Genomic DNA, 284,388 nt, shown 5'->3' with positions numbered 1-284,388 from the left:
GAAGTGAGCAAGAATAAAGATTGACCATATCAGCTCTTCTTAAGACTGCTTTGCTGGAACCTTGTAAGCAAGGTACCGGGTCAGTTTTCCCGAGTTGTTCCTGGAAGCTGTCTGGTCACACTGAGTCTGTGCCCATCTCTCTCAAATACGGCATTTCAGTCAAAGCCTGGGTAATATAGGCAGTTCCTGTTACAAGGAGAAGAGATTCTTATGGAGCTTATAAAGTAAACATATTGTCCTGGAAATAAGAACACTCACTGAGGCCTTTCGGAATTCTGGAGGATCAGGCAGGGAGAAAAGCAAATGTTTCCTCTTTGTTCACAAAAGAATACTGTACCAAATTGCTGTAAGTCTTAGCTTAAGAGAAAAGGTCTCCTTAAATCTGGAAAAACAAAACATTAGATTAGGGCATCCTCCTCAGGTCCAGTAGCCGCATGTAATTAATCCTTGTTCTGCTTGAATCTGGGTTTTCCATTAGCTCTCCCAACCCTGCCTGATGGTCGACAGAGTTGGGGACAATGATAATTCCAAGACGTTTGCAAGGTTTTCATTAAGGCTCGTGTGATCGGCCCACTGAAGTGAGTGCCTGGATCACCAGACATTGTGGAAACGTATTTTCTAACAGTTTCTTTGCCTCTGAGAGGGTATCGGTCTTGTGGCGGGAGAAGGCGTCAACCCATCCGGAAACTATCTGCACAATAACAAGAACTCATTGATAACGAAGTCTAGTCGCAGGTGTTCAGAGGGTCCAGAGGGAGGGCTGAGGCCTCTGGGGACAAAAATGGTTTTTCTTAAACGCACTATGCTGGGTGAAGGGATGCAAACACTGAAAAATGGGGTTTGCCAGGGAGCTGGGAAGAACCGCGCGGTCGTCTTGGGTTTCCCGTAGCTCCAACTGCTTGTTTAATCTACAGCCATTGTTTACCCATCTCAACTTCTCTAATTCAGGAGCAAACTTGTCATGTTACAAGGACATCAGGATGGCAAAAGTCGGGCAATAAGGGGTCATTTCTTGCAGCAGCAGAATGGACTTCTTCCACATGAGCCACAATCTTTGTAGATCCTGTTGCGGCTGCCTTTGCATGAAAGTCAGCTACGGAAATTTTTTGGCAAAATACAGAATCTTTGTTTCCTAGGCAGATTACATCTTTTCCTAACCAAAGAAAGCAAAACAAACAAACAAAAAACCCCAGACACATTCTACTTTCCTTGCATACAGAGTTGTTTCCCTTATTCTTTTTAGTAGCTTCAATATATATATTAGAATTTTTAACCTTTAAAAAATCTTGATTCTAGTGAAAAGTAAAGAAGTAAACAATTATCAGCTGTCTTTTATATTAGCATTCTATGGCTTGGCAAGTTTATAAGTACTTTTTATAATTTTTAGAAACATGCTTTCAGCATGGCATAAAGCATGTTTACTAACAGATGCAAAATCTTTAATTTCTCTGTACAAGGAAGCATAAAGTGGATAAACCAAAGTTTCGTAATTAAGGTTTCAGTATTTTATCCTGTTTGGAAATGCACTAGACGCTCAATGAATTTCCCATCATTTAATTTAACTTAGCAAAATTCTAAGGTTTCAGGTTACCAAAACGATTTGGGGAAACCATTTTTAAGTACACAGACCATAAAGTGTAATTGTTGCTAAAAAGTTTATCTATAAATTTATCCCACTTACATCTATCCATCTAAACCCATTTCTCCCAACAATTATGTTTAGATTACCCATGAAAACTTTAGAGGCATTAGACAAAAGCAGCCTTCGTTCAAAGCAATTTTTTCTGCTGACAAATTTTGTGACAGGGATAACTAAACTTATTTGACTTTTAGTAAACCTGGGTAGAATAAAAGCTGTATGTTTGCATTATATTCAGTGTTGATAACTTTAAAGACATGTCTGTTTTAATTAAATCCACACACTAAAACTAACTTTAATTTACTAAAGATTGATTCTAGAGCACGTGAACTTGAAAAACGTTTGGATTAGTTATCTTATTTCTGAGAGTTTAAGCACTTAATTTTCTTTAAGCCAATTAGACAGAGTTCTTTAACAAATTAATTTTGGCAATACCATCCGGGGGTCAGGAAACGTCACACATCTACAGTCATGTGTCGCTTAACGAGGGGGATACGCTCTGAGAAATGCATTGTTGAGCGATTTCGTCGCTGTGTGGACATCATCAAGTGCTCTTTCACAAACCTGGAGTGCGTAGCCTACTGCACCCGGGCTCCCTGGAATAGCCTATTGCTCCCAGGCTACAAACGCATGCGGTATGTTATTGTACTGAATACTGTAGGCAATTATAACACAGGTTTTTGTGCTTCTAAACATAGCTAAACATAGAAAACCTACAGTAAAAATATGGTATAACAGATAAAAAATGGCGCATCTGTCTGGGGCACTCACTGTGAACAGAGGCTGCGGGACTGGATGCTGCTCTGGGTGAGTCAGTGAGTGAGTAGTGAGTGACGTGGAGGCCCAGGGCATCACTGTGCACTGCTGCAGACTTTATCAACATGGTATATATCGGGTAAACTAAATTTATAAAAAATTATTTTTCTTTTTCAATAATAAATTAACCTTAGCTTACTGCAACATGGCACTTTATAAACTTTTTAATTTTTTTAACTTTTCGGCTCTTTTCTAACGACACTTGAAACACAAACACATTGTACAGCTGTACAAAAGTATTTTCCTTCTTTATATTCTTATTCAATAACCTTTCTTCTATTTTTAAAATTTTGGGTTCTTTTCACTTTTTAAGCTGTTTTGTTCAAAACTTAGACACAAACACACACATTAACCTAGGCCTACACAGGGTCAGGGTCATCAATATCATCGTCTTCCACCTCCACATCTTGTCCCACTGGAAGGCCTTCATGGGCAATTGCACGCATGGAGCCGTCATCTCCTATGATAACATGGCCTTCTTCTGGAACACCTCCTGAAGGACCTGCCTGGGCTCTTGAGGAGGTGTCACTCTTTTCAGAAATACGTCCATGGTGGTTTGCTTGGTTTGTTTCCTTTTTTTTTTTTTTTTTAATCATAGCTTTGCTTGTAAGCAGATAATGCACCATGAACATTCCTCTCTATTAGGGAAAACCTTTCAGCGTGGGATCTGTGTTTTCAAATGTCTTAAGAAGCTTGTGGAGGTCTGCAGAAGCTTCTGCTAAACCCTCCACTGTGAGTTTTCTTGGGGGTTCTTCTTCTTTTTCTTTTCCTGCAGTTTCCTTTTCTCTTGCCTCTTCTTCAGTGCTGTGTTCCTGTTTGAGTTCCATCAACTCCTCATTAGTCAATTCCTCAGGAACCACCTCTAGGAGCTCCTCAATGTCATCCTCGCCCACACCCAGGTTCAAGTTGTTTGCTGTCTCCACTGCAGGCTCATTGGTTTTCGCAACCTGCTCACCCTTGGCAAATCCTCTGAAGTCGTGGATGAACCTTGTGAGCGTCTTCTTCCAGATCCCATTCATGCATTTCTTGGTGACATCACCCTAAGACCAAGCAGGGTTCTTGATGCAGTCAGAGATGTTGTAATCCCTCCAGAATTGCATCAGTGTCTTCTTAGTATCTTCCTCAGTTGCAGCAATAGCCTGGGTAAAGGTCCTCTTCAGGTCGCAGGCCTTAAAAGCTGCTATAACTCCCTGATCCATTGGTTGGATCAAAGAGGTGGAGTTTGGAGGAAGAAACACTGCAGTGATATTGGGATGAAGATCACCAATAAAAGGAGGATGTCTGGGAGCATTAAGAACAATAAGCAAAATCTTGAAAGATGTGTTTATCTCCAAACAGTGCTTCTCCGTTTCGCTGGCACAGCAATTCAGGAGGGCATCTTGGAAGAGGAGCTGGGTCACACATGACTTCTTACTGTTCCTGTGTTACACCGTCAGTGTGTGCTGACTGACATGCTGGAAGGCCCTGGGCTTCTCACTGAGCAGGATCAAAAGGTTTCAGTTTGTCGCCTGCAACATGCCCACCAGAAAGACTGTTACCTTGTCCTCAAAAGCCTTGAAACCTGGCATTGACTTGGGCTCCGTACGGATGAAAGCCCTTTCAGGCATCCATCTCCAGAATAGGGAGGTTTCATCCATATTGAATATTTGCTCTGACAAGTCATTTCCCTCCACAGTCAGCTTATCTAGAGTTTCCAAAAATTCTCCAGCTGCCCTCACATCTGCACTCGCAGACTCACCACTCACTTTCACATGACGCAATGAATAACAATTCTTGAGTCCTTTAAACCACCCAGAGCTAGAAATAAATTCAATAGTGTAGTCAGGTCCAGCCTTTTTTTTTCAACATCGCACACAAATTTTTTCCTTTGGGTGTGATCGTCACCATGCTGAGAGGGATACACCTCTGTGTCTGGTCTTCAATTGAGGTCGTTGGAGGTTTCTTCACGTCTGGTGTAGACCCTTCTTGAATTTTTGTTAATCTCTTCACCTTCAATGAAGCAGATTCTTTAACAGCTTCCATCAGTTTGTTTTTGTTCTTCAAGATTGTAGCTATGGGGGCTGGCCCAGGGCCGAGTGGTTAAGTTCCCATGCTCCGCTTGGGCGGCCCAGGGCTTCACCGGTTGGAATCCTGGGCGTGGACATGGCACCACTCATCAGGCCACGCTGGGGCGGCGTCCCACATAGCAGAGCCAGAAGGACCCACAACTAGAATATACAACTATGTACTGGGGGCGCTTTGGGGAGAAGAAGGAGAAGAGAAAGAAAGAAGATTGGCGACAGATGTAAGCTCAGGTGCCAATCTTTGGAAAAAAATAAAAAGATTGTAGTTATGGTGGAATGGGACATGGCTGACTGGCGAGCAATAACAATCACTGACTTTCTACCTTCATGGTCCTTATTCAGTTAATCCAGGTCGCTCACTCAATGTGGCCTTTTACTGTCAATATTGACAGTGGATTTTGGATGCTTAGGGGCCATGATGAACAAAACAACACAGAGATTAAAACAAACACAAGAGAAATGGTGCAATCAAGAGCCCTGATAAACACGAGGTGTATGAGGCTGCTGGCGTAACAAGGCACACTGTTTTACAGAAAGCTTTTTTTATAAACAGAAAGAGTAGACTCTAAAATAAGAATAGAAAGTATAAAATAGTAAATACATAAACCAACATAGCTGTTCATTATCACTATCAAGTATTATGTACTGTACATAATTGACATGCTCTACTTTTGTACGACTAGCAGAATAGATTTGTTTACACCAGTATCACCACAATCAGTGAGTTATGTGTTGTGCTATGATGTTATGATGGCTGTGACGTCATTAGGTGATAAGAATTTTTCAGCTTCGTTATAATCTATGGGACCAAGGTCATATATTTGGTCCATCATTGCCTGAAATGTCATTATGCAGCACGTGACTGTACGAAATACATAGATAGACACACAACGTAGAGACAGATGCAAATGGACACCTGTTAGCCATGAGACAGATATGATGGTGCCAAACTCACTAATGTATAAAAGGAACATGCAAATCGTGTATAAAGCAAACACTTGGAATAAATTAAGATTACCTAGTTAATTTATCAGGTAAATTAGATGGCTAAAGCTTTTTACTAATATTTGTGGAGAAGACACTTGAAAGATTTTTTTCAAACAACCTCTTGGAAGTTTGCATTTCAAAGAATGGCTCTTCGATCCTAGAGAAGATGGGAGTAGACAATTTACATCACAAAGGCACAGAGAAAAGTATTCAAGTTTTCTCCAAGATGGAGTTTTTGGGACATATTTGCCTATTATCAGAGATCTAGAGTAATTTAAATTTTTATGTGCAGGACAAATTCTGTTTCTAATATCTAATCTTTTACAATGTCTACAAGCATTTTGAGATGAATAGAGGAGGTTTTGGGATTGCAAAAAGATCAGGTGAACTTTGAATCACTCTCTAGAACCAGACTTTTGGCCCTGCAGAGATTCGCAAGACAAAGACAGTTTCCAGTTCCCCAAAGAGCCAGATTGCAGTCTGAATAATAAAGACTCTGACTCACCTTTCAGTCATATTTTCTCCAATTTGCTTCTTTTTCTCTGGGTACATAGTTTAGGGGAGAAAGTCTAAGAAAAAAAAATTCCTATCAGGCTCTGAATATCAGCTTCCAATTTGGCCAAATTTCTGATCATAAAGTTATTAAATCCTCTCCAATATCTTGTCAGCTTCCAACAGGACCAATGGTAAATATTTCTGACAGTATCGGATGACCCCATTAATTTTAACTTTAGTTTTCCCTTGGCTGCTTAAAGGAATAACATAGCAGTTTAATTTTTCGTTGGCCTTTTGTGATGAATCTTTCAATGAGGCTGCTTTGGGCTCCTGAAAGCTTTTGGAAGCTCCTGCCCACCATTGAGAACAGGTGTCTCATTCTCTTTGCTTGAGCTGGATCCCTGGCTCTCACTGAGCCGTCTGCACTGGTTGGAACATTGCCCACGAGTGCCACTGTAATTCTAGATTGTCTTCAGTGAGATTTTGCCGTCTTTGTAGGTATCTGCAGCTTCTGGGACCACAGTTCATAGACACAAAATAAGCAGGTACGCCAGAAGGTGGTGTACTCAACTCTCTTGATATAAAGGATCCCATTTGTTCGAGCCAGGCCTTTGGGTTTCTTGAGACCAAACTAACACCTAAGAGGAAAGTGCCATGGGGTTGGAAATCGTGGGGTGTTTTACAGTGTACCTCACTGCACGGAAACTATCTTGAGGTTGGTGGGTGACCTAGTGTCAGTCTAACTCATTCCGTGACCAACCTATCCTAACACGGGACTCTTCAGGTTAAGCGGCAAGTGCTGTAAAAGCTTTTAAATGCTGGATCCTTGCCCACCAATTTTGCAGCTCTTTTGGCTCCTGAGATTCCCATTAGCAATGCCCTTCACCTCACGTGCACTTCAACACACCAGCAGTAAGCCATGAACCAGAAACTGGGGGAAGCACGGAACCCACAGGCCCCACAGAGTGAGGACCGGGGACTGATCCCAAGCAAATGGAGAACTGCAGTTGCCACCAGCACTTCCAACGTGGAATCAGGGGACAGAAGCAAGGGACTGGGGTTCTCCACTCAAAACAGGGAAGTGTGGAAAGCCAATTACATCCGGAGCTCAACGCAAGAGGGAGCGGAGCTCAGACCAAGAGGAGCTCAGCAACGGCCCTTGGAAATGGCGGCAAAGACAGCAGACTCAAAAGGGACTCATGGGTGCCAGTCCTGTGTTTCTCCTTGTCTCTGAAAACTGCTACAAGTTTTATTTGGATCTCAATGCTACCACCGAATCTATTAAAAAACGAAATTCAACTGAGTCAATTTGAAGATCAAATTGGCTTTATTACACAATCCATGGGTTGGGCAGCATCTCATCTGGCAAGCAGAGACATCCTCTGAGGAGTTCCAGAAAATGGAAGGTTTCTCTAGGAAGGAGGGTGGGGCAAAGAAGTCATTAGCAAAAGGAAAGAAAGGAGTATTTTGGATCCGGATGTCACCTCCTCGGGAGGAAGGGAGGCAAGGGTTTATCATGCAGGTCGCGTCTTCCTTCTCTGGAGTGGAGAGGGCCCGTAGAACAGATTACCTCACTGGTGCTGGCCAGGAAACTCCAGACTGGTTAATTAAGGCTACACTTCTGGGCAAAGACAAAACCACACTTGGGTTTGGTGTTGAATCTAGGTTTGGCGTCACGGGCTTTAGCAGAAGCGGTGGCATTTTGGGCCTGTGTCTTATTCTCTTTAACACGTTTCATGAGAAGTGATGGTTGCTTGTTGAGGAAACACCTTGATGAGATGACATGAAAGAGACAAAGTCACTGAGCACAGCCTGGGTGTCAGGGAGGAGCTGAAGGAAGCACCAATTGCTTTGCCTGATCCAGTGGGAGAAATCTGGGTTTTCTAAGGTGGCCCCAGGAAGAGAGAGAAGAACAGGGAGGGCTCGTGAATGCCCGCTGGATTTTTTTCCTTGTCTTGTTCTCTGCTTGAAGCGTCCCTGGCACGTAGGAGATGCTCAATGAAATGTTTGTTGACTCGGTGCAGAGAAGGGGATATGAGGAAGCATTGGGGAGCATTCTGACTGATTTCTCACAGTTTAGGGTCTGGGAGCTCGAGCCACTTAACTTGAATATCAGAGGAGTGAGGGACCCAGAAAGATTGGAAATGGAAATCTTTGGCTCACACCCGCGTTACAGACATGAAAGCTGAGCTCGGAGAAGTCAAACGACGTGCCTCAAGGTCTTAAGAAATTTAAGTGGGAGCATTAGGGCTGGACCCGAATCGTCGCGCTCTGAATTTTGTCCTGCTTGCTTGTCACACAGGTGGTTACCTTTTGTCTCTTCCTTCCTAGGCTCTGACCGCTTCTTTTCGGGCCATGGACTCACTTTACTGATGTGTAGAGGGAAATGGAATGACGCGGTGGGTTTCCAGGCGACTATTACTGAGCGATTGTGAAGACCCTTGTTCTCCAACGAAGAGCTCGAGCTTCTCATGGAAACGTGGAGTCTTGGGGGAAAAAGCCCTGGATTGGGAAGCAGGAACCCAAGTTCTTGCCTGAGCTCTTCCCATCCCACTGTTTGACATGGGCGCGTCACTTCCCTCTGTGGATTCTTGATGTTGTGATATATGATAAGAAATACATAGTTGGTCTTTCGTGGTGTCCTTGTCAGGTTTTGGTATCAGCGTGATGTTGGCCTCATAGAATGTGTTAGGAAGTGTTCCATCTTCCCTAATTTTTTGGAATAGCTTGAAAAGGATAGGTATTAAATCCTCTCTGAAAGTTTGGTAGAATTCCCCAGGAAAGCCATCTGGTCCTGGGGTTTTATTCTTTGGGATGTTTTTGATTGCTGTTTCAATCTCTTTCCTTGCGATTGGTCTGTTCAAATTGTCTGCCTCTTCTTGAGCGAGCTTTGGGAGATTGTAGGAGTCCAAGAATTTATCCATTTCCTCTAGGTTATCCATTCTATTGGCATATAGTTTTTTGTAGTATTCTCTTATAATCTGTTGTATTTCTGCAGAGTCTGTTGTTATTTCTCCTCGCTCATTTCTGATTTTGTTTATTTGAGCTTTCTCCCTTTTTTTCTTTGTAAGTCTGGCTAGTGGTTTGTCAATTTTATTTATCTTCTCAAAAAACCAGCTCTTTGTCTCATTGATCCTTTCTACTGCCTTTTTCGTTTCAATAGTATTTATTTCTGTTCTGATTTTTATTATTTCTCTCCTTCTGCTGACTTTGGGCTTCATTTGTTCTTGTTTCTCTAGTTCAGTTAGGTGTGCTTTAAGGTTGCTTATTTGGGATTTTTCTTGTTTGTTAAGATGTGCCTTTATTGCGATGAATTTTCCTCTTAATACAGCTTTTGCTGTATCCCATATGAGTTGGAATGGCATGCTATCATTTTCATCTGTTTCCAGGTATTTTTTTATTTCTTCTTTAATTTCTTCAATGATCCATTGCTTGTTCAGTAGTGTGTTGTTTAGTCTCCACATCTTTGTGCCTTTCTCAGCTTTTTTCTTGTAATTAATTTCTAGCCTTATAGCACTGTGATCTGAGAAGATGCTTGTTATTATTTCAATTTTTTTAAATTTGTAGAGGCTTGCCTTGTTTCCCAACATATGGTCTATCCTAGAGAATGTTCCATGTGCACTTGAGAAGAATGTGTATTCAGCTCTTTCAGGGTGGAGTGATCTATATATGTCTATTAAGTCCAATTGTTTTAGTTTTTCATTCAGCTCCACTATTTCCTTGTTGATTTTCTGTCTGGATGATCTGTCCATTGATGTGAGTGGGGTGTTGAGGTCCTCTACTATTATTGTGTTGTTTTTAACATCTTCCTTTAGGTCTGTTAATAGTTGCTTTATGAATCTTGGTGCTCCTGTGTTGGGTGCATAGATATTTATAAGCGTTATTTCTTCTTGATGAAGTGTCCCTTTGATCATTATATATTGTCCCTCTGTGTCTCTCTTTACCTGTCTTATTTTGAAATCCACTTGGTCTGATATGAGAATTGCAACACCTGCCTTTTTTTCCTTGCTATTAGCTTGAAGTATTGTCCTCCACCCCTTCACCCTGAGTCTGTGTTTGTCCTTGGGGCTGAGGTGTGTTTCCTGGAGGCAACAAATTGTTGGATCTTGTTCTTTAATCCATTTTGCCACTCTGTGTCTTTTTATTGGAGAGTTCAATCCGTTCACATTGAGAGTGATTATTGATGCATGTGCACTTAATGCTGTCAATCTGTCACTCATTATCTTGTTTTCCTGTGTTTCTTTTCCTGTGTGCTTTAGACTACCCATTTAATACTGCAATTTCTTATGCTGGGTTTCTTAGATTTTTCCTTATCTATGATTTGTGACTCTGTTCTGTACTTTATTTTAGTGTCTACCTTGAAGTTTGTATTTAGAATCTCGTGTATAATATAGTCTATTCTCTGGTGGTCTCTTACCTACTTGACCAATACTGATTTAGACCCTTTGCTCTTCCCCTCCTAAATAATTATTTTCATTTTTTATTCCAACTCGTCTTATTAATTTGTAGTTAGAGTGCTAAGATCATCCTTGTTTTGGTAGTTTCCTTACTTTTACCCTAATGCTATAGTTGAATATTTGCTATCCTGTTCTGGTTCTATCCATCGGTCTCCCTAGCCTGTGGATTGTGTCCCCTTTCTCCCTTTTTTCTTTTTTCAAGTATGAGAGATGATGGCATATTTTTGAGTGTCTTTTTTTTGCTGAGGAAGATTGTCCCTGAGTTAACATCTGTGCCAATCTTTCTCTACTTTATATGTGGGATGCCGGTACAACGTGGCTGATGGGTGGTGTTGTGGTGTGGCCCACAATATGCTTGAATCACTTGTCATCAGTTCCAGGGAATGGGGTGGGAGCTGAGTCTGCATCTTCACACTCTCCATTCCCCATTGGGGTGAGCACTGTAAAGTGTCTTTACTGAGATAGGAGATATATGAATTGTTTGTCGTTTTCATACGACGGCAAACCCTTTGCCGGCTGCCTGCTGCTTATCGCCGGGAGAGCTCAGTGGTGTTGGAAAGACTTCCTTCTCCCTGTGAGTTTGCTCAGTCTCCATTGGCCGTGTCACCATGTTTTGGTTCAATGCCCTTAGTTATAAGCCCTCCAGAATGGGGTGTGGGATCCTGCTACACCTACAGGAGTGGTGGTAATGAGGGAGGGGAAAATCTTTCTACCCACCAAAGACGAAAACCAGTTCAGGATCCCCCGCATATCACGACCGTGGTGGGATGTCCACTTCTCCCTCACGAGAAGCTCCGTCAAGCGAGGGGGATTGGAGCAGATGGGGAAGGCACATGATGCATACTCCTTTTGATGAGTTTTTGCTGTTTTAATTGCTTTGGCGTGCATGTATGACTTCTCTGATTCAAATGATTGACATAAATAAAATGAAGCAAACAGGTTTCTACATCATCATTCAGAACACTGAATATGTTAGGAGGGAGTAAGGCGTCAATGAAGTCAACTGGCCATGGGTTGGCCAATGATCTATTTCAGGAGAGACTGCTGGCATGAAAAACGGAACCACACCAGCCCCTGCTTATGCTTCATTTGTCTCCCTAACAGTCTGTGGTTCTCAGCGACTGTTAGTGAATAATTGGTGTTATTTTGATCCCTGGTGAGTGATTCAACCAGATCTTAGGGACATGTCCTACCAGGAGAGGGGGACCAGCAGGTCCCTCAAAAAGTACATTCACTGGGGCAGAAAATAAGAAATGAAAGGGGAGACAGCGGTGTGGGTTTCGCCTGAGAGAAAAGAGTGAGGGAAGGGAAGGGGTTGAGGAGGGGGAGATTCTGAAGGGTGGGCACTGGAGAAGAGAGGCTCTGCTTTGAGGTGGAGGGGGTGCTGGCACAGATGGAGAGGAATCTGGAATGGAGGGGAGCTCACGGCAGGTGGCTGCAATTTCCTGCCAATGGAAGGGTATGGAGGGCCAGCCTGAGGATGGGAAACAAGGTTGGAGTGGCCGCCAGATGGAACCCTGTGGGGAGCATACTCAGAAGAAAGCACCGTGGGAGCACTAGCTAGGCACTGACCAGTGTTGAGATCTGCAGGGCATCTAGCCATCGCCGTGGGTCCCTCCGCAGGAAGTTTTTTTTTTGAGGAAGATCAGCCCTGAGCTAACATCTGCCGCCAATCCTCCTCTTTTTTGCTGAGGAAGACTGGCCCTGAGCTAACATCTGTGCCCATCTTCCTCTACTTTATACGTGGGATGCCTACCACAGCATGGCTTTGCCAAGCGGTGCCATGTCCATACCCGGGATCGGAACCGGCGAACCCCAGGCTGCCAAGAAGTGGAACGTGTGCGCTTAACCGCTGAGCCATGGGCTGGCCCCTGCAGGAAGCTTTTTATCTGTGATGCAGCCAAGCCAACAGGTGGGGCCTTTCTTCCACCCACCACCATTTCAGGCCTTTCTCTAGGGACTAACGTTTGTGTCGACAGAGATGAGTGTGGAGGGGCCTCCGGACACTCTTAAGGTCAAGTGTTCAAGGAACAGAAATGGGCAAGCTGGGCGTTTCTTGTTCTCCAGCCCTTTTGGCCAGTAGTCAAACTGTCATGGATAAAAATATCATGGACTCCATGTGGTTCCTTCGAACAGATTTTTTAGGAGTCAGGCAGATGCTCCACCAGCAGGAAAGAACCCTTGTGGTCGTTCGCAAGTGGAAAGAGATTTTGATTTGGGCACTTAAAGGACAGCGATCACGGAAACATTCACACAATGCATACGTGGCTCAGAAGCCTTTCTGATGCTGACGTGGAGTCTGAGAAGGGTTTTCTGTGTCGTCAGGATTCCCAGGGGTCCTCTGAATGTCCCCAAGCCCTTCAGCTTTGCGGGTTACTGTCATGGAATAGCTGTCTTAGTTTTGGTTCCACCAGAAGTCGACCCTGAGACAAGGATTTTGAATCAGATATTTTATTTGGGAGGTGAAGAGAGGGGTGTGAGGAACTGAGACGGTGAAGAGAAGGCAGCCCATTAAGGGTGCCTCTCAAGGCAGCTGTCATTGAGAGTGACAGAGCTGAATCCAGCAGGGGACTCTGCGGGAGCCAACGTAGAAACACGGCTCAGAGTTACCCCCTCCACTAGGGGCCGGGAAGCTGTGGTATTTATACGCTGTGTCTTCGGTCATTGGCTGAGGGTTGCTCCGAGGCACAGAAGGAGGGTAGGTGTTAATTCCTTTGTTCTTCCATCCCGCTGCAATGGTGGTCAGGAGGGCTGCAGAGACCGGAGGAAGCTTCCAGGCAAAGAACGCAGGGCTGGCGTCGGAAGTCAGCAGGTGTCGCTCACTGAAGTGGTGAGGGCGGAGGACCGCCGACCTCTGCTAGGTCAGCCGCAGAAAACAGCCAGAGGCCTCCGACCCCTCAGCCTGTGGGGAGTCCAGCAGCCCCTGGGAGTCTCGGAGGATCGCGGTGGGTGAGGGGGAGAGGATTCCCTCCATGACTTCTCGCTCTGAGTTCCTGCTCCCGACGCCTTCTCTTCACTCCCTTGGCCAGTTCTCCTGCAACGGGGGTTGTAACTGCTGTTGTCTTTGATTTGCTGCATCAAAAGGGGGGTACAGCTCCTTCCTTCCTCTGCCTTCCTCAAAGCACTGGCCACACCTGTGTGTACGAGACAAAGATTCGGGGATAATAAATGAGGATTAGAGGTCAGCTCAGAAGGAGCAATAAGTGCCCTGTGCCCACCGCCCCGCCCCCAGACCTCGTCACGACCATTGTGTCTTCTGGAGTCTGCATTGCTACCTCATGGCTGGACCCATCCTCTGTGGGAGACACTTCTCCGTCTTTCCTCTTCTCCAGGGCTGGGGGGAGCCTGTAGACTCTTGCTCTTACTTGTGAGGGAACAATTACAAATTCCTGTTGGTACGTTACGCCGTTCATTTTCTAGCTAGGCTCGCTCTTCACAGCTGAGGAAGACCATCAACGTGTTTTCATAAACAGGAAAGGAATCATCTTCTCCTTAAAAAACAAAGAAAGAAAAATGGCCCAAGGGGCAGCCAGTGTTTAAGTCAAATTTTTTCTTCCCTGCTACAAGTGGTGTGTTGGTGGGTCCGTCTTATCGGTGACACTCTGGCTGCGCCAGGTCAACCACACCGTGAGGGACCCCGTGCTTCACTTGCTGTTATCTTCTATTTCCCTCTTTTTTTTAACTTTGAAAGTTACGTGGGGCTCATCAATGAGTCTTAAGGGAGACACTTAAGAGAATCCTGATGCACAGTGCAAGCTTCTATACTCATTCATTCAACATTGTCCGAGCTTCTCCTCAGTGCCAGGGACGTTGACAGGTGTCGAGGACACACATGTGGAAAGACGTCCTGACCATTCTTCAGGGCCTGCAGCATGGAAAAGGAGAGAGGCACACAATGCAGGAATGATCATAATAAGGGAGGTTTGCTCAAAATTCATTTGGAGCCAGAAGACCCCATTTTGACCTAGGCCTGCTTCTTGCTAATCTAGAAATCCTGGAGAAGTCATCATCTTCTTTGAGACTGCGGAAGGTGTGGCCCCGAGAGGTGAACGTTCACACTTGACAGCCGACAGGGTAGGACCTGGAACCAGCTGTACCACTGACCGGTTCTGTCCCCTTCATTGGACCGTGTGGCCTCCCATGGGTTAGGAGGATAAGAGAATTCCAAAAGCAGAAGAAAACCACTGCAAATCTGAACCTCCCTTTTCGCAGGGAAGGCTTTATATAATAAAAGTTAAAAGCGCTCATTCTCTTAAGCATTATTTTTCATGACTATCACTCTGATTGATAAACCAGAGATTCGGCGAGAAACGCTTTTCCACTCACTGGGGAATCCATTAGACCGAGGGGAATGGTGGCAGCTTCGTGCCAGCACATTTGTAGGACGTGGAAGGGAACAGAGAAGCCCATGTGAAGGATGATTCTTGTCCCACAGCAGATTTCCTAATCTATTTTCCTCATTCTTCAAGCTTCTGAATAATTTGTTGAACAGTCTGAACTTGAGACAATTTTTTTTTTAACCTCTGCTGTTTGTCCTCAACTCTTCTTTGATGAGTCTCCCATTTTTTCCCCCTTCGTGGCGTCTCAGGTAGATGGAAAGCCTCAGTTTAGGACTTCCTGATCCCATTGGATTTCCTCCTTGCCCAGCCTGGCTTCTGCCTGAGGGGCCTGGAGTGGACGGGACTGGCTTCTCTGTTGTGGCCCTCCTCTCCCTCCTTGGGGGTCCCTCTCTCCTCCGGCATGTTGGGAATGACGCTGCTGTGGTCCTCTGTCTGTCCCTGGTCGCTGCTTCTCCATCACGGCTGTCTGGGTAGCAGGCACTCAGATGGTGGCTCCTCTGTGGGGCCAACGTGTGAGTCCTGTGGACGGCCCTTTTGGAAGAGACCTCTGACCTGCTCACATCCCTGCTGTGGGACATCCATTCTGGCCTGGCTGACCTCTCACTCCCATAAGCTCCTGCCTCGATGGTCTATTTCAGAGTTTCCCACTGATGAGGTTTCCTCACCCGCTGGCCATCCCTTTTGAGGGGCATACCAGCAAGAAGGCTCAGTTCCGGCCACCTTTCTGTTTCGACCACTCCATGGAAAATCAACATATCCTTAACCCTCCAAAGTGTGGGAATTCAAACTGCCACCTGCCACCTGGCTCTCCACCTGCCATTCTCTCCAGTTCTCTTTCCCTCCTGCTCTGTCAGGCACGGCAGCATGTGGCCACTGACTCTGCGTGAACAAGCATGCAGCTGGGAGCTGATGTTCATTCTCCTTCTCTCCAGCGCCGCGTCCCTCTGAGCGGTTCTCCTGGACGACCCATCAGAACTTCCCACACAGTTTGCTGACTGCTGATTGCAATGACTCTCCCAGTTCCCTCCTCATCCCAGTGGTTGTCTGCTTAATAGATAGACTGGCGGTGGGGTGGGCTGATGGTTGGCGCTCAACGTCCTCTTAATCACCCTGGCTGGGGGCATGATGATTACTTGGAATACAAAATATGGTTTTCCTCAGCATAATTTCTTAGTTGTAATTAAAAAAGTTCCCACACAACACCCTACTACAATTAAGGCAATTAAAAATTCTCACCTTATCAAACCAATGTGTGAATTAATTCAGTGACGCACAGATGAAGCGAATGAAGCCTCAGCCTCAGAAGTTCTGCCTCACGTGGTCCCTTCCCCAGGCCCTGGGAGGGGCTGTAAAAACATGTTCACACCGTCATATACGTTTTTATACGATTTGAACCAGTAACATATTTTTAAACCACGTTCAGCTAAGACTACTGTCTCTTTGAAGTCTGACTTCCCCTCTGTCCATTTGTGCTTGTGTCATTCGGCACTGGAGTGGCCTCAGGTGTGTCTGGGGTGTGGAACTGACTCAGAGATGCACACAGCTTGGGTTTGGTGGGATACGTTCCTGTGACTCACAGTTGCTTCCGTGCAGAATTTAATTGCTGCTCCCCATCCCCGGAAAGAAATGGCTTTTAGGAACACTCATCGTCTGACTTGTCGGTACCCTGTTGTCACCAAGCGCAGACCCCCGGGGTTGCACCCCAAATGAACGTGTCCTACAGCGGCCAGACTGGAAGCACGCGGGTTTTGGCAGATAAACAAAGTTTGAAATATACGCAAACTCAGCTTAGATTGTTTTCTACATGCAGCTGTAACATAAAAAGTCAATTCCAAGGGGTCTACCCAAATTAGGAAAACAGATTCTGGTTTAGATTTATGATAAAAGCAGCATCGGCTTACAAAGGAATTGCTCTCATAAACAAAAGAAACTTGACCAAGGAGTTTTCCCCAATTTTGCAATTCTAAAATGTTATGTGATATTATTAACGATGAGTTAGAAAGCTGAAGAAACTTTCATAACATAAACAATTTTGGTCAGCCACGCCAGAGGAAAGGCTGAATGAGTGTTCTATTCTTGAAACAGAAAATGATACTGGAAATCGTCATCATATAAAGAGGATCTCAAAGAGTAGGAAGATGTGGGGAAAAAAGTATTACAGGAGGCTGGCAGGCAGTTAATTAGTGAAAATGTTACTTTTTTCAATTTTGCATGTTTGTTGCATTTATGCTTTTTGAACATTTGTGACCTGTTTTGATTTTTTTCCCTTCATGTGAAAAAGTCACTTTGATACCCTAATTTTGTTTTGGTGATTTCACATTCTTTCTCTGAAAGAGGGCTTCTTAATTTGCTTAAGCCTCAGGCGTCACGGCCTCCATCAGCCTCACTCATCTGCAATGTGTTTGGTGTCGCAAGACCTCGCTGGAGGTGCCTGACTTTGTCCTCGAACATAAGGGTTTTTCATCTTGTTAAAATAGTGGTTTTCCATCTCTGAAGAGTGTTCTGGTGACTCGGACACCCCTCCTCGCTGGAGGTGGGAGTGTCATTGGCTGGAACTCTTTCGAGTTTGACTTTATTGACAATATGGATCCAGAGCCCAAACACTACGGAATCTTTGACCTTCACTCCTGGCGATTTCTCCTAAGCACATAATTCACAAGCAGAAAAAGCTCCACCTTCACCACAGCTTTACTTTGTGAAATCTGGGAGGCAGCTGAAATATGCAGCCCTGAGGGGATCATTCAGAAAACGATGGCACCTCAGTCTTCAGTCAGTCTATCAACCTGGAAAAAATGCTCATCATACCACGATGAGTAAACACAGATTACAAGGTGATATGCACACGGCGACAGCAACATGCAGAAACGTCTGCGTTTGGACAATGCCTGGAAGGCAACAAGGTAGTCGTTGTTTCATCAAAGCGATAGGACGGAGGCAATTTCGTTTTCTCTTTGCTTTTGCTTCAATGCTGCCATGCTGTTTTTACATGTGTTTCCAACGGGAAAAGAACCCCGATGCCTTGGGTGTCTGCTGTTTGCTGGGCTCTCCCCACTTGACAGTTTTCTTTCCTTGGCACATTCTCATCTCCCCACCCCATGCACATCAGAGCACCTGCGCTCACACACACACACACACACACTTTCATACACATACAGGCGTGCACACACAGTTGCTCACACGTTCAAACACACGCTCAAATGCACTCTCTAGCAACTTTATTCCCCCTAGCCACTGACACCTGCAGTGTTTGCTCCAGAAACAAGAAGTCTGAACAGCCCTAACCCCTCAGACCCACCCTCCAACCCTGCAAGGGCTGTGTCTTCTGGCCTGAGCTGAGCGGTGTCGTCTTGGGCAGTCCCAGGTCTTCCTAGAATGATGAGGATGCAGGCTGCCCTTGCCAGGAGTTCCACCTACATCCTTCATTGCTCTTCCAGAAAGTTCTGCCTTACGTTGCCTCATTTCCCTCCAGCACCTGTATACACTAGAGATGCTTTCTTGTGTCTAAGTGTCCAGAAAACTCCATTCATTTCTTCAGGGTAACTGGAAAGGTCTGGTGTCATCACAGTATACTACTTATAACGATGGCTTCATAGCTGGGACCCGCTGCAGCGCTGTGCTGTGTGATGGCCGATGCCGAGGGGCGAGGGTTTCAGACGCTGTCCGGGGAGCAGTTTGGGGCAGGATGGGGCAGTGTGCACTCCTGCTTCACTAAGAGCAGGGCTCCAGGTCAGCCGTTTCCTGTATAAGGGGTAGTTGTTCATTTTGGCCTTTGAGTGCAGAGCAAACCCATGCGGCTAGAGTTCTGGTCGTGGATGAAAATCACGTGCTTAACGGAACAACTCAGGGCCTGGGCGATGAGGGCCGTACTTCAGGATGGAGGCAGCGACGGCGAGACGAGAGGAAGGCGGGGGCTCTGTGAAGCTCTCGCTGGATGAGATGGCGTGTTCTGCTGGTGGGGCTGTGCTTCTAGAAAACAAAATGAACATGGAAGACTTTCTTTATGGAAGGGACTAGGCCTTTATTTTGTGGAGGGAGGGTCCAATGAGCTGGGGGCCCAAAGTAAGCCTCTAACAGACCAAAAGGAGAGGTGGTAGAGATGCAGGGAGAACACAGCGGCCAGTACCGGGAAGGTGGCACCCAGAGGAGACGAGACGGTTGAGGGCGAGTCTGGAACAGCCAACAGTTAGATGACATTGTCCCCTCTGGTTCTCCATCCGTCACCCTGGGACCGAGATATTTAAGGTGCGGGCAGGTCTTGGTTATGGGTTGTCAGAGGATCTGTCCTGGCTCAGGAGCAGGAAGGGAGGACCCTGGTTTATGGGAAGGGAGGCAATGTACTGGGGGAGCCAATCTCTCCTTCTTTGCCAGACCAGGTCAAACTGGTTTACTGATTAATTTATTTAGTAATCTTTATTGAGCCAGGCCTTACGCTGAATGCTGGTGATAGAGAAATGAAGGGTCCTTCAAGAAGCTCTTAAGCACTTCTGTGAGGGTTCTGTGAGATCCTAGCATGAGAGACTTGCAAGAAAGGTAAGGCAAGCTTCGTTGTCCCTTAGAGGAGAGACAGCACAGGTGGGCCCAGGGGAGAGATGCCCCAAGGAGGCACTGCTTGCTGGTGCACACGTTTCCACGGGGGACGACTGAGGTGCCCAGACACACAACAACAAGACTCAAGAGCAGAATCAGTCAGTGGTGGAGCCAAAATTCAAACCCAAGTTAGTATGCAGCAGTCATGACGTACGCCTGTTCCATGCTAAATTTTTCAGAAAGGAAAGAGAAAATCCCTTTCAGCAAGAACACAACATGAAACTTAAGGAGCTTTCTCACTGAGTTACTGTGCTATTGACTGACTGTTCAACAGCTTCACTAGGAAGAAAACGAAGAAAATGAAGAAATGGGCTTGGCTTCTAGCAAGAAAAGTATGCAGGTTAATTGTATGAGGAAGTCATTATTACTTAACTGGAAGGTTTGCAGACTTTGTTGCAGGAGATCTGGGAGGATGAAATGAAGAGCTCTCCGGGGTGCAGGCCTCGCTAGTGGCAGGAGACTACACTGCATGACTGGTAACTTGACAATATGGCGGGGATCACTGTGGCCCTGATTGACTCCTTTTCCACATCCTGGGCTCAGGGGATGGTGACTCAGCTCTGAGGGTCTTTTCTATTCAGCCCTGAAGGAAGGGGCTTGGACCAGAGAAATGAGCTGGAACCGTCTAGGCGAGGGCCTGTAAGAAGCCAATGGTCAGGACCCTATCAATCTCCCAGACACCATGATTCCATCTATTGGAAGTTAAGAACCAGCTAACTCATCTACAATGATGGAAATCAGAACTGCCTATGGCGTGGATGGGGTTGGGGGGGGGGGCGTGCCACGGGGTGTGGATTGGAAGGGAGGCGTGATGGAATTTTCTGGGGGTGGTGGAAGTGTTTTTTATCTTGGTGGGCGTATACTTTTTCCAAACTTCGTCAAATTATACACATAAGATATGTGCATTTCCCTCTAGGGAAATATCACCTCATTTAAAAACAATACCTAATTTGTAGGGTAAATTACTTAGAAATATTCCTGGATGGCCCATGTTTCAAAAGGGAAGGAGTACATCTTCAGGGTACAACCTTAACTTTGAGAGGGCGATGTGACAGGTAACACACAGGACCAGAGGCCAGAGGACTCGGACGTGAGACCTGTCACTGCTGGCCATTCTTACGCACCATTGTGTTTCCCTCGCTTGACCTCTGCCCACGACGTCTACAAACACAGGGAGTTTTGCAAGGAGACGGCTAAGCTTGGGGCGTCCAAGGCCCTGAGACGCAGCCCAGCTGGACGATCCACGGGCGTGACCTGACTTGGTGCTTCCTGTGACCTGAATCTCTTCCACATGTCTGCTGTCAGCCCAGCGCGGGGCGGGAGAGCGCGGGGAACCCGACACCTCCAGGAAGTCCAGAGCTCCCTCGTTGCTAAAATTAGAGCCGGGCTGCAGCTCGGATCAAGGCCGTCCCCCTCCCAGCCCCTCAGTGAGCTCGCTCTTCTGCCTCCACTCTGCTCGCGTGCTCATAATGACAGCACCATCACGTGAGTGCCAGACGACCCTGAGCCGGTGAGGGAAAGCCGAAACGGAGTTCCACTCTCCCAGAGACCCTGACTCTATTAGACAAGGAGGCGAGGAGGAGGCAGAAGGAGAAAAAACGAAACAAAAGAGGGAAAAGAAGAAGGAAAGAAGATGGAAACAAATGCGGAGAAATAATTCACTTCTCAGCCTGGAAGGGACCTTGAGCGGAAGCCCTATGCAGTCTATATGTTTTCCCTTAGCTGCTGTGCTGTGCAGACGCAATGGCTTCCCCAGAGAGCAGTCCATCCTTTGTTAGAAAAAACTCCACAAAATAAAACTATGATCTTTCCCGATCACATATTTCAGTAGCTTGCTCACATCTGTGTGCCAGCCCGGAGCCGGCGCTGGGCTAGGCATGAATCCCAGCTTTGCTAGAGATTAACCAGGGCCTTGAGCAGTTTACTAGTCTTTGTACTTCATTTTCTTTATCAGCAAAACAGAGAGGTCAGCCTGGAAGGGTATTGGGAGGATGAAGTGAGGTGGAGTGAGTGAGAGCACCTTGAGGTACCCAGGCAGGCTGGCCGAGCCTGGTCTCGTTGGAAGCATTTCCAGATGATTCTCTGTTCTGGCTGGTCTTCAATTTGGCCTCGGGGGTCTTTCTTACTCCGTTACGATTTCTCTATCCCATCTTTTCCCAGTCATCCTGCAGGTTTGCATGCAGAGAGGGGCATCTGGCTTCGGGTTGACCATGAGATGATGTCTAGACGGGCTGCTTAAGAGCCGCCTTACCTTGGACCTGCGGTCCCCAAGCCCTGGGTGCCATTTCTTCTGCTACGACAGGGGACGGGTCTGCCCCTGTTGTGGAGATGAAACGCAATATGGAATGTAAAGTGCCTACTGTGGTGGTGGGCACATAGTGGGTGCTAAAGATGATTGCTGTTGAACAGGATGAGTTACTAAGAAATTTAAAAAAATAATTTCATTAATCAATTAATTAATCTGACGCTCTGGACTTTTCAGCTGAATGAAAACGTGTCTAATTTCTTTTGGGAAAACACGTGGAAATTTTCTACTTAGCCGTTCATGCCCATAATACTGCTCTCCTCACCGTTGCTGTCAGAAGCAGTGCTCAGGCTGGTCATGATGAGAACGAGGGCTGGAGGTCTGCCCCAGGCTCTGCTGTCACTTCCTGTGGGGCAGGACAGAGTTCACACCTTCCCTGTGTCACCTGCTTTGACCTCACCCAGACAGCAGTTCTGATGCCTTCCCCTCGGGCTCTGCTCGCAGCACGTCTTCAGTCTTATCAACGGGATGCCGTCGAACAAACTTCAGCAAAAGTGCTTCACAGCATCACCCCGGCCTGGCTGCAAAACGTCCACACTGGGGCTACCAGAATAAAGCTGCAGAACAGGAGCGGGAAAGGGAACGAGAATGACTTTTTCTCCTGGACGTCCCAGCTGTCCCCTCCTCGGACCTTTCGGTGCCCTCTCTCTGACCTCTCCTTTCTCGTGGCGCCTGCTAAAAAGGACAGCAAGAAGTCTACCTTTGTCGACCTCGTTGTGTCTGTGGTGACCGGGGGCTCGTGATTCTCAGGTCTCCCTGGAGTCCCACAGACTGAAAGCCCAGCCCTTCTTAATGAGAAACACCTTCAGAGAGGAGGGGCCAGGCTTCCAGAGTCCTGGGAGAGAGGGGAACTGAGCCGGCACTTCAGGAAGTGCGCTCATGGCAGTAGACACAAGAAGGAAAGAGAAAAAAAGAGTGAGATGGTTCCTTCTAGACGGACACATCTTAAACTGAAAACCCTGGAGACATCTCGGCAGTCGACTCATGGTGAGGAGTGTCCAGGAGGCCCCAGAAGGCAAGTGCTCCCCATTTTGTGGAGACAGAGCAGCTAACCTAGAACGGAAGATTGCAAGAATGTGACCTGTGGTAGCCACAGGTGTGAGCACCTGGCTTAGTTTCTTTCTTGGGGCCTCCATTCCTCCATCATAAAGTAAGGAGGTCAGTTGAGATGGCCAGCTGCCGCCTTTCTTTCTTTCCTGCGTGAAACTCACAGATGGACACGCAAGGCTCCCACGTTCTGGCTCATCGCCCACCGAGGCAGGAACTAGGCGTCCTCAGCCGCCATCGTAATAGCCTTAGTGTTCAGTCATTCCCTCAGAACTGGTGTCACCGTCATGAGCTGTCTCTTTCTCCCCAAGTCTCTTTCATTGCCTGTGAGGGCATCTGTGAGCATCTCAGATCCTCCTGAGTCCTTCGAGGTGAACGAGGCCTGGGTATGCCCTCCTGATGAACAGCGGTCCCTTAACATCATCCAGGGCAGGCCTCCAGGGACCTCAAGACCCTGGCTGTCCTTGAACACAGAGCCTTGTCCACCTCGGCGAATACCAGCACCCCCGGAGTCTGCCCCTTGAGGTGGTGATCCTTGTCCTAGCTCCAGGCTGGCTCCCTGCCTCTGCCTGCCTTGAGCTGCCGCAAGCTGGGCACCAAGCTGTAGACATGGTCTTTGAGATCTGATATGAAACAGATTCGCCAACTTCTCTTTCTTCTGGGTTCTGAAGACTTTTGAAAATTTAGAGAGAGCCCTGGATGTGGGCCTTGTTGCCTCATTTCCTTGCAGAAATCCTTTCTCTGTTGAACTGCAGTCAAATGTAAGAACGACCCCTCGGAAGACATTTGTGTTCCTTTGCAAAATGCTGGTTGGAGATGCTGCTGGTCGTGTTACCTCATGCCTGTTATATAAGGACTCAGTTGATAAATTTCTCCTTGAACACAGTGCCAGGAAAAATTTCTCTTTCCAATCTGATTCCAAAGTTATTGTACAATGAAAAGTGTATGAGCCAGCGCAGTTCCCTCTCATCCAGGAAATTCAGAGATAAATCCAGCGTTCAGCTGCAGTAAACAACCCACCCCAGGTGTCTGAAACATATTGTTCTCTTTTCTTCTGACTTGTTCTTCTTTGACTTGTCTTCAGTTTCTAAAGTTTCCTTAGACTCTTTTGGGAAATAGGAAAGTGTAAATTTTCCCCAAATGAACACATGCATGTAAACACGTGTACATGACAGAGATGCCCCCATCCCTTTCTTAGCATCACCACCGCCATGTTCCTGGTCCGGGCCAAACACCAGGCATGGGGAGTGCAGGGACAAAATCGCTCTGCCTGGGAATGGCTCGCAGTTGATCTGTGGGAAGATAAGCAGATGCACAAAGAATTCGAATTGAATGTGAGGCAGAATAGGGTCAGTACTGAAATCCGGGGACCAAGAAAAGGCCAGGGGCTTTCAGAAGAAGAGAGAGTGACTCTGGAAAAAGACGTCAGCAAAGGAACGGTTCTTGGGAGGAAGAAGATTTCAACGGGACTGAGAAGGATGGAAAGGATTTCGAAGGCAGAGACAGAGGAGGAGGGACACTTCAGACTGAGGGAACAGTCTGGACAAAGACTTGTTTGGGAAAAGCTAAACTGCCCTCCACATTTGGCAAAAACGTTAGGAATCTCGTTCAGTGGGCAGGTGGGGTACATGGAGGCCGTGGGGGCTAAGGCTCGTACTCTTTCACAGTGATGTGCACTTCGCAATTTAGAAACGGAATTTGGGTTCAACATATCCTTTTGTTCGGCAACTCTGTGAAGCAGGCAGAGGAAAGGTGATGATTCCCTTTTACGGATGGGGTCCTTGTTAAGTAATTCATTCGAAGGGACACAGCCTGGAAGTGAGAAAACCTGTTCCCCAGACCCAAATCTAGCACTTATTTTACTACCTTGAGTTTCACCTCTGGAAATAGAGGAGGGGGGAGTTCCCAGGGCCAGGCCAGGGGAGGTTACCTTGGAAATAAGAATCAAGTCTTGTTTTTTTTCCTCACGGGGTGGGCCGGGTGTTGGTGAGGAGGAAAAGGAGGGGCCCTGTGCATAATTGAAAGCAACGTTCCCTTAACAACGGGCAGATGGATGGGTTTCTGCGCAGCCTGGTTCTCCGTTCCTTTTCTGTTGCTGAAGAGGAACAATGAGGGAGTGAGGGATAAGCGGTGATGTTTATCTTTCCAGCTCTGAACTTTCAAATGCTGGAATCCCCCTGGGTTGGGAAGAGTGGGTGTGGTCACTTCCCACCATTGCTGAAGGCGGGGAGACTCAGCCGCTCCGCTGGGGAAGAGGGGGTGTCATTTCCTCCCACATAGGAAATTTATCTCCCGAAAGGGAGGCTGCACAGAGTCATCAAGGACTTATCTCCAGAAGCAGATGACCAGAGAGGGGCCCGGCCCAGCCCTTTGCCCCGAAGGGAATGAGTTAGCAAGAGGAGGACAGTGCGGGTCACCAGATGAGGACCAGTGACAAGGAGAGCACGACCATCGTGCGTTAATGAAGGTTTCCTCCTGCCAGACCCTCCTAATGCTGACCCAGGACCCTCAGCAGGGTCCTAGCAGCACCCCCAGGACGCTGAAGACTGGAGGAGCACAGGAAACTTCTGCAACTCAGAGCAAAGGGGAATTCTGGTCCTTTCTTCCAACCAAGTCCAGAGTTCTGGATGAACAACATCTCGGCTCTTAGGAGTCACGCTCTGGAGCGTCCGGGAGCGCCACAAATAGCCATGACCTGCAGAGCCGTTGGTCAGAATGACGCATCCTCTTACCACACTCAGAACATTACAACGGGAAGGAAGACCCACCCCCTTTCTACAGACCAGAGAGGCTAAATATATTTTAAGTCAAGTTTACTGATGATACCACACTTCATTTTTTCTAAATCCTTACTCTAAAAATCTATTTTATTAGACTTCCCTTTCCTGCTGTCTTCTTCTTCATGCCCGTCATATTTCTAAAGGTTTTCTCCTTTTATTTATACAAGTAATCAACCTCTCTACATCTGTTTTGTCGTCTGTGAAATGGGGGTAATCTTTACCTCATAGATGTGTGAGATTTAAGTCAATAAGACCATACCTGCACAGCATTTAAAACAGTTTGCAAACATTCAATGAAAGTTATCGTAAGGGGAGAACATTTCCATTTTTAATTTCTTCCGCCTTTTTCTGCCTCCCTGTTTTTTTTGGTTTAGTCTGATATTTTTTACAAAGTTTGATCTCATTATTAAGTGTTTTTTCTTTCGAGAATTATTTAACGGTGTGCGATTTTTGTTACTATATTCACAATAATTATTTCATCTTAGTTCCATGTTCAAATTATGGCAATGCTTTTATATTATGTATATTTTCAGTGTTTCTATAATAAGTCCTTTTGTAATACAACCTCCCTAATATTGAGTTCTTTAACTTGATTTATAGCCCAATCACATAATATTTTTAAGGAAAGGTGTATGAAAGGCATATTCTGAGCTGGTAGACGCCTTAGAATGTCTTTCTGTCGTTTTAAATTACAAGCAACAACTTGCTGGGTTTTGAAATCTTGCTTTGCAGACTTCTCCTCTGCTGAGTTTTATTGATCCATTAGATGAGGAGTGGGGAGGCCAGCTCCGTTTTCCTTCCTGTGCTTACGATGTTCTATATGCCTGGATGATTACAGGCATCTTCTTTTATCTTTGAAATTAAAAAAAAAGTCTCCACTTTTTATTTCTTTGGAATTCTCATTCCTAACACACAGAGGTTTGCCTTTTCCTCCCCAAGTATGCACTTGCGATCTCCTTGGGTCCCCGCCCGACTCGTCCCCTGAAGGCAGGCAGCACCTTCATCGCTTCCCCCGTGGTGAGGGGCTGGCTGATCGAGTCTGTGTCACTTCTTCAGAAATGTGGCCACCACCTTGGTGGGCTCCAGGAAAACCCTCGAGTTTAGGAAAGCCTTGTATCTGTTTTGTTTTTCACGATGCTGCTTTACCGGGGCGAACTTTCCGCACCAAGTTTCTGATCAATTCAACCTTCCTTTTGTGAAGGGGTCCAGCCAGGGGTGACCGCCAAAATATTTAACAACCTGCCCTGACCGGTGAGAAAGGAGCAGCAGTGGTGGCAGGGGCAGAGGTCTACGGGCCCCTTGTGTGCCAAATATTTATTCTTAATTGTTGAATAGCGGTGTGTGTGGGGGGAGTCTGGGGGACCGAGAGGGTGGGCTAGGGAAGCCGTTATGGCAGAGGGACACTGGGTCAGTTTGGGGCAACAGCTCTTTGCCAGCTGGTATGAAAGTGTCTCAAAACGTTAAAACCGGGATGGCCGTGCCACTGTGCGTCCAGCCTCTGGGGCCAGGGGCGATGCCTCTGGCCTGCTCCCCCAGGTTCCCCACTGGGGCATCTCCTTGCTCAGGGTCCTTCGGGTAGCAATGCTCTGCAAAGCCACTTGAATTCCAGCAGCATTCTCCAAAGCTGAGAGGAAGGGCAGACCAGGACTGGACGCTCTCCAGGAACCTGAGTGTGTGCTGGGCCGACCGGCCTTACCACACTGCCGTGCACGGTACCCCTACTGCCGTCCACAGTGGAAGGTGTGGCTCTGAGGGCAATTTTGGGTGTGGCAAGTGCCATCTGGAAATTGAACTGAGTCTGGTATTTAATTGTTGCCGAAACTCATCATGCCCTAGAATTGAGCCAAAGAATGTGTCCATCACCTGGCAGCCAAACTGTGAGGAGAACGGTGCCAAGCAGTACGGGTTTATTTGGCATAAACAGTAACGGTGCTCAGAATATTCTCACACAAGGGAGAGGATCAGGAAAACAGTGGCCGCGATCTTGGCACCTGAGCTGTGGGGTGAGGGCTGGGTGTGAGAAGGTGCCGGCACTGGGCCCACGGCCCAGTTTGCCAGGCCGTTTCCTGCACAGACCTCTGACAGGAAACGTGCGAGGAGACAGTCTACGCAGCGCGTTATATAAGCCCGATATAGAATTGGCTTACGGAAGTTTTGTAGGCATTTGCATTGCTCCTGGAGAGGCAGGCAAACCCACAGGGACCCTGGCTCAGACTGTAGGTACCTCAAGACCCCGGGCTGAGGGGCTAAGATGGGCGATGGGGCCAGAGACACAGCTGGTGTTGTATCCTTACCATGGGGATTAAGTTAGAAGGGAAGAATTTAATCTATGGGGTGATCTCCAGTGAAGAAATGCTGTAGGCCTGGAACATTCTGAGAGCTGAGAATAGAGGAGGGTTATTGAGGGTTTGCCAGACGGGACCTTAGGGAGGTGCTTGGGTTCAAAGTCTGAACAGCTCAGTCTCCTGCAGGACCGGTGGCTGGAGGAGGGGAGGACAGAGGAAGCACGGCTTGACGATGGTGGTGACAATGATGGTTGTGATGGGCACCATTTACCAAGGACTTAGTGTGAGCCTGGCACTATTCAAATCCATTAACTCATTTAGCGGCTGCAATAAGGGAACCAAGTAGTTAGTATTTACTATTATAGACAAGAAAACAGAGGCAGAGACAGGAGCAGAAACCTGCTCAAAGTCACGCAGCTAGTAAGTCTTGGAGTCGGTCATCAAGTTCTTTTCCACTGGTAAAGAATGGGCAGACTCCTAATTAAGTAATAAAGATCAGGATTTTTCCGCAAAGCAGAGAACATAGTGGTGGAATTCAGCAAGAAAAAGGGGATTGGCTCAACTGAATGCTGTCGGGAGAGATCCACAGACAGGAGCTTTTAGCCACTTCCTCCCCCAATTCTTCATCCTCCCTCTGATGCGGTGAAGCTGAGTGGGAGCCGGAGAGCTGGGGCCGTGGGTACCGGGCAGTGGAGCCTGCTTGCTAGACCCTGATCAAGTCCTGCTGGCTCATGTGGAGGCAACTGAGCAGAGGCAGCTGCTTCCAAGACGAGGGGGGGATTCAGAACCTCAGTGGACGAGGTAGGATTGAGATGAAGTTCAAGATCACCCCACAGTGACGTGGACCGTATTTTGTTGCCAGCCTGGGAGCGATAGACATGTGATGGCAAACAGAAGCTGCTCAGAGAATCCCCTCTCAGTGTAGACGTGTTGTGTCTTCTAGAAAAGAGTTTCCGATCATGGGCTCTGGGTGGCCGGAGTCGTGTCCCACTGGTCCAGCCCTGCCCAGCTGCTCCAGATCCCTTCCACGGAACAGCTGCCCTGAAGACCTCAGCCTGTCCTACTGGGGCTGGCAAAGACTTGAGACAGAAGAGATGGGGATATTGGACAGGCAGAGCTGGACGGCAGGTCATTTCCACCTCATTCTGGGAGAGGTAATTGGTCTGTGTTGCCTGATGAGAACTTGAAGGGGAGGTGCGTGTTGGTGAACCTGGAATTCCTGGACAAACTGGGTTGGGTTCCACCCTGCTCCCAACTCATGCTTCCTGTGCCAGCTAGTGCACGAGGTCAGACAGGAGCTGAGGACAGTGGGAGCCAGCTCCCTCTCTCCCCCTGGGGGTGGGGTGAGGAAATGGGGCTAGATGGCTCCAACCTGAACAGTGGAAAGTCTGAAGACGTGGAAGGAGACGACCCAAAGGGAAGGTATGAGCTACGAGGCTGCTGTTCTCGCCCACGAGCGGGCCTGAGGCTGTGCCAAAGGGAAGCAGCACCCAGGAGTTACAAGGCACCCTTCTGACCTGCCATGGAACGTTCTAGCACAATTCCCTTTGGAGAGGACACGCTGAGGAACCCGATAAAAGAATTCTTTCCAAATGTCTCATATCTAAGTCTTATACTTTTCCCACCTGGAAGTTTGGAAAAGGTGAGACACACTGAGAGGAATCAGTTCCCCATACCCCCCAAATCAATAGCTGGTAAGGAGTCGGTGGACTTTAGTGTCAGGTTTAAGGGCAGGGTGTCATGAGCTGTTGAGTCCCCAGGTGGCTTGAGCGTGTAGACTGGCCGGGGAGCTGCTCACCACGCATGGAGCGACGGGATCAGAGCTTTCCACCAGCCACGTGCGGAATTTGCGGTTGTGATCTGACCCTTGTAGGAACTAGAAATAAAGGATATATCTTTGAGCATTCCTTTACTGAACATTTATTAGGTGCCAGTAACTATGGCAAACTCTCCCGTGTACACCTTCTTTGACTGCTGCAACATCCTCAGGATGGATGTTTATCTCTTAATTTTGCAGACGAGGCTCCTGGGGCCTGGAGAGCTAAGTGACTCGCAAACCTCGATGAGCTCAGATTTGGGCTCAGCTTCCCCCTCAGTGCAGAAGCCCCAGTTCTCAGCCAAACGAAATGCTGCTGTGTCTTCTCTGAAGCACAATGGCTTTCCTAGACAGTTGACTGTTTGAGGAATACTGATAGAATAAGCGACAGAACTTCCTTCCTGCATCTGAGAATAACCAGATCATCTTTATGCCCCTCTGCCATCCACTGGACATACAAGTTGTCATGGCTGGATGTTTGTGCTGCATGGAGATCCACATGCCCTAACCCCACTGTGATGGCGTTTGGAGGCACTGAGGCATTTTGTTACGGCAGTGAGGTCTTGAGGATGGAGGCCCATGGTGGGATTAGCGTCCTCATAAGAAGAAGAACAGAGACCAGAGCTTCCTCTCTCTGCCTTGTGGGGACACAGCGAGGAGACGGAAGCCAGGAAGGGGGTCGGCACAGGAACCAAACCTGCCGGCACCTTGCTCTCTGACCTCCCAGGCCCCGGAACTGTGAGAAATAAATTTCTACGGTTCAGACCACTCAGTCTTCAGTATTCTGTGACGGCACCCTGAGCAGACTAACCCATAAGTTTAGTCATTTATTCATCTTATGAAAACAGCTTTATTGTGTCTGAGAAAAAAAACTGTTGTAAAAAATTTCAAGCAGCATGAAGAAAATACAGTAAGAAGTAATCAGTTCAAATTCCACTATTTAGAGATTATCGCCAAAATCGACCTGCCAAACACTCTTCCGAGCAGCCCTCGAGACTTCTGTACACAGGCATCAGTTCCCATAAAATTTTACACAAATAGCATCAGCTGTGTATGATATTATCTGGTTTGCTATTTACAAGGTGTATCAATTTCCTAGGATCTCTATGAAAAATTGCCACAAACTAGGTGGCTATGACAGAAGCTTATTCTTCTGGAAGCAGGAAGTCTGAGATCAGGTGATGGAGGCTGGTTCCTTCTGGAGATAATGAGACAATCTGTTCAATGTCTTTTTTCTAACTCATGGTTCCTGACATCCTTGGTGTCCCCTGGCTTGTAGATGCGTCACTCCAGTCTCTGTCTCCATCTTCATGTGGTGTTTTCCCTGTGCATCTATATCCAAGTTTGGTGGGTGTTTGGGGTGTAGCGGGGTATTTTCAGTGAATAACATTTATGACTATAATGGTGGGCTAAGAGTGCTTGTATGGGACGGCACTAAACATGGTCCCGAGAGAGCCGGAAAGCAGGAATATGAACCGTTCACTGACGCAACATGCACTTTTGAAGACCCGCTGCGTGCCAGGCACTGAGCTGAGTGCGGAGGACACATCAGTGGAACCAAGACCCCTGGGTCGTGGAGCTTATACTCCTCCACATTGCTCATTGCCAGGAAAAATTGCTCATAATAGCGATTTGCAGAGAAAACACAAGATGCCGTGAGAGCCGGGGCAGGGACACCTCGCTTAATCCAGTCGGGGGATGATGTTGGAGAAGTGGGTTTTGGGACAGTGTTGGTGCATGAGTAGAAATTACATGGAGAAGAAGTGTCTCGAGTGAGAACATTCAAGGAGAGGAAACAACAGGGGAAATAAAAGCGTCGTGTTGGGAAACCTCAAGTGTTTTGATACCCTAAGAACACAGTGTAAAACAGTACTATTTACGGGGAGGAAGATGAGGCTGTGACAAGCAGACAACGATTTAATAGGTGTTGACATTTGGCTCTTAATCTCAATGTTTATTACTTCGAGAGACGATGCACCGTAAATTCTAGCAGCCCAGCTTAACAGTTCTCTTTGGGGATGAGACCCACTTCTAGACGGGGGTCTCCTGTGCCCAGCCCATAGACCATCCTGTCATCGAATCGTTTTCCTCATTACAGACAAAAGGCTGCACCCAGGACGTGCCACACGAGGGCGCGATCACCCAAGCGTGGAATCAGACCCGCTCCCAAAGCAGGTCAGAAGCAACCTTGTCCTCAGAAGTTTCTTCAGGACGACAGATTACCCACGAGCTTGAGAAACGGTCCAACGTGCTTACGTTAAAGCTGCAAGCAGGTTCGGGGCGAGGGGCCTGGAGCAGTCTGAGCCGCTGACTGGCTCTCATTCTTGGTCCCAACGTCTCCAGCTGCCGACACATTTTATCTGCTATTTCTGCTGCTGTGACACAGATCGGAGCCTTGGTTCAGGGATGCGATGCCATGGGGCCAGAATGTTCTCAGAATATTTTATTGTTTTGATTACAAAAAAATTGCACGCTGATTACAGAAAAAAATCTCATGCTTCTGCAGAAAACCTGATGCCCCTTGCTCATAAAGTACATATATATGAATTAGATATAAGTATAAATTATACAGATTACGTACATTATACACGTCTGTGATTATATACACTGTATATTGTATTACCTATAGCACATATGCATCGGATATATAGAAATTCACATATATATCATCACATATGCTTATAAACTATATTATTCTTTCCTATGAATATGCATTTTTAATTGTACATTTTCAAATAGACATTTTAAATGTAAAATGGACATCTTACATTATAAAATCTTTTGCAGTCTCATTTGCATGTAATATATGGAGCACGTTTCCTAAATCATTAAATAATGCTCTTACATCATGATTTCTAATAGCTGCACAGCCATCCAAAACATGAATGCTCTGTCCTTTACTGAAATAACCCATTATTATTGGATATTTGCATTGCAGGTTCTTTGCAAATTTTTCCCGTTACAGTAAACATCATGGTCTAATATCCTTGGGGTGGAATTCAGAGGCTATGACAACGTAACGCAAAACTGCCCTCCAGAATCGTTGCTGCTGTTTCCTGTCTCAGTGGTGGGAGATGAGGGGGCTTCCCGGATATTCTCAGAGTGGTTATCAGATTTTGATAAACACAGCATCCCCGCCCTAGTTAGGCCCAGGTTAGTGGGGCTCACAGAAGTCCCTGGAAGGACACGTGAAGGAGGAAATCAGTAACTCGAGGATTGTCGTGCGTGTCATTGTCCTCCCCACTTCGCAGAGAGAGCAATAGTTGCACAAGACAGGGAGCACTGGGCCGGGAGTCAGAGTGTCCAGGGCTCCAGCCGGACCATAAATCGACACCAGCTTTATCTTTTGGGGCAGCTCAGGTCACCCCTAGACCACAGGTGTCACCCCAAGAGAGAGGAGAATGACACCTCCATAGATAATTAACCGTCCACGTGGAATTTTTCTTTGCACCACATACAGCCCTAGGACTAAGGGCAGCATCGCCATCCTCTATTTGCAAATCACGTGCTGAAGACACGCTTCATCTTCCAGCTTCTTACTGGAACCTTAGAGTCCAACATGAGAAATCAGGAGTCCTGGGTTTTGCCTCCGGCTCTGACAGCACGCATCCTCTGACCTTAGGCGCTTCTGTTCCCTGGCTGGGTCTTTGCTCTCCCATTTGTGAAATGAAATATCCCTTGAACTTTAGACTTGTGAGTTTCACAAACAGAAAACAACTTGGGTAAGCCACTCTTGATGTCAGTCTTTCCGAAACAATAAGCAGCCAACTCTACAGGGTTCTCACTGCATCCTAGGCGCTGTGCCAGCCTTACCCACATCACAATAACCACATGAGGTGTTATTATTATTTCCTCATTTTACAGACGAGGAAGCCGAGCCACAGAGAGGTCATGACTTTGCCCGAGGGTCAAACAGCCTGCGAGTGGTTAGTTCTGAGTTTTCGCCTGGGAATGTCAGACTCCAGAGCTTGTGTTTGAAATCACAGAGCTGCCCATCGCCCCTAGAATTATTTTCCAACCTCTTGTAAGGGTGACACGTGGATGAAATGGCGTGTATAGACCTGGTGTGAGACCTGTGAATGCTGTGAAAATGTGAAGCCCTGTTCTTCTATGTTTTCCCCTCTTTCTCCCTCCTCTCTTCCCTGCGTTCTCAGAGTGGGTTTTAGTCCTGGCTCTCATGCTGACTTGGGTATTTCCCATAATCTCTCTGTGCTTCTGCTTCCTCATCTGTGACGAAGGGACACCCCATCCTTTCCCATCCGATTAAAGGAACTGGAAGAACTGAGGTTTGGGGAAGTGGGTCTTCGCACTGACACCTTTCTGTGCACGCTCGCCCAGCGTCTGAGAATTTCCTGGAACTGGTCTATTTCTCAGCTCTGTCCTGCGGTTCTGTAAGTGTTGGAAGGATCGCACTGCTTTCACAACACTTTTATAATTACTGGTTTTCTTACTGCAACAGGACAGGAGAAACGGACCCGAACGGATTTGTCCCTGTTGCGTTCTGAATCTCGCCCTCATGGGGTGAAATGCTTCTACTTATATTTTTCTGAACCATAAAGGCCAGATCTTTCTTTTGACCAGGAAGACAAGATTAATGGGTCAGTGTTAAACAGATGAGCGGTCGCAGGCGGGGACCAGTGACCGGGGGGAAGTGGAAAAAGCCCTGGACCGAGAGGCGAGTGACACCGATTCCAGCTTCTGCTCCTCCTCCTGGGGAGCTCGTGACACCGTGGAGTTGAGTGCCCCTCTGTGAGCCTGTCTCCTCGCCTGTATAATTAGCTGTGGGACGAGCTGGGTCAGCGTCTTCCAGTGGGGCAACGTGGATATTTTGGGGCTGACCATTTGAGTCCACCACGAGACCACCCCTTTTGATCTGTTGGTTTTATGTCAGTGAGTTCTGTCTTGCTTTTGTGGGTAAAGGGGGCTCCCCTACTTAAAGAAGGAAAAAAAGGTTTGAAATAAATTGCCGGAGATTTTAAAAGAGAGTGACACTCCTATAACCTAGAGCCCAGTTACAGGCCCTTCCTGCTCTTTGAGAGCTGGAAGAGATGCTGCTGGTGGGGAAGCCCGAAGTCCTCCCCGGAAAGTTCCAATCTCCCAGCCGCACCTCTGAGAGCCCACCCCCCTCCCTCCCATGGGAAACTCGCCTTCTCCTCGCTCTTGGGCAGCCCCGTGCGGCTCTTTCGAGCTCCTGCTGCCAGCCCTGCCCTGGGTCCACCCCAGCATTTCCAAACTCACCAGGGAGATGAGTAGGACAAAGGGGCTTCCTCTTAATAGGGTCCACCCTCCTTCCAAGTCAGCGGGGACTGTGCATAGAAGGACATTTCCTCTGCTCTCGGGGCTCAGGGTACATGCCAGGGCATCACCCGCCAGGTCAGCTTTGATGACAACCGATTGCAAGATGGCCGAGGGCAATAAAGAGGGACTGAGGGAACCTAGCCCCACGAGCCTGTCCCTGGGGTGAATGCTGGACTCCGGTAGTCCTGTCTGGCCGGGAAAATTAGAAGTGTCGTGTTGGGAGTCTCTTCCCAGGGGTCTGGAGCAACCAGAGGGAAAACAGATGGGGACAAAAAAGCCCAGGAGACCCTTTCCCAGTCAGACACCACCCTGGGGTCTCGGGAGGGGACAGGACGAGACAAGGTGCTGACCACGTGGCTGTGTAGGACTTCCATTCCTGCCTCCTTTATCAAAGGACTGTCATCCAGCAGGAAAGCACTTGCCGACATCCTTGGGGGAAGTCCTCCCTGGCCCCATGCCTCCTGTGTGTACCCACTGTTTGGGGCGGTCGCCTCCTTGTGACTCTGGGCAAAGGCAGGCCCCCGACGCTCTCCTTGTCCTCACCTCCCCGATGCTGAGCACAGTGCTTGCTGCACAGTGAACCTCAGCTGAAGGAACAATAGGAAGGATGCTCCCACTGTATCGTCGTTTTCCAGGAGTGAACGTTACCGATTCGGTTCTCTTTCATCCGTTCTCACCTCTCTGTTCCCACGCCCAGCACCCTCCCCAGGCCGGCTCTTAGCTGGGCTCCCTGCTCCCACCCCAGCCTGTCAGCCTGAAAGCCAGGCAACAGCCTGCAGCCCCAGCAAACTTCCGAAAGCTCTGCTCTGCCCCTTGTGGAGGTTCAGGAACCCTCCTGGCTCCCCACCACGCACAGATAAAGCCTCAGCTCTCGCCTCGGGGCTGCGGGCCCTCCCCTGTCTTCTCCCCTCTCTCCCTGCCCCGTGTCTCTCTGGCCCTCTAGGAAGCCCTCGCTTCTCTGCTTCCGTACCCCGGCTCACCCTGCTTCCTCTGGAAAGTGCTCACCCGGTTCTTTTATCTTCATGTCCACATCCTACCCCTTTTTCATACTATTATTTCCTTTGAGCCTCACAAGGTCTCTGAGTCAGTGTTCCTTACACGCTGCTCTTGCAGGCCAGTTCTCCAAAAAGAGGATTGCACGACGAACTTCACGGGGCAACGCTGTTTGCATTGTCTTCCTTTTGTAGGTTTATGGTGCACACCGTTACATTCAAGGCTCTGCAATAAAGAAGCCTGGACAACCCAGCATTTCTCAGATTTATTGACAACAGAACTCTTTCTCCCTCCGTATCTATTAACATATCACAGAGCATTTTAGAAATGCTCTCAAAGAGAGTTAGCAATAAAGTTATCCTTCACTCATTTTTATTGATGGAGATATTGAGGCTCAGAGAGAAAAATGCTTTTATAAGCTTAATGAAAGGAGCTTCAGTCCCTTTTTTCTTTACTGCACTATGATGACTAATATTTGTCATCCAATGAGGACTTTAAGACTTATTTTCAGCCCTGAAAGTTACTTGCTTCTAAGATTATAACTCTCATTTCTCTTTCCCAATATCTGAACTTTGTCCTACTTCTCTTTTTAAAAATGATGATGTCCAAGTATTTCTTTAGCTTTTCTTTTCCTGCCAGATGTTTCACAAGTAAGTAACAAAAGGCTGTAATTGAATTTTTCCAAGAGCCTTATCAGATCATGAAAAAAATAGCAAGTAAGTTTTCCAGTAAATACCCAGTTTATGTTAAAATCATAATAACTATAAATGGAAGGGAACAGTGGCCTGATTTCAAGGGGATATTTATTGCTAATTAAGGCCTGCGTGAATTACAGTGACCAGCAATGTATGAGTGTATTGAGTGTATTTCTGATTTAATCTTAGCTTTGAGAGCTTTTGAGGAACGTAAATTTAAAATTTTATATAATTATGTGTAAAATAAACATTTTATAACTTTTCAAAAATAAAAGTAAAAATTAGTAAAAAAATGTTTTAGAAAACTTCTTGTGTGTATGTTTACAGTTTTATTATTACCAGCTGGCTTTTAAATCGCCCTGCGCCATAAGTTGTGAGACACTTCTCTGTGTTACTTTTTTTAGCATAATAAGATTCGTTTAGGGTTCGGGGACCCCGTGCCTGCTCAGGCTGCACCCCAAAGAGATACATCAGAAGGCTGCACTATTCATGGGGAAAGAGACTTCACTGAGCCAGCCCAGCCAAGGTCACTAAACAGCCACACGAGCAGACAAGCCAACAACAACAGGCACCGAGGGCGGGGAATCAGTATACAGAGTTGCTATAATATGTTATTCAAAACATCCAGTTTTAAATAAAAAATTATGAGACCTGCAAAGGAACAGGAAAATGTGACCCATACCCAGGGGAAAAAACCAGCTATGAGAGAGCCCAAATGTTGGACTTAGCAAAGACTTCAAAGCAACTATGGTAAATATATTCAAAGAACTAAGAAAAACCATTATTAAAAAACTTAACGGAAAGATGATGACAATGTCTCATCAAAAATGCAATATTAATACAGAAATGTTAAAAAAGAACCAAGTGGAAATTGTGGAATTGAAAATTACCATCACCAAAATGAAAAACTCACTAGACAGAAGGAGTAGTAGATTTGAGCTGACAGAAGAAGAAATGAGCAAACTTGAAGATGGATCAGCAGAAATTATGCAATCTGGGGAACAGAGAGAGAAAAGAAGGAAGGAAAATGAATACTGCCTTAGAGAAACGAGGACGTTACTAAGAGCAGCAACATACACGTAATAGGAGTCCCAGAGGAAGAGGAGAGAGAGAAAGAAGCAGAAAAATTTTCAAAGAAATAATGGCAAATCCCAAATTTGATGAAAAGACGTTAATCTACACATCCAAGAAGTTCAACATGTTCCAAGTAGGATAAATGCGAAGAGGTTATAGTCACAGTGACAAAAGTCAAAGAGAACATCCCGACAGCAGGAAGGTCCCATACAGACACTCCGCCCACATACGAGGCAGCCCTAATAAGATCCATGTTGACCTCTTGTCAGAAACAAAGAGGCCAGAAGGCAGGAGAATGGCATATTTAACACGATGAAAGAAAAAATTGAAAATGAGTCTTACGTCCAGTGAACTATTTTACAAAAATGAAGGTGGAAGGAGCAGGTAAGTAAAAACTGAGAGGATGTGTTGCCGGCGGACCTGCTTTACAAGAAATACCGAAGGAGGTTCTTCGGGCTGGAAGCAAGTAATTCCAGGCTGTGATCTGCATCCACAGGAAGAAACCGAGAGTACCAGTAAGACGGTTACGAATGTAATTATACAGGATGATTCAAAAAGCAACTATATCAAACAATATGCACACACAGTTATTGTATTGCTGGGCCTAGAAGATACAGGAATGTAACATCCTTGACAGGAACATCTCAGAGGAAGCAGGTGAGAGCAGAGCTGTACTGGGTTAAGGACTTACCAACAGCTGAGTCGTTAGAACTTTATTAAATTACGCGGAGAGCAAAGTCGCCTTGTCATAGTCCTGATATTACAGGGAACATGGAAACACTCAAAGAGAAAGAACATGGGCTTTGGAGTCAGAAAATCTGGGTTGCATCCTCGCTTTGAGCAACGTTAGCAGCTTGAACTCGGATGAACCACGAGCATCTTTGCGTCTCAGTTTCTTGATTTAGCAAACGCAGTGAGCGGTCTAATGTCTGACCTACCTGTTTTGTCCCATTTACCCTTTTGGCGTGTCCTGGGACGCGGTGCTGCGTTCACAGACGGGTCCACATGCACGTGAGACGTTCCTACACGTGTCCCGTGCTGCCGTCCGCCAGCTCAGATCCTTCCAGGTTCAGCCCGAGTCCGCCTGCCTCAGTCACCACCCACAGATTGCCTGGTTCTCACTCTCATTGTCCCCCAAAGGGGAAATGGCTCTTTCTTTAAATGCCTACGGCCCTTCATCGGCACGTCTTTAACTGCACTTATCCCATTCTTCCTGAACTATTTTGTTTTCAGGAACGATCTTCTCTTTTGGATGGTGTTGCTGAGGGGAGAAAATGTTCCCGTCTCTTTCATTTCTGTCCTATCTTCGTACACACTAAATAAAGGTGAATTACTGACCGCATTCAATCAGCATCGAGCTCTGGCTGCCCTACAGTGACTGTTTATCCCTCCTACTCATAAAAGGACATTTTGTTTAAGAAATGTTGGCTTCAACATATTCTGGTTTTATCAAGAGTTCTTGCAAATCAGAGGCTTGTCCTCGTAGTTGAGACGGGCCAGGGGAGGAGGGTGGCTAAGTCCATAGAGGGATGGACCACCTCAGAAACGTGTAAACAGAAATATGCCAGCATGACATGCTTCTTACTTTTGAGGCGGTGAAATTTTGAGGAATTCTCCCTCCTCTCTTCCTTCTATTTTATTTTGGTTCCAAATTTCTGCCTGGAGCATCTATCGTTTTATGATCAGGGTGAAACTGCTGCTGGATCAAAACAGTCTGTCGCTTCCGTTGAAAGGCTCCTCTTTGCTGCCTTAACAAGTGGGGGGGGGGGGGAGGGCTTCATTTTACAGCAATTTTCCTTTAGATCCTAAAGGAAAAAAAAAGTTTTAAAATTTTCTCTAGGGAGCTTTTAGGACCATGACGTCAGTAGGCTCGAGTTTCTCCTCTCAACCCTTTGCAATTAAACTCCAGAAAACCTGAGCGACGGAAGCGGGCGGGGTGACAGCCCGAGGGGGCCGCGCGGGCCCAGCTCTCCCGCTGTCGCCAACTGGCCAGCAGGGTCCCTGGCGGCGGCCAATCGCGCGGGGCCTGGTCGCCATGGCGACGAGCGCGCAACACAGCGGCGTCCCCGGAGTCCCGGCGGCCGGAGCGCCGGGGACGATGGCTCGGAACCTGTACGGCCCCCGAGTCCGGATGGGCAACTGGAACGAGGACGTCTACCTGGAGGAGGTGCGGGAGGCGCGGCGGCGCGGCCGGGGGGCGGGCCCTCCTCTGAGCATCCCGCACCTCCATTCTCTCCCAGCGCACGCGGGACGCCCTGGAATCTCACCCGCTGTCCCGGGTCTCGGCCTTTCTCCTCTTCCCCTGGGTCCCTCAGCCTCCCCACGTTGGGTGCCTTGGCTCTCTCAAGCCCCCCATCTGAGCCTCCCCCTTAGTCTCCAGCCCCACGAAGTTCCCTCGGGCCGTTAAGAGTCTGAGGGTCGCCGAGGCTGCGGTCCGGGGAAGGAGGGAGGCTCGGAGTAGAAACACCGCCCCCCCTCACCCGCCCATGGCATATACCCTCCTGAGGGTCCCTGTAGCATGGCCTTTACAGACCTTATACTCACGGCCTTGCATGCTCCTGTGCTTGTCCCCACAAGGCACTGGGCCACCGCTATGGAACTAGTTGTGGGCGGTGGGCGGACTCACAGTGTCCATCATCATCCAAGCTGGGGATGACGTCCCCTCACCAGACGACACACGGCCTCCAAATGTTGCTCACGATGGTCTCTGCCTGGAATAATTATGAGCGATGTCTCTTTTGTGCCTTTCTCATTTTTCCCAAACATTCTACAATGAAATAAAAATATTAAAATAATGCTCAAAAAAATTTCCCCCGTTCCTATTATACTCACGTTTCTTTTTCTGTTCTCAAACTTGGCCTTTTCAACTTGATGTGCTTCTGACCTGAAAGCTACCAGTATCTGTGTTATCAGGACTATTGTGGACCCTTTGAGTTTTACTCATTTTCTGTTGAAGCAGGAGCTCATGAAAGATTTCTTAGAGAAGAGAGACAAGGGCCAACTTCTCATACAGAGAAGCAGAAGGCTAAAGGAGAATCTCCTGAGACAGGTAATTTTAAATTCAAACATTGTTTTCAAAATCCTATCAAATTAAGTGTGAGTATATGTTAAGCAAGCAAAAATTCCAAAAGTGAGTTATCCTTTGGAAAATGCCAGTTTTTCTCTTGAGGTCTGAAAACCACAGTGTTTAAAATTCCCTGAGATACAGAACATAAGAGAAGTCTGCTATTAATTGTATTTACCTGCATTTTCCAAATTAGGAACTGAATAGATTAACACAGGCGTAAGTCACGCCCCTCGGTTGGCGCTCAAGAAATTTTCAGTGGATGTTGAATAAATTAATAACAGAGTCGACGCACGTGATTTTTCACCAGCCTTGTTTTACTTCGTTTGGGATTATTGCGGGCTTTGCTTTGGCAAAGCGAGAGGGGATTGGTGGCAGGAAAAGGAAGAAAATTAAGGATCTGAGGGCATCCAAGTGAATCCCTGATTGAAATGAATCCTGGTCTTCTCGGGAAGGAAGGTGCAGCAGAAGTGGCTGCAGGGCTGCTTGCTGGATCTGAAGAATTGCTATTTCAATCGCAGATGCAGCTTTCCATATCCCAGGACGGATACGTTCACTACGGCGACAAAGTGATGCTGGTGAATCCCGACCACCCGGAGACAGAAGCGGATCTGTTTCTGGGCGGGAACCTGAGCCTGTGTGTGACTCCAGACGAGGTGAAAGCCCATCTGAGCGACGAGCTGGAGGTGCCGTGTGGCCTGAGCCTGGCTCAGGTCACGGTCCCCATCGGCAGAAACACTTTCATCGTTTTGAGGTAAGGTTTCTTTAACTTTCCGCTTATGTGCGTCACGAATATCTGTTTTTGCGGACTGGAGCAGTGCCGACTGGAGGCCAAGGTTATCGGAACGTCCTGTGTGACGCTCCTCTTGTTTTCTTATCTTGAGGATTATTGTCAAGGGGCCTTTACAGTCCCTTTATCTTAAACGTCAGGATAATTGCTAATTTGTGCCAATTCAAAATACTTAATTCAAAGATATGGGGATCCAGGGAATTAAGTTCACATCCCATCTAGAAGTAAAGTGGGTTTTCCTAATAACATCTCAGAATGCTTGGAGCTCATCTGAGTGCTTTTATTGCTTTTAATGTTGCCATGTTACTTTTACATCAGAAATACGTAGTTTAATGCAAGGTGGCATTACAAGGGCATTTGTTATCTTAAAATTAATTGTCCACTAAAAACGTACTTGAGGAGATTGTGGAAAATGAGCATTTAGATCCTTAGAGAGCAGAGACATAATTACAATGAAAAATATTGCTTTCACTTTGTCTCTAAATTATGACAGCAGTGTTTGTATCACGGGAATGTAGCCCATCCTTCAGATCTTGAATTTAGATTTCCTTTGAATACAGATAATTTATGTTAAGACAACTAAAAATTGATCACAACTTCAGTTTCCCAGAGAATTAAGAAGGAAGATTGTATTAAATGTCTACAAATGGGTTTCCTTGGTTCTCTCTAAAGATGTCAGGGTGCTTGACGCAGTTCCTTAGCGCAGGATGGCGTCTGTGCTCAGCTCGCTCCAGGCTCACCAAGTGGGGATGCTCTGTCTTCTGGCCATGTTGGAAGACAGGGAATAGGGTGCTGGCTGGATCTGAAGGCCAAAAGAAAAGACCTTTTGTTTAGTGACTTAATTCAGTTATGGTACATGAATATGCACTATCAAGAAAATTATAAATGAAACTGCATATACAAAGAATAGAGCTGTAGACTGATTCGAATACGGCGCATTTACCCTATACTTTCACTCCACTGACAGCCCAGACAGAGAGGCCGCCGGTCAAGTTCTTAGATACGGGCAGAACTTTTGCCTCGGGATAACAGGAGGATTTGAAGACAAAATGGTGAGTCATCCCGTTGGGGATCTGCTTGGGACCAGCCCTTTTGGTTTCCCTGGGGGCTAGTGGCTACCTGTGGACCCCGACAGAGAACTCGACAGCATGCGCTCCATCTCGGGCTTCCCTGTCGTTTCAGCCTGCAGCTTTTCACAGGCAGTTGTGGGCTAATTCTTTCCTCTCACTTTGCAAATTACAAAAATATGCCCTTCAAAGTTAAAGGGTAAGGGGGAAAAAAAGCCTTTTTGCAATGCAGCTGGCAAAACCAAAAATTTATACCAAATGATTGCATTATGTAATAATAATCTGACAGCTGTTTAATGTCCCTAATGCTAGGAAAGCATATCATCTGACAACTTTTTCTGACCTTTTCTTGTCAAACATCTGCCTAATTTGGGAGAAAGACAATACGAGATGCTTAAGTCTGCATAAATCAGGCAGCATAAGTCTCTGATCTTTACCTTTATTTTGGGGATTAGGAAGTGTAACAGAACCAGATAAATATGGGTTTGAATTCCAGCTGAGCTGCATATCTATGGGGTGGGACTTTGGGTAAATTATTAAACCCTTTTGCATCTTTCTCATCTACAAAATGGGGATTATTATACCTTACCACATGCTTAAGTGTTTCCCGTGTTCTTCCAAACAAGTCTATGAGGTGGGGACTATTTCACTGAAGGGGAAACTGAGGCACAAGAAGGTTGAGTGATTTTGCTCCAAGTCACTCAGCTACTAAGTGTCAGAGCTGGCACAATATAACATTTTTCATTGAATCAAAGATTCCATTATTGTATGGTGTGGAATTATTATTATTTTTGTACCACTAAGAAAGATCAATGCTTAAACTATGACATACCATACATGGTAAGCTGCAGCCTGATTTTAAATGTAGAGATTAGAGGAAATACCAAGTTGTTGAAAGACGAGAGTAACTCATCATCTTGTTATCCAGAGATTAGCACGAGTAACATTTTGGCTTATCTTCTTTTAGAAAGGGAGAGAGATCAGACTTAAAGCACAGGGAAAATACAAGCGCTACGACATTCAGATGTGATTTTTTTCTTTTCTTCTTTTTTGTTTGCCGCTCTCTCCTCTCCCTCCCCTTCCATCCCTTCTGTCCTTCTCTCCCCTGTCAATCGTCTGTTCTCCGCCTGTTTATTGATCTGGTTTACGTATCTGCTCTTTCACAGATTATACGGTTTGTCCCGTCCGTGGCTAACATGTCCTTCCATTTGTTACTCAGCTTGTAAACTGCAGCTGTTCTAATCTATTTTTGAGCAAAATCGATCAGTGTTTCTCCTTGTAACTCCTTCTGTTTCTGAGACCCTTTAAAGTCAGCTCCAAAGATGTGATAAAAAGAGAAACTCTTATTAACTTCTAGCTGTCTGCTTTTGCTTAAGCTTATTCTTTCATCCACTTCAGATTTATTTTGATAAAGGGTTGTCTGGGAACATGTAAATTTCTCCCAGATGAGGAGTCGGTGGTATCTTTTTTATTTCTTGAGTAATTATTCCTTTCTTCACGGACACATGCTGCCTCCATTAGCATGCATTAAATTATTGTACATACTCCATGCTTTTTCTGAGCTTCTTATTTTTTCCCTTTGAAGTGGCGTTGTCTATTTTTCTTGTAGAACTATGGCTTTATAATATAGTTTGACAGCTCGTAGTGTTAGTTCCATCTCATTACACTTCTTTGTCTGAATTATGTTAGGAATTAATCTTTTAGCTAAATGTAATAATTATTTTTTTCAAGTCCCTCTGCCCTTGTGGGAAAAAAAAATCACTTGGTATTTTGAATGTGATTGTAAAATTAAGTAAACTCACACATTTTGTAGCTTTACAATATATATTCTTCTAGGATGCCTCTCCATCTATTCAATTATTCTTTCATATCTCGGTAAAGGTTTGTGGTTTTTTTCACATGAGTCTGATGCCGATCTCATTAAGCCTTTTTCTTGGTATGTTCTGTTTTGGTGCTATTCACGGGACGTCCTCTTGATGGCTGCAGCAAAACTATAAGAAAGCCTTGATTTTTCTACTCACCTTTGATGACATCACTTACTCTTACTAATTCTAATAGTTTTCCAGTTGATTCCCTCATGACACCTAGGTAGACAGCCATTTCATCTTCACGTGATGGCAACTTTCTCTCTTCTCAAATTCTCCTGCCTCTCATTTCTGTTCTTTGTCTTTGAATTAGCAAGCCCTTCTGGGGCATTTATAAAAAATCTGGTGATACTGGCTTTCTAGATTTGTTCCTGACATTATTCTTTTTTTTCTTTGCATTAACAAAACAGAGTTTGTGGTTTGAGATAGATATTCTTTGCCGTTTGAAGTCCTGGTTCTCCTTGTTGCTCTGAGTGGCACCGTTATTGGGGCCAAAAAGGGCCAAAGCCGCGGTATATCTTGGACCCATCGCTCTTTCCTGCCAGCGCGCGGCTGATGGCCAAGTCCCACGGCTCTGCCTTCATCACGCAGTTTGGCCTGTCTTTTCATTCCAATGCCAGTACCTCAGGTCAGGCACCCGTAGCTTGGCCCCTCTAGTCTATCCTGACTTGAGACCATACGGGACGGGATGCTGACAGGTTGATCCTCTAAAAGCTCAGGTCTGAGCACCTCCCATCTCTATTGAAAAGTCAGCAGTGGCTCCCCAGTGCCCTCTGAATTGAGCGTTGCTGTTCACTGCGGCATTTAAGATCTTCTGTAATATGTCCCCCACTCCCTGTCCGTGCTCATCCCCTCGGGCTCCCTGTTACCACATCACCACCTCCTTGGTCTTCCCTGAGCCCCGGGAGAGCTGCTCCATCCTCTGCCCTCCTACGACCCTTGGCGTCCATGCTGGACAGCCATTCCTTACAGCTGCTGCCCATTTCTATGCTCGATGATCTCTCCTGCCAGTCAGACAACATCTTGAGGTCAGTAACTCGTTTCTGCCTTCCCCATAGCTCTTCAAGGCTCAGCTTTGCATAGGAAAGATGCTCGTTGAAAACCTATTAAAATATGCAGGAATGTCCTCCAGGTTCAGGGTGACAGAGAGTCAATAAAGAGCTAACTAACGAGAAGCCGACATTTTGGACTTCCCAGCAGGATGGGGTGGTTCTTGGCAAAGTTGCAGGCAGCTGGAGAGCTGCCTAACGAGATTCTGAGTGTGGGCATCAACTCCAGAGGGGCGCAGACCCCCTTGAGGCTCACGAGTGACTATCAGCTGTGATGATGTTGCTTTTAAGAGCACTTCACTTCATGCAATGAGTTTCGGGCAACATTATTTGTAATAAATAGAATATTGATCTGGGTCCTCTGCCCTGAAAAAGAGGAGGAGGGGAGCAGGGACAGGATGAGAAGAGAGTTGGAGATGGAGCCTGGTGTTCAAAGAAGGGAACACAGTCTGCGGTGGCGTGGGGCCGGGGGCCTCAGCATCCCAAAACGGCATTTCTGGGGTACAGAACTGCGTGTTCTCACATGGTCAGTAAGAACAGGGCTTTGAAAACCTCTCTGAACACACCTGCCATCCAGCCAGCAGATTGCCTCTCAGTTCCCCGGCTTGTCCACTCGTGTGACATTTACATTTTTCCTCTGTCATTTCCAGTTATATTTGTCAAGCGACCACAGGACCCTGCTGAAGTCGTCCAAGAGGTCTTGGCTCCAGGAAGTGTACCTGACGGATGAGGTCTCCTACCTGAGCTGCTGGCAGGCCACGTTCCCCGACCCCCAGCTGCGCCTGGAGTACGAGGGCTTCCCGGTTCCGGTGAGCACCGCGTGGCGGGGGGACGACGTGAAGGTGCCGGCGCTCCTGGACGGATGCTGTTTACTCCTGTCTGCAGAACGGAGGCTCAGCGTAGCTCCAGGGCCTCACGCACTCTCTTCTTTCTCATTTGTAACTCGATTCTGACTCGAGGCAGCACCCTGCGTGTGGGTGTTTCTCAGCCCCGGCTGCACATCAGGGTCACCCACAGAGCTTTTTAAAAATACCGAGGCGCACGCCCCGGCCCTGAGCACAGGCTGAGAACCACGGACCCGAGACTTGAGGATTACGACGCTGCTTTCTTCCAGGCCTCTGTTACGCCCTCATTTCTGAAGAGACGGGGAAGTCTCGGGGAGTGAGGGAGACAGCAGGGCCACAGCACAGGTGGATGCAGCGGTCCACAGGCAGCATCTTTCTCCTCCTCATTGCTGAATGTTTTCTCAGGACCCCGGGGCCCTGCAGGTCGGGAGCCCAAGGCACAGTCCTGAAGGGAAGGCAGGTCTGGCCAGCACAGAGCTGTTTCGAAGGCCGGGGACCTTGCTGCGCCCTCCTGAGGGCTCCAGCAGAGGGAGAGAGAGGAACCGGCTGAAGTCACTGGGAGAGCGTGCAATTATAGCAGCAAGAATTTAAAGGGCTGGCCGGCTGAGGTGGGCTTCCAGAGAGGGGGCCCCTGTTACAGGCCACCCCACATCCTCCCACACAGTGCACTTCTCTCCCAGCTCTGCAGGTGGACCCACGTTCACAAGGCTCTTTCCCTCAGTAAGGAGAACCTGCACACGGCCCACGGTGCACACGTTACACAGGTTTCCTCTCTTCCACTGGCCTTTGCCAAGCTTTGCTCTCCTTGGAGCTGCCTCTCTTTTCCGTGATTTAAACTGTCAGTATGTCCACTTCCTTATGGGTAAAATACCCGTGAGAATAATATGTCTTTGTGAGGTTTTTCCAGGATGGAAGGGCTAGTACGTTTATAGTGCTCGTTGGAAAGTGCCCAGCCCACAGACACTGTCGCAGGCGTCAATGATGTTGTTGCTGTTATTATTATACTTGTTGGAGGAGCCGTGGCCCAGGTGCCGGGGGGTCTTCCCATCGCTCACTCGGGCCGTAGCCTGGGGCAGGCTTGAGCCTCTCTCAGATGCCCTTGCACTTCTGTGAAGTGGGGACCCTTGTGCTGTCTGAGCTGCCCTGCGGTGGTGACGTCCTCCAGCCAGAGGCCACCAGGAGCACCCGCGGGCAGACTAGGGGGCTTGATTGATGGCTGCAGTGAGGGAGGACGCACGCCTGGGGAGCCGTGGGGCATCTCAGCGAGAGGATGTGAGAGAGGACCCCGCACAGCGTCTGGGCTTTCCTTGGACGACTTTAGGGAGGGTCCTGGGAAGTGGGGCTCCGCTCTTGGTCGGATGCTGTCGGGAAGCGGGGTAATTCTGTGACTGGGCATCTCGAATCGTCTTACCCGTGGAGCGGGCAGGCCGGAGCAAGGCTAAAGCCGGCATCGTGAGGAAGCAGGGGTCACTCACATCAGGCGGGAGAGGTGGATGTTCGGTGTTTCGGTTGATGGTCGTGTTTTGTCCATGTTCAGACCCTATTACAGAGTGGTCTCGTGTTTGCCTTGACCCATCACAGTCAGAGAGTGGCCTTGTCGGATGCGGGCATTCTGTGAAGTTGATTTCGTTTGACCGCAGAACACTGAGGCCCAGCTGTGAGTGCCAGGCCGGCTCCTGGATGTCAGGGGCTGTTTTTTTTTCTTCCTCTTACAGCTTTTAGTTTACACGGGTCAGGATTTCGAAATAATATGTACTTTTTTCCTGATTATCAAATGTATATTCACTTATAGAAAATCAGAAAAGCACAAAAACTAATATGAAAATTATCAGTAGTTCCACTCTCCAGAGAAGGCCACTCTTTTGTTTTGTTTTTTTAATATCATTTCTGTCCTTATCTATGCGTATGGGTTTTTTTTGGGGGGGGTAATTTATTCTCTCTCTTTTTTTATGGAGTGTGGTTTTACCCACAACATTGTGTAAGTTTAAAGTGAAGAACATGTTGATGGGATCCATTTAAATTGCAATATGCTGACACCCCATCACCTCATGTAACTGTTGCTTCTTCTAGTGTAGGGAGCAATTGAAATCTAACCTCTCATCAAGTTTAATGTCTATAATACAGTTTTGTTGTCTGTAATCACTATACTGTCTCTGGGACTGACTTATTTACTAGTTGCGAGTATGTGCCCTTCGACAACCCGTCTCCCCACCCCACTCCTCAGCCCCTGGAACCACCTTTCTACCCTCCGCTTTTATGATTTCAAGTTTTCAGATTCCACATATAAGAGATACGTAGAGGGGCTGGCCCCGTGGCCGAGTGGTTAAGTTCGCTCGCTCCGCTGCAGGCAGCCCAGTGTTTTGTTGGTTCGAATCCTGGGCGCGGACATGGCACTGCTCATCAGACCACGCTGAGGCAGCGTCTCACATGCCACAACTAGAAGAACCCACAGCGAAGAATACACAACTATGTACCGGGGGGGCTTTGGGGAGAAAAAGGAAAAAAATAAAATCTTTAAAAAAAAAAAAAAAAAAAAAAAAGAGATACGTAGAGATTTGCCTTTCTCCGTCTGACTTACCTCATCTAGCATAACGTCCTCAAGGTCCCTCTGTGTCATTGCAGGTGGCAGGATTTCCTTCTTTCTCTTGGCAGAATAATGTTCCATTGTACATATCTAGCACGTCTTCTTTATCCGCTCGTCCATTCTTGGACGCTTAGGTTGTTTCCGCACCTTGGCTGTTGTGAATGATGCTTCGATGAGCATGGGGGTGCAGACATCTCTTTAGTAACCTGCTTTCGTGCCCTGAAGTGGGATTGCTAGATCAGATGGTATTTTTATTTTTAATTTTTTGTGGAATCCCCATACTGTTTTCCGTAGTGGCTGCACCAGTTTGCATTCCCAGCAGCAGTGTGTGAAGGTTCCCTTTTGTCCACACCCTCTCCAACATTTGTCATCTCGTCTCCTTGGTAACAGTTGTTCTGACAGGTGCGAGGGGAATCTCTCCTTGTGGTTTTGATTCACATTTCCCTGATTCGTTTATTTTTATTTTTTATTTTACAAAATAGGACATTAAGACCTAAATTTGCCACTTAAAAACACCACTGACTGTATCTCATGCTGTCCAATATCATCTCCAATATGACTTTGAATGATTATCTAATGTTCCATCATATGTGCATCTGCAATAATGTATTTAATCAATCCATTATGATTTGCCTTCTAGGTTATTCCATATATATATGTGTGTGTGTGTGTATATATATGTGTAATTTTTTTTAACTAAATTTAAGTGAATATATAGTATATTTCCAGATTTTTGCTTTCAGGAAATTGGAGGCCTTAACTCACAATGCAAATAACACACTTTCTTTATCTTTAAAGGCAAATGCAAAAATTCTCATCAATCATTGCCACACCAACCGGGGGCTGGTGGCGCACCGGGGTCTCTTCTTAAGGTATCGTACGCCAGGGTGTAGCAAGATGCCCCACTCGGGGGGTGGGGGCTGTGCATATGAGCAAAGAAGCTCAATTTAAAGAGTGTGGCAACGCACACAACAAGTCCTTTGATGATGAAATATTGTCCCACAGAACTTTGAAGGTGTGAGCAGTCCCCTTAGAGCTGCTTCTATTATACGGGTCCTTCCCTCACAGGAGGATGTTGTTATAACGGGATCCCAGCCGCCTCATTGCTGCCCAAACAGGGTGCAACTTCCCGGGGAATGTGTCCTGTTTCAGAGCTCCCAGTGGCTGTACCCGGCCGTCTGCCGAGTTAGCCGCCTCTGAGATGAAGCAAGCAGCTCTCTGAGAGTCGCCGTTTCCTTCCTAATCCGTGTTCCTTCTTTCCCACCCCAGAACCTATTTCGGAAAGGAAGTTGAGGTCGCCGCTCACACATACCTGGATTCACACAGAGTTGAAAAACCGAAGAACCACTGGATGCTGGTGACTGGGAACCCCAGGGAAGAGAGGTCCATCATGCTGGACCAGCCCAAACCACGGGCGGAGGAGCCCCAGGCCCCGGAGCAGGCGGCCAGCCCAGGGGAGCAGTGACACCCCGGCGCCCGGGCTCCTCCAGCATAGCTACGACATCGGCAGCCTCTGTGGTGCCTCAAGCTGTGTTTAGATAAGGCCCAGAAGGCTTTGAACGCTGTATTAAAACATAGGGTGCATCGAGAGTGTGGAATTAGTGGTGGGATCTGGGACATAGAAGGATGCTAGCTCTGGGACAGCTCGTACGTATATTTGAAGGCGGCAGAGGGTATGTCCACGTGGACAGTAAATTCGGAAGAACTCAGCTTCCTCTATTTAGAGCCTGTGTGGCAGCCGCTCCTGCAAGGACCACCTGTCACTCTTTCAAGCTGTGTCCACGTAACGAAGCTGTTGGTGCCACACTGAATTTTTGTCCCCTCCCCACTCTGTACGATGCATTAAGAATCAACCACCTGTAGCGGTGGGTCTGGCCTTTCCTTGGAGCTAAACATTTCCCCCTTCTATTTTCGTTCCTGCCTCTGGCCTTGGGGGTCAGGACCTCCACCCAGCTACTCGCTTGCTATTTTGTAATGATTTCCAGAAGGCAGACTCTCCTTACTGCTACCTTGTCTCTGAAGCTGGCATTAGTTGTGGCACCCACGTGATCGGAAAGTTCCAGACAAAATAAATATGTACCCTTCCGTGTATTGGTTCATCTAGTCATTCTCTGGCAAGCGCCCGTGATGTGGAAGGTGTTGTAATGGGAGGAAGAGACCCCCAGCCCGGTAGGTAAAGGCTGGTCCACAGGTAAATACCCCAAGGCAGAAAGCAAGTCACAGGTCTTGTAAATGCCGTTTGAATAGATGCAGCCTCAAGCCAGTATGGACAGACCCTCCCCAGGGAGGCAGGCACTTGCCGTCAAGGGTGACAGGGTTTGGGCGAGGAGGATCCAGTCCTGGGCTGGGCATTGGGTTCACTGGAGAACCTCAGCGGTGGCTGACACCTGCGCTCACCCCAGAAATGCTGATTTAATGGCCCAGGTGCAGCCTGGTCACAGGGCTTGTTCCAGGTGCGTCTCCCCTGTGTTAGGAGACGGGGAGGAAGCAATGTCCCTCGGGGGTCAGCAAAGGCTTTCCTCACCGGAGCTCACCTGGCTGCCTTCAGAGTTACCTGAGGAATGGGGAACAAGCCGAGGGCCCAGGCTGCGCCCCAGACGTTAAACCAGAGTTCCCTGGGTGGGGGGCGTTAAAAACACAGAGGCTGGCACCCACCTCCAGAGTCCTGTTTAATCCAGGCGGAGTGGAGCCACCGGTGAGTATCCTTAAAACTCATTAATTTCCTTTCGTGTTCAGCTTGGGCTGAGAAGCACTGACTCAGGTGGGCAGAGGTGGGTTTCCCTTGAGTCTTTTGGGGCGGGACCAGGATGCGATGGAGGAGGCTCGGGCCCCAAGTAGGGAGAGACGCTCTGTAATAGTTTGAAAGATCTGCGGCATCTAGACCATGAGGTCAGTGCTGCTCTTACTGTTGGTGTCCACGGAAAGCTTTCAGATGGCACCAGGACTCACGTTCCTTCCTTGAACCATCCTTCAATATTTTCTTGACTGAAAGGTTTTAGTCCACCAGGAGGCTGGCCCACACTGCATGCAGGTAGTTAGTGACAACCACATGGTCACCGCTGCCTGGGAGATGACGACTGTGGAGCACAATCATTTTAATTCAGAGATGTCGAAATGTGAACAAGGAATCCCTGAGCGTCTTGGAATAGATGAAATGCAATCAATAGCTAGAAAGGGCTATGGAACTGGGAGAACCCTCTTAGATGTGTGGCACCTGTGTGACCACATCAGAGCTGCTGCCTTGGGTCTGTTGAGAACATTACAAAATTACAAAGGGCCTTTTGTGCTCATTTTCTTATTTAATTTTCACTGTTTCTAGGGTTGGACTGGATATGGGTCATGGCTGCATCCCCATTTCTTAAGAAACATTTGTTGAGTGAATGGATGAATGAATCCGTGCCTTTTACAGAGGTAGCAATAGGTTTGCAGAAGTTAGCGACTTGCTCAAGGTCACACAGCTCGTAGAGAGCAGAACTGGGCCAGGACCAAGTCAGATCTTCCAGACCACCCAAACCCAGGTTTCCTAACCTCGGCACTCTCTCGATTTTGGGGTCCAGGTAATTCTTTGTTGTGGGGGGCTGTCCTGGGCAACATAAGATGTTTGGCAGCATCCCTGGCTTCTCCCCACTAGATGCCAGCCCCCCCACCCCACTTGCGACCACCAAGAATGTCTCTAGACATTGCTAACTGCCCCCGGGGGAAATCCTGCTGTTTGAATACCATCGCCCTCGATCGTCTAGATGTTTACTTGCCCTCCACGGAAGATGCTGTAAAGGGCTTTGTCCCTTTCTATTTTTGTTGTTGTTGCTGTTCTGTCGAGGTTAGAATATGTGACATCCAGGGCAGATCCAGGTGCACTAATCGTCAGCTGTTAGCATCCAACCTGGGCCTTGATGGAAACCTAGAATTTTGAGGCCCTCCAGCACGAGGTCACTGCCTGGACCCACGGACAATGCCTGGAATGCACACAGGACCGGAGTAGCGGCCTCCAGCCTGGGTCACACCAGACAGCCTGTTGAGATGCGAAAAGTTTAGAACTTGGATGTGCATCATTATTTTATCCTTTAAAATGCATTAATGTCTGTGTTTTCCACTGTTCAAACTGTTAGTTTCTTAATGTACGTATAGTTCAACGGGCGTGACCAAAACTTATAAATACAAGTATAGAAAAATGTGTGTGTGTGTCTTGCGGTTGTTTGGAACTCACGGGCAACGGTGAGCAGTGACGAATTGCGGGGAGTGCTCTGTGTGCTGCGTGCAGTCGTTTGTCGTGTGTACACGAGTCGCTGTTGCTGTGCGGCTCTGTCCCGCATCAGGGACAATGGGCTGCTCCAGCCCCAAGGCTCACTGTTGCTCAGCTGAATGACCTGGTTATCCATCACTTCCTGTGCTTCACTCCTCTTGCGAGGGTGGTGGAGACAGTGCAAAACAAGGTGAAGATCCTGCACATGGGGGAGAAGAAACCACAAGTGTGAATACTCCCCTGGCCTTCTAGGGTCCCAGCAGAAGAGCCAGGAGGCCACTCATGCTGGGGACCAGCCGATACTCGAGCTAGAAAGGCCACGGAGAAGAGACTTCCAGGCAAAGGAGGTCCATCCCATGTCCCTGGAGTGTGGGCGTTTGGAGCTGTGGGGGGACCCCTTGATTTCCCCTCCATTGACTCAATAACGAAAGTGCTAATGTCTGGCCCAGGAAGGGGCCTCCAGGACCCGGCCCTGGTGCTGTGGCTCGAGTCTGTCTTGTTTGGTTGGTGTCCAGTGATATTCAGGAAAAACTGTGCAGCTTGTTAAATATTTTGAATATCACTCTTGGCTGCATGTCTCAAGTTATTGAATTCGATCTTGAAGCTGGTGCTCAGCCTTCGAGAGAGTTTGAGGAGGAAAGTGGCATGATCTTGTTTTAGACAGATTACTGTGGAAACAGCAGGGAGGTGGGGGATCCTGGGGAGACAGACGAGGCTCTGAATGAAGGCAGCGTCAGGGAACGTGGAAAGGAGAGGATGGATTAGAGAGACATCACAGAGAAAGAGAGAGAGACAGGACTCCATGACTTGGTGGACGTACGGCCAAGAGAGGACAAGAAGGTGGACACCCAGGTTTGGGGCACGTGCCCATCCCTGAGATTCAGAGCACAGAGGACGAGGAGCTGTGCAGGGAAGTTGAGGTGGTGTCCCGGGGATGACGGACCCCGAGTGGAGGCTATTTCTCTGTGGATACAGCCTCAGCCCGGCTGCAGCGGCTTCCTCCGCTCAGCACTATCCTCTTCTGGGCTGGTCAGCCCCACCGAAAACCCAGACAATTGGTAGCAAATAAAACCACATGGTTGAGTAGTACATGTAAATTTATGCTGGGGGAGCACAGAGGAGTCCAAGCCTGGTAGCTAGGACTGGCCACTTCCTAGCTGGGAGAAGGTGACCTCTGAGAAGCAGTGCTTCGTCCATGGAACAGGGTGAGTAGTGGCCCTTGAAGGTTGCTGGGAGAACTGGATGTGCTCAGTTGTGTGAAAGCAGGTGCTCTAGTCCCTTCCCATCTCCCCTCTGCCTTCGGATGCGAACGTAGTAAGCGGACATCCAAGCCAGGAAGAGATTTGATACAGCAGGTGGAGGTCTGTACTGATGCAGCAGGGGGAGGTCTGTACCGATGCAGCAGGGGGAGGTCTGTACCGATGCAGCAGGTGGACGTCTGTACCGCTGCAGTAGGGGGAGGTCTGTACCGATGCAGCAGGGGGAGGTCTGTACTGATGCAGCAGGTGGAGGTCTGTACCGATGCAGCAGGTGGACGTCTGTACCGATGCAGTAGGGGGAGGTCTGTACCGATGCAGCAGGGGGAGGTCTGTACTGATGCAGCAGGTGGAGGTCTGTACCAATGCAGCAGGTGGACGTCTGTACCGATGCAGCAGGTGGACGTCTGTACCGATGCAGCAGGTGGACGTCTGTACCGATGCAGCAGGTGGACGTCTGTACCGATGCAGCAGGTGGACGTCTGTACCGATGCAGCAGGTGGACGTCTGTACCAAATGCAGCAGGTGGAGGTCTGTACCGATGCAGCAGGTGGAGGTCTGTACCGATGCAGCAGGGGGAGGTCTGTACCGATGCAGCAGGGGGAGGTCTGTATTATTACATGATGTGGAAATCTGTACTGATATAGTAGGAAGTGGGGAGCCACTGCATGTTTGTGAGCAGGGCAGGGGTAGGACGAGTAAGGAAGGCTCATCTGGGAGGAAGTTCAAGGTAAGTTAAAGGCAGAGGTCACTTCTGAGTCCGTAATCACACTGGTGAGGGCCTCCAAAGGCTTGAACTTAGGGAGAGTTGAGTTGCCTCTCTGATTGAAGGGCTTTAGCCGATAAGTTATTTTTTTCCTACTCTCCCTTCAACAAAGGCATAAATACTAGAAACACTGTTTTTTTTAATTATTAAATTCATTCAACATCTCTTGATAGCATCTGGAGGTTTTTAAAAGGAAAATAGCTGCTTTATTATTTTTTTCAAAGATTGGCCCTGAGCTACCATCTGTTGCCAAGATTGTTTTTTGTTTTTCCTCTTTCTTCTCCCTAAAACTCCCTAGTACATAGTTGTATATTCCAGCTGTAGGTCCTTCTAGTTCTGTTATGTGGGACGCCGCCCCAGCATGGCCTGATGAGCGGTGCCATGTCCTGGGCCACTGAAGCAGAGTGCACGAACTTAACCACTCTGCCACAGGGCTGGCCCCCATCTGCTTTATTTTTAAGAATAACCATTTAGAACCATTTACAGATTTGATTATAATTCAATATAAATTCAGTTATCATGGAAATCTGGCATGAGGAGAGCCTGACTAAATTACTGGGTTTGATTCCCAAGAGGAGACCATTGTTCAAAATAAGACAACAGGCCCGAAGTGGAGCTGCTCGTGCCAAGCCCCGCATCACCGAATCGAGACCTAACGTAATTATGGTTGCAGCCCTCCCAGAAATGGAATCCTAAATCAATCAGCCAGAAATCTCCTATACAGCACTGGTTGTGTGATCTGATGCGTTCCTGCCATGCCCTAAAGGAAAGCAATCTTTCCATAACCAACCCATTTTTTTTGCCTAGTATGACCCCTGTTTTTGCCCCCTTCTGCCTATAAAGCTCTTTCATTTTCCCCAGCCCCTCAGAGCTCATTTCTATCTGCTCCATCGGATGCTCCCCAATTCAAATTGTTTTCTTGCTGAAATAAACTCCTAAAAATTTCAACGTGCCTCAGTTTATCTCTTAACACTATGTCGTAAGGAAGGCAATTGGTTAACATATAAAGGACTCGTACAAGCTAAAGAGAAAACTACACATATCCTGTTGGAGAAATAAGGCAAAGGCCCAAAGTGGCAGTTAGGAAAGAAGTAGCTTCAGAATCCAGTAGGCATTTCAGAGCACATTCAAATGCAGACACGTGGTGGCAGCCCGTCCTCCTCCGCCTGGACAGCAGGACCGAACCACAGGGCATCAGAGCCCACGGGGACCTAAGCTGACCCAGCCTCACCAGGTCGTTTCACAGGTGAGGAAAGAGGGCTGGCTGGGGGAAGGGGCACACCCAGCCCCGGACGGAGGGCAGCCAGGCTCGGCCCGCGACCGTGACCACCAGGGTGTGGGCTGACTGACCTCGCCATCTGCTAATCCCTTTGCGGGGACCTGGGTTACAGGCTGACACACGTGTTGGCATCTCCGGGGAGAGATACCTGGTTTCTCTCAGCAGATTCTTGCAGTTTCCTGAAGTGGCCACAAGGTGTCCGTGTCAAAAATGCTACCACATCCAGCCCCGCGGTCGCTCAACTGTCTAGCTTCATTTCAAAATACGGGGGAGTTTCCCGTTTTCAAAATGTGCATTTTAAGAGGGAAAAGGCATAAAAGCGCAGTGGTCAGCGCGAGCTCATTTCTCTCCTTGTAAAAGGAACGGTGTGTCAGGCCATGTAAAAGCTGCTTCAAACAGGACTCAGGGGGCTGTGCCAAGGAGGGGCCCGGCTGAGAGCACGGCCTCCCAGGGACTCTTGACGGACACCCCGTAGCAAGTCTACAGTGCTCCCTGGGAAACTGGACTCTGAACCCCAGCCCGGGGACGCTGGGCTCCCAATCGGCCCTAAGTGACGGCAGCGTGATGTCCCAGGGGCCGTTCCAAAGCCCTCAGCTGCTCCCCAGCCTCGTCCCACCCTCCTCCTGGCCCGCCTCGTGTTTGCTGCTGGGTCCCCACGTCCCCTCAGGGTTGTTTGGAGGATGGTTACCAGCCGGCTCTAGGCTTGGACAACTCAGGGCCACACCGGTCACTTCCTCGCTGGGTGACCTTGACAGTCTCTGTGCCACTTTGAGCCCCACTCATTCCCAGGTTCAAAAAGGCTGAGACATGACCCGTCTCCTGGGCTTGCCCTGCAGATCGAGGCCGCATGTGCTGAGCATCCAACATCTGTTCTGCACCACGTCAGCAACAGTTACTGTCACGACAACCTGGGCGGCTCGCATGTCTCCGCTCTCTTGTGGTCCGCCTGGCATTGCTACATTCTAATCTTTAATATGCATTTTAATTAACATGCAACAATTTAATTAATTTGCAATGATTTAACTAGCTTGCAATTAAATTTAATTAAGATGCAATAATTTTAATATGTTTTAGTATTTAGTCGTGTGTGTTCCACATGACTGTGAGCTCTTCAAATGCAGATGCTGCACGTGCACACGTATAATTTTAATCTCTGTATCCTCAATGTTCATACTGCTAAACGTTAGCTCTTTCTTCTCTCTCATTTTACAGGTAAACAAATTAAGCCCACAGAGGTAAAGCAGCTTGCCCAGCATTGCACAGGAATTAGCACTCCTGCTGCCACGGCGCTCGTTTCTCTGAGTCGTAGTTGTTGCTTCTGTGTCTACCATGTGTGACTACAAGCTCCCTGAGGGCAGGAAAACTTATTCCGAGTTGTGTCCCCCGTGTTAGGACATCATCATCATTGGCGCTGACATTGTGGAGCACCGACTAGGAGCCAGCTCTGTTCTGAGCGCTGTTCCTGTGTTAATCGATTGAACCCTCACATTCAGCCTGAGAGACAGGTGGCATCATTGTCTGAACTTGACAGGAGGGAGACTGAGACATGGAAAGGTCAGCTTACCTGACGCTGTACAACCAGGAAGCGGACCACGAGGCCGTCCGGTCCAGGGCCAGGGTGCCTACCCACTCTGTGGGCTGCTGTCAGGAGGAAAGCCTTTGATGCCTGTTTGCTGGGCTGAATTACACCAGTAAGACTGGAGCTCGAGCGACACTACAGCGCGTTCAGGGGAACGACCCCAGGGATGCGTGCAAGTCCTCCGTTGACTGGCTTTAAATACGCCGTCCAGGGGGACAGGAGATGCCGGTAGGTGCTGAGGCTCCTCCTGTCTTCCAGCTTCTGCAGCCAGATGGCATCCCAGTCGCCCCCACGATTGAAGGACCGGGAGGGAGGGTGCCAGCAGAGTCTCTCAGCTCAGGAACCGTCCAGTCTGGGGCAGCTGGGAGCAGCGGTGGTGTGTGGGGAGGACTGGGAGCTGCCACGAGCCCTGGTGGGACCATGGGCAGCTCCTCTGGGCAGGAGGCAGTGCTTGGTCCTCTGAGCAGCCACGAGCTGCCTCGGCACTCTGGAAACTCAGTCGCCTCGCTGCCTCCTGCCAGCCTAGGTGGAAGGCGTATGGGGCTCATCCCGGGTACCACCTCTGCCACTGAGTGGAGGTCTCTGGGGCCCTGTGTGAGCAAGACTGGGGACGGGTCCCGTATCAGCAGAGAGAACATTAGAGATGCCTCCACGTGGCCAGGAGGGGCCGTGGGCCATGTTGTAGCCAGCCAGACCCCAGGTCTCCCCTTTCTGATGGACCCAAATTCCTGCAGCCTTTTCAGGCCTCCTGGGGCCACCGGGCAGCCTGGCAGTGGGGCTGTGGGTTCCGTCCGGGAAGCTGGTGCAACAGGCTGATACACCCAGGCCTCCGCCCTGGAATACGGGCACCGTGTGCTCCACGCCCTAACTCGCCATGTGCAAGCCACTCATGAACACCCTCCCTGCCTCCTCCCCAGAGGGAGCAGGAGATGCTGGCTCCTATGGCTGTCTCCAGCTGCTGGGCAACGGGCCCCTCCCTTCCTCCCTCCCTCAGCGTCTCTGTGCTGTGTTATTGTTGGCCGACGTGAACAAGGTTGAACATCTGCCAGACATCTGCTCATGTCTCCTGAATGTGCTCCCAGCCGACGGGCAGGAAGCAGCACCACCCTTGGAGCGAAGTGCCAGGGCCTGTGGGCTGCCGTGCCGGGACGCTGCCTGGCTTGCTCGGGGGCTGGTGGGATCCCCCGGGCTGAGACCCTGTCTCCTTTGGGGTTGGGAGACCTCCTGGTTCTACATCCTTCTCCTTCACCAGAAGGGACAGTGACATTCAATATACAGACGTGCGGGTCAGGGACACTCAACAGAAGGGAGGCCTGGTGGAGACGGAAAGAGAGGGTCCCATTCTCTCCCCCCGACACCCCAGGCCCTGGGGTGTCAAACAGGGCAGGAAGTGGCCTCTACTGCTGGGATGGACGTGGAAGGAGCGCCTTCCGGGTCCCCAGGAAACAGACCTTGAGACGAGGCTGTGAGTGCAAGTGGTTGATTTGACATGAGTCCGTTAGAGATGGTGTGAAACAGAGAAGAGGGGAAGGTCAACCAGAGGTGCCTTACCAAATGGGTGACTTTGGGGGCCGCTGGGACTCATCCTGCAGAGGCAGCCGAAAGACACGATGAGCCTCAGTTCCCTCACCTGAGGATGTCTCTTGCCCCCACCCCACCCGTCTGAGATTGCAACTCCCCTCCATCCAGTTTGGTCCTTCCTACCAATCTGAAGAACGTAGCTCATTCATTCATTCAACAAGTATTTGTGGCGTGTCTACTGTGTGCCAGACACTGTCTTAGGCATTGGACAGGCAGCAGTGAGCAAGGCAATCCAGACCCCTGTGCGTGTGGGGCTTACACTCTAGTAAGAACTAGAACTAATTACTTTCCTTTCCTTTGTGCAAACACTGACATGTCAGTATTTCCCAAAGTGTTTTTTTTCTTATGATAGACATGTCACTAATTATTACGTGGAAAAAAAGTGCTTCTGTGGTCACACATGTTTAGGAAGTGCTGGCTTCCCAATAGTGAAAGAGGTTTCTTTATGGGCTGGGTTTATCACAGAGCCATTAAGAGGCCAGAGAGCACTGTGTGTTTCCTAGAGAAGGAATGGACGGAGCTGCCCAAGCTTCTCTGACCACAGAATTGGTTGGCGTTATTATTGCACCTGGAAGCTTGTAAGCACGTACGTCTTGTAGGACTGCTGTTCCTCCTGCCCTTCCAGTTCCTGCCCACCCAGAAGACTCACTTTCAAGGTTCAGCCCAACTTGCATCCTCCAGGGTGCATCCATTGACCTCCCCAGGCAGAGGTAGGTGCTTTGTTCTCAATGCTCCTGCCGTGCCCTCTGCCCCGCAAATGATGAACCCTAGAGTGACCCTTGTTCTCCCCGTCTGTAGCCCCTGCAGGGACCCAGCGAGGAGGCATCACGGGGTGCTCACTCCAGGATCCCTAGCAAGCAGCCCAGTCCTGGCATTTAGCTCATGCTCAGTGTGTGTTTGTTAAGTGACTGAGTGGTTAGATCCCAGCCTGGCCCAGGAGGGAGCTCTGGGACGTGCTGACCGAGCAGGCCTCTTGCACAAGGACCTCAGAGACTCCTATTGAAGCTGCCATTTAGGGTCAGATCCGCTCCCCACCTCCTCGCAGTGTTGATGGATCGTAATTGGGAGCAAGAGAGAGCACAAAGCCTGGATCCGTAGACCTGAGCCTGCGACAGCGGGACTTGCAAAAGGTGGCTTTGCCTCTCGCTTTGTTTCGAACGGGCCACTGAGAGAAGCTAGGAGGTGATCTGGAGAACCGCGGCTCAGATGGACTTCTCTCCAGGGAGTCAGACATCCAGGCAGCAGGCTCTCTGGTTCCGGCTTCTATTTTCCCTTGGCGCCATGTGTGTTTGCAACGCTTGTGCCACCTTTTGCTTTTCAGAACGCTGAGCTGTCTTCCATTCACGTCCTCTCTGCCACCTCACCGTCACCAAGTCTTCCTCAACACCCCAGACTTTCTGCTCCTCGTCCTATAGTTTTTTGAGGAGGTTAATTTTCAAGGAAAAACCTTTGGCTAGAAGGGTGTTGACTTGAGGCGGGGGGTCCGTGACCACGACTGCTATTGTTGGCCCTTTGCAGGAAGCAGGGCGGCCCAGTGCAGATGCTCACAGTGAAGGATGATGGGAACTCTACTAATTGATCCACATTTTTGGAAAATAGGGGCGAAACGGCTGCTTCAGTCCAATGGCTCCATTTTGAGGTGTGTTCATCTACTCATTTATTCATTCATTGCACCCCCGATTGTGGGCCAGGTATTGGGGGTACAAGCAACAGTTAGATACCGCTTGGCTGGCACGTTCCTGTGAAAGATTTCCTACAGCCGTCATCACACGCACCAACAGCACGCGTGAAGCGAGCTCTTGCTCCGCAGCGCCCCCCACCCACCCGGACTCCTCCGGCACCCTGCTCCACGCCCTTCTGGCCACGGACTGCGTGGCTTGTCCTGCTGTGATGCATGCCCGCCTTTAATGTTGGTTTCTATCCACAAGGATTCCCATGCTTCCTGCCTTCTTGCCCCTCACCAGGGGTCTCCCCGGACCCACAGGTGACATGTGGTACTTGAGGCTGAAGAGTTCACGATATTGTGAAGTAGATAAAGAAATGAATGCGGCAGGACTGGAATGTTTCCTCACACTCAGTTCGGGTGTGCGAAACAGAGGACTCTTATACACTGCAGCTACTATGATTTCTTTACAAACCCCAACCTCCCGTAAAGGGGTGACGGGGAGGGGGCTGACGGGGCCTCAGCCAACCCTGGAATCTTATGCCAATGCAGGAATTCAAACAGTCCCTTTGGGTAAAATTTTGATATCTTGAGTTTGTCCCCATCGTCTTTCCCTACCCCGAGCTGGCAGTTAGGGTGCACAGAGGGCTTCCTAGGTGTGCCTGGCAGCGGGGGCAAAGGTGGGTCCATCCTCTGTCCTGTTGGGTCCTCCTTGAGCTCTGCCCTGGGGCTCCTGGACCACCCTGCTCCCCGGACCTCACCTTCACTGTGAGGTGACGTCCCTCTGGGCCGTGCAGGTTGTGTCCTCCCAACAGGTGTCCCCGAGAGGCGAGTCTAGCTTGAGCCTGGCGAGAGCATTTTCCTCAACTTCCCTAAGACATCAGGGTCAATAGTCACCCCCCCACGCTTCTCCTTCCAGTCTTTCCTCCTGCCCCTCTTCCTTGGGGACCGGAGCACGGGCTCCAATGGCTCTATTTCTTCTATGTCACAGCCTCTCTCTCCAGAGCAGCATCTTAGTTCACAGTTTCTCTCAGAGGCCAGAGGGATTTTCTCTACATTCTGAAACAAACTAAGAAATTCTGCATCCAGACCTGCTTCCTGATAAGCCCGGGAGGAACAGAGGTGAAAAACCAACTGGGAAATCCCCTTCTTGCAACACGTCTAGCTGACAGGACGTTGCAACTGGAGATCCAGAAGTCGAGAGCTGAGGGACCTGCTTTGTTTCCTTCCTGGTCCCCTCACTTGCTGTTCCTCCTGCCTCCAGGCAGGTGGAGGCCTCCGGCTGTCTAGGAAAAAATGAAGACCAATGCAAGAGGGGAAAGCACATTAGCCTATTTTAAAATATTACTACCACACCTACATGCTAATATTACATAAATGGGCATGTGGGAGAATGGAGGAGGGAGGGAATCCAAGATGCTTTCATAATTAGGAAGATTTCTCCCAGCAAAGGCCGACCTGCAGGAGCAAGGGCCTACACACCAGTGCAGGACTGTCGAAACGGTCCTTGAAAGGCCCCCACGGAGAATTTGGATCCCAAAGGATAAAGGCAGCTGATCTGTTGAGACCCATACCCCGCAAGCAACTGAATTGCCTGCTGATTTAAGTACTGTAGTTTTCTTCTGATTACAGAGTGGAAGATTGATTCATCGTGGAAAATTGTGGAAAACGAAATAAGTATTGCTAATTTTCAATGTGTTTCCTTCACGTATTCTACATGCCGTCAAGGGCTGCCAGGGTCATATCAGACTTCAAGGGGGCAAGCGAGTGATGTGTTGTGTCAAACCGCTGAAGGTTGGGGTTGATTTGAGACTGTAATACGCCCGAGCTTATTCTGAATCAGTTAGAAATTGATAGTAGAAGCGAGAGGCGGCCGTAACAGAACCTCAAATACACGGCGTTGACGTATTGGTTAGGCAACGCCAGCGAGGACACTGAATCAGAGGACAACGCCAGCTCATTACGCAGTGGTGAATATTTATAAGACTAATCGCCTGAAATAACTTGGAAGGCACATTTGGTTCCTAATGGACTTGTAGCTCCAGGGCAAGAGGCTGGAAAGCAGACCGTGGTCGTGAGTGCTGGCCGTGTTTAACAAGGTGCTACAAGGAAGAGATGAGCACGGACAAGCGTTGACTGGTTTCCAAGAGTAATACAAGGGAGTGGAGCAAAGGCCGGCATGGAAGTTGGAAAAATTAAGTGCCTCTCAATGATACAGTCAGAAATGGGACTAAGAAAGACTTTGAGTGGCCAAAGGCAAATATCCGATTAAGGGTGTGGCACCCAGTTGGAATCAGGGCAAAACTCAAATGGAAGGTGTGGCTCTGACACCTGTTGTTAAAATTCCCTCTGGTTGTAACGTCTCATAGCAAATAGCATCAGACAAGGCTGGGGGCTTCACACCTATGGCTGCAGGTTTCCCCAAGGTATCCACTCTCATATGGAGTGAACGAGGCTTGGGGGCATGGAGTGAAGAAATAAAGCAGATCTGGGGCCCTAGTCTTGAAAGAACAGCGGGTGTGGTTCTTGGAAGATGAAACTGACTACTGAGTTTGAAGCATACTGCCAAAAAAAAAAAAAGAAAAAAAAGAAACTAAAAGTAAAAAAAAGATTCTGGCCTTAAAAAGCTTGTGATTACTTGAGCCCTTTAACCCTATATCCACCCTGAGACTCCAACCATCAGGAGCCAGGAAACTGGCCGAGAAGGCTGTGCAGCCCCAAGGAGGACACACTTCCCAGAGTCCACATCAGGTGTGGCCAAGGGGGCCACAGAAAAGGAAGACCTTCCAGAATGTGTCCTGGAGAACAGCGCCCTCCTGAGAGCAGAAGAAAGGACGAATCAGGAACACGCCCACCCTCAAGTCAGAGATCTTCAACGGCGTTCACAGAAGATCTGTTTTCCGACAGGATTCCAGAATCTCCATGGACCGATGACTACTGGGTGCTCCCACTTTCCTCCTCTTTGAATGGCAGTGTCATGGCTGTTGTCTTGTTCCTACAGCACGACTGGATACTAGGTGTGTGGATGGCAGCTGACCTGACCTTTTTGATCAGCATGTGGCAAACCCCTGCCCGCTGGCCAAACCCAGCCTACTGCTGGTTTTTGTCAGTGAAGCCTGACTGGAACACAGCCATGCCCACTCGCTGACAGATGGCCAGTGGCTGCTTTGGGCTCCAACGGAGAGTCGAGTAGTTGCAACAGAGACCCCAGGGTCCACGAGCCTAATATGTTTACTCTCTGGGCTTTTCAGAAAAAGTTTGCCAACCTTGGCCCTAGAAAGGTAGTCTCTGGACCAAGAGGAGCCACGTGTGGCACTGGGTGTCTGCTGGAGATGCTGGTCTTTTGGGTGGGGGAGCTGAGGCTGGACGGGACTATGGGTCACCTCCCCGGAGTGGGATGTTTTCTTTCTGGGGGAAGGAAGGAGAAGAGGGATATTGGTGCAGACTATAGCTGAGGTGTTGAATGTTCGCTCAGTGTCCGTGAGCTGTTCCTCACTGCCTTGCAACTGGGCGTGGGCAGAGGACAAATTCTAGCGATAGGTTGTGAGTGAGACCGACACCTGTCACTCTGGCCCGAGGCATCGACAAGCCCCGTGCACATGGCCACTTTCTCCTTCCCTGTGGTGGAGACACAAGAAGGAGGCAGCCTGGATCCCCGGATCGCCTCTCGGAAGTTGCTGCCTTGGAGACTGGCCTGACTTTCAACAGACTTTGTGTTAATGAGAAATAAACTTCTTTTGGAGTTAAAACAATGAGATCTGAGGATTAACTTTGATATTGCCGCTGGAACTGTATGTTACATCCTCCCGTCTTAGTTATTTTATGACTGGAAGCTTGTACCTTTTGACCCCTTTCATCCATTCGCCCCCTCTAACCCCCACCTCTGGCAACAACCACCAATCTGTTCTCTGTATCTAGGAGCTTGGTTTTTTTCAGATTCTACATATGAGTGAGATAATATGGTATTTGTCTTTCTCTGTCTGACTTATTTCACTCTGCATAATGCCCTCAAGGTCCATCCACGTTGTTGCAAATGGCAAGAGTTCATTCTTTTTTATGGCTGAATAATATTCCATTGTGTATGTGTATATATACACACTACATTTTCTTTATCCATTTATCCATCAATGGACACTTACATTGTTTCCATATCTTGGCTGTTGTAAGTAATGCTGCAGTGACGTGGGGCTGCATATGTCTTTTCGAGTTAGTCTTTTTGTTTTCTTCAGATAAATACCCAGAAGTGCAATTGCTGGATCATATGATAGTTCTATTTTTTATTTTTTCAGGAACCTCCATACTATTTCCCACAGTGGATGCACCATTTACATTCACGCTAACAGTACACAAGGATTCCCTTTTCTCCACATCCTCACCATCACTTGTTATTTCTTGTCTTTTTGATCATAGCCATTCTAAGAGGTGTGAGGTGATGTCTCCTTGTGGTTTTGATTTGCATTTTCCTGATGATAAGTGATGTCAGGCACCTTTTCATGTACTGAAACTGCCATTCTGACCAATACAATATACATCACACCTATGTAATCATTTAAAGTTGAGTTTACACTTGTATACAATTGATATTCAATTAAGCAATTTTATATTTGTATTATTAATGGCTTTCCTCACAATGTTAAATCATCCTTGAAAACACGACTTTTAATCACTTCCTAATATTTCATTGTATTGTTTCACTGATAATGCACGACACTTGGGAAGGTGGGGTGAGAAAGACAAGTGCATTCATTGTGTATAAAAGGCAACAGTGTGATTTTCCTGAAATGCAATTTACCAACAGGTTTATCCCCTGTGACGCCCGTAATTTTATTTCTGGAAACTTGTCCTCAGGACATAATAAGAGATGTAGACAAAAACTGATGGGCAAAGATTTTTGTTTCAGCTTTCGAATATCAAAATCAGAAATATTCTAAACGTCCAACAGCAATTCAACAGGTACACAAACGCCAGTGCCTCTCCCGGCCTCGCCTGTTTGTTGGTGCTCGTTTAGCATCAGATGCTTGCAGCTTGAGACAGAATGTGGGTCTGATCTAACAACCGACAGATCAGAGGTCAGCTTTCTCCCTGTACCTATTCGCTCCCTGCTGCCTGCCTCGGATTATGCACGGGGCTCGCCAAGCCCTGTCTCCTTTTCATTTCCCTGGCAACTCATGACTTCTGGCTGCAAAGACTCTTCAGATGGCCTCTTGGACATCAAACGGTGACAGCACAACATTTGGTTACATAAAGTGCCAATGAGTCATGAACACGTGGGTTATATTTCCGTTACAACACACAGGGATTCCGATTCATGGGAAATGGACTGTGGGCTGCACACATCAGCACTAAGTTTGTGAATTGGGTTGGATCTCTGACCGGATCCTCAGTTTAGTTGTGTCCATCTGCTCTTCCCCTCAAGTCCCCTCCTTTGCACCCTAGAAGTGACAGCTGTTGAACTCCAGGGGCTGCTAAAGGCTAGTCTTTCCTCCAAGAAAGATGGGAGGACAAATGAATTTGCCAAAGCTTCCTGGAGTTTATTTATTTTGTCCCAAAGCCAGTGAAGTCTAAACAGAACACAAATGGATCCGCCCTTCCCCTTGGCTCCTGTGTTGGAATTTTCTTAATTTTTATCTCTTTCTTCACTCTCTTCTCTGCCTTGATGTTGACATCACTTCCATTGTCGTCCCTTGACTGCTGGAATTTCCTAAGGTTTCATCCTTAGCTCGTTGTTCTTATTGCATTTTGTGGGTTATTTTCAATCTGAACCCTTGACTTGGACTACTTTGTATACACTGATGATGCTCAGATTGCTACCCCCAGCCCAGATGTCTCTCTCGACCTCAGCCCCTGCACCCACATGCCCACCGGGCATCTCTGCTCTGTGTAGCCCACAGACGTTCCAAACTCACTCTATCTGAACTGGCCTCCCCCTCTTCCTCCTCATTCAGCCACTTTGTCTGCATTCAGTGTTCTAGTCACTGGAAGCACCAATCTTTCAATCACCATTGCCACCGTTTAATTAGTGCAGAAAACTTTGAGCTTTTGATGCATGCCAGGCACAGAGTTAGCTAAGGGGACACAAAGACGATTAAGGCCTAGTTCTTGCCCTCCATGTCCTCACAGCCTAGTGACAGGTGGACATATAAATGAATAATTATAGGACCCTGAAGAACACAGTGTTAGAAATACGCAGAAGATCTTACACGGGGGCACGAATCACATTGCTGACGGGGGCATAGAAAGAGGGTTCTAGAAGGGTGCCGGCTGAGCTGAGAGTTTGAGGCAGGCGAGCGCTTAGCGGTGGCTGCAGGCTGCACAGGGCCAGGCAATGGGGGGTCACAGCCCTTGTTCGTAGGTTTGGATTTCGTTGAATAATTCACGTGGAGTCTCAGAGGAGGGTCAGCCAGAAAGTATAAAGTTCCCATTTCTGTGGCTGTGGGAGAGCGTGAATCTGAGGAGAGGAAGGCAGAGGAAGGCAGGGAAGTTGGGAGACTGTGGGGTTATCCTGGCTGCACGGCGGAGAGCCCACCAGGAAGCCGGCACAGAGACAGTGCGTCTGAGAGCCGTTGAGGACGTGTGCCCGCAGGACTTGAACTGAAAGTGGAGATGAGGAAAAGAAGGAGTCGGTGCTGGCTTGTAGATGTCAGGTTGGAAATGGGGAACAGAGGACGGGTACTAGCAGAGCCACCCAGGGGGTCTCGGAAACGTTCTCCATGTTGGACCACGGCTCCTGCACGTGTCCTGCTTCACGTCCCTGTCCCACGGCCCACGATGACAGTTCCTCTGCTCAGACATGCTCAGCGTCCTCACTCCCCTGCCCAACTCATCAGAAAGTTGTTCTTTCTGGTTTAGAACAGAAATTCACAGCATGAAGAAACGAGGCCCCCACAGAGGGCATCTGGGCTCTGAGTCTGTGGCGGCTGTTCCCGGGGTGGTCTCAGGCCGGCTTGGCCATCCAATGGCCGCAGCATCATCTCTGGGCCCTGTGTGCCTGTTGGTGAGTGGGGGGCTTCACCTGGGCGAGGGGATGGCCAACACCCTGGAGGCAAGACCAGTGACTCCAGGGTGTGGGCTAAGGCTTTTCAGAGACCGGCTGGGAGGAGCAGGGCAGGTGGAAATCAGACAGCGGCGGGCACAGCAGGGTGTCGATGGGAGGCCACGTACAGGGAGGGCGGCTCAGGTGCGGGGCCTCACTAGCCCTTCCCTCGGTTCCTCAGCAGCTGCAAGGGGATCCTCGCGAAGAGCAAGGGCAGCAGTAGGCTAAGGCGTTGGGGGCAGAGGGTGCGGGGGCAGAGACGAGGCAGCGGAAGGAAGAGGAACGGTGCACCACGTCCCCAGAGGAGCGGGTGTCGTGCCCACCACAGAACCCGTGGGGGCTGGTGCCGGGGAGGCGGCAGGCCTGAGAGCCTCACTGGTGATTCTGCTGGCTCTGCAGCCAGCATCAGAGGAGCGGGGGTGCAGCCTCGGGGGAGGGGGGATGCTGTGGGGCTCGGCTCAGCCTCAGATCCAGTCTGTGCTCTCGCCATCAGGTGCCTGTCTCTCTTTCGCTGAGCTCACTGTGCACCCGGAAGTCAGTCCAACCCCACACCCCCCCGCCCCATGCTGTGGCCTTAGCTCCCCCATGTCCTCCCACTCTGTCCTTTGGACACAGGGCTGGGGCTGTTCTTTGCGGCGTGGCTCTCGGGCCTCCCTGGAGAACTGAGTTCTGGCCTTTGGCGCCAACTCTCTGTCTTTCCAACTGCCTTGGAGAGGAGACCTGGCCTGGCTGGGTGGACCCTTGGCCTCTTTCGAGTTGGCATCTGCCTGAGCACATCCAGTTCCCCCTGGAGAGGGGTTCAGACGGGGTCCTTCATCTCCCTGGCTGGGCCTTCCGTGTCAGCCTCCCTCCCGGCCCCTCCTCCCCCGGGGGTCCCTGAGTACTGGGGAGTACTGAGTACTGAGTCCACTGAGGACTCTCCCCTGGAGGACCCAACAGACTTGAGGTAGGAAGGGCAGAGCTCGCTCGGCTTTCCCATGATGGGCTCACTGCCTATCCAGCTCCTCAAGGGAGAACAAAGACGGGGCACCCCAGGGCTTACCATGGGGCTGATTCTAGTCCCCAAGTCATTCCTGTGACCCCCAAACTCTGGGTCCCCTGTTGCTTCCTGCACCCCTGCCTGGGCTGGGACTGGAGTCACTGCCCTTTCTGTTCCCTGTGCTATGACAGACGGCCTGGCAGAAACCCCGCGGTCCATCAGCCAGCCGGAGAGCGGCCATGAGTGGCTGCTGACAACTTGCTGGTCCCTCCCCTGCCTTCCTGTCTAGCCCGGAGGAGACAACCAGCTTGCAGGGAGGCAATGGAGGCGCTCCTCAACGTGATGGAGACGATGCCTGTGTTAACTGAGAGACGGGATGAATGTGAACTAGCTGGTACGCTGCCTCGCGCAGAGTCAGACCCAGGAAGTGGTGTACCCACATCACCACTGTCGTCGCCACCACCACCCTCATCATTGCTGTTCATTACAAATACTCGTGTATAGTGTCTCTGTCTCCCACTGTCTGGGCTCAGTCTGGGCGATCACACCGTCGTCCGGGAGTCATTCAGGGCAGCTGGCGGCTGGTGTCTTGAATTGAAGAGTCTGAGTAGGCAGGCTTCACCCCCACAGAGAGAGAAGACGAGCTGTCGTCCAGGCAGTGAAGCTGGAGGCCCCGATGCCTGGGGGCACTGGGTCCAGTCCATCAGTGGTCAGTCTTGAGTTGGGAAGAGGTTGGAGGGGAAGAGCAAGGCTGGGACCACTGGGGCAGAGATCCTGAACAGGGGGCGGCAGTAGGAGGAGGGCTGGGGCCCGAGCCGCCTCATGAGTGCTGGCACCACTGCCATGTCCCCATCCTGCCAAGAGGCAGCCTGGGTAAGACCCGTGAGGACAGAAAGGGAGTCACTGGAGGGCGGGCACATGAGTTGCCTTGCTGCTGAGCTGGGACCCCCACGGCGTGGTGCCTGGTCAGTGCAGGTGCCCGGAAAGTCCTTGCTGCCTTGAACTGACCCACTGATGCCACTATTATTGGGAGTTTCTTCCCTGTGGCCTGTGCCTGCTTCCAGGTTGCTCCTGGGGACTTGTACGTCGTCAACTTAGTGTTCGTGGAATTTTGTGTGTTGGCCATAGGGAAATAACGATGAATATTTCCATCTGTGTGTATATATATGTGGATGTGTGTACATACACAATGTAAAACGCACACACACAATGCAGAACTTTTGTAATAAAATAACAAAAGGGGGCCGGCTCGGTGGCGCAGTGGTTAAGTGTGCACGTTCCGCCTCGGCAGCCCAGGGTTCGCCAGTTCGGATCCCAGGTGCGGACATGGTACCACTTGGCAAGCCATGCTGTGGTAGGCATCCCACATATAAGGTAGAGGAAGATGGGCATAGATGTTAGCTCAGGGCCAGTCTTCCTCAGCAAAAAGAGGAGGATCAGCAGCAGTTAGCTCAGGGCTAATCTTCCTCAAAAACAAAGAAACAAAAAACAACAAAAGGTCTCCAGAATAAAGCTTTTATACCTTTGGATATGCAGAAAATAGTTCATGACAAATTAAAAATACAAGATGAGATATTTGTGGGTGTGGTTCCAAAAGAACGAAATGCGGGGAGGTTGGTGAAGCCGGTACTGCCCGTCTCCGTGACTTGCTGGGGTGTCTCTGCGTGGGGAGCCCTGTGGACAGAGGACACTGACCGTCATCTCTGGGCCTCTCTTTCTATCTTCGTGCAGCAGACGGTCACCAGGGTGGTTGGAAGGAGGCAGAGGAGTGGTCGGCAGCGTGGCCGTTAGGGCTCTCACATTGCTGGTCCTTGGTCCTTTTCCCCTCCAGGCCTCAGTGTCCCCACGTGTGTGATGAGACAGGGGTTTTCCAGACATGCGCAGCAGAGCTCGAGGGGCTGTGGAGGAGTCTAATGGGGAGGCTGGGGGCAGGGGCTACAGACTTCAACCAGCTTCTCCCCGATCTGTTATACCTGTGGATGTTCCGTGTGACGTGTTTGATAAAATGGATCTGGGCCCCCTGGAAGTTTGCAAACTGCGTGAGTTTGCCCATCCCTAAGCCCACAGCTCTGGCTTTCACGGTTCCACGGCTGTGCTCCCCAAGGCTCGGAGCCGGCACCACCTGGGGACACGTGGGATCCTTTTCACTGATGCAGGTGTCCATTTAGTTCTTTTTTTGGTTTGTTGTTTTCAAGATTGGCCCTGAGCTAACAGCTGTTGCTGGTCATTTATTTTTCCTTTTTCTTCTTCTTCTCCCCAAAGCCCCCCAGTACATAGTTGTATTCTAGTTGTGGGTCCTTCTAGTTGTGCTTTGTGGGATGCCGCCTCAACATGGCCTGACGAGCGGTGCCATGTCTGTGCCCAGGGTCCGAACCGGCGGAACCCTGGGCCGCCGAAGCAGAGCGCGTGAACTTAACCACTCGGCCATGGGGCCGGCCCCGGTTTAGTTCTTAATTGTGAAACCATAATAGCCTCTTTTCTGGTCTTTACGTAAAAATACCAGGTGTCTCACGTCCACCATGTCTCAGTTCTGTGACCCCAGGCAAGTCGGTCAACCTCTCTGAGCCTCCATTCCCACGTCTGTAAAGTGGGGAAACAAGGACTGGAGGACGACTTGAGGGGTAGAGTGGATCTTTCTAACCTGCGGAGAACGGGTATCAACCACCATCGCAGTCAGGTGGTTAGCAGTGAAGTGGGCTGCGTGGTGTCCAGCACTGGGCCAGGTGACCTGATAGAATGTCAGGACTTCCTGGATCTGGGATCATCAAATCTGCCAGGTTAGAGAAGCAGCCTGCGCTCTTGTCCTTCTTCAAATGTTATAAGATGCTCAATTTATCCTTAAAGTAAATGTTCAAAAATCATAAAGCATTTTTTATGCCATAACTTGGCATAATGGGCTTTCTCTGGAATCTTCTGAGTGCACAAGCGCGTTTTGACGGCAGTGAACATTTAGAAATGAAAGGGTCAGTTGAATAACAAAATTGATTTTCAGGTCTGTTTGCCACCCACGTGGATGGAGACATTTGGGTTAATGATTACACGTTAGATGGAAAAACAGTTCACTGGCTCTCACGGAGCCAACCCGGGCTCCCTCGGGGTCACGGTCATGCAGGCCGTCACATGTCACTGCATGCATCTGTGAGAACGTGTGGGAAGTGGCCAGGGTTCCAGCGACAATGCTGACCTCATCTGGCGACAGAGCAGGCCGCTTGCTGCACGGGCCCCGAGGGGGAATGAAGAAGAGAAGTCCTGAAGGTTTGTGACCTTGGGAGGATGCTGGCAGGCGATGGCTCGGTTCTTTCTTAAGTGTCAGATGTGATTGGATAATATCAGCAGGAAACTCCGAGGCCCAAATGAGGGGAAATGGGAGGAAGTGGATGGTGGGAACCGGCCCCAGGGGACACCCAGAATCTGTTGTGTAACAGGGCGTGGTGGAGCTGGACTCGGGCCGGGCCGTCCACCCAGGGGAAGGGGCCCGTGCTGGAACCCGCTGGGGCAGGAGCTTGTGGTTTGGCCGAAGGGAGCAGGGGCAGGCTGCACAGTCTGGTCTCCAAGCTAGAGGTCGCTGAATTAGGTGGAATATACAGTCAAGGAAAACGTTTAGGGCCGGTTCCAGGTCCAGCAGGGCGTGGACGGGCCAGTCAACAGAAGCAGGAGGCCGGCTTGGCAGAGCAGGACAGCACATGGGAACTGGGAGGACGGAGGGCTTACTCCAGACACGGCCGATCCTGCACCCACAGCCTCCTGGGCTCACCAGCCGAGATCTCGGGGCCTCCAGCATCCTGGCTCCTGGTCAGAATTGTCTCAGGCTCGTGCAGGGCCCACTTTACAACTGGCGGTGTCTGTGTCTAGACCCCTGAGGGGCTGGGGACACGAGGACTAGGTGAGGAAGGGGACCCAATCCTCTGAAGTGAGCCTTATCCAGGAGGCCGACCGAGTGGCGGTGGGGGGCTCCAACGAGTGCACAGTCCTAGGACCGTCATCCTGGAGGGTCAGTACCAGCACGGCCGGGGGGCAGAGGCTGAGAGGAGGACGGAGAGCTGGAACGTGCATGGTTGGGTTATATCTCTCTCCGGGTGATTTAACTAGTAAGAGATGGGACCTCCCGTTCTTTGTTGCAGACCCCGAGCAATGAAAAGACATCCCCTCCATCACCTTATGCCGGGGAAGGGTCCCAAGGAAGTGGCTTTGTTTATGGGAAGAGGCCACATAGAAATGATAGAGGCACAAGAGAGGAGACCCTCCCAAATGTGAGACTCCCCCCCACACCATGTTCTCTCGTAACTTGCGATTATAATGGAGGTCGGGCTGTTTGACACCGTCCTTGTTCACCTGGGGTCGGGGGTTGCATCTTCTGAGAGGAAGGAGCTGTGCCAGGAAGCTTGGTGATTTGGGAAGCTTCTGCCTGGAGCTGATGGAGGCCAGAGACTCAAAATCAGTGTCAGGGCCTCCAGCTCAGACACACCATGTGGGACCCTCCAGCCTCGGGGCGGAAAGCAACGCCCTTGCTGACCCTGTAGCTCCCCACTGCTGCCGACTGCAGAACCATTAACCTCAAAGACCAGGGGGCTGAGCTAGTGGTGCCCAGTGCAGCCTCCAGAACCTTCCACCAAAGCCCCTGGGACACACAGAGCAAGACGGAAACCGTCACCATCAAGACTGAAAAGCGGATGTGCAGTTGTCTTAGCGGCACGCAGATGGGTGGCGGAAATCACCCGTCAAATATTTCTTGAATGTCTTCTATTTGCCAGGGACCATTCTAGGCTCTCGGAATAAATCAGTGAACCGAACAAAGACCGCTTCCTCACGGAGAACACAGCCTCCATTTCTACACACAGCTCTGACTTCCCACGGACAAGGCTTCAGATGTATAGATATATGTATATGTTCCCTGTTTTTTTTTTTTTTTTTTTTTTTGCTAAGAAACATACCTGCTCCTTTTGGAAAAGACAAATTAGAAAGTACAGAGAAAAGTAAAGAAAAAGCTCTCATAATCCCTCTACCCAGAGAGGCCTCTGTTCACACCTTGTCATTTAACTGATCGGCTATTTACAGGAAAAAGTTGTGCATTTGTGCATGATCCTGCAACTTTCCTTATTTCTCTGTAATTGAACTTAACTCTTAAATTAACCCCCATTTCTGCGGACGATGCAAAGTTGACTTTGCTGATGCCAAGTAAGCTGAGTGGCTCCTGAGTCTGCTCGGGCTCCCTGGGTACCTGCTCAGTCAGCTCACGGTTTCCCCGCCGGGCTGCTGTGTGATGCTGTGGCTCTGGGGACGGGGCACACAACCTGGGTCCCCTCTCTGCTGGCATTCATGTGCGTGGAGCCTGTCAGCCTCTTCTTTGTCCAGGAGGTTCCACCCCCAAGCTGGCTTCTGAGCCTCTGGTTCTCTGAGCACGCAGGTCCCCCTGCTTCCTCCACGTCCAACGGTCCAGGGCTCCTCAGGTCAGCCGGTGCTTCAGGCAGTTCTGGGTACCTCTTCAAGGCACCAGGAACCTTCAGCCAGACTCCCTCCCCTCATAGCAGACTCAGGGGATGTCCCAGGATCTTGGTCTAAAAATTCCAGGTGGACATTTCCACTCTCAGTAGGCGCAGGACTCTCCCCTCCCAGCAGAGCAGGCAGGGAGTGGACACAGGTCTCTGCCCCGTTGTCCTCTGCGTGTGCTGCCGCCGTGTCTTGGTGCCAACCAGGAATGGGGCAAAGTGGGGGGCTCCTCCTCAGGCCCCAACCTGTGGCCTTTGAACCCCATCCTCCTTCCCGTTGGGCAGACTTTCATCTCCTTTTGGATAAGAAAATAGCTGCTCTTACGTTACGCCATGTTCTTCCCAAATCTCTGGGTTTATGGCGTAAATTTTGTGCCGTGAATCCTCCAGGCTTTGCTCTTCACAGTCAAAGTCAATCTTTTGGCATCGAAGAAACAAACAAAATAAAAACAAACCCTAACGTATTAGTTTCCTATTGACGCTGTAACAAACTGCTACAAAATTAGAGGCTTAAAAAAACAACAAAGTAATACTTACGGTTCTGGATGTCGGAAGTCCAAAGTTGGTCTCGCTGAGCTAAAATCAAAGTGTTGGCAGAGTTCACATCCCTCTCTGGAGGCTGGAGGGGAGCCTTCATCCCCAGCTTTTCCCAGCTTCCAGGGCCTGTGCATCCTTGGCTCAGGGCGCCTTCTCTGTCATCGAAGCCACAGCAGCTCCTTCAAGTCTCTCTCTGACTCTGGCCTCCTCGTCTTCCTCTCTCTGCCCCTTTAAGGACACTTGTGATTACATTGGGCCCATCTGGAGAACCCAGGCTACTTCCTTGATCTTAGAGTCAGCTGATTAGCAAGCTTGATCCCCCTCATGTGTAACACAAAATATTCACAGGTTCCTGAGAACATGCCTACCACATCAAATAATAATTTCTTCATCAAAAGCTTAATTCAGATGATGAAAAGCCGTGCCTTTCAAAATTATACTCTTTGCCGTTGATTTAACAAAAGCCAATGACTTGACTTAAACATTTTTTTTTTAATTTAAAAATGTTTCTATCAGTCACCCTGTGATGGTGTGAATTGAAAACTATTGCTACTGCCTGAATGTGGGGATAACGTAATGGACGACGGAAAGCCCAGTGGATATGGGAAGCTGATGGAGGAAAGACCCCTCGATTTTACGTCTCCAAATCTAATTTTGTTCATGTGTATGCATCGGACTACACACCCTGCATTTGTGACCTGATTCATTCACTTAGCAATAGAACGTAGACCTCTTTCTATGACAATAGATCTTACTTTGCCTTGCTATTTTGATTTCCGCAGAGTGGTCCCCGTTTCCCATTGTTGCCGCCCGGGTGCCACTACACCGCATGGCCGGTTTCCAGCTCTCCTGTTGCTTGTGGCTCAGCGAGTGGGGCCATCCTGCCGCCCTGGGGGCCGGGCGAGGAGGAGCTGGTGGTGGGGAGGCACCTACTCTGGATCCCAGCCCTAGTGCTGCGATGAAGATGCCTCTCAGGGAGCTGTTCTGCCTCCAGGTGCTGATGGCAGGGGTTCTCCGGGCCGTCCGTGGTGCTGCCTCAAGAAACAGTTATGTATCGTGTGTGGGGGGAGGAGAGGGGTCACAGAGACCGGGAGGGGCTTTGAGCAAAGAGATGGTGACTCTGGAGCCTGTGGCTCTTCCAGGCCCTGGGTGGTGGGAGAGCCATGGGTCAAGGTGCCAGAGGTGGCCTCGGTGGGCTCCATCCCAGGAAGACCCGGGTGCACGGCAGGTGACAGGTGCTCAGAGACCACACCGGGGTCTGTACCGCCAGCTTCCCTGGTGAGTTTTTCTCTCTCTATCAGACAAAGCAGCCTTTCCCTTCAGTCCCATCTCGCATTGCGGCGTCCCCAAAAACCGTCACATTCTTCCCCAGTTCTCAGCCCTGACTCTTCGCCACTCATTGTATATTCTTTTGGTCTTTTTGGTGGGGATTCCAAGGGTTTATTTAACCCAGCAATCAAATCGGTCGTTTAAAATAATAGCCCGTCTTGTCCAAGTCTAAAAATAAAATCTCCCGGTATGGGGAAGGCCGGCGGGGAAGTTGGGTCGAGCAGGCTGGGGACAGTTCAGGGCTCGAGGCCACCGCTCCCTCACGCGCGCCTGTCCTGACGAGGGCGGGATCAGAGCGCCTTCTGTCTGTCTTGATGGAAGTCAGCCTCCACCTTCCCGGGAGCCCCGCCGCCTTCCTGGGGACACAGGCTGCATTCACCACCAGCAGCTCTGCCCAAGCCCTTTGCAGATTTTATGAAAGGCGTTTTCACTTGGACTCAACAGGGGCTGTGTCTGTGTGCGGCGTGTGTGAGGGAGAAAATGAATCACTTCAACTTCGGGCAAGGACCGTAGGTGTTGTGTTTGTCCCTTGCAATTACATAAACACAGCAGAACTCATTAAAAAGGGGAGCCGGGAGCCGAGCCGGGCGTCGGGGAACATCTAGCCGGTGGAGCACATTTTCCCTACGTTAGACCTCAGCCGGAGTGGCGTGCAGCCCTCTCGCGACACACTCGGAGCCCAGAGGAAAAAGTTTGAGGTTTTACATTTCTGTTTGTGGTACAGAAAGAGGCGTGTGATCCGAGGGCTCGATTCGGTGAAATCACGTTGCCTTTATACACAGTTGCTTCCCCAGGAGGGCAGGAGTTGGAAGCAACCGTGCAGAGACGTTGAAGATTTGCTGGCAGAGGGAAACGGATTTTTTTTTTCCCTCCCTCCCTCCCTGCCGAGGAAAAACAGTCCTAACGGGGAGTTACTCTGTGCTTTTAACTCGTATTCAAATCCTCCCGGCCCCAGAAGCTGCTGTTGATCGCCGGTGACTTCTCCATCAGGCTCAGAGGGAACTTTCAGGGCTGCCCCTCGTCCCCAGAGAGCGGTCATGAGTTTGCAGAAGAGGATCTTCCCTCGAAGAGAGAATGGTAAGTGGAGCTTGTTCTCAGCGGATCCAGGGGGAGGTGGGGAGGAGGGTGTGACCCTCTTGACACCTTCCGGGAGGGTGGGGTGGAAGCGTGGTTTGGGTTATGCGGTGTGCGTGTGCATGTGTATGTGTGTGTGAGTGTGCATGTGTCCATGCACGTGTGTAGCAACAGGACTCAGTCCCCGTCTGTCGCCTTGTCCTTGCAGAGGCTGGCTGAGCTCTCACCAGGCTGCTTGGCAGAGGGTGTGGGGCCAGGATATCTCAGGACCCCCCCGGGGGCTGCGTGGTGGGGGGCCCGGCCACGGCAGGGGGTCTGCACGAGCCCACACGTCCTCTGTGAGTGTCGTTGGCCACACTCAGGGGCGGGGGCGCCGACGTCTAAATGCCGTAGCTGTCGGGGTCCCCACCAGCTCTGGCTTCAGGGGGAAGCAGAATGGAAGAGGGAGCGGCTCGCGGATCTGAGCGAGGGAGGGGCCCCGGGGCTCCCCAGCCAGACTCCCCGTCTTGCTGCAGGTACAGCCCAGGAGACCAGATCGTTCTTTATAACAGCCTCCTTCTTTTGCCCCAGAAACATAAATAAACAGACCTCAGGGAAAAGAATTTTAACCCCTCTGCCCAACTTTTTGAGTCGACCCTGGCAAACCTCAGCTCTGTTGTAACTTTGGCACGAGAGTGTAAACACATGGTTTTCTTTAAAAGGGAGAACGAAGCAAGTCAAAGCACATCCTGACTTTTCCGGCCCCAGGAAGACGAGGGAGATACGGCTAGAACCCTGGGGTCCACTTGGTTTGGTTCCGTTAAAGGGTCTCTGAGGTCTGAAGAAGGTGGTGGAGCGTAGGGACCTGGACCTGGGGCCGTGCCACCCAGAGGGAATCTTGACTCTGAGGTTCACGGGCGAGTTAATTTGGGGAAAGCCCTTTTATCTCTGTGCCTCAGTTTCCTCCTTTGCAAAACAGGGACCATAAACTCGCATGTCTCAGGTCTACAGAAGCGATAAACAAGACGAGCTCACGAAGGGGCCTGACAGCACGTGCGGGACACAGGGCTCGCGTGGACACCCAGGCGCCGGCTGCTCCCTCGTGGGACATGGTAGCCCTCCCAGGGCACCCGGCTTGGGGTGATGGGGGAGGACCCAAGGCCCTGGCAGCAGTGGCCTCCCTCCTTTGCAGAGAGTGGGCCAGACACAGGGGACGTCCCCTTTGGAGGAAGACCACGTGGATGCGTCCCTTACACTGAGGGTATGACGTGACCTGGTATGTCGTCCACATTCCGTGTCTGGTGGAAGCATGTCCTTTGTGGGTGTCCTGCCACTTCCCGTCCCGGCTGCGTCGCCATCGTTGGTGGGGTTCCCTGGTAGCAGACTGAGATGGAGACGCGTGTGCAGGAGGGGCGTGGGAGAGCGTCCTTGGGAACGACACCCTCAGGACAGGTGGAGAAGTCAGGCTGCGATGCTCTGGCAGACCCCATGGCATTTTGTACCCCTGTAACGAGCCGTCACGGCAGGTGGGCTGCCCCTGGGGCCAGGGCATGACCTTGGTGAGGCGGCTCTCTTCAGCTGAGGGTAATTCCAGGCAACCCGGCTGTGGAACGAGTGCTTGGTCCCAGGCTGGGAGCGTCTCAGGGCGACACCCCACAACGTCGCTCTGTAACGTTGATCCAGAGACGTCGTGTCTCTGAGTTCAGCTGTTAGAAGCTTGGGGGTTAAACGCATGGACACCTGTCCCGTTCAATTCTTACACAGCCATGTGACCTCGGATAAACCCTTTTCCATACCTGGCACTTACCATCCCGTCTGGAAAGTGGATAGAAGTGTGTTGGAGTGGAGACGGCTTCTCAGAGCCCTTCCAGCTCTGCCAGCTCACGAGTGCAGGTTCTGAGCTTGTGCCTTTGCGCGCGGTTGGTCATGTCCCTGGCGACAGTCAGGTCACGTGGTCTGCCCCACAGGTGCCCCGATTCCTTCTGCTGGAAATGGAATCAAATGCCTGGGACCCTTGTGACCTTTCAAGGCCAGCTGTCAGCAGGGAAGGCCGCACCTTACATTTCTCCCAAGGAAAAAGTAAAACCACCCGAGATGCTGCCCTACATCTTTGATAGCTAACAGCTACCTCATGTTGCCCAGGACAAGCACAGCTGTAGCTGGATTTATTTTATCACTCTCCCCAACCCAGCACCAGCTTTGTATTTATTTTTCAATCCACGAGGAATGAAGTCAGTTTCTCAAACACTTGGAATGCATTTTCAACAAATTATTTATTTAGAGCATTCGATGCTCCAGGCACTGTGCTGGGGTCTGAGGATCCAGCAGGACACGTTAGACGAACAATGGCACACACATGAATATAACGGCAAGGACGGTTAAGAGCTATGGGAGGCTCTGACGGGGAAACAGTCCTACTCTGGCAATCAGGGTGGGCCTCCCTGAGGAGGTGCTGTGCGAGCTGGTTTCTGAAGGGTGTTTGGGAGTTAGCTCAGGGCAAGGGTGGAAAAGCAAGTTGTAGGTCAAGGGAACAGCACATTGCAGAACAGGGACGAGAAAAGAGGGTCATCTCACATCCCACCAGCTTGACTAGCCACCGTGAGAGTTTTTAGGGTACTTTATCCTGTCTGTTTTCCTCAAAGCATCTTTTAGAAAATAATCACAGGGACTTGTTAGCTCAGGGAATAAGCTTTTTGCTGGCCGGGCAAGCCCTTCTCCTAAGCCCTTCTCTCCGTGTATCAGCCAGTCGTCTCTGTTCCCCACGCCTGGTGGCCAGTCTCAGTGTGCATCCTAGAAATCGCTCTGTCGTACCCGCGTCACCTCCCTCCTGAGCCCCAGGCGTGATTTAGGACCCTTATGGGCCCCGACTCATTTGATCTTCCCCCAGCCCCGGGAGGCAAGCGCTGCCATCTTTATTTTACAGGTGAACAGAAACGAGGCAGGGAGTTTATGCAAATGGCCGGGCTGAGGTTTGAACCAGGCGGGGCCGTTTCATTCTGAAGCCCGTGCTCCCCGCGTGCTGTGCCGAGGCTGGAATGTGAGATCAGAGGTCCTTCTGCGCTGCTTCGAACGCTCCTCTGTTCCTACAAAGTGATCAGACGCACCACCTCTATGGGCTCAGGAAGCCACATCTGACACCATAACTGACTTAGCCATTCCCCGAGACACTTCAGCTTGCTTGCAATTGTATCTTTTCCAAAGTATTGTTATAAAAAAATGTTCAAACACCTAGAAAAGTGGAAAGAATTGTGGTCAACCAGCGTACGCCCACTGTCTAGATCCTACAGGTAAAATTCTGCTGTGTTTGCCCTGTCACATGTCCATCCATCGGTCCATCCTCTGTCTGTCCGTGCACTCGTCCTACTTTTCTGATACTTTTCCAAGTCAGTTTCAGGCATCACTACCCTTCACTTCTAAGCACTCCCACGTGGATATAATTAACTCGAGTTCAGTATTTGTTTATGGTTCTTTTAGGTAAAATTTGCATCCAGTGAAATGTATATCTCAAGTGCACCACTCAATTAACTTTGAGAAATGGGTACACCTGTGTCAGACAAACTCTTAGCAGGACACAGAATAATCGCCTCACCCAGGAAGCTCTCCCACGCCCCGTCTCCGAAGCTTTTGGCTTTTACCAATAATATATCATGCAGCACTAAATTTAAAGGCCTCGTTCAATAAAGCACAGCACACGCTTTATCCTGCCTCGGCTGTGGGAGCACAGCCCTCGACCGTCAAGGCCCCCAACTCTGCTGGGCGGGCCTCACGGGGGTCAAAGTACAGGCTGTGGCTGGGGCTCTGGGAGAAGGGAGCAGGACCAGGCAGCAGGTATTCTGGGATGAAGGGAAACCAGATGGAGAGAGCGGTGCAGGCTGCCTCCCGGCGTGGGGTTGGGGTTGGGGCTCTGGGCTCTGACAGTGGGGTTGGGGACAGATCAGGACAGACAGATGGAGCAGGTGCCGTGTCGTGGGAGCTGGACCCCTGGGTGATGGGAGAACGTCACAGCTCTGCAGACTCTTGTGTGTTCTGGGACCTCACATGGGGCCCCACGGATCCCGAGCCAGGGGGATGGTGCCCAGCTGTTCCCACTAGGCTGCCTTATACCTCCTGCTGTGGTCCAGCCTGGCACAGGGACTGGCGGCATTTTCCACCGGGAAGATGAACGCAGAAGCAGCCAAATGGGTTGTAGTCCCTGTAGGGTGGACATCCTTTCTCCTGTCTGAGTTGCTACGATGGTGTGAGACAGAAACAGAGAGACCCAGACGAGGGGCTACTGGCTCCTGCCGTGTTGCGCTTCCCTTGCAGACAGGCCGTGGGGCGCTGGGGTGGAGTGGGGCTGAGGTGAAGGCAGAGCTGATGTTCACTGAGCCGCCATCAGGTGTCGGGCATCGCGGCATTCTCATTTAAGTCATATAAAATGCGTTTTACAAACAAGAAGTCTGAAGCTCGGAAGAGGGAGTGGCTTATTCCAGGTCACACAGCCGGTTAACAGCAGCCTGGGGACAAGGACTGAGGCCACTGGGCGCCTGGACTGGTGCTCTTTCCTTGCCTCCTGCGCCTTGAGTGGCCTGCGGTCGGTTGTATTCACTACCTATATCTGTATTCCATCCGTGTCCATGTGTCTGACCAAAAAGGTCCCTCTCCCTCTCTTTCCTTCGTGCCTTTTTCTCCTCTTTCTTTTCCTCTTTTCTTCTCTTCCTCTAACAGCTACTTAGCATCCTCTTTGTGCCAGGGACTGCACAGGGCTAGAGAGAGAGACATAAGACAGTCCCTGGTGTTAGGAAACTCAGTTACTGGAGAAGACACAGCTGAGAGAGATCAGCATGGAGAGCTGAGAGTGCACAGAAGGGCAGCTCCTAATCCAGACAGGGAGCTGGGAGGAGGTGACTTTGAGCCAAACCTTGGAAAACCTCTGAGAGGTGGCCAGGACGCGGGGGTCTGTGAGCCGGGCAGGGCAGCGTGTGCCGAGCAGCGGGGGTGGGAGGAGGCACGAAGGAGCTGGAGGAGCGGCCAGCTTGCGGGGGACATGCCTGTGACCCTCGGTAGGCATTTAAAATTCTTACTTATTGAGTCAGCTGTGTCACGGCAATAAAAAATTAAGAAAAGAAAGTGGGGATTTCTTCATCTTTAAAAATGCTGTTTTCTGATGCAAGCAGGAAGCGGCGTTGCTCAGATAACTGCGTGGGCAGCACGGGGACGAGTGGGGCCTCGCCGCCTCGCACGGCTGAGCACGCTCCGCCTCGGCTCGCCCCTTGTCCGGTCTGAGCATGCACGGGAGGGGCCGGGCCCCCCGGCTGGGGGATCTCTGGGTCCTGGAGAGACAGGAAAGATGAGGGACTCAGCCGTTTCCACGCCACAGACTGAGCGCGCCCGTCCTGCAAAGCTGAGCAGAAACGGTCTCCTTTCTCCCGCCGGGCGTGTCACTCATTAGTCGCGGCCTCTTCTTGCTGCCAGGTGGAGGGGAGGCAGGCAGTGCAAAGCATCCTAGTCTTGGCCTTGAGACAACACCACCCAATTGCCTAGCCCTCCCTCCGGGGGGTGTTTAATCCTTTCCAAACCCCTCCCTGGGGCAGGGCCGGTTGGGATGGGCAGGGAGCTCCAGATTGCTCAACCCGACACAGTTTATTCATTCAGTTTTTATTCCACAAATGAGGGTTGCCTGGCCTGTGTTCTCGGATAACCTCGGGCTCCCGTCCCAGCTCTGAGCCTCGGGAAAGCCATGTGTCAGCCCTGCTTCCTCTCCCTCCTTCCCCGTCGGGAGCGAGGTGACAGCTCAGGGCACCAGCCCTGCAGGTCAACCGTGCAGACAGGTGCTGTGTCGACAGAGCTCGGTACAGCATCCGGCCCAAGGAGAATCCTGTACAGATGGGAGTTATGACAATTCTTCGTCAGTCGAGGTTCTGCATCTCCGAGTGTTTTCCTTCATCCCATCGCTGTGGATTAAACCCACTGGCTCTGCTCGTCCGATCCAAAGGGTTACTGAAGCTCTTGGAAATAAACTCTCCTCCCTTGGACAGAACAACCTTGCTACATCCCAATGTGTGGCCTTCAGGAACCAGGAGAGAGTGTGTGAATGTGTTTTCTTAAGTTCCATTTAAATCTGAGCCTAATCACACAAATTAGATTAAGAAAACGTCGTCAGAGCTCTTTGTAAACCCTGGAAGACAAACAAAGGCGGAAGCTCATTACATGGCATCAGCCACTTATTTATTCATTCGGTTTTGGGTTGATTCATCCAGTGAATGTTTATGGAGCCCTTAAGGGCCAGGCCTGTCCCAGAGCTGGAGGCCCTGCAGCGAACGAGGGCGGCAGATTTCTCCCCGGGGTGCTTACACTCCTATGCGACAGACAGAGGATACACGAGAACTCGAATAGATGAACAAGATACACGAGAACTCGAATAGATGAACAAGACACCCTCAGAAGGTGACAAGGTCTATGAAGAAAGAAAAAAGCAGGATGTAACAGGGAGTGCCTGGGGCTGGTTCAGATTATGGTGGGCAGGAAAGCCCGTGTTTAGGATATTGAGGCAGGAAGGAGCCAGTCATATAAGTTCTGAAAGTGGAACCGTCCTGGAAGGTGGAACAGCCTAGACAAAGCCTTAGGGTGACCCGGGCTTGGCTTGGTCAGGAAAGGAAGGCAAACGGGAGCGGGATCATGTAAGTCTTTTGGGACACGGTCAAGAGTTTGGACTTTATTGTGAAAGGGCGGTGAAGTCTTGGAACGGATGGATGGCAGGGCATAGGCATCTTTAGGGCAGTGGCACACCTCCTGTGTGGTGGAGTAACAGAGGATCCACGACACCGTGTGTTTGTCAAAGTCCACAGAACAAAGAGTGAACCCCAATGTCGACTATAGACTTTTGTTAATCGTAATGTCTCCATATCGATTTACCAAGTGTAAGAACATAGCACACCAACGCAAGATGCCAACAATGGGAACGACTGTGTCTGGAGCGTGAGGGAACTCTCCATACTTTCTGTACAATTTTTCTGTAAACTTAAAACTGCTCTAAAAAGCACAGCTTTTTTTTTTTTAAAAAAAACGTTTTTAAAAGGCAATTCAATGTCCTTGGAGGGTTTCATGTAGGTGAGTGTCATGGTCCATTTTATATTTTCAAAAAACCCACCTGTTATTGTGTGGAAATGGCTTATGGAGGTTCACGTAGGAGCCAGAAGCCCGGTCGGATGATAAATAATCAGACAGAGGCAACGGCAGCTGGGTTAAGGTGGAGAAAGATGGATTAGGGACGTCTTCTGTGGGTAGAACCAACAGGAACCGCTGACAAATTGGGGGGAATGTGGGAGGTCAGAGACAGGAAGGAATCAGGATTAATAAAAGCTGACACTCACCAAGGGCTTATTCCGGAAGGCACTTTTCTAAGAACTTCACAGGTGTTACTGCATTCAGTCCTACGGCCACCCTGTGAGCTGGTCCTAGAGCGATAACCATCCCGTAGACGCTCAGCCAGTCCACAGAGCGGTGCCTCTTCACCTGCCCTCGAGTGTGATCTGGCCAGGGACACACCTGTGACATGAATCCGGGAATTCTGGCTTCAGAGCCCATGTTCTGAACTCCTTGATACTGGGTTTTTCAGCTTGTGCAGTTGCGTGCATGATGGTGACAACTACGAACATATGGAAGCCTGGGGAGGAATATGTTTTACTGGGGAGCTCAAGAGCACGGTCGGATGGTGTTAATTTTGAAATATCTGCTAGAGCCCAGGTGGAGACGTTAAACAGGTGGTAGGAAAAGAGTGTAGAACGCAGAGGAAAGTGCAAGTCTGGAGATGTGAATTTGGGAGTTGCTCGCATGTGGGTGGCACAAACACCAGTAGGACAGGCTGCAGTGGTTTGTCCTAACTGTATACTAGTGATGAAATATTAGTTTGAAAGGGTGCAAGCCCAGAATGGACAAAGTGAAAGAAGGGAAGGCCGCAGGGAGAGCAACATGGTCTATATAGGAGTCAGCTAGAATTGTCACACGAAGTAAGATCTTTAGTTTGAATCCACATGTTGTGTTGACAACCAACTCTGTTGTCAGGGTAGGAAGGGAAGAGCCTGGAGGAGGAGTCAGGAGACCAACAAGTCCTGACCGCCTGACCCTGGGCATGACCCTGTAACTTGACCTCTATGTGACCATGTAACTTGACCCTGGGCGTGGCCATGTAACCTGACCTCGGGCCAAGAGGGCATGTAACTGGACCTCAGTGACTTCACCCATAAATGAGGACATATAACTAAATTGTAAAATCCTGGCTTCAGCTTTCTCTGATTGTGAGTTGAAAGTGTTAAATATGTAGACAACCCATTGTCATTCTATTATGTGTTACATTTCTAGTTGAAACCGTTGAATTCCATTCCACATCGTGTAACAGGGCAGTTCTCACGACCTACAGCTCACAGCATGAGGAGCTCCTGGCGGTTTTAAAGACAGCCAGGCTGCTCCTGCTTAGACCTCTGAACAGCCCGGTCAGATTACTGAATTGCTGTTCCCGTATTGTGGAGGAAGGACTGAGGTTCAGGATGGTAAAGTGACTGGCCCAAGTTCACAGAGCCGGCCGGTGCTGAGCCTGCTCTGACCCCTCACCCTGTCCTCTTTCTTTTGCTAACCGATCAAAACAGGAGACGACCCTGTTGCGGGGTTTTAAAAAGAAAGCACTTTTCCTTTTGCCTCTGAATATTTAGACTTGCTCCAGCGAACGTGTATTTCTTTTGTAATTGGAAAAAAACCAAAGGGGAGAAAACATCAGAAGAAAACACAGACATAAGCTTTCAAAAAAATAAAATAAAATGTCACCGTGAAAACAGAACTCTTGGTACAACGCCGGACGACACTGGCTCTGCTGGGGGACATGTGAGAAAGGCTCCTGGTCACCTGCTCTGGTCCTGATGGCACTACAGAGGGCTCTGGTACTTTACGCCGTGATTGTCAGCATGCCCCACGCATTATAATTAGGTTGTTAGTTGTGAAACCTTAGCAAGCGTCTGAACGCCTACCCCTCCCCAGACCTGACCAGCATCGTCGCCCGAGGATGCAGCCAAAGGGCATGAGGTACACAGACAGGCTTCCACATGCTGCTCTGCCACCGCAGCTGTGCACCCCAGGGAGGAGCTGCTCGTCTCTGAGTTCCAGGCACCTCACCTGTAAAACGGGTGTGAAAACAGAACCTACTTCACGCAGCTGATGGGAGGATGAAACGAAACCCAGTACACACGGAAGGCTATCGGCACGGGGTGGCCGTTCTTCACAGAGCTGAACATGCAGATGTGTGCGTGTGTGTGTGCACACGTGTGCAAGTACACGGGAGAGATTGCCAGGAGGAGAATTTTGATTGTTTTTCATGCTATGGAAGAATTAAAATAACGAGAAAAGGGGTGTGTGGTCATTTCTGACGCCACATCCTCATAGAGCCATTGGCTGGGTCTCTGCTTCTACCGTTTCGTTCCCTCGATGACATGAGGCTGGTAGCTTTTAGTTTTAATTCTGTTAGGTGGATGAGGAAGCTAAAGCTGAGACACGACCGAGATTCCACGGGAAGACGTCGGCCCAGCTTGGCACGCAGCGCGGCGCCCGGGTCCTCACCCTGGAGGTCGCTCCAGCCACGTCTTCCTCCCTTTCTTTCGTCAGGTGCTGATGGATGGGCCCGTGATGGAGGAAGTGGGGCGATAGGAAGACTGTCCTTTTTCGGGAGGAGGCCCTGGAGGCCACAGGTGTGACGCAGACGCCACCTGAGGTGCAAACCAGCCCACATCCGGGAGGGTCTGGGTGGGCTCTCGACCACAGGGTGGAGTCAGTTCACCTCTGAGAGTGAGTGGGAAGCATCGTCTGATGACAGAGGGGAGATAGGAACTGGATGCAGGGGCCTGCGACCAAGGAGGGTCAGGCCTGGTGTAGGAGGGAGGCCGGGGGCCCTCGCAGCCTGAGGACCTGGGGAGGGCGAGGTGGGCCCTGCAGGCCCAGGGCCCTTCCCTCAGCCATTCCTCCAGAGTGAGGCAGCCTGGGACGGATGCTGGGGCCCGAGCGTGGCTGCGCGGCACCCGGGGCACCGAGAGGGGTGGTGCTGTGAGCCGAGCAGTGGGGCCCACTCTCCCTGCGCTTGAGAAGAACTTCACCACCTCCAGACTCAGCCGTACCACGTGGAGCTGCCCCCACGCCGCTGACAAAGGAGCTTTGTGCCCAGCGTGGCCACGAGCCTGGGTCCCCGGCAGGGGCTAGATCTCCACACCCTTGAGGGGAATTCCGAGGGCCTCCCACGAGGTGGCACCTACGCCCTCATTAAAGCCCCGAGAAGCCCTGAAACATTTGGTGGTGAGCGTCGGAGAACACGCCATTCGCCAGGAGACAGGGCCACACAGGAGGCCCCGCCCGGCTCGGACAACGGCTCCCAGAGCCTGCGCATTGGAGGGACACGTGGGAAGCCCTTCAGGGGGCCGATGGGCTAAATGTCACCCTTGGATCAGGCTCTCTGTGGAGATGTGTGGGGGAACAGCACCCTGGTCACTATGACAATCCCGATGGGACAGCAGAAGCGCCTGTCCCCTTAGGCTGGGGCTCCCAACATGCCCTCTGAAAGTCAGTCAGTGGCTCTCAAACCCGGGCCGGCCCCAGGTCACCTGGAGGGCTTTCGGAAAGGCAGAGCGCCAGGCCCCACCCTCCGCGTTCCTGACTCGAGAGGGCTGGGGACCAGCCTGGGAATCTGAATTTCCAGCAGGCGATGCCGCTGCTGCTGGCTTGAGGAGCAGGTTCTGAAAGCTGCTGAGCTGAGCAGCTCCCGAGAGTCAGTTTGTTACTTTGGGGAGAGCCTGGCACAGAGGGGCGACGTGACGCCTTGGGAAGAGCCAGGGCTGTCACGTCAGAGGGTCCTCGTTAGACTCCCGGCTTGAGAACTCGCTGGTTGAGTGACCCTGGGGGGATCGCTGGGTTTTGCTGAGCCTGTGACGGGCTCTGACCCCGGGTCGCCAGGGCTGGTGCACAGTGGGTGCTTGATGAACTTTTGGGCAGCGGTTCTTTCACCTGTGAAATGGGTGTAACATCGCCGGACCGAGGGCAGGGCGTGCAAGCTGGTTTGTGTAGAACTGTCACCGGGCACATTATAGGCTCTGAGTGATGCTTGTTGCCTTCCCCCCTCCCAGCCGCTTCCGGATGTCCGAGGAAGGCACGGGCAGAGGGCCCGCACGAGCAGCCTCGCTGGGGCTCTGGGTTCTGGGCCAGGCTGGCCTCCTGGGGGTTCTCTGCCAGCCCAGCAGATGGTGGACCGCGTGGCAAGGCTGGGTTTCTCAGTGCTGGCAGCCCCTTCTGGACCAAGCCTCTTCACGTGGAGAAGTCAGATGGCTCAGGCCGGGAGCCTTGGAGCAGGCCCGTGCCAGGCTGGACACATTCGCCCCGAGTCACCTGTCCAGAGCGGGTGGTGAATGCAGCGTCCGGCTCACAGCATCCCGGCCTTCGGGGCCTGGGATCTGACTCGGAGCCGGGCCTCCGTGTGAGAAAGGAGCATTTCTCCTTCCTCGCGGGCTCTGCCCCAGGCCCGGGTCCTGGCCGTCCTGGGATCCGTGGTGCCCGGATCCCTGCTGAGCAGCTGGAGAGAGTGGCGGAGGAGGAGGCAGGTGGGCTCAGGTGAGTGAGGTCCCTCCAACCAGGTGGCCGTCGCTGAGGGCAGGAGGCTGGGTGCTCTGACCACGTGGAGCAGGCTCTTGGCTGCTGGAACTTAGTTTCACATTTGTAAGCTGTGCCGGGGCCGGGCAGGAGCAGAAGCCAGGATCATTTGGGGGGCTGGAATCCTGTGCCACCGGCCACACAGCGAGGGGAGGAGAAAGCAGCTTTGAGACTTGTGGGGGTGACACGGATGTCGCTCCACCTGGCTCTGCAGCCCGGGAGCTTCTGGGTCTGGGATTTCTGGTTAACCAGCCGAGGGACTGCGGATGTGGAAGGAGGAAGAAAAGAGGGGAGGTGGGGGGAGCGGGTGCCCAGAGGAGGCCTCCCCACCTCCCGCCAGGCTCCTCCTCTCCTAGGCGGCTCGCTCATGGGTGTCTCTGACTCTGACCATGGGAGAGTGCTCCCTCTGTCCGTCTGTCACTCTGTCCACTTCAGTCAAGGGTCCTGTGACTGACGCCCCAGTGGGTTTGGTCCCAGGGTTGCTGTTGCTCTGGTCGGTGAACCTGCTTGCTTTCTGCCATTGGAGAAGGTGTTGACCCAGCAGACTCCTTGCTCCCCCGGACACAGAAGCTTCCGCTCCTCCTTCTGTTGGGAGGTGAAACCCTCCCCTTCAGGCTGAGCCCCTCAGAGGCAGCACCTTCATCCCGGGAGCCCAGCTCCAAGCCACCGCATGGCCCTCCTGCTCTGTCTGCGGCTCCCTCTGCTTTTCTCTGGCCCCCTGGGAAGGAGAGCACAGCTCCATGCTTTTCCTCCCCTCCGTTCTCCTTTTTGTCCTGCAGCTACGCGGCGGTCAACGTTTATGACCTCAGGACAGGGCACCTCCCGTATCCCAGATGTGATGAGGACGCGAACTATCGGGGTAGGCCAGACCCCTGCTGTTTGTTTATTCAGCCCCTAATGATGCTTATTAATAACACTTAATCCCCGCCCACCGCCCGTGTCTCTTCCTGCCCCGGGCTCTGGGCTAAAGTGTTCGTTTGCACCAGCTCCCTGGGGCCTCTTGTCAGTCCTGACTTAGGCTGCGTGTCCTCAAAACCAAGGGACGAGGTGACTTGCCCAGGGTCACTCAGCTCGAAAGGGGCACCCCCAGGACCTGAGCCCCAGCCTGTCTGACTCCAAAATCCATGCTCTTAACTGCTCTGCTTCTCAACAAATGTTTATATTTCCTAAACACAAAGACGGTCATATACCCACCGGGCAGAGAAAGCCCCGTTGGATGATAATCACCTACAGCAGCTGTTTTCCAGTTCTTTTTATCCACGGAAGCCTCTTTCATAATTGAAATCTTTCCTGAAAACTCCTGTCAACAGTTAGAAGCAGAATTATTCGGGCAGAGGGCAGGCCCGGGAGCTCGAGCCCCGCCCTCTTGCCAGCCTCCCCCCGACCCTTGTCTGGGCCCAGCTGTGGCACCCGGTTTGGAAGTGAAGCAGGGAGAGAGCACTTGGAAATGAAATCACCCCCCAGCGGGACAGCGTCTTCCTTCCTGAGGCGGGTCCCTGGGCTCCGTGGTCGCTCAGCGGCCTGAGCTGGCACCGCGGCCTCTTTCCTCTCTGCTCGCCCTCCGGGCTCTGATGCGAACAAGAGATTCACTCCGAGCTGAAAGCAGAGGGTCTTGCAAGCCTTCTGTCTTTGCACGTGCTCTTCTCGCTCCTTGAAATGCTCTCTCCTGAGCCTTCTGCCTTCCCTTCTTCAGCTTTCAAGCCTCAGCTCATGAGCTAATTCCTCGGTGAGGCCGCCCACAAAGTCACTTCAGACTGTGGCATGGGATTCAAACCTTTATTATTAAACTTTCCACACCAGGAATATTATCCGTGGGCACGTCTCTCTTCTCCAACAGGCTGTAAAGGACCATCTCTGCATCCTTTACATCATCAGTGCCTGACACACAGTGGATCTCAGAAAATATTTGTTGCATAAATAAATGAACAACTTAACAATAACAACAATAGCAACTATAGTAATAGTATCTTACATTTGCCTTGTCCATTTGGGCTGGCAACATGTTTTCATATGTAAGATGCTTTTGATACTAAGAGACATATCAGTGTGAACAGCAGAATCACTCTCATGTAAGAGGGAAAAGAGCATCCAGTAGGAGCCTGGAGCGGGTTAGGAAGAGAGCTTGAAATGAGGAATGTACTTCAAGCTCTTCTTTTGGATTCTGATTGAAACAAGGGCAAATCTATGCTGGTCTTGTAGGCTAGGCAAGGTTGTCCGGTGTACAGAAGAGACATCGAATGGTCTGCAAGAACGAGTGCAGAGCAGATGGGTGCCGAGGACGGCAGGGTGGAGGGGCTGAGCTGTCCGGAGCCGCTGAGCTTGCCACCCTCGGAAAGGCTGCAGGAGAGGGGGCACACCGGGCGGGAGCACTCGCAGGGCTGGCGGTGCCTCTGTGCAGTGACCTGGATGCCAGGGACCACCCAGAGCAGGGATCTCCCTGGGTCTCGCTTCTTGCTGAGACTTGACATGGATGTGGCGTGCAGAGCCGAGCCGGGACGTGGACAGGACATGCAGAGCCGAGCCAGGACGTGGACGTGGCATGCACGGCCGAGCAGGGAGTGCTCCTAAAGTGGACGGCCACAGCAGCTAGAACACACTGCCCTCGGGTCCCCTGGAGCAGCCAGTGCAGACGCTCTTCCAGAGACCCAGAGGCCCTCCTGGCTGGGTGGTGGGCAGGGCGGGCGCGCCCCTGCTCCCGGAGCTGCTCTCCTCTGCTGAGTGAGCTAGAGCAAGCCTCTTTCCGCCGTCTTTCGTCTGCACATGAAAGACTAGAACGGGGAACTCTGGACCCCATCCCGGCTCCCATGTCTGGAGAAGCACAGGTCTCCTAGTAAACGTGAACCCACGCGGCCAAAGCAACGCCCATGTGAAAAAGACTCGGGGGCTCAGAAGGGGCCTAACGAGGAATTGCAGCCAAGACCCCACACGAAATCACCGTCGGGAATCAGAGGGAACTTTAAATCGTGGTTTTCAAACACGGCCCGTTAGTGGATTGAAAGTCAATTTAGTGGGTTGAGATCACCATTTTTAAAAAATAATAAAAATAGAATATCAGTGCGCATCAGTTTCTTAGCAAAATCGTGTTTTGCCTTTCTTTGTCATGTTTTTCATTATACGATAGCAAGGGTATTGTTTCACGAAACTTTTGTTTTAGTTATAGATATAAAATATTTATGTATATATTTATAAATATTTACCTACGTGCACATCTTTTGTGTGTTCATGTGGGATGCGTCATGATGTAAAATGTAAATTCTTACTGTAAGTCAAGATTTACAAAGTTTCAGAAACAGTGCTGTGGATCACTGGGCAGGATTTGGAATGATGGGGATGCGGAAGGACAGCGTTTTAGGCCCAAAATTTTTCTGATTTTCTCCTTCAACAAGAAGGCCTTCTCCCCATCAGTCAAGGCAGAGAGTCTAACCCTAAGCCGGCTGAGTTGATTCTCTTTCTGCTCTTACCTTCCCCTAAGTGGGTCAGAGGATCTGGAGCCATGCAGCGTGGTGGGTGGGGTGGGTGGGCAGGCAGTGTGGCCTCAGGGCCCCCTCCCGCTCCTTCTCCTCGTCCTCCCAGGGTGGTCGAACCAACTCCAGCCCCGGGAGCAGAGGCTGATGGAGGCAGGAGCCCTGTCGCGTTGGCGGAAGCAGCGTCTGGGCTGTGAGCTTCCCCTGCGTGGGGCAAACTGTCGAGAGCCGAGGACAGAAGTGTGTGTGTGTCTGTGTGTCTGTCTGTGTGTCTGTGTGGTGGGGGAAAGAGAGAAATAAAAATAATCCTGAAAGAGATGATACATAATTTCTCACCAAAACCCAAACCCCAAATAACCATTTACACACACACACACACACCCCCCAGCAGCAGTTGGACCACAAAGTCTGAAAAGTTCTTTCAGGCCAAAGACTCTGTGGTGATCTGCAGCTGTGATTTCATGTGTCTCTGACTCTCCTCTCAGTCCGACGTGGAGCCCCCGGACCTCAGTTTAACACCCCGCCATCAGCTCCCCAGGAGAGGAGCTCGGCTGTGCCCACTGGGGTGTTCTTGGCATCCTTCTTGAACCGGTTTTTCTAGCGAACAGGCCACTCTTTGGGTTTGCCTGTTTTAAATTTGTTATTTGTTTTTACCTTTTTTCTTTTTTCACTTTTAGATGGAAAATGACGTATGCAAATTTATTGCTGATTTATTATATTATTTCGTATTTTAATTTTTACTCCTAAGTTTTGCTTTTGACATAAAGGCTGTGATTAGTAAAATGTATAGTGACCAGTTTGCACCCATCCCCAGCCTGCTCATCAGAGGTAGTCACTGGTAACAGTGTGATGAGCATTCTGAGTTTTTCTCTCTCTAAAAACACAGACACACAGACACACACACACACACACACAGCCCTGCAACATTTTTTGCAGTTCTGTCCATGTAGCACAAGAAGCTTTACCTCATTTTTGTCCTCGCCTGCCAGTGGCGCATGCATCCTCATGGTCACCCAAAACCTACTGCCAATAAGCACAGACCACTCACAGATCTTTCCAGAGACGGGGTTACTACCCGAACTGTTTGTTCCCCACAAGAGGTAGCCCAGGTCTGTAAGATGTCTGTCCGGTTGTACTTTATACCTTTTACGTGGCCAGGGCACAGCTTTGTCCATCAGAGGCAGCCGTCCCTGTCATTTAACACATGTCAATGGGAGCCACCATCTGAGCCAGGCCTGGGGTTCAGCTCTGACCACGATGGACAAGACCCTGCCGTCTGGGAGCTCGGAGCTCAGTGGAGGTGACCAAGGCTGAAGGAGCCACCGAAGGGGAGTCAGCGTCATGGGGTGCTGGCGGGAGATCTAAGGAGACTTAAAGCAGCTGCCAAATATTGGTGGTTCAGTCTTAAGACAGCCATTAATGTGCTTCTTCACCTTGAGGAATCAGAAGAGGAACGAGACCCAGGAGTGCCAAGGAGCTGGAAAGCCGTGAATAAGCAAGATCCACTCTGGCATTCAGAGACCAAATGATCGGAAACTCAAGAGAAGCTATTAATAGTTACTAGAATTAATAAGAGATCTTCAAGGTTGCTAGTTATGAAAGAAGTGGGTAAAGGTCATAACTTACATATGAGCAATAACCAGCTAGAGAATACACTTTACAAACGGTTCCATCAAAAATAGGAACAAAAGTGCTGTGAAATACGCAATAAGGGATATTTAGATCCTCTATGAAGAAGAATATAAAATTTGACTGAAGATCTGAAGAGAAAATTGAAACAATCATAAAAACAAAACAATCATTAAAAAATGCTCCCAGATGGGAAGACTTTCTCCCCAAATTAATCTGTGGATCTAAGGCAATCTCTGTAAAAATTCCAACCAGATATTTTAGAATCTGGGAAAATTATTGCACAGTTAATCAGAACTACTAGTAGACAAAAATTATCCATAAACGTCAGTTGTGTTCCTCAAAATGGAAAACCTTTATTTTTCTGGTTATAATTGTGATACATGTTTTAATAAGAAATCAGGCGCAGGAAATTATGAAGTAAGAAGGAAAAGCTCCTTGTAAATATCATCCCCCAGCACCTTACTGAACCTTCCAAAAAAGTAATTATCACCAATTTCGTGTTTATTCATACAAACACATTTTTATAAATAAAACTAGTCTATACAACTATTTTGTAGTATTTCTTAGCTTTACACTGTATCGTGGCCTTCTTTCCACAGCCACATATGTAGATCTGTTTTATTCTTGTTCTTGGCTGCGTAATGTTCCCCTGTGTGAATGTACCTTAAGGCATTTAATAAATCTCCCACTGAGGTACGTTTAGGTTGTTTAAACTCCTTTACTTTTTGGATTAAACTCTTTTTCAGTCGTGCTGTGTGTCGGGCAATAAGCTAAGATGCTCTGCAGACTGTGTTCTGAAGCCCACCTAGGGGTGAGGGTGGTCCAGCTAAGCCATCAAGGTGTCACACCCTTTGCCTGTGGTGGCAGCCCTGCGTCCACACTAGGGTCACCTCGAGTCTGAGTCCTGAGCCAGGGCCTTCATCCTGCTGCTGGTTGCTCCTCCCAGCTGTCAACAACACTGTGTGGATGTCGTGTGTGGCTTTGTGCAGTTGGCCACTTATTTCCTTCTGTGTCAGTGTTTACTAGGGGCATCCTATGTGCTCTGGGCACTGGAATTTAAGGAGCAAGGAGGCTTAGTCGGTCCCTGCAGAGCCACGAGGAGTGGACGTGCCTGTCCTGAATTTATCTGCATCCTCCTTCAGGTTAATTCTGATCTCGGCCTTGCAATCTTGGAGCGAACGCATATGGAGGGGAAGGGCCTGACCTGCCTTGTCCTCTCTCAGGGGCCGCAGCCTTGTGCCTGTGCACGGATGGATTAGGGTCACCCTCCAGGATGCTGGAAGGGCGGGCCAATGTAAGGGCTCCTCCGAGGATCCGACACGCACCTCCAGTGCTGTCCTGAGGAGTCAGCTCCAGAACGTCCTTCCCAATGGTTCTTACCCGCCTTATCCTCCGAGGTGCAGCCCCTGCAGCTCCTTGTCACTTTGGTGCCAGCTGGGTCCCTGGAGTCCTTTGTCCCATGGTCCCAGGTGGATGTTTTCCCTGGTGCATGAGCCCGGGTTCTCCAGAGAAATGGAGCCAAGAGGATAAATAGACGTCTAGAAGGAGATTTATTATGAGAGGCTGGCTCACATGATCACAGAGGCTGAGACGACCCAAGACCTGCTGTCTGCAAGCTGGGGGCCCAGGAGAGCCAGCCGTGGGTGCAGCTTGAGTCCAAGCCCCGAGGCCTGTGAACGAGGGGCCGATGGTGTAAGTGCCGGTCAGAGTCCAAAGGCCCAGGAACCAGGAGCACCGGGGTCCAAGGGCGGGAGGCGGTGATGGCCCAGCTCAGCAGGGTGGATTTGCCCCTCCTGTGCCTTTTCGCTCTATTCAGCCCTCGCCGGATCGGACGACGCCCACCCACAGTGGTGAGGGCCGATCATCGTTACTCAGTCTACCGATTCAAACGCTCATCCCTTCTGGAAACATCCTCTCAGACACACTCAGAAATAATGTTGTACCAGCTGTGGGCAATGCTCAGCCCCCTTGACTCATCAAGTTAACACATCTGCAAAGCTTCCACCTTACGCTGGTGTAGGAAGGGGCAACTGACAGGGCCTTCGAGGTGCTCACCCACCGTTCATTGACTCAGGGGACATGCCAACGCCCCCACTCTGTGCCGAGGCCCAGTGAGGCTCGGGAGGAACAAGGATGATCCCTCCACTCCAGGAGGAACCCACGTGGAGGAAGAGGGTCGACGGGTACAAGACGGACTTCAACACGACCTGCTCCCTTTATTAGCTGGGCGGGGGGCCCAGAAGCTGTGCCATTCATCTGGTCCTGTGCCCCCTGCGTAGAGGCGTGCACTGGACCAGTCCCGGCTGTACATCCCACAAAATCCTGCTAAAGATGCTCTTTTAGAAAGAGAAGGAACAGTAAATTTTCTCCTGTCATTTCTTATCTCCTGTCACAGTTCAAGACGAGAAATACCCCAGGGCCGGAGTGACCAAACTTAAAAAATTCCCTTTGATGTAGGACACTGTCGGAGAATTCAGACATGGGAAACACGTTCCATCAATGAGCTCCCCCTTCCCCACACGGTTATTTACCCTCGAGAAGTTCTCCAGCGGATGAAGTGCGTTTTATCCACCAGGAAATGTGGCGGCTGCTCCCCCAGTCGGTTAGCTTTGCTCGGCTTGGGGACAGACGCTGGACAGATTCCCCACAGGTGCTGAGTGAGTCGAATGAAAAGGCAGAGAGGGAGGGGAGGACAGAGAGAGGAAGGACTTATTGATCGTGCTGCCCGCACACAGTCTGGAAGTTTCTGAACCCCTTTCAAGGAAGGAAGGACCCGTTTCTCTGCAGTGCAGCCCCCTCCTTCCAGCTCGGCGCCGTCCATGCGGGTGACAACTCGGCCACAGCTGGTGTAAGCGCTGGCTGAGGGCTGCGGTGACAGTCGGTCCCTGTCCCTCTTGGTGGCACCATCCTCCCACCCCGCTCTCCAAGGGGGACACACCTGAAGGGCAGACGCCGTCGTGCTCTGGGGAAAAGCCCTCTAGGGGGCGGGAGAGCGGGTTCCCGGGGAAAAGCAGAGCCTCTGGGTTTCCCGTTGCTCCTGCACTGCAGACCTCCGCCGAGCGTCCCCCGGAGGCGCTGGAGACGCACGAGGCTGTCTCGTGGAGGATCCACGGGGGGCAGAGAAGACCTGAGAAGTGTTTGCCAAATGCTCCAGGAGCCAGGGGCAAAATCAGGGTGAGCTCGTTGGTTCCAACCTTTGAAGGACGCTGGTGCTAGGGGGCAGCTCAAGCGGCCCCCCGATCTGCTGACACCCGTTCCGTTAGGGTGCAATGGCTGTTCCCAAAGTCCTGGGCACAATCGCCAGGCCCACACGGAACCATGTGACCTCCCTGCTGTGTTTCCTATTATTCTCTTCCTTCCCTCTCTGTGCCAGGCCTGGGGAAAGCCGTCTCCCACACAAATCCGACTCTGGCTTCTCCGCTATAGCCCTTTGGCAATTGTTCCCTTTTTTTAAAAAACATTTTTCCACGGTGACAAGGCTCGTTTTGAAAACCGTCCTTGCTCCCGACCAAAAGCTGAGCCCTTGCCGCCAGCGCATCCGCAGCCTCCCATTGCCTGGGTCCTGCCGTCCCACATGAGGGCCGAGGCTGCAGAAATCGTGAGTCCCTCTGGAAAAGCTTATTTTTAAAAACTGACAGGACTCAGCAGACACTCCTGCAAATGGTCCCCTGGGATTAGCAGTTTCCACCCAGGAGTCCTAACCCTCTGTTCGTCTGGGAGCTCCATGTCGCCAGCTCATCCACCACTGAGCAGACATGGAGGAGAAAGGGAAGCGGGTTTACAGCCCGAGAATCCATGTGGATGGTGGCGATGGGGTGGAAAAAGAATGCAAGAGGCTATCCTACCAGAGCCAGCACTGGGGGCAGGAGAGTTTGGGCCTTGACTGAGCGTGACTATCTGCTTTCCTAGTCTTAGGGTGGGATAAAAGACCTTTTCAAAAGTCTCTTGGCCCTTGGATGTCACTGTTTTCCGTGCCTTATGCCAGTAGCATCAGAGAGAAGAACAATTATTCTAGGAGGATCTTTTTTCTTTTTTTAAGTAGAAAGAGGAACCTATTAGTTTGCATAACTGAATAGATAGTATGGCTTCAGGCATGGCTGGATCTAGGTGCTCATACAATATCATCTAGACTCACTCCTTCTCACCCTTTCTCTGCCCTCTTCCCCTTCTCTCGTCTTTTCGCCACACCTCTCCCTGCCTCTTCTGTACCCTCTGTGTTGGCTTCATTCTCAGGCAGCCCTCTCCGCATGGCGGCCCTCAGCAATCCCATATTTATATTCTCCCTGTTTAGCGCCAGCAAAAGTCCAGAAGGGTTTCCACACAAAACTTTGATTAACTTTCAATTGGTCAAATGCCTAATGGAGCAGTGCTGCCTGAGAGACCAACACACACACACACAGACACACACACACACACACACACACACTTCCTTCTCAAGAGTCCCAGCTGAACCCTGAAGAGTCCTAATGAAGCTGAACGAAGAGGAAAGAGGTTTGAATATACTGAACCTACAGTGACGTGGGTGTTGAGAGTCACTAGTTCAGGGAAGTGGGGTTGGCAGAATGAGAAGGAGCTCCTGTGCTGGGCGACGGTGGCAGGAAGCAGGGCAGCTACAATTCGGATCTGAAAGGCGGCGTCTGGAAGTAAAGGAGAGTAACGAGAAGAGTAAAGTAACTTTAAACGCTTGACCCCTGTGTATTCCTCAGCCTGCAGACCTGAGTGTTCCTATGCCGGTCAACAAATCCTCTCAGAATAAAGCAGGGTTTAAGCAGACAGATTGTGCCCTCTGGTCTTGGGTTCATGACTTGGGGGCACGTAAAATGCAGAACGGATAAAGCGATAAAGCGAGTCTGGGCGGTTTCAGAGGGAGGGTTCTTACCACAATAAAAGAAAAAAAGGAGACATGAAGGGGACAGGACAGAGGCGGGTGACAAGAGGGGGATCCGCACTCAACATAGAGGATTCGAGTGTGTTTAAGGGCTGATGATAAAGACCCGGCACAGAGGAGAGATCGCGGCTGACGGCGAGAGAGACCATAATCGACCGCAGTATAGAGCAGAGGCTGAGGGCGCAGGCTCCAGGGTCAGAGCGCCTGGTTTAATTCCTGCTTCCACTGAGTCCTGGCTGTGTGACCTTGAAGTTCCTTAACCTCTCTGTGCTTCAGTTATATTTTTTTTTGTCAAAAGAGGATACTGATGGAGCCCACAACAGGTTTTGTGAGGACTAAATTGTAAGCAGTTAGAACAGCACCTGGTGCATCATAAGCACTAAATAAATATTAGTCGTTATTAGTTTTATCGTTGTTATGCCTGAAAAGACCAGAGGAGCAGAATCCAGAGAACGGATGGTGGACGGGCCTCAACAGGAGGGCAGCTGCGTCATCACAGAGGGTGTGCACGATGTGGGCACACTGCAAACACGTTTGTAAATTCAGTGGCAGAAAGTGGGGGGAATTGTACCCATAACTTTTAAGTTCTTCTGGGAAGAAGGAGGCGACCTTGTCGGTTTATGACGAGGAGAGCGGTCAGTCTAATTTTTGAGAAAGTGACGTTTTGAGACAGTCGCTGCTGAGAACGTGTGATTGAGCTGACTATGGAAGCACAGGGCCGCTTGGCCAGTGCTGGGGGCCCGGCTGGGGCCGTGAATGTCTCGTGCACCAATCCGCTCAGGAGTGACCCCGGGAGCAGATGCCTGCGGTGGCCGTGCGCGTCAGCAGAGAGCTGGAGTCGTCTGGGGCTGAGGTTTTACTGTCATTTAAGGTGGAAAGACACAGAGGACGGGACTTGGGGATGTTGGCGCGAGGCTCCTCAGTGAACTGGACCAAAATTGAGTTAACTTGCACTGAAGCCTCGAGAACAGGGCCCGATACGCAGCAGGGTCTCCAATATTTACTCATTCATTTTAATTCATTGCTGTTGGTTCATCTAGATGGTTGGTGAATAAATTGATACAATTAAAAGGCTAATAGAGAAAATGATAAATTTGTGCAACTTGGCTATTAAAAAACACGTTTTTTTTTTCTTTTTTGAGGAAGATTAGCCCTGAGCTAACATCTGCTGCCAATCCTCCTCTTTTTGCTGAGGAAGACTGGCCCTGAGCTAACATCCGTGCCCATCTTCCTGTACTTTATATGTGGGATGACTGCCACAGCATGGTGTGCCAAGTGGTGCTATGTCCGCACCCGGGATCTGAAGTGGCGAACCCTGGGCTGCCGAAGTGGAATGTGCGCACTTAACCACTGTGCCACTGGGCCGGCCCCCCAAAACAGTCTTGTTTAAGAAGAAACTGTTTTTGAGGGACTCTGTGAAAGGTTCCTGTTTAATGAAATGCTGGGCGGCTCTGTGTTTTCTGTTCAGTCGTGGACGCACACAGACAGCAGCGCCAATGGCTGGGAGCATCCCGCAATCTGTCGTTCTGTTAACAGCCTCGTTCCGTGGCTTGGGCCCAAGTCACAGCCTCTTTAAACCCACATCGGGGCCCCTCTCATCACCTGCCTCCTGGGCACTGCGTGCACGGAGGCCCTCTTGGTGCACCTGAGCTGGGCTGGGCTGGGCTGCTGCGCTGAAGCGGAGGGCAGTCTCTGATTCATCGGGCTGCGAGAGTCTGATCTAGAGCAGGCGGGTGATGGAGCAGGCAACCCTGGGCCTGGCTGCGACCTGGGGTCCAGGGATGGGTGCACAGGTTCACCGAGCGCCCGTCACGTGCTGAGCCCTCGCAGGCACCTCCCTGCTGGTTCTCTGACCCCGGCATTGCCCTGCAGGTCAGCGTCAGGGGACAGCCTTTTCCCCGGCCATAGGCTCCTTGTCTGTGCACTGAGGACGTGGACTCCAGTGAGTTTCAGACCCTCCGTGAATTCGGGTCTCTTTGGAGCTGCTGGAGGAGTCACATGGGCAGAAGAGGGAGACGGGCAGGCGCTGCTTGGTCTCCCGCCCTCTCTGACCTGCTCTGTGGATGGAAGGGCGCCTAGACTTCGTCTGAGAACGGCTTTTCAGTTTAAAAGTCTCACGAGGCGCAGGTCTCTACAATTTCCAAAATCCCTTCTGGGACTCTGATTACCGGCTCTTCTGTGGGTGCCCTGTGTGGCTCTGGGTTTGCACATCCCTTCTCTGTGCCTCAGCTTCCCCTTCTGTAGAGTGATGGCTTGTAAAAGATCATCTCTGAGCTCCAAGAGGCTGGGAGTGGAGAAGTGGTGAACACCTGGGTCAACTGAGGCCCGTGTGGCCAGCAACCCGGAGGGGCTGGCCACCCATCTGTCCAGCCCCCCAGGCGCCGGGCACTCCCACCTCGGTTCCAGGACTCTGTCCAGCTCTGCTCGTAAGAGCAACTCACGTTGCTTCTTCCTGTTTCCTCTTTCCCCCAGGGACCCGTGAAGCGGTGGCTAAGCCCTGTCCAGTCGCCACTCGTCCACCGAAGTCCAGAGAGCCAGACAGGAGGAAAGGCAGCTGCACCTCGTCTCTGAGGATGGAGCCGCACAGCCGTGCCGGAAAGAGCAGAAAATCCACCAAATTCCGGTCCCTCTCCCGGTCCCTGATCCTCTGTCATGCTAAGACCAGCGACGAGGGCTCCAGCCCTGACGAGAAATATCCTGATCCCTTTGGACTTTCTCTGGGCCAGGGCGAGGAGGGGATTTTCCACTCATCTGTGCAGCTGGCAGACACGTCGGAGGCCGGGCCCAGCAGCATTCCTGATCTCGCACTGGCCTCTGAGGCCGCTCAGCTCCAGACGGCTGGGAGCGACCGAGGCAAGACCTGTAGGAGGATGTTCTTCACGAAGGTACGCCCAGATCCGTGGGGCTGGTAGAGGCTGCGATCGGTGTCTGGTGCTATCAATGAAAGTCTTTGAGCCCTTTTATTCCAAAGTCAGGAAGGCGGAGTGTTCTAATTCTGAGCAAAAGCAAAGAAAAATTCAAGGCAGGGCCCCCCTTAATGATCACAATGAGCCCGGCAGAGAATCAGGCTCAGCTAACCTCAGTTGAGAGATTCAGCAAGACGCTGTGTCGGTCCACAGTAAACTGAGCCTGGGTCCCTGCTGGAAAAGGGCAGGTGCAAGGCCAGCATCCGGAGAAGTTCTTTCCTCAGGCAGGTGACATCCAGCGAGCCGTGGGCCGGTCAGCTCACGCCCAGGAGAGAACCTGCTGGGTGCGGACTCACAGGGCCTGGAGAGAGGAGGAGCCTGGATGCCAAGCGGGATACAGAGGGCAGGATGAGCGAGTTCGCTCCCTGGATGCTGGCGGGAGTGTTTTCCAGGTCCCCTGCCAGCTCCCTCGCGGCCCACACAGTGATGTCCAGCCCCCAGGGGTTTCTCCCCTACGCTGCCCTCAAGCCCGGCTGGGCACGGGCACAGGACTGTCAACAGCATAGGGAAGGTGCTCCGGGACCTTCCAAAGGGTCTGGTACTTTTGCACAACCTGCCTCCCTGAGCAGGAAAATCGTTGCTTAACCGTAGATAGTAAACAATACCACGTACCATTGTATTACAGGTCAGGAGGTCAGGCCGGTAGAAGGCCAGCCCGGATCATCTCCAGACACAGGCAGGTCCTCGAGGGCCCCACCCAGGCCAGGCTGCTCTGTCACCTGCAATGCGACTTCCGTGACCCAAGCTCACTCATTAGGGTAGAAGGAGGGACGGGCAGCCCGGTGGGACTGGGGGAGCCCGGCCAGGCTCCTAGTCCGTCATAAATGACGTTCCAAGCAGAAGGAACAGCATGTGCAAAGACAGGAAGGAAAGAGTGCTTGTGGAGCATCAAGAACAGGAGCCTGCAGAGCGTATCAGGGGAGGGCGGGAACGTAGACGACAAAATTGGGGCCGGACGTGGAATTTTGTTCTAAGAAGGATGGGAAAACGCTGGGCGACTGAGCAGGCGGTGACACGACCCTTTTGGGGAGCACTCAGCCGCTGAGCAGAGAGCAGAGTGCAGGGAGACCATCGGAGGCCCGGAGGTGACCTGGCGGAGGCGACATAGCTCGGACTAGGATGGCGGCGGAGGCTCTGGGAACGGTCGGGGTTCACGTTCCGGGCAAAGCCAGGAGGCTGGACCCTGAGCGCGGAGAACCAGAGGGGCGCGTTTATCAGCTCCGGGAAAGGAGACGGGCATCACCAGGGGCGGGAAGGATGGCGAGGACGAGGGAGACGCTCCTCGAGTGACGCAGGGTGTGAGAAGCAGGGGTCGGGGCGAGTTCCAGCGGAGAGATGTGGGAGGAAGCCGGGAGCGCGGGGCAAGGGCCGCTGTGCGGAGGGCGCGTCCGGAGCCGGTTCTTGGACCTGTAGGCCCAGGGGGCTGGGCAGAGCCGGATGAAGGCGGTGGGGGAGGCTGGCAAGAAGTCGAAGAAACTGCACCCCTACCGCTCTTGGTGATTCACATGAGCACCACGCTTTGGTTCAAAAAGTTTTCACAGCTGTGTCTCCTTGTCTCCCTTCCCCTGCAAACCCTGGCGGGAAGGCAGGTACAGCAGCGTTAGGATTTGTGGGGCGCGGCGGTTAGGGGCTTATTAGTCTGACCGGGCAGGTTTGAGTCTAGCTTTCCCATTTAGTAGCTGTGTGATCCTGGACAACTCACTCTACCTCTCTGTGCCTCGATTTCCTCACCTATGAAATGCGGAACGTTAATAATAGTATATACCTCGAATGAGTTTTGTCAGGATGAAGGTGTAAACGTTTACATGAGCAAATGCACCCAAAACCGTCCAGCGCACACAGTAGTTGCTTAAGAAACATTGTTATTTCTGTGTTAGGACTGGACAGTGGCCTATACTGTGTAATTAAGTAACGAGTGAGTGCAATAACGTTTATTGGGCGCCTTCAACGAGGCAGCACGTAAGAGTCGGAGCTTGAGCGATGCTCAGAGGCTAACGACGGAGAGGCGACAACGGGGATCGTTCCTATTCGGGCCGCGGGTACGGACAGTGGGGGAAATCACGGACGCGGAGGAGGGACGCGCAACTCTCTTCTGGGAGGGGGGTCCTGGAGGGTGTGGAGTGAAGTGCAGACCACAGCGAGCTCCGGGGACGGCGAAGGGGGGCGGGGCGGGAACGCGGCCGGCGGCGGGAAGAGGGGAAGCGCGGTGCGCAGCGGCGTCAAGCTGGAGGCGCGATGAGCTGGTGGGGAGAGGGGCGCTGGCCGCTCAGAGCCCGGCATCTGTTTCCTTTTTCGGGGGCGCAGGTGGTCCTTTCGGATCCACTCGTGAGTTCTAAGCGAGCGAGGTTCCCCTGTCCGAGCGGATCCCGCGACGCATGAAAGCGCCGGTGCGCAAAGCTGAAGGGCGCCCGCGGGTGCCGGCGGCCCTCCCCGGGGAGCCCCAGGGCCCTCCGGAGCGCCCCCTCCCTTCTCGCGGGGACACTCGAGTCCCCGCCCCGGCTCCTGCCCTGCTCTGCGCCCGGGCGTGGCTCGCTTGGCCCAGACGGACTCAGCCTCAGCAACGCCATGGTTACGCTGATGTCAAAACAGCATCTGGAAAGATGCCCTGTGGCGTCAGCCTCCTTCTAGAAACGCCTAACAGAAAAAGCAAAGAAGAGGAAGTTAGATAAACAGCCAGAAGGGGGGAAAAAGCCTTGTTGGATGCGCTGTGTTTGGCACAACTAGGGCTGAGTAAGGCGCTGCTGGGATGCGTGGAAGCCGGGCGGGGATGTGCGTGGTCTGGAGAGACCATCTGCCCCTGGGTCGTGCGTGCACGCGCTGACCAGGGGGCACCAGACCCCTGGGGACGGATTCAAGTGGAAGAATGGTAACAGCCAGACTCCCTAACCCAACAAAAAACACAGTCGATCAGACCCGGACCTTGAAAGAAGGAAATGCACAGACTCCCTGGCTACTGCAGACCCGCCGTCTTTTTTTCAAATGGAAAAAGTATTTTAAACGCCCTCTAAGTAGGATGTTGAGGCCAGAGGGAAGGCCACCGAGGCGGGTGGAACCGAAGCTTACCAAACAGCCCCTTCTCTCTCTCCTCCTTCCTCCCTCATTCCTTTCCTCCTTTTTCCTCCAACATCGGCAAAGTACCTGCTCTGAGCTATCCTCCAGGGGTAAAGAAACACATTTAATACTATTCCTTCCCTCAGGAGCTTGCTGTCTAGAGGAGGGGACAGGAGCCAGCGAGCTTAGGTCAAGCTGAGGTCTGTCCTGTCCGTGCTCCAGGAGGCCCAGCAGAGAGGACCGAGGATGAAGACAGTGCTTCCCGGGAGAGTGAGGAGGGAGCCAGAGTGCTGGGCTGCGCAGGTGGGACTGGGGTGAAAATGCAGAGGGAGAGAGTTGGGGGGTCAAGGGAGGTGGCAGGAATGAGAGAGACACATCTCACAAGTCAAGCCTGGCTCCAGCGTGACAAAGGGAAGCTCTTAAAGAAATCATTGTTTACCCCAAGGTCATAAAGATATTTTCCCATGTTCCTGCTAGACGTTTTGTTGTTTTATCTTTCACATTTGGATCTTTAATTCGTATGAAGTCGAGTTTTGTATATGCTGTGAGGTATGCATTAAATTTTTTCCTATATGGATGTCCAGTTGTCCCGGCGGCACTGTTTTTTGAACGCCTGTGCTGGCCCCACCGCACAGCACTGCCGTCTCTCTCATGAGTCAAGGACCACATGTATCGGTGGGTCTATTTCTCATCTCTCCATTCCGATTAGTCTCATTTTTTTTTTTTTTTGCACTAATACCACACCGTTTTAATTATGGTAGTTTCATAGGAAGCTTTTTGAGATCTGGTCATGTCAGTTCTCCATCTTTGTTCTTCAGATCGACTTGGTTATTCTTGAGGTTTTTATTGGAATTGCCTTGACTCTGTGGGTCAGTCTGAAAAGAACAGATATCTTTACCATATTGAATCTTCCAATCCATTTGCATGATGTATTCCTCCGAAACTTGATTGTAGATTTTTTTGGTTTGTTTTTCAGCATACACAATCATTTTTTTTGTTCTGTTTTTGAATCATAGCTCTGTTTCTTCCTGTCAATTTTTATTACTCCCACTCCCCCATCTCACTGGCTAAGGCCTACGGCACAGTGTTGAGCAGAAGCTGTGACAGCAGGTGCCCGCATGTCATTCCTGATCTCAAGGGAAACGTTTCATTATTTGACAAATAAGTATGATGTTTGTTGTAGTATTTTTGTTGATACTTTTTATTGGGTTGAGGAAGTTTGGCTCTATTTGCAGTTGGAAAAGAAGCTTTACTTTTCCCCTCATGAATTTGTTAGGTTTTATCAAATGACTTCTTCTGCATTTATTGAGACAATCGTATGGATTTTTCTACTTTATTCTTGTGAATGTGGTGAGTCACAGTGATTGACTCTTTTGAAAGTTAAGACAATCTGCTTTCCTGGAGTATTCTCAGCTAGGTTATGAAATAGTATCCTTTTAATATAACTTTGGATTTGACATGTTAATATTTCGTTTGTGATTTTTGCCATTTGTGTTTGAGAGAGAGAGATTAACCTGAAATTTTCCTTTCTTGTAATGTCCCTGTCTGCTTTTCATATTACGGGTATGTTGGCCTCATGAAATGAGTTGGGAAATATTTCCTCTTTTCCATTCTCTGGAATAGTTTGACTAATATTGATGCTATCCTTTTTTAAATGGTTAGAAGAATTCACATATGAGCCAACTGGGCCTGGAGATTTCTTTGTGAAAAGGTTTTAAATTACTGCTGAATCTATTTAATAGATACAGGAATATTCAGACTTTTTATTTCTTCCAGTATCAGTTTTGGTAAGATACATTTTTGTTCTAGGAATTTTTTTCACCTGAATTTCCAAATTTATTAGCATAAAGTTCTTCAGAAAAATCTTAGTACATTTTAATTGAAAGATAATCATAGATTTACAGGACGTGAAGAATAACGTAGAGAGGTCCTGGGTGCCCTCTCCTGGTTTCCCCCGAAGGTAACATTTGGCAAAACTGTAGCACAATATCACAACCAGGGTGTTGACACAGACACAGCCCACTAATCTTCAAGTTTTTAATCCCTTTTGAGTTAATTTTTGTGCATGGTGTAAGGCAATGGTCTACACTTTCATTCTTTTGCACATGGCTGTCCAGTTTTCCCAACACCGTTTATTGAAGAGACTTTCCTTTGTCCACTGTATGTTCTTGGCTCCCTTGTGGAATACTAGCTGTCTACAGATGTGTGGTTTTATTTCTGGGCTCTTGATTCTGTTCCATTGATCTTTGTCTCTGTTTTTGTGCAAGTACCACGCTGTTCTGGTTGCTATAGCTTTCTAGTATATTTTGAAATCAGTGAGTGTGGTACCTCCAGCTTTGTCCTTTTATCTCAGATTCCTTTGGCTGTTCGGGGTCTTTTGTTGTTCCATATAAATTTTAGGATTCTTTGTTCTATTTCTGCGGAAAATGTTGTTGGAATTTTGATAGGAATTTCATTGAATCTGTAGATTGCTTTAAGAAGTGTGGACATTTTAACTATATTAATTCTTCCAATGCAAGAGCATGGAATATCTTTCCATTTCTTTGTGTCTTCTTCGGTTCTTTCAACAAGGTTTTATAGTTTTTTGTGTACAGGGCTTTCACCTCTTTGACTAGATTTATTCCTGGATATTTTATTCTTTTTGTTGCAATTGTAAATGGGACTGTATTCTTAATTTCTCTTTCTGCTACTTTGTTGTTAGTGTATAGAAATGCAGCTGATTTTTGTATGTTGATTTTGTATCCTGCAACATTACCATACTCATCTATTATTTCTAAAAGTTTTTTGGTGAACTTTTTAGGGTTTTCTGTATATAAAATCATGTCATCTGCAAATAGTGACAGTTTCATTCTTCCTTTCCAATTTGGATCCCTCTTATTTCTTTGTCTTGCCTGATTGCTCTGGCAAGGACTTCCAATACTATGCTAAATAAGAGTGGTGACAGTGGGCGTCCTTGTCTTGTTCCTGTTTTTAGAGGGATAGCTTTCAGCTTTTCTCCACTGAGAATGATATTAGCTGTGGATTTGTCATATATGGCCTTTATTGTGTTGAGGTAGTTTCCTTCTATACCCATTTTATCCAGAGTTTTTACCATGAATGGATGCTGTATCTTGTCAAATGCTTTCTCTGCATCTAGTGAGATGATCATGTGATTTTTATTCTTCATTTTGTTAATGTGATGCATCACATTGATAGATTTGAGGATGTTGAACCATCCCTGCATCCCTAGAATTAATCCCACTTGATCATGATGTATGATCTTTTTAATGTATTGTTGTATTAAATTTGCTAGTATTTTCTTGAGGATTTTTGCATTGATGTTCATCAGTGATATTGGCCTGTAATTTTCTTTTTCTGTGTTGTCCTTGTCTGGTTTTGGCTTGAGGGTCATGCTGGCCTCGTAGAATGAGTTTGGAAACTTCCTCTATTCATTCATTTTTTGGCAGAGTTTGTGAAGGATAGGTATTAAATCTTCTTTGAATGTTTGGTAGAATTCACCAGCGAAGCCACCTCATCCTGGACTTTTATTTTTTGGTTATTTTGATCTCCTAACTGGTGATTGGTCTATTCAGATTCTCTATTTCTTCTTGATTCAAGTTTCGAAGGTTGTATGATTCTACATTTTGATCCATTTCTTCTAGATTATCTGATTTGTTGGCATCCAGCTTTTTGTAGTATTTTCTTATAATCTTTTGTATTTCTGAGGTGTCCATTGTAATTTCTCCTCTTTCATTTCTGATTTTATTTATTTGAGTCTTCTCTCTTTTTCTCTTGGTGAGTCTAGCTAAGGGTTTGTCAATTTTGTTTATCTTTTCAAAGAGCCAGCTCCTGGTTTCATTCTTTTTTCTATTGTTTTTTTAGTCATTTATTTATGCTCTGATTTTGTTATTTCCTTCCTTCTACTGATTTTGGGCTTTGTTTGTTCTTCTTTTTCCAGTTCCTTTAGGTGCACTGTTAGGTTGTTTATTTGAGATTTTTCTTGTTCATTGACGTAGGCCTGTATTGCTATAAACTTCTCTTTTAGTACCACTTTTGCTGTATCCCATAAATTTTGGCATGTCATATTTTCATTTTCATTTATATTTAGGTATTTTTTTCTCCTTTGATTTCTTCATTGACCCCATTGTTGTTCAGTAGCATTTTGTTTAATCACCACGTATCTGTGGCTTTTCCAATTTTCTTCCTGTAGCTGATTACTAGTTTCATAATACTGTGGTCATAAAGGATGCCTGGTATTATTTCAATCTTAAATTTATTGAGACTTGTTTTGTGGCCTAATATGTGATCAATCCTGGAGAATGTCCCATGAGCATTTGAAAAGAATGTGTATTCTGTGTTTTTTGGGATGAAATGTTCTATATATATCCACTAAGTCCATCTGGTCTAATGTGTCGTTTAAGGCCAGTGTTTCCTTATTGATCTTCTGTTTTGATGATCTATCCATTGGTGTAAGTGGAGAGTTAAAGTCTCCTGCTATTATTGTTTTACTGTCTATTTCTCCTTTTATGTCTGTTAACAATTGGCTTTATGTATTTAGGTGCTCCTATGTTGGGTGCGTAGATAGTTACAAGGGTTATATCCTCTTGTTGGGTTGTTCCCTTTATTATTCTGTAGTGCCCTTCTTTGTCTCTTGTTACAGTTTTTGTTTTAAAGTCTATTTTGTCTAAGTATTGCTACCCGCACTTTCTTTTCTTTGCCATTTGCATGTAGTATCTTTTTCCATCCCTTCACTTTCAGTTTGTGAGTGTGTTTAGGTCTGAGTGTGTCTTTTGTATGCACCATATATAGGAGTCTTGTTTTTTTATCCAATTGGCCATCCTGTGTCTTTGATTGGAGCATTTAGCCCATTGACATTTAAAGTAGTTATTGATAAGTATGTACTTATTGCCATTTTGTTACTTTTTTTCTGAGTGTTTTAGTAGTTCTTCTCTGATCCTTTCTTCTTCTCCTGCTCTCTTCCCTTATGGCTTGATGGCTTCCTTTAGTATTATGTTTCTGATCCTTTCTCTTAATTTTTTGTGTATTTATTATAGGCTTCTGGTTTGTGATAACCATGAGGTTCATTTATAATAACCTATGTATATAGCAAACTATACTGACTGAAGGTCTCTTTAGTTTGATCTCTTGCTAGAAGCTTTAGTCTTTTACTCTCCTCCTCCCACCTTTATGTTCTTGATATCATATCTAACCTCTTTTTTGTGCATCTGTCTCTATTACCCTCTTATCATGGAAATAGATAATTTTAGTACTTTTGTCTTTTGACCTTCATGTTAGCTTCATAGGTGGTTGATCTGCTACCTTTACTGTACATTTGCCTTTACCAGTGATTTTATTGTTTTGCTTTTTTGGGGTTTTTTGGGGGGATAATTTTCTTATTCCTATTTGTGGTCTTTTCTTTTCCACTTAAATAAATCCCATTAGCATTTCTTGTAAGCCTGGTTTCTTGGTGATAAATTCCTTTAGTTTTTGCTTGTCTGACTAACTCTTTATCTCTCTTTCCATTATGAATGATAATCTTGCCAGGAAGAGTATTCTTGGCTGTAGGTTTTTCCCTTTCAGGACTTTAAATATATTGTGCCACTCCCTTCTAGCCTGTAAGGTTTCTGCTGGGAAGTCAGCTGATAGCCTTATGGGGTTTCCTTTGTATGTCACTTGTTGCCTTTCTCTTGTGGCTTTTAGGATTCTCTCTTTATGTTTAATCCTTGACATTTTCCTTATAATGTATCTTGGTATGGAGCTCTTTGTGTTTATCTTGTTTTGTGCTCTCTGTGCTTCCTGTACCTGAATCTCTGTTTCCTTCCTTAGGTTAGGAAAGTTTTCAGGTGTTATTTCTTGAAATAGATTCTCTGCCCCGTTGTCTCTCTCTTCTTCTTCTGGGACACCTATAGTATGGATGTTTGTGTGCTTGATGTTGTCCCAGACGTCCCTTAGTCTGTCCTAGTTCTGTCTAATTCTTTTTTCTGTTTAGTTTGGGTGATTTCCTCCAGCCTTTCATCCAGCTCTCTGGTCTGTTCTTTTGTATCATATCCTCTGCTATTGAGTCTCTCTAGTGAATTTTTCATTTCCAGTATCATATTCTTCGTTTCTGATTGGTTCTTCTTTATATTTTCCAGTTCTTTGTTGACATTCTCACTGAGTTCATCCAGTCTTCTTCCAAGATCAGTGAGCATCCTTATGACTATTTGTTTTAACTCTTCATCAGGTAGATTGTTTATTTCTGTTTTGTCTAGTTCTTTTCCTGAGGATTTGTCCTGTTCCCTTACTTGAAATGTTTTCCTTTGCCTCCTCATTTGCCTTTCTCTGTGCTTATATCTATGTATTAGGTGGGTCAGTTACATCTCTTGATCTCAGAGAGGTGCCCTTATATAGGAGATGCCTTTTGAGGCCCAGCAGTGTGCTTCCTTGTCATAGCCAATTTTAAATGTTCCAGGAGAGACCCCTGTTTGGGTTGTGTGTGTCCTTCTGTTGTGGCCACGTTGCTCTTGCTGCAGGTGCCCAGGGAGACTAGGCTGTCCCCCTGACTGGTTGGTTGTAATACTCAGCTGCATGTGGCTGCTATGGACCCTCAGTCACTTTATTGGGGGTGGTGAGCCCCAGCACAGTTGGCTGCAAGGTCTAATAGCACATTCCTGTTGCAGTTTTTCTGTTAAGTGTGTAGACCCCCAGCGTGGCTGGTTGCTAGGCTCAGGGGCTCACAATTGCTGTAGGCCTTCAAGCCACAAGGCTGTTGTCAGCTCACTCAGGATTGCAGCTGGGTGGGGCTGGCCCCAGGTGAGGGAGCACCCAGTTGTTTCAGGCTTTGGAAGGCGGGGCTGATCCCCTATGTGGCTTAAGATTGCTCCCAGCCATGACGCTCTGTGGTTAGACATGTCTTTTTCCTCTCCAGAAAGGAATTTATGCCTCTTCCACCTGAGTCTAAAGTGTCCCTTGTTGGGGGGGGGTCTTTTTATCCAGTTTTCAGTTCTCACTCAGGGGTAATTGTTCCCAGAGTAGTTGTAAATTGCTGTGTCCATGGCAGGAGATGAGTTCAGAGTCCACCTACCCCCATCTTCCCAGGAGTCCCCTGTGTTTTCTGTTGAATTTCCCTGTGTTCTTATCCCTGTTACTGCCTTTCTTCCACATTCTCTATGTCTAAGTTTTTGTCCTTTTTTTCTAGCTTTTTGAGATGAAAGTTTAGCTAATTGATTTTTAGGTTTTATTTTTTTCTAATAAATGCATTTATGGCCAAAAATTTCCCTCTATGTTCAGTAGCTTCATTCACAAATTTTGATATTCCATATTTTCATTATATATAGACAGATACAGATATGTATTTTTTCTATTGTGACTTATCATGTGACTTTTAGTTTATTTAGAAATGTATTCTTTAATTTCCATGCAGTTGAGGGTTTTCTAGTTAACCTCTCTTTCTCTCTCTCTTCCTAGATTGATTATTCTGAAGTTGGAGAAGAGAACATATTTTGAATGATTTTAATTCTAATGACCTAATCATCAGAAATTACATATCTATAATTATATAAAAATATGATATATTAATATATGTAATATACATATTTTATATATAAAAAGTATACACATATATAATGTTCTTGTTGAATGTCATGTTCTATATATGTCTCTTGGGTCAATTTGATAATCGCATTTTTCAGAACTTTTTTATCCTTACTGATTCCATTCCTCTGTTAGTTACTGAGAGAAGTGTGTTAAAGTCTCCAATTATGATTGTAGATTTGTCCATTTTAGCTCTGTCCATTTTTCTTTATATATTTTGAAGCTATGTTTTTATATGCACATTTAGTATTTTTTAAATGTTTTCCTGGTGAATTAACACTTTTATAATTTTGAAATAGTTCTTTTTTTGTCTAATGAGGACTTTTGCTAAAATTTGATCTGGTATTAGGACAGCTTCACTCCTGTCTTTCGGTTACTGTTTACATCATACATCTTTTCTCGTCCTTTTACCTTTAATCTATGTTTATATATTTAAGGCATAACTCATGTAAGCAGCATATAATCAGGTTGTTTTTCTACCATCTTCTTGTCTTTATCTTATAATAGTGGGTATTGATACCACTTACATTTAGTGTAATTTCAGATGCGTTTGGGTCTATAGCTACTCTCTTATTATTTGGTTTCTACTTGTCCCCAAAGTTTTGCACTTGGTTTTCTCTCTCTTCTTGCTCTCTTTTAGATTAACACATTTTTCGCTTCTCCATTTCCCCTTCAATTAGCTTATTTGTTATAAATTCTTTACTATTCTTTTAATCTTTAAGATGTACAACATATGTTCTTACTGTATTAGAGTCTCAGATAAATTAATGCTTTTTATCAGTTCTCAGATGATGCTAAGACCTAGAACACAAAACTCCACTTACAGCTGCCATGCTTCCTGGCGTTGTTCTCATGCATTCCAATTCTACTTATATTTAAACCCAAGAATAGGTCATCATTACTATTCTGTGGAGTCAATATTCATTTACACTAATTCATGTGTTTCCCCCGTCCATCCTTCTTCATTCCCTCCTGCATTTCTGCGTTGAGATCACTTCCTTCTGCCTGAAGCCCTCCTGCCTGTAACACGGGCAGGACCCAGGATGAGAGGACAAACGGAGATCTACAGGCCAAGTGTCTAAATATTTAAAAGTTACAGCTCAAGGTAAAATATGCTTAAAAATAAATGTTCCATCCTTCTACCTTGACAAATACACCTTTGTAAGAACTTGGGTAGCCAAGGTTCGATAAGCTCTTGGGTGTCTTGGAGTTCTGCGCTGGAATGTCGGGGGGCAGGAAGAACCATTTCCTGGCTCCTGGACACTGGCCATGATCCCCTTTCTCCTACCACTCCTGGCACTGTCCAGCCCCACACGGGGTCTCACATGCAAGCAGGTGACACCTGCAATTCTCTAATCCCAACCCCCACACCCCAGCAAACAGACCCCCTTCCCGTCTCAGCCTGTGCACTCCAGTGGTGTGGTTTGCTCTTGATACGATAGACCCAGGGTAGAGGTGGGGTTGGGGGCACAGCTCCCTTGATGCAATCCTATGCTCCTACCTCATTTGTCTTTAGGTTCCTCTCTAGCTAAATATTAGCAGGTCACCAAGTATGCCTGGAGCCCTATATTTACTCACCGTGGAACTGGTTCTCTTTTTATGGCACTGGACAAGATTGGGAACTGGCACAGAGTAACAGCTCTATAAATATTTGAGGAAAGAATCGTTGCCTAAATGAGTATAATGAGGCTGCCCCCTAAGGCAGAGGGTCTATTGACATAGCCAGAGCTTGCCTGGGTTTTTTGAGCCAACACGTGGGTTTGCACTGGGCATTGCTGTGGGTATTCCCGCTGGCTGGGGTCTAGAGTCACTGGACACTCTATCTGGGAGTAGAACAGGAACAGATGAGACCAGGCTTGTGGGAGGTCCTCCCTCTGGGGCTGCCCTCCTAAAAGGATGCAAAATGCTCTGATCCACATGGGAATGGCCTCTGTAATATGTAAAATCCTGCTTTTCTTTACAAATTCAAACTATTGTTTAGGCAAAGTCACCACTCCTGTGGCGTGACTCAGGATGCCATGAGGTCAGATCAACCGTCTGACTTTCTGGCATGTGCTGTGGGTGGAGATAGGGTGGTCAAGGCCCATCCTTGAGCAGACAAGTCCCTTCATTTTGCTGCCTGTGAGCAGCTCAGCCTGTGGCTTTGAGGCCCAGGCTCCCTTGGCAAGTGGGAAACCCAATGCTTTGGCTGCTTGCCTCTTCCTGCCACAGAAGAGCAGCTTGTGGAGGCTGAGAGCAGCTATGGGGAGGGAAGCTCAGGGCTCCAGGACTCCCACGGAGCCGGCCACCTCCCCTGTGAGTGGGGATGGGGAGGGAAACAAGGGTGGTCCACGTGCAGGAAGCTGGAGGGACAGCCCACAGGTGTCATTAATGAGCACTTGCTGACTGTCTCCCCAACTCCACGTGAGTCCTAGCTGCTGTTTTATTTGTCAAAGACATTTGGAGCTATTTTCCTGGAGCTGGTCTTTTGAATCTTATTTGTTCTGGTAGGATATCATTTGGTTATTGGAAAGGGGTTTGATAGAAAGAAGCAGAGGAATAAGGGAAATTGGGAAAAAGTAGAAAACTGTCTACCTTTTCAATTCTGTTTCTCAATATGACCCTTCATATGGGCATTACAACCCACCCCAGGCTTCTTCCTATTCTTTGCATACAACCCACTGGTTACGGCCCCCGAGCCTCTGCCCAGAATACCTTCCTGACTCTGACCTTCGTGAACCCAAATCTTAGTCATCCTCTAAGGCCCAGCATATCTACCACAAAGGTTTTACTGACCCTCTCCTTATCCTGTACCCCTAGCTTCCACCATCCCTATTTGAAACAATCTTCTCCCTCTGGATTTCTAGGGCATGCTGTGCCTCCCTATTTTGCTACAGTAATTTATCACAGAAACACAAAGTTACATATTCCCACTAAAGAAACACAAAGTTATGTGTTTCCACTAAAGAATGAATTCTGGGGTCATGGTGGTTAAGTTCGGGTGGTCCACTTTGGCGGCCCAGGTTCGTGGGTTTGGATCCCAGATGTGGACCTACACAACTCATCAGCCATGCTGTGGCAATGACTCACATATAAATAGAGGAAGATTGGCACAGATGTTGGCTCAGAGCAAGTCTTCCTCAGCAAGAAGAAAAAAGAAAAAAAAAAGAATGAATTCTGGGTACTAGCCGTAGGTAGGAAGAATTTACTGAATCACTTTGTGCTTCTGGCACCAGCTTAGGAGGATGACTGAAAAAATGTAAGAGGCTGCATGAGATTCCATCACATGGATTTATCATAATTTATTATTTTAGGATCTTTAAAAATATCTTATTAAATATTGAGAAGATAAAAATAAATTTATAAAACGTATACTCTAAAAAGTAAAGATGCCCTGAATATCTGTATATCAATCATCAAATCGGAGAAACAAATCATACCATAAACTTTGAGGTCCTGTGAGTGCCCCTACCCAATGCCACCCCATTCCCCACCCTTTCAGAGGGAACCACTATCCCCCATCCTGGGTGCATCGTGCCTCAGCTTTTCTTTAAAATTTACCATATCTGTTTGTATACCTGAATGATGTGTTGTTTAGTTCTGCTGACTTTTGATTAATCTTTGTGTATCTTTTTTATTTTTTACTTTTGACCTACCCATGTCACTATGTTTTAAGTGAATTTCTTATAGACAGCATATAGTTGAGTCATTTTAAAGTTTTATCCACCCTGCCAATCTCTGCTCTTTAACTGGAGTATTTAGACCATTTACATTTAAAGTAATAATTAATATGTTAGGGCTTGAGTCTGCCACTTTATTATTTGTTTTCTGTCTTAAGTATTTCCTCTACATCCGTTAAGCCCCACATCAGTGATGTTATAACTTTTGCTTCAACCATAAAATATGATTAAGGAAACTCACGAAGGGAAAGATAATCTATTATGTGTATTTCTATTTTTACTCATTCTACTGTTCTTTCCTTTCTGAAGGTCTCAGCTATTTTATCATGATCTTTCTATTTGGAGAACTTCCTTTAAGAGTAAATCTTCTAGTGACACATTCTCTTCATTTTTCATTCATCTGAGAATATTTCTATTTCTCCTTCATTCCTGAAGCGTGTTTTCAATGAATATAGGATTTATAGTTGACATGAATTTTTCTGCCCATGAAAAATGTTGTGCATCCCTTCTGCCCTCCATATTTTCAGATGTGAAATCTGTCATTTAACTCAGTGTTTCTTCGTAGGTAACAGGTCATTTCTCTCTGATTGTTTTAAAGAATTCATTCTTTGTTTAATTAGGAGGCATCTTGGTGTTTATTTCTTTGGGTTTATTGTGTTTGGTTCTCTAATCTCTTTTTGCTTCTTTTAAAAACACCTTCTATTTCTTTGTTGATATCTCCTAATTTTTCATTTGTTTCAAAAGAATTGCAAATGATTCTTGAGGCATTTCTATGATGACTGCTTTACAGTCCTCATCAGATGAATCCCACGTCTGATTCATTTCTGTATCGGTGTCAGTTGTTTGCCTTTTCTTGTTCAAATTATGCATCCCTGGTTCTTGACGTTAAAAGTCACTTTTAATGGTATCTTGGACATTTTCATTATTATGTTAGAAGTCTCGTGATCTGATTTAAATCTTCTGTTTTAGCAAGCAGCCTCCTGTTTTGGTTTGGCGTGTAGTTCTGAACTGCTTTGCTGGGTTTCTGTTGTAATGACCTTTTCGTTTTCAGAGCCCTTGCAATGCTATTCTGGTCTGCTTCACTTTTCTGGCGCTGCTGGAGCTCTTGCTCAATCTGGAAGGAGCTTCCCTGGCCTGGCTGGTTTCACTGGGTGACCATCTGCTGCTCAGCGTGGGGATGGGCAGAAGCTGCTGTACCTGGGTCTCTTTTGCCACTGGGTGGAGGGCGGGAAAATGAGGCCCTCGTTGATGCTGCCCCTGCAGGTGGATCAGCCTCCTGCCTGTGCCCCAGTTACAGAGTAGGGGCTGGATCAGCCTGGGGCTCTGCTGCTGCCCCAGCTACAGGTACATGGACGACCTGCTGGCGCCCTAGCTGTGGATTGAGGGCTGGGAAATCTGCCAGGGTTTGCTGCCACCAAGGCAGGCATGTCGGACCTGCTGACAGTGCCTTGATCATGGGTCAGGGGTCTTGGGCTCCCACTAGGTCCTTGGTGAACCTCCCCCTTTCCTGGTCTTTCGGCCAGGCCAGAGAGAACATTGTTTTTGTTTCTTGTCTTTGTCTATTGGCAGTTGTGGGTTGCTGGCCTCCCCAGTGCCTAGTTGGGGTATATTGTAGTTAAAAACACAAAACAAAACAGAGAACTCACCATATTGTTATTCCTCAAGTCCTGAACTCCCTAGCCAGCTAGCTTTCTTCTTCCTGGCTCTCAGAATCCCTTGCTGTTTCTGTTGAATAATATCCAGGGTATTCAGTTGTATTTAGCAGGGAGCCAGCACCATTTTGTTCTGGAACTGGAAGTCTCAGTTCCACTTATTTTTGAACATGATTTAAATGCAATTGGACAGTGATCTCCTTGCAGTAGACTTGCTTGTACACCTCAGCGTTACTCTCCAAACATTTATTCATGCTATTTCATTGTGTCGCAGCTCATCGATTTTCACCGCTTCCTAGAGTTCTATTTTGTGAACACGTACAATTTGTTTATCCGCTCTGCTATTGATGGATATTTGTGATATTTCCTTTTCTGCTCTTTAAATAAGAGACAGTACTGCTGTGGATGTCCTCGTGCATCTCTGCAAGTTCCAATAGGATACAAGCTGGCTGTGGAGTCGGTGAGTCTTAGGGTATGATAATCTTCGTTTGTGCTCAATAATGCCAAATTTTTTTCCTAAGTGGTTGTGCCAACCTACACTTTCATTATCAGGTGTAAGTTTCTTCGTTACTCTGCATCCTCATCAATTCTTGGCATCATCAGGCTTTTAAACTTTTCCAGTCTGGGACCTATTAAATCATTTTTCATATTAATTATCATTTGTATTTTTCTAGTTAGTAGTAGGGTTGCACATATTTCCATGTGATTATGAAACTTTTGAATTTCCTCTTATGTGATACGCCCATCCAAACTTTTTCTGTTTTTCTTTTGGGTTGTTGAGTTTTTTTCTTTTTCCAGCTTTTAACTGGTCATTTTACTCTTTTAATTGATGAGTACAAGTTGTTCATTTTAGGGTGGAATTTATTCAGTCATATCTTATATACTTTGTGCCTTTTGCATCTTGTTTGAAAATTTTATCCTTTCCCAAAGTAAACACATTCTGTTATAATTCTATTCTCTTCTATTGTCTTCTGAACATTTTATAGTTTTGCCTTTTGTATTTCTGTTTTGAATCCACCTAGAATAGGTGCTTGTAAAGTATATGCTACATTGTCATTTTCCCACATGGTTAACTAGATGTCCCAGCATCCACCCTCTAGTGTGATGTTCTGAAACACACTTGACATTGTGGTCAGTAGTGTATTAAGTTTATAAACGAATCTGGGGGGAACAGACATCTATACAATATTGTGTCCCATTCTCAAGGACATGGCATATCTCTCCATTATTCAGGACTTATTTAATGCCTTTCAGTAAGTTTTGTAATTTTTTTTCTGAAAGGGCTTACATCTTTTGTTAGGCTAATTCCTAGGCATTCTTTATTTTCTGGTGAAATTGTAAACGTTATCTTTCAATAATTCCGTTTTCTAACTGCTATTTTCTTGCATATGGAAATGCCATTTTAGATTGTTTTGTAAATTGAATCCTTCATTTCAAGATTATTGTAGATTCACACGAAATTGTAAGAAAATAATACAGAGAGATCCATATACCTGAGTTTCCCCCAATGGCAACATCTTGCAACGCTGTAGCACAGTATCACCATCAGTTGCTGGTGTTGACATGTCAATATATGGGGTATTCCCATCACCACCAAGATTCCTCATGTTCCCCTTTTGTGGCCACATTCGCTTCCCTCCCACCTCCATCTTCCCTTCCCCCATGGTGGCCATTTCTATTGTATAAATCGTGTCAGACAGTATGTAACCTTTGTGGATGGGCTTTTTCACTCAACGTAATTCTCTGGAGCTCCACCCTGGTTGTGTGTGTCAGTAGTCAGCTCCTTTTTATTGCTGAGTAATAGTCCACCATATGGATGCACCACGGTTTGTTAACCATTCACCACTGAAGGACATCTGTGTTGTTTTCAGTTTCAGGCTATTATGAGTCGAGAGGATAGAAACACTCCCATACAGATTTGGTGTGAACATGAATTTTCATTTCTCCAGGATAAATGCCCAGGAGTGCCATTTTGGCTTGTACGATAGTTGCATATTTTATTTGTAAAGAAACTGCTGAACTGTTTTCCAGAGTGACTGTAACATTTTACGTTCATGTAAACAAAGTAGGAACAACCCAGTTTCTCTGCTCTGAGACAGTGTTTGATGTCCTGTTTTTATTTTAGCTGTTCTGGTAGTTCGTGTAGCGATATCTCATTGTGGCTGTAATCTGTGTTTCAGTAATGGCTGATGATGTCGAACATCTTCTCACGGGCTTCTTTGCCATCTGTGGATCCTTTCAGTCAAATGTCTGTTCTTATCTTTTGCCCATTTTCTACTTAAATTGGTTTTTTTGCTGTTGAATTTTGAGAGTTCTGTATATATCCTCGATACTAGTCCTTTGTTGGATGTGTGGTTTGCAAATATTTTCTCCCAGACTGTAGCTTGTCTTTTCATCCTCTTAATGGAGTCTTCACAGAGTGAAAGCTTTTAATTTGAACGAAGTCCAATTTATCAATTTTTCCTTTTATGAATATGCTTTTTGTGTAAACTTTAAGAATTCTTCGCCTGGCCCTAGATCCTGAAAATTTTCTCCTATTTTTTCTAAAAGTTTTATCACTCTACAGGTAAGTCCATTTTGAGTTAGTTTTTGCATAAAATAGGAGACTTGGGCCAAGTTTCTTCCTTCCTCCGTGCCCTCTGTGGCTGCTTAATTGCTACAGCACATTTTTTGAAAAGAGTATCGTTCCTCCATTGAATTGCTTTTGCACCTTTGTCATAAATCAGGCGAGCATCTTTGTGTAGATCTGTTTCTGGGTTCCCTATTCTGTGTGTATTCCCCAATACCACACATTCCTGTTTACTGTAGCTATATAATAAGTCTTGAAATAAGGTAGACTGATCGCTCCCACTTTATTCTTTTTCAAAGTTGTTTCTTCTATTCTAATCTCTTCGTATTTACATATACATTTTAGAATAATTTCGTCTATATATACAAAAAATCTTGCTGAGATTTTCATAGGGATCATATGAAAGCTGTATATTAATTTGGGGAGAGTTGATCTTTACTAGGCTGAGTTTTCCAATCCACAAATATGGTCTGTCTCTCTATTTATTTAGGTCTTTGATTTCTTTCATTAGTGTTTTTTAGTTCACGGCATACAAATCCTATACAAGTTTTGTTAGATTTATGCCCAAGTATTGTTTTGAGTCATTGTAAATGGTATACACTTTAATTTTGGTGTCCATGTGTTCATTGCTAGTGGAAAGAAATACAGCTGATTTTTATGATTATTTTGTATCCTGCAAATTGTTGAACTCATTAACTAGTTCTAGGAATTATTTTTGCAGATGCCTTGGGATTTTCTACATAGACAATCATGTCATCTGTAAGTGAGGACAGATTTATTTCTTCCCTTCTGATCTGTGTGCCTTTTATCTCCTTTCGTTGCCTTGTTGCAGTGGCAGGAACTTACAGTACCACATCGAATAGGAGAGTTGACACTGGGCCTTCTTGTTCTGTTCCCAGTCTGAGGGGGAAAGCATTCAGTTTTCATCATTAGGTGTGTTCTTAGCTGTAGGTTTTTTTGAAGATGTTCTTTATGAGGTTGAGGATGTCCTCCTCCAGTCCCAGTGTGCAGAGTTTATATTGTGAATGGGTGTTTAGTTTTGTCAGATGCTTTTCTACACTAATTGATATGGTTGTGTGATTTTTTTCTTCTTTGGCCTATTGATATGATGGATTACGTGGATTGATCTTTGAATATTGAACTATCCTTGCACCCCTGGAATAACCCACATGGTCATCACGTATAATTCTTTTTATACTTTGCTGAATTTTATTTACTAGTATTTTGTTAAGGAGTTTTGCCTCTGTATTCATGAGGGGTATTCGTCTAGAATTTTCATTTTTTGTACTGACTTTGTCTGGTTTTGGTACCAAAGTAATACTAGCTTCATAAAATGAGTTGGGAAATGTTCTCTGTTATTGTATGATGTTAATTCTTTAAACACTTAGTAGAATTCTCAGGTGAAACCATCTGGCCTTAGAGTTCTCTTGTTCGGGAGTTTTAATTTACAAACTCAACTTCCTTAATAGTTACAGGACTATTCAAATTATCTTTTTCATATTTGTTAAGTTGTGGTAGATTGTGCTTTTAGAAGAATGGGTCCATTTCATCTAAGCTGTCGAGTTTATGTGTTAGACATAGAGTTGTTTGCAGTCTTCCCTTGTTATCTTTTTGATCTCTGCAGGGTCTGTAGCGACATGTTGTGCATTCCTGTCATTGGCGATTTGTGTCTCTCTCTTTTACTGCATCAGTCTTGCTAGAAGTTCATATCATTCATTGTCACTATTGTTTTTTTTCTGTTTTCAATTTTATTGATTTCTGCTCTTATCTTTATTATTTCCTTCCTTCTACTTGTTCTGGGTCAGTTTCACTCTTTTTCTAGGTTCTCGAGATGGAAGTTTAGCTTGTTGATTTCTCTAATGCATGTATTTAGTGCTATACATCCTACTCTCAGTATTGCTTTAGCTGTATTATAAATTATGATATGTTTTATTTTAATTTTCATCCAGTTCAGTGTATTTGTTAAATTTCCCTTGAAATTTCTTTTGGGATGCATGGATTGTTTAGAAATGTGTTTAGTTTCCATGTGTTTGGAGATTTTCCTGTTATCCTTCTGTTATTGATTTCTAGTTTAATTTTATTGTGGTGGGGAAACATACTCTGAATGATTTCAATTCTTTTAAATCTACTGCAGTTTGTTTTGTGGCCCAGGAGGGGTCTATCTTGGTACATGTCTGTGAGCACTTGGCAAGAATGTGTATGATGCTGTGGGTTCTGTACATGTTGATCAGATTCTCTGGGTTGACACTGTTGTTGATTTCCCCCGTATCTGTGCTTTCTGTCTAGTTATTCTATAATTTTTGAGAGAGGGTACTGAATCTCCAGCCATAACAGTGGATTTATTTACATTTCTTTTCAGTTCCATCTGTTTTCTCTTCGCATATTTTGTGGCTCTGATGTCTGGTGCATACACATTTAGGATTCCTTCTTGATGATCCTCCATCTCTGGTAATTGTCTTTGCTCTGAAGTCTACTTTGTGTGATATTAATATAACCATTCCTGCTTCCTTTTTTTTTTTACTTTTTTTTTGAGGAAGATTAGCCCTGAGCTAACATCTGCTGCCAATCCTCCTCTTTTTGCTGAGGAAGACTGGCCCTGAGCTAACATCTGTTCCCATCTTCCTCCACTTTGTATGTGGGACGCCTGCCACAACATGGCTTGACAAGCGGTGCCATGTCTGCACCCAGGATCTGAACCGGCGAACCCTGTGCCACTGAAGCAGAACATGCCCACTTAACTGCTGTGTCACCAGGTGGCCCTCATTCTTGCTTCCTTTTGATTACTGTTTGCATCCCGTATCTTTTCCATTCTTGTACAATCTGCCTATATTATCATATTTGAAGTGAGTTCTTGTAGGTGGAATATAGTTGGATCACGTCTTTTAACATATTCTGCCAATCTTTCTCTTTTAATTGGTGTATTTAGACCATTTATATTTAACAGTTACTAATATGTGAGGAGTTGTTTTGCCATTTTATTTTTTGTTTTCTGTTTGTTCTTTCTGTTTTTCTTTTCTGTAGAAAACTTATCTTTCTTTATAATCCTTTACCCTCCCTTGCTTATAACATAATTGTCTTAAATCTTTTTTCTACATGCATTTAGAACCACATCACAGCATTAGCATTTTTGCTTCAGCCATCAGATGTAATTGAAAACACACAAGACGAGAGTGAAATTTATTGTATTCACCCATATTTTACTTTACTGTGTCCTTTTTTCCTGCCTGATGTTCCAAGACTCTTTCTTTTATTATTTCCCTTTTGTTTAGAGAACTTCCTTTAATTGTCCTTTCAGGGTAGGTCTGCTGGTGACAAATTTTCTTAATTTTACTTTATTTCAGAATGTCTTAATTTCCTTTTTGTTTTCAAAGGATATTTTTGCTAGATAAAGAATTCTGAGTTGAGTTTTCCTTCCACTACTTGAAAAATGTACCACTTCCGTCTCTTTCAGATAAGAAATCTGCTGTCATCTGAATTGGTTTTCCTTTATAGGTAACATGTCATTTTTTTCCTGGTTGTTTTAAAGATTATTTAGTCTTTAGTTTTCATAAGTTTAATTATGAAGTATCTTTGTATGAATTTCTTTGTGTTTATGCTGTTTGGGGATTTCTCAGCTTCTCGAATCTGTAGATTTATACCTTTTGCCAAATTTGGGAGGTATTTAGCCATTATTTCTTTGACTACTTTTTCAGCCCCACACTCTTTTTTCTCTTCTTCCAAAACCCTGATGACACAAACATTAGATCTTTTCTTATAGTTCCACAAGTCTCTGAGGCTTTGCTCATTTTTTTTCTAGTCTATTTTTCTCTTTCTTGTTCAGATTTGGTAATTTCTATTGTACTGTCTTCTAACTCATTGATTCTTTTCTCTGTCCCCTGAGCCAGTCCTTTCTGGTTTTTTAAATTTTTTATTTTAGTTGTTATACTTTTCAGTTTTAACATGTCCATTGGTTCTTTATACCTCCTATTTCTTTGCTGAGATTTTCTATTTTTTGTTTGTTTCAAGCATGTTCATAATTGCTTATTGAAACATTTTATGATGTCTGATTTAAAATCTTTGTCAGCTAATTCTACTATTTTCTTTTCTTCCTCGTGTTGGCACCTATTGATTTTTTCCACTTAATTTGAAATCTTTCTGTTTTTTTATATAGTGAATGATTTTCAAATGAACCCTGGACATTTTTGTGTTTTGTTATGCAACTCTTGATCTGTCACTTTAGCTGTCTTTCTTTGACACTATTCCTGCAGCAGAGGGGGAGGGGTCATCACCTCGTTACGGCCAGGTCAAGGTGGAAGCCCAGGTTCTCCACTTGGTCTCCGTTGACATCCAGGGTGGAGGGCTTCTCATTCCTGCTGGACAGAGATGAGAGTTACAGCCGCCCGCATGGTCTCCACTCATTCTGTGGGTAAAGAAGTCTCGTTACCAGATGGCAGGGGTCAAGGTCCCAGCACTCTACTTGGCCTTCTCTGACACCACCCTGGCGGGGAGGTCACAGCACATCATTACACACTGGCAAGGGGACGTCTAGGTTCTCATTCCACCATCACTGGCTTGGGTAGGGCTGGGGCCACCATGTTTCTTGGCTGGGGTGGAGCAGTTACTGTCTAAGTTTTCTGTCTTGCTAAGCTGCCCCTTTCCTGGTCCTTTGGCTCCAGAGAGCAGGCAATCTTTCACTGAGACTTTTTTATGAGCATCTGTTGGCAATTCCAGGTTGCTCGTTCTTCAGGGACAATTCTGGATACATGAGGCAAAAAGAATTTCCAAGAAACTCACCATCTTGCTTCTTCAGTCCCGAGGTTTCCACCTGGTCTGTCTTCTTCTCTCTACCTTTTAGAGTCTTAGTTTGTTTTGTATGCAATGTCTGGGGTTTTTATTTGTACTTAGGGGGTGGAGTAGGGAAAAGTACTCCATCTTCCCAGAAGCAGAGCTGCAATTTGTTTTTGTACGTTGGCATTATATTCAGCATCTAGCAACCTCTTATCAAATCTAATATTTTATCTATAGATTTCATTGTGTTTATTACATAGATAATCATATCACCCATGAATAATGGTAGTCCCCTTTGTAGTCCAACCATCTCTTCATCCCTAATCCTGGACAACCACGTATCTGCTCTCTGTCTTCTGTAGGCCTGCCTTTTCCAGACCGGTGTATAAAATGAATCCATATGCTCTGTAATCTTTTGCGATAATTTTTCTTCTTTAGTCTGTTCAAGTGGTAAATTATCTAACTTATTTTCCAATGTTAAACAATTCCCTGGATCTCTGGACCCAGTTGACTACCATTTTATTTATGATTTATATGTTCATGAGGGCGACTGCTCTGTAATTTCCTTTCTTGCCTGTTTCCAAGCTTATGCAGATATCAACATTTCTTTGCTTATCTCTTTTACTGGTATCAAGGTTTTTCCCCTTGTTGGGTATCTCAATTTGCTAGCCCGATAGAATGTGAAGTCTGATTCCTCCTTTAGCTAACTCTAGAATATATTGTCTATGATTGTAATTATTTATTTTTTGAATGATTTATGGAACTTACTGTTAAAACCATCTAGCACCAGTGTTCTCCTGGTGGAAAGATTTAAAACTGCCCAGTTTCTTAACTTTTACAGACCTAGGAAGGTTTCCTAGCTTTTCTTGAGTTGATTTTAATAAAGTTAATTTTTCTCATTTTATCTAATTGTTCAAATTTATTCTATAGAGTTGTTTACAATATATTCTTATCTTTTTAATCTTTACTGTGACTGTAATTATGTCCCCTTTTCGTCCTTCATGTTATTTGCGTTTTCTCTCGCTCTCTTTTTCTTTTGAGGAAGATTAGCCCTGAGCTAACTGCTGCCCATCCTCCTCTTTTTGCTGAGGAAGACTGGCCCTGAGCTAACATCCGTGCCCATCTTCCTCTACTTTCTATGTGGGATGCCTATGACAGCATGGCGTACCAAGCGGTGCCATGTCCACACCCGGGAGCCGAACTGGCGAACCCCGGGCCGCAGAGAAGCGAAATGTGTGCACTTAACCGCTGCGCTGCCGGGCTGACCCCTCTCTCTTTTTTACTTGATTAATCTTGCTGAAGGTTCATCTGTATTTTAAAATATGTTCACAGAACCAACAATTAATTTTTTCAATCCTTCTATTATATGTCTATTTTTATTTTATAAACTTTGTTCTTATCTTTATTTTATCTCTTTTCTACTTTCTTTCATGATTAGCTTATTAATTATTTTCAAGCTTTATCTTTTTTAATAGAAGCATTTAAGATGATGACTTCTCCTGTAAGTATTGCTTATCTTTAGCTGCATTTCACAAGATTTGATGTCTAGATTTTCATTATCATTCAGTTCTAAATTTCCAATATGCTTTCTTCTTTGACCCATGAGTTATTCATGTGTGTTTCTTAATTTTCAGACATATGGAATTTTCCAGTTAACGTTTTAAATAACTTTTTATTTTGAAATAATCATAGGTTCACAGGAGGTTGCAAAGATAGCACAGATAATACACCCTTCACCCAGTTTTCCCCAAGGATTACTTCTTACACAACTGATGTACAACATCAAACCCAGAAATTTGACATCAGTACCATGTACGTGTAGTTCTGTGCTGTTTTATCATCACAAAAATCTTCCTAATGCCTCCCCTTTATGGTCACACCCCCCTCACACCACCCCTAACCTCTGGCAACAGCTAATCTGTTTTCTCTCTCTCCAGTTATCTTATTTTAATGTTTTATAGTTTAAAGCATTAAACTACAGTTTATCATGTTGTCAGAAAATGTGATATGTATTATTCCAGTTCATTGAAATTGTTCAGAATTGTTTGTTTGAGGAGAAATTGTATTTTGTTGCTTTTAATTTCATTGTTTAAAAATTCTGTTTACGTACTGATTTTTATCTGCTTGGTCTAACAATTTCTTAGGGAGCAGGTCAAAAATCTTCTGAGAGATTTTCCTTGAGGTTAAGTCAATAATTTGAAGCTATGTTATAAGGCGCAAAAAAGTTTAGCCTTCTTATATCTTCTTCATGATTTCAAGCAGTTATCATTAAAATAGTGATGTTACCTCTATTAATTCCTTTTGTTTAAATCTACTTTGTTGATAAAGTGGCACCAGCTTTATTTTGATTAGTTTAGTCTATTTATCTATATCTGTCTATCTATCTATCTATCCTGTTTTTATTCTTTTGTTTCCAAATACACACACACATATATATATATATTTATATATATATATGTTTTACTTTTTAAACTTTTTCTACTACATTTTAGATGTGGAACTCTTCAGTGGTTTATGATTGGATTTAAAAAGTAAATCCATAACAACAGCATGAAACTACGTGGGGCAAAAATTGATAAGACTGCAAGCAAAAATAGATGAATCGACTATTATAGTTGGAGACTTTAGTGCCCCTCTTTCAGAAATGGGTAGATCCAGCAGGCAGAAAGTCAGTAAGGACAGAGGCAAACTCCAGACTCACAGTTTTCACCCAATTCCTGAAGGTGGGATGGATTTATTTCCAGTTCACATTTAAAATGAGGACATCATCCTTTGGGGCTCCCTCTGTTGAAGAGGAGTGTCCTAGTGGACCCCCCATTTTGAGAAGGAACCAGGACTTCCCTGCTGCTCCTATCATCCCATAAAGCTGCGGAGGACAAAGCTCAAGTCCAGCCCGTTCATCAAATGACCTCAGGGCAGCAGCCAGCTGGGGGCTCCTCTTACTTCTTGGGAAGTTCCTGGTGAAGCCTTTGTTTACTTTGTGGCCTCCAAGAATTCCTTACTCATTTGCTATTTCATTGATGTATTTACATCCCATTCAACAGTTTTACTTGTTTTTAGCAGAAGGACCAAAGTAACTAGTCCATCATCCTACCAGAAACAGAAGTCTCCTGTCATAGCCTCTTCAATCATTTCCTTATCATTGAACATTCCCCCCCATGTTTTCTATTACAAACAATGTGGCGATGGACATCTTTGTACACACATCTTTGTGTATTATGTCTAATTATTTTCTACAATAAATTTCTAGACCATGAAAAGGAAGAGACAGAGCTGAGGAATATTTGGGAAATGGACTGGCACTCCTTGGAGACTGATGAAATTCTGAACGTTCTTGCTGATCATCTAACCAGGTCCTTTGCATATATTATCTCATTTAATCCTTCCCAAAATCCCACTGGACCTAATACGATAAAAATCCCACTGAGGAGCATTTCTATTAAATAAGTAGAAATACAGACCCGGCTTTTGGAGAAAAATATCCAATTTTTTTGAAACGTGCTATTTCCTAAAATTGTTTTTAAATTTAGGGAAGCTCTCCCAAAATTAGTAAGAGGAATGATTTTTTAACTAGACCATGTGATTCTATAACATGTTTGGAAAAACAAACATATAAGAACAGTTGGGAAGAAGAGCCATGAAGGTCTGGTCCTATCAGACATTAAAAGCACTGTAGACAACCAGCTCAACGTCACTCTACTTTTGAGGTGCCCTTGGATGTGATTGGCAGAAGGAGTCCACCTTTTTTTCAGGACGCAGGTGTTTTTCATGAAATACATTTGCATCAATACAAAGGTAAATTGATTCTTGAAGAAAGCAGGGAAACAATGATGGGTGACTAATAGATAGGACAGCACACACAGAGTCCACTGGGAGGAAGTGTGACCTACTGGGGCAAGGTTGGCTTGAGTTATCCTAGGTATCAGGAGGAAGGACCTTCAATGGCATGCCAGGTAGTCTGGATTTATCTTAAATCCATCAGAGATGGATCCACCAGAGATTTAATCAGAAGTCTCATGAGTAGCATTTGCATTTTTACAAAAGCATGCTGGCAGGTGAAAAGATGGGGGGCGGGGAAATTATGAATGAATGAATGAATGAATATTTCTTCTTAAGTGATTTTATTAAAATATAACTCACATGCTATACGATTCACTCATTTAAAGTATACTTTTAAATGTCTTTCAGTACATGCACAGAGTTGTGTGACCATCACCACTATCTGATTTTACAACATTTTCATCACCCCAAAAAGAAACCTTATACCCGTTAGTAGTCACTCCCCACCCTAATCATCCACTAATCTACTTTCTGTCTCTACAGATTTGCCTATTCTGGACATTTAATGTAAATGGGATATTATAATATGTGGCCTTTTGTGGCTGACTTTTTTCACTTACTATAATGTTTTCAAGGGTCATCCATGTTATAGCATGTATTAATACTTCATTTCTCTTTATTACCAAATAATATTCATTGTATGGAATGCGTGGGCTTACCACACTTTGTTCATCTGTTTATCTGTTGATGGACACTTGGGTTGTTTCTACAATTTGTCTGTCACAAATAATGCTGCTTTGAACATTTGTGTACAAGTTTTCATGTGGATGTGTGTTTTCATTTCTCTTGAGTATATACCTAGGAACGGAATTGCTGGACCATACGGTAATTCTATATTTAACTTTTTGAAGAACTGCCAAACTGTTTTCCAAAGCATCTCACCATTTTACATTCCCACCAGCAATGTCTGAGGTTCCAATTTTCCACATCCTTCCTATATTAGTGGATGCTAAGTGGGTGTGACCATAGCCGTCCTAGCCGGTGTGAAGTGGTATCTCATTGCGGTTTTGATTTGCATTTCCTTGATGGCTAATGATGTTGGATATCTTTTCATGAGCTTCGTGGCTTCTTGTATATCTTCTTTGGGAAGATACCTCCTCAGATCCTTTGTCCATTTTGAAAACTGGATCATCTCTCTTTTATTGAGTTGCAAGAGTTCTTTATATATTCTTGATACAAGTCCCTTATCAGATATATGACTTGCAAATATTTTCTCCCATCCTGTGGGCTATCTTTTCACTTTCATGATGGTGTCCTTTGAAAGACAAAAGTTTTTAATTTTGATGAGGCCCATTTATCTACATTTTTTTTTGTCACTCGTGCTTTTGGTGTCATATCTAACAAGTCTTTCCCTACCCGAAGGTCTTGAAGATTTACCCCTGCATTTTCTACAGAGTTTTATAGTTTTAGCTCTTACGTGTAGGTCTGTGATTCAATTGGAATTAATTTTTGTGTGTGGTGTGAGGACGGGGTCCAACTTCATTCTTTTACAGGCGGGTATCCAGATGTCCCAGACCGTTTGTTAAAGATATTTTTTAAAAAACACAACTTTTCCTAGACCCCCCTAGGCCGCTGTAACAGCCTAACCTAAAAAGGATACTATGAGCTACGGCATAGCCAGTGAGAATGGATGCGCTGGGGAAATTCGAGAAGGTTGAATTGCAAGGAGCTGGTGACTGAGGTCATGTAGGGACCACAGGGGGAGAAGGAGGCCTGGAGGGCGACTCCTAGGTCCCTGCTCTTACCCTCCACGTCAGGAGGCCTGCGGCCTCGGGATCCCACGTGACCACACGGCCATCCCTGAACCCATCTGCTGGGGCCACTTGTTTATCCTTGTGACTTCAAGATCAAAGCCTGTTGTTGCATGATCAATCCAACCACAGGAAACCAGCCTTGATCAGGAGGACAGTCGAATTACATTTCGTGGTTCCCTTAGACTGAAGCAGCCATCGCATCTCAGTTCAAAGAGAAAATGGAAAGGCTTGTATTTAAGAGGAATGCAGGCAGCAAACCCCAGAGGCATCAAGCCTCTGACAGCAAAGTCAGGGGTCCATGCACAGAACGAACACTTCTGAGGGAGCCATGGAGCCTTCTAAACCTTCAGGAGTTTATGCTCCTGAAAATCTTGTCTGTAGGACACAACACGCCAGAATTCTTTATTCTGGGTTCACTCCTCGATGACAGAGGATCTCGGGGTCTCTCCATTTCCACATTCAGTCACCAGTGGGACTGGTCAACGTAGGGGTTGCCACCCAGGCAGGGAGGGGGCATGCCACCCACTGGACTGCTGCCCGTGCCCACAATTTCCCACGAGAACAAGGGAAAATGTGTCTGGAGACGGCTTTGCCAACCCCTGACCTCAGCTCCGAGAGCAGCCCCACCTTGGGAGCAGGCACAGAAGAGGTCTGTTCTGCGTGCTGGTGAGGGAGCCGTCCGTGCAAATGTTCGCTGGGCTCCTGCAGACACTCCTTTGATGAGAACCCCTCTGCCCAGGACATCCTTGCCCAAGAGAGACCAGGCTCCCCGGGGGGCCCAGGGAGGCTGTTCTGTCCTTGTGATCATCTCCTGCCATATGATCCTTTCAGAGAGGTCAGCAGCCCTCCAGCTCTTTAAACATAATCAGCAGTTACGTTCAAAAGCATGGGGCTGAACGTGATTATAGACATTGTTTAGTTCACTCCCTCCACCCACAAAAAGGGAAACTGAGCCCAAACAATTAAGTGACAAGCCCAGCCTCGTGAGAGATTTAAGGCTGGTGGTTTCATGGCCCTCTCTGCTCTACCCCACTGTGTATTTCTGGTGAAGAAAACATTAAGCTTACGAGGTTAATGGATTAAAGAGAAAGAACAATGCCTTGAAATGACCCCAGAATATGGATGAATGCTGGGTTCTTGTTGGTGTCCAGGAAGCGGAAGGTCCACAGAACTTGGGCATCGACTCTGTTCCGGGAGCTTTTCGGAGACACGGAGTTTTTTACGTCCAACAGGAGATTGCTACTTAGGTACTGGGTACACGGCAGAGGGGGGCCAGCCACCTGTCATCTGCATCTGGGGCAGTCTTGGTTGGAGGACAGAGCTGTGAAGAAGGACTCGTCCTTCGACCTTGTGCATGCAGAAGCACCTCCGCAACTGCCGTGTGCGCCGTGAGGCGGCTGTTCCTGGTTCCCCGGCCAGAGAAGGCGAGCCCCTGGGATGCAGAGGACGGATGGGCCGCGGGGTGGATCCGGTCCGTTCAATTTCTTTTGGATGAGGTCTTTTAATGTTCCTTCTTCTCAACGTGTCATTAACCATTTCCAGGTAATCCAGACAAAAAGAAGCTTCACTTTCTATGATTCGCCTGCCATCTATTGGCCTTACTTGCCAAGCAATTTCTAAACCATGTTTTGGACAGGGAACTTTTATAAAGAGGATTAAAAGAAAGAAATTAAACCCTAAACGCGTTTTGTCCTAAGTCTACTAGTGTGGCAATTGAAATAAATGTAAAATTAATCGTTTCTTCCTGGTCTGAGTGTAAAAGTAATATGTGCTCATATAGAAATACAGAAAGTTGTAAAAAAAAAATAAATGTGTATAATCCTATCGCCCACACACACTCCTGCCAGCTCCTGAGAGCGGGACCCCGTCTTGTCCGCCGCCATATTCTCAGCACTTGGAATAGCACCTGGTGCATAGTAAGTGCTCAGTAAAGACTTGTTGAATGAATAAATGTTACTGTTTGGTGTATTTATTTCCAGTCCTTTCTCTATGCCTATTTTGCATGATTGTAGTCAGACTCCATTCATATCATGCTATCTTTTCTTTTTTTACTTACCAAGGTAATACAGGTACATCTATACCACAAAAACCCTTTATCAACGTTGTTTTTAAAGATGTTTAGTATTCCAAGTTTTGCGTACACCTCATTTACGTTTACTCGTTTAACTTCATCTTACTAGATTTTTAGGGGAAATGCACATTTCAAAGGTACTTCGGACAAGTAGACACACTGGCTGTGTACTAGGCTCTCTTATGTTGAGTGAACCCTGAAGAGCCACTTAAATCACAATCTGTTATTTACTTCCACAGTCCCACTGGAGAGCACGAAGAAGTGGGAACAGTACAGAGGGAAGTCTTGATATGACCTCAAGGGACTATTTAGTTAAAAAAGATCTTTTAAAAAATTTAATTTAATTTAATTTTTTTATTGAGATTATGATAGTTTACAACATTGTAAAATTTCAGTTGTACATATTATTTGTTAGTCACCATACACATGTGCCACTTCACCCTTTGTGCCCACTCCCTTTCCCCTGGTAACTGCTAATCTGTTCTCTTTGTCCATGTGTTAGTTTATATTCCACATATGAGTGCAATCATGCAGTGTTTGTCTTTCTCTATCTGGCTTATTTCACTTAACATAATACCCTCAATGTCCATCCATGTTGTTGTGAATGGGACGATTTTATCATTTTTTACGGCTGAGTAGTATTCCTTTATATATATATATATATATATATATATATATATATATATATATATATATCCATATCTTTGTCCTTTCATCTGTTGATGGGCACATGGGTTGCTTCCATGTCTTGGCTATTGTGAATAATGCTGCGATGAACACAGGGGTGCATATGTCTCTTTGAATTGTTGATTTCAAGTTCTTTGGATAGATACCCAGTAGTGGGATAAGTGGGTCATATGGTATTTCTATCTTTAATTTTTTGAGGAATCTCCATACTGTTTTCCATAGTGGCTGCACCAGTTTGCCTTCCCACCAGCAGTGTGTGAGGGTTCCCTTTTCTCCACATCGTCTCCAACATTTGTTATTTTTTGTCTTGGTCATTATAGCCATTCTAATGGGTATAAGGTGATATTTTAGTGTAGTTTTGATTTGCATTTCGCTGATGATCAGTGATGATGAGCATCTTTTCATGTGCCTATTGTCTATCTGTATATCTTCTTTGGAAAATGTCTGTTCATATCCTTTGCCCATTTTTTGATCGGATTGTTTGATTTTTTCTTGTTGAGTTGTGTGAGTTCTTTATATATTATGGAGATTAACCCTTTGTCAGATATATGATTTGCAGATATTTAAGAAATATCTTTTGAATATTATATTTATGGAGCAATTAATTCAAAGAACCAGTCCTTATGCTAAGTTCTAGAAATGTAGTGCCTCAAGAATTCAACTGAACTAAACCACTTTCTATCTAATCTCTGTTCTCTCTCCTTTTAAAACGTCCCTGGATATACCCGTTAGAGAAGATAATTTTATTCAGCTTAATGTAGCGCCATCTGCTGCTGAAGAGGAAAATGAGTGCCTAGGAGAGCTGGTCTCCGATTTTAAACCCTGACGTGTAGGAGAAATAAACGGAACTGCTGTGGTTTCTTGCAGGATCCCCTTGTGTCAGAACTGGATACAGTTTTAAAAAGAAAAAAGGCTGTGAGTGGACTTCTGGCTCCAGAGCACACTTTACTAGTTCCCCTGCCCCCTTAGAAATTTCTATCAAAATTAAAAAAATACATACGAATAGGGAGAAATGCATGTCAGAACAGGGAGCCATGGAGAGGGCCAACCACATTGGGGCAGGTGGGCCGTGGGCACGTGGTGAGAGGCAACAGTGGGCCTTCCTTCCACTGTGGGAAACGCAGCAGCTGATGGAAGGCAGTGCACACCCGGCGCGAGGTTAACCAGGCACCGCCAAGCCCGGCTTCCAGTCGAGGCGGTCCTGCCAGCTAGGAGACGGTGCAGCTGCCCCTAACACACCTGTAGTGCTAGAACGCTAAATCCCAGGTAACATTTGAGCCAACTACAGTTTGCAGATCGAATAACCAATACCCAAACGTTCCATACACAGCAAATCACATGAGTGTGCCAACCACAGACAGACATTCTCAGACATGCAAATATTCAGAGAGCTCTTCACCTGCACAGCTTTCCTGAAAGAAAACACACACACACTCACTCTTAAGGATTATGGGGGTGAGTAAGGAAACCAACATAATTCAAGAATTAAGTCAAGATCATTGTGGCTGATAAAGTTATGAAATAGAAAAACAACATAGAAAACATTTCATACCATCGTCTTCATTATCACTCTCTTTCCTCTGTCCCTAAAAATCCCAGGGTGAGGAGAGGGAACAGAGTGAAATTTGTCTCGAATTCTCGTCTTACCTGAGGAAGAGTCGTATGTTTTCTGTTTCATCAATGACCCTGATAGAGGGTTGAGCCCAGGATGCTGTGTACCGCATATAGACTCAGTACAATGGGAGAGTTTCCAAATTATTAGTATAAAACAGAAGCAAGAGAAATTTGCTCAATATGGCAAGGTAGAAAAAGAATAACAGAACAATAACAAAATATAACCCAAGAATGTCGATTTTTAAAGTCCTAAATTAAATCTTCATGGAGAGAAATCAGCAATGTAAAGAAATCATAATACTCTCAAGACAGCATGGATGGTTCAATATTAAGAAATATATTTACTTAATATTCATTCAATGAACATTTCTAAGTGCCTATGAGGTGCTGGAACCATGGCCCTTACTTGACGTCTTCTCTGAAACTCACCTCCCAGGCTCCCCGTTCGCGTCCCTTTCTAGTTCTTTTCTTTGTAGCACTTACCGTTCTCTGTAATTATCTTTCCCCTTTATTTGTTTGCTTGTTACCTTTAGTTTTCCTTTGATGAAATACCATTTCTCCACGATCAATATCCTAGTCTATGTTGTTCACTCTCTATCTCCAATGCCTGATAAAGAACCTGTCATTCGCTGACATAATCATCCAACGTTTATTGCATTAGTTCCATATTTAGGCAATATTTATTCATTCAATATTCTGTTTGAATGAATTAACGTATCTATGAATTAATGAGCGACAGTAATTCGAAACCCCTGCCCCACAGAGCATATAGCTTAGCAGAGGAGACAGACCACAAGTGCTTCCACGGTCAGCGTCAAAATCTCCGTTTTCTAGGCGCGTCTCTCTCTTCTGACTAACTTGTTGAATAAAAGACGGCAATTGTTTTGCAGGAAGCTTCTACAACTTCCTCTCGAGAACAGTCCGGAAAACTAGAAGCACAAAGCAGTAACTTCCTGCTTCCCAAAGCCTGTCACCAGAGGACACGCAGCAACTCAACCAGTAAGTGTCTCGTCAAACCGTCTTCAGGATCAGGGCCAAGCTGGTGCCGAGTATGGGGAGTATTGGCGACGTGGGGAGGTTTGGGCGAGGGTGGGTCTCTGCCCGACCAGTTGGACAAAACCAAGATGGCGGGCTGCCTGCCTCTCTGAGCGCATCCTTCATGGCGGTGCGTGTCCTGCCAGCTCGAGGGCCTCTGCTTTGGCCGTTCGGGCTCTCTGTGGTTCCGTCAACTCCTCCTCTAGCTGCCCTTCAAGTGCCACGCTGAGAAGACCTGACAGAGGATCCAAGACGCAGGCTTCGCTCCTGCTGTCTTCTGACTTGCCCCTTGACCTTAGGAAGGCCACCCTGTCTCCCAGGGCCTCTGTCACCTCACCTGTGACAGGACGGAAGTTGAAGCTGAAAAACGTCATGAGTCTTGGTTGTTGCGACTAGAATAGACTAATACACAAAGTGAGGAAAATCGGAAGAATGCAGGAAAGCATGAAGAAATTAAAACCACGCCAAATCCTAATATCAGAGACAATCTATGTTAACATTTTCAATTTCCCTGCAATATATGCCTGTAGAAAACACACACCCACACATCTTTACCTCATTGGAAATTCTTTTGTAAATGCCATTTTTAGTGGATACGTAGTATTTCGTTATACGAATGTACATAATCTGGTTCATCGACTTCCTGTTATTAGATAGTTGAGTCATTCTCAGCTTTTCACTAACAAGATCAATGTTGTTGGGGTTGCCCATGGAATTTTGTTGGAGTTTGTGGCGATTTTCCTAGGGGACGTCTAAAGGGCGCTGGCCTGGTGTGTGTTAAGGCCACACTTAGTGCCATGGTGCTGGCTCTGGATCCTGCTTCCAGAACCAATTATCTGTGTCACCTCCGGCAAGTCCCTTACACTCTCTAAGCCTCATATTATTCTGTTTTAAGAGGCACCATCATTAAATTAATCATCCCCTACTTTTGGACCACCAGTTGCTTTTTTATCACACGTTTTTACTTTCTTCTTCTTTTAGCATAATTTTCTAGAAACGGAGTTTCAAAAGGAAGCGATTCCTCGGACCTCGATCTGTGCTGCCAAGTTTCGCAGCTAACCCTCCAATGGTGTCCGTGAACACCTATTTCTTCCATCATAGCCCACACTGGATTATAATTCAAATTTTTTACTGGAGGTATAATTGGCATATAACACTGTAATCGTTTCAGGTGTACGACGTCGTGAGTCAACGTACGTATCCTTGTGAAGTCATCACAATAGGTCTAGTTGCTGTTCGTCACCATGTAAAGTTTCCTGTGTTTTTTCCCGTGATGACAACTTTTAAGTTTCACTCTCTTAGCGACTTTCAAATACCAATGCGGTATTATCGACGACAGCCACCATGCCGTACTTTACATGCCCAGGACTTACTCATCTTATAACTGGAAGTCTGTACCTCTTGACCCCCTTCACCCATTTCACCCACCCTCCACCGCCTGCCCTCTGGCACCCACCCCTCTGTTCTCTGCATCTGTGAGCTTGGTTTTGTTTGTTCCTTTGTTTTGTTTTTCAGATTCCACATATAAGTGAAATCATGTGGTACTTGTCTCTCTCTGTCTGACTTATTTTACTGGATTACAATTTTTAAAAAAATTTGCCAGGCAGGTTTTTCCTCTATTTCCCTCTTCCCTGCTTTGCACCCAGGACCATTTGTGGGGATTAGTGTAAAAGGAAAATGTGGGGCCCCTGTTTGAAAATTAGTAATTCCCACATGGCGACAGGTCCTGAAGTCTGGGACTCTGCGCTCCCCACATGTCGCACGCCCACCAAGCCAGCCCTGCGTGCGCCCCGGGCGTTGGCCCTTTCAGGCCACAGGCCCTGTCTCTCTGGTTTCCAGTTGAGTTCAGTCAAGGAGTGGATCAAGGGGAGAGTGGAGGGTGGAAGAGAGAGCCGCTGGGGTATTTCTTCCTCGGTTCCTCCCGCCTTGCCGCTGCAGCTCTGGCAGGGGCTGTGTCCCTCTGTGACTATTACATCTGGTGAGGGCACCTGCCTTCCGCGGTCCCGACGCTCGCCGGGTCTGGTAACGCCATTTCCTTCTTCTGCCCCTTCAGGCCTGGGGACATAATAGCTTCTGGCTCCTGCCAATTCCTGGGAACCTCAACAGGCCTTGTCATTTCCCTGAACTCTGTCTACCTTTTGCTTCATCCAGTCTTTTCAAAAATTCTAGCTGCCACATTTTCCGTTTGTTGTCAAAATCCTGACCCGTGTGTTTGGCTATAAAGCAGGCGGAAAGAGTTTCTCTCTGCACAGGTGCAGTTAAACGTGCCTTCATTTACTTATTTCCCCTTCCATGAGTTCACCTATATTCCTATTGGGATGATCATTTCATCATTAATTTATAAAAACCCTCTTGGTTAAATGAATATTTATTAATATTAATATAATTAACGTTTGGGTGTCAGAGCTGTTGAACACACTTTCTTCAGTTTGTTGTTTTTCTTTTAACTTTTTTTACGCGATGTTCTCATCTTTATATAATCAAATCTATTGATTTTTTTCCTTTCTAATGTTAAAGTTTCTTCCACATCCAGAGAACTATTAAACATTTGACAACATTTTCTTCTGGTTTTTAAATGATTTACCTTTTTTTTTGTTCAAACTTACTATGCCTGTAATTTATTTTTGGTGTTTGATATGAAGCAAGGATCTAGACGGATTTTGTTTTTCTAAATGGCAGCTGATTCCAGCATCACTTATTGGGAATCAGTTTCTGCCCATTTTTAAATTTGCCTCTTTCTGTTTATTTTGTTTCTCTGGCAAATATGGGCAGTTAGATCTTGAAAGCAAATTTGATAATATTTTTAAAGACAGAAACTCAAACCACTGACATTAGTATTAAGAATGGTATCTGCTTTTACTTATAGTCTTTTTATACTTTGTCTTTATACTCACTTATCATTTGTTTTCTGCCTCTTGCTGTGTGTGTGTAATTAATTTTTGCAGCAATTTGAAAGGTTTACTCAATTTTCGTCTCCACTTCTGGTTTCCTTTAAGGTAAATCAATCAATCACTTAGGTCTAATTAATAAATCAATTAACAGTTAAGACTATATTTCCCAAATTGTCCACTTTATGAAAGATGGTTATTCATCTCTAGTCCCTTTTCCCATTTATTTTTCCATTTCATCACTCAACTTAATCTTAAATTACAAACTCACATTATTACTTATTATTATACAATCATCACAATATACAGTTTCCCTTTCAAAAACCGTTTTGGCTTTTTCATTGGATTTCATTGGATTTCACAACCACATTTTGGATGAACTCACTCGACGCTGTGTGTTTAACTGGCCTCAGCTCTCTCCACTTGAGATGGTAATTTTGATGCGTTTCCCTGTGGCTGGAGCATCCTTGAGTAGTTTTCGGGAAGAGCAGAGAGCTGCTGTCCTGCCTCAGCCCGCGTCCACGCAGATCAGAATGCGCGGTGGGAGTGGGAAGGAGCCGGAGGATGGTTGGTCAGGGAGGCAGCTCAGCACGTGCCGGCTCTGCCCTGTGGGCCGCCCCACCTGGCCGCCCATGTGCTTATCCTCGTTCCCCTGAACTGAACCCTGTGCAGCCACCCCTTTGGACTGCAGGTCACCTGGCACTGCTGTGGGTGGAGGGATCCGGGCCTGGTCTTGTCTCCTCACTGACGAGGTGGAGCTGAACTCCGTCAGGGCTCCCGGAGGACCACTGATGGGCGGGCTGCATCACCCGGGAGCTGATAAACACACAGACGCCCCCAGACCCTACCCGCATAGATGTGGACTCAGGAGATCTGGGCGGGGCACTGAGTTCTGCCCCACTTTCTATAAACACTCAGATAAATATGACGCGGTGGCAGATTTAGGACAAGAGCCTCTGTGGCCCCCCTTCCGTGATGTGTCCCTTCCTTCCGGTGCATGGTTTCTGAACCTCCTGGTCCCCCTGGGAGCAACCGGTCCCTGTAAGTCAGAGAGGACCACCTCCTCGTGTGGGACGGGCTGCCGGGAGCAGGTGTCCAGGCAGGGAGATGTTTGCTGTGTGACTCTGAGCCCCATGGACCAAGACCCCTGCGTCTCCCCGTCCTCTGCCCCTTCGGGATCTCACACCCCCAGGGACGCACATCTCCTCCTCTTTCCTCAGCCCACTCTGGCCAGTGGCTTCCTTTCTTCAGCCTGTAGAGAAGCTTAAGTCTTTCCCATCCTAAGCACAAAAGCAAACCCAACCCCGGCTCGGACCTGCCTCTCCCTGCACGATCGCCAATCTCACGCCTTCCTCTCGCGGAATTTTCCACAAAAGCCTCGTCCACCCCCTTGAGCTGAGGGACTCTAGGAGAACCCTCTCCCTCTCTGGGTCCCAGAGCCGTGCTGTCCAGTACAGTGGCTGCTAGCCACACGCTGAGCCCGTGAAACATGGCTTGTCCGAATGGAGATGCGCGGGAAGCGCCCGAGATGCACCAGGTTTAGCGATTAAGCACAAAACTGAGAAAGAATGTAAACCGTCTCTTTAATAATTTCATGTATTATTTATATGTTGAAATGACGGTAGTTTAGGCATATTGGACTAAATAAAATACATGATTAAAATGAATCTCCCTTGTTCCTTTCGACTTTTTAAATGTGGCCACTAGCAAGTGGTCAACGACGTATGTGGCTCTCGCAGCATCTCCATGGGGAAGCGCGGCTCTGACAGTGAGGAGCTTTCTTCAGCTGGAGGCAGCACAGCAGCGTTCGTGGTCCGATGAAAGGAAGTCAGGGGTCCCCAAAGAAGAGGAAGCCGATTGCTTTGTATTTTCTTAGATGCCCAAAGATTCGAGAGTTGACTCTGCCTGCCGGTGTCTGGTGTGCAGGTGCCTGTGTGTAAGAGGCGGTCACATCCTTTTGGAAGGTTGGATGCTGCCACGGCAGATCCCCAGCTTCCTGCCCGGTCTCTCCTCTGGTTCCACCTGTCCTGGCAGCCTTTGTGCTTTCTCCTCCTCGCTCCTCCACCGGGATTGAAAGCTCCCCACCGGCAGGGCCTGGAGCTGACATAGCCTCATGGTTTCCCGAGAGCCCAGCATCTTGACTGACAGGTGGGGGATGCCTATCAAGTCTTGTTGGGTTGACCTGAGGCGGAATGGAAGCGGGAGTTCTGTCTGCAGCCTGGACGCAGAAGACACGTGTGGGGAGAATGAGAAGGCTGCCATTTCTTCCTCCCCCTCCGCGCCCCCGGCCCTGGGTGCCCAGTGGTTCGCACCCACTCTGCTCCCTGGCTGAGGAGGACTGGCAGTCGGCAGGGGCTGAGGTTGTCCTCAGTCGAGCTTTGCTTCTCGAGACCACAGACGATTTCCTCCTTTTTCCCTCTCCTGGTTTAGGTGTCAGTCCCTACTGCCCAGGAGACATTGATTTTCCGCTGACCGAGAAATCCGCAGCGTGCGCTGACCGGCAGCAGTACTCCCTCTGCAGTAACAGGAAGTCGCTCTCACAACAGCTGGACTGTCCTGCAGGAAAGGCCGTGGTAAGGATGACGGGAGGGCCCGGGAGAGGAGGGAAGGGAGGGAGGGGTCCACACGTGGCAGCGGCTGAAGAGACCATGTGGATCCCTTTACTTCACCCACACGGTGACCCCAAGAGGTGTACGAGGCAGCTGGGGCTCGCACCTGTCAGGGAATGCACACAAGCTTGGTTGCTAAGACAAGGCAGCTGGGACTGGAAGTCGGGTCAGGACTCCAAAACCTGTGCTTTTAATCCCTGGGACGTAGTGACATGCTTTGCACACTTGCCTCCGATCTGTAAGACAAGCTCAGACAGGAAGGCACGACTAGCTCCCTGTTCAGTGTAGAAGCTGAGCCTTGGTGAGCTGAGCGGCCATCTGGGTTCAGGCGTCTCAAAACCTAAGGGACCGGCATTGGCACCAAGCCCCATGTGGCTCCCAGTCCGTGCCCTTCCCGCTATGGCCCTCAGCTGGCAGACGGGAGCTACGTAGACGAGAAGCAGTGTCCCCACACGTGTCGCTGCCTCCCCCTGTGGTCCCCTCAGCCCCCACCACATGCCTGCTGTGCCATCTGTGACCCCACGGTGCCCTTGGCCTGTGGCCCGTCCTTGCTCTCATCTCTGTCCCTGGAAACAGTACCGCATCCTTCAAAACCCTCTAACACCGACTTCTCCAGTGCACGGACCTCACCCTCCTCCTCGTGCCCCTCGTAACACGTCCGCCGTCTCCTACAGCTCTCGGGCAGTGAGCTCGCTGGTGCCCTGATTCACGTCAGTGTCTTATCTCCCCAGCAGACCGTGGGCTCCGCAGTTAGGGACGTTCGATTCTCCCGCACGGGACATAGGAGACGCTTGAAAATGTCATTCCTCTCTTCCCTTCCCCTCCTTGAGTTCTCAAGTTTTTCATTCCCAAATGGGAAGCATTGGCCATCCAGTGTTAGAAAGAGATGGCTTCCGAGGGACAAGTGATTTCACAGAGGAGGAAACTGAGTCACGGAAGAGTTAAGTCACTTCCCCAAGGTCACCAGCTGATAATTGGCAGAGAAAGGAGAAGAACCCAGGCCGCGGGGCTCCAAAGTTTAGGATTTCACCTATAACCTGAGCCGTGTTGTTCTCCAGGAGGCAGCTCGGTGGCACACGGAGTAGATGCCTACGTGGCAACTTTGCTTCTCCTGGGCAAGTGGTTATCACCTGTCGGCCCCCCTGGAACTTAATGTTCTGAGTCCTTAATGCTGTGGGTTCTTCCTCCTTGTCTGCCACCCTAGGCCCGGCACAGAGAGGTGTCTCGGGAAATGTGTCCTGACTTCCGTCCCGGGCATTCTTGGCGCCTGGCTTCCCACCTGCCACTTGAGGCTTTGGTGATGGGGCTCACTGTCCTGGGGCAGCGCCGTCTGTGACGCATCCCCGGACCCGCTGCCCCGGGGAGCCTCTAGCTGCTGGTCTGCAGGGAGGTGGGGTCCTCAGAGCCAGCTCTGGGGACCAACATCAGCTGCTCTCCGGCGACCTCCATCCACACCTCATCAAACTCGTCCCGGGCATCAGGCTGGGGCCCTCAGGAGAGAGGGGATCTGGGCCCTCTCCCTGGCTGGGCCGGCCCCTTCCCGAGAGGCGTGTGCTGCCCTCCCGCTGACTCCCTGTCTCCCCTCCCTGGTCCTCATTGCAGGGCGCCTCCAGACCAACGCGGTCGCTGAGCACTGCTCAGCTCCTGCAGCCCTCAGGGGGCCTCCAGGCTTCCGTCATCTCCAACATCGTGCTGATGAAGGGCCAGGCCAAGGTAAGCGAGGCCCGTGCGGGCAGCAAGGACTGGAAAAAGTGCGGTTTTTGAGATGCTGTCGTGTCCAGGGCAGGAGAAAGACGAGAGGGGCGGTTCTGGCTCACGATTTGGAGGCACCGTGGATGCAGAAGGAAGGACGGCCGGGTTGGCCCCTCACAGCTCACAGGGGGCAGTTGTTCCCAGTATGATGCTTTCCAGGAGTTACGTTCACCTGATGGTTAGAATCAATCATTTAAATTGTGTCTTAGTTCAGGCTGCCATAACAAAAATAACACAGACCTGGGGGCTTCACAACAAACATTGGTTGCTCACCGTCTGGAGGCTGGAAGTCCAAGATCAGGGTGCCGGCAGACTCAGTGTCTGTCGAGAACTCCTTTCCTGGTTCATAGGCGGTGCGTCCTCTCTGTCTGCACGAGGTGGAGGGGTGAGGGAGCTCTGTGGGGTCTCTCGTATAAGGGCACTAATCCCACCGTGGGGGCTCCACCCTCATGACCTCATTGCCTCCTATAGGTCCCACCTCCCAACCATCACATGGGAGCTCGGTTTCAACATGAATCTTGGGGGACACACGCATTCAGTCTGTACAAATAGATTTCTGCTTCCTGATTTTGCCCCCACCCTTCGGGTGTCGGCAGAATAATGCACGGACCCTCATCTAGGTATTAAAAATACATACCACCTGCTACATGTCGATCATTCAAAGGTGTGCAATGCTTTTGCTGAGATTAGCGGTTCTCTCATCGCAGGAGAGTAACTGCCCCCAATGCTGACTTTTCCCCAAACAGCCCCTCTCTCTGATGAGAAATCCACAATGCTTCCCCTCCTCGAATTTACGTAGAAGCATTTTTAAAATAGTTGACTTTTAAATAGTTTGCGATGCCCAGAAGAAGGCAAAATGGAAAAGGGCACCAAAACTCAGGCAAAGACGACCCAAAATGGTTTATGTTATCTTGGGGTATATACAATGTACATTCAGGAGGTATCCTTTATGGGCAGATGGAGCTGGCCTAGAAGGGGCTGGGGGTGGAACGAGGGAGTTACTTGCTGTGGGAGGCCTGGAGGAGAGAGCGGGGACGGGGGTGTGGACTCAGAGATACGGCCGGCCGCCCGCTCCAGCTGACACAGCCTGGGCACCTAAGCGCTCAGCACGAACAGCATGAGGGTGGGAGCGAGCCCACAGCTGATTCAGGAGGATGAGGACGAGGAAGGAGAGCTAGAAGGATCCACAGGGGTTTGAGGTGGCGTCAAAATTCAATCAAACAACAAAGCCAGCTACCCGACCCCACGCATGTGCTAAGGGCTTTGCGAGCGCAGATCCTGGAACAGCTCCCTCCCAACAGTCCTATTATTGTCAACCCTATTGGGCTGCAGGACTTGCCCCAGTTCACCTGGTTAGTAGCAGCCAAACTAAGACAATGACCCAAGACTTCCTGGCCCCTGGAGCTTGTTCTTAACCACTGCACCATCCTGCCTCACCGGGGCGGGTGAGAGTTTGTGTCTAGAGCAGTTATTTCAGCCTGGAAAAGCGGGGGGCCCACAGAGGAACCTTGAAGCCGCTCCTTCCTCTGTGCTACTCCCGGTCACGTTCACCTCTCCCCTCCTGGATGCACACTGCCCTCACCAGAGCTTCGGATCGCCCCTGGTCCATGGGGCTTTCCGACTGGCCCGTGCCCGCCTTGTCCCTTATGGCAACCCAGAGAACTGCCAGGCCCCCCACCTCTGTGGTACCGGGAGGGGATGCCCCGAATCAGCTCCAGCCTGAGAGATGCCGCGCCCGGGCAGCGGCGCTGTTACGATGGGGGCCACCACTTTGAGGGTCTGTCCAGGAGCCAGGCTGCTGTGTGACCCTCCAGCCGACCTTTGTGACTTTGCTCCACATCGCGTGCTTCCTGAGCACCTGCCAGGGGCCAGACCTGACGGATGAGAGGCGTCCTCCACCTTCAGGGGCTCACGGTCCAAGAGGGTGTCCGTTGAGACCAAGCTGAGCCTTCTCAGGGTGGAGGGAGCTCCTCAGTCTTCAGCAGATGCAGCAAGCGTGTGTGTCCCCTCCTCCCGGGGTCGGCCCAGCTCCTTCTCGTCACACCCCGCAGGTCTGCAGGGCGTGCGGCACCCTCCCTCCTGTCTTCCCGCTGTGGCCCTCACTCACCTCCCACTGGCTTCCTCTCCCTCTGGGCTTCTCTCTGCGGCCTCCCAGGTGCAGGTGCAGGATGGGAGCCATCTCCCCGAGAAGGATGGGGGGACGCAGGACAGAAGGGGAGGGAACGGCTTGGTAGGAGAAGGGGTGCTTCTTCCATTGTAAGCGCTTCTATTATTACAGTAGTTGAGGCTTCGGTTGTTGTTGCTACGTATCTCACTGAATTTTCAGACACGACCCTGGGAGCTAATGGATTCCAGCATCATTTTGCAGGTGGTAAACTGAGGCTTAGAGACGGGAAGGTATCTGCCCAGAATCGCCAGCTAGAGGGCGGAGGCAGGATGAGGACTGGTCCATACATGTCCTTCGGCGTGGGGAGCATCAGACTCGTGCAGAAGCTCCAGACCCTGCACAGCCCTCTGGCCTTAGAGTCACAGCTTTCCCCACTCCTTTGTTTAGTCCTGCGACCAAGACCAATGGCACTCTCCTCCGAGTCCTTTGTTCCGGGCCGGACTGGCCCTGGGAAATGTAGGCCCAACGGACAACAGGGAACACTCCCAAATTCGACCCCTCCTCTCTCTCCCCAGGGCCTGGGCTTCAGCATCGTTGGGGGAAAGGACAGCATCTACGGCCCCATCGGAATCTACGTTAGAACCATCTTTGCGGGTGGAGCCGCGGCAGCCGACGGACGCCTACAGGAAGGTAGGTGTCCCATCCCTCAGGGGACCGAGTGTGGGACTCGAAAGCGGAACCGCTAGGCTGGAGGAGATGCCGGCAAAGCCGGATCTGTCTGGAGTCTTTAGAATTCTGCTGGTGTGGACTCTGGGGTTGGCGGGCAGGGGCACATCCCCCTTGAAGACTCCGTCATGACTGGCGCGCTGGCTGTGTGTCTGCCCGCTCAGTCTGGTCCGGCTGCCAGCCTGGGACAAAGACTGAGGCGTCTGCCTCTGCCCCCTCTCATCTCACTGCTGCCTTTCCCTTTCCTTTCGGGGTCCCCTCTGGGCTGCTGGCATCCAACGACATCCCCCTCTCTTCATTCTCTCTGCCTTCCCCAACCACAGCCACAGGGCAACCAGGCCCAGCCCTTCTAAGGAGCTGAACAAACATCCTCCACGAGCCCACTGCATTCTAGGCTCCAGGAATATAGAGAATTATCAGACATGGTCCCTGTTGTGAGGAGCTTGTGGTCCCTCAGCTGCCGTTCCTCCTTTCTGCCCACCTTTCTCCCGTCAGCAGCCTCCTCTCGGCTCCTTCGTCTCGTCGTGGGAGGGAAGCACCTGGCTGAGCTGGCAGCAGGGGCCTGGGCGCAGAGCTGTGTCCTCCGCGCCCTGTGTCTTCTTGTCCTGGAGCGGCCGGGCTTTCTCCCCACCTCCAACTGCACCCCGAAGTCCTGTTTGGGTTATTGGGCAAGAGGCTTGGTCTGAAGGGGTCTCCAGGTTTCAAGCAGGAGGCAAAAGTCTGGGGGGGGGGTGGGCGGTCACGTCAGAACAAAGCCACTGCAGGCCAGACACTGGGTGACACAGGGACGTTCGAGGAGAAGTGGTTTCGCAGCATCCCCGCTCTTCTCTGTCGGGCCGGTTTCTGTAGCTGTGCTGGGATCCTAAGTGCCTTTAGTAACCTAACTTGTTTAGGGTGGAGATGGTAAACCACAGCCGGATCTGGCCCACCACCTATTTTTAGACTGCTCAGAAACAAAGAATGGCTTTTTTTTTTCTTTTTGAGGAAGATTAGCCCTGAGCTGACATCTGCCGCCAATCCTCCTCTTTTTGCTGAGGAAGACTGGCCCTGAGCTAACATCCGTGCCCACCTTCCTCTACTTTATATGTGGGATGCCTACCACAGCATGGCGTGCCTAGTGGTGCTATGTCCGTACCTAGGATCTGAACTGGCAAACCCTGGGCCGCTGAAGTGGAACGTGCGAACTTAACCGCTGCACCACCAGGCCAGCCCCCAAAGAATAGTTTTTATGTTTCTAAGCAGTTAAAAAAATCAAAAGAAGTTTTGACTCTCCTGCGGCATGTGAAGATTAAATGAAATTCAGATTTCGGGGTCCATAGAGAAGCTTCACAGGGCCCGGCCGTGCTTGTTCATTTACCTGTTGTCTGCGGCCGCTTTTGTGCTACAATGCAGCATTGCGGCAGAGAACACACGGCCTGAGGAAACTCCAAGCGTGTGCTATCCGGCTGTTTACGGAGAAAGTCTGCCGAGCAGCATGACGCAGAATTACTCATGTGGATCTGCTGTGTGGACAGTGGGAGCCTTCGAAGCTTCCTACGGTTGGGAGGGAGCAGCTATGACCAGAGCTTAAGGTGATTCAGGAAGCAGAGTGTGGGAACGGAGTGGGCTGGCAAGAGACCCAAAGCAGAAAAACCAGTGAAGAAGCTGTCATGAGAGCCAGGCTCCAGCATCTCCGGGGCTGCGCATGGCAGTCACCCCAGGAGGCGGAAGATGCTGGTGGGAGAAGTCATGACCTCCGTGGAGACGGCAAATGAGGGGTGAGTCAGAGAAAACCTGAAAGTTTCTGGCCTTAGCAAACTAGAGAAAGACGACGTGTTAGGAGAAAAAGGAAAACAAACGAGGATGCTTAAGTTTGAACAGAAGAGTGGACGGTGAGGTGTCCAGGTGACCGCTAGGTGGGGCTGTCCAGCAGGCGAATGAAAATTTGGGCACCAGCTCAGGGAAGGGAGTAAGGGTTGCAAGAAGATTTTGGGGTCATGGACAGTTGGAAAGTAGCTGAAGTTACAAGTGGATGAAGGAGGCAGGGAAGAGAGGAGAGAGGAGAGGGCGAGGCCGGGTCCAGGGGAAAAGCTGAATCTAGGAGGCGGGCGCAGAAGAGGAGCGGGTGAGAGAGAGGAAGACAAGTGGGCTCAGAATGCTGAGAATGTGCCCTTGTTTACTCCATTATCTTTTGTACTTTTCTGTGTTTAAACAGGAGGTGGGGGAGGAGTCAGGGTGGCAAGAAAGGAGAGTATTGTGTTTTGTTTTCTTTCCTGAATGCGAGCCTGCCCAAGACAAGCCGCTTCTTTTTTCTTTTCTTTTTTTCTTGGTATTTGTCTCCCTCAGTTAACAGCAATCGTGAAATTCCAGTGAAGACATTCAGCTACTCCACAGTCCTTGATTCTAGCCTCCAGGAATTGACCGAATCGGTTTCTGTAACTTCTTCCAAAAGTAAAGTTCAGAATCTGCCCCTGAGTTCAAGGGGGATCCATCAGTTGCAACACAAGTTGGGTGCACAGGTCAAGGGTTTATTTGTACTCCCTTTCCAAGAAATGATTGTGTAAGGGTTATTTGGCAATACTGAGGTTACTCACCTCCCACCAGATATAGTCAAACAGGACTAAGGACTCTCTGAAGAGGCTGGGGTTGGGCTACGTGGGCCCCGTGGGGACAGATGATCCAGCAACTTGAACTTGAGCCTCTCGTGGAATTACGAGCGGGCGTTTCTGAAACCTGTTCTTTGTGCAGCCCTCCTTGAGCACGTACTTAGTCCTACTTTGGTTATTTTTAAAAATTTGTCTCTTTTCACCCCTAAGCTTGGAATCTCACGAGGACGAGGACTGAACCTTTCATTTTCACTCTAGTTTTAGCAACCTGCCAGATTACGCTGATCTGAATCCTCCCCCTGCCCCACCTCCATTTTTATTTTCAACATGTAGACATGGTGGATAAAGCAGCTCATCTGAGCTCCAAAGAAAGATGGAGACGCCCAGCTGCTGGAGAAAAAGGGAACAACTCTGCATCTGAGGGCGGCGAGCTCAGGCGCTGATGGTGTGACGGCCTGGAGAGCCGCTGCCTTAGGGCCCAAGGGTCAAGGGCTGGGACTCGATGCCCACGCAGGGACGGACACGAGGCCCTGAGCCCATGGGAGCCTCTGAGAACATGCATACGGCCTTGATATAAAGGGCTGCCCCTCACGAGAAGCCAGCAGGCCCCAGAGAACCGATGAGGACACTTAACCATGTCCATAGCTCTTGGGTGGGGAAAGAATATCTCCCACCAGAAAATTCAGACCCAAGCCTGTGTCACGTCTGAGTGCGCGGGCCACGTTCCCAGTCTCTGTAGACTGCAGGGATCCCCGAGCTGAGAAACTAGTGTGAACACTTGTCCTGAACCAGTGACACCCTTGGGGCGCCCACGACAAGTAAAGGGAAAACGATTTGGTAGCAACTTGGGGCTGTGGGAATCCCACAGAGAAACAGGCTCCCCTGAAGAATGAGTTCAAAATAAAGATTTCTTACTGTACCAGGAAACGTCCCCCATAGACGAGAGGCAGCAGCAACAACAGACGGCAGGGTCGGCCCTCAAAACCTTGACAGTCCAGAACAATCTAAAAGAGACAATAGAATTACTAGGTTTAAAAAGCTCTTTGAAAAGATAAAAGAGGGAATATAAACAAAAGGAAAGACCAGAGCACGATGAAAATATAGGCGGATGTGAAAAAAATAACATAGAAATTTAAAAAAAAAAACAATCATTGAAATAACTCGATGGATGGTTAAACAGCCAATTAAATGCAGCTATAGGAGAATCAGTGAGCTGGACATTGTCCGGCAGACCACACAGAACAGCACAGAAGAAAAAGATGAGCGTCAGAGAAACAAGGAGAATAGGCTGGGAAGGTCCAAAATGCCTGTCATAGGAGTTCCCGAAGGAAAGAACGGAGTGAACGAGAATAGGCTGAGACATAAGGGCTAAGAATTTTCCAGAACTGCTTTGAGGCACGAAACTTCAGGGTGAAGAAGTGCCTGGCAGATCATGGGGAAAACTCAGACTTATCAAAGACAAAGAAGGGAAAGGTCTCAAAGCAATCACAGAAAAGCGATGGATTATCTACAGTGGAACCATAATTAGGTGAGGGCCAATCTCATGGATAACCATCAGGCCAGAAGTCCGTGTGCAAAACGGCAGTTGCCTCTGAATTGCCCAGCACGGTGTGGCATACAGACAAAGGCGCCCCGTTTGTGTATTAAGTAGATTGAATGAAAGGGAGAAAGTGGTTTCTGACAACACGACAATGGATTTCTGAATCAGGAGATGTTATTCTGTTAGGTGTAGGGTGTCGTGAAGAAATGACTTGGGGTAAAAAGAACCGAGTCCTGATTCTTTTTACCGCGTGACTTTGGGCTTCTCCGAGCTCACCATCCTCTCCTGTAAAATGGAGCGAACTTGCGTTCTGAAAACATCGCCTCTGACTCACACTGACCGAGTGCTTTGCAGGCCTCACCTGGAATTGGCCCTGGGGACGTAGCATCTTATAATTCAGAGCCCTGTCCCCAGGGAGCCACCAGCCTGGAGGAGGCAGACTTCCACGGGTCACTGATTGCCATGTGGGGCGATGGGTGTGCTCATGGCGGCAGATATCGGGGGCTGTGAGGAGCACAAAAGGAATGAAGGCAGCAGGGGCTGAAAGATGAAGAAGGGGCAGGTGGAGAAGGTACGAGAAGTACGTTTTAGTTGAGAAAGTGGCACAGAAATAAGCACTAACCTGCACAGACCGTGGTGGGAAGGCTGGCTGTGCTGCGTCAGAGACCGTCCCTGGGAGCAAATGGTGTGAGGCCGGGCGGACGTGACACCCAGGGGTGGGCAGGGACCATGCTGCTGCCCTGCCCGCCTCTCAGGGGCCAGCTCAGAGCGAGGAAGGGTCCTTCACGGTGCCTTGTGCCTCGTACAGATGCTGGGCAGGTCGGCGAGACCAGAGTTCAAGGAAAAGACATTGCCCCTGACCGGGAACCCTACTCTCAGCTGCCATTTCTCTGTCTCCCGATAGGCGATGAAATTCTGGAACTCAACGGTGAATCGATGGCCGGACTGACGCACCAGGATGCCCTGCAGAAGTTCAAGGTGACCACCTGTCAGCAGTATGTGGCCCAACGCTGGGCCTCGGGCACAGGAACCGGCTCCCAGCATCACGCACCTTCATTCAGCCCCACACATTCCAAACCTCATCCTTCACGGGGGGCCCAGCTGATGCTAATCTTGGCCCCATGTTGGAAAAAGACCTGACTGGGAAAATAATAGTGCAATCAGGATTATTGCAGGGGAGGTGTCAATTATTTAACATTTATAAGGACTGTTTTAAAACATTCCATGTATTTATATGGATATATTTACAAATCTGTTTTAGGTTTTTAAGACAATCACTAAAAGATATTTTTGAGTCTCTATCTAGTTTTTTCAAGACGATCTGGCATATATATGTATAGAAGCAGGTATGTCAATGTGATATGTTCTATCTATGGATATACATATAGACATGTGTCATGTATATGTTTGCACACATTCACGCATTGCCCTCTCCCTCTCACACATGTGCACACACACACACACACACACACACTCCCTTAAAAACTGTCCTACTACTGTCACTCACGGAGGCCCATGTTCTCCACTCGCCCGGGTCGCTGCAGCTCTCTTTCTTTGCAGCAAGCCAAGAAGGGGCTCCTGACGCTCACAGTGAGAACCCGCCTGACGGCCCCCCACGCCCTGGGCGGCCCCCTGTCTCCCCCGCTGAGCCGTTCCCTGAGCTCCAGCACCTGTGTCGCCAAGGACGGCAGCGCCTTCCTCCTGGAAAGCCCCGCGGCTCCTGCCAGCACCGCCAACTATAGAATCATGCTGGAGGTGTCTCTGGAGAAAGGTAGGGGGGCCATGTTCCAGAAGGTTCTGCCAGGTTCCGCCATCCTCCCTCCTCCACACTCCCACCTGGGCCTGCCACCGCTGAGGCTCCCAGACTTCCCTCGTCTGGAATCAGTCCAGAAACAGGGCAGGCCGTTGTCTGTTAACAGATTTTACAGCTGAGCAGCGAGGTCTGGTGCTCTGTTTGTTTATAGAACCCCGTCCGTGTGTTCTGGTGCAGTAGGTAAAATAAAGCAGAACAGAGCAGACACAAAACCACACACACATGCACCGAAACGATGGACCAGGAGTTGAAGCTCTGCAGCTCACACTAAGGGACCTTGGGCAGGTCACTTCCCCGCCCTGAGACCCTTTATTCTTACTGTGGCTGGAGAATCAAGGTCTTTTCCAGCTCGCACATTTGGGGATTGACATCCACTCCCTTCGCCACCCCCAGGAGGCTGCTGACTTCAGGGGGCTCGGCAGGCCCTCTCTGCCACAGTGAGAGGGAGCCGAGCCATGAAGGTGCAGAGGAGGCAGCTGGCATGGAGCTGGGCTCCAGCAGTGGGATCAGCACGGATTCTGGGCAGAGAGGGCAGGCCAGTGTGGCTGCGCGAGGCGGGCGGGGTGAGGAACGAGGGCAGAGTGCCCAGCGGAGACAGACTCTGCAGCTGGATTCTCTTCTCATTGCAACTGGAAGTTCTTCAAGGATTTCCCAGCAGGGGAGTGGCGCAGTCAGGTTATGCTTTAAAAAATATCTCCTAGGTTCCTCTGGAGAGAGTGGCCTGAAGTGTGACAAAGGCAGAGGCTGGGGAACGAGGTGCCCCCCCTGGCTTGGAGAGGATGGGAGATGGAGAGGAGAGGGCAGGTCTGAGAAATATCACAGAAGTGGGGCGAAAAGGGTGTATGATTGGTTCCTTGCCTCGGGCCTTGTCTGGTACGTGTCTCTGCTCTGCTGGACTGAGAGCCCCCGAGGGCCACACACGTCCCAGCCTGCATGTCTGGCCTGGCGCCTGGCACACGTCCTGGGCGCACACGGGTCCATGCAGGCACGGTGCCGACAGCTGTCTCCAGGGTTCCCGCCATGAGTCTCCTGAGCAGACGAGGAACGTGGGGAGGACCCAGCTCTCCTGGCCTCCCTGTCAGGCTCTGTGACCCAGTGGGCAGCGCCTGGCCTGGGAGCGGTGTTTGCTCTGATCACGGGCATCAGGCACGCCGTAGGCAAGGCTTTGTTTGATTGTCTCATATGACGCAGCTTCTTAATTCCCACCCCCAGAGGTTTTGCTTCAACAGTGTTAGGGGTAAGGCCCAGGGGTCTGCATTTAAATAAGTACCCCAGCGATTCTGGCACCCACTGGGCTTAAGGACTCTAGCCCTAGCCAGAAAATCTGGACTGTGGTCTGACCTTTGTGGTCTGTGTCATAGCCCGAATTCCTCATTCATAAAATGGTTGCTCTCCCTCACCCGTGGCGTTCCCCGTGGTACCGTTGGCAGGACCAGCGTGGGAGGTGGAAACATTCAGGAACGTGCTTTGTAAACCATAAGTGCGGGAAGAAAGCCCCTGGAAGGTTGTTCTCCTCCTCCCTGGCCACCCCTCTAGTCCCTCTTGCTGGTGGCTCCTAGTGTCCAGTCCTGTCAGAGCTGGAGCACCCCGGGCCTGCTCCCCACACACCCTGGGGCATCAATCCAGGCCCGTGGGCTGGACACCACCTCCATGCTGCCAATTGCAAACACTTGTCTCCCACCATGCCTTCCTACTGGGGTCCGGATTCGTCTATCCAACCTCCTACTCCACACGTCCACTTGGGTGCCTTGTAGGCATCCTGAGTGCGTCATGGGCAGAACTGAACACCTGTTTTGGTAAACGGCACCATCGTCTCCCCAGTCATTCCAGCCAAAAGAGCTCTGTTATTTTTATTTTTATTCATCAAATGCCCATATTTAATCCATCAGTAAGTATCTTCAAAATATATTGCCTGTGTATCTAACGCTCCCCATCGTCCTTCCTGCCCTTCTTCCTCCCGCCCCCCAGCCCCTCCTCGCTCCTCCCTTCCTTCTCTTCTTCCTTCTTTCCTTCCTAGTCTTTCTCCTGTTGAACTTATCCCTTCAAGGTCCAAGCCGCCGTTGTCTGGCTCAGTAGAGCCTCATAACTGGTCTCCTTGCTTCCGTTTTTGACCCCTCACGGTTCTTGCTCTTCGCGGCAGTCAGTCGTTTGTAAAAGTTGAAATCGGATCGTGTCGCTCCCTGTTCGAAGCTCTCCGGTGGCGTCCGCTTCTCAGCAGAGAATAGTGTCCTTTCACTGACCCACCTTGTTTGCAAAGCCCCACGTAAGCCGGCCCTCGCCTGCCTCCCCTCCATCATCTCATACACCCTCCCTGTGACCATGACAGCCCCGTTCCGGTTACACTGGTCTCCTTTCTGGTCCCGACACACCGCACCTGTCTTCTTGCCTTTGGGCCTTTCTTTGCATTAGTGTTTCCTCTGGGGATGCTCTGCCCCCACTCCACATCCCACGTTTCTTCTTCTCATTCATATTTTAGCCTAAATGTTGCCCCTGTGAGGCCTGAAGTGGCCATCCCGGTGCTTTCTAGAACATTCCCCATTAATTCTCTGCATAGTATTTATCGCTCTCTGACATCTTTCTCTCCTCCCTTCCTCCCTCATTACTTCTTTCTTTCTTTCCTTCCTTCCTGGTCTTTCCCCACTTGAACTTATCATCCCCTATCTGCCTGGGTCACTGTTGCTGACCCCAGGGCAGGGTCCACACACAGTGGGTGCTCCATAGATAGGGGGGTTAGGGTTAGGGTTAGGGTTAGGGTTAGGGGTGGGACGAATGCCATACTGATTAAGGGACAATGACTGACCCGTGACCCCCTTTGGACACCTAACGGACGAGCATGAACCTGGGACAGCTCAGGTGCGAGTCCCCACCACCTCCCATCTCCGTTCCAGAGGCCGGCGTGGGGCTGGGCATCGGCCTGTGCAGCGTGCCCTACTTCCAGTGCATCTCCGGCATTTTCGTGCACACCCTCTCTCCGGGATCCGTGGCGCATCTGGACGGACGACTCCGGTATGCCCTTATTTCTGTTTTTGGAAAGACCCAGATTTACAACAAAGGAAAGAATTCCTTAGAATGTCAGGAGACCGACTCGGAGACGAGATATTTAGAACGATCCAGCACGAGCTGGAGCCTTGTTCCTCGAAGTGAGGTCCCTGGACCACCGGTGGGAGTTGGTTAGAAACGCAGCATCTTAGGACCCTCAGTGAAACGCTAAATCAGAACCTGCATTTTCACAAGACGCCCCGGTGTTTGCACGCACAGTGTGGTTTCAGAAGTATCGTCTCAGAGAACACCAGTCTGAGATGGAAAACATGAATTCAGATTTAACTAATTTGGAATTTATAGTGACGTAAGTAGGAGCCTTGATGAGGTTTACCTGTGTCCTCCATATGGAAAATAAAGCTTCCCACGCAAATCCAGAAGTATGAACTCAATTTCAGGCACTCCAGATATATTTCTTTACAAATAACTTCTGAAAGAAGTACAAATTTAAATTTTCTTTTCAATAAGTGATCTGAATTTGGTGACAACATTTTATCCCAGTTTAACTTGTTGCAACGCTTCATACTCAGTGCAACGTTCATGTATCGTGCGTCTTCTGTCATACGGCAGGTCCTCACGTATGTCTTTCCCACGGGGTTTGGGTTTTGCTAAATCGGAAGAGTTTTGCCGTATCTTTGAAGGTTTTCCTGCAGTTGCAGTGTATTCGAGGGAGAGCCCTGCCTAGGATGGTACCTTGGTGGGGCTTCCGAATTAGTGATGGGTTTGCTGCTGTCACGTGCAGGAGACTGACAGCTGCCTCGCTGAGCTCCTGTCCTGTTACCTGGGACACAGTTGCAGAGTCAGAGTGATGGCCTTAGTCCCAGTACCTGCAGACGGAGTCCTCTCTGCTAGAACTGCAGCCGGTGGGGATGGTTCTGGAGGCCTCCTCTTTCCTCGGCTGGGGAAACCTAACTGAAACCGTGGTCTTCAGTTACGTCGATGGAGATGTGCACGTTTTTAGCAAAGGTGGAGGGGGAGCAAGTCAGCAGATGCAGGAGGAGGTGGCAGCAGCCAGAGCAGAGGAAGAGTGAGATCAGCATCAGGGGACTTGCCTTCCAGCCCCGGCCCGGATACCCAGCTAGCCCAGGGGTCGGCAAACTGGGGCCCACCACCCGTTTCTTTAAATAAAGTTTTACTGGAACACAGCCATGCTCACTTGCGTACGTATTGTCTGTGGCTGCTGTTTTCATGCTACCACATCAGAGCTGAGTAGTTGCAACAGAGATGGTATGGCTGCAAAGTCTAAAAGATTTACCGTTTGGCCCTTTCCAGAAAAAACTTTTTGATCCCTACACTAGGTCTTACTGAGGAGATAATTTCACCCTCTGTGCCTCAGTTTCCCCATCTATGAAACAAAGGGGCTGCAATGTACAAACCCTCCATGCATTGATGCAACCCTATTTTTTCCATTTTGTTGTTTTTTTTTCTGCTTAGGTTGCCAGTAACTCACTTCCCGCCTTACAACAGGAATGAACTCCATCACCTTCTCTCCTTATTTCTTTTCCCGAGAACCTCAACTGCTCCCCTGTCCGGTTATTTCTTCTTTCCTTTTTAGCACATACCATCCGTCCTTCCTCCTAACTATTCTCCATATGGGGACACTGAGGCCCAAAGAGAGGACATGATTGGTTCAATCATAATTTGTTGGTTAATTGGTTAAAACATGCCCTCAATCCTGATGGAGGGTAGTTAAACCAGAAAGGGAGGAGGAGGGTTACAATTTGCTCATGTCCACTCACTCTGGGTAGGAAATATCTCCCACTGGGTGGTCGCACAGCTAGGGGGTGAGCCGTGCGCTGGTCCATCTGCCCTGTTCTGAGCTTCAGCCAGGTGCCTGAGGAGGTCTACCTAGGGGTGTGATTTTTAGGTCTCATCCCACAGCCCAGGCAGGAATGGGCCCCCAGGGGAGCCGCGTTGACTAGCCCGCTGACGGCATCCTGTCGGTGCTTCTGCAGGTGTGGCGATGAGATTGTGGAGATCAACGATGCCCCTGTGCACTGCATGACGCTCAATGAAGTCTATGCCATCCTGAGCCACTGTGACCCCGGTCCCGTCCCCATCATTGTCAGCCGACATCCAGACCCACAGGTAACACCCCCTGGGGCATCCTGGTCTTCCCAGGCTTACTCTTGGAGTGCCCAAATTGGAACAAGAAACGGATGAAAATGGAGACATTGCCAGTTGGGTTTGGACCTGAATTTCCACAACTTGTTCCAAGCGTCAGCAGTAACAAACGTCTGGAGCAGGGGTCCACTGACGAGCTCCTGGAACCAGAGGCAATTGGCATTAGCTTAGGGAAGCTCTTGCAACTGGGTTACAAGCTCCTGGGCAGGAAAATATAGACCCAGGGTCCCTGCTTGCAGATGGGAGAGATTCATTCATTCATCGTCTAGTGGGTACCCACTACGTGACTGTCTGGAGCCAGGCACTGAGCATGCAGGCACGAGAGCACACAGTCCTGCTCTCCCGAAGCTCCGGGTCTCGCTAGAGAGATGACACAGAAATAATTGCAAACAGGGTAGCCAGTACTATGGGAACACAGGGATACAGAAGGGAAGGTTACATAAAGCAAGAGATACCAAATTGGTTTTTCACTGGCAAGGAATTTGAGGAAGGTCATTCCAGGCAGCGGGAACACAAAGTTCAAAGCTATGGAGCGATGAGGGACCCGTCATGGAAGGAGTGGTAGGTTCTGTGGGGCTGGACGTAAGGTACTGGGTGAGAGTGTTGAGAATGGAGTTCGACAAGGCATTGGGGTTATGGCGTAAAGGGCTTTAAACAGGTGCTGAAGAGTGTGCATCTCATTCTGTGAGAGTGAGGAGCTAGGGCGGGTCTGTGGCTGTAGACAGAATGGGTCAGATTTTATTTTTTTCCACCTTTGATTGCACTGGCGAGGACAGGATGGAATAGGGGGAGCCTGGAGTATGTACGAGGAAGGAAACAGATGGTGCGGGCCTGCCCTCAACAATAGACGTGGGAAGAGAACAGAGAAGAACAGGCAACACTTGGGAAGAATCGACAATTCGTGTTGGCTGCTTAGCTCTGGGGTGAGAGCGAGGGGAGAGCCTAGGACGATCCGGGCGTTTTCAGATCGAAAGACTGAGTGATGGTATTGCCAGCACCGGTCCAGAGGATGGAAGAGGGCAGTGGGCTTGGGAGGGAAGGGAGTGACCTCATGAGACGGAGGTGCCTGTGGGACGTCCAGGTAGAGATGCCCAGTAGGCGGTTAGAGATTTAGGGCTGGTGATGGCTGGTAAGTGGGACCCAGTTTGGGGTTCGACTTGGAGTTGAAGCCATGGCGTAGTGAGATTCCTTTGGGGAACCTGGTGATTGTCACCATCACGATTTATTTCATCCTTCGTGTGCACCAGGCAGTCTCCGGGAGCCATGACATACGCGGCTGGATTTATCTGTGGAACAGCTCTCTGAAGCCGGGGTGGTTTTCCCTCCATTTCGCAGACGAGGAAGCAGTTTAGGAAGGAGAAGGAACTCGCCCTGAGGTGGAGCCACTGAGTGGAGACTTAAAACCTACGGTCTTCCCTAACGGACTCCCAAACTCCCCGCGGAAACAGGACCGAGAATGGAATAAAGGGGAAGATCGACACCAAGCCTGGGGTGGGATTCGGGCCCCGCCCTCTGCAGTTATAGAGTGTTAAGGATAAGCCAGCCAGGGAAGAGCAGACTTCTGACTTACGGTGAACATTTTGCCGAAACCTCTGGACAATGGAAGAAAAGAAAGGGATCTTAGTTAGTTGATCCGCACCTCTTGCTGCTCTTGAGTATGATGGGGAGAGAGCAAGCAGGGGGCCGGGGGCAGCGTGCAGGGCCGAGGCTGTGGCCCCCGGCCTTGAGGAGCTTGTGTTCTGGCTGGAGGCATGAGGCATACACGGAGGCCACAGAGGCCATGGGACGAGGGAGTCAGGGACCCAGCGGCTCAGATGATGGAGCCGGGTCATAGGGACAGGCAGGGTTTGGGGCAGCAGAGAGGCACGGGCATTGAGGGCAGGGGGCAGAGACCAGAGGGCGCAGGGCGTGGGGGCAGGACGCCTGTGCCCAGCTTTGCTGCTGACTTCTGGTGATGCTGGACATCGAGCTAACCTCTTGCAGCCTCTAGTTCTTCAGCTCCGAAGTGAGGGAGGGGTCTGTACCTTCCAGCACTGCCGTCATGGGTAACTCTCATCTACTGAGTGTCTAGCACTTGCCAGGCCCTGCGTCTAGCCTTGAAATGATTTACTTAGCATTACTATTTTTTTTTATTGTGATAAATACATATAACATGAAATTTACCATCTTAACCATTTTTAAGTGTGCAGTTCCATGACACGGAGGACATTCACACTGTTGGGCAACCATCACCACTATCCATCCCCAGAACTCTCTTCGTCTTGCAAAACTGAAACTCTGCACCCACTAAGCAACAGCCCCCCATTTTCCCCTCCCCCCAGCCTCTGGCAGCCGCCATTCTCTCTGTCTCTATGTGAATTTGCCCTCTCTAAGTGCCTCATTTAAGTGGAATTGTACAGTATTTGTCCTTTGGTGACTGGGTTATTTCACTTAGCGTGTCTTCAAGGTTTTCCATGTTGTAGCAAGTGACAGGAATTCCTTCCTCTTTAGGGCTGAATAATATTCCATTGCATGGATATACCACACTTTGTTTACCCACTCATCTGTTGATGGACGCTTGAGTTGCTTCCACCTTTTGGCTATTGTGAATAATTCTGCAAAGAACATGAGTGTACAAATATCTGTTCAAGTGTCTGCTTTTCATTCTTTTTGGGGTATATATCCAGAATTGGGATTTATGGATCATAAGGTAATTCTATTTTTAGTTTCTTAAGGAACTGCCATGCTGTTTTCCACAGAGGCAGCATTCCCTCCAGCAGTGCACAAGCGTTCCAATTTCTCCACATCCTCACCAACCCTCGTTTTACATTCCCTCCAGCAGTGCACAAGCGTTCCAATTTCTCCACACCCTCACCAACCCTTGTTACTTTATGGTTTTTTGATAGTAGCCATCCTGATGGATGTAGGTGGAATCTCATTGTGGTTTTGATTGGCATTTCCCTAATGATTAGAGATGTCGAGCATCTTTTCAAATGCTTATGGGCCATTGTATGTCTTTTTTCGAGAAATTTCTATTCAAGCTCTTTGCCCATTCTTTCATTGGGTTGTTTGGTTTTTTGTTGTTGAGTTATAGGAGTTCTTTATATATTCTGCATCTTAACCCTCTATCAGATATGTGATTTGCAAATATTTTCTCCCATTCCATGAGTTTCTTTTTCACTTTTTTGATTGTGTCCATTGATGCATAGAAGATTTAAATTTTGACTTGGTCCAATTTGTCTACTTTTTGGTTGCCTGTGCTTTTGGTGTCAAATGATTTACTTTTTTTAAAACGCTCTGTCCTCACTGTGAGGTAGGATAACTATTGCTATTATTTTACAGAAGCAGAAATTGAGACTTAGAAGGTTAAGTAACTTGTCTAAGTGTACACAGCTAGAAAGCAGAAAAAATGGGGCTTGAACGCCAGTCCGTTTGGCTCCAAGACTCCAAGACTGTTGACTATTAGCCTAGGATGATAACAACCTGGGAGGCACAACCCAGACAATCAAATGGCGATGGCGATGGTGATGACATTGCTGTTGATGACGGTGATGATGATGTCATGACAGCATCGCCAAGAATGGAATAGCTCCCAGAGGTAAACTAGGAAGTGGTAACTTTTCCTACAGTTCTGCAGTCGGTAGAGGAGAGAAGGTTGGAGAGTTGAGACGGGCCACCTGGGAACCCCTGAGTGACGGACTTGGACTTTACCTAGAAGATGCTGGGAAACCACTGACGGCCGGCATACTTCTGGAAGTAGAATTTGTCAGCAGTTTGCAGGGTAGATTGGAAAGAAAGAAACTGGAGTCCAGGGGCCCAGCTTGGGAGCTGGTACAGGACTTGGACCCTGAGGCGTGAGTTTCCCGTTTATTTGAGGAGGTGATCGATATTTTCTAGGTCTCTGAGCAGCAGCTGAAAGCAGCAGTGGCCCAGGCCGTGGAGAATATCACGTTTGGGAAGGAGAGGCATCAGTGGAGTCTGGAAGGTAAGGGAAATAATGAACTTTGACTTGAAATAGCTTTGCCTTCTTGGAAAGCTTAGAGTTTCGCCATTAACTCACCTCCGACCCCAGGAATATCTAAGAGCAGCCGTCACAGATGAGCACAGATGAGCATGGACAAGGGTTGAAAGCTAGTGGTCCACCAGCTAGATTTGGCTCACAATTCTGCTTTATTTGGGAGGCGCGAGACTTTAAAGGCATCTGAGTTTGACTTGTTTAGATGGGCAGGTGTTCTCCAGTTCCTCATAGTACCCCCCACTCCCTGTTATCTCATACCAGGTTGCCATTCACACAGTTGCCGCCGAGGGCTTTTGAGTTTTCCAACCCTAGTTCACAATAATAGAAATAATGATATCTAATACTATGCTATTTAATGTTTATTGAGTTTTTATCATGTCAGACGCTGGGCTGACTAATGCAATATTTTACCAAATCGTCACATATAATTTTTATGCACATTTTACTGTAAAAAACGAGGCCCTGAGGGGCTCCTTTACCCAAAATCACACCACTCAGTGCCCAGAGGGTCTGGGAGGGGAACCAGGCTGGTTGCATGAGGGCCCAGGCATCCGGCGTTGGCCAAGCCTTCATGGAACGTCCACATGATACAACAGCACGCAACCATTAGCACCGATATTGACAAGGAGGTTAAACAGTCGGGCAAAACATTCAGAGAAAAGGACAGGACACAAAATTTTACTTCAGCTCTGTTCTACCCTTTGCACCCACTCAACATGCACATACACTCAGGAAAGACGGCAGAGCGACTCACCAACATTCTGACAGTGGTTATCTGTGGCTGCTGGCACTGCAGGCGAATTTTTGCTTTCATCCCTTCCTTTTTGTGGCTGAGTTTTCTCCAATGAGGATGCCCTATTTTATGACCAGGAAAAAGCAAAAGACAACTTTTTCTCTAGAGAGCATTTGAATTACGAGCTCAGCTGGCCGTTGTTCCCTCCCACGGGCTCCTCCAGCCCTCCTGGCCTCACAGACGAGCTGGAAGTTACCCAAGAGGCTGGGCCTCCATCTGCTCCCACTCCTCTGAGCCGTGATTCTGGGAAAGGGGCATCTTTGACAGTTTACCACCGGAGAGAAGGGCCTCTCAAGGATGTGCGATGGCCCCAGTGCTGGGAATATGGGAGGTGGGGTGAACTAGGAAGAAAGTCTGGACGGAGAGGGCAGAGAAAGAGAGGGCTGGGCTCAGAATCAGTGGCTTTTCTGGCCTTGCTTCAACCTCAGTCGGAAAGAAACAGGAACCTCGTGGTACGAGGGTCAAGCTCCTTCATGGACATCCTCTGTCTTTGATGCTGAGCTTCAAAACTGTGGGATCATCTTCTCTGTCTCACAGATGAGGACATGGACTGTGGCAGGCTGGGTTCTCCGGGAGGCTGACTCTGCCTCTAGCATGCAGGCTGCTTATTCAGAAGCATCCTGGGGATCACACCTGTGGAAGGGACAGAGGTAGCCGGCCCGGGCGGAGGGAGACAAGGGGCTGAGATGCACACCAGGCAGCTTCAGCCACCCCTGGAGCTGAAACTGCCCCTCCTTCATGGCCCATCTCCATCAGGCACTGGAGATGGGCTGCCCCCTGATGGAGGTGGCTCTCTGTAGCTGAGACAGTCCCTCAAGGGGCCAACAGCTGCAGGCCGTCTGCCACCGGCAGCCCCCTCACTGGGACACCAAGCGCCTCCTTGCTGGGCAAGCCGGGGGGCGCCTCTCCGTCTTCATCGCACGGAGACTCAGAAAGGTTAGCTGATTTTCCCCACCTACAGTTGTACCGCTTGCCAGGGGCCGAGCCCAAGGCTGCCAGGCTCCCCATCCAGAGTGAGCTCCCGTGAGAAGCAGACGCCTGGTGTGCACGGCGCAGCCACGAGCAAGGCCAGGGCGTCTGTCTTCCCCAGCTCAGCTGTGTGCTCCCCTCGTGCTCCCACTGCAGGTGTCAAAAGGCTGGAGAGCAGCTGGCACGGGCGGCCGACCTCGGAGAAGGAGCGCGAGAAAAGCTCTGCGCCCCCACACCGCAGGGCCCAGAAGGTCATGATCCGCTCCAGCAGTGACAGCAGCTACGTGTCCGGGTCCCCAGGGGGCAGCCCCGGCGTTGGCGGTGGCGAGCAGCAGCCCTCCGACCTGGAAGTCGGCCCGCACGGCCCCAGCCTGCCCCTGGGGCGGGGGCCAGGGGTGCCTCCCGTGGCATCACCTGGGCCCCCCCAGGAGAGTCCACCGCCCCCAGAGAGCCGGGACAGCCACCCGCCCCTGCGGCTGAAGAAGTCCTTCGAGATTCTGGTGAGGAAGCCCACATCATCCAAACCCAAGCCTCCGCCCAGAAAATACTTTAAAAGTGATGGTGAACCCCAGAAGAGTCTGCAGGAGAGAGAGGACGCCTTCTGCCCTCAGGGGCACAGCTCGCCCCCCTGTGCCCAGGTGAGAGGGCGTCTGGCTGCCTGAGGTTCTCCCCAGCTGAGCACAATGCTCTGGAGCATCAGCAGCAGCCTTCGCGGTGGTGGGAGGTGCTTCCTGCTCCATCAGAGCATGGGGCTGGCTGCGGAACGATGGGTTCGAAGCTTGGCCCCCACAAGGTGAAGCCCCAGGCCTGCTGACTGGCTTCTGGGTGCCCATCCGGAGTACACCCGGATATGAGATTGCTTCCGTGGGGGTCGTTTTTGATGGAGCCACCCTGGAAGATCGCTCTGGGGGATGGGCAGAGGGTCTCGGGCATCGGCCTCCTGGGAGAAGACTGGCCTAGATCACTAACAGTGGACAAGAGCTTGTCACCCTTTTACAAGAGAGTTCACGATGCGCTGGTGAACAGCTGTGTCCCGTGTCTCTCCCAGGCGGCTTTGCTCTCCTGCTTCCTTAGATGCGGACTTCGGAGGGAGCCCACGGCCTCGAAACCTCAGTGTCCTTATCTGGTAACTGGGGCTGAGTTTGGTGGCTTCCCCGAGGGGATGCTGCTGTAAGCATTAAACTGAACCACTCACGTGAACGCCCAGCAGCCGCCTGGGCAAGACAGTGTTCCCTGCTGTCACTGTGCCTCCATTGCCCCTCTTCACGACCTCAGCTTCCTTCCTCTGCAGCCCTGTCCCGCCCCCCATGGGAGGGCACCCCGACAGCCAGGTGGCGCCACGTCTTGGGCCAGTTTTACACCCCAGCGCTGTACTGAGCTTTTCCTGTGCCTTGTCTCAGGTCAGCCTGACAACCAGGAGGGGTGAGGGGCCTGAGCGTGAAGAGAGGGGCCCGAGGGACTTGCTCCAGTTTCATCGCGGGGGTAGCCAACCATGCAGCTACATGGACTGTCACATCTTTACCCCGGTGGCTGCCTCCACCCGGCAGGGGGTACTGGGGCCTCTGGAAATCCCCTCTAATTATCTGTAATCAGAGTCGACAAACTTCAGGAGAGGAAGAAGCTCCCAGGCGGCGGTGACGGGTTGGGGAGAAGGTCTTGACGGGTGGGGGAGAAGGTCTTCAAGAGGAGGGAGGCAGGTTACTGAGCGGAAGTGAGCTGGGCCGAGCGCTGGCAGGATGTGGCTGGTTAGCAACACGCGATGCACTTATTGAGGCGGATCTGTGCCTGCCCCCATCCCCCCCCAAGCAAATATTTCATTTTCCTTCGGGCCTGAGACCGTGAGTCCAGAAGGGCAAATTAGGAACCGGCAGGCTGGGAAGCCAGGCTTTTTGCTTGGTTCCTGGAGACCCAGGAAAGGATGTGTGGCATTGCCAGGGCAGGTCTGTGGGGCCCACAGGGCTGACCGGTGATGCCCTTGGCCTGCCTGGCTGGGCTGGGAGTGCCCCTAGGTGAGGCGCCTGGAGCAGGAAGGGGTTTCCGCAAGGAAGGCAGACGCAAGCAAGCAGCTTTCCCTCATCTTTGGCAGCCATCGCCCCTGCCTGCACCCTCCCGCCTTCTGCAGCTGCTCTTCTCTGTCATTCTGCTTCGTCCCACGTGGCCAACAGACCCTTCTACAGCCTTTCACAAACGCACAGCCAACACAGCGTACTTTTCCTGGGCACCAGGAGTCACAGAGAAAGGATTATAGCACGAGAAAAGCAGGAAACAGCTGCTTGATGTCACTCTTCAAGTTTCCTTGGCCGTTCCTGGGGATTTCTCACTGGATGCTCTTCTCCTTGGCCCCAGTGTACAGCATCTCTCCCTCTCCTCTTCCTCCTCCCCCTTCTCTCTCTCCTCCTGCCCCTCCTGCAATCCTTTCTCTCCACGGTCCCAAGACCCTTCTAGACTGTGATGGACAACCAAGTCTTTCCCATCCACTGTAACTCAAGGGGACTTAACTTCCACAACCAAATGACCTTCGGGGTATTTTCTCCCACAAAGGCCAATTCTCTCCCTTCTAGAAAATCAGCTCAAACTATCACTTGTGTTTAAAAAACCCTTTCCCCACTTCAAGTCCACATCTCTGGCCCCTCTCTTTCTTCCCCTCCCTCAACCACCGAGCACTGTGCTGGGGAAGACGACTTAGAGAAAAATTTGAGTAAAATCAAATTTATTTCGGGGGCTAATTAAAAAAGAAGTCGCCCCATGAAGAGGAGGCAACACCACATGTGTCGATGCAAAGACAACACACATCTGTGTCTGTTCCAAGAGGCAAAGTTGCTTTCACGACTGTGGTTGGGGCCAAGAGCGTCAGCCTATAAAAATGTCAGCAATTCATGAATGTAAACAGGTGTCACCTTACAGTCTCCCAATGGGGTAGAATTAAGTCTCAGCCACGTGTCATTTGTCCTGTGTGTGAGAGCCTTAGATGTCATCAGCCTAATATTTTAAGCTTCCAGAGCCATGGCCAAGCCTTGCTTTCTTAAAGGACTGGTTCCAGGAGCCCAATGATTCCTTTGAGTTGGTTGGTCTCTCAGTATTTCCAAAATGCTCTCCTAGAGCTTGGTTCTACAACTGGGACCTGGGGCTGGGGCCATGCTTCGTGGACACATTTCTAACCTCTGCCGAGCTTTCATTCTCGAAGAATGTTTATGGTCAACGTAGATATTACGTCTCAGTCCACAGACATTGGCTGTTTCTCTTTTAGTCCCAAATGATGCATTTACCCCTCCTTCCTTCCTTCCTCTTGGGAGGAAGCCCACAGTCCTGTCAAATAGTCGGCCCACCCTTCGCTCTGACTTGGGAGTGAACCGAACACAGAGGCCACCCGCAGGGTCGCCAAGTATCCCCCTTGCAGACGATCAAACATGGGAGGCATCGTTTCGATGACGTCTGCCTTACCCTCCTTTTTTCCCGGGCTGGTATCATGCTTGTTCCTCCCTCTGTGTATCTCTCTCTCGGGAACACGGTTTTCCTGCTTCTCTGCCTGGAAAATCCTTACTCTTTGTTCGCGCACCAGACAAAAGCCCTTCTCTGTGGAGCTTTCTCCACCTGTCCAGGACAGACCTGGTGCTGATGGGTCCTCGGGCCCTGGCGGCATCTCGCTCCTGCTGGATGCAAATCCACACCCTGGTCGAGTGTTACACGGTGGCTTGGTGCCTGGTCCATCTCACCCCCAGGCCGTTTTATGAAGGAGCCTGAGACCGCATCAGGGCTCAGAGGGGAAAAATGAATCTGCCATCGATTGGCGACGTCACTTGAGGTGCTGCTGGAGGAAGCAATGGCACAGGCCCTGAGTACTCGTTGTCCTCTGCTGCATGCTCACTAAATGATGACTAACAGTGGAGAAAGTGACCGACACCCCTTCTGAGGGTTCCAGCTGGAACTCGGTGAAGCCTAGATGGCAGTTCTTTGCCCGCATATTTCTACACTGTTCTGTCTCCTCCGGGGCGGGTGGTTCACCAGGATGCAGTGGTAGATGAAGCCGTGCCGGCCCCCTTCTGCGCCCTGAGCCCCTTTTCCCATCACTAGAGCCCGCGTACGCCAGCGGGATGAGCCCCCGTTCTGCATGCGGCTCCTGGGTCCGCGATGCAGCCAGCTCAGTGGAGGAAGGGCCTCATTATGGGACCACGATGAGCTTCTCGTGTTGCCGCTCGACAGCGGCTCTGCAGTCCCGGTCGAGGCTTGCCGGGCCGTCTCACAGCTGGAGGCCACCGTATTGACACGGTCTCGCTTCCTGTTTACACCACAGGAAGCCAGAGAGCGGCTGCCAGCACAGGAAGACGCAGCAGGGAGAGCCCCTTGTGCTGCCGTCTGCTGCCCAGGACCTGCAGCCGGCCCGCGGACAAGGTCGTCCCCAGAGGGCGAGCCGGGGAGGAGAGGAGCCGGCCCAGGTAGGCTGTCACTGAGCTCTTCTGGACAGAAGGACCTTCGGGATGAAGGTCCAGTGAGAAGGTAAGGAAGGAGCTTGCCCTGAGGATTGGAGGGCTCCACACGACACCACAGCTGGACTCGGGCTGATGACCGGTTAGGAGTCCTGAGGTGCTGGGGCAGCTGGACAGCGGGGGTGCTGTCCAGGGCGGGAACCCCCTGGTGGGGTTAGTGATGCTGCAGTGGCAGGGGATGCAGACAGTGAACGTGAGGATGGAGCCCTGAGGAGGTCCAGACACGCCCCCCAGCCACGGTGGGCAGCTGCCTCTCTGGGGTGACAGCATCCCGGCACGCTGCATCTCCAGGTCTCAGAACGCAGGGTTGGAAAGCTGTGAACAGCGTTGGCTGGCGGTCAGCACCTCTGTGAGTGACGGGAGGGGCCCGGTGCGGCCACGCGGTGCAGCTGGAGATGCTGAGAGCTGAGCCAACGATTTAGTGGCTGGTAGGAAGAGCAGGATTGGGGCTCAGGGCGACCAGGGCAGGAAAGCTAGCTCTGCCCTTCGCTGATGTGGCTCTGGGTGACTCTCGCTGCTTTTCTAAGCCACGGTTCACTCATCAGCAGGGCGTGGAAGATCACAAAGAACCCAACACACGGGTTCAATTCAGCAAGAAGGTACTGAGCGCTGCCTTTGTGAGGCCCTGTGCTGGGTGCTGCAGAGAGGGAAAGGGGGACAGGGAACAGGGGGATGGGGGGCAGAGGGAGAGGAGACAGCCCAGCCCCTATCATCAAGGAGCTCCCAGTAGTGGTGGAGAAATAAATGTGTAGGCTGCAAACCATGTGCCCGTCTGAGAAACATTCCCGAGAAGCAGGTGAACAGCTCCAGGAGGGTTAAGGGGCGTCGTGAACGGAAATATCTGGCACATCTCGCCCGGAGCAGATGCCCCTCCCTCCCCTGAGTCATCCCAATTGAGGAACAGACCGGGGAACGCCTCCATGCCACTCTCAAGAGCTCCTCACCCGCCCTGCAAAAGGCAGAACCTCTGGCTTCTGAGTCTCAGCAGCCTCCACAGCAGAGCCGTTCACAGATGCAGGACCAGGCTGGGAGGGCCGGACGCACCTGCCAAGGCCCTGGGGTCAGTGCAAACACTCAGGGCCTCTGGACTGTGCAGAGAATCTCTCTGGCGTCCTCAAGGCTTAACGCTCTGCACGGCCTGGCAGGGGAGACGAGGGACAGGGGGGTTCAGTCCTCCTCAAACGGGGTGCATTCCAGGATCAGGCACCCCCGAGCCTGAAGCAGAGCAGGACACTCTCAACCAGGGAGAGGTCCGAGCTGGGGCCACGGAAGGGCCGCACGTCCACTCGGCTTCTCCACCACGTGGGGCACAGGGGCCGGCCTCCCTCTGTCCCTGGGAAACAGAGTCAGGGGGCAGAGTCTGCCCACCCACCCAGAGCTGGTGCGCGTTCCACAGCTTCCGAGAAAGACCCCACGTGCTGCCCTGCGGGGAGGGGCTGATCTCCAGGGCGGCCCACACAGCGCAGGTGCAACCATCTGGGGAGCTGCTCACTCGCAGTGCTCCCACTGTGTCCCAGGTATTAAGTCAGGACGAGGGGTGGGTGTCAGAATACTGTAAGGCCATCCAGGTCCCACTGTGGAGCCCAGGGTGAGAACCGCCGCCACACGGCTTTTTTCTGCCTGGAAGCTTTTTCCCCTGCTCTCTGGGCCGGGAGCGCACTCCTTGCTGAGTGAGCTGGTTAATCACCTGGGAGGAGGGAGCGGAAAACTCACACGACCTCAGGGGCCAGGTGGACACGTGTGAAAAGCCGAGCGGGTGCGAGAGGGTTAGGAGCTGGGTGAAGCCGAGTGGGCCCCCGTCTGAAGGCACCCGAGTTCATGCTGCTTTTTAATGACGTGGGTGGTCCAGACCATATCCGACCGCCAACTTGCGACCTTTGGCTTAAAAGTTAAGAGGCTCGCGCTGACTTTGACAGTTTTTAATGAGCTATCTGGGAGGTTGCTTAGTGCCGTGGAAAGGACACAAAAGTGGGGAACCGGGAGACACGGGGTCCCGCCCTGGCTCGGCCTGCAGGTGGCCCCTCACCCTTCTGCATGTCGGATTCTTCCGCTGTAAAAGGCCAGACGTGGGACCAGATGTTGTCTGCCAACCTCCCAGCTCTAAGACGCTGGGATGCTGTCAAGTTAAGTCCCACCTCTGGTCCTCTGGTCTTGCCTGTTGGCCCTGCCCAGTGGCCCCCCGCCAGATGCCCACCACTTCTGCTGATCTCTCTAGAGTCCTTGTTGCTGTTCAGCTTGATACTAGGACTTGGGAAGAAAACTCACAGGTTAACCCTTGGCCTTGGCCTTGTTTCTGCTCCCCAGCGACTCAGACATCCCCAGCAAAGCACCCTCTGCTTAAGAGGCAGGCTCGGATGGACTGTAGCCTCGACTCCACCGCCGAAGACCCCTGGGTTAGAATCTCTGACTGCATCAAAAACCTCTTCAGCCCCATCATGAGTGAGAATCACGGCCACCTGCCGCTCCAGCCCAACGTCAGCCTGGGTGAGGAAGACGGGCCGCGGGGCCACCCCGATGGGACCCCGCTGAAGCTGGATGCCCCCAACGGAGCTCCCAAGCTTTACAAGCCGGCAGATGGCAGCACGGTGAAGAAGGGGCCTCCCGTGGCCCCCAAGCCAGCCTGGTTTCGCCAAAGCTTGAAAGGTCTGAGGGGTCGCGCTCCAGACCCCAGGCGGCTGCCGGACGCGGCCTCCGGAGCCCAGGCAGCACCCACCCCCAGGGAGCGCCCCGGGGTCCCCGCACGGGCCGCCTCCTCCATCAAACAGAGGATCAGCTCCTTTGAAACCTTCGGCTCCCCTCAACCGCCCGACAGAGGCCTTCAGAGACTGAGCCTCCACTCCTCCTCGGGCGAGGCGGCCAAACCCCCTGAGAGGCAAGAGGCGGGATGGGTCTCCGGCCCCGGGAGGCGAGGGGCTCCCCCCACCGCTGAGCAGACGCAGCCAGAGCAGGAGCGGCTTCCGCCCGCTTCCCCCGCAGCCTCGGAGGCTGGTGACCCCAGTGGGTCGGGGTCCCCCGCCCCGGTGCGGCAGCCCAGTCAGAAAGCCCTCCTGGCCGACCCCGACCCCCTCTCGAGGCTGCCGTCCACACCGCCTGAGGGGTCTCGGGTCACCGTGGTCAAGATGCCGAGCCAGCGGGCACGCAGCTTCCCGCTGTCCAGGACCCAGTCCTGCGAGATGCAGCCATTCGACGAGAAGACCAGCAAGCTCTACTCCATCAGCAGCCAGGTGTCCTCCGCTGTCATGAAGTCGCTGCTGTGCCTCCCGTCCTCCTTCTCCTGCGGCCAGACTGCCTGCCTCCCCAAGGAGGCGGCCTCTCCAACGTCACCGTCTGGGGAAGACCCGGCTGCCAGCAGCTCTGCCGAAACGTTGGCCTCGGACACGGGCTTCTCGCTCAAGTGAGTGTCTGCGCCGGTTTCCCCTGCTCCTTGCTCGCCTTTCTCTCATAAGCCTACATATCCTTCTGAAGTTTCCCAGGATCCTCAAGGATTGTGCCATCTGTTCCTTTACGTGTGTGTGTGTGTGTGAGACACCTCTGCCTCCGTATTAAGAGGTGTTTTCACAGGTGGGCTTGGGCGGGGCTGGGAGCTGGGGCAGACCTGGCCCCTGGGCGAATTACCCACAGAGACTTAGGGATGGATGCCAACCTGACATGTCCCACTGTCGCTCAGGAAGCCCAGACTGAGGCCAGGAGATGACCCCTTGGAGTTCTTGCTGCCCACCCCCCTCCCACGAAGGAGTCCACTTGCACTCTGTCCAGGGGTTCAGTTCCCCGGATGGGACGTTGGGACGTCGGGGTCCCGGTCCCAGCTCCGGCAGTGACTTCCTGACTGCGAGCGGGTTCCTTCCATGCTCAGCCTCAGCTCGAGGCGAGACTGGCTCCACCGACCGGGGTCTCCCGCGGCAGGTCTCCCCTCTAATCAGAACGAGTCTGCATTTGTTATTCTGTGGCTTGTTCCTCACTGCTGAGAAATGTTTGAGACCCATTGACCAGCCGTCCCATCGGGTTCCAGCCCCTGCAGCCAGCCCTTGAGGGGACAGGAATGACCCTCAGAGACTCACCTAGAACGGGGTCTGGGGAGCCGGCCGGTCGGTGTAGAACGGGGTCCTTACAGTGACGTCTCCCAGGCGTTTGCTCTTTCTGGCTGAGAGGCTGCTCTCCTGCTGGAACGGCAGGGCTCGCATCGGCCTCTCCTGCTGTGGGGCCCCCTTCCCCTTTAGCAGTCAAGGTCCATCAGTCAGAGGGACGAACGATCCCCTGTTACTGAAACCACAATTTCATGCAAAATGTGAAGTGTGGCTGCAAAATATAGCTACAGATAACAGAATGAGTTCCAAAGAAAGAGGAAGGCCGGTTGCTGGCCAAGGGGGCGCCTTTGCAGTCATTAGGTGCTGATACAGGACAGCCAGGCACTGGCGACACCTGTGAGGGAGGGCAGAGGGCGCGATGAGCACCAGGGCATGGTGGCTGGATCTGGCAGCAGGGTGGGTGAAATTAGTCCCAAGGCTCAGTTCCCCCGGGGCAGGTGCGGAGGGTTAGAACACGGCCTTTGGAGTCAGTCACAGAGTGATCTGTGATTTCGGATCCTGGATCTCGGCATTTCATAGCTGTGTGGCCACAGACAAGCTGTGTAGCCTCTCTGAGCCCTCATCTCCTCATCTCTGTGGTGGAAGGATGCCCACATCTACTCAGATTTGTTGCACCAAATAACGGAATGCACGCATGTGCTCAGCCCTGTGCCTGGAATAGAGTGATAATGCTTTAGACGTTAGCTCTTATTAATGCCATGATTCATCCCCTGATGCTGCTGCTTCTCCCCATGAAAGCCTTTCGGAGCTGAGAGAATACACGGAGGGTCTCAGCGAGCCCGCGGACGCCGACGACTTGGACCACTGTGCCCTTCAGTCGGGCCAGTCGGTCATCTCCCTGCTGAGCTCCGAGGAGTTGAAGAAGCTCCTGGAGGAAGTGAAGGTTCTGGATGAAGCAACGTTAAAGGTAGGTTTCTCCAGGGAGCCCCTGCGGAGACGGGGTCCGTGCTGTGAGCTGCGCCGTCACCCGGCTCAGGCGGGAGGGGAAATGACTGGAGTAGCCCAGGCTCCTTGGGGCTCGAGAGATGGCAGCGCCCAGGGGCTGACGCAGACCTGGGTTGTGTCCTGCCCGCGGTGGAGGGCGCTGCGTCCCTGGTGCACAGTGAGACTCTCCCTTTAAGGGAGTTCGTAGTTACAAAGTGCTTTCAGTCATGGGCTTGTTGCATCCTTTCGACCACCTTATGCGTGAAAAAGGTGAGCTCGAGGTCTCAGAGCCCAGGTTTTCTTTCTCCACCTTCAGTGCTATTTCCACTCCCCCCACCCGCCTTGCGCGTGTCTGCAGGGAGAGGCAGCGTGGGAGCGTGGTTCTGACTCTCACCCAGAGGACTTCCCCTCCACACCGAGAGCGACCGATCCCAGGGCTCGCCACGGCCCCCGCACTTCAGCCTAGTCATTCTGAAAGTCCCACTTCCCACGCTCTTCTGAGCCCTACCCAAAGGTGCGCGTGGAGAGGCAGTGGCCAGGCAGAGCCCAGCCAAAGGCACGAGCTGGCGGCCTGCTCCCTCCGGGGCTGCCTGCGTCTGTGCAGGCGTCTTGCGCTGGAATCATCCTGCCTGGGATAAGAAGATAAGGAGGCAACAGAGCTGGTCTTCCCCAGCTCAGGGGTGTGGGTGAGCCTGAGGGACACAAGGTGCCCTGGACCGTGGCTCCTGCCCGTCACCCTGGGAGTACCATGTCCCCAGGGCCTTGTTCAAATTAAATAACAGAGGACGGTGCTGAGTAAGCCACAAGGAGCCGTCCTGCCTCGGGTGTTACTGGGAGAGTGTTCCAGTACTGCAGCAGAGGCCGGCAGCAGGTCCGCTGGTCCCTTCCTCCCTTCTGGGTCTTGGGGCCTCCAAATCAGAGGATCATAGAGCCAGCCTCACGGCAGGAGCTCTGGTGGTGCCAGAGGGAGTAAGGCCACACACCAGTGCCCAGGTGCAAACTGGTGGTCTGAGAGCCAAGTGGATCTGCAGGTGTATTTTATCTGGCGTGCACAGTGATTTTTAAAAAATTATTAGATTCGAAGTATTATAAAACCTGGATTTTTGGGTTCTCTCATTCTTTCAAAGGGAAGGGTCTGGTGGCACCGGGTCTGCATTCACAAGCAGCAGCTGGTCCTGGAGCAGATGTGCCCCCCAGTTCTCTGCGGGTCCCCCCACCCCTAAACGTCCCCCATCTGCCCACCATGTGCATTTAAGTGGTCTGCCTTGCCCCCGTGCGCGCTTGAGTTTGAGACCCCAGATGGAGACCAGAATGGGAGTCCCTGCCTTTAGATGTGCGGAGGGACTGTTCTGGCTCTGGGTGAGACCACGTCCAGGCTGGGAGGGACCGTGTGCCTGGGTGGGCTTATGTGTGTACATGTGTGTGTGCACGTGTTCTGGAGCAAGGTGGCAGCTGGGCTCCTAAACGCTGCTGCTGTGCCCCATGGAGAAGGGAGAGGGCAGGAGCAGGACAGCACTGACCCCTGGGTTTGCTGGCCCAACACCCTACAGGCTGACCTGTCCCACGCTGAACCATCAGAGCTGCTGTCCAACACGCTGGGACCTCCAGCCGACTTAGTGGCTCCCAGCACTGTCGGTACAAGTGTGGGTGTGGGGGGGTAAGTAGGAGAAAAATATATATATACGTGTGGATTTACACACATTTTTCTTTTCTTCTAAGCTTCCCAAGACTCCAGAAGGTACATATCCTGTCTTTACAGGTGACAGACATGTCTGAGGAGGTGACGTAACTGGGAGCACGGCCAAGCTGGGGTTCGAGACCAAAGCAGCCTGACGTTAACACGCTGCCTAATGTGTTCATGCTGCTGTGGTCAAATGTTTTCTAACGTATGTACCTCCCTCTGCAGCAACTAGACAGCATCCACGTCACCATCCTGCACAAGGAGGAAGGGGCCGGCCTTGGGTTCAGCTTGGCGGGAGGAGCGGATCTGGAAAACAAGGTGATCACGGTGAGTGGCCAGCGACGGGGGGCGTGTCAGAGCCAGAGGCCCTGGCCCTGGGAGGGGGGCCCTGCCAAGAAGGGGCCTGGTGCCGGGGACCAGGAGAATGCACGACACCAGGCCTCTGGGCAGGCAGTGAGGGCAGGACCTAAGGGGAGCCGTCGGGATGCACGCTTTTCAAGAAGTGTAGTAATCGTCACCCGTGGGACCCTGTCCAACCCTCCTCGTGGCCCTTAATTTAACAAGAAGGTCTTGGCATGCCCCAGACAACTTTAAGACACCAAAAGAAGTCCACTGAATGCCTTGTGGAGCTTTGAAAAGGATTACAGGTGTCTCAGCCTCGCTGCAGAGTGAGTGAATCAGAATTTCTCCAGTTGGAGCCCCAACGCCTGTCCGAAGGGTCTGTCCGGAGGGACGTTTTCAAAATTCAACCCACTAAATGTCACGGAATGGTACACTTTAAAAAGGTGAATTGGATGTCATATGAATTCCGTCTCAACAACAACAACAAAAAGAAAACAGTTCAAAGCAAATTTTATTCAGTGTCAAGTCTCCCTTTGGAGATGAAGACCTGAAACCTGTCAGCCTCCAAACATCAGACAAGAAAGATTTGTGACCACGGGGCTGTTATGGGAGGCTGCATGGCCGGGATTGAAAGCTGGACGTGATGGGCAGCACAGCACACCGGGATGGAGAGGGGCCTCCGCTGATGGAGAGGGGGCCTCTGCTGATGGAGGGGGCCTCCGCTGATGGAGAGGGGGCCTCTGCTGATGGAGAGGGGCCTCTGCTGATGGAGAGGGGCCTCCGCTGATGGAGAGGGGCCTCCGCTGATGGAGAGGGGGCCTCTGCTGATGGAGAGGGGGCCTCCGCTGATGGAGAGGGGCCTCCGCTGATGGAGAGGGCCCTCTGCTGATGGAGAGGGGGCCTCTGCTGATGGAGAGGGGCCTCTGCTGATGGAGAGGGGGCCTCTGCTGATGGAGAGGCGTTCTCTGCTGGATGGAGAGGGGTTCTCTGCTGGATGGAGACGGGGCCTCCGCTGATGGAGAGAGGGTCTCTGCTGATGGAGAGAGGGGCCTCCGCTGACGGAGAGGGGCCTCCGCTGGATAGAGAGGGACCTCGCCTGGATGGAGAGGGGCCTCCGCTGATGGAGAGGGGCCTCCCCTGATGGAGAGAGGGGCCTCCCCTGATGGAGAGGGGGCTCCGCTGATGGAGAGTGGCCTCCCTGGGATGGAGAGGGGGCTCCCCTGGATGGAGAGGGGCCTCGGGAAGGTAGGTCCTGTCTAGGAGGCTGCTGTCCTGGTTTTGCCCCCTTGGAGACTGGGGATATTGATGTAGACAGTTGGGAAGCTGATCCGATGGCTGGTTGAGGGCCATGGGGCCACACTGGAGAGAACAGCAGCAGTCTTGTAACCTGTTGACAGAGCACAGCCTGGGACACACCCTGAGGCTTCGGATCTCGAGGCCCAGCCCCCCGATCTCTCAGGACCTGCGGGAGCCTGGGGCAGGCGTGGGCAGGTCAGCGTCTTCTCCTGTGGACCCCATTCTTCTGGCTCACACAACCCAAGTGGCACTGGCTGCTGCCCTCTGGCCCCTCTTCAGGTCGCCGTACCTGACCCCGATGCTTCCCGTCCTCCCAGCTTCTCGGACGGAGCAGAGCTCGTCCCGCAGCTGTGCTGTCTCAGTGCCTTCCTCATCGGGCTCATCTGAATCTCCCTGCCCCGCTGAAGACAGACCCTCCCGGCACAGTGTCAGCGCGGAGTGAGCACACCGCGCCCCTCACAGAGGTGACCCGGCCGTTCCTGTCGGCCATGTCAGGGGAGCAACTTTCTTCTCTGCAGCAAGCTCTCTGCCACAACAAAGCACATAAACCAATAAGGACCTGTTTCTGCCTCTGAGCACACGGGAGAGCATCATGAAGAGGCTTCTCATTGTCAGTTTACTTTCTATTGCGGAAAGAACAGCGCTTGGATCTGTGGGTCTGCCCTGGAGCAGCCACTTCCCTCCACCCCAAGTGGCCAGCTACCCCCAGACGCTGCAGCCACTCGTAAACCAGGAGCAGAAACAGGCACCGGCCAAGTGCACGCACCGGACTTCCTCTTTCCCCTTCCATGTGTGAGCACTTCTATTCCTTCCAGTTTGTTAAAAGGGAACTAACGTTGAGCCACTGCCCAAGGCCAAGGGCCACGCCGGGCGCTCGCTGACTGACGTGTGGTCTAAATTCACGTTCCCCCGGCCCTCAGGAGGGGGAGCTGGCGGGGTTTGTGCTTCTGGAGGAGGGACAGGGGGTGCAGACCAGCACGCTTGCTTGGGTCTTACAGCCTGGGGACCTGAACCGCGTCTGACCCCATAACAGAATTTTTCCAACACCGAAACCATTCGGAGAAATAAAGACGCTTGTTCACATGACACCAGCAAAGCAGCGTGTGGCACAGTTTAGGGATTGCCCACACAGCTTTCATTCAGTCCTCTTAATCGTGCATGTCAGAATTTACCTCGTCAAAGGCTGACGAAAGACATGAGATTTGTTTTTATCCCACATATTTTGTAGCAAGAGGACCAGGACCCTTTTAACTGGAGTTAAAGGATCAGAGTTTCCCGGGCAGGCGCTTTAAAAATGTCTAGACTTCCCAGGATCCTGTTTCTCAAAAATGCCTTCTGCAGAAGATGGGGCCTGAGAATTTCTGAAAAAAGCGATTCTTTGCGGGAACACTTTTGGGGACCGCTGTATGATACTGCCCGTCCTTAGCGTGGCGTCATGCAAATTTGCACGGTAGAGTCTCTGAGACGTTATTTTTAAACTGTAGGCATTTTCAGAGTTGTTGTTCTATCCAGTGTTCTCAAATTTCTTAGACCTGAGACACCTTTTCTCATACGATACCTATAAAATGGCACAGAAACGGTGCTTCACGAAAACTACTCTGGGAAACGCGGATCTGGAACGGGTGGGACCAAAGATTTCCACTGAATGTCAGCTAGGATTGCAGTGACTTAGTCTAGGACGCTGGGTTGAGAAGGATTCTGAGGGCCACCTAGCCGTTGCTGCTGGAGTCTCTGCTCTGGGTAGAGAAGTGGGGACGCTGGCCCCTGTGACAGCAGTCCTGAGCCAGCACACAGTTTTGTTTTCTTTGGCCTGAGAATCTGCTCGATTTGACTGACTGGTCCAGATCCTCCTCCAGCGAGAATCTGGGCCCCAGGTGGGTGATCTCGGTCCCCACCCTTCGCTTTGCTCAGGTCCACAAAGTGTTCCCGAACGGCCTGGCCGCCCAGGAAGGCACGATTCAGAAGGGAAACGAGGTCCTGTCCATCAACGGCAAGTCCCTCAAAGGCGCCACGCACAATGACGCCCTGGCCATCCTCCGCCAAGCCCGGGACCCTAGGCAGGCCGTCATCGTCACCCGGAAGCCAACGCCGGAGGCCGTGCCCGATCTGAGCCACTCCACCGGCTCCGTGGGCTCAGCCTCCGTGGCCAGCGACACTCCTGCAGAGTCCAGTAAGTGCTCGCAGCTCCGCGGGGGCCCCTGGCACCAGCCCTGGGGGGCCGTTCAGTAATTTGTGGCCCCAAGGACCTGTGGCCAGCATCGCGTGCGGCCCGAGATGCGGGACTGTGTTTGCACGCACGTGTGCAGGAGCACAGCGGGCTCCCTGAGGCCTGGGCACCGGTGGCCGGGAGGGGAGGGTGTCCCGACCAAAGCCCTGTGTTCTTCTGCAGCGGAGGCCACGGTCTGCACGGTGACGCTGGAGAAGACCTCCGCGGGGCTGGGCTTCAGCCTGGAGGGCGGGAAGGGCTCCCTGCACGGGGACAAGCCTCTCACTGTTAACCGGATTTTCAAAGGTGAGGTGTGTGTACCTAGCTGTCGGCATTCTCCCCCGGTGGGGGAGGGCGGGGGCAAGCCCTCAGAAGCTTCCGGGCACCTGCAAGGCCGTGTCGGCTTCCTGTGCCCCCTGAGAGGCAGGCCGGCCTCTTAAGGACTCACTTCTTTTCTCCTTGGCTCTGACATCCTGCTAAACCCTCTATTCTGCTGGGTCCTCGTAAGCGACTGAGCCCTGGGCTCAGGGCTGGGGCATGGGGCAGGGGGGCAAGGGAGGCACCACCCTCTGTGGTGCAAAATGTAAGGTGGCCCCGACATACTCAGCCATCAGGACAAATACTATTTCAATGCGCTATTCTTAAAAGATAAATGCCCATAAGAAACAAAACATCCAAGTTTTTTCTTTTTTAAAGATTTTATTTTTTTCCTTTTTCCCCCCAAAGCCCCCCAGTACATAGTTGTATATTCTTAGTTGTGGGTCCTTCTAGTTGTGGCATGTGGGACGCTGCCTCAGCGTGGTTTGATGAGCAGTGCCAGGTCTGCGCCCAGGATTTGAATCAACGAAACACTGGGCCACCTGCAGAGGAGCACGCGAACTTAACCACTGGGCCACGGGGCCAGCCCCACAAAATATCCAAGTTTTAAATAAAGACAGAGCCCGACTTTCCACTTGCACGCCTCGTCCCCACCGGCCTCGCCTTAGTCCTGGGTCCGTGGGCTGCTGCCCCTTGTTTAGAATTCTGATATTCGATCATCACGGATTGGGTGCAAGCCTGCCTGAGTGGCGGTCAGCTGGGTCTTCCTGCGAGAATGCGAATGGGCTACAGCTGCGGCGTGAGGCCACCCCGACTCTGCTGCTTCTCGAGGTGGAGCCTCTGAGCCACAGAGCAAGGAGAGGTGGAGAGACGAGCACGGCACGGGGAGTCGAGGGGCCTCGATTCTGGTCCCTGCTTGTGCCGAATGACCACTGCCCCCTGGCCTGAGGCCCCTCATCCATGCAAGAGGGGAGGGTGTGTGTCTACAGGCTCTTAGGGCCCCCGAGTTCCCACTCAGAGTGGCTGTTTTAGAGGATGCTCCGCTGCAGCCATGAACATGGCGAGGGCACTGGGGTGCACTCGGATGCGCCCAGGAGTCCATGTTTACCCCAGTTCTGGGACAGACATTTTAAACTTCTGAAGGTCGATTTGCAATGAGCACAGAGTTCAAAATCAAGAGACCAGGCGTCCGGTGTTGGCTCTGCCACTACTGGCAGCATGCCCTCAGGCAAGTCAGTTCGCCATCCCGGCCCCGTTTGCCTCAGTGCGGGTGAGTCCGCCCCTGCAGGGGATGTGGTACCAAGGGACGTGGATTCTGGAGCCGGAAGGTCTGGCTCAAGCCCAGGCCCCACTACTTAGCAGCATAAAGCTCTGAGCGAGTTACCTGAGTCTTTGGTTTCCTCCCCAGCAAAAGGGGAAACTAACAGCAGGTACCTTGTAGGACGGCGGCCATAATGCAACATGTTAGCACAATGCCTATTGCATATAATTGCCCAGCATACGTTAGCTATATCTGTATTGTTATCATCAGTGCCAGTATCTTCTGCTCTTAGTCAACATTTGTGAAGATCGTTGTGTCAAATGGACAGGAACATTTCTTTTGACATAAGTGGTAACTTAGCTCTCTTCCCACGGGCAGCTTTGGGAGAGCGGGAGCCAAGTATGGTCATGTCCTATTTACGTGGGCCCAGGAGTCTTCTCCAGGCTGTTCAGAGCCAAAAGCGCCGTGAAGACTGTTGCGTGAAAATCCCAGCAGCTCCCTTCCAGGCCACCCGTTGCCTGGCCACCTCATTAGAAGGGGGGACCACACGTGAGGGGTGGGATGCTGGGACGGCGTCCGAGGGAGCGTGGAAGAGCATTCAGTCCCTCAGAGTCTGCTATGACCTTGGAAGTCTCCCCAGCCAGCCTCTGTGTGGAGCTGCCCAGAGTCTCCCTTCTCTGGGGACAGTGTGGGTGACACTTCCCCAAAGGCCACAGAGAGCTAGAGCCTGGGGTGTTGACCCCTGAGTCCCCATTTTATGAGACGACTCATTTTAGAACCACCGTCCGAGGGATGGGGACCCCGCACCCTCCCGAGCTGTCCTGGCTCCTCGGAGACCAAGTGCGGGGGGCGACTTCCCTTGTTGCCCTCTGACCTGTGGGACCCATTTTCTTCTCCTCCCTCATCTCAGGGGCGGCCTCAGAGCAGAGTGAGACGGTCCAGCCTGGAGACGAGATCTTACACCTGGCTGGCACTGCCGTGCAGGGCCTCACGCGGTTTGAAGCCTGGAACGTCATCAAGGCGTTGCCCGACGGGCCCGTCACGATCGTCATCAGGAGGAAAAGCCTTCAGTCCAAGGGGACCACAGCCGTTGGTGACTCCTAGGCGGAGCACCGAGGCCAACAGCACGCGGCTCCTCACGGCTGCTCGTTCTCAGGGTCACTGCTAACCACGCCCGGTGGGGGACAGCACACGGGGGCCTCCTGGTGGATGCTGCTCTGCTCTGGACCCTCTGGGACACCCCCTGTAAGAGGGTTGTCCCAAAGGTAAGGGCGGCGTCACACTGGGGCTGACACAACTACAGACTATGTCTAGAGAGAGCGCGATGCTCATATTGTGTAGAACTGTAAATAAAGAGGATTTATTACCATTTGATCTGAAACCCGTGTCCCGCTTTGCAGATTTTCCCAGGACTTTAACTGTGTGGCCGTCCACCACAAACAGCGACATTTGTTTTTCTCATGAATGGGCAACGTGGGCAGAGCTCAGGGGGGCGGTGTGGACAGTTCATCCTGCTCACTTGGTGTCAGCAGGAGCAACTCAAAGGTTCAAAGGTCGCGCACTCGCACGCTGGCTGTTGGCTGGGAGCCCGGCAGGGTGGCTGAACACCCACTGGTGGCCTCTCCTGCGGCCTTGGCCTCCTCACAACACGGTGGCTGGGGAGTCTCTGCAGAGAATGAGACGCAGACAAGGGGCCGCATCCTTTTTCTGACCTTGCCTCGGAAGTCGAACAACGTCCCTCTGCTGAATGGTCACCAGAGCTGGGTGCGAGCGAACAGAGCTGGGGCCGCTTTGGGAGACACAATCTAACACCTTAAGCACTTGCAATACTGGTTTTGGTTGGGTTGGAGACATGCTCGCAGGCACGGGCGGGCCCGGTGGTAGAGCGAGTAAACAAGGAGGAATAGGGTGAGACCCAGAGGGCGGACGGCTGCGTCAACAGAACGCACCAGCAGGGGCGGGGGAGGGTAAGGGGAAATCGCCAGCACTGCCCACGTGTGCCAAGCTGCGTTGGCATCGAATGGACACAGTCTTCAGGGATCACGGCAGCATCACGGAAGAGTGGTGTGTCCCGTCGTATGGAGGGCACCGAGGCCCAGAGGGGGTGACTTATCTGGGAAGGAGACTCAGCTGGGAAAGGACCAGACAGAGGCCCAGGCGCCTGAGTGCAGGGTGCTGTGGGGAAAATGCTCCGAGAGCCGGGCCACAGGGAGACTGGGTCTGGTCACCTCTCCATGCCTGACTGCCAAGATCTGGACAGGGAAGACCCAGCAAAGAAAGACCACAGACGCAACACAGAAGCAGTCACACCCAGACCAGCCTCCATGGGGACACGTGAAGGGACTCTGGCAGCTTCTCCAGGGACCAGGAAGCTAAGCGTCTGTTTCCCGGCAATGAACCCTCGGCCCCACCTGGGGTCCTGATCATCACGCCGGTCCCTTTCGTTGCTGCATCTCATTGGGCGTCAGTGTGCCATCCTAGTCACCCTGAGAAGTAACAGGCTTAGTTCGTGTCCTGCCTGTTGCCTTGTGCGTCCCTTTCTGAATGTCGTCGAACCCCAGAGCAGACAAGAACGGTGAGATGCTGTCTGTATCGGCTCTTCAGATTTACTGGAAATGCCAAAGATGAGCAGGATCTAGCAATGGAAGGTGCGACTCGATTCAACCCCCACTCCTGCGGGATGTCACCGGCCACCCGCCCAGGGCTGGGCCACGAGGCCACAGAGACTCACACCCCATCGCCACGTCTCACAGGCACGCACACAGTGACAATTCCAATCAGGCAATTGCTTTGGTCCCCCAGCCAGCCGCCAGGTGACACACGTGGATCAACCTGGGGAAGGACAAAGTGGCTTTCCGGGAGGACCGGGAGGGGTGACACGATGGGCACAGCACTGCCCACAGGCCCGGGACACAAGAAGCCTCTTTGGGGGACCAGGCAAATTGGGTGAGCGAGTTGGGAGAGGCTAAGAACAGGGTGCAGCTGTGGGTGAGCCCACGGCCCCCCAGTGCCACCTCCCGTCTGCAGGTCCCTCCCTCCCCCAGCTCAAACAGGGCCACTGAGGACGCTACTGTGGCCCAGGATTCCAGGTTCCAGGCCGAGGGGTCTTCAGGAACCAGCAAGGAAGTCCTAAAACGAAAGCTCCTCCATTTGAGCCCCACAAGGCTGCGATTCACACGTGAGGCTGGCTCTCGGCAGCCAGCTCTTTGCAGCGACCACGGGTGCAGAAAACAATGTTTTCCATCTTCCCCAAACACCGCAAACAGCACAGCTAACAATCACGGATCCATGTTAAATCTCCATGGAAATGAGTCCACCCAGGGGCCTGTCCCGGGCAGCCCCAGTCCTTCGCTTTGCACAGCATTTTACTGACTCACATGTTCTCTCATTTGCACTGAGTCTCAAGAAGCAGGCCACACCGGGACGGGCGTTCATGTCTCCGTATTTTCCTTTAAAGAAAACAAGTCAAAACACAGAGCTGTGAAGTGACTAAGAGCACCATTTCTCAGGGCTTGGCCCCGATGCATGTTTTTTGACTCCTACTCCAGTGCTCACAAGTTTGCCCCGATGCCAGCAGATGCCCAGGACACCCAGGGGGCCCAGAGAGACAGGTCCGTGGGAGGCCAGCCTCCAGCCTGGCTAGATAGGGCTGCTCAGGGTGGCCCCATCTCAGTAAGACCTCCGCTTTCAGGGGTCTCCGGGGCTGGCGTGCCCAGAAGTGGCCGGATGGGAGATAGGACTCCCGAGGAGCTGATACAGAACAGCACCAGGCACAAAGCAGCGACCCACCCGGTCAGCATTCACTGAATGGATGAAGGAAACCTAAGAGAATCCAAGAGTCCAATGAAGATTTCTTGATGAGCAGAGGGAGTTCACCGGATGGTCTTAACGGCAGGACGCGGGGTTTGCAGTGGCCTTGGAACACGGAAACAAGGCGGCTTTCTGAGCCCTGACCCCAAGCTCTCGTGTCTTAAACTTGCTCAGATCTCTGCACATTCGGGAGTTAGTCACCCCAGGACTCAGAGGAGGGGAGGACGTTATTGTGACACCCGGGGACTGTTCCATTAGGAGGAATAAAGAAAGCTCAGGACTCTGGAAATTTCCTGCACAGACGCTGGTAGCCTGAGCAGCTGCCACATGAGGGGACTCTGGTCAGACATACGAGAGATCTTCCCCCCGAGGCTGCCAGTGGGTGTTGGGGAATCCCACACAGGATGGTGTGGCCCTGACTGGAGAGAGCAAAGAAGTCATGCGGCTGCCTGGGCCCCTTCCACGAGGCAAGGCTGTGCTCCCGGGTCCTGATGACTCACCCGGGTGAGCAGGCCCCGGGGGGCTGGCTGTCTCACAGCAGAGACTCGAGGGGCTAATCTTCCACCTTTGCGCTCGCAACACGACGCCTGGCAGGGCCTGGAGGCCAGAGGACTCCTGCCCAGCCTCTACCATAGAGGACAAGCGAAGACAATGGCCAGGGACGAGCGGGCTCCCTCCAGTCCCGCCCGTGGGCAGGGGCGGTTTGCTAAATTCCGAACCAGCTCCAAAGAGGACCGGCCCTGAGGCTTCAGATTGGGCCTTCACCAGATGCAAACCACCTGGTTCCAGGGAGCGTGTACAACTTAACTCACGCGGGGGGAAAACAGAGAAACAACCGACTCAAGTGGAAGAGAGAGGAGAAGGAATACGGGAAGCATTCGTCTTTAATGTCATCTAATTTATTCGAAGCACCATTTCCCAGGCTGACATCTCTTTAGAGGGAACACCCAGCACCGTGGCGCCAGGAAACATCCATGGGGCTCCGCGGCATGGGTCTCAGACTCTAAAAAGGCAGCAGCCTGGTTTCTAGTATTGATTCTTTTAGACGAACAGGGGACCGTGGTCCTGGAGGTGACCGGCACATAAAGGCTTTGGGCCCCAGTGCATCACGAGCGTCGCGCGGAGCCCGGGCTGAGTCCCTGTCTGGTGGCCAGAGGAGGTGTGTTTGGACGACCAGCAGAGTGCGGAACAGTTGACTGGCTTCCCCACGCCGCCCCGAGTGGAGGAAAGAGGAGCGGGAGCCGGTGGGGCCGGTGTTCCCGGGATGAGCTGCCCACCAGCAGATTCCGAAGGGCGGAGACGGGCCCTTGGTCTCCCCCGCTCTCTGTTGTCCCAGCGACGAGTGGCGGGAGTTCTCGGCCAATGAGCGAGAACATCAGTCTTACAACTTCGTCACAGCTTTCTGAAGGTTGGCATAAAATCCAGCCATGCTGCGCGGAAAGAAGGAGTCGACCACGCTGCGCGGGAGGTAGCCGCTGAGGTCGGTCTGGAAGAAGGCGACCAGGTTGGTCTTGTTGGGCTCCCTGGGGAGGAACAGCAGAGCTGCATCACCCGTCTGGGGTGGAGGAATCTGGGTCGAGCGTCGGGACGGGCGAGGACGGCCAGCCCGGGAGAGACAGCGTCACACGGAGACCTTGTCTGACCCTCGCTGACTCGCTGCCTGGGGGCCCCTCTGCACCTGCTGATTTTAGGAGGGGGAATGGCCTCTTGGGGAGCCTTCCGCGGCCCCACTGGGCTGCCAGGTGGAAAGGATCCCCAACTTCCAGCCCAGGCAGAGCACTAGTCCTCTGCACCCCCGATCAGTCGCAGAGGACTCTGGAGAACTCACTCCGTGCCACGCCCCAGGAGGAACTCGCAGACGGCCCCCGTCCACTCAGCGTCCTCCAGACAGTCTGGGAACCCCGGGGGCTCCTGTGACTCTTTCGAGGGGTCTGCAAGGGCAAAGCCATTCTCCTAACAGCGCTAAGGTGGGCTCTGCCTCTCCACTCTCACCCTCCCGGGCGGGGCCTCACAGTCGCACACGTCCCAGGACAAAGGCGGGGGCTCTGTGGGGACCTGCTGGCATTTCACTCGGACGGCGCTGCCAACAGCACCAGAGTCATCAGGAGCCCACTCAGCACAGCATCGGCCCACCACACGCGTCCTGCCGCCCAGAGGTCACGGGCTGGGAAGAGGGGACCCCTGGAACCCTGCCCCCTTCTGGGTGCACAGATGAGGCAGCTGAGGCCAGAGGCGGGCAGGCAGCAGAGGAGTGGGGCAGGATGGTGGACAGCTCCTCTGCTCCACTCCCATCGTCTCTGCACAGAGTGTGGACCTGGCTGCTGCGACTTCCCTTCTCCCCTCAGGAGGTGGACCTGCCCGTTCCTCTGCCAGGAGTGCTCCCCCACTGACACGACCAAGGCCCCTGCGTTGTGCGTGGCTCAAACTCCTATCAGGGAGGCCTCTGATGACCCCCCCCCCCGGATGCTCACTTCCCCAGCACCTTTCTTGGGCTTGAGTTTCCTCCAAAGTCTTAACGGCTGAGAACTAGAGGCGTGTACATTTGACATAATGACTGTGTGTGTCCTGACCCTCTCCCCTGCTCCCACGAGAATCTAAGCTCCCGGAGGGGAGACACTTATCTGTTTTGAGGGCCAACATCTAGGCTAAAGGTACTGATTCTGGAGTCAGATGCCTGGGTTTAAACTGTGGCTCTATCGCTCCCTGACTGTGTGATCTTGGGTAAGCAACAGAACCTCTCTGTACCCCCGAGTCCTTATCTAGAAAATGGGGATAATACAGTACCTATGGTTGTTGTAAGAATGAGAATGAGTCAACTGGTAAACTGCTTGGGATAGCGCCTGGCACACAGCAGAGCCGTGCAAGCGTTTGCTGCTGATGCTGCTGTAGCATCGTCTGTTGAGTGCACTGCACCTACAACAGACCTGTATTCCTAGGATGGGAATCGCCATGGGCACGGGTTCAGATGGCCTGCCTCAGAACAGCTCGGCTCGCAGCAGACTCTCGTACGAGGCGTTATTGGAACACAGAACGCTTTCAAGAGGCTGAGTCGAAACCCCACACTAGCTGGGTTTCGTGGGACCCTCCCGGCCCAACAACCCCGTCTGCAGAGTCCACGTGGTCACCTCTGCTGACCGGCAGGGGGCAAGATGGTCCTCATCCCAGTGTGTGTTCTCCCAGGGGTTCAACCCGAGGGAGAGAGAGCTGCCGCCTACTCAGAAAGTTCCTCTGCACGGGGTGACCAAAACCAAGTGCAGGGGTGTGTGTGCATGCATGTGTGCGTGTGCCTGTGTGCATGCATGTGCGTGTGTGCACATGTGTGTATGCATGTGCCTTGTGCACGTGTGTGTGCATGTGTGTGCATGCACGTGTGGGCACTGTGTGTCTGTATGTGTGCATGCATGTGCGAGTGTGTGGTGGGGCAGCGTGTCAGAGAACAGCAAGGCTATTTTCAAGCTCATAAAGTTTTGCAACGTTTAAGGTACGTCTTCCACAGGACATCTGAAAAGCCAGCTCAGCACAAAGAGCTCCTGGAGGTGCTGGATCTGGTTTAGTAAAACGCTGAGGCCCACAGCCCTCCCCCTGGCCCGCATGGTGAAGGCAGACACCCCCTCCTGGTTTCCGTGCGTGGGTCGCACGCTTACATGGGGACACGCCCTCATTGTCAGCCTGGGTGGGCTCCAGATAAACTAAGACCTGGGGGTTATCAGTACACAGGACGTTCCTGGTGAAAACCTGGCGATGATGTGAGAAAACAGGGCCAGAACCGTGCTGGGCTCCGTTCTGGGCCAACTCCTGGTGTCAGAATCTCCCAGCAGCCTGAGCCCCTCCACATGGTTCCTCACTGCGGGGAGACGAGCACCGTATGGTAAGGGGTGGGGATGGCCAGCCTCGTGGCCGCTCCAGGCTGGTGGATGCAGCTCAGAGAGCCCGGGAGACAGGACCTGGCGCTCAGGCTTGCACGACCTGCCTGTGACCCCGGACAGACCACCTGACCTCCCTGAGCTTCAGTTTCCTCATCTGCTAAATGGGACCACAGCATCTGCCCAGCCCGCCTGGGGCTGGTAGGAGTCCTCGCCTCACAGATAAGAACCGTGCCTCCCCAGCTCTCTCCCATGTGCCCGGTGCCCTTGCATGTGACATTGCTGATGCATACGTCGGTGCTCTGCAGCGTCTGTGCCTAAGAGCTGCAAGGCACTTTATTCCTGTGAATCATGACCAGCGTGCCCATCAACCAGAAAGCCCACAGGGAAGCCGCGGTCATCCTTACCCCGGCACAGGCTCACAGAAGCAACCGCAGGGATGGTTAAACCCTCTCACGTAGCCCGGCTTCGGGGGACAGGACGGATGCTCCACATTCGTGGCTGGAAGACAGAGCGAGGTGGTCAGTGAGCTGCAGCTCAGACAGGCGGGCCAGGGCCGCCGAAGGGCAGCCACCGTGCACACAGACCATCGCCTGGAGCCTGAGCACTCAGCCAGGGGCCCTGCTACTGGCCTGAGCCCCTCCTTCCCCCAGCCCTTGTCCCTTATGCTCACACACACACACACACTCACGCTCACACACATGCACACACTCACATGCTCACACACACACTCACGCTCACACACTCATGCTTGCACATACACATGCTCACACACAAACTCATATACATGCACACATACACTCACTCACACATGTACACACACGCACACATACACATGCACACAGGCCCACACACATATGCACATGAACACACACGCACACATACTCATGCTCACACATGTACACACACTCATGCACATACACATACTCATGCTCACACACATGCACACGAATGCACACACACATCATACACACACGCACACACACACGTACGTGCATACACTCACGTCCTCAGCTTCCCCAAAGCCACCAGAACAGTAGAGAAAAGAACATTCCAGGACGTCAGGCTGGGGACGAGAAGGGGAGGGCGCCCTCTGGAACCTCAGCCGACAGTGGTGGGCATGCACCCACCACCCGCCTAGGGGTGAGACCCGGAGGACGGCGGGGCTGCAGGCTCCAGAAGGAGGCACCACACGTGAGCGGTGGGAACTCTGCTCGTGGCCAGGCGGGAGGGAGCGCACAGCCCACAACCCTCCCACCAGGTGCTCCCAGGCCCAGGGCGTCACTGCAGCCTGAGGTGTGATGCCAACGCTAATGTACATGTCGAGGGCACCGACCACGAGCCTTGGCAGGGACGAAAGTGGTGCTGACCGAATCTGAGACCCAAATAAACTCGCTCGCATGTGGACTCCCCCGCCTCAGCCCTTTGCGGCACAGAAGCCGCCAAACTCGACAGGGTGAGGCATGCACAGGGCCGGGGACCCAGCTGTGAGTCCCCCGGGGATGTCCAGCGGGTCAGCGGCCCCCAAGGACCTGGGCAGGTGTGGAGAGAGTCCCCCGCCGTCACTCACCGTTGGAACTGATGGTCCCGTCCTCATACTTCTTGACCAGCGCCACATCCACAAAGTCTCTGGGGGAGATGAGCTTCATGGCGGCCGAGGGGGTGGCGGTTCTGGTTACGCACAGCGTCTGCCAAAGCAAGGGGAGTCCAGCGCACCTGAGGGCCAGCCGTCTTCTCCGGCCAATGCCCCACTCAGTCCCCATCATCAACCCACACCTGTCCCTAGGGTCCAGAAAAGGGGAACAGCATGGACAGTAGGGCGGCGCTGTGAGCCAGAGGGTCTAGCGTGGAGCCACCATGGAAGTGCCAGGTGTCACTGAAACACACCCAGTGTGTAAGGTCCACGGCTATGACACGGGCTGCCCATGGCGGAGGAGGGCCACTCTGAGCTCACGTCTCAAAGATCTAAGAGCTGCCGTTGACTGAGCACCTGGTAAGAGCCTGGCTGGTCCAGGCTCCCAGTTGTCCCTCACAGTCCTGAGAAATGGGTACCTTGAACCCATCTGACAGGTGAGGAAACTAAGGCTTGGAGAGACGAAGGAATTGACCTAAAGCTTGTGGAGGAGATGTGACTTGAAGATGGCCAGGCCAAGGGTAAGGCAAGAGAGGCCACTGCTTCCCACCCCATGGCTGACCTCACCCTTACCCAGCCCTGCGAGCAGGACCCCTTGAACATGTGTCCTGCACAGTTTTCTGGTTTCCCCTGGTCCTGGCCCTGGGGGGGTGCACCCCCTGGACCTCCCCTGATCTCAGAATATGCCACCAAGTCCACTCTCCACTCTGTAAGCCAAGACACCCCAAACCATCCCATGCTTCACCCCGCTATCCCCTCCCCCTGCAGGGCCCCAGTCCTCTCAAGGTCACAGTGAAGAAGCACAAGTCGGGCCCGAGGACGGGCAGTGCTGGGAGACGTCTGGGGGCCAGGCCAAAAGTGATGGAGAAGGTCTCTCCCTCTCTGTCTTCTCCCTTTGGGTACTAAGACTCAGGCACCGTGTGTTGCTGAGAAACCTTTGACCTTGGGGTATGAGGTTCAGGGTGGGCACGTGACCTGGGGGCCTTTGAGCACCTGACGACTCGGCCTCCACGAGGCCTTCTTCCTAAAATGACCCGCCTGCCAACGAGCTGCAGGTTCTCCTTCCCCTCTTGAAAAGGCACCACACACCCCATCTTTCTGGATTCTTCCTACCCCACACCGTCTCGGGCTGCGAATTCCCCAGCGTCCAAAGGGACACTCGGGGACGCCGACTCCATATTTCTTGAGAGCATCACATGCTGGAGCTGGAATTTCGTGCCTTCCCCTTCCTGGAGCATGTTCTTTCTAAAGGTGAAAGCTTGCTGTTATAAACACGGTAGTTTCGCCTTTCCTGAATTCTGATATTTTGTGTCAGAATGGCAGAAGCGATGAAAATAATTTTTTTTTTAAATAACTATGCAGCTTCTACTCCTTGTTACTGCTGCAAAATGCATGTTCCTGAAGGAGCATGTGGAGGCCAGATGGAGACGACACTGGGAAGAAACAGTGAGGGTGGCAGCACGCGTTATAAACACAACACGCCCGGTGCAGTCCATCCATCCCAGAGTTAAAAGATTTGAGATTTGACAAAATCATGCTGCTAAATACCAACATGCAAGGAAGGGCCCATTCTTCGCATTTTCATTGTTTCACTAAATAACAAGGAGCCACCAGCTGTCACTGCCTCTGCTTTTAGGAAAACTAAGCTCACTGGGTTTTCCTGTTTTTGCAGTAAATGTCCACTGAAGGCTGGATCTTTCTGGCAATAAGTCATATCTTTTCACGAACACATGAATTACCTAGAAAAAGACCTCCCATCCATCTCATTAAGGGATGTGAAATATTTTACTTTTCACGTTTGATGGTCCTTCATCAACATTTGTAACATAATATTATTTTAATAAGTTCCACTCATCTTTCAATGTAGATTTTTTTTAACATTTTGAGCCTTATAGTCACAGGAAACATATGATTTTTCAAAATTTAATTTCAATTTATATACATATTCATATATTAGAATAGATATATATTAGGATTATATATATGAGGATATATATTAGGATATATTAGAATAAACATATTAGGGTAAAATTCAGTAGGCTACATGGAACCTGAAATTTGAGTTCAAAGGAAAAATGATATAAAGTTGCTATTTACGGAAAATCTCTTCACATATTTTTTAAATGGATGATAGTAAATAAAAATCCATGTTACTTAGATACATCTAAAAGAATGATGTCATCGTTTTGTTCAAAGTCACCAGATTTATTACAGGTTAAAAATGACACACTTTGCAATTTATGATGACAATTTCAGATGTCAACTAGATGTGTGAGGATGATGTATAGTTTCTCAAAAATCTGCTGGATGTACACAAGCAAAACATTTGGACTGTTGCACTAGAGGACCAATAGGGTCAAGCAGGGTCTGGGGTGCGGGCTGCCTTGGGGTGACACAGGCTCAGCCTTCAGGAAACTGGGTGCCAAGGATCGAGGGTCCTGTGCAGCCCCGATCAGCAGCCCAAGCAATGGAAGCAGGCATGCTCCCCCAGGGATGAGCCAGGTTGCTCAGGGAAGAGAGACCCTACAGCATCTCCCAGCGAACCCTCCTGGCAAATTGGCCAAGAAGGTAAGAACGATGTGCACGCTGCTACAGAACGCAGCACAGGTGGGCACCCAGCCTTCTGAGCACTGGCAGGCTCGGGACGGTGCTCTGGGTACAAAGGAGCATGGACAAAACCACACTCCTGTGGGGCCGCTGAGGGAGCCGTCAGCGGGACCCAGCCTGGGGCTGGGGCGAGGGCTAGGGTTGCTAGGAGGCCGGGAGCCTGGAGACCTGGAGGCCGGGAGCCTGGAGACCTGGAGGCCGGGAGCCTGGAGACCTGGAGGCAGTGGCAGGCTCTTGAGCCCGCTCTGCCACTTATTATCTGTGTGAACCTTGTACATCTCTCCACCTCTGGGGACAGTTTCCTTCCCCAGGTGTTCAGCTGAAATGCTTTGAGCGTGTGGCATTGTGTAAAAGGGCTCAGTAAGTGACGCTGCTTATCACTCGAATGATCATCAGGGCAGCTCAGGGGTCCCCCAACAATTCCTAAAGCTTTCATTCTCCTACGTCTCACCACTCACGGTATCAGACAAAGGAGTCTAAACACGCTAAAAAAGTGCAGCCACTTCACTTTCAAGAATAAAATCCCATTACGATCATTCTGTTATTACATTTGTATTATGTTTTAAGGGGCAACAATCCACGTTTCCTCAACTCCAGCCATGTGTACACAATTATTTGCATACTATTTTCACAATTTTTTGCCGTCTCTGGTAGCACCTATTGTCATTCACTCAATATTTCTCTCTAAGTGTGTTCACTTTTTAAAATGTAGATAAATCCATTTTGAAAAAGGAAGTAATTTAACTATCAGAAACTGGGAGGGGGGTGGGGGGAGAATCACTTGGCACAAATAAAAGGCAACTGCAAAACATAGATAAGAGAGATGATTCCATTCTGATTCTGAGCCTGAGGCCAGCTGTTTTGTTATAACAGAGGTTATCAAGTGTCAAGCAGGTGACAAGGGCACGTGTGCTCCTAACTGAGATTCTCCCCTTCAAGTTAGCTGAGAGATTAAAGAAGAACTCAAGTGGGGTGACCTCATGATTCAATTTCCCAGTTGACTGTGTAGGAGCTAATATCACCTTTTGTACCCCAGGAGCATGTGTCCCACCCTTCAGGGAACTCGGACACACACTCTTGTGATAACGAACTGTAATGAACTAAAATGCAAATTCTTGATCAAGACAAAGACCACCCGGGTCCTACTAACTGACCAGTAAAGAACCATGGCTTCAAGTTTCACACCACCACCTGTGTAAACACCCCACAGGGTGGCGCCCTGTCCACCGATGCCAAAATCAAGACACCACTCAAGTCAAACAGGTGGGCAGCATTTCCCCAAGGCAACTTTCTTGTTAGTTTTGGCTGTGACATTTCTTTTCTCCTTAACTTCTATAATCAAAACAAGGTGGGTTCCTAATGCTACAGAGGATCCCAGGACAGGACAATCTAGATCCATCCTGTCTAACATGGCAGCCGCTAGCTCCGCATGGCTATTTAAATTTACATTGAGAGTAATGAAAATTAAATAAAATTAACAATTCATTTCCTCCAACTAGGCACCTTTCAAATGCCCCGTGGCCACATGGGGCTAGTGGCTACTGTATCGGACAGCCCAGTTACAGAACATACCCTCCATTGCACAAACTTCTACCGGGCAGCGCTAGCCCAGAACATGGACTTCTTACCAATGGAGGAACTGTCATCCAGAAGCTGCTACCTGGCACAGCCCCACAGCTGGCAGAGAATCTGGACTCTCCAGCCAGGACTCTCTCAATTCATTATCGTGGCCCCATTAAGGAGCAACATTTCAAACTAGAGCTGACGGGTCAAATCCAGGCACAGCTTCAGCATCTTCGGAGCTCATGTGCACGCTGCCCTCCTCCCTCAGCTGCTGTGTTCTCTCAGCTGTTTAGGGCGTCTCTGCCTCTCTGAGTCACGCCGTTTCCCACCTGTACCTGAGCCAAGCTGGGCTTGGCGTTGCAAGTGGCAGGCAGCCTGTGTTCACTGGGCACCAGGGCTTTGCAAGGTACTCCCCTTGCCAAAAGGTGTCACTGACCCCCTCCAGAGGGCACAGGGTCAGGTTACCGTCTGCGGATAACCGTGTTTGGAAAGACTTACATCAGTGATGCTTTGGATAACTTCAAAATGGGACACGTTCTCATCCCACTGCTCTCGTAGGCTCCCAGCAAGTGGCTTTATGCAGTCCCACACCTTCTCTGGTGGCCCATTCACAATGCCTTCTCCTCGGTACCTGAAGCACAGGAAAGAATGTGACCCCAAGGCGTCAATCGAATTTGTTTATCACCCTGGGATTAGATACAAGGACTAGAGGCCATGTCCGTCAGCCCTCTTTAGGACAGCCTTGCAGAGAAGGGGCTGAGATCTACCAGCCCACCTCCCCTCAGGCCTGCAGAAATGGACAGTGAGCATTCACAAGAATATAGTCTGCTGGAAATCATTTAGTTAAAAACAGAAGCTTTTCTGGAAGAGAACTGGAGAGTTGATTCCAGGGTGTTAGGGTTGATCGGCGTCTTTAAGGAAGCAAACGCACAGCAGAGACATCAGCAAGGGAGTGGGCCCTCTGACAAGCTTTGAACAAGGCATGCACTTACAGATTCCCTGGAAACTCCACAGATGGCCTCCAGGAAACTGAAACTCCATTCTGTCAAAAGGCACAGAATCGCAGAATTTTAGACCTAGAAGGGCTCTGGGAGATCACCAGGTCCAGACTCCCATTCTACATAAGCAGAGTTGGGGAGCCTCAAGAGATGGGGTTCTCTAAAGTGACCCAACTGATAGGGGGCGGAGTGGGGACTCATCCTGGACAGAGCTGCCCCCCATCCCCCACAGAACGTGAGGGAGAAAGGGATCCTAACTCGCTGACTCCAAGAGTACTGGAATGGTTTTTAAAACAACTTAAAAGCCACCGTGCACTTTGCTTCCTCCAGCAATTTAGGCGTACTTGTTAAAAATCATAAGCGTCAAGCGAGCCAAGCTATTCCCAGGCCACCCTCCTGGGAAGGCAGAGAGAGGTGCTCCCGCGACGACGAAGGGAGTGAAGGCTCCGGAGCCTGGTGCTTCCGGTTCTAATCCTAACCCCCATGTACCAGCCAGGCAACGTTCGGCACGTCATTCAATGAAATAAGGGACAGCTACTTACCTCCCGGGGACACTGTGTGCACAGCACGCCCAGTATTTTTTAAGGAAACAACCCCTAAGGACAACTATTTTTTAAGGAAAAACAATCCCTACATTTTAAGGAAACAATCCCTCCTCAATCCAGCTCCAGGGGCTGGAGCGCAAAAGACAGCAGAGAGAGGAGGAGCCCGGGGGCTTCGGGGACCCCGGTCCCCTCCCCGCCCAGCTCCTCACTCACGCCTTCCTGGCAAATCTTCCAGCCCGACCGGTCTCGCCGGTACCGGAGCACCTTCTCGGCCACCGCCTCGCCCATCTGCGCGGCCAGCGCGCCGTCCATCGCGCCGGGAGCTGCGCGCGGGGAAGCTGGAGAGGTGTCCCGTGACGCCTGCCCGAGATCTGCGCAGCCGGAACGCCTCGGCCTGGACGGAGCCCGGAGCCCCGACCCCGCCCCGCCTCCGCCCCGCCTCCGCCCCCGGATTGGTCCGCGCCGCCAGACGGCCCCGCCCCGCCCCGAGATTGGCAGGCACGCGGTGCGCAGGGCCGAGCTCACGGAGACTCGCAGGCGGGGCGGTGCACAGCGCGCCCTGCGGGTCCCGCGGGTCCGCCTCCCGCCCGCCCGCGCCTCTGGGCGGGGCCGGGGGCGTCCACGTTCGGTGAGGCCGGGCCAGGCCTCGCAGGGCGGCTCAGCTTGCTGAAGAGCTTGGACTGTGTCCTGAGTCGCGGAGCCTGCGGCCGGGTGGGAGCAGGGTGGAGTTTGCACCAGTTTCGCCTTCCGGGGCGGCGGCTGCAGGAGTGGGAGAGGGAATGCTGGTGGAGGCCGGGAGGCGGGCCCGGTGCAGCGACGGTGGAGGGACGGCGGCGGCCTGGAGCAGGGCTGGCCGGTGGCGGTGCAGCGGAGAGGGCCCATCTTAGAATATTTAGGAGGGAGAATGTAGAGATGTCCGCGATGGACGTGGGGGCTGCAGAGGGAGGAAGCATCAGGACCCCCACCTTCTGGCTTGAGCTGGGATGGGGAAGAGACAGTTCTGGGCGTATTTGGCTGCAGGTGCCTGAAAGACCTCGCACTGGGTGGGCAAAGGCAGCCTGGGTTTCCTCCTCTTCAGCACTGTAACCACCTAAGTATTTGAAAAGGGCAACACTGTCTCTTTGTTTTCTATTTTGTGTGCTTATGGTTACCTTTAAAGGTTTGAAAAAATGGTGCGAACAAAATGACTACTTGAAAACCGTTTTTGGAAGATGTGTTGGGCTGCCAGGTTGTAAAGCCCTAGATGGGGAATTAGGGAGTCCAAGTTCTAGACCCAGTTTCACCACTATTCGCTGTGTGGTTTTGGGCAAGTCACTCTCTGAGGCTCAGTTTGCGCCAACATGAAATGGGACGATAATAAATGCCTCCTGGTGGCATTGTGATGTGCAAGTGAAGTAATGCCCATGTGACTATTCCTAGGAGTCATAAAAGAAAAGACCAATAAGCTAACCACATTTAAAAAGTTAAACACATCAAAAATATAAAGAGATGATAATCTGAGGGAAAAGTGGAAGCATATTTTACCTAAAAGTACGTTTTCTTAATGTGCAAAGTGTGCTTACAAATCATTGACATTTTTGAACAACCCAACAGACAAGAAGAATGCATCAGACATGAACAGATACTTTGCAGAAAAATGAATTGACATGGCTAATAAAGATAGGAAAAGATGAAGCCAGCCTGGTAGTGTAGTGGTTAAGTTTGAACACTCCACTTCGGTGGACTGGGGTTAGTGGGTTTGGTCCCCGGCACGGACCTACACATCTCTCATCAAGCCATGCTGTGGAGGCGTCCCACATACGAAATAGAGGAAGATTGGCACAAATGTTAGCTCAGGAGCAATCTTCCTCATCAAAAAAAAAAAAAAAAAATGATGTGAACAGATGCAGAACCTCCCTCAAGATTAGGGAATTACAAATCAAAACTTAGGCGAACACCAAGAGGTTTGTTAATTCCATGTATTGGTGAGTATATAGAGAGACAGTTTTATACACTGTGGGTGAGAATGTAAATTTATGTAACCTTCCGGGAGCAAAATAATATATCTTAAAATTTTAATTTGCTTGTTTTTTGACCCAGCAACTCCTGCACAAAGATGTATAAGATTGATCTTGCAACTGGAAATAACCTACCTGTTTGTCAATAGATGGAACAAAGTTACAGGATATTCATTTAGTGGAATATTATGTAGCCATTAAAATAACGTGGCACAGATGAGGGAAGCTGGGGCTGGAAGAGACAGAGAATGTTCAAGAGAACCTACGCACGAGTCTAGAAACAGGAGCTGATGTGAGTAGACTGTTCTAAGCAGGAGCAGTTTACTTTCCATGAAGGAAATAAATGGTATTTAAAACTTAACTTTAAAAATAACTTAATATTGGTTAGGGGCCGGCCCCGTGGCCTAGTGGTTGGGTTCGCGCACTCCGCTGCAGGAGGCCCAGTGTTTCGTTGGTTCGAATCCTGGGCGCGGACATGGCACTGCTCATCAAGCCACACTGAGGAAGCGTCCCACATGCCACAACTAAAAGGACCCACAACGAAGAATATACAACTATGTACTGGGGGGAGAAAAAGGAAAAAAATAAAATCTTAAAAAAAAAAACAACTTAATATTGTTTAAATTCTTACCCTCCCCCAAATAAAATGTTTTATATGTGTACTGACAGGGAATAATATCCATTATGTATATACATATCTATAGATATATATATATATATATATATATATATATTCTTGTTAGACATCAAACAAGTAAGTGACCAGTCCAGACCTTGGCATACTATCCTCATTTGGAAAATGAGAAAAGTAATAGTATTAACTCACAGGGTTGACATGTGGGTCAAAAGATCTAATCAATGAATAGTAGTTAAAATGGTGCTTGGCATACAGTAAACATTTATATATAGTGTATATATATATATATATATAGTATCCTATATATCGTATATCATCCATATGTATCTTAAGTGAGAAAGAGAAATATCTAGAGATGTGCTTGTATATGCTTATATTTTATGTTTACATATGTATATGTTTAGAATATTCACTTCTGGAAAGATATTGAATAAACTGTTAGGGAGTATCGCCAAAGCACATTTCTTTTTCATTTTATATCATCATAGACCGTTTAATTATTTTAATTACTAACATGTAGGACTTTTTAAATTTAAAAGGCCTCATTAAAAAATTCAATGTAGGATATTTCTATAAAGCTGCAGCTTGGGGCCTATTAGGATTTTGTTTGGGGAGAAAACACGAGGAAAACAGAGCTGAGGGAAAGGAAATCTTGCTGTAGAAAGTGACTTGTTAGACATCACACATTTAAGAGATTTTTATACCTATCAAAATGGAGCATGGGTTTTAAAAATTCTTTAGCACTATAAGAGACTTTAATCTTTTCTCCTAGAGAATGGAAAGCGCTGGGTGTATGAAATGTCTGGAGAAGCAAGCTGTTTATCCCTAAGGCCTGAGACAGAGTGGCAGCAGGAGGTGGGGGAGGTCAGGGGACCTTGTCAGGGCAAGGGGAGTAGCCTACTAGGGCAGAGGGGCCAGGAGCTGCCCACACAGCCCGGGGCGGGGCAGCGAGGTATTTGCATCTGCTTGAGGCTGCGTTGGGGGAGGAATGACTGAGCTCTGTAGATCCCATTGGTTGGAGCCCCTCCCGTGAGGTCCTCAGGCCCTGTGAGTCACCCAGTTGTCCAGAGCAGACCTCACTGAAGTCCTGGTTGAATTTTAAACAGGTGCATGTAGGCCATGGGGCCCAGCGACTTTTAACCGAAAGACCCCGCAGACCACTGAGCGGGTGAGCCCAAGTGTCTGGGTGTTCCCATCTGGAAAGCTCCGGGATGGAGCAGACACTGAGGACCGGCTGCCTGTTGACCAGTCAGCTCAGGCGGCTGCTGGGGACTCTCCGTCTGCAAGCGTGTGTCTGTTGTTTACTCTTCAGTCTGCAACATCTGATGGTTACTCAGCACCGACTGTTTGCCAATGTTAGGATTCCCTGAGCACTTGACCTGTGCTGTGTGTGTAACCCTCACAACGTTGCCACAGCGTTACGAGGCGGGGACTGCCGTCCCCATTTCACAGCTGAGGAACTGAGAGTCCACAGGGCGTCCAAGGCCACATAGCCCGTCAGTGGCAGGGCTGTGCACACACCCGTTTCTCTTTCTGAAGGTCACGTGTTGCTCATGTGCTCTGCTGGTTCCTGCCCTTCAAGGCTACACGGTGTTTACCATGAAATGGGCAGAGTCAAAAAACCAAAACACCATAGCAACCAACAGACCCTAAAGACAAGGAAAACACACACACACAAACACACATACTCAGAGTAGCTGGAAAACGGAAATACCACCTCAGACCAGGGAAGTCAGTCTTTTGGAGACACAGAGAAAATGTCTCTCTAAATTCTCTGCCGTTCACAAGTTTGGAAACACAAGGGGTGACCAGGGAGGCATCCTTAGGTCACTAGGATATTTACCAGATGATTCTCATCAAGAGGAATTCACTCCATATATTTAAAGGATTCAGTTGTCGTCTCTGAGCCCTGAGAGGAGTCTGCTGTACAGGTGTTTTTAGGGGACATTATTAATAATAGTGTTGCTCATACCCTCCATGGTAGTGTGGCCAAACGGCAGACATGAACCCCCTCCCCCCACCGCCCTTGGACCATCACTAAAAGCCAAAGGAATCTTGTGAAACCATTGTTATGCAAAGCCGTTTTGACGGTGTCCACGTGGCCTTCTGCTGATGTGACTTAGATCAAAGGGCGAGAGTTGATAGTAATTGTGAACAGAAAAAATGAGGACCGGTGTTGAACAGGCAATCCGTTCACAGAAGAGAAAATGCAAATGGCCAGTAAACAGGAAGAATGCTAACAATCTAAGAAATGCAAATTAATGAAAATAACTTGGTATTTTTTTTTTCACCAGGTAGGCAAAAATTATACCGTGTGACCATATGGAGTCTGGGTGAGGCTGTGAGAACCGTGGTCCTCTCATCCTTCACAGGGGGAGTGTGCACAGGGTCTGGGCTCAGGGAGATGAATAAAGGGGCAGCTAGTGAAATCCTGCGAACTAGGGGCGTCTCCTCTGGGAGAACCAGCACCCACTTCTGCACGTGTGGTAGAGGCCGTGTGAAAGATGTTTAGTGCAACCTCATTTTCAGCCGCAAAGATGTGGAAATGATTTCAAGGTCCGTCGACAAGAAACGGATAAATGGTGAGTTTATTTCCATGATGAGCTCCTATGCAACCGTTATAATAAGTGAGCTTGATCTGTATTTCTTCAACAGACCGCAGAAACATAAATATGTGCAATACATGTGGGATGAGAGCGTTGACTTAAGTAAAACGTGCTGATGGATGCTTACAAATATATATTTACACACACGTACACAACGTATGTAGCTATAAAGTTGACCGAACGGACAGACGCCAAACTCTTGGTAGCGTGAGGGGAATGAAACTAAGTGTGGGCATTAGAGCAGACTGATTATTTCTGTAATACTTTCTTTAATGATAATAAAATGACTACATGGAAATAAAATTTCAACAGTGTTGACGCAGTGGGAATACAGGTGCTTGTCACACCAGTCTTTCTACTATTCTGCACCTTTTAAATTTCTCTAAATTAAGCAGAGCCCAGTACTAACTGCCAGGGCAGGTGTGGGCTGTGTGGCACCCTGGGAGGTGGTAAACATCCTTGCAACCCTGGGTGTGTATGGGCAACACCCTGTTTCTTAGGAATGTTGCAGAGCCGGCTTCTCCTCCTGTGCTCACGGAGCGGCTCCCACTCGGACACAGGAGCTCCCACAGGTGCTAGAGGCAGGGCCAGCCTTTTCCAAATGTGTGTCAACGTCCCCGGGAGCTCCAGGCCACAGCCCCAGACCAAGCACATAGAAGGGGACTCTCATCAGGAAAGCCCTCGTCACACCTCCGTCACAGAGGACGCTCCCACCGCCTGTGGGACCTTTCGTCTTGAGCAGACCACCGCCTTCTGGATCTGTTGTGGGAGGAGATCCAAAAATCTGTGCACACCTCTTCATGAATTTGGGGAGGAGTGCCCATCTGTGTGTACTTTTAAAAAGGCGTTATTTACACTGGATTTCTCTTTTTGGTTCGAATTGGCAGTCCATCTCGGACTGTAACCCTGTTGCTACGTCATTTGTGATTCATTCGTTAGTACAGTTCATTCATTCCTTCCTTCACCCCTTTACATTCAACAAGTGTGTGTTAAGGATCTACGGTAGGCGGCATTCTGAGATGGCGCCCAGGGTGCTTGCCCCCCAGTGCACGTTTCCTGTGAAATCTCCTTGTGTGTACTGGCCCTTGTGAAGATGGTGAGATTTTACTCCCAGGATTAGGTTCCATTATGTGGTAAAGATAAAGTGACTTTGAAGATGTAATTACGATCTCTGAACAATTAACTCTGAGTGAATCAAGAGGGAGATGATCCTGGGTGGGCCTGGCCTAATCAGGCGAGTCCTTTCCAAAGAGAGTCCGGGCCTTCCTGGAAAAAGAGATCGGGTGCCAAAGAGGCCCACTCTTGCTGGCCTCGAAGATGCACACAGCCCCATTGTGGAGAGGACCATGTGGCAGGGAAACGTGGCAGCCTCTGGGAGTGGATGGCCTCATTCCAACAGTCTTGAGGAAGTGAATTCTGCCAATAGCCACATGAGTTTGGAAGGGGACCCCTAGCGTCAGGGGAAATGCCAGCTCTGGCTGACACCCGGACGGAGACCCTGAGCGGGCACGCACCTGGGCCACGTCCGCCCTCCCTACCCATGGAAACTGTGAGACGAAATGTGGGTTTTAAGCTGGTAAATTTGTTATGCAGCCACAGAAAACATATCTATTATGTGTCCATAGCTGAGAATGCAAAAAAAAGAAGAAACGCCATTCCCATCCTGAAGGTCCTCACGGGCTGGTGGGGGAGACAGCGAACTTAAAGACGCAATTTAGAGCAAAAAGAGTTGTCCTGGAAATAGGACCGGGGGGTGCTTCTGGCTGCCATGGCCGGCTGAACGCACTGCTGCCCAAACCCTCATGATGCCGGTGACAAAGGCCTCAGCCACAAACGTGAAGATGATGTGAGCTGAGAAACGACGAGTCTGTTCTTTCCCTGGCTCGTTGGCTGGGTGCCCTAACCCGGGAATTTTCTGTGGCCGTGAATTCCTCCCCCACCTGCCACAGGGACTTGGCAGTAGGAGAAAATGAGGTCAACAAACAGCAGTCCAGCTGAGAGGTGAAAAGACAGAATCCTGAAGACGTTGGATGCCCTTGGTCCAGCTGCACCTGAAGCCAGCTTGACTCCCACCCTCTGCAAGCAAAGGAGCCCATCCGCCTTGGAGATTTCGTTCCCTGGCATCCAAGTGCCTTGGCTAATTAATATGGACACACAGCTCAGTGAACAGTAGAGGGAGATCCCAGTAAATTTTAATTACTCTTGTCGTTACTAAACTGACTATTTATATGAACTAATTCAGCTCTCTGAATATTTAAGGACAGCCGCCTCATTTCTGGGCACTCCTCTGGGAGGACTGAATTTTGTGTGCAAAAGAGGGCCTCGCAATATGGACAGCTCCCTCGCGATTAAGGACACACAGACATCTCCCGTGAGGCCTCTGCGATCGGGAGGGGCCGTCCGGCTTGCCTGCGATTTGCCATCCCAAAGCTTTTTGAAAGGATGGTCTAATGTGTGGAAGTGCTGGACGCAGAGAGGCCCCAGGAACAACCCATGGCAGGTGGCCATTGTAGGACAGGGAGTCGTGGCCCCGTGAGTGTGGGGGCTGCAGCCGGCAGCTGAGAGGCCTGGATGCGCCCCACGGTCTCCAGCGCCCCTCAGGGTGTGTCGTCTCTTTACAGGAGGGGAGGGTCCACATGCTGTCAGAGCGCATCAGTGCTCCCACACGGCTTGACTCGCTACAGATGGGACCCCAGAAGGAGCCCTAGACGTTCGAACAGATCAGGTTGCTCAGATCTGCAGTCAGCTCCTGCCTGGACACAGCCTTCCTCCTTGTGAGCGGGCCGGCAGGCCTGGAGAACTTGCCCGGGCTGGGCGTGATCTGCAGGTACTGGTCAGTGCCGCTGTTCTGCGGGTCGCTGCTGGAGGCTGCCGACATGGAGTCAGACTCGGTGAGGGCCGGCTCACCCCGGGGCTTGGCCCTGGGCCTCGGGGGCTGCTGCAGGTGCTGGACATTCCGGGGGCGCGGCTTTCTGTGCATGTACACCGGCCTGTCAAGGGGACCCTCAAAACCGTCGTTCCAGGACGTACAGAGCCCCCATCCCTGGTGCTCGGGAGCCAGCGTCTGGCTCCCTGACCTCTCACCGACGTAGAAATGGGGGGCCCCGTGGAGGTCGATCAGGGAGCGAGGGTGGAAGTACCCCTTGACCCACTCTCTCCTCAGCGTCTCCTCCTCCTCCTCGTCACTCAGCTGCGGAGAGCGAGCCGGCTGAGGCGCCCGGGACCCACAGGGCCGCACATTCCGGGGGAACATCTCCACGACGTCCCCTAAGGCGTCGATCTTGAAATGTCTCTCCGGCCAGAAAGTCTGATGGGGCTTTTTGTGAGAGTCACGCTCATTGACGACATAGTACCTGGGGGCGTGGGGCCTGTGGCCATGTGGCCCCGGGCCCGAGACCCCCGGTCCAGGAAGAGGAGGGTGGATTCGCCAGAAGTCTCTTCGGTAAAGAGGCTCTGAGTGAGCGTCTCCGAGGCGTTCTGCAAACGTGACAGGTGTGCAGGCTCGGTTCCTGGGACGGTCTCCTGTGCTGGTCCCCGGACCCCGTGGATACCTGTAAGACAGGGGTGGTCAAGCCCGGTGGCCTGAGTGCTCTCAGAGCCCCACCCGCTCCAGCATCGCTTCTCCCTGCGTCTTCGCCCAGCCTGGTGCCGCGGGTGGAGGAGGGTCCGCGGACCGCGTGCCTAGGAGCGTTTCCAGGTGTCTCCACGGCGGGAATTCTCAGACGTGCCCCGCGAATCTCCACGGAGTGGGGAGGGCAGAGGTGTTTTGCTAATATGCTGCATTATGGAGCACATAGTGGGATCAATATTTGTGGAGCACATATTAGGAACACTGCTCCCCACCGTCTGCCACACAGCCTTCAAGGACGCGTCCCCTGGGCCCACCCGGGTTTGTCGGAATCCTTCCTCCTGGTCAAGGCCCCAGAGAGACTGAAGATGACCCCTCACGTAGTGAGATTTCCAGTTCTCTGTTAACTTAGTCATTGTTTTTAAAAAAAAACCCAACCCTCCCAAACCAGCACTCCCTGTGTTTCATCTACACGGTTTCACTGTGTTCCTTTCAGATCAGGTGTGGTTCTCCATGTGCATTTGGGTCAGTGCATCCCTCTGGAGGGAATGCCGGGCTCCTGCTTCCTTCCGTGTAAGTGAGGCTGGAACAACTGACCCCCTAGAATACAGAGATGCTCCTGCCTAGAACTGGGCCAGCCTGGAGCTAAGATCTAAAGACCTTGCCAATAATATGGCCGGTCTGGAGTTAAAAAAATAAAAGAGAAAAACATTTTAAAAGGCATTTTCTTTCCTTGGGCTGTAGAAGTACATCCCCCGGGTGGGCAGGAAGATTTGCCTCCAGGCTACATGGCAGGAGGCCTAGGAGGAAGGGTTTGCCCCGTCTGCCAAACTCCGTCCCTCCCTTTCTTCTCACACCAGCTGCTGCAGTTCTTGACCCCGTGGCCTTCTGGCAGAAACAGGATTCAGTGGCCCTGCCTCCTGACCCTGTTGGGGCCTCCCATCCCTGAGGCTGTGTGCCCTGCACCGTGTGGCTCGGGCCATTGCTGGTCGGGGTCTCCGTCAAGGAGGAGATGTCCTGCTGTGCGGCCCTGAGCTCACCTGTTCCCATCTTGCCCTGGCCTGGATTTGGAGACGCCGGGAAGTGACGCACTGGGACTGCTGGTCCCTGGCCCGGGACTCCAGGGTGTGGGTTGGGCGACGGCCTCCACCCTGCCGCTCTTGCCACTGGGTGAGTCGAAGCTGACCGCGGTGCAGTCGTTCTGGGGAGTGGCGGAGGGAGCTGAGGACAGCTGGCTGCCAAGGTCACTGTCCTTCGCAAGCCTCTTGGCGCCTTCGTCCTGCGTCTGGATTCGGGCTGCGGGAAGAGGCAGGGCTGTGAGAAGAGGGGCCCCCCGTGGGGGTGGGGGGCGCACATTCAGGTCGGTTTAGCTGGAAGTGTGACTTCCAACAGTGGGGTCCACACGCAGCAGGACACACTTGCAGACACACACAACCTGTGGGCCGCAAACACTTTGTGGTTCCAGTCATTTCTTCACAGACATTCGGGGCTGGAAGGGAGTGTTGGAGGAAGCAAATGCACCCGCAGCTTTGCAGACACACCTGCTGATGCCCCACGAGGCGATGTGGGCTATTCAGCAGCTGTGGGGCTCTAGTCCCTTATCTGTACAAGGGACCTGAGAAAGCTCATGTGACAATTATGATGCCTTGGAAACAGTTCACAGAGCATTCTGAGAAATGAATGTGGCCTTGAGCTGGAAAATGGGCTTCGGACAATGAAATGGTGACCCTGAGAACGTCTGCAGAGATCCTAATCTTTGAAGACAACCGGAACTAAGCTTAAGTATGCTCCAGGGGCAAATAACACTTGACAATGACAGTGGGGTTTCACAGAAAGAGCCGCCGTCTCTCCCCACAGCAATTGCCAGTTACAGGCTGCTCTCTGGAAAGGCAGACGGGGCGAGCATAACCCTGAGGCCCCAGACTTTGTATCGGGCATTTTCCTGGAGGAGAATAAACCCTTCCCCATTAGCTCAGAATTAAACGGGCAGAAGAGTTGGCCCACAGAGGCTTTCGGGGTCTCATTCGCATTCATTTTCTGAAGGAGAATATGGATTGAGCCATGTGAATGTTGCCTAGCATCCTTCTGGCTCACAGCACCATCAGTGGTCCCAGGGGGCAGACACGCTTCCTCTGAGCTGTGCCCACCCATGTTCCCACCCTTCACATCAGACTCCTGCTCCCGACGTCTCGTCCTTTCTGCCCGGAGGCTCCTTCCCGCTCCCTGGTCGGGCCCACGTGGGAAGAGTTTGTGTAGGTGCAGCTGGAGAAGATGAGAAGCAAAACTGGGCCCGTGGGGTTTGGGTTTCTCACTGGGGGATCTGTTTTCGTGGCTGAGCCTGCCCATTTGGCATTCTCTGCAGGAGGGGACAGAGAACAGAACCTAGGGAGGCTGGACCCTGGGGCAGAGACCTGGGGAGGGGCGAAGTGATTCTGAAGAGTTAAGGTCTCTGACCAATTAACCTTGAGTTAATCAAAAGGGAGACTATCCTGGGTGGGTCTGACCTAATCAGGTGAGTCCTTTTAAAAAAGAGTGTGTGGGGCCAGCCCTGTAGCTGAGTGGTTAAGTTCGCGAGCTCCGCTTTGGTGTCCCAGGGTTTGGCTGGTTCAGATCTAGGGGGTGGATATGGCACCGCTCATCAGGCCATGTTGAGGTGGCATCCCACGTGCCACAACTAGAAGAACCCACCACTAAAATGTGCAACTATGTACCGGGGGCTTTGGGGAGGGAAAAAAATAAAGAGTGTGCAGGCCTTCCCTGGAGAAAGATATCCGAAACGGGCCATTGAGAGGAAGTACACAAAACTGAACAAGATGAAGACATTCTTACAAGTTTTTCCCCCAGACTTTTGTGCTGCTTTATCTCTCCTCCTTCAAAATTTCCTTCTGATTTCAGACACATTTTGGAGTTATTCACAGGCCTGGGTACGATGTAAAAATTGTAGATTTAAACCAAAATTTATATCCCTACATTTTATTGTATTGCGCCCAGTTAAAAAGTTTCTCAGGAATTTTTATCGTTAGCGTACCTTAAACTGCTACATTTTTAAATGCCACAGACTGAGACATCAGCCACTTTTGTGTACTTACCTTCTACCATTTGGGCAACCTTTTTCTTATCTTCAGATCTTGCCTAAAATACAAACGATAATCATATGTTTGTTTTAGATGTAGCAGGAAGCAGTAACAAATACTTTTCTTGGGGGGAAAATGACGTGTGCCTCCTTGCTCTGACCTTGGGCCAGGCCTGAACGCCTGCAGCCACCTGGTGACCGTGTGCTCTGGACTCAGGCCTGTCACCTGAGTGAATAAACTCTGACAGCTGAGAGCTGGAGTTTTATCCCTAGCCAGTTCTGTTTTTAGGGGCAGCTGTTTGATGGACCATGTTTAGATTCTGCCAATAATATTTTGCCTGAGACACAAAAGAGAAAATATGGACCAACCACACGGGAGACATACGTTTCGATAAAAATGCCCCTTGTGACTCCAAAGGCATTTCTTATTTGACTATTTACATGAACGAGTTGGTGTTTCTTTACATGAATGGATATTCATGGCAGTTATTTTATTAAAAATTGGAAAAGGCGGACGTTCTCTGCACGGGGCTCTGGGACTGGGGTGACGTAAGTGAGGCGCTCAGGGGCCAAATTTAAGGAGCTGCCCACTGTCGGGGCTGTGAAAGTGCAGGGGCGGTGGGACCCTGAGCGTCTGTGCCTCCCTGAGTTGGCATCCTGGTGCCTCTCTCGCCTCGCCCTGGTCCTGGCCCTGGGGGAGCCCTGGGTGCGAGGAGGAGGAATCGTGGAAGGATGGGGAGTGTTGGTCTCGCTCTGACTGTTGAGTGCTAAGGATGGGAGAGAGGGTGACGACAAGCAGCGTCTAAAAGATACGAAACAGTTGTATCTTTATGTCCAGGCAGTGCCCTTGGGCTCGGAGGTCTCAGCTCTCTGGGATAGGGAACCATCCTTCCTTCCCCCTCCCAGCCTGGCACGGCCAACACAGGAGTCCGACACACTGAGGGCTCGGTGTGGCCACAGAGGGCCGCTGACAGGCTCAGGGCGCCAGTGGGGTGGCCTGGAGTGGAGGAGGAATGGCAGCAGGCTCCCTCCTGGGCCGACGGGAGCTGACCCAGGGCCTTCTTAGAAAGATCTGGGAGATCCTGGCGGGGAGGGCTGGCTTTGCACCCTAGGGTGGGGTCCAGAGTCCCTGTTATTTCAAACTGTGGCCTCACGTGTCCCAGTCAGGGGCTGACGCACATGCACGAGAGCACAGACTTCTCAATACTTGCATTTTGGATTTGCATCTTGAGCTGGTGGTTGCTGAGCTTCAGGGACCTGGCGATGCTCTGCAGGTAGTAGATGAGCAAGCTGGGAGGGAACGGCACGGGGAGGTGAGCGCGCTCCGGCAGGCCTGTGGGCCTGTCAGGCCAGGCTCCCTGCACAGTGGGTGGCAGGAACCAGCAGTTCCCAGGCCAGACGTGGGCCACCCACCGACCCCTCACTGAGGACAAAAGGCCTCGGCGAGCTCTCGAGCCTGCCCCCTGCCTTTCGTCCTTCCCTTCTTCCTCCTGCTTTTTACGGCACCCTCCAGTGACCTGGGATTCTGCTCTAAGAAAGGAGCACCGATGGGAGGGGCGTTTTACACTGCATCGAGCTGCGAGTCCTGGATCTGCTTGCTGTTGCTTTTCCTTTAAGCCAAAGCAAGCAGAAGCCACTCAGCTGAATTGAAAAATTCCTTTTCTAGATTATTTAGAGTTCGTAGAATAAGACAATGATAATGGCATCCACCCCCATTACAGTGGCCTCAGGTTGCCCGCGTGCTGTGGACAGATCAGCCACATCACCTCTGCGGCTCCCCCGTGAGTCAGGGTCCCCACTTAGATACTTGGGCTCCATCAGCGGCTTTCGGATGGATTCACTGACTTTATATCATCATTGGAAAGTGGTGGTTTCTTGTTGGCCAAACGTGCAGAAATCCCCCAAAGCTGGTGGGGAAGCTGTGGGCGGTACTCACAGAAGCAGCAGCACGCCTGGCAGGATGACCACGGGGCTGCTGACGTACCCCATCGCGGAGCCGAACCACGCCGGGAAGTCCTTCTCTATCGTCTCCGACACAATGTCGTAAATCTTCTCTTGTCCACTGTGAGAAAGAAGAGCGTTTATCCCCAGATGGGGTTGCTTTTGGCAGAAGGATGCTGTGAGCCGTCAGAAAGATGGCCACATGGCTGCCGTCCAGTCCTCCAAGTCGGTGACAGAGCGAGAGAAAATATCCTGGTGTAAAAGATACACAACCTTCCCAAGACGATTACAGAGCAAGTGGCCATCTAGTCAGTATGTGGGTCTGAAGGCGGGGCCAATAGTCACATTTTGCGTGTGTGTGTGTTTTAACAACGTATACAAAGACTGACTCTAAATATTACACGTATTCTGTATCAAGGCTGACTTAAAGCGAATGCTGGGCAAAGGTACCTCGAGATTCCTGCCTTGATGGAGCTGATAATGCAGAATGGAAAAGGAGGTGGACCAACTTTTGGTAAAAGCTTTCTGAGTTCTGGGAGGGGAAGGTGGACCAGGTAGACTTTCTTTCTAGCCCTGGAGCAGTGTTGCTCCTTTCTGGTTTTTAAATGGGCCGTATCTGTTAAAGGCGAGCACAGAGAGGATCATGCTCCAGGGTGGCCTGCTGGTCAACACAGCGCACTGGTCTCAGATGGAAAGCCAGGGGCTTGACATCTTTCCGTGTCATTAACCTGGTCTGAGAGCCAGAAGGAGAGTTCAGTTCAACGCAGGGGTCCTTCCCACAGCCTTCGACGACTCCAGGCAGAGCCGAGGGAACCAAAGTCACTCACCTGAACGGCCCACAGTTTAGAGATGGCTTGTATCGGACGATAGCGAAAATGGTCGGCAGCATGCACAGGAAGAGCATAAACAGGAGCATTGACAAGTAGAAGTTGTTGGATCTGCAAAGAAACCAAGTGCCACGTGTTGAGTTCACTCTACAGCCAGTTGCCGATGAGACATATGCCCGAAGAACCGACACAGAAGCCTAGCCCTGACCCTGCAAACAGAAGAATCCTGCCTAAGAGAGGGTCAGTCCTAGGTCACAGGCAGCTTGGCAAACTAGAAATCAGGGGTCAAAGGGACTTCACAGACCGTCCAACCCAACCCGTTCATCTACTAAACATTTTTTTTTAATTAAAAAAAATTTTTTTTTTAGGAAGATTAGCCCTGAGCTAACATCTGCTGCCAATCCTCCTCTTTTTGCTGAGGAAGACGGGCCCTGAGCTAACATCGTGCCCATCTTCCTCTACTTTATATGTGGGATGCCTACCACAGCATGGCATGCCAATGGATGCCTGTCTGCACCCGGGATCCAAACCGGTGAACCCTGGGCCGCCAAAGCAGAGCGTGCGCACTTAACCGCTGCACTACCGGGCCGGCCCCTCACCTACTAAACATTTGCTGGGTGCCTGTCCAACTCAAAATGTGGGAGTGGTGAACCCATGGCCTCCACCCAGTGAGCTCAGTTCATGGAAAAGTCATGAACCTTTGTCCCACGCACCCGTTCCCCCTAAGGGTTCCCTCCCCCGTTCCCAGCCTTGAGCTTGTCTCCTGTGTCTGAGGGCGGCAGATTCTTGACTCTCTCACTAGGATGTGCCTCTCATCCTCTCTGCTCCTGGCTGCACAGGGTAGATGTTCTGCATCACTGAGCCCCAGGCCCCGGGCTCGAAGCTGGTGTCAGGGAGCTCGGCGGTCCAGGCCTCTCCTGGGGTGGCACAGAGCCACCTGGTGTTCAAGGCCCTGTACACAGTTCTGAAAACAGAGTGGTCAGTCCACCTAGAGACTGTCCACCAGCTCTCTCTGTCTCTCTTTAAGAAAGTAGACTGGACCAGAACAGAGTAGAAAATACAAGATTGCACGGGATGTAGTAAGTAGGTGTTAATTTGTGACAGCTTTCTCTCCCTCCCTCTTCCCGTGTCTCTCTCTCTATATCATATGTATACATTTGTGTGCGTACTCATTTATATGTACATACACAGGTATTCATGCATGTATACATGTACATGTAAGTGGATATACACATGCTTATGTGAATTATCTATAAAAACACATACAGACGTATGAGCACGTGCATGTATGTGTCCTGGTCACTAGTAAAATATAAACACACTGTCACTCAGGTTATAGTCAAAAAGTTTGTAAGCCGCTGATACCCCCCCACATAAATAACTATTATTTCAAGATAAAATAAATGAGCTCTGATCGAGGAGTTCAAAAATGTGTTGTGAATTCGCCAAAATGGCTAAAATGGAAAACACAGACAAGAACAAGTGTCGGCAAGCTTGTGGGACAACCGGAGCTCTAGAAGGCTCCATAGAAGGCTGGCGGAAGTGACACAGGTGCCGTCTCCTAGAGGCTCGCGTGCCCCACGACCAGCAGCTGCTCTCCTAGATGTGCGCCCGAGAAAAGGCACCTCTGAGGATGCTCAAGGCAGCAATTTTCACTACAGCTGATAGTTGAAACAACCCACGTGCCCATCGAAAGTAGCACGGGTGGAGAAACAGAGGTGTGCTTGCTCAATGAGACGAACCTCACAAGGACAATATCTGGGGAAATAAGGCAGAAACCAGAGCTCCCACGTGTGCGACTCCGTTCACGGGGAGTCAAAAGCCAGGCAAAACCAATTGTGGAGGCAGAAGTCGGTGGGGACTGGAGCTGAGTACAAGGGGGCGCTTCTGGTTGTCGTTCATGTTCTCGATCTGGGTGCTGGTCGCATGCTCGTGTTCAGTTTGTGAATATTCCTCAGGCTGGGTATTTACGATTCGTGCACTTTCTAAACGATTGTTAAACTTCAGGAAAAAGCTTAAGAAAATATGTGATGAGCTTAAGAGGAATGACGATTCATTCCAAGGGTGGGGCGTAGGAAATGGCTTCAGGGAGGAAATAATTTGGAGGACAGACAAGGTTGCAACAGGCAGAGAGCTGGGGAGACCCCCCTGCTGGAGGTTGGCCTGGATCAGGCGACGTGGACGATACGAGTTCTGGTCTGAAGCCGACCCGACTCCCACTGACCTGGAGGCTCGAAACACCTGCTGGTGGGGCACGTTGCAGGTCAGCACCGCCCAGCTCCTCAGGTACATGAGCCCGATCAGCTTGAGGACGTTGAAGGCAGGCAGGCAGGGGGAGAAGAAGGCCCCCATCCTGGAACCAGGAAGGGCGGCTAGTCAGCGTAGGTTCTCTTCCCATCTAAAAGGGTTCTGAGACGCTCTGCTTAAAGAACGGGAGAAACCCCCAAAGCTCTGACACCCCAACCCTCCGCCTTCAGACACAAATCACTTCTGCAGGTGAGTTAAAACATCCTCTTTGCCCTGCTTGTCTCTGTCTTCACAGTTAGCAAGAAAAAGCCCTCTTCTGCTAGGAGGCCAATGATAGGAGACCACAGTTTGGGGCAAGCTCTAGATTTCGCCCGTCGGTGCCGAGGGCTGTGTTAATACCCACAGACTTTCAGGTCCGGTCAGCGTACACCCAGCAGCTATTCTGTTGGGCCTGGTGCCAAGCACCCTCCCACATTTCAGCTCATTTAATCTGCTGCAATCATGAAAGGAGGGAGAAATAACCAAAGTTTATAGAGCATGGTGGGCGGGGCCAAGGAAATGAAGTGGTTTCCTCGAAGACATGTTGCTAACAAAAGGGCGACCCTGTATCATCCAAATTGAGATACTTCTGAGAGCGACAGATCTGGAATGACAGGCAAGAACTGGACCATCCCAGGGAAACGGACACGTAGTTACCCTGCAGATGGTGTCATGTGTGGAATACAATCCAGACCTTCCAACTTTAAGGCTACACCTGTTTATACTGGATGTGTATTCAACACAATACTTCCGGAATTTGGACTTAGCGGTAGGAAAATAAGTGTAGACATACGGAAATGTTTAATAAGTAAAAGCTTTTAAAAAGAAACTTTCTGTTTCTCACAGATGGCGGGCAAAATATCACTGGCTGTGTGATGTTAGGCAAGACACTTAGCTTCTCTGTGCCTCAATTTCCTCAAATTTAAAATGGAGAAGATAATATTAGTTACCTTATAGGGTTTCTATAAGGATTAAACTTGTTACTACAGGTATAACAGTGTCTTATGTCTACCAAATGTCACGTGTTATTTTTAATACTGTATCTGTGAAAATATTTTTCAAAAGAAGTAGACTGTGGGAATATAGAATTTGATTGAAGGAATGTCACTTTATAGCTCTCGATTTCCCATGTGTTTCACGGAAGGATTATGAAGAGAGGTTGTGTTTTCTGAACGTACGGAACATTCGAAGTTGTTCTTTCTCTGTTTGCTTGTGTTTTAACAAACAGCACTATCTGTGGTCCAGGAGGTAAAACCAGAGATGAAGGGGTGACCTGGGGAGCTCTCCGCTGGCCCCCCAAACACACACATCTACGTGGACCAGACGCCCCTCTGAGCTCTTTGCTGTCTTTGGGAATGGGATTGCATTGGCCGGAAGTCGCCCTGTGTGGACGGACTTCCCGAGATTCCGGCCTCTCCGCAGGGTGGGTCTGCAGTCCAGGGATGGCCGTGCCCCTGGCTCAGTGTCTAAGTGAAAACGTGGACGCACAGGGGACGGACAGTGGGTGGCTGAGGGCAGGGCTGGCCACGCCTAGAAGTCCCCCTGGGGGGTTAGCGGCCTCTTCTCCGGGCTTCCCCTGGTCCTCCCCATCGGTTCCTGTGCAGATATTTTTGGCTGTAATCATAGTGGCCTAAAAATGGACTGTTTCCTTTCACCACTCCTTTCTGCAAAATGTTTTTAGAAAACCATTACTTTTATTAAAAAAATTACTATCCATGTGAAACATTTCAATTAGAGACTGTTTGTGTTCTTCTTAATTCTTATGATTGTGTTTCTTATGGTCACATCCCAACCAGAGGAAGTAAATTCAAACTTTAGCCCAGCGGAGATGTAAGCAAAGCCAAGAAGAGGCGTTGACACCTACCAGATCATCCCTTGGTTGTAGACCAGATGCAGCACGTTCTCGGCTATTTTGAATTCCCCGTATTCAGGCTACAAGAGAAATGAACTCCCGCATCAGAAAACATTCCATAGTTCTTTGCATAAAGCAATTCCCGATGGTCACACACATAGACTCTTGTCCACGTCAGCAGAGATCATTGTCTGGGTGGTCGTCTCAGCAAACAGAACAGGTAAGAACGAAATGGAAACGCAGCCGTCTACGCCATTTCCCTCCTCCCTCACGTATTTTCCCTCGGCCACGTCTGTCTCCCAGTCTAGACATCAAAAAAGCGTAGATCTAGCCAGATGAACGTCCTCGGTGGACACAGCCTATTACTTACAAACTTGCTTTCCAGGTCCCAACACCAGTAGTCGCTCAGGTACCGAACGAAAAGCCCTCGGAAGAAGTCTATGAGCAGGATGCTGGCCACCGTGAAGAGCATGTCGATGATGGAAAGCTTCAGCATCTCCTGAAACACAGGGGTCCTCTACGCCTCCGCGTCCTGCCCTCCACTGCCCACCTCTTCCTTCCTGCCCCCGTCTCTGTTCATGCCCATGGGCTTGAACCACTGGGCCTCTCCAACGGCATGTAATGGATGCTCAGTAAATATCTGCTAATTTGAATTTTGACACCCAAGGCCAGCATTACACGAAACCGGGAGAGCATCTCAGGTCTGTGGTTCTGTAGCCACAGGAGGCTACTCGGGGCCTGGGACTCAATTTCATGGGATAATTCCTCGGGCTTGAGCTTCTCTACAAGTTGAGGTGTCGAAGGTGGAAGGCAGGGCACAGAGACTGGAGCAGACGCCGGGGTTCGGGCCTTCATTCTGCTCTCTACCATTTATGTCCCTGAGCAAGTTATGTAATGTCTTGTGCCTCAGTTTCCTCATCTGTGCTTAAAGGGATGGTAATAATAGGACTCTTACAGGACTAAGCACTTAGAACAGAGCCTGGTGCACAGTCAACACTGCTTGAGGCTTTGCACCAATTATTATTATTAACTTTGAGGCCTGGAAAACCGTAAACCCTCCCCGAAGCTTATTTTGCTTTTCTATAAAACGGGGATGGCAACACTTCAGAGAGTTGCTGGAGTTAAGGGACGAAACAGATGAGGAAAGGCTTTACAGGGGGACGGGGAACCACCTGCCCAACGTATGTTTCCCAGCACTGGTCTTGCGGCCTCTGGGTGTAGACGGTGGTCCTGTTGTCCTCTGAGAGAGGCGGGGTGGAAGTCGGGAGGCCAGCTTCCTCCAGGGCCCACGTGCTGTTTCTCCTGAGCCCCATCCCGGGCCCAGGTGTGGACCATTTCCCTTCCTCAGGGGCTGTCCTGGTGGCAAAGATGACGGTGGAATCTACCCAGGGACTCGTGCTGTTTTTGGCAGCAGCTTCCTGGGGGCGAGAACGGGGGAAGGAAGAAAAGAAGATTGTCCACGTAGCTGTAAACACAAACCCACCCAGCCACCAAGGGCATCACTGAGCTGTTGGGCAGAACCTCTCTCTGTCTCTGTATCTCTGTCTCTCACTGTCTCCACCTCTCTTTCCCTTTCTGTCTCCAGCTTGGCAGATGGCCACTCAACTCAAGTCTGCCCCGATAATGAACACAGAGCTGTGATGGACACTATTCATCCGTCCCTAGTAAGTGTCAGAGGCGGTCCCAGGTTGGTACATGTTATCGCTTCCCATCCTCACGAGAGGGTCAGGGAGGGATGATGACCCCGTATCACAGAGGAGAAGACTGGAGCTCAGCTAGTGGAAGTCGAGCGCCCACGTTCCTGTTGCTGGTCGGTGCGGGCGAGGACCCAGTCTATGCAACAGGAAAGCCTGGCGTGCAGCCGTCACTGCCTGCGGCCTCTTCCGCCTTGTACGCCGCCTGCATTTGGTGCTAGTTCCGTGCGGTCAGGGCAAATAGCCCTGAGAGAGCTCCTTGTCCTCTGTGCCTCCCTTCCCCGCATCGGGACACCCTCACAGGTGGGGCAGCTTTAACTCGAGCTCCAAAGCTACTCTGGGCTGGGAGTGGATGCCCACGCTGGGCTGGCAGCGGGCCCACTCTGAGCTGTGCCCCACGAGGGGCCCGTCTTCTCCCAGCTCCCTGAGTGAGTCTCACAGCGGGCCACGCTCCCTGTGACCATCTGCAATGGCTATCGATGGCGTCTCCCGTGGGATTCAAGGGAATGGGGTAGAATTGTGGAAAGATATTCGGGGCCAAAAGGCCGGGGGCTCATCCCGGCACTGCCTCTCTGTAGCCATCAACCCCGGCCTCAGTTTCTTTATCTTGGCAATGGGGCCAATTTTCCCATTCTGACCTTGAGAAGACCTCAACTGAGCTGAGCTTTGCACATGACGAAGGGAGTGTAAACATCAACAATGGTGATGACCTGCGTGTGCATGTGTGCGTGTGTGTGCAGGTGCGTGTCTACATGCTTGTGTGTACATGCGTGCATGTGCATGTGTGCGTGTGTGTGCACTTGCGGGTGCACGTCTGTCTACGTGCTCCTGTGTGCACATGCGACAGTGGCTGAGTGGGCGACCGTGCAGGACGGAGCACTCACCTCGGTGCTCATGCTGTTGACTTTGTCCAGGAGAGCGATGATCAGACTGTAGAGGTTCCCCAGATACAGCACGAGGACCCTGAAAGCCACAAGCCATCTTGAGACACAGCCCCACACAGGGCAGCCCATGGGCCTCGACCCAGCACAATTTAGGGGGGACTATTGTGGTTATGCTAAGACTGTAGCCGCCGCCCTTGGGTTCCCTCAGAATCACATTGGGTGCATTTTAAAAAATACGGAATTCCTGAGTCCACCCTCTTCTGCAGGTCCGCATGGTGTCTGGGAATCTTACAGCCTCCCCGGCGATTGCACTGCAGCCCGTCCTCAACCAGCACTTAAGAAGCACAGTGTAGTGGGAAGAGAGCTCTGAGGTGTCCCGTCAATTGTACGTGTCTCTGTGTCACAGTTTCTGGTTTGTAAAGTGGTTTTCTAGCATTATCGCACCTGATTCTCACAACTCTGTGGGCTACGCATCGTTATTACCCCACCTAAGGGACAAGTGCACTGAACCACCGACCCGTCCAAGTGCACACGGTTAAGCAGAGGCAGTGCGCTGTTTCAGGTCTCAGGGGTCAGGTGTTGAAACAGGCTGCACCTTCAGATGCACTGAGGGGTGAAGCGGGAGGCACCATGGGCACAGCCACACCGCCTGGAATCTGCCAGAATGGCCTCCACCAGCCAACGACCCACACCTGGTGCCGGCCTCGCCTGAGCTGGATGGTTTGGGAAATGCATCCGGGAATTTCTGGACGCAGCCTTCAGTCTGATCAGAAGGTTGTCCTGAAAAACTGAGATGAGGAAGGAAAATGGAAGGCTCGCAAAGACCCCAGGGGACAATGGTCAGCACTTGAGAATCACGAAACCATAGCCAGTGGGTGACAAAGAGAAAGGAGGCCCTTCCTCTCCTGGGGTGAGCAGAGAGCGGGGCCAGGGCGTCTCCGGGAGTCCCTGTGACTCACGCTGGCTTTCCCTGTGGGACTGGAGCAATGCCCTTGGCCTCATGCTGGGAGCTTTTCTGCATTCGAGGTACCTAGTCAGGGGCCAGGCCCCCAAGGAGACTCAGCCAGTGCTGGCCAAAGGCAGAGCGAAGGATCTTGTCTCCTGCCCTCTTGGGGGCCCGTCGCTCTGGTTCTCCCTGAGTCTTGGATGGAAGGTAACACCGTCTGCTGATTAGTGGATGGAACCAAAATAATTGTCTTGCTCTCATTACCAGAATTAGGCCTAATTTGTCTCGGGTGAGTCTCTTGATGCCTCTGTTTCTTCAGTTTTGCACGTGAATAACGAGGCCAATCTGCGTAATAGGATTGCCATTAGACCAAATGCAATAACAGAATCGATTCTCCTCGACGCCTGCTGGTGAGGACGGAGCGCGGAAGGCGCCTGCCTCTCCCAGGTCAAGAGGTGCTGACGGGAGCGCACAGTCCCAGGGGCGGAGCCGGGGGCCGAGCGTCATCCAGAACTGCCCTGGTCAAGAGGCGCCGCAGACCCCTCGCTCCTTCTAGTCTTGTTTTTCCTTCTTTGAAGTGACAGTTGGATTTCAGGGGGTGGCAAACTGCAGCCTTCACGCCCAGTGCCACCCTCCCCTATTTGTCAACGGGGCTGCGAGGGACACGCCACGCTCTCGTTTACATCTCGCCGAGGGCGGCCTTCACCTCCAGCCGCAGAGCCGGGCAGGTGGGACAGAGACCGTGCGACCCGCAAAACCCAACATATTGACTGTCGGGTCCTTTACAGAAGACGTCTGCCGACCCCTGAGTGGGAGCATCTCTTCCCAAAGTGGCCCGTGGGAACTCTGTCCTGGGGTCGAGCGTGATCTTCGCTTGTGATCAGTGTTACAAGAGGAAGCACGAGGAGAGAGAAGCAGACGAGGGTGGGTGGGAGGCAGTCAGAGCTCTGACAGCGCCCGCTGCCCCTCCAACCTAATGACACGCCCAGACCTCCTCGTTTCATTCACAGAGAGGCGACAGCTCCAGGAAGGAGAGGCTGGTTTCTTGGGAAGACAGAGATGAAGCAGGTGCCAAAAAATGACGTGTGTCGTCCTGACCCCATGGGCTGTGTCTCAGGACGTCCTCGCAGACTCACCTGCCCCATGTTGCTCAGGTCTGCATTCGCCACCTGCTGCCACACCCACGACCATCCCGACGGCCCCAGACGCTCCCCGGCATGTCCTCAAGAACCTGTGAGTCTGTGCTTTTGGGAATTATTAGCAAAGCATTATTTATGTTCATCTCGTATCTGGAAGAATGACCCGGAGTTCTTTCACCGCTCGTAGTCGATCCACGGAGGAACTCGGCAACGAGGAGAAGCAGGCAGGCTTTCCATCGTCTTTCCGGTCCTCTTTCTCCTGGATCTGCTTTTTCTGGCTGTGCCTCCTCTTCTCTCCTCTCCCTCCCTCTCCTCCTCCTCCACGTCCTCCTCTTCTTCTCTCATTACCTTTGCATCCATTTCTCGTACCCTTGCCCTCCTGGTTCTTCTCCTGCCCCCTCGTCTCTCCCTCCTCCTTCCTGCCTTTCTCTCTGTGGCATCCTGCTTTTCTTGAGAGGCATCCACGAGGGAAATTCTCTGCTAACTTTTGGGGGGAACGAAGCAAGCCCTGGCTCTCACAGGACTTAGGTTCCCCCCTCGGCTCGGCGGACGAGTGACCCACAAAGTGGCATTTCCCAGCGGGGCTCCCCTACCTGGCCAGCTGGAAGCGCAGGGTGGTCCGAGGGTGGTACATCTCCAGGGCGGCGATGAGGTCGAAGGCGGATGGTGCCAGCATGGTGACGAGGGAGACGACCACGCTCACCTGCCGGGAGAGCACACGCAGACCTGAGCGACCCCAGCCCCCAGCCCAGCCTCATGCCCCTCCCGTTCGGTCCTTAGCCTAATAGCTGGTCAGTGGGAGTTCAGAGACACGTGGTTCTTGCACCGAAAACCTGCCCCAAATCTCTGCTAATTAGCGGTTTCAAAAGGCCACTCCCGCTTCACCGTGGGTTCATTCCTTTTAGGAACGCTCCTCCACCGGAAGACACTCCTGCGTGCCATTTGGCACTCACTATCATTTCTGCCACATCTTCCAATTACCATGTCATTCTGTTCACGTTTCCCTGGGCTTGGATGGAAGATGGAAACAACAGCAACAATTAAGAGCAGAAAAGGGAAGGCTGAGAGTTAATTTAATATGCTTTCTGCACACGGAAGATTAATTATCCCGAGAATTATGCCTGGAGCTCGTTTCTCCGCACTGCGGGCAAATCTAAGGGGAGATGGAGCTGGTGCACAAGAGGTGTGAGCTGGAGGAAGAAATAATTTCTGAGTATGTCTTTAAAAGTTTATCTGTCTGTAAACCCACAGGCACGTATTTACATCACCTGCTGAACTGACCTAAAATAGGAAGAGTTATGGCAAAAGAATATCTAACGTAGTCTCAGATTTTGAGAAATTATCACCCACTGAGGATAAATTGATAAGCATCACACACTTTGTTTTTTAATCCCCACGGATGATATCATTTTTGTAGGAGTCTGAGAGGTGGCATTTGTGCTATTTCTGCCTTTCAAATATTTGCAGGTAAATTGAACCAAGGTTTCAGGACCCTATATTATTAAGAATTAATATATTATATTGCTATATATTATATTTTTATATATTATATATATTATATTAAGAATTATAACATCACTCGTAACCTTCCTCTTGGTAATTTTCTATTCACGGGAATATTCACATAAATGGAGGGGAATGAGATTTTGAAAACCAGCCGTTGGTGTGGAGCTAGTGTGGGAAGCGTTATTCATAGTTTAGAATACGGAAGCTGCCCGGGTGTACAACAGCTGGCACGTGGTCAACTTTGACACACGATGGAAACAATGCGGTGGTCAACGCAGGTCTGCGGGTGACGTCGATTTCTGGAAACGTGTGTGGGAAGAAACCACAAGACCAAAGCAACGTGCACTCAGCAGAATTCAAAGGTACAAGCCATTCGGACACTTGAAGGTATTTTCTTTCCCAACCGAGATCAGAGAAAGCATCTGGCCGAGCCTGGTGTGGCCGCTCGGCTGGAAGCCCTGCAGCCCGTGCACTGGGACAAGAGCACTGACATTTCTGCATGGGGAGGTTTCTAACTCACTCATTTAAGGACCCCCGCGGGAACAGACGGGCCGGCCGCATGTGCGTGAGTACCTCGTTCTTCTCCCAGAGCGTCAGCTCCTTCTTGGACTGCTCCAGCTTCTGGGACCGGTCCACCACGAAGTAGATGAGATAAATGCTCCCAGCCAGCGACAGAAGCACCAGGATGTTGGCAATGACCCTCAGGCAGATGGTCACGGCTCTGCGGGGAGAGGCGGGCGTGAAGACGAGGACACGGGGTCTGTGCCAGGCGCCACGGTGCACAGACAATTCCAGTGATTTTCCGCCAAGTGGATTCTCTGCCTGAAGAATCTTTTACCTGCCTCAGAATTTCTCGTTCCTGAGGAGATCAACAGTGAGTGAGAAATCCAACCCACCAGCCAGCTGCCCCATGCGGCCACCCCAGAGGAGCCGGCCAGCGGGCACCAGGCACCCGTGGGAGGCCGAGGGCTGTGTGCACACCAGCCTGCAGAGCCCGCTGGCCGCAGGGGCTGGGGCAGGAGGTGTGGCCTCATTCCAGGTGCACCATCCCCTCCGTAAGGGGCAATTCACCCTCTGGGCGGCCTTGGGAGGTCATGACACCTCCCTCTACAAGCCTCTTAGCCCTTTATCTGCACAAGGAGGAAACTCGCTCCCAAGAGGAATGAGAAGAGTTGCCTGTGAGGGAGAAACCTAGATAGAGAATCACGGAGCCCTGGGGATGGAAAACCTGAGAGAGCGAGGTCCACTCACACCGTCCTGGTGTTTCCCAACTCCCTCCTCCCCAGGCCGTGTTGGCATCGTTTGTAAGGTCATTCTGCCCTCATGGTCCCCTGAGGCGGGTCATGCACTTGGGGTCCCCCTTTCCCCCTCCAGCAACTGCTGGTCCTCGTGGTGTTTGCAGCAGAAAATGCGGGTGACGGCCTGGGGTGGGGCAGCCCCTCGATGGCCGGATCTCCCCCTTCCTGCCCTCTTCCTTCCACATCCTGTTGTAACACCCTGAATATCCCAGGATGCCTCCTACCCAGCTATTTTCCTCAGGTTTTGACAGAATCAGGAGGATTCAGAACGCGTTTGTGGAAGGGAGATGCGAAACAGGTGTCTGTTGATTTGTTTGACCGGAGCCGTGAATCGCAGAATCAGACAGCTCCTGTTTGCCCGGAGCCGTGGATCGCGGAATCAGACAGCTCCGTGTGGGAACAGACTCAGGATGGTTGTGGTTCTCAGATTGGAGGGAACGTAAAAGTCACCTGCGTCTGAAGGACCTGCTGGAAACGAGGACTCTTGCATCCCACTCCCGGAGGTCCTGGTTTAGCACACGGGGGTGGGCGCTTGAGGCGTCTGCATCGTCAGCACTGGCTGGCAGCTGACTCTGACCTGGGCGGGCGGCTCCGCCCTCCGAGAAGCCCTGAGGGACCCCACTTTTCACGTCCTAGGAGGGGACGTGGAGGCCCCGGAAGGTCAAAGGAGTTTCCCAGGCCCTGGAAGCTGATGCCAAGGGGAGGGCTGGAATCTACCCTCCAACTCGCCCACGACTTCCTCGCCTGCTCTCAGGCTGGGCGTGCATGCTCAGCACCCTGCTACAGCGCTCCTCTGCACAGGCTCTCGCACCATGGAAACCAACCGTGGGGCTCATGAGCCAGCGAGGCTACAGGATGAGCAGGTGTGTCTGCCCCGTGAGGTCGCTGCCCTTCCCTGCAAAGGCCCTTCTGCGTCCTCAGTCCTCTGGTCGAAAGGCCTCGCCCTCACCAGGGAGCCCTCGAAACCTGGAGAAGAACTCAAACCTGAGGGTCCCGTTGGAGGGCTTGTCAGCAAGAATTGCACGCTGCGTGTCCACGACCTCAGAGACGTCGCTAAATAAAATTACTCTTGGCTTAACTAGAAATCGGTGCTAAAATACTTGTCTATCATCTAAGTAGAGGAATAGGAAGCTGGTCGACTTCAGAACTCTCACCATCCACTGGATCCTCGGAAGGAGGAGCCGCTCCTCCACATGGCGATGGAACACGGTGGAGTCCCCACGTGTCACCTCACGAGAGGACAGACTTCAGGAAGAAGGAAGAGCTGCCTGACAATGTGTGAAAATAGGGTGTAGACGGCCTGGCAATTCTGGTACCAAATCAAAACAGCTTATCCACGAAGTCAGTGTGAGGAGTCTTGGTACTTACAGGTTTTTGCTTTTCTTCTTTTCCTGTTCCTCCAGTATCGCCTCCTTTAACGAAAGACACACGTAGCGTTAGAGCTTAGCACTGTCGTTCATCATAAGCCTGTAGAAATATTCTATGATAAAGATTTATTCAGTATTTTATTCACAACCTCGATGTCTAGACTTCACTCTAAGATCCTATTGATATCAAACGCATTATACAATAATAAATAGATAAAAAAGGAAACTGGGAAGAAGAAAGAGGAGATGGAGGAGTCAATTATTTAGACAATTGGAACTATCTAGATAAACTTTTTCTCAGAAGGGGGCACCATTTAGCCATCTGTGCTGGTCAGCAGACCCTTCTCTGAATGCTTTTGACTGTGTGTCTCCTACATTAACAATGAAATGTATCTATTAATTTACAAGGGACTTCCACGCCATATGGTAGTAACCATTGTGCGAATTATCAAAAATACCCAAATTGAAATTTTAGAAGGATGAAATAAAAAAATAGGGTGGCGCAGTGGTTGAGTTCGCACATTCTACTTCAGAGGCCCAGGGTTTGCCGGTTCGGATCCCTGGTGCGGACATGGCACCGCTTGGCAAGCCATGCTGTGGTAGGCGTCCCACATATAAAGTGGAGGAAGATGGGCACGGATGTTAGCTCAGGGCCAGTCTTCCTCAGCAAAAGGAAAAGAGGCTTGGCGGCAGGTGTTAGCTCAGGGCTAATCTTCCTCAAAAAAGAAAAAACTGAAGGTAAGTTCCCCTATTTTCTTCCTGCGCTCCACCGGCCTGCTTGGTGCCCGGCGGGCATGTCACCTCTCCTTGGAGACAGCTGCCCGGGTCCATGTGCACCCAACGAGAGGGGGCTGGCTCCTCCAGCAGGGGGCCAGCGGCTCCCGTGCCTGAGGGCGTTGGTCCGGGGAGCCCTGACTCCACGCTGTCCCCCTCGCAGCCTCGGGCTCCTCACCCACCCGGATGCTATTCACGATGGCGGCCGTCTTGCTCTCTGCGGCCTCTGGGTTGCCGATGAGATAATCCCAGGCACAGAAGACCCGCCAGCAGAAGGTGTAGTTCTCATTGGAGGCGCTGGCGAGGCTGGTGCGGGAGTTCTTCGCCATCCTGAGAAAAAGGACGGAGGACCCGTCAGGCAGGAACAGGGTCAGCAACGGGCTCAGCCACTGCGAGCCACGTTGCGAGCCCACACAGCACCTCTGGAGGATCAGAACCAGGCCTCTGGGCGAAGCCAGCAGTGCACCGGCAGGGTGCAGCCCCCGCTCGCGTCCTCGCCGAGCCCTTTGAAAAGCGTGGAAACGGCAATGGCCCATTATGGGGGAGCCTGGATGACAGGTGCTCCCTCACGGCGGTGGCCAGGAGGTCACCAGAGGTGTGTGCGCCCTGGCGCTGGCCATTCTGGCTCCGTGCGGCCACAACTGTGACATTAATTCTCCCCTTGGAGCTGAATCAGTCTTGAGCACCCGTCCGCTGAGGGTAACTCTACCCTGTGGGGCCACACAGAGCGCGTGGGGTCCTTCCTGCACAGGACGTTCTCAGAATGTGTGTGAAGCAGGACTCAGGGGCCCTCTCAGGGGAAGTCCCTGTCCTTTAGCCCATTTCTCCCCTTATAAGATTACAAGCATTTTCCAGCTTTTTAAGCTGGAAAACTTCCTGTGAACCGAAGGCCCCGAGTCACCGTGTATCTATCTCTTCCGGTTTTTGTTTGAAGAAGATGATGCCGATGATGACCGTTTTATGGTTTTTTTTTACCCCAAGCACTTCTCTCTGCACTTTGCTAAGAGGCCGCAAGAGGCAGGGTCGTGAAGTCAGACTACGAGCACAGCGCAGAGAGAGGCAGCAGGCGAGCCAGCGTGGGGAGGGGCCGGGTTCTCCTGGGCTCAGAGCCTGCCGGGGGTCTGTGTCTCTCTGGTTCCCGCAGGGAGGCACAGAATGTGAAAGCCCCAAGAGAAGCCTGCATTTTTCTGAGCCAACCTGCCCATTTTACAGCTGAGGCCAGAGAGGGAAAGCGAGTAGCTTCAGGACCCACAGAGGGAGCAGGACCCCTAACCCCAGCCGTCAGCCTTGACGGGGGACCAGACGTGCGAACCGCCTCGCGATACAGACAAGCTCGGATGGTGCAGAATTTGTGGCTGTCTTGCAGGTAAACTTACAGCCACAGGACAGTGTTTGGCTTTCTGCAACCTCTGGTCACCTAGACCATATTGTTCATACCTCTATTAATGCAGTTCCTACATTGCCTAAATCGACCTTAACTGGTGAGTCTACCTGACTCGTCTCTCCAGACCCAACATGGAACCTGGGACGAAGCACCACGTGTTGTCAGTGGTGGTTGAAATGAGTGTCTCTCTCTCAGCCTCGGTCTCCTCGTCTGTGAGATGGGTATGGTTATGCCTTAACTCTGCAGGGTTATCAACGACACCGAATGAGACCATACACGGCATTCTTGGCAGGCGTTTTGAGAAATGGAGGCAGCCGTACTTTTTCAAGAGAATGATGAAGCTGTAAGCGAACACGGCCATCCCCACCAGGAAGTACGCCAAGGGCAGCCGGTAGCCGGCCCTGCCGATCCGCCGCTCCCGGCCGTAGTAGCCATAGAAGAGGACTGAGTATTGCAGGTAACCCTGAAAGAAAGCACGCGTGTCATTTCCGACTCCAGGTCCCGTTCACCCCCTCCCTCAAGGCAGGAGCCTGGTCAAGCCTTGGCCTCACCCCCAGGGACCAGACAGTGTCCAGGTCTTGGGCCGAAGCTACGTGCTCCTGAGGGATGGTCTTGCTGGCCGTACTTCCAAAGGGCTGGCCGGCAATGAGCTGGTGAGAGAGGAAAGGATGTCACGTGGTCCTCTGGGTGGAGGCGACCAGAAGAAAAGGTGCAGCAGACCTCCACGCGCCAGAGAAGATGCTGCACAGGAGCGATCTCTAGGGGTAGATTCCTGTTTGATTCTCGTTGATGGAAAATTAACCACGGGCGGCCAGATTTTCTTTCTGCCTGATCAGGGACTGCTTGGGTGTCCTCTCCTGAGCCGCGTGGATTATTGAGGTCACTGGGTTTCTGTGATGGCATGGGAAACCGCCCCGTTTCTTTTGTGAGGATGAAGTTGAATTGAGAAACGGGTTTTATTTTAACACGATGTTGGCAAACTGGCCCCCGGGCTGGATCCAGCCTGTCACCTCTTTTTGTAGGGCTGGAGAGCTAAGAGTGGTTTTTGCGTTTTTTGATGATTGGGAAAAACAATCAAAAGAATAATATTTGGTGACGCACGAGTTATATGAAATTCCAATCTCAGCATCTGAGAATAACATTTTATCGGGATGCAGCCGGGCTCATTATGGCTCACAAGACTGCAGTGTTTGCTCTCCGGCCTCTGCAGGAGGAGTCTGCCGCGTGCTGTTGTGGCACAGATCCTCCTTCCCGCACGGGTAAAGGGGGACGTCATTACATGAAGTCGTTTTAAGCTATGGGTCTAATATTTCTTCTTTTGAACAAACAGCTCTTTTTTCTCTCCTGAAATAGTTCTTACCTCTGGAATGACGATGAAGGCACCTGTCATAATCGTGAGCACAATATTAATTCCAAACAGCCATCTCAAGAATATGAAATAGGAGGCAACGCCCGATCCAAAATGACCTAAAGAAAGACAAGACAATAAGGACAGTTCATATGAAACCCTCACAGGGCGGGAAGTTCTCCGTGAAGCAACACTAATTTTTCTTAATCAGCAGGACGTAGACCAAGAATGCCGTAATTGTACTAACCAGGGGGTCCCCCAAAATGGCCATTTAGATGGATGAAGATGTTCATTAATATCTACCAGTCATACATACAGAAAAAAATCCCTAAGTTAATGATTTTCCTAATGACATATTCGTCTAAAAGGCTTTTATCAGATTTACCACATTTTGTGTCTGTTCAGAAGGATCAGCATCTTTTGAGAATTTGATCTATTTCTTTTTTATTTTGCATAGTTTTGAGAATTCTAAGAATTTTTCTAAGGATTCTTCTGTCTTGATTTCAAGATAAATAACGATTTGCTAGACGTTAACATTAAGGGAAACCAGGTGAAGGGGTTATGGGAACTCTCTTTGCAACTTTTCTATTCATCTAAACTTATTCTAAAATAAAAAGTGTGTTTAAAAACAGATTTCTATTGAAAAAATAAGGGAGCACAGAAGCAGTTAGAAGAAGACGTGCCTGACTCTGCTCACTTTCTGGAGTAGGCGAATTTGTTCTCTACTTCAAAAAATAACTTCTCTTGAATTTTCGTTTCAAATCTAGTTCCTGTTTGTCAGAATAAATAGGAAAACACAAAACATTACAAAGAAAACAAAAGAATTACCTATTCCAAGATCACTAAGTTAAAATCACCACTAGAATCAGCCTCTCATGACTTTTTAGTGTAACCCTCCATCATTATTCTGTACGTATAATCTTTTTGTTTAAAAATTGGCATCTTTCAACATGCATCTTGTTATCAATATATTACAAGCATTTTCTCATGCAAAATATATTCTTCTGTAAAGTGAGTTTTGTTGTTCCATCAGATGAATTTTCCACGATTTATTTAACCTATCCCCCACAGTTTGACATTTAGGAAGGTCCCCGCTTTTCACTAGGTGGGGTCTTCGCTGGGGTAAATAACTCCACAATAAGTAGTTTCTGTCTGAGGTCAGGTTTCCTGAAAGCAGAGCCTGAGGAAAGGATTCAGCTGACGTGACATAGTGAGGACGTGCTTTCAGGACAAAGGGGGCCGGGGTCCGGGTGATGTGTGCCCAGCATGTGGAACAGGGCAGGTCAAAGGTAATCCTCTACACCAGTGGGCAGTTGAGGGTCCTAGGGGTCAACACTCAGAGCAGACGAGAAGAAACGGACCAGCCCAGCAAGGGGCTCTGGGTGGGGCAGCAGCTGCGTCCACACGGCCTTGGGCATCGATTTTGTTGGGGCTGTTTTCTCTGGTTGCTAAGGATGGAAGAGTTGTCTCAAGGAGTATAAACATCTTGAAGATTTTTGGTATAAATTACACCTTTCCTCCAGAAATACTGCCTCCATTTGCATTTCTACCAGCTGTGGATGAAAGTGCTAAATTCCATTTAAATGTTGAAAATGTTTTTTTCCTCAATTTGTCCGCTAACCTTTAGCTTTGTTTATTTTTTATGCATGTAAAATTTCTTTTATATGTAACTAAATATAACAATATTTCCCTCCATGATTTCCTTCTTTATGTTTATAATTAGACAGGCTTCCATTCTGAGATCCCATGACTTATATTTCCTTTAATTCTTTCATAGTTCCCTATTTTATGTTTAGATATTTTACGGAACTTTAAAGTGAAGGATATACCTCATTCTTTAAAACAGCGGAATCAATTGTTCCAGCCTCATTTATGACGCTATGCCACACTCTTTCAGCTGTTGTAGCTGTTATAATGTATTTTACCATTTTGGTTACACAAATTTATTTACATTTTTGCCTTTAAAACATTCTTCAATTAGTCTCTTGGAGGTTTTTCCTCCATGTAAGTTTTCTGATCATTTTGTTGAGTTTTACATTACACTGAGAAATTACAATGTAATTTCACATTACATTGAGATTTTTCTTGGAATGGCATTAAACTCACAAATTGATATCGGGAAAAATCAGTATCTTCCAAATGTCAAATCATCCAGTGTCACCTCACAAGACATTTTTTGTATCCTGTGGGCCAGGTTTACAGTTTTCTTTATTTAAGACTTATTGTTAAGTTTATTCCTGATGTAGTGTGTTGTGTGTCTGTACTGCGCATGTGTTTGTAAATATGAATGTGAATGCGATTCATTTATTTTTTAGGGTGTTTTTTTACAAATGGTTACAGTCACCTCTACGAAAATCCACACTTTTGTATTTTTAGTTTGCAATTGCCCATGTCACCCTCACTCATCTACACAGATTTTCACTTGATCCTTTTGGGTCCGTGTTGTGTCTGACTAATGAATGACTGATAGAGAACAGCAGAGCCCAGCAGGATGCTGGCCTGTTTCCATCCTGGGAGGTGGTGGGACAGATGCCGCGTCTTCTGTCTCCATTGTCCCATGTCCAGCCCAGGTCAGCATCATGTGTGCTGGGGCCCCTGGCTGCCCAGTGTTGGGACCAGGACACTCCAGACCCTCCTGAGGCCTCCCTGTCGGTTGGCCACCACCACTGCATCCCAGCCCCACCCCTCCATCTGCCAACACTTACTCTCAATCTTCTTTATCCTCATTTCCCAGGGGATGAAGATGACCACAAAGTTACAGGCGAGACGAGCAAACTTGCGCCAGAGCTGGAAAAGAGGGAGCAGGGTTAGAGGACGTTATGTTCGCCAGGACCCTGATGACTCAGGGGTGCTAGGATCCCAAATGGAGGAGGAGCTCCTGGACACACCGTCTGGGACCTTGAGTGATGATTTCACAGGCCTGCGGGCAGCTCCGGGACCACAGAGGCCCCCTTGTCCTCTCTGTGCTCCCGCCTGGGTGAGGCACCTGTTCTGGGCTCTGAGCCGTGGGGCCTGTACTGAGGTGCCCTTGCTCTGGGCTTACAGCCTGACTTATTCCTACCACTCCTGTGGGAGCCACTAGGGCACGTGGTCCTAACACACTCACTTGACCCCACTCTGGGAGGGGGGCCCAGGATTCGCATGGCCAACAAGCCCCCCAGGTGTTGACAATGCCCATGCCTGCTCAGGAGCCAGGTCCAGAACATTCGCTGAATGAGGGCTCCCCGCCGTGCCTCCCGTCCTGCAGCTGGAGCTCATTTCCCAGCCTCTCTCCCGGCCAAAGCTGCCACGAGGAGCTCTGGGAATCCATCCTGTGTGTTTAAGACGCAATTGTCAAAGAACCATTTTTTTTCCCAGAGGAGAATAGAGTGGGGTGCACCCTGATGCTGGCCCTGCTCTCCCCCAGCACTGGCAGGTCACGCATTTTAACACAAAACATCTGGGTTTGTGTTGGGAGCAAATGATATCATCTCAGGGAGAAGGCGGGCAAATGTGATTACAGCGTCCGAGCTGCAAGGCAGCGGGCGGTCCCCATCCAGACGCACATGGTAATGTCATTCCGGACGTGCCTGCCGAGGCCAGAGCAGCTGCTTGTCAACAGAAATTGGTTTGTTTTATCAGAAGTTGGAATTGTTCGTCTTCTGCTCATGATTCAAGACCGGCTGAGACACAGCCACTCCCGTGAGGATTTCCCACGGCTTCTCTGTGGCCGGAAATCCTTTCTTCTATTTGCAAACTCCCAGGTCGTTGTTTTTGGTCTACTGATGCTTGTCACACTCGGCCCTGTATTGTCCGCTTGCTCATCTGCACGGTGGGGAGGCAGAGCAAGGCTTTCTGACCTTCCATCCCTGTAGCGTCCAGAGACTGGGGCTGGACATCCTTGGGGAGGGCGTGGGGTGGAAAGTGTTGCGTCATCGGCCCACTGTCAAGTCCCGAAGGGTGAGAGGTGCCGAGTGGGAGCCCAGAGCCCTGAGTTCCAGCCCCAGCGCCACCCCTGTCTTATTACATGCCCCTGGGGAAGTTGTTTTCTTTTTCTGGGATTTATCTCATACAGAAGTAGGAGCCAATCGGTAGTCCTCAGAGTTCTCTCTCAATTCAACGTCGGGCAGCAGGTTCAGCACTTGGAACGGACTAAAGCGGGATGCACAGCCGCCTCTCTCGGGCTCTGGGGCCTGCTTGAGAAGCCGGGGGCCCACAGCTCACTTCAGAGAGCCCTGGACGGAACAGCCCCCACACTCCTTCTGGTGAGGAGAGTCTACACTGCCTGCGCCTAAAGGGATGTGTGGTGGAAAAAGGTGACTTTTTGAACACCCAGATTCAGCAAGGCGTGGGAAACATGCCGTACTTCTCTGACGGTCGGCCCTGAATCTCCACTGCGAAAGCCTCGAAACTCGGGAATGACTCAAGATTCAAAGAGCAAACCAAAAACCAAACCAAACCAAAGACCAGACTGGGAAGAAATAGGTCCTAATTATGGGCCCGAGTTGTAGAGTTTTGGTAACTAAGAATAACATCCTTTCGTCTTCGAAAAGGCTTATCAGTTCACCTGCAATAAACGTGTTCTGACAACACGTATTATAGTTTAAGAAACACGTGTGCATTCAGAGTGCGTGCTGAGCACCTGCGCTGTGTTTGCAGACCTGCAGATGCAAACAGTGAACCAGACGTGCAAGATGGCAGCTGGCGCAGAGTTTGTGTTCGGGCAGAAGGGAGGCAGCGCCAAAGAAGCCGACGCACGGTCCCTCAGGACTCGGGGACAAGGGGTCGGGGAAGGTCTGTTTGGGGAGGTCGTACCTGAGCTGAGAGCTGAGTGGAAAGAAGTGAGATGAGGAATTGGCAGGGGAGCTACCCAGGAGGGGAGAGCAGCCAGTACCAGTCTGTGGGTTAGCTTGAGCGGGTATTTCACAGAAGAGGATGGAGCAGAGCAGTGGGATGAGACCCAACAGGTGGCAATGGCCCTGGGAGGGAATCTGTATTTATTTCTAAGTGGAATGAAAGCCTTTTTATCCATCCATCTATCTATGTATTCATCTATCCATCTATCCATCCATCCATTATTTATCTAAGCAAGGGATAGCAGAAGAAGTTGACCGTTTCAAACGCTGCCCTCATTCCTGTGTTTCCAGAAGAGAGTGGCTCACAGATGGAGGTGAGTGGAAGCAGGGGGACCTGCTAGGAGGACGGTGGGTAGGTGCCTTGAGCTGCACAGAGGGGGTGTTCTTGCCCAACCACGTCATGAAGGCCCTTGTTGGCATCACGTGAGAAACGAAGGGCAGAGACCGTTAGAACTAAGAGGGATCTTAAGAACCAAACATGAGAACCACATCACTTTCAGGGCCGTCCACCCAGAGCAGGGGAGCAACGGCAGAAGGACCCGGCGTCCTGGCTCCTGCAGTTTGCTGTTCCACGGGCCCGTAGCTTTTTCACTACAAGAGATGCAGTGAATAAAATCTACATGCAGCGGGGGACCAAGTCCCCCATCTCCTGATGAGTTAGGCTCCCCCAGGGCCACACAAGTGGTAAGCGATGGTCTTGGGGCCTACGGTCCAAGTTCTGGGAAATGCAGGCCTTCGGCTCCGGGCTCTGCAGCTGTTCATGACGGACACGCACGACCTTGCACGACGAGCATGCGAGGACAGGCAGGGCTTCCAGGATGGAGACCCAGGAGGGGTCGGGCGCCCACGCATGCCGTGTGCTCTTACCTCCGCACCTGCTGCCTGGTAGCCTCGAGTCCGGGTCAGCCTCCCCTCAAACTTCAGCACGATCTCCTTCGCTCGTCTGGGGGAAGAAGGACATGACAGTGAGCAGCGCGATGTCACACAGCCGCAAACAACCTAATTCAGCCCAAACTTCTGACACCCTGACCACGTGGGTGGGTTGACCTGATGTCTCTGCCTAAGTGATCAATCCTTGAAAATGGACTGAATTCACTGAGGTGGGTGGTTAAATCTGGCCTAAAGGAACAACTGGGTTAGAGAGTAAATGTTAGTGCCATGGGACAGAATGAAGTCAAAGACTCAGAGACGAACGCCACCTTCGACGTGACCTCAGCTGATGCTGCACGGTGAGGTCCTCAGAATCTGAGGTCGACCACCCCATGCTGGATTATGAGAACTTCGTTCCTCTGAATCATCCAGTTTGTTAGTTGGGCCGACTCCCTTTCAGGGAGTTCCTCATGTGCCTCCACGTACCCTCCCAGCAACACCCACTGTCCCCAGGTCCTTCCTCAGGAGACACAGGAAGCAGCTGACTCTCTTTTCCATGAGCAAGAGTGATTGCTTCATTTTGGGCCTCTCTGCCCGGTTTCCACCACCCCGTCTCCACGGCCCAGCTTCATCCTGCAGGACCAGAAACGCAGGCACGAGCCGACGTCTCACCCTACACGGCATTGAAAACATAGGGGCCCGTGGAAACTAAATAATAATTTATTTCGTTTAATTACTTACATTTTTTTTCCCTGCAAACTTTCTGCACACGTTTTGAGTCGAGCATAGAGGAATACTGAAGTGGTAAAACAGAACTGGGGCCTGAAGGAGCCCACGAGCCAACAGGGATGAGGGAGGCGCAAGGTGACAATAGCCAAGGAGAGCAGGTGTGAGGGGGCTATGAGGGGCCGGGGAGAAGCAACTGACCCAGGCCCGGTCACAGCCCAGTGCGACTCCGACGGCATGGACCACTGGCCTCTCCACAGGAAACCAGCACGCGCTGCATGACAGGGGTGGATGCTCCTGGCCCAGCCCAGAGCTGCCTCCATCCAAGTCGGCCACACCCCCGGATCCAGGCAGTCAGGCTCCACTGCCCTGTGACTTCCGTGGAGGCACCGCAGAAAGGACAATTGATGAAGCACTGATCCACGGGCTTCTCAAGGTGAGGACAGGGCTGTGTGCCAGGCGATGACAAATGCAGGTGCCCGGAGGCCGGCGCCGGCTGTCTTGGGCTGTGGCTGAGCGCCGGGCAGGCACCAGGCGGAAGGCTCGTGTGTCCTTGCGTTTCTGAGTGCCTCGACAGATCACCTAGCATTTGCCCTGCTCCTCCCGCAGGTTAGAAAGACTCAGTCTCTCACTGCTGAGAGAATCATCAGCCACCAGCATTTCTGTATGGTTTTCAAAAATTCTCATAGAGCACATGCCTTTTTTTATTTCAGTAAGTCGCTTCACTGATTACTTTGGCAGAGTTCCTCTGTTTCAATAGAATAGAACATTGGAGTTGGGCATCAGAAAACCTAGGTTTAAAGCTCGGTGCCAGCACTCACGAGCTGTGTGTCCCGGGGGGAGACACTCAGTGTCTCTGAGGATCAGTCTTGTCATCTGAAAAATGCCATCCTTACTCAAAGAGATGGAAGCGATGAGAGCTGATAACAGATGTGAAAATTAATTAGAGAGGTCTGAGAGCGAAAACTACGGATGATCTTAGCCGCCTGCTCCAGCCATCAGAGGCTCAGGCTGCATCTTTGGTCAGACTGGAAAACAGTGCCTGGAGTGGACATGTAGTGAAGGCGTGATCTGGTGGGAAAGAAACACCAGCCTGAGGGTCAAGATGGGGAGAGAGTGGGCTGTTGTGACGTCTGGAGAGGGGCACCAAGCCGTAGATGTGACAGACGTTCTCGTCCCGTCTACACAGCGGGTGGCTGAGGATCAGGTGTTTGGTTCGTTCTCCAGGGAGGTCTGCTTCAGAGGTCGGCTTAGCTCAGGGTACGGTCACTGCCACCACTCTCCTAACCGCCTTTGCTGTGACCCCGGTGTCAGCATCGCCGGTCATCGCTCGCCCGGAGGCGGCACGTGCGACACAGCAGAAGTCATGCCGACCGCTCACCTGGTTTATCTCATCTGATCCTTGAACTGCTACCAGAGGATCTCAAACTTCAGTGAGGCAAAGACTCACCCTGAATGAGTGTTAAAAATGCTGGGCCTTCCCCCATGATTTCTGACTGAGCAGGTCTGAGGGCAACCAAGCACTCTGAGTCTTTAATAGAACCCTGACGGCTTAACAGTGGACGTTTTTGGAAACCCTGCGGCAGGACGTAGATGCTATTCTTCACCGTCACTTCGACTTTAAAGAGGAAGGAACTGGTATTTGCAGAAATTAAGATTATAGCAGCGTTGGCAGTGGGTAGAGGTGGCATCTGAATCCAGGCAGTCGGTCTTCTGATCGTTCTCTCTTCACAATTATCTAAACAGACTCTCCGTCTGACCCTAAATGTCTTGTAATCTGGTTTCCTGTAGCGATGCCCCCCCCAGAGGGAGGCGACAGCTAAGCAGGTGAAATCAGCATCTATTTTCCGTCTAGATCCTACACCTGTCTCTGGTGAGTTACGTTGTGCTGTTCACCTCTAGACACAACGCTACAATCTAGTGTTTGCAAGGACATAGAAAACCAAAAACTTTGCACCCACCCACACACACACCCAACCCAGACAGACACGTATAGACACACCCAGAGGAACGGGCCACCTTGAGGCCCCGTGTGGACCAGCTCGAGGCCTTGGACATCTTTGTGCCTCCTCTCAGTTAGGGCAAGAGCGACTGTTCACGTGGGTCTCTGTGCTCATTGCCATGGGCAGGGCGGGGGTTTGGTGCAAAGCAGGCCTGAAATAACCAACAATTGCTATTGAGGCTCCTACCTCAGCGCCCTCAGCTTCTGTCCCATGGTCCAGGGTCTGCAGCGAATGTCTGCCATGAGATCCTTCTGAAACTGGATATTCTGGAAGATGTGCTCTGGATCAGTGCTGTCCCCCGTTTCGTCAGCATTGAAGCTGTCGTCCAAGTTGCTGAATGGATCAGGACATTAAGGAGGAAATCGCATTAGGAGAATTGTTTCCAGCAAAGATCTCCTTGCCCTGGGCAAGTTCAGCACCTCCCTGCCCCAGGGGCATCTGTGTGAAGCGTGTGTGTGTGTGTGTGTGTGTGTGTGTGTGTGTGTGTGTGTGTGTGAAAGGGCGGGGTCCAAAAAAGCAAAGAGAGAATCAGGCCGTGTGAGCAGCCCACTGAGGCACATTTATTATCTTCTGTTACTTCGGTGGGTCAGTAAAAGACAACGGGCCTCAGGATGAAAGACGTTCTCAGCAGGTGTCATAAAGGAGACAGGACGGTGCTTATATGCGATTCCTAAACAGCAGCATCTTTGGTGGGAAAACAGTTTCTAGTTCAGGCTCATTGAAATAATCGGCTAATTTTACAGACTTTCTTGTCCCCCAGCCCTGGAAGTAAAATAAGGAAAAACCAAGCTCTGTCCCCTAGAGACCCCGTGCTGACATTCCCACTTCCATTCTTTTGAAACCCAAGATAACGGAAGCAGAACAGACAGCAGTTTCCACGAACCAGAAATTGGCTAAATAAATTTACGTGGACAAACATCTCAGGGAAATAGTTAATCTCTGGCAGAACAATTTTTTTAAAGGTGCGGCAACATTTATTCCCGGTAACGATTAACATGCTAACCTCGTGTACCTGTTTAGGAGGAGATGTGACTGTGTGGCTGTGTCTGTTGGATGAATGATGCACTTACAAGTAAGACAAAATAATTTCTTTGCTTTTCTCCAATTCGGATAGTTTTTGCTTACTGAATGAAGACTTTTCTCCAATTTCTCCATATTACTGGAGGTTTTAACATACCTTTATAAATCTTTAACAATTCCAACAGCACTCCCCCCACTTCTGATGAACCTGAAGACTTTTCCAACAGGCACCTGGTTTATTATGACGGATGTATCATCCACTCTCTCCTGACGCTGCCGATGGAGTAAACAGAGAGAGAGCAGATGAAGGTGCCTGCGGGTTTGGCCAGCAGTAATGCCGGGTCGGAGTCCAGGCTTTTGGATTCGGACCCCCTGGTCAACCAACACGTCCAGCCCTCTGTGCACACGGCTGAGGTTCCCAACCAAGTTGTGCAAGAACCTGGAGGAAGGGGTTTCTGGGCTCCTGCCGAAGGGGAACCGAGCAGGATGAGGACTTGTCCTCTGCTTGGACCTAAGCAAGGCTCCCGTGACCCCAGGTCCCTTCCTCGCACACCTGCCTCCTCTGCGGATGGGACTGGCTCACCTGAGCAGCAGAGACTCCTGGTAGAAATAGTGCTGGCCGGCGTTCCTCCGCACGCTCCTGTAGCGCTGGGACGCCTTTGAGGGTTTCATGGGAGCTGACCTGCTGCGGGCAGGGCACTGGGAAGCCAGCAGGAGGGGTCTGCTCCAGCCGACCAACGGCTCCTCACGCTGCCCTCCGGTTGCCAGGAGCAGGACTGCTAGTCTGCGGCTGGGCTGGGAGCAGGGCCGCCCAGAGGCGAGTCATGCATATGCAACGCGAAGGTGGCCGCGGCCACACAGATTGGCTGAGTCCAGACAGCGCAGAGGGGAGCTCGGCTGGGTCGACCTGGGGATCAGCTGGTGCCACTGGAGTGATGGCATCGGCGACCCCTCGAGCCCAGACACGGCTCTGTGGTTTCAAAGCGTTTACGTCTATTGCCGTGATCTTCACAAAACCCTGAAGGAGAATGTAAGGCACAGCTTATTTTTTCCCATTTTCCCATCTCAAGAAAGAGGCTTAACGAGGGTAAGAATCTTGCCTGTGTTCACACAGCAGAGTCCAGGAGAGGCACGGTCACAACATTTTATTTGTTTTTATTTTTCTCATCTTTTTTTTTTTTTTTCTATTTTGAAAAACCTACAGAAACTTTGGCAGAACAGGACCACAGAACAGTATTCTCCCAGCCTAGATTCACCAATTGCTGACATTTTGCCACATTTGCTCTTTTTCTCCCGACACCGTTCAAAAGTAGGTTTTGGAAATAACGACACGTCACCCCTCAATACGTCAGCATGACATTAATAATAATAAAATTCACACTTTTCCTATATTTGTGCTTACTAAGTGAGGTCACATTAATTGCATGATGGTCCTGTGAGATGGGCTGAGAGACGGCGGGAGGCCTCCTAGAGCTCCATGGTAAGAGAGGAAGAATTGAGGGAGGTAAGACGATCCACAAGGTTCTGAGAAATGCTCACGTGCTGTCAGATGGGGCGCCCGGCCCTCCCTGGACGCTGGGTGGAGACCGGCAGCTCCTCTCCGCTTCCCCAGCCGCAGAGGAAGGGCCCCAGCCCCTTGTCACTGCAGGCTCCCATTCTTAGCGTTCATAACCACCTCTCACGAGGATCCCCGGTCGAGGAATTCATCCCCAAGTCCAGGACTTTCCCACAGTCTCACGATGTAAACCCCAATTTTCTAATTAACACAAGAAACGGTTTGTTTGCAGAAAGGTTAATTGTACATTAACCGAACGGGAGGGTGCAGGGCCCAAGTAGAAATGGCCCTTCCTGTTGACCAAGCTGCCTAGTACACCAGAGACTCAACAAACCGAGTCAACGCATATCGAGAAGGGTGGGCACCAGACAACGGGGCAGGAAGGAAATTCATCAGCGTCTCCGGGTGTGGGGTGTAGCAGAGGGACTCACTCATTCATTCATTCATTCATTCATTTCTTCATTAATCCCTTAGCGAGGAACTGGACAGCTCTTCCTATGTGCCACGCGCTGGACTGGCCGAGGTAAACCACAGCCCTGGCCCCGGGTCCTGAGGCTCAGCGGGTACCAGGCAGGTGTCAGATTGGGGCTCAGGGCCTGGGAACGAAGCAGGAGCCGGGAGCCAGGGCTGGTTGTGGGTCAGAGGAGCAGCCGCAGGCCTACCAGACCAGGTCACCTGTCTGCCGATTTGCCCGAGGCCGTTTGACCTGATGTTGTGTGTAGTAACACTAGACAAAACTTGTGTTTATCAAGTGGACAAAATGGCAGAGATATTAGGATTATTTCTAGACTCCTGAGGGTTTTTTTCGGCATTCTCTTAGAGATCTCTTCTTACACACACTATTTCTGAACATTTCAAAGATTTTTTCCTCCTATTTTTTCCAAAGGCCTCTCTGCTTTTGAAATATTTATTCAAAATTGGAAATATTATATATAAATTTTATGCAATTGACTATTTTGAGCATTTTCATCTCTTCTTTGCATGTATATATTTGTGTTTTCGGGGGTAGAGCGAGGGAATGGAAAATTTTGAGGTCCTACATGGATTTATTAAAATAAATTAGTGCAAACCTAATTGTTTTCTTTTCTTCAGTTAATTCTGTTTGATAGCTTGGGTGAGATAAAATGGATTAATATGAATATATTTAACTATTTTTAATATCCAGATCATAATTAATGGGAGTAATTAAATAGGAATAATGATTACTTTGGATATGAATCAATTATCTCCCTGTTTGCCTAACTTTAAAGAAATGTAGATTTCTAAACATTTTTTATTATGAAAGTGACATATAATCATTAAATAAGAAATGGAAACAATAGGAAAATTAGAATAGGAAAAACCACCTAGAACAATATTGCTTAATGATATTAACTGTTAACATTTTCAGCTTTTTACCAAGTATATATTTTTCTCTGTATTTATATATTTTGCAATTTTACTCTATACACACATTTCTTTTAACTTTTCCATCAATTTTATATCTAAAGCGATGTCCATGTTTTTAAAAAATCTTCTGTGAACATATTTTGCCAATAGGCCACTGAGTGGAATATTCCATCTAGAACATGAAATATTCAATTTTTCCCCATTTCTCAAACAGCCATTTTGTCCTCCCACATACATTTTTTGCCATTGATATTATTTCCACTTTTAGCATCATTTCTTTAGAATTAGTTTTCCAGAAATGAAATTACCAGATCAAGGAGAATGTCATTTAAAAAAATTCAGTATATGGTCAAATGAAAGTCTCTCTTTTTATATTTATACTGATTTAATGTGTTTTTATTATCATTGGTATAATGAGGGTTTTTTGTTTTGCTTTTGCTCAGGAAGATTGGCCCTGAGCTGACATCTGTGCCAGTCTTCCCCTATTTTGTATGTGGGACACCACCAAGGCATGGCTGACTTGTGGCATAGGCCTGTGCCTGGGATCTGGACCTGGGCCACCAAAGCGGAGCATGAGAACTCAATCACCACACCAGGAGGTCGGCCCCTAAAATGAGTTCTGAATGTGATTAGATTTGTCCGTGGTCTCTTTATGGTTTTCTTGGTCTGATTTTTAAAAATTCCCCTTCGAGTCCACCTGGCACATTCTGGTGCTGAGCTCAAGGTGAGGCTGTGATTGCTGCTCCTGACTCCCAGCAAGAGGAGCCCTGATCTTCTTCCTGCATCCCTCTCTGAGCTCCGCTCCTCTGGGCTCCGAGGGCTGGTGGAGGGAGGCAGGTGCAGCAGGGGAGGTGGCTTTCTGGATACAAAGGGACACATTACTCATGTGTGTCCAACTTCCTCTGACAATCTATTAGAGGCTTCAGGTGCGATGGATGATTTTAAGTTAAACCAGCGTAGATAGATAGATAGATAGATAGATAGATAGATAGATAGAACAGACAGATAGACAGACAGTCAGACAGACAGATAGATAGATAGACAAATAGGCAGATAGATAGATCGGCAGAAAGACAGATAGATAGATGATAGATAGACAGATAGATAGATGGATAGGCAGATAGATAGATGATAGACAGACAGACAGACAGATAGATAGATAGATGATATGACTAAAAATCCCTGAAATTCTTACAATTGAAACATTAAAAAAAATCAAGATCCAATGTCAAAATGAGGTAAAACTAGCATTTCCTGGACCACCTCCTCGCAGGATCTGAGTGGCAGAGAAGGAAGGTGATGGAGGGAAAGAGAACAAAGTGGCAGGTGAGGACCTATTTGTATAAAACGCAAACCCCTTTCAGTTAAAAAAAAAGAATAAAATTTGGTTATAACTCCCAAGAGGTTTCGACAGAAATCATCAGACGGCTTAGCTTATAGGAACAAAAACACTCGTTTCCTACGTCACCAATTAAAGCCCTTTTTTCCCCCGCTAAGTAGACTGTCTTCTGGGACATTGTTATCCCCGAGCGCGTCTGAAATGTTCTGTGTGAGTCCCGTCGACAACGCCAAGCTCCTTTTTCTAAGTTACCAAATTTTCAGCTCTGGATTTTACAAGAGAGACTTTTCCATCTCTGAGATTCATTTACACACCCGTTATATTGTTTTAATGACTCTAAAAGCTTTTATTGGGTGTTTAGAAATATGTTCGGGGACTGGAAAATGTTATTTCGAAAAGATGCGCAAGAATATATTGTTTCCAATTATCTGAGTAACAATCGAAATTGTCGAGACATGAGAACGGATTTTGTTTTTGTTGAATTTCTCATGAAGTCGTTAGCTGCAAATAAGCCGGAAACTGGGCAGATGCTGAGAGCTCTGTCAGGAGTCACGTGAAGCTCTGTTAGTCACTTAAATAGTCTGAGAGAGTCACAGCCAGGCTGGCGGTGGGGCTGTCCCTGGTGCAGTTGCCTCTTGCAATAAGTGAAGACGGACGGTCGCCACCCCGCAGCATCCTTTCTGAGGAGGCACTGACCGCCCTGCGGGCTGCGCTGGGAGATGGACCACAGAGCCACCCTGTCCTGCTCCGTGTTTCGCTTTCTCCAGGAGAGAAAGTCTTTTCTATGGGTGACTGTGTCTAAACACCTCAACTGCCCCAGGACAAGGGAAAAAATGGAACTTTCTCAAAAAACGGGGTAAAGGAAAGCAGTTGAGTTTCTTGTCAAGCAACCATCTGGTGGTTGGCTGAGATCTTTCCTTAGTGATTTTTAGGTGGCATTTTCCCTAGTGTTTGAGGTCTTGGAGAGAGCACGGCCGAGTCCTCTCCAAGGGGGCAGCCTCTTCTCAGCGAGTCCCGCACCCGCGTCCTTACAGACATGCCAAGTCTCCATCAGCCAAGGCGACCGCAAAGAGGACCGCGGGTCCGCTGAGTGAACCGAACAGAGTGGATGCCTATCAAAGCGTCTTTATGAGACGCTGACCACCAGCCACGGACTTGACCATGTTCTCGCTTTAGTCTAAACGTGATATTGAAGAATTTTCTCCTTTAGGAAAATCACCTCCATCTTTTCCTTCCATTTTTATTGGCATCTTTCACCTTGTATTTCTGACACATAATTCCTTTTCTTGTTGTATAAAGACCTTTTAAAATCCAGCTGTTCTCCCCCCAAGATCTGCTTTAAGACTTTAAAAAAAATTTAAGTACCCTCCCCCACTTTTTTCTTTCAGAATTTTATCTCCTTCTCTTAGGCCCGTAGAAGAGAAGGAGCTGCCATTTGCGCGCCCTGGAGGTCTGGGAAGGGCACCAGGTGCTGAAGTGGGTCTCACACGTGGTGTCTGGTCTGGTTTTCCGGTCGGCATCGGGCTGTGTCCTGGCGCTCAGCTCCCTCCTGCCGTTCCTCGGGGCCCCGGCCGGAGCCGGGCGTGTGCCCAGCTCTGTGGTGAAAGGTGCCAGCCACTCCTCGAGGCACAGAGAGGAGACCTCACGACGTCACAGAGAATCGGAATCTGCAAAAAACTCCAGTGCTGGCGGCTTACCCTTTGGAAGGGCCACTCTTGTTCTGATCCCCCTACCATCTAATTCTAAATATCGTTCTTGCTGGAGGAAGCTTGTTGCTGAGGTCACATTCATGCCCGTCCTCCCCTATTTTGTATGTGGGATGCCGTCTCAGCGTGGCTTGAAGAACAGCGTGTAAGTCGGCGCCCAGGATCCGATCCCGCAAACCCGGGGCTGCAGAAGCAGAAGTGTGTGAACTTAACCACTGTGCCACCAGGCTGGCCCCTCCTTTTACCCATTTTTAAGTGTACAGTTCAGCAGCATTAAGTACATTGCAACCCCCACCACCGTCCATCTGAACTTTTCCATCTTCCCAAACGGAAACTCTGTCCCCATTAAACAATAGCTCCCCTTTGCCCCTCCCCTGGCCCCTGGCATCACCCTTCTCCCTTGTGTCTCTAGGAATTTGGCTGCTCGAGGTCCTTCCTGTAAGTGGAATTGTACAGTATTTGTCCTTTGTGACGGGCTGATTTCACTCAGCACAATGTCCTCAAGGCTCGTCCATGTTGCAGCGAGTGACGGCATCTCCTTCCTTTTCAAGGCTGAGTAATATTCTGCTGTGTGTGCCCATCACCTCTTGTTTACCATTCTGAATGTTTTTAAGCTGCAACAAAGAAAGAGGCAGAACGAGAAATGCCCGGTCTCTTCCACTGCCCGTCTTCACGTCAGCCCTGGTCCCTCTGTAACAGTCTAGTGCCTTCCTCTTAACTCTGCCTCAGTTTCCTGTGAACGACAGTTCTGACTTGGCCATCAGAGCTTTCTCTGACCTTTTCCCCTTTCACCATATCTTCTGGAAACTTCTCGAAGCATTTAGCATGTCAATGGCTCTTTTTCCCAGTTCCTAGTGGGGCTGCCGTTTCCCCCTAATTTTAAAGAATGAAACATATTACATTCTCTATGTTTGCCGGGTGGGGTTCCCATGTTCTTTCCGCTTTCTTTCTCGTTCCCTCCCTGCTGTAGCGAGGGCCTCTGTGTTCGTTCTGTCGTCGGTTCGCTCGGGGAGCATTTGCCAGGCCCCCGCGCTGTGTCGAGTTAGGGCATCGCTTGGTGTTGCGATATCACCACAAGACGAGGATGGTGAGCACTGGGTCTGACCTGGAGATTCCACTCTTCCCATGATCTCAAGGGCATCACACAGGAAATAGAAAGAAACGTCGCTGTGCGAATGTCCAAACTCAGAATAAGTTCATATCCTGATCCCTTCAGCTGTGAATGGTACCTTTCAGAGCGAAAAAAAGGAGAGGGGGTCTTTGCAGATAGAATTAAGTATCTTGACATGGGACCATCATCCTGGATTATCTGGGTGGGCCCTAAATGCAATCGCATGGAACCTTAAAAGAGGGAGGTAGCGGGAGGTTTTCTCTCACTTGATGTGAACATGGAGCAGAGAGAGGCTTGAAGACGCTGGCCTTGAAGATTGTGGTGAAGCAGCCACAAGCCGAGGAGTGCTGGCACCCGCCAGGAGCCGAAAGGAGAGGCAGGGGACAGCCTCCGGGGGGAGTGGCCCTGCTGACAGCATCCTTGTGGCCCAGTGATGCTGGTGTCAGACTTCTGGCCACAGAACTGTGAGAAAATAAATCTCTATTGTTTAAAACCACCAGGTCTGTGATAATTTGTCACAGCCGACATAGGAAACAAATACCGTCACTTTATCTCTAGAATGAAATTAATAATAGAGTCTACACTGAAGTGTTTCTGTGAGCTCAGCTCCTGCAATGTGACTCTGTTGCTCGCTCTGCTCTGGCCCGATTCCTTACCCACAGGGTGGAAAGAACCTGCAGGGCTGTTCCGAGGACTAGTGACGTTGTGCACGACGGCCCAGAGCAGTGTCTGGAGCATTGTGGGAGCCTCACAGCTGGAAACTATGTTGTATCGTTGTGTCTATAGCAGTTTTATTATCTAACCCTCATCAGGAAAGCGTGGCTGAAATGGTTTGAGCTCAGGAATTTTATATGAACTATTATTATGGCCGCTATTATCACCGTATTAACATTATTTTAACCTCAGCATGAAAGCCTGATGAGAATGATTTTGAAACTATTTTTTTTTAAATTTTATTATTTTATTGAGGTCATAATAGTTTATAACCTTGTGAGATTCCAGTTGTACATTATTATTTGTCAGCCACCATATATATGTGCCCCTTTATCCCATATGGACACCCCCCCACCACTCCCTTCTCCTGGTAACCACTAATCCGTTTTCTTTGTCCATGTGTTTGTTTATGTTCCACAAATGAATGAAATCACCTGCTGTTTGTCTTTCTCAGGCTGGCTTATTTCGCTTAGCATAATTCCCTCCAGATCCATCCACGTTGTTGCAAATGGGATGAATTTGTCTTTTTTCTGGCTGAGTAGTATTCCATTGTATATATACCACATCTTCTTTATCCAGTCCTCAGTTGATGGGGGCACTAGGATCGTTTCCATGTCTTGGCTGTTGTGAATAGTGCTGCAGTGAACACAGAGGTGCATATGTTACTTTGGATTGTTGATTTCAAGTTGTTTGGGTAGATACCCAGTAGTGGGATGGCTGGGTCATATGGTAGTTCTATTTTTAATTTTTTGAGGAATCTCCATACTGTTTTCCACAGTGGCTGCACCAGTTTGCATTCCCACCAGCAGTGTGTGAGGCTTCCCTTCTCTCCACATCCTCTCCAACATTTGTTATTTTTAGTCTTGGTGATATAGCCATTCTAATGGGTATAAGGTGATGTCTTAGTGTAGCTTTGACTTGCGTTTCCCTGATGATTAGCCATGAACATCTTTTCATGAGTTTATTGGCCATCTGTATATCTTCTTTTGGAAAAATGTCTGTTCATATGCTCTTCCCATTTTTTGATCAGGTTGTTTTTGTTGTTATTGTTCAGTTGTGTGAGTTCATTATATATTATGGAGATTAACCCCTTGTCAGATACATGATTTGCAAATATTTTCTCCCAACTAGTGAGCTGTTTTTTTCTTTCAATCCTCTTTTCCCTTGCCTTGCAGAAGCTCTTTAGTCTGATGAAGTCCCACTTGGTTATCTTCTCCTTTGTTCCCCTTGTCCGAGTAGACATGGTATTTGAAAAGATCCTTCTAAGACGGATGGCAAATAGTGCACTTGCCTATATTTTCTTCTAGGAGTTTCATGGTTTTAGGTCTTTCCTTCAAGTCTTTAATCCATTTGGAGTTGATTTTTGTGTATGGGGAAAGATAATGGTCTACTTTTGGTCTTCTACATGTGACTGACAAGTTTTCCCAGCACCATTTACTGAAGAGACTTTCCTTTTTCCATTGTATGTTCTTAGCACTTTTGTCAAGGATTAGCTGTCCCTAGATGTGTGATTTTATTTCTGGGCTTTCAATTCTGTTCCATTGGTCTGTGTGCCTGTTTTTGTACCACCATGCTGTTTTGATTACTGTAGCTTTGCAGTACATTTTGAAGTCAGGGATTGTGATGCCTCCAGCTTTGTTCTTTTTTCTCAGTGATGCTTTAGGTATTCGGGTCTTTTCTTGCCCCATATGAATTTTAGGATTCTTTGTCCTATTTCTGTGAAGAATATCATTAGGATTCTGATTGGGATCGCATTGAATCTGTAGATTGCATTAGATAGTATGGACATTTTAACTATGTTTATTCTTCCAATCCGTGTGCATAGAATCTCCTTCCATTTTTTTATGTCATCATTGATTTCTTTCAGTAATGCCTTATAGTTTTCAGTGTATAGGTCTTTCCCCTCTTCGGTTAAATTTATTCCTAGATATTTTGTTCTTTTTGTTGTGAATGTACGTGGGATTGTATTCTTGAGTTCTCTTTTTGTTAGTTCATTATTAATGTATAGAAATGCAACTGAGTTTTGTAAGTTGACTTTGTACCTTGCAACTTTGCTGGAATTGTTGATTATTTCTAACAGTTTCCCAATGGATTCTTTAGGGTTTTCTGTATATAAAATCATGTCGCCTGCAAACAGTGGGAGTTTCACTTTTTCCTTTCCAATTTGGATTCCTTTTATTTCTTTCTCTTGCCTAATTGCTCTGACCAAAACCTCCAGTGCTATGTTGAATAGGAGTAGTGAGAGTGGACACCCTCAACTTGTTCCTGTTCTCAGAGGGGTGGCGTTCAGTTTTTCACTGTTAAGTATGGTGTTGGCAATGGGTTTGTCATATATGGCCGTTATTATGTTGAGGTATTTTCCTTCTATACCCATTTTATTGAGAGTTTTTTTTTTTTTATCATAAATGGATGTTGGATCTTGTCAAATGCTTTCTCTGCATCTATGGAGATGATCATGTGGTTTTTATTCCTCATTTTGTGAACATGCTGTATCACATTGATTGATTTGAGGATGTTGAACCATCCCTGAGTCCCTGGTATACATCTCTGAAACTATTTCTGGATAACTGACCTGACTCATGTAGAGAATTGGCAAAGAAAGTATGACACAAATCTGTTTATTAACTACAAGACAGACACATTGTGTGTGCTCTTGAATCCAGCTACAAATACAAATAAAATTCTGAGAGTCCCTCCCCTTCTAAAAAGCATATATGTGTAATAAACAAGCCGGAACAGTAGCCAATTACCAATGCAGAATTTAACTCGGGGTGTTTGCATTGAGTGCGGTCTGCCGTGGATGAGGGAAGCAGCCTGCCGCAGCCCAGAGACACAGCGATTAATCCCCAGAGCTCCCGGCGAAGGGGGCTGCCTGCTGAGCGAGACTTCACTGTGTAATTGAACACGTGGTCCCGGCCCAAATGCAGGAAGCATGAAATTTGTTAAGTGGTATATTCCGTGAGGTTAAGAAAGGAAGACAAGCCTCACTAATTATAATAGGGTCTTATTAAATTTCTACCCTGCTAATCCGGAAACTGTGATAATGCAGACTTGGCATATGTGATAGTGAATAAAAATGTACGATTAAACGCTGTCCCTGGGAAATTTTATATTATGGTGCACCTCTAGATGGCACAGGCCTCTCATTGATTTGTATTGCATTTCAATCCTGTGCACCTGTTTTTAACCCCCAGGTGCCATCTGCTTGCATGTCCCCATGGTTCACTTCCAGTGTAGAGTTTGGGGTGCAAGAATACACCCAAGTGCCAGGAAACCATGAGTGTGGCTGTGAGATGGAGAGAAAAGGTTCATGAGGACATGAGGAGGAGGCAGCAGGGACGGACTGAAGAAAGGGTGTCCGTCTGTGCCATACGCGTTGGTCCCGGGAAGATGAACAAGAGCCCAGAGCAGAGAGCTGAGCTGGCACCTGGTAACAGAACGGCACCAGAGAGAGGATGATTGGAAAGCGACTCTCAGAAGGATGGCCAGGACGCGTCTGCACGGCCACAGTCAAAACAGGTGACCGCTGTGGAGCTCCCTGGGACCCGCAGACGTTGCCTGCCCCGTGACCTCGCTTGACAGTGGTTTAGCTGGGCTGAGAAAGAGGGCTGTCTGTTTCTCCTTGTTGGTTTAACCATACGATGCACAATCCTGTAAACAAATTAATTTCCCCCGGGACTTTTGAAAGCATCCTGAATGCATTATCATTTTTCTGCATCAAGGAAGCTTAGCAAGAAAACAATTACGGGATAGACTTCCAGTGATCTCCAAATGGCCATAAAACAGAGACGCAATCGACAGAGATGTTGTGGGGGGGGGGGGGGACCATGAACAAAGTCTTGCTTGCTAAAATCCAGAATGTGCTTATTTGACCCTTTCCTGTTCTTTCTCTCTCTGTCGGCCCACAGCAGAAATCCTTCCGCACCCTCATTTTAAAAGTTTCTGTTCCCCTCCTACTATCCTTCTGCTCTGTTCTCTCCAATCCAGCCTAATATCAAGGCCAAAGTAGAATTTCCAAACTTGGCTGATTCTGGGATGAGCACACGTGGCCCGGATGGGGAGTACGTGCAAAAGTGCCAGGACGGGGGGAACGAACCAGCACATCCCTTCGTGGTTTCTCTCGTCCAGCCTGTACTGTGCCTGGTCCTGTGCTCTTCCTTAGGGATGAAACGAAAAAAATCCACAGTCCTCTCCTTAAAGCAACTCGATGCTCAGTGGGATGACCTTGTTCTGAACTTTCTACCCATGCATCTGAGTTTTATTTTCCAGAGCCAGAGAACTAATAAACGAATATAGCAAGGTTGTAGGTCACAAGGTCATTACAAAAAGTCAACTGCTTTTCTATACATCAGCAATGAACAACTGGAGTTTGAAATTAGAGAAAACAATACCACTTACAATAGCACCATAAAAGTGAAATACTGACGTATAAATCTGTCAATCAAAAAATGCACATGATCTGTATGTGAGAAACTGCAAAACACTTATAAAAGGAATAAAGATCTAAATAAATGGAGAGATAGTCCATATTCATAGATTGGAGGACTCAATAACATTAAGATGTCAGTTCTTACCAAATTGATCTACTGACTCAACAAGACCCCAGCAAGCTATTTCGTATGTATCGATAAACTCAGTCTAAACCTAGGATAACCAACACAACACTGAAGAACACAATTGGTGGCCTCACGCTGCCCAGTTTCAAGACTTGCTATAAGGCTGTAGTAATCAAGAGGGCATGCTGCTGGTGAAAGAACAGACATATAGATCAGTGGGACAGAATAAGGAGTCCAGAAATAGATCCCCATAAATACAGCTGACTGACTTTTGTCCAAGGAGCAAAGGCAATCTGCTGGAGAACGGATGGTCTTTTCAACAAATGGTGCTGAAACAGTTAGAAACAGACCTTACACTTTTCAAAAAAATTGTCTCAAAAAGGATTATAGACCTAAATGTAAATGCAACGCTATAAAACTTCAGAAGGAAACAAAGGAGAAAATGCATGTGACCTTGGGTTTGGGGGTGAGTTTCTAGACACTTCAGCAAAAGCATGATCCATTAGTAAAAAAATTGATAACTTGAGCTTTATTAAAATTGAACACTTCTGCTCTGCCAAAGACACTGTTAAGGAAATGAAAAGACAAGCCACAGACTGGGAGAAGATATCTGTGAAACACATATGTGATAAAGAAACTATGTCCAAAATATGCCAAAAACTATTAAAAATCAATAATAAGAATGCAAACAACCTGGGGCTGGCCCCGTGGCCGAGTGGTTAAGTTCGCGCGCTCCGCTGCAGGCGGCCCAGTGTTTCGTTAGTTCGAATCCTGGGCGCGGACATGGCACTGCTCATCAGACCACTCTGAGGCAGCGTCCCACATGCCACAACTAGAAGGACCCACAACGAAGAATACACAACTATGTACTGGGGGGCTTTGGGGAGAAAAAGGAAAAAATAAAATCTTTAAAAAACAAAACAAAACAAAACAAACAAACAAAAAAAGAATGCAAACAACCCAATTAAATAGATAAAAGATCTGAGCAGACACCTCCTTAAGGAAGATATGCAGATGGTATATAAGAATAGACAAGTGTATGACAGGACACTCAACACCATTCCTCATTAGGGAAATGCAAATTAAAACAACAATGACATACCATTGCATGCTTTTCCAAATGGCTAAAATCCAAAAGATTGACAGCATCACTTGCTGGTGAGGATGTACGGCAACAGAGATTCTCATTTGTTGCTTGTGGGAATGCAAAATGGGACAGCCACCAGACAGCTTAGCAGTGTCTCACAGAGATAAGATGCAGTAATTGGACTCCTAGGCATTTACTCAACTCATTTGAAAACTTCTATCTGCACAAAAACCAGCAAGAGAATGTTTTAGCAACTTTATTCATGATTTCCAAAAACTGGAAGCAACCAAGACGTCACTCAATGGGTAAATGTCTAAACAGACTGTGGTATATCCAGACAACGGACTACTATGTGGGGGTGAAAAGGAATGAGCTACCAAGTCATGCAAAGACAAGGAGGAATCTTAAATGTCTATCACCAAGTGAAAGAAGCTGGTCTGAAAAAGCTGCACACTGTATGATTCTATCTATATGATCTTCTGAAAAAGGAGAAAATGTAGAGATGGTAAACACATCAGGGCTTGCCAGGGGTTTGGTCGTGCAGCTTGGGGTGGGAAGGAGGGTTTCACGAGTGAAGCCCAGGGGATTTGGGGAGAAGGCAGTGAAACTGTTCTGTATGACACTGTAATGGTGGATACAGACCAATACGCATTTGCCAAAACCCATAGGAAATTTCAGCACAAAGAGTAAACCTTAATGTATTCAAATTAAAAAAAATCATTTGAGAAATCAAGCCATCCCAGGATTTTCTGTGGATAATGGATTAGAGTTAGAGACGTCAATATGAATTCATGCGTAACTTAATGTAGACGCACACACATTTATTCCACATGTCTATATAATGTTTATGGCTGTGTATGCATGTATATGCACATTAGGTCACACACATACGCTTCCTTGATCTATCGTCTGGAAGGGCCAAGAAGCAACAACACCCCAGTATCAGTGAGCCCACCTAGTACTCAGACCTTAGTTTCTAATACCAATAAAAAAACATTCTGCAATAAAAAACAACAGGGATCCTCAGAGAAATGGATGCTTCTATGATGCGGGCAAGAAATATGTAAGATGAGCCTAGAATAGCTCATGGTGCCAGGAAGTAAAGGACTTGCTCAGAGTCCACGCTGATGGGATATGTCAAAGGGACACTGGGGCCAACTGAAAGAGCTCCAATGGCCAAAGACGGAGTAATTTGAGCAACAAAACAACGTAGTGTTAGATTACAACCCAAGTATAAAATAAATACCTGAGAGTCTATAATGATATAAATTAATGGCTGAATAGATAAGTAATTGGGGAAGAATAGACAATCTCCAGCGCAGAAGAATTCTAAATATTTTATGTGGTTACTTTGTCCTCAGAGAGTTCCCCCATTCTTTAAGTGTGGACCGCACAGTTACTGTCAAGATCACCAAAAACCAGGAAAGTCTGAGAAGCTGCCACAGCCCAGAGAATCCCATAAAGAAATGGTAACTAAATGTGATGCAGGATCCTTGAACACAAAACAGACATTAGGTGAAAACTAAGGAAATCTGAATAAAGTATGGATTTTAATTAATAATAGTATACGGGTATTAGTTCATTAATTGTAAAAAATATCCCGTACTAATGTAAGACATTAATAATAGGGCATATTGGGTGTGGGGTATATGGGAACTCTCTGTATTATCTTCACAATTTTTCTTTAAATTTAAAACTATTGTAAAATTAAAGGTTATTTTGAAATAACCTTTCAAATATCAAGTGTAGAGTGTAGCCCACCCCCCACGAAAAGCTCTAAGCTGCCTTTCAAATGTCACCTCCTCCTTTTATGATATTTCTTTCATGCAAACTATACGTTTATTTTAATGTCATGGAATAATAAATAATGACAAAAACTAGTATTCACTGAGTGCCTCCTGTGTGCTATTTATGTCTATTAACTATGAAAGCATATCTCTATTGTAACCTGATAATAATGACAGTTATGAGGCAATAAGGGAGGGACAAGCAGGGCTTACCCATATTTGGTTTTCCCGTCCTTCGTAGACACATGGGAAGATGATACTCCCCAGCACCTTTGCCATGTGGCCAGGCCTTGTGCCTGGTTCTAATGCCATGTGGGCCAGAGTGAAGCGTGTCACGTACAGGCTGAGGTATTTAAGAGCTGGTGTAATCCACCCATATGTCTTCTCCCCTCTGCGGTGACCATGGAAGTGATGGTTGAGATGGCAGAGGCACAAGACAGAAGTAGGAAGTAGGCTGTATCTCTGAGTCACTGCTTGGAGGGGAGTTTCTTGGGAGCATCACTGGCCCCACATGAGTCTCTGGCATGAGCCAGATATTAATCTTGATTACGTTGAACACAACCTCTTCAATGCTGCCTGAGACAATGCATAATATACACCATATGATGACAATGTAATTATTTAGTCTTTATTGATATGACTGATGGTGGATCTCAGTTTTGTAATCAAAATCTCCTGAAGAATATTTGCTCGAGGAGTGACAATCACTAAGAGAATCATCACCTTATTTCACACCTTTTTGGAAGCCCTTGAAGCAGACCTTTCTGCTGCTTTTTAATCCCAATGGCCGGCCTAAACCTTTCCGTGTCATCCTCACATCTTCCGACCTCTGTTCTTTCCTGCTGCTTAATGATCTTCCTATAAATTGTGTAGGAAATGAAGCAAATGCAATTATAGTGTCCGCCAGCCCTGATGCAGATAGATGGGTGGAAGTCTAGCCAAGTGTCTGCCCAGGGCCGCCCTCCGTGTCTGTTACTCAGAATAGAAAGAAATAGTCCATCCACTGCAGTGCGGCCTTGCTCCACTCATATCATTAGATCCCAGAGAACAGGGATCACGAGAAAGCCATTTCGAATGAATGTACGTGTCAACACAATCCAGCTCCTCTGCAAACAGAGCTTTTATAAATTTGCATTAGATTTCTGCCTCCCCAGTGAGCAATGCATTGGATGCTGAGGACATAGCTGACCTTTCATTACATCTTCCCTCATCTCTGTGCACAGAAGGCCTGGTCTCCAGGGGCTGTGTCCCTTTAGACAATAGAGTCACGACCAGGCATGTTGGGAGGGCTGGTTGCGTGGCCCAGTCGAGGTTTATCTACATAAGAAACTAAATGATTAGATGATTTGGAACAGAGTTCTGGTCCTTCAGAATGAGATCTCCGAGCTACCCCTCAATTCTACGCGTTGTAGAAATTATCTCCTCTCAAGGGACGAGTTGAAATAAAGAATAAGTGAATTAACTCTTTGTCCTTATGGTTTATGTTTGATAATATGAGGATAAAAGCAATGCCTTTCTTTGACCTAGCCCTGGACAAAATGCAAGTGGAAAAAGGACCCTCCCCACTGTCTTCAGCCTTGACACAGCAGGAATAGAAAAAGGAACTTTCCCATCCAGGCCGTGTAGACACAGAGAAGTGTTTCAATGAGTTTGGACATGCAGGGGATCAGAAGTGAACACCCTAAAATGTGTTTCTTTGGCATGAGGATTATTTGGGGCTGGTTACTTTTAAAAACTGCAGACATGAGAGAAACTCTGAAAAGTAGAATTTACTTACCCTTTGTTAAGAGACATTTACATTGTAAAGGAAATCTCCATCTGTAAAGACGTCTCCCTTTCTGTACCAGGAAGAAGGGGGCTGACCTTATCTCTAGAAACTCTTATCAATGCAGAAGCCAAGGACTTAAATCTGCGTAATAACCTGACTCTTGCTTACTGTGCTTTTCTGGTAATCTCCCGTAACTGACTCCCCCCACCCCCAACATCCTCCTTTGTCTTTAGCTGAGGATGGTATCTAAGGTAAGAGCTTCCACCATTTTGGTGAGTTGCTCAGTTTTCCTGAGTGTCTCCCATGTAAACATGTTATAAAGCTTTGTCTGATTTTCTCCTGTTATTCTGTCTCATGTCAGTTTAATTCATAGCCCAGCCAGAAGGACTCAGATGGTAGAGGATTTGTCTTCGTCCCCTATAGACAGCAGGGTCAGCACTTGGGGACTGAGGGGCCCCAAGAAAAGCTGGGCACCCACTACAGGGATTTAAGTGCCAGAAGGCCACATAGGACATGGAAGATGGCAACTTTTGAAATACTAGTCCAAGGATCCAGCCCTTTGAACTGGAAGGCAGGATTCTCCCCATTGTCCTTTCACATTTGAGACTTTGTTACATGTTAGCCCTTTGTTCCCAGCCCCACTCCTGGGCCCTTTGATGCCCACACACTCTGGCTTTGCCAACCCTCTCTCTCCTGGTAACTATGATCTGACATTGATAATTGGCACCTCCCACAACCAATTCTCGTCACCAACCTTGTTAGTGTTGACGAAAATAATCCATAACCAATCTATAAATGAAAATTTGGGTGAGTTTATTCTGAGCTTAAATCTGAGGATTATAACCTGGGGCCTTTCTTCCCGAAGGAAGAAAGGGCACCAAAGAAGTGGGGTGCACAGAATGGTTATATACCCCCAGAGAGGATGTTTCACATAGGATTGAAATGTCCCTTTTACAATAGTCGCGAGACTGCTCTGTCGGTACAGCGATTGATGGAAACAGCAGGTAGGTCTTCTGTCTCGGTGAACACAGCAGGGTGGCAGTCTGTTGTCTCGAGCTGGGTGGTCACAGGTGAGCTGGGTGGTCACAGGTGAGCTGGGTGGTCAAAGGTGAGTGCAGCAATCAGTTCCTAGCCTAAGGAAAGACGCTTATCCCTAAGGAAATGCCAATGTGGGGGAAAGTTGAACCTTTATCTCAAGGGCCTTTGTTCTGGCCATAGGAAATGTCTAAGCAGATACACAATGCGTGCTCAACAGCCACAGTCAGGCCCTTCTGGAAAAAACAAAGTCAGGCCGAATTAGGTTTATACCGAATGGCTTCCTCATATACTCCAATATATCCAATTGCTTGCCATTTTAATTTGTCATTACTTTAACTGATGTGTAATAAAGAATATGCCTGACCTTTTCCCCATGGCCTGCGAGGTAGCCTCAAAGTCCTTGGAGTCCTCTGAGTGACAGGAATGTCTGTCATTCACAGTGGGGCCCTGGGACCTCACTTGATAGTTTGTGCTAAGGAGACAACTCAAGCTGGGGCTGGTTCTGCCAGAAAGACCGACTACGTGATTAAAGGGCTGGGCTTTGAGCCAGGTGTTGTCAGCCAATCTTTAGGGAGGGGCGGGGGGCTGGAGGTTGAGTCTAACTAGCCAATGATTCAACCAATTGTGCCTACGTGATGAAACCCCAGTGAAAACTCTGGACACCAAAACTGGGGTAAATTCTCCCAGTTGGTAATATTCCCATTGATGCGGGGTCGGTGAGCTGAGGAGTCGAAAGAAAGATTTCTTAGACTCTTAAGATCTGGCAGTAGTGCTCTTTTATTTAGAGAATAGTGTAGCGTGGGGACAGGACCCATGGGCAGTCAGAGCTTCTGCTGCCCCCAGTTGAGGGTTAGAGCTAAATTTAAGGCATAGGTATATGATTCATCTCTTTACAAGACAAAGGAAAGAACATGAAAAAAAAGTTAAAATGGTATCAGTGCAGGTGGGGTCTGGTCATTGGGTGATCCCATGACTTTTAGACAAGAATCAAATCGGATTAAGTAAAGGTTAGAAAGGTTAGACGCCACCACCCTAAACCAGTTACATGAGATTGCCAGACAGCAACCAACTTAAGTTCTTGCCTTCCCCATTAAGAGCTTCTAGGGACAAGGTCATCTCTCTTCTTCTTCCTGGTACAGAGAGGGAGGCACCTTTTACAGATAGAGATTTCCCTTACAAATGTAAATGTGTCCCAACAAGGGCAAGTTCCATTCCCCAGAGCCTCCTTCCCTGTCCCAGTTTATCGAAAGCAATCAGCCCAAAACAATCCTGATGCCAAAGAGACATATCCTGGGGTGGCCAATTTCGGGTCCCTACAAGGTCATCCCCCCTTCCTTCACAAACGCAAATGTCTCAAAAGGGCAAGCAAAATTCCAGTCCTTGGAGCCTGCTTCTCATCTGCAGTTTTAAAAGTAACCAGCCTAAAAATCCTCATCATAAACCGTTTTAAAATTAAGCAGCCTAAAAATCCTCATCACCATAATGTCACACATCCACGTGCCAGGAGGATACTGCATCCTGAACCCGCCATTCTGTAGGAGTCCAGGGCCCCCTCCTGTGTATCTGGCATAGTGAAATGTGCTCTGTATCAGAGGACGGGAGATACCCACGTGGCATGGGTTGGACAGAGGCCAGAGCAAATCCTCACAAAAGAGGGAGATGTCATTCTCCCTGGATAATTGAAAGGCACTGGTGGCTGGTCTCCATTGCCAGTCTTCCCTGATGACTAAAAGAAAGAGAGCTGAGCTCTAAGGTTATGGTGACTCACAGTGCCTGGCCCTCTGCTGCTGGAGATCCTTGCATCTTACTGTCTTGTGGACCTTGCCCCTTCCTCCTCGGGCTCTCCCTCAGCTCCTGGTCTCCACAGGCAGGAAACATCAACTCCTTCTGTCTTATACTTAGCCCAGTGACCATCTTGATGCCACTGAGCTTTGAGTTTAACAGTCAAGTATCTGCAACCTTTGTCTTCTGGTTGAGGTGGTGAATGACTGACGTCTCATTGTCTGGCCTTGTGGGAGGAAGCGGGTACAGGCAGGCAAAAAAGACTCTGTTACCGCACAAAATTGGGGTTGTCTGCCCGAGGCACATAAATGGCCAATTCATTACAGCATCAGCCTTTGGGAAAAGAGATCAGCTTTATTCTGTGAGACTGATCTGCAGGGAGACGGGGCGTGTGCCCTCAGATCTGTCTCCCGGATTCAGGATTTGGGGTGAAATTGAAGAAGTTAAGCATTAATGATGAGATTCTAGACACTTGTGAGGAGGTGGGGAAGGAATTTTAACACCGATCTTCTTGAACGAGGGACCCCGCGCTTCTGATAAGAATCTGACTCTCACGCTCCAGTCGTGTCCTGGTCCTTTGGTTCCAGATGGGGGAGAGTTTTTGGTTCATTTCAGGTCAAGATTTCTTCTCCTGCACATGCTCTGGCTATGTTGACTTTGAACGTTTTCTGAAAGGCAGTTCTTAATCCGTCTGTTGATAAAAGACGGGGTCAGTTGACTTGGTCCTGGAGGGCCCACGGTTACAGCTCCAGCATACCAGTGATGAAATGAGGTGACCCCACATCGTGTGTGTCTGTGCCTGTGTGTAGGACGCACACGGCCTCACTGTACTCTCCAGACTCTGAGGCCCAGTGGTGACAGGTGACTGGGCCGAGGCCACACTGAGAAGACAACTCCTGCCCTCTTAGACCTGGAGAGACTTATGGAAGCTAGAATTTTCCCCTTCACGTTTACAATCCCTGATTGGGAAAGACCTTTCCCTGTGATACTCAACTGACCCCAGACCTTGTCCTACTCGGTGGGTGTGGGAGGTAGGAGGGACCCCTGGAGATAACAGTGACAACTTTCAGGGCACCCCATCCTGAAGACATTCCATCCAAGGCCGGAAAGAAAAGGCGTGCTCGCCATCCTTTTCCTGCGTGCTGGCCCCATGCTCTGCCCTCTATCCCATCCCAGCCGGCTGGGCGTCCAGGAGGAGCTGCACCACCTTCTTAAAGACACTGAATGAAGGATCCGCTCAATTCGAATTCCTCCAAATGCAGTCTAATCTCCTGAATAAGCCTGGCCCTGCCCGTCCCCAGCCACGCGGCCGTCTTCGTAGGCAGCTCACATCATGGCTGTTCATTTCTTCAAGATCAGCTGAGCATCTCTCCCCTCATCTGCTGGAAACTGATTCTGCGACCTCTCTGGACGTGGGTTCTCCATTTTATACGTAGGGCCAGAGGCTGGGCTGGAAATTAATTAAGGTGTCTGGTTCTGAAATTGGTCAGTAAAGGCATTCCAGGACTGGGGTAAAGTCTCCCTCTTGTGGCTAAATTCAGTTCTGCAGTCACTCAGCGCTATGAACTTCAGGCCCCCTAAAAAGTCAGCATGGAAGAGCAGATCAGTGGTCAGCACCCTCCTGGAGAAGTGCAGACACACCCTCTTCACCTAAACCCAGCAGGACAGGTTTCGTCCACAACCATGTGGAAGGGGATTCCAACTTGTAGGATGAGCTGGGCAAAGACATTTATTCATTCTTTTACTCAAGAGAGGGACTGCTGTGTGCTCAGAAGTGAGGACACGCTGATGAACAAGACAGTCCCTACGCCCCAGGAGTTCACAGTCCAGAGGTGCAGGCACGCAGACAGGGGAGCGCACAGCACTGAATGCTCATGTGGGTCAGGCGTGCTGTGGGGACACATGGAGCGCCAGGGAGTCAGGTGGGCATTCCAGGACAGAAGGCATCGGAGGTGACACTGCAAAGAGGCGTAGGAATTAACCTGGGGACAGAGAAGGGGAGGGGACAAGGGGCGGAGAAGAGAATGGCTGCTCATTAAATAGGAGGCAAGACTGGGCAGAACTCAAAAAAGGAGTAAAATCCTAGACTATCATGTAAGTTGCCACCAGGAGCTCAGATTTCGTGCTGAGGTCACGGAAGTGTTTAAGCAACATGCATTTAGAAGGAATAGGCTGGTGTGGTGCGAAACGGATTTGGGGGGGCTGGATTAAAGATCATGGTGGCCCCACTAAGATAGTGATGGGGGGACAGAGAGAGTGCAGGAGGTGACAGATCTAGTATGTGACAGGATCCCAGGCGTTATTATGAGACTGGTGGCTACAGTGGGATGAAGATTTTGAAAAGCTCCTGCAATCGAGATGGTCTGAGGAGCTGAAAGGGTAGGATGAGGGTTTTGGGGGGCTGGCAGGATCTGGGCTGCTAAGCTGGGTATCAAAGTTGCCTTCGTTTTCTATTGCTGTGTAACAAATTACCGCAAACTCAGTGGATTAAAACACCACCCATTTACTATCTCACAGTTCCTGTAGGTCAGAAGTCTGGGTGCAGCCAACTGGGTTTCCTGCTCAGGGCCCCATAAGGCTGAAATCGGTCAGCAGGGCTGTGGTCTCACTTGGACCTCATGCTCCTTTTCAAAGCCCACGTTGTTGTTAGCAGAATCCAGTTCCTTTTAGTTATAGGACAGAGGCCCTCAACTTGCAGGGGCCACCCCCGTCCCCGCCATGGGTGAAACGGCTGCCTCGCTTCTGGAGGAGCCAGGGCGCTGAAAGCCATAACACTTCTAAGGCCTCTTGGACATCCTGGGATCAGAACTATAGGAAAAGTCACGGGGCCTCGCAGGTCTGTCCCCAGCTGTTCAGGGTGGCGCCTCCCAGGGAAGAGCCCTGTTCTGGATCCCAGCCCAAGGCTGGGCCTCCTGCAGCCAGCTGGCCTCCTCGAGGTCGGGCCATGCCCCTGGCGGGGGGAGCTGCTCTTGTCCTGTGGGACTCCTCTCTCACCAGATAGTCCTGGCATCAACGTCGAAGGCAGAGAAACCAAGTGACGGCGGGGAGAGGTGTTCTGGCTGCACACCGTGGTTTTTTAGGGAGAGTTCGGGGCGAAGGGAAATAGCACGGTAAGTGCTGGAGACTCACACGTCCGTTAGCGCAGAGGAGGGTGTGAGCTGGTCTACAGTAAACAAGTGTTTACACCGTACTAGTTGAATACGGCGTTTCTCAGACTCATCGCACCCACTGTTTTGAGTGACCCTTCATCCTACGAAGCAGTGGTCTCTTGAACACACAGTTGGAAAACTAAAAATTTTTTCAAACCAAATTCCCACCCTTCTCTCTCTGGAAACGACCCCCATGAAACAAAGTGAGGGCGGATTTGCTGTCTCCATCTTTAGTGAATTTAGGAAGCCGCTGAGACGCGGCAGAGGCCACACATACAGAGGGAACGGGAGGAGAGGATAAGAGTAACGAGACAGTCCAGGGGCTAGATTATTGGCTAGAAGATAAAAGTTAGAGAACTAAGACATTAAGACTAATCTAAGACAGACTTGTGAAAAGGACGGTGAGGTAAAGGATGCTGTCTTGTCATTTGTCAAAAAAGACAAATAATATACTGTATGGATGTAGCGTAAACTATTTCACCCGTTTATTATTTCTACTGTTCAATTTTTATTTTGCTACTATAAAAATTCTGCGGAGGACATTCTTAATGTTGTGTCACATGGGGTCATGATCATTTCTGGAGGACACATTCCCAAAGGTGGGGTGGCTGATTTTTAAAGAGATTCAATACTGAATCGTAAACCGCACTCTTAAAAACCTGCATCAGCTTAGCTCTCAGGAAGCTTTTTACCAGAGTGAAGATTTTTGTCCCCAATGCCGGGCAACTCTTTTCATCTTGGATAATTTGTCAGGTGAAAAATGCAGTCACGGCATCATTTAAATTTCATTCATTTGATGATCAGTATGTAAACGAAATGTATAGTCTCTTATATGTTCATCAGCCAATTGTGGGTCTTCTTTTTTTTTTCCTGAAGATTGGCACCTGAGCTGACATCTGTTGCCAATCTTCTTCTTTTTTTTCCTTTCTCCACAAATCCCCCCGGTACATAGTTGTATATTTTAGTTGTGGGTCCTTCTAGTTATGGCATGTGGGATGCTTCCTCAGCATGGCCTGATGAGTGGTGCCATGTCCGTGCCCAGGATCCAAACTGGCGAAACCCTGGGCCGCCGAAACGGAGCGTGTGAACTTAACCACTCAGCCACGGGGCCAGCCCCCAATTGTGTGCCTTCATTTTGCGTTTCCTTTTACTATCAGGGCCAGCGTCTTTTCTTTTGTCTTGACTTGGTTGGCTGGTTTTGGTGGGGCACAGCTATTAGCGCTTGTTTGCACCATCTCCATGCCCTCAGTCTACGAAGAGAATCCTGGCGGCAAAGCCAGCTTCCCCTCGCCACACTCGCCTCCTCCAGCTCTCCGAGCCTCTCTCTGTGTGACCAGTTTCTAGATTCCACGATCAAAATTACAGACAAGGACTAGACTGGGAGCCTCGAAGAGCAGGGAGAAAGATTCAAGGAAAGAGATGGTGCCTCTACATAACGAAGATAGCGGGGGCACAGGAAGCTGATGCAGGGCAGAGATCTGAGTGTGTTTTGGTTAAAAAAAAAGGTCAGGGGCTTGGGGAGTGCGTTAGTTTCCTGCAGCTGCTGTTGCAAATGGCCACGTGCTCAGTGGCTTAAAGGCACACGCCTCTATTCTCCTACAGTTCTGGACGGCAGGCGTCCAGAGTCGGAGCCTGAATCAAGCTGTCTGCAGAGGGCGTGGGGAGAAGCCTTTCCCTTGTCTTCTCCAGCGTCTAGAGCTGCGTTCCTTGGCTCACGGCTCCGCCCTCCATCTTCAAAGCCAGCGGTGTAGCAACCAGCGTCACTCCTCACGTTGCCTTGTCCTGTGGCAAATCCCCTCCACCTCCCTCTTTTAAGGACACTTGTGGTTGCACCAGCCCTGCCTGAGTCAGCCGGGATATCACCCCACCTCAGGGTCCTTGACGTAGTCACATCCACCAGGTTCCCTTTGCCATAAGAGGTCCAGGGATGTGCCATCCACAGGCATGAGGGGTCAGGACCTGGGTTATTATTCAGTGCCCCACAGGAAGGAAGTGAGGGGGACTCAGAAAAGTGTAGCAGACGCTGGTCCTGGTCTGTCCAGCTTTCTCGGAGCTTTCCCCCTCCTGGCCTTTGCATCCGCCGTCCTGGAGGGCAGAGAAGGAAGCCCAAGGAATTCCAGCCTTTTTTGGATTATGTGCATGAATTAGTCAGAGAACTTTTCATCTCATTGAAGTGGAAAACAATAATTTGATTTAAAAGAGAGAAAACAAAAGGAATATAATTTCAGGGCATTGTTTATTATTGTCCAGAACATCCTTTGTTTTATTATTGTTACTTTTTTATTTAACTTCAATGTGCGTTATCCAACATGCATTGACTCTCAGAAATATTTTTTTTTTTAAAGATTTTATTTTTTTCCTTTTTCTCCCCAAAGCCCCTCGGTACATAGTCGTATACTCTTCATTGTGGGTCCTTATAGTTGTGGTATGTGGGACGCTGCCTCAGCGTGGTTTGATGAGCAGTGCCATGTCTGCGCCCAGGATTCGAACCAACGAAACACTGGGCTGCCTGCAGCAGAGTGCGCAGACTTAACCACTCGGCCACGGGGCCAGCCCCAGAAATATTTTTAAGATGGAATGTCCTGAGGACATCACATGGGGAAGCGTTGGGTGTCCTTGGTCTTTTCTACTCATTGTGGATGTTTTCTAGAAGACAGCTCATCTTGGACATAGTTCAGGCTCCCTATACACCCTTCTCAACATTGCATGTCCCAGTTCTCTTGGTTTATCTTGGGTAATTCTTGTTGGAGCGTTCCTATAATTATTTGCGACATAAAATTCTCTATTGGCCATTTCTCACAACTAAGAGTATGAGTGGCTTCTTTCCACTGCAGCCTCCTCATAAGACCATGGGGACATCATCCCTGAACACGTGTCTTTCTGGAAGCTGCCACAACTTCAGGGCTCAAACCCAGAGTCTCTTGCAGGACCTGCTCGATGCCATGGCATCCGCCAATCACTGGCGGTGCTCCATTCCCAGGCTCTGAACTTGGTGCTGAGGACGTGTGAGCGCAGATCCCCTGCCTTCATTGTCGTTCTGAGCAACAGATCCCTCTGCCGGCTCTCGCTCTCTTGTCCCTCTTGTTCTGGCACCCTGGACTGACAGATTGTTCCTGGGGAGGACGGTGGTGTCTCGTGTGTCAGCTCACTTCTCTCCAAGCGCACCGGTGGTCTGAGGTAAAGGACACTCGCAAGCTGTGTGCGATGAATGAACACGTTTTAAAAACAGGAAAGGATTTTAAAGATTGGTGAGATAACGCCTCAAGAGAGGGAACGCTTGCTCCAAATCTCTGACACGCTGTCATCTTGTGTCAGACGAAATATTTCCAGTAACGGGAAAGTCATGACTGAAATTCACAGAATCAGATTTTTAGGATTAAGAGAAATGTGAAAAATGATCTAAGGTGGTATTTCTTGAGGTGCAGTCAGTGGCAGCTGTCTTCTTGCTGTGTCCTCACCTGGTGGAGAGCGAGCAAGCTCTGGTCTCTTCCTCCTCTGATAAAGGCACCGGTCCCACCATGGGGGCTCCACCCTCGTGACTTCATGACCTCCCAAGGGCCCCGCCTCCAAATACCATCACACTGGGGGTTAGGACTTCAGCGTCTCCGTCTTGGACACGGACATTCAGCCAACCATATTGTGCCCCTGGTGCCCCTAAATTCATGTCCTTCTTACGTGCAAAATATTCGTTCCATCTCAACAATCCCAAAAGTCTTCATTCCAGCATCAGCTCTCAAGTCTGAGGCCCCAAGTCTCATCTAAAGATCATTTGGGTCAGACGTGGGTGAGACCAGAGCAGTCGAGGTTCGATTCTTTCTGAGGAAAAATTTCTCTCCAACTACAAACCTGCGAAACCAGACAAGTTATACGCCTGCATCATTGGTCACCACACCAATCTCAAGGCCCCAACACCAAACGCCATCCTATTGGATATTGGGGTCTCCGCACATGAATTTGGGCGGGAACAAAAACATTCAGTTCACACAACCATCGTGTATTTAGGTAGAGGAGTCAACATAGTCGACTTTGAAAACCAAGAATGTACTGTAGGTAACGGGTCTCAAAGTGCAATCTACAAATTTCTCTTGGTCTATCAAGGGGTCCTTGTGCGGTTTGTTAGTTTTAGAGAAAAAGTGATAAAACCATTCTATTTACACGTTTTATAAATCTGAAGTGCAGAATTAGCCATAATTTTCAAATCCCTTTGCATTGCTGTTAATTATATTTTTAAAGTTGTTCAGGTGCTCTAAGAGCTGCAGCGATGAGTGCGTCTCGGCTGTCATTCAGCGCAGCCTCCTGTTTCCCACGGCGTTTGTGTTCCATTGGTTGCTCGTCCACCCGTGTTCTTAAACGGCTATGTTGACACTAGTCTCTGGGGACAGAAATCAGAGTTCAGAGGGCTCGGGGGCGATGGGGCTGCCAGGACCTGCTGGGAGATGGAAGAGCTGGCCTGGGTGCCATCAGCTGCCTCGCCCCTCAGCATAGTGGGGAACAGGACTCAGGAAGGGAGGGGCCCTTCAGAGTCGGAGCCAAGGGCCAGGCCTTTTTGCTCTCCTCCTCCAGGCAAAACGAGAGGATCTGGACATTCACTGTCCGTGCAAGTCGGGAGCAGTGGGCGTCTCAATGCCCGGCCAGACATGGCATGAATCTGCGCCTGTGTGAGCAAGGGAAAAGAGAGGAGGGAGGCAGCAGGTAGGGGCCGGCCCTGGTCAGGTGTGGCAGGCTCGGTACATTTCCCATGTTCCAAGTGGACCCCCTGGAAGGGCATCGGGCCTGAGTCTCTTTGATGGGACCTCAACAAAGAGCGCTGGTGGGCGGGCGGGTGGGCAGCTGGGGCTCACCACAGGGCACATGGACAAGGGCATCCTTCCAGGGCAGGAGCTGGGGAGGGGCTTCCTGAGCGGTTAAGCTGGAGTGACTCCCCCAAATAAAGAAAATGTGCGTGAGGAAGCCACCTATAGCGTCCCCTACAGAGCACACATGCGCCCCACGAGAGGCGGCCTCTGCTCTGCACGGTGCTGCCAGAGATCTGCAATGGCATCGGTGAAACATAAGCGCCCCTGCCCGTCTTCCCTAAGTCAGTCTCCCCTGCTCCAAGGAGGAAGCAAGAAGGACAGGGGAAGAAAGTCTTTCATGCTCAAGTCTCTGGTCTGACACCTGGCTCCTCTGGGGAGCAAGATGGAGGTGACATGAGACAGGGTAAGTGACTGAAGCTCAAAATGAACTGGACTACACTGGGCTTCTTAAAATATCATTTTGGTGCTGGAAAGTGACCGAAAAGTGATGGGATTTGCCCTAAACCTCTTTAAATGATGGAAAGGAGAGATGCAACTTATTGAGTTTGAAAGCAAAGATTAGAGAAAAACAAAATCATTCTGCGCTGTGCCTTATTTAGTCTAGAATGTTCAATAAATCCAGTTACACCCATTTTTGTTTTTTGGGGTTTTTGTTTTTGGTGAGGAAAAGTGGCCCTGAGCTAACATCTGTTGCCAATCTTCCTTTTTTTTCTTTTTTTCCTTGAGGAAGATTGTCCCTGAGCTAACATCTGTGCCACTCTTCCTCTATTTTGTATGTGGCTTGCTGCCACAGCATGGCTCGACAAGCTGTGCCTACGTCTGTGCCCAGGATCCAAATCCATGAACCCCTGGCTGCTGAAGCAGAGCACACGAACTTAACCATTATGCCACCAGGCCAGCCCCCAGTCATACCTGTTTTGAAGCACATTTCAACATACTGTAATAGTCAACATCTTCAGTAGCGTGAATTTATCACCTACGGACCAAAAGATCTCAATTTTAATGTTGAGAATATAGTATCAGGGCTTATTAAGATTCATTTGTGGAACAAACAACTTGATCTTAAAGAGCTTAATTTTCTCAAAGCAATAATATACTTTCCTCATTGAAGAGAGGATCTTATATTGGGATGTTTTAAAATCACATCTATATGCTGCAACAGACTATGAAGAAATTCTTTTTAGATCCAGGTGTAACCAGGGACCATTTGCCTCTCATGATAACAGTAAGTATTTTATTTATCTATTTGGCGCTGCCTGTGGGTCAGGCACTGTCTGAGGTACCTTGATATATTAACTTAATACATACAAAACATAGAGCCTTCTGATATTGTTCCCTCATGGGAAAATTCTTTGCAAACTATAAAATGCTGCATAATTACCAGGGGATGTTCCTGATGTCACAAGCATAGCAGTTACTAATGCAACAAGCACGTGTCCTTGTTTCAGAAGCTGCCTTGTGTCCTGTGAACGTGAATTTAAGAAAAAGGAGAATAAACGTTCGGTGTGGCCAGTTCTTCAGTCCCAGCCTGCGTCACTGCCTCTTCAGGGGGCAGCGCGTTGGAGCCCACGGCCCCCTCTCCCGTCCAGCCCACACCTGGAGATTTTAGCCCTTCCCATGTGCGTCTAGGAATTTTCACTGGTGCATCTACGGTGGAATTCTCCATACTAAGCCCGAATTATGCCTGTGTTTGCATAATGGCCCCAACCGGATTGCAAAGTGTGAAAATAATTCTCCTGGGGAGTGACCAGATCTTGTTCCCTGTCCAGCATCCAACGCGTTGGAGACCCGCAGGTTGGATTTACTAGAATTGCGTTGGGTGTGATTTCCGACAGCAAATGTGAACTCCAATCATTTATCTTCAGAAGCAAAGCCTGTGTCCAGCGTAACCTCATGGCTTGATGACACCCCGCACAGGGCGAGTGTGATCGGGTGAGCACGTAACCCCACAGGACGCCCTCACTTCCCAGGCTTTGCTCTCTTCGCTGGCAGGGTGCCTGCTCCTACCAGCTGGACTAGAAGCCTCATCATTCAAGGGCCACCGGGGAAAGGTCTCAGGAGGATCTGATTCCACCTAAGTCGTCTCAGTGTTTGTTGAGTGCTCCCCTTCAGGCTCTGTGGTAAACACTTCTACACACATTCTGTCATTGAATTCTCATCAACCCTATAGGTTACAGAATATTAAACTCAGTTCAAAGAAAGCAAAAAGGAGAACTGAGAATTTATATAACTCATTTATGATCACCCGGTTCGTAAGTGGTGGTGGGGGTGGTATTTGAACTGACGCGAACTGTCTTCAGAACTCATGCTCTTAAATAAAATGCTTTACGTATTTTCCCATTGTCCTCCTAACACTCACACCTGCATTAACGCAGGTTAAGCTTGAATCTGCTCCACGTAAGTCAAGGGAAGCCCCGAGCAGTTGTTGACGAGTCCTTTCCGTGTAGACAGCCGCCTGCACGGTCCATTCTTTCCCACGCTTCGAACAAACGGTAGACGCTGCTGGATTTTCCATTAGGAAGGAGATGTGGTCAGAAGCATCTGCAGCCTCTCGTCATCCCCTTCACCTCGCCTTTGCGGGCGCCGCTAAGAGTCTTAATTTACGAATTATGGACTTGTGCCTCTTCGCCACATATTTTGGACCTGTTTTGCGGAATTAAATTATTGGATGTGATTTTAACATCAAACCTCCAGATGGCACCAGAGAACGGAGAAAAACAGAACAGCGTTCCCAAAGAGCCTTTGTGTTTACCAGCCTGGCAGGCCGAGGGACGCCGCCCTGTCTGTCACTGTCACGATGTCACCATCTGTGATGCCCTCCAGGCAGGGCGGGGCCGATGCTCTTTGCTCACACTTACGTGCCTGTGGAGATCTCTGTTGCAAAGACCCAGGTCCCTCTAGGCGGATCCTCTTGGCTCTTTAGAACAAATTCTAGGAAGTGGTCACAGACGTGTCACCCGGGATCTTACTTGTTAAAGTTCTTATTGAGATGCCATCAGACAGACAAAAACCTCTGCTGGAAAAGCAGGAACGGAAAAGGTCCACGCGACCTTAGACTTTGTGCTTCATTCTCTCTTAAGATAGCGAGTCCAGCTGTGGTCCCTCGGCAAGTGACAGAAAAAGACCAGACTGAAACCGAAGGTCGCAGTCACAGCGTTTTCAAAAAGTCTGGGGGCCGACTCACCAGCTGTCACGTGTGTCCGAGTGCCTCTCCCCGCGGTCAGCGACCTGCACACACTTGTCCCCGAAGGAGAGGAAAGCACGGCCCAGCTGGCAGGGAAACTGGCATTTGTAGCCACCCATGTTAGCGCCTTCCATCATTTATTAGCTTATCCTGCAGACACAGGTTCTACCACGAGAAACGGAGGTGCCCCCATCTCCACGGGCCCCTGCCACACTGTGCATCCAGCCTTCTGTCAGCAAGCCACAGTGTAGGGGAGTGCGGGTCGTACCTAGACAGCCCACCAGCACCGTCACCTTTACTCCTACAACTCGTGGGTGAATTCTGGAACAGAGACGCTCGCTGCAGCTGGAGCCCAGCGCACAAGTGTAGACCTGGAAGGCTCTTTTCCTGGTTCATTCCATGGCTCTCTGCTTGTCCTTTGGTCCCCCCCAGGTGGAGAGACCTCTCCTGACCATTCTCTCTAAAATGACTTCCAGTCACTCTCTCTCTCACCTCCCTGCTCACTTCCATGCAGCATCTTTCAAAGTCAGAATTATCTCATTTTGCACTCGTCTGCCTCCCCTCTCCGGAGTTTATGGCTGAAGCAGACAGGAACTTCTCATCTGCCTCTGCTGTGCATCCCACCTTTAGGAGAGTGTGTGGCATGTTGTGAAGGCTCAGTATGGGTTGAACGAGTGAGTGAACAATGACTGATAGGCTGGTCCAATTCTCCCTTTTCTTCTGGTTATAAAAGTTGATTGAAATATAATTTGGGATCAAAGCCATTAGCAGAGAACATGATACCAACATAAATAACCAAATTATGCCTCAGCAAGAGATAGTGTACAGCAAGAGAGGATTATAGATATCCTACAAGAAGATGCTTTTCTCCAGTGATAAAGCAGCGGGACATTTTTTTGGACTGCGTAAAAAAGAGGACCCAAGTCATAGGAGTTCTGTGGACGCACAGTCTCACAAAAGACCGTACAGTTTCCATGAGGAGAATTACATCGTGGCTTGAAGAAGAGCAGACGAAAGTTGGCGCAGTCTCAGGTTTATTTTGCTGTTTTATCTCGCGTTGCACAACCACGTGGGACCTCCGCTAACTCATCCACCCAGAGGACGGCTGGGAACGCCATGCATTCTTTCTGTATTTATGGCCTTGTACGCTGCAAATTGCATTAGCTCCAACAGACTTCCAGATGAGCTGGAAAGGCTCATCTGTCAGCACCTCCACAAGGCTTTCTGGGCTTTCCCATCAGTTCTGGCTCCTCTGTCCTCTCACGGTGCGCTTCCCCTCCCTCATCCAGACAACCACGGTTGTCACCAAGAGGTGGGTTGTGGAACTTATTCTCTAGCTTCTTTCTCCCCCCAGAAGGGGAGCATCTTGAAGGCAGGGACCATGTCTGTTCCTGGTTGATGCCACCTTCCCAGCCCTGAGCTTCACGCCTGGTAATTCAAAAGTGAGCAGTTAAATATCCGTTGAATGAGTGGGCGGATAAACCGAGCACGGTACTGCATTCTTATGTCCTTTTTCTTTCATTTCTTCTCGCACGACCAGGTCTGGTGGGTCCTAGTCCTAACCCCATTTCACAGATGAAAAAACTGAGGTTTAAGAAGATTCAGCAATGTAATTAAACAATAACCGGACAGTAGCATCTAGAACAAGTTGCCCGTTTTAAATGATATTCACTGAGCCGTGTGAATGAGTGTGGGGAAAAGGGGTTGTTGGCCCGGATGCCTGGAAGCCCATCCCACAGCTGGAGAGCAGCGTCTCGCGACCCACTCCGAGGGGGCGTGAGGGTTAGAGACGATCAAACACGTCAACCTTGTAGCACAGGGCCTTGCAGGCTGTACATTCTCTGTGAATGTTGTTAACTGATAAATGAAAGCCGAGAAAACAGCTCTCAATAGAGGATGCAAATATAGCTGGTCAAATTCTGGCTTCAGCTGGATGCAGAGTGATTTTACACTCTGCCTCCATTGCTCTACGGTGGGTCTGGGTGTTCCCAAAGCGTCCGCCCCTGGAAGATAACCAGCTGCTGGGTCAATTAGAGCAAGTGTTTTATCCGCATTGCTGAACTTTCCAGAAAGTAAAGGGCTGAACTACAGCAAGCCTGGGGACTGAAACCAGTGGAGATGCACCAGAGGACCCTCATGAAAGTGGGTCAAAGAATTACACCGCTGGTTGTGGGGTGGCAATAAGGAAATCCCCCAGTCTCCACCAGGCTCCGGTTTGGGGGAGAACAGACAGACAGAAGGGAAACCAAAAAGCAAAACACAGCAAAATTTTTCACCCAGAGAAATTGCAACCCCGAGCTAGACCTCGTCTGAGCTTGCAGCGTGCATGGTTCATACCGTGGCCGTGCCCAGCTGGAAAATTAAATTAAAATGGTTTCTGGTCGGCAGTGCCCTTGGCAGCAAACAGAAGCAAGTGCAGGTCATCTCTGGAGAAACGGCTCCCCACCCACAGCCCTTGGGGTTCCCAGAGAATAAATTCAGCCAAACATGAACTCACACGCAAAAAATTTCCAAACCAACTGCTTCAAGTTTGAGGAGTGGCAGAGCTCCTAAAATAATAAAAATAGTGCCTCTATGTTCCAACAGTGGACAAAAGATGATAGAATAAGGGTGTGTATGTGTGCAATCAATCTAAAAGACAGCAGAAAAAAAGGAGAAGAGAATATAAGAAAAGTATTAAAATAGAGCAAAACTTAAGATAAATACAAACTAATAGTTGATAACACAAAAAGGTGACGGGTCTAGGGGCCGGCCTGGTGGTGCAGTGGTTAAGTTAGCACGTTCGACTTTGGTGCCTGGGGTTCTCTGGTTCGGATCCCGGGTGCAGACATGGCACCACTTATAAAGCCACGCTGTGGTAGGCGTCCCACATATAAAGTAGAGGAAGATGGATATGGATGTTAGCTCAGGGCCAGTCTTCCTCAGCAAAAAGAGGAGGACGGGCAGTAGTTAGCTCAGGGCTAAAAAAAGAAAAAAAAAAGGTGAAGGGTCTAAACACATCGATTAAAGGTACAAATTGTGCTATAAGATTCAAAAGATACCACATTTAGTGATCTGCTGATTATAAGAGACTAACCTTCCATATAAGGACATAGAAATGACAGAAATGTCAAAAGTAAAAGGTGAGAAAAAGTACCTCCGGCAAATAATAAGCAAAAGAAAGCTGACATCTCTACATGAATATGAAACGAAATGGATTTTGAAACAAAAACATCAAGGAGTGTAGAAAATTACTAAATAACGATCAAAGCGTCATTTCATCAGAGAGAGGTAATTCTAAACACAATCATCTAAAGTTGCACCAAAATATGTAAAAGTAATTACAAGGAAAAGGTGACCAACCATCTCATATAAAGAAACTTCACGACCTACCTCAGTGCTGGTGGGCTGAACACACACACACATACACACACTCACTCTGAAAAACGTGATAACACAGTTAATAAGATAGATTTAATGGATGTATATGGAACCGGCACTTAACAATTAACGAATATAATTTTCCTCAAATACACGTGGAGCAGTTATAAAGTTTGGATGACCCCTAAGCCATAAAGCAAACCTCAACACATTGAAAATAATGATTTTCATAGAGAAGATGCTGTGTCACCATAATGCAATTAAGCTTGAAAGCAATAACACAAGGACAGTGAAAAACGCACCAGGTGCTGGAGCATTTAAAGACTCATGAACCAAATACAAAAAAATGGAATTGTGTAAATACAAAAAACGAAATTATATGAACACGTTAGCATTGAATGCTAATCAAAATGCAACGTAGTGCAACCTGATTTTTTGATTATTTAGCCCATGAGATAATGAAGAAAAAGACCCAGATTTGGAGCAATTGGGACAACGCTTGTGGATACTGCCGTAAAGTTTTGAGTGCTCCCGGCTTAGTATATTTTATCACGAGTCGACCCCATCATGGCATGATTTTTATTTCAGTACAGATCTCCGATTTCAGCATCTCTAACTTCATGTTACGAACTGATTTGTGTCCCCCCAAATTCATACCTTGAAGTAGTAAGCCCCCCAACAACTCAAATGTGACTGTAGTCGAAGATAAGGCGTTTATTAAAGTAAAATGAGGCCATTTGTGTGGACTCTAGTCTAACCTGCCTGGTGTCCTTACAGTAAAGAGGAGATGAGGACACGCTTGACACACCGGCCACGTGGGGGCACAGCGAGAAGACGGCTGTGTGCCAGCAGGGGACGGACGCCTCAGAAGGACCCAGCCCCAGCGACACCTTCATCTGAGACTCACAGCCTCCAGAACTGGGAGGAGATCAATCTCTGCTGTTGGACCCTCCCAGTCCGTGGTGTTCTGGTGCGGCCGCCTGAGCAGCCTAACACATTTACTAACGAAGCACGAATTCTGGTTATCCAGGTGGCCGCCATATGCCATCTCACTGAAAGTTAAATATTTCAACGTCCACAATCTAAGAAGGAAAGGGCACCGACAAGAGCTTCCGCAGAGCCTGTGTGATCCTGACTTCCTTGGATGTGATTTCAAAAATCCTCACCCTACCCCCCCCTTGGCTGGGCGTTGTCCGGGAAAGTCAAGGCAAGGGCTTGGCTCTGCTCATCTGACCTTCTCCGCTCAGCCTTCCTTCAGACTGTAACCCGAGACCTGAGATTGCAGCCTCCCCTTCTCCTCTGACTCTGAGCCTCTGAGCTCATCTCAGCAGGACAGTTCCTGGAGTCTGCTTTCATGTTTCAGAGCACGACCAAGACCAAGGACAGGAAACGCTGCTTCCTGAGGCCGGGCTGCTACGAGCCCTGGTCACGGAAAACTGAGACCAAGTCTGTTTTCTTGCAACTGCTCTGTCACCCGCGACGTCAGTTCCTCACAGCGGATCTGACCCGGTGGAGCCAACCAGGGTCAGGGCGCGTAAGAAGCCGGCGGTTAAACAGAGTTTGTGTCACTTTGCTGGAACCGTGGTTATCTAAAATTAAAGGAAATGTGAATTCTTCAGTTGTAGCTCAGTCTTTAAGGTGAATTTTAGTTAGAGAATAAAGGGTTTCTCTCTTTACCTTCATCCTAGAAAGCTAAAATGGAAAAATTGCCTCAAATCCTTAAAAAAAAATCCTCCAAATTTGAGGTCAGTTTTCACAGACATTCACCACAATGTATGACCTATTTTAAGTAGATAAATAGAGGTGTTAAACAGAGACATGTAAAATCCTGGGATAACCTAACAGTAATACTGTCATCCTCTTTTTTATTTATTCACAAATGACACGTTGAATTCCTAATTTCATAGTGAACTGCTCTAGACATGAGACAATGAAATAATCAGCAAATAAACTAGTGTATGTAAAGTAATATTTAAGGTTAAGTGGTACCGTAATGTAGCATTGTTGCGATTAATAGCAATCCACTACCACAATCTATATTTTATTTTTTAAAGATTGGCACCTGAGCTAACATCTGTTGCCAATCTTCTTTTTTTTCCTTCTTCTTCTCCCCAAAGCCCCCCAGTACACAGTTTTATATTCTAGTTGTACGCCCTTCTGGCTCTGCTATGGGGGACGCTGTCTCGGTATGGCCTGCCGAGCGGTGCCATGTCCACGCCCAGGATCCAAACCTGTGAAGCCACCAAAGTGGAGCACGCAAACTTAACCACTCGGCCCCGGGCCGGCCCCTCTATATTTTAAATTATTTTTTGTTTTAAAAAAATAACAGCTGGTGTGTGTTGAATTTGGGTAGTGGCCAATTTCGAAACTGTAGTGTAGAACCATATTACGTCGTCATAATATGCAAAATCACAGTATGTCATCACGTCAATCTTTGCACAAAACTCTTGTGATGCAAGTATCATTTTCTTCATAAAAATTTTAAAATTAGGTGTCAGTTTCCACGACGGCTAATCCAATATACTGTTCTGTGGTAATTTCTCTTATTTCATGATAGAGTGATCTGAACCGATGAGCAAATAATATATTGAACTGTTGATTCAATTTATCAGCCAGTACCAATAGAACACCTACTCTGTGTCAAGGGCTGTGGGTAGACCATGAGCAGAACAACTTGGTCTGCAACGAAGAGACAACACAGAGTCAAACTGTCCTCAGGACACTTGTTATTTCACACAACTGGCAGTCCAGAGGGAAAAGGAGGAGGGCACAGCCCAGTGAGGGCCCGAAAGATGTCTTCGCAGACCCAGATTTCCTCCTTCTCTCTGCTCTCCCGTTCTTCGCATCAGCTCCATCGTGAGCCTGGTTTCTCTCCTGGTTTTAAGTGGCTTCAATAGTCCCAGGGACATTGTTTAGTTGTGACAGTGACCAGAGGTGGAAGAAGGGCTTCTGTTCTCACATGTCCTTCTTAAGAGTGTGGAAACTTCCCCCAGGATCTCCCGGTGTCCACACCACACTGATGGCCACTTTGTCCCAGGCCCGGTCCCAAGGGAGAATGCCGCTCCACCTCCCCACGCAGCCCCTGTGATGGGTCTAAGCTGCCGAGACTCTTCCCTGGAGATGGAAGTTGAATCCCCGTTTTCCAGTCTCATGGAGGAGATGTGGAAACCTGAACAAGGCCAGGGCCCCAAGAGAAGGAAAAGCACAGGACGGCCGATGAAGGTGATTAAAAGTAAATTTTCAAATCACCCTTTACAGCGTTTGGATTTATTTACATTCCACTATCGGGATGTGAGGGTGGTTGTTTAACCATCATTGATAACCCTGATGCATATCATTTAAAAATCTTTGCCGATTGGATAAACCAAAGTGACAGTTTTACTGCATAAACATTCACTTGTTTGATTGTTCATGAAGTTGAGCAAGTTCTGCGCTGTATTGGGACCTTTGTTTAGCTGCTACTGTGAATTTTCAGTATCTTGTGCCAATTTTCCATTATGGGAAAAAGGCTATGGGAGAGTCAGGGTCCTATTTGCCTCAGAGTTCATCTCTGACTCCTCTCTGACTTCACACCCTATATTTAATCCATCATTGACTCCTATTAGCTCCACCTCCGAAACATGAGCAAACTCTGCCCTTTCTCACCATGCATGCTGACAAACTGGTCACAGCCACCACGATCCTTTGCCTGCACCAACTCTAAGGCCCCAACTCTAAGGCCCCAACTCCTTTACCGTGCATTCCCCACAGACCAACAAGGGATCTTTGAAGAAGGAATCAGAGACGTTATTCCCCTACTTAAACCCTCAAATGGTCTCTTCATCTCTCCCTATCTTCCTCCTCGTCCAACACGGCCACTGTCTTTCTTCTGAGTCTCTCAAACATGCCAAACTCCATTCAATCTCAACGCCTTGGCACGTGCTGTTTCCTTGGCCCAGTAAGCTCTTCCCCAGATGTTCTCAGGAGGCTCCTCAGAGGCCTTTGACCATCTGGCTGAAACAGTGCTCCTCCACTCTCTGGTTACCTCTGTATTTCATTAGCCTGTTTACTTTAAGGCATGTCTTAGGTACTAAAATTACATACATACATGTGTGTTGACAACAGTGCAGCAATAGACAAGGGAGCCAAGAGCACACCATGGGGAAAGGACAACCTCTTCAGCAAATGCTGCTGGCAAAACTGGACAGCCACGTGCAGAAGAATGAAATTGGACCCTTATCTTACACCGCTCACAAAACTTAGCTCAAAATGAATTAGAGACCTAAATGTAAGACCTGAAACTGTAAGATTCCTAGAGGGACACATAGGTGAAAACCTTCTTGAAATCAATCTTGGTAATAATTTCTTGGATATGGCATCAAAAGTACATACAATAAAAGAAAAATAGACAAGTGGGACTATATCACACTAAAAAGCTTCTGCACAGCAAAGAAAACCATCAACAGAATGAAAAGACAACCTACAGGATCGGAGAAAATATTTGCAAACCACGTATCTGATAAAGGGTTAATATCCAAAGAATATAGGGAACTCCTATAACTCAATAGCAGAAAACCGTAAAATGACAAATAACTTGATTTAAAAATGGGCAAATAAATGGAATAGACATTTCTCCAAAGAAGATATACAAATGGCCAACAGATACATGAAGAGATGCTCAGCATCAGGAAAGCGCAAATCAAAACCACAGTGAGATATCACCTCACATCTTTTAGGATGACTATTATCAAAAGACTAAAAGATAGGGGCCAGCCCAGTGGTGTAGTGGTTAAGGTTGTGCACTCCGCTTCTGTGGCCTGGGGTTCATGGGTTCAGATCCCAGGTGCTAACCTACACACCACTCATCAAGCCATGCTGTGGCAGCGTCCCACAGACAAAATAGAGGAAGATTGGCACAGATGATAGTTCAGGGACAATCTTCCTCATCAAAAAAAAAAAAAAACACACACAAAAAAAACACACAACTAAAAGATACCAAGTGTTGATGAGGATGTGGAGAAAAGGGACCCCTTGTGCACTGTGGGCAGGGAAGTAAATTGGTGCAGCCATTGTGGGAAACAGTATGGAGGTTCCTCCTACCATATGACCCAGTGATCCCACTTCTGGGCATATATCCACAGGATTGAAATCAGGGCCTCAAGGAGATATCTCTACCCCCATGTTCATTGCAGCATCATTCACAATAGCTAAGACGTGGAAGTGACCTAAATGTCCATCAGTGGACAAATGGATAAAGAAAAGGTGGTATATACATACAATGGAACATTATTCAGCCTTAAAAAAGAAGGGAATCCTGCCATTTATGCTAACATGGATGGACCTTGAGGGTGTTATGCTAAGAGAGATAAGTCAGACACAGAAGGACAAATATTGCTTGATCTCGCTTGATGATGAGTAATCAAACTCATAGACGCAGAGAGTAGAATGGTGGTCTGCCAGGGGCGGGAGGGAGGGCAAAATGAGGAAGTGTTGGTCAAAGAGTACAAATTTTCAATTATGTAACATGACTAAATCCTAGAGGTTTACTGCACATATAAACACCATGAGAGAAGAAAATTTATAAATTACGAGCTAAGGCACATGAGACAGTGCTTGACGCATAATAAGCATTCAGTAGATGTTTGTTAAATGAATGAACGAACAGATATCATAAGGCTTATAGCACAGTAGTTGCCACATATTAAGGTTCAGTAAATGGCACCTATTGTTACTATTGTCCCTTTTAACTTTTGGAGAGAGATTGAAATCTCGCTTTTTGTCCCTTTTAACTTTCCTATCCTCTGTCTTTTCATCCCCATAATTTGTCCCTCTTATTCAAACATGAAAAAAAATTCTGGTAAAAATAGAATCTCAGGTTGTATTTATACGAATCTTATTATAGGCACAATACATCCTACAACCAGGAATTGTGGTCTCTAATTGAAATGAAATTTCTGAGTTGAAAGTGGCTTTTAATGGCGTTGCTTGAGCTGCTCGTTTTGGACTGACCAAACGACCACATGGCTTACTGCACCCACGACAAAAGGATAGATTGTTCCTAGACTTTTACTTCACACCTTACATGGGAAATCTAATCTTACTATCAATTGCTCTCGGCATCTTGGAATAGCTTCATGTTCAACATAAATGCACAGAATGCAAATGGTACATTAGGGTGTGTCTGAATTCTTAATAAAGAGAGCCTGCAAATAAAATTTAGATAAAATGAATTATGTTAACAGATGTACAGTGTTTCGTTAACATCAGGGCTTCCTGTCTGTTTTGCAGGATATGACAGACAAGAGCAGGGCACCTTTTCATGGTTTTGCCTTTGTGGCAGCGTTACTGTGTGTGTATGTGTTGGTTAAATGGAGTACCATGGGTACCTTTATCCCCTAAGAAGGACATAGCTGCTTGCAGGCTGGTGGGGATGAGGGATGTGATGAGAAGCAGAGTTTACAACCAGCGGTCCTGAAGAAGGTGGTAGGATGTCACGAGGGAGCGGTAAGGGCGCTCTGCCTTATGGCGGCTAAGTCCGTGGAAGGACCAGCAGCAGAAGCCCCAATTGGCAATGACTCCCAGTCCTCTGTGGCCGTAGAAATTTGTTTTTTTTTCCAAGCAGAATGCACACGTGCACCTATACCAGTCATCTGAACACAATTTCAGGAGACTCATGGGTGTACGGTCTGTCCACGGACTCTCGAAGATGGGAGATTTCTTACGTCTTGCAAAACGTCAACGGCTTCAAGCAAAAGAGAACAGGCTTTTTTTGTGGGCTTTCAGATGACGAAAGGTAGAACTGAGTTGGCCTTAGGAAGGAAAGAAAAAACATTTTCTGTGTAGTGACTTGAGCCTTACCAGGCAATCTATCCAAGTCTTTCAGGATTTTCAAAATAGCAAAAGACAGACCCTGTGATTTTCTCAGGGCCACTGAAATACTGTGGTTAGAAAAATATCCAACATGGCCTTTCAATGTCATCCTGGGACATTGTTTTACAATCCTTCCCCTAAATGTTACTTGTTATGTAGACAAATACTCCTAAATTTGACTTTGCTGTCATGCGATTAGAACAGCACATCGTGCTTACACGCTCCCTTGTATATTCCTGTCTGGGAAAGAGATAACTCCAAAGACGCCTTTAGTTTAATCACCCTGCGGGATGCTCCGTAGTTTTATAGCTATTAGCAGATTCGTGTCAGCCTTCCTTGGACTGACTCCATCCATCTTCATTCCTTGAATCGTTCTTCAAACCCATTTTACCAACCTGTGGATCCCTCACTAACTGAGTTGACAAGAATATTCAGCATGTGTTCAGTGTACATTTGTACGAGAGTCGTGCATGTTGTTATTTGATGGTGGGGATGGCATTGCATGGTGGATTTAAGGGCGCGTTGCAGAGCGGAGGTGGCCTGGAAGCCACAGGCTACAAGTGTCCAACGCCAGGAAGTCCTTCCTTATCAGAAGGGCTCTGGACACGGTCCCCATCATTGCTCAGGTGACCAGGAGGGCGCAGAACCAGGCCCACTGTGCAAACCTGGGCTTGCAGGGAGAGATGGGTGAGCCGGCTTGGGAGAAAGACGGAAACGCCTTGGAGGGACAGGGGAGGGCTGACACAGCCAGGGGCAGAATCAGAATTCAGAAGGGACTTGGAAAACTGGAACATTGGGTTGAAATAAACCATATGTAACATAAGAAAGAAAAACAATATTTGCGGGCACATAGCATGAATAGCAAAATATTCGAATCCTTTGACTGTGTAGTCCCACGTATGTAAGTCCATCCCAAGTTAATCAAAAATATGGAAAGAAATTTTTACGTGGAAAAGGAAATATGGATAGTGTCCTTTTAAACACAGAAATGTTAATTGCAATGTTGTTAAGAATAATGAAAAATTGGAAGCAATCGAAATGTCAACAATATGGGAATGATTAAGTAAATTGTAGTGCATCTAATTCATGGATTTTTTTTCCTAGCAAATTAAAAAGAACATTTCTTGAGAAATAGAGCATGTAATAGAAAAGTGCACACTGCACAAATGCCCAACTTATTGAATTGTCATAAAATGAACAGCCAGATGACCACCACCCATACCAAAAGGAAGCATTACCAACACCCCATTAGTTCTTTTCATGTGTTCCGTCCAAACTATGAACCTCTAAACCCTTAATCATTATCCTGATTTTATGATAATCACTTAAAAAGATTTTTTTATTATAGTTTTACCACCTAAGTTGGTATCCCTGAACACTACAGTTTAGCTTTGTCTTTTGAAACTTATTTAAGTGGGATTTTTGTGTTTGTATTCTTTTGCTCAAAATGACATTTTTCTTTTTTTAAAAAAATTGAGAAATAATACATATGCCATAAAATTCACCCTTTCAAGTGTACGATTAGTTGGTTTTCAGTATCATCATAAAGTTGTGCAGCCATCATCACTGCCTAATTCCAGAAAATCTTTGTTCCCTGAAAAAGAAACCCTGGACCCATTAGCAGTCACTGCCCATCCCCCTTCCCCCAGCGCCTGGCAATTACTACTCTACTTCCTGTCCCCGTGGTTTTGCCGACTCTGGATGCTGCATATAAATAGAGTCATACAATATGTGGCTTTTGGGTCTGATTTCTTTCATGTAATACGCTGTTTTCAAGGTGATCCATGTTGTAGCATATACTAGAACTTCAACTCTTTTATGACTAAATAACATGCTAATGTAAGGATCTACCACATTTTACTTATCCATTCATGAGGTGATGGGCATTTGGGCTGTTTCCACTTTTTGGCTGCTACGAAGACTTGTGTGCAAGACTTTGTATATGTATGTTTACATTTCTGCTAGGTATATACCAAAGTGTGGAATTGTTGGATCACAGGAACTCTATGTTTATCCATTTGAGGAACTGTCTAAACTGTTTCTCACAGCATCCTCATCATTTTACATTCCCACCAGCAGTGTGTGATGGTTCCAATTTCTCCACATCCTCGCCAACACCTGTCATGGTCCATCTTTTTTATTAGCAGCATCTTGGTGGGTGTGAACTGGAATTTCATTGTGGTGTTGATTTGCATTTCTCTAACGCTGATCGTCTTTTCATGGACTTGTTGGCCATTTCTGTATCTTCTTTGGAGAAATATCTATTCATATCCTTTGTCCATTTTTTATTGGTTTGTCTTTTTATTGTTGAGTTGTAAGAGTTATTTATATATTCTGGGTACTAGTTCCTTACCAAATATATAATTTGCAAGTACTTTTCACCTATTCTGTGGGTTGTCTTTTCATTTTCTTCATAGTGTCCTTTGAAACACAAATGTTTTTGCTATAGTTTTACCATAAAAATATATATCTCTGAACACTATAGTTTTACCTTTTGAAACGTATACAAATGGAAGTTTTGGGTTTGGCTTTTGTTGTTCAACCTAATATGTTTTCCTTTTTTTAAGTTGAGAAATGATTCACATACCATAACATTAATGCTTGTAAAGTGTAGAGTTCAGTTAAAAACGGAAGTCCGATTGAAGTCCAATTTATCTTTTCCTTCCTTCTGTTGCTCCTGCTTTTGGTGTCATATCTAAGGAACCATTTTGGCCTAAGCCAAAGCCACAAAGATTTACATCTGTGTTTTCCTCTAAGCTTTTTATAGTTTTGGCTCTTATGCTTAGTTCTTTGATCTACTTTGAGCTAATTTTTGCCCATGGTGTGAGGTCAGGATTCAACCTCATTAACTTGCATGTTATCCCAGAACCGTCTGTTGAAATTTCCCCCCATTGAATTATCTTGACACCCTTGCCAAAATTCAATTTATTATAAATGTAAGGGTGTATTTCTAGATTCTCAGTTCTACTTAATTGATTCATATGTTTAAGCTTGTGCCAGTGGCACACAGTCTTGTTCTACTGTAGCTTTGCAGTAAGTTTTGAAATGTGGAGCTGTAAGTCCTCTAAATTTCTTCCTGTATTTATTTCAAGATTATTTTCACTATTCAGAGTCCCTTAAATTTCCATGTGAATTTTATTATCAACCTGTCAATTTTTGAAAAAAGAGACAGCTAGAATTCTGATATGGATTATATTCAATCTGTAGATCAATTTGGGGAGTATTCCCCTCTTATTAATATGACATCTTCTGATCCATGAACACGGGGTGTATGTTCATTTACTTACGTCTTTTTAAATTTCTTTGAATGATGTTTTATAATTTCTAGAGTTCAAGTCATACACTTGCTTCTAAAATTTATTCTTAATTATTTTATTCTTTGTGATGCTATTGCAGATGGAACTGTTTCAATTTTATTTTTGAATTATTTATTGCGAGTGTACAGAAAGACATTTGATTTTTATGTATTAATCTTGCATCTTCCAGCCTGCTCAATTTATTTATTCACTCTAATAATTTTGGGGTTTCTTTTTTTTGAATTCCTTAGGATTTTCTCTATACAAGATCAAACAGAGGTAGTTTTACCTCATCCTTTACAACTTAAATGTCTCCTATTTCTCAGATTGAGGAAGTTCCCTCTGTTTCTAGTTTGTTGAGTGTTTTCTTGATCGTGAAAAGGTGTTGCATTTTGTCAAGTGCTTTTTCCTCATCTATTGAAGTGATCACATGGGTTTAGTCCTTTATTATAATATGCTGTATTACTTTGATTGATTTTTATATGTTGAACCAAACTTGCATTCCTGGGATAAATCCCACTTTTGGACAAATCCTTTCATGTTGCTGAGTCTAATTTGCTGCTATTTTGTTGAGGATTTTTGCGTGTATATGCGTAGGGGGAGCCGGTCTGTAGTTTTCTCTCCTTGTCACATCTTTGTCTGGTGTTCCCACCAGGGTAATGCTTGCCTCAGAGACTGAGTGTGGAGTACTTTTTTCTTTGCTATTTTTTGGAAGGTTTGCTGTTAATTCTTCCTTAAACTTTTGTTAGGATTCGCTGATAAAGCATCTGGTCCTGGGCTTTTCTGTGGGAGATTTTCTGATTGCTATCTAAAACTTTTTACTTACAATTGGTTTATTCAGATTTTCTACTGATTCTTGAGTCAGTGCTGGAAGTTTTGTCTTTCCAGGAATGTGCCCGTTTCATCTAAATGATTTAATTTTTTGGTACACAATTGTTTATAGTATTCCCTTAAAAGCCTTTTTATAATCTATGAGATCTATAGTAATGTCCCCTGACATTACTCCTGATTTTAGCAATTTGTTTAAATTCTTGATTTTAGTAATTTAAGCTAAGCTTTGTTTCTTTTTTTCTTGGTCAATCTATTTAGATGATTGTCAATTTTGCCAATCTTTTCAAACAACCAACTTTTTGGTTTGGTTGATTTTCTGCATTGTTTTTCTATTCTCTACTTCACTTACATCCATTCTAATATTTATTATTTCTTTTCTTTTGCTCGTGGAGCATTTGATCCATTTAAATTTAATGTAATTACTGAGAATTATGATTTATGTCTTCCATTTTGCTATTTGTTTCCTAAATGTCTTTTCTTGTGTCACTGTTGTCGGTCCTCTGTCCCTCTATTACTGCCTTCTTTGGTGTCAAATAGATATTTTCTATTGTATCATTTTAATTCATTTGTCATTTGTTTTACTATATATTTTTTCTTGTTTTCTTAGTGGTCTCCTTGGGGAATTACAATACAGTCTTAATTTATGATAATCTGATTTAGATTAGTACTAAGTTAATTTCCATAGTATATAAAACCTTCACTCCTGTGTGTCTCTGTGCTTCCCCCTTTGTGATATTGTTGTTACACAAATCACATTTTTATATGCTGTATGCCCATCACCACAAATTTATTATTTATTTATGCAGTTATTTAAATTAGGTAGGAGAAGAGAAGGGTTACAATGAAAAATGCATTTGTGCTGCGTTTTATATTTACCTATGTCATCACCTTTACTGATACTATTTATTGCTTCACAATACTCCCTTAAAGTCCCTTTTCTTTGAGTTACTGTCCAGTGTCCTTTCCTTTCAGCCTGAAGGACTCCTATTAGCATTTCTCGTTGAGAATTCGACTAGCAACAAATTCTCTCAGTTTTTGTTTATCTGGAGATGTCTTAATTTCTTCTCCACTTTTGAAGATTAGTTTTGTTGGATATAGAATTTTTGGTTTGACTTCTTTTTTTCTTTCCGTGCTCTGAAAATGTCACCCCACTGCCATCTGGGTTCCATGGTTTCTGGTAATTGAGGATGTCCCATACATGAGAAGCAGCTTTTCTCCCGCTGCTTGCAAAGAATTCTCTGTCCTTGTCTTTTGGCAGTTTGATTATGGTGTATGTCCCTGTTGAGCTCTTCCAGGGTGTCCTGTCTGGAGTGTGTTGAACTTCTTCAATGTCTAGTTAATGTTTCTTTTCATCAAATTGGGTAAGTTTTGACCGTTACTTCTTCAAGTATTCTTTCTACTCCTTTCTCACTCTCCTCTCCTTCTAGGACAACCATTATGCGTATGGAGGCACATGTGAACGTGTTCCACATTTTTCTGAGGCTCTGTTCATTTTTCTTCATTCTTTTTGCCTTGTATTTCATAGACTGGATAATCTCAATTGACCCATTTTCAAATTTGCTAATTCTTTCTTCTTTGCTCAAATATGCTATCGAGCACGTCTAGTTAATTTTTCATTTCAGTTGTACTTTGCAACTCCAGAATTTCCATTTGTAATTTCTGTCTTTTTATTGATAGTCTCTATTTGGTAAGTCATTCTCATACTTTCCTCTAGTTCTTAGGTTTGGGTTCATATAGTCTTTTGTTTAATTAATAGCCTGTATTTTTTCCAGCAGTTTTAGATTTATAGAAAAGTTGAACAGAAAATACAGAGTTCCATATACATCTCCACCCTTCTTTCCCAGTTTTCCATATTATTGACATCTTATGTTAGTGTGATATATTTGTTATAATTGATGAGACAATATTGATACATTATTATTAACTACAGTTCATAGCTCTCATTAGGTTTCACTCTTTGTGTTGTGATTTCCACAGGTTTTGGCCGATGTATAATGACATGTATTCACCATCAGTCACATACATAATAGTTTCACTGACTAAAATTCCCCTGAGCTCCACCTGTTGATTTCTGTCTCCCCCATCCCAAACTCCTGGCAACAACTAATCTTTTTCTTTCTTTATAGTTTTACCTTTTCCAGAATGTAATAAAGCCAAAATCATACATTCTGCAGCCTTTTCACTTCGTCTTCTTTCTCTTGGCAGCATGCATTTAAGGTTCCTCCGTGTCTTTTCATGGTTTTATGGCTCATTTCTTTTTATTGCCAAACAGTATTCCATTATATGGATGTACCATAGCTTGTTTATGCAAATTAATTGCTTCCAAGTTGTGACAATTATAAATAAAGCTGCTATACACATTTGTGTGCAGCTTTTTGCGTGGATGTAAGTTTTCAGCTTATTTGAGTATACGCCAAAAAGCATGATTGCTGAATTGTCTGTTAAAAGCATTTTAGTTTTGTGAGAAACTGCCAAACTGTCTTTCAAAAGGACTGTACCATTTTGCTTTCCCACCAGCAATAAATGTGAGTTCCTGTTGCTTGTATCTTTGCCAGTATTTGGTATTGTCCATGTTTGGAATTTTTGCCATTGGAACAGACGTGTAATGGCACCTCCTCGTTGTTTTAAGTTGCAATTCCCTAATGACATATGATGTTGAGCACCTTTTTATACGCTTATTTGTCATCTGTGTATTTTTTTTGATGAAGTGTCTGTTCAGATCTTTTGCCCATTTTTTAATCGGGTTGTTTATTTTCTTGTTGTTGAGATTTAAGAATTGTTTTATATTTTGGACACCAGCCATTTATCAGATATGTATTTTGCAATTTTTTTTCCCAGTCTGTGAGCTGTGTTTTCATTCTCTCAAAAGTGTCTTTCACAGAGCAGAAGTTTTTACATTTAATGAACTTTAACATACCCATTTTTTCTTTCATAGGTTGTGTTTTCGGTGTCCCCTAGTTTTTTAACATATTTAAAATAATGCATTTAAAGTCCTTGTTTAGCAAGTCCAACATGTGGACTTCCTCAGCAACCATATCTATCGACTGCTCATTCCCCTGTGTACGGGTGAGCCTTTCTTGTTCCTTTGCACGTCTTGTGAATATTTTTGTTGAAAACTGAACATTTAAAATAATATAGCATGGCAACTCTTGAAATGAGATTCTCTCCCTCTGTAGGATTTATTATTATTGCTGTTTCTTGATGTTGTTGCAGTTTTTTGAAATCTTTTTCTTGAACTAAACCTGTAAAGTCTGCATGCTTTGTTGTGTGTGACTACTGGAGTCTTTGCTTGGTTAGTTCAGTGGTCAGCTAATGGCTGGACACAGATGTTCTTAAGTTCTGTCTTTGCTGAGACTGTGTGCATGTTGGGGC

General features: G+C 49.2%; 4 protein-coding genes and 3 long non-coding RNA genes across 12 annotated transcripts; 3 read left to right on the top strand and 4 right to left on the bottom strand.

Moving 5' to 3' along the window:
* Positions 1-36,160: 36,160 nt before the first annotated feature.
* LOC139082990 (uncharacterized) lies at positions 36,161-41,296 on the bottom strand. Of its 2 annotated transcripts, none has more exons than XR_011539420.1 (3): positions 40,920-41,266; positions 40,211-40,388; positions 36,161-39,482 (listed from the first exon to the last, which is right to left on the bottom strand). It is a non-coding gene; the product is annotated as an uncharacterized lncRNA (long non-coding RNA). The 2 variants fall into 2 exon arrangements; XR_011539423.1 differs by having other exon boundaries at positions 38,198-39,482; positions 40,222-40,388; positions 40,920-41,296.
* On the top strand, positions 39,590-51,032 carry CFAP161 (cilia and flagella associated protein 161). The gene is made up of 7 exons (XM_008523303.2): positions 39,590-39,844; positions 40,637-40,726; positions 41,263-41,495; positions 42,499-42,583; positions 46,163-46,321; positions 49,740-49,813; positions 50,211-51,032. Exons 1-7 carry the CDS (start codon positions 39,713-39,715, stop codon positions 50,404-50,406), a joined length of 969 nt encoding a protein of 322 aa, XP_008521525.2. The 5' UTR covers positions 39,590-39,712; the 3' UTR covers positions 50,407-51,032.
* Positions 51,033-72,454: 21,422 nt separating this feature from the next.
* On the top strand, positions 72,455-181,500 carry IL16 (interleukin 16). Of its 3 annotated transcripts, XM_070617185.1 has the most exons (23): positions 72,455-72,575; positions 76,126-76,209; positions 76,338-76,389; positions 76,486-76,621; positions 77,628-77,749; positions 101,837-102,249; positions 136,436-136,544; positions 141,899-142,041; positions 143,680-143,790; positions 146,512-146,626; positions 151,692-151,765; positions 152,348-152,558; positions 155,489-155,606; positions 157,595-157,727; positions 161,640-161,727; positions 163,679-164,160; positions 167,814-167,955; positions 170,311-171,400; positions 172,830-172,998; positions 174,922-175,023; positions 178,246-178,504; positions 178,724-178,846; positions 181,030-181,500. In XM_070617185.1, exons 5-23 carry the CDS (start codon positions 77,710-77,712, stop codon positions 181,221-181,223), a joined length of 4,116 nt encoding a protein of 1,371 aa, XP_070473286.1. In that variant the 5' UTR covers positions 72,455-72,575; positions 76,126-76,209; positions 76,338-76,389; positions 76,486-76,621; positions 77,628-77,709; the 3' UTR covers positions 181,224-181,500. The 3 variants fall into 3 exon arrangements, with proteins under 3 accessions (XP_070473286.1, XP_070473281.1, XP_070473291.1); XM_070617180.1 differs by lacking the exons at positions 72,455-72,575; positions 76,126-76,209; positions 76,338-76,389; positions 76,486-76,621 and having other exon boundaries at positions 77,078-77,749; XM_070617190.1 differs by lacking the exons at positions 72,455-72,575; positions 76,126-76,209; positions 76,338-76,389; positions 76,486-76,621; positions 77,628-77,749 and adding an exon at positions 88,196-89,341.
* On the bottom strand, positions 141,035-151,927 carry LOC139082989 (uncharacterized). 3 transcript variants are annotated; one of them, XR_011539417.1, is made up of 4 exons: positions 151,410-151,927; positions 150,163-150,251; positions 144,103-144,197; positions 141,035-144,001 (listed from the first exon to the last, which is right to left on the bottom strand). It is a non-coding gene; the product is annotated as an uncharacterized lncRNA (long non-coding RNA). The 3 variants fall into 3 exon arrangements; XR_011539418.1 differs by having other exon boundaries at positions 144,103-145,003; positions 150,168-150,251; positions 151,410-151,750; XR_011539416.1 differs by having other exon boundaries at positions 150,168-150,251; positions 151,410-151,750.
* A 3,312-nt stretch (positions 181,501-184,812) lies between the features above and the next one.
* On the bottom strand, positions 184,813-195,587 carry STARD5 (StAR related lipid transfer domain containing 5). The gene is made up of 6 exons (XM_008523304.2): positions 195,352-195,587; positions 194,588-194,637; positions 194,094-194,226; positions 189,363-189,480; positions 188,200-188,293; positions 184,813-185,452 (listed from the first exon to the last, which is right to left on the bottom strand). The coding sequence occupies exons 1-6, from the start codon at positions 195,448-195,450 to the stop codon at positions 185,311-185,313; spliced, it is 636 nt and encodes a 211-aa protein (XP_008521526.1). The 5' UTR covers positions 195,451-195,587; the 3' UTR covers positions 184,813-185,310.
* A 5,043-nt stretch (positions 195,588-200,630) lies between these two features.
* TMC3 (transmembrane channel like 3) lies at positions 200,631-236,488 on the bottom strand. Its single transcript, XM_070617165.1, has 22 exons — positions 236,303-236,488; positions 234,886-235,032; positions 231,968-232,043; positions 228,971-229,052; positions 226,278-226,384; positions 225,469-225,567; positions 225,238-225,380; positions 223,716-223,863; positions 222,761-222,804; positions 220,668-220,815; positions 219,182-219,291; positions 216,504-216,582; positions 215,098-215,343; positions 214,296-214,424; positions 213,938-214,005; positions 212,012-212,140; positions 209,788-209,898; positions 208,956-209,081; positions 208,231-208,309; positions 207,036-207,078; positions 204,987-205,242; positions 200,631-203,929 (listed from the first exon to the last, which is right to left on the bottom strand). The coding sequence occupies exons 1-22, from the start codon at positions 236,389-236,391 to the stop codon at positions 203,083-203,085; spliced, it is 3,306 nt and encodes a 1,101-aa protein (XP_070473266.1). The 5' UTR covers positions 236,392-236,488; the 3' UTR covers positions 200,631-203,082.
* On the top strand, positions 214,514-216,898 carry LOC139082979 (uncharacterized). Its single transcript, XR_011539404.1, has 3 exons — positions 214,514-214,626; positions 215,511-215,589; positions 216,770-216,898. It is a non-coding gene; the product is annotated as an uncharacterized lncRNA (long non-coding RNA).
* Positions 236,489-284,388: the final 47,900 nt, after the last annotated feature.

This window comes from Equus przewalskii, chromosome 1 (assembly GCF_037783145.1).
Source record: "Equus przewalskii isolate Varuska chromosome 1, EquPr2, whole genome shotgun sequence".
NCBI classification, from domain to species: Eukaryota; Metazoa; Chordata; class Mammalia; order Perissodactyla; family Equidae; genus Equus; species Equus przewalskii.
The sequence above is the reverse complement of the archived record's forward strand: the minus strand, read 5'-3'. Positions and strand labels throughout refer to the sequence as shown.

Bases quoted from the DNA above. Each gene is read 5' to 3' on its own strand.
- STARD5 (XM_008523304.2), bottom strand. From the start codon at position 195,450: ATGGACGGCGCGCTGGCCGCGCAGATGGGCGAGGCGGTGGCCGAGAAG. The intron at 194,638-195,351 runs GTGAGTGAGGAG...GCCTTTTGACAG, and splicing joins GGAAGATTTGCCAGGAAGGC to AATGGAGTTTCAGTTTCCTG. The intron at 185,453-188,199 runs GTAAGGATGACC...GTTCCTCCCCAG, and splicing joins TTCTGTGAGCCTGTGCCGGG to GGAGCCCAACAAGACCAACC.
- IL16 (XM_070617185.1), top strand. From the start codon at position 77,710: ATGAGTTTGCAGAAGAGGATCTTCCCTCGAAGAGAGAATG. The intron at 136,545-141,898 runs GTAAGTGTCTCG...CTCCTGGTTTAG, and splicing joins GACACGCAGCAACTCAACCA to GTGTCAGTCCCTACTGCCCA. The intron at 151,766-152,347 runs GTGACCACCTGT...CTTTCTTTGCAG, and splicing joins ATGCCCTGCAGAAGTTCAAG to CAAGCCAAGAAGGGGCTCCT.
- CFAP161 (XM_008523303.2), top strand. From the start codon at position 39,713: ATGGCGACGAGCGCGCAACACAGCGGCGTCCCCGGAGTCCCGGCGGCC. The intron at 39,845-40,636 runs GTGCGGGAGGCG...CTGTTGAAGCAG, and splicing joins AGGACGTCTACCTGGAGGAG to GAGCTCATGAAAGATTTCTT. The intron at 46,322-49,739 runs GTGAGCACCGCG...TTATCTTTAAAG, and splicing joins ACGAGGGCTTCCCGGTTCCG to GCAAATGCAAAAATTCTCAT.
- TMC3 (XM_070617165.1), bottom strand. From the start codon at position 236,391: ATGAAACCCTCAAAGGCGTCCCAGCGCTACAGGAGCGTGCGGAGGAAC. The intron at 232,044-234,885 runs GTAGGAGCCTCA...TTCTTCCCCCAG, and splicing joins CAGAAGCTGAGGGCGCTGAG to ACGAGCGAAGGAGATCGTGC. The intron at 203,930-204,986 runs GTGAGCTCAGGG...CCTGTCTTACAG, and splicing joins CCAGGGCAAGATGGGAACAG to GTATCCACGGGGTCCGGGGA.